The 275,445-nt window shown below is 38.4% G+C and overlaps 12 protein-coding genes and 1 long non-coding RNA gene across 18 annotated transcripts; 9 read left to right on the top strand and 4 right to left on the bottom strand.

The window, feature by feature from the left end:
- Positions 1-27,160: 27,160 nt before the first annotated feature.
- Positions 27,161-52,494, top strand: epha2b (eph receptor A2 b). Of its 3 annotated transcripts, none has more exons than XM_066670503.1 (17): positions 27,161-27,290; positions 27,947-28,014; positions 30,031-30,679; positions 40,544-40,699; positions 41,322-41,657; positions 42,041-42,165; positions 42,376-42,562; positions 42,802-42,901; positions 43,587-43,642; positions 43,764-43,889; positions 44,812-44,997; positions 45,101-45,162; positions 45,370-45,579; positions 45,747-45,896; positions 46,050-46,243; positions 47,132-47,287; positions 50,440-52,494. In XM_066670503.1, exons 1-17 carry the CDS (start codon positions 27,209-27,211, stop codon positions 50,546-50,548), a joined length of 2,952 nt encoding a protein of 983 aa, XP_066526600.1. In that variant the 5' UTR covers positions 27,161-27,208; the 3' UTR covers positions 50,549-52,494. The 3 variants fall into 3 exon arrangements, with proteins under 3 accessions (XP_066526600.1, XP_066526601.1, XP_066526599.1); XM_066670504.1 differs by having other exon boundaries at positions 42,373-42,562; positions 43,590-43,642; XM_066670502.1 differs by having other exon boundaries at positions 42,373-42,562.
- Positions 52,495-67,497: 15,003 nt separating this feature from the next.
- On the top strand, positions 67,498-74,647 carry fam131c (family with sequence similarity 131 member C). Its single transcript, XM_066671648.1, has 7 exons — positions 67,498-67,652; positions 68,462-68,528; positions 71,521-71,591; positions 71,837-71,927; positions 72,868-73,101; positions 73,423-73,521; positions 74,374-74,647. The coding sequence occupies exons 2-7, from the start codon at positions 68,489-68,491 to the stop codon at positions 74,643-74,645; spliced, it is 807 nt and encodes a 268-aa protein (XP_066527745.1). The 5' UTR covers positions 67,498-67,652; positions 68,462-68,488; the 3' UTR covers positions 74,646-74,647.
- A 1,190-nt stretch (positions 74,648-75,837) lies between these two features.
- On the bottom strand, positions 75,838-85,914 carry clcnk (chloride channel K). Its single transcript, XM_066671647.1, has 19 exons — positions 85,761-85,914; positions 85,479-85,610; positions 84,755-84,883; positions 84,260-84,399; positions 84,070-84,147; positions 83,873-83,948; positions 83,542-83,667; positions 82,767-82,851; positions 82,268-82,369; positions 81,777-81,861; positions 81,508-81,666; positions 79,997-80,066; positions 79,805-79,912; positions 78,906-79,122; positions 78,602-78,735; positions 78,247-78,317; positions 78,076-78,156; positions 76,957-77,043; positions 75,838-76,802 (listed from the first exon to the last, which is right to left on the bottom strand). Exons 1-19 carry the CDS (start codon positions 85,912-85,914, stop codon positions 76,764-76,766), a joined length of 2,073 nt encoding a protein of 690 aa, XP_066527744.1. The 3' UTR covers positions 75,838-76,763.
- Positions 85,915-90,982: 5,068 nt separating this feature from the next.
- hspb7 (heat shock protein family, member 7 (cardiovascular)) lies at positions 90,983-92,928 on the top strand. Its single transcript, XM_066673153.1, has 3 exons — positions 90,983-91,350; positions 92,167-92,300; positions 92,380-92,928. The coding sequence occupies exons 1-3, from the start codon at positions 91,176-91,178 to the stop codon at positions 92,557-92,559; spliced, it is 489 nt and encodes a 162-aa protein (XP_066529250.1). The 5' UTR covers positions 90,983-91,175; the 3' UTR covers positions 92,560-92,928.
- Positions 92,929-94,743: 1,815 nt separating this feature from the next.
- Positions 94,744-102,278, top strand: zbtb17 (zinc finger and BTB domain containing 17). Its single transcript, XM_066671394.1, has 15 exons — positions 94,744-94,832; positions 95,927-96,175; positions 96,278-96,439; positions 96,708-97,037; positions 97,119-97,208; positions 97,293-97,516; positions 97,734-97,876; positions 98,799-99,099; positions 99,343-99,430; positions 99,508-99,624; positions 99,737-99,857; positions 99,958-100,088; positions 100,345-100,611; positions 100,955-101,044; positions 101,529-102,278. Exons 2-15 carry the CDS (start codon positions 95,971-95,973, stop codon positions 101,882-101,884), a joined length of 2,625 nt encoding a protein of 874 aa, XP_066527491.1. The 5' UTR covers positions 94,744-94,832; positions 95,927-95,970; the 3' UTR covers positions 101,885-102,278.
- A 2,108-nt stretch (positions 102,279-104,386) lies between these two features.
- On the top strand, positions 104,387-108,433 carry ddost (dolichyl-diphosphooligosaccharide--protein glycosyltransferase subunit (non-catalytic)). Its single transcript, XM_066672048.1, has 11 exons — positions 104,387-104,661; positions 105,155-105,265; positions 105,354-105,440; positions 105,555-105,658; positions 105,872-105,966; positions 106,063-106,156; positions 106,339-106,487; positions 106,921-107,068; positions 107,190-107,310; positions 107,542-107,648; positions 107,805-108,433. Exons 1-11 carry the CDS (start codon positions 104,451-104,453, stop codon positions 107,952-107,954), a joined length of 1,377 nt encoding a protein of 458 aa, XP_066528145.1. The 5' UTR covers positions 104,387-104,450; the 3' UTR covers positions 107,955-108,433.
- A 1,004-nt stretch (positions 108,434-109,437) lies between these two features.
- plekhm2 (pleckstrin homology domain containing, family M (with RUN domain) member 2) lies at positions 109,438-125,106 on the top strand. 2 transcript variants are annotated; one of them, XM_066672515.1, is made up of 20 exons: positions 109,438-110,251; positions 112,182-112,288; positions 112,422-112,531; positions 112,670-112,769; positions 112,897-112,984; positions 113,082-113,256; positions 113,682-113,741; positions 114,762-115,032; positions 115,412-116,230; positions 116,362-116,431; positions 116,796-116,886; positions 117,012-117,076; positions 117,222-117,310; positions 117,588-117,720; positions 119,952-120,139; positions 120,530-120,595; positions 121,135-121,294; positions 122,083-122,262; positions 122,447-122,563; positions 122,749-125,106. In XM_066672515.1, the coding sequence occupies exons 1-20, from the start codon at positions 110,192-110,194 to the stop codon at positions 122,884-122,886; spliced, it is 3,087 nt and encodes a 1,028-aa protein (XP_066528612.1). In that variant the 5' UTR covers positions 109,438-110,191; the 3' UTR covers positions 122,887-125,106. The 2 variants fall into 2 exon arrangements, with proteins under 2 accessions (XP_066528612.1, XP_066528613.1); XM_066672516.1 differs by lacking the exon at positions 113,682-113,741.
- Positions 125,107-125,213: 107 nt separating this feature from the next.
- On the bottom strand, positions 125,214-131,104 carry LOC136697812 (tripartite motif-containing protein 16-like protein). The gene is made up of 7 exons (XM_066673082.1): positions 130,631-131,104; positions 129,930-130,025; positions 129,619-129,852; positions 127,963-128,119; positions 127,712-127,774; positions 126,965-127,006; positions 125,214-126,382 (listed from the first exon to the last, which is right to left on the bottom strand). The coding sequence occupies exons 1-7, from the start codon at positions 131,102-131,104 to the stop codon at positions 125,835-125,837; spliced, it is 1,614 nt and encodes a 537-aa protein (XP_066529179.1). The 3' UTR covers positions 125,214-125,834.
- Positions 131,105-136,732: 5,628 nt separating this feature from the next.
- On the top strand, positions 136,733-158,236 carry ano11 (anoctamin 11). The gene is made up of 23 exons (XM_066671771.1): positions 136,733-136,986; positions 137,994-138,111; positions 138,461-138,657; positions 138,758-138,865; positions 139,038-139,174; positions 139,761-139,818; positions 140,040-140,150; positions 140,639-140,804; positions 141,303-141,393; positions 142,154-142,250; positions 142,610-142,753; positions 142,840-142,977; positions 143,298-143,396; positions 143,579-143,681; positions 144,161-144,272; positions 145,301-145,355; positions 145,780-145,877; positions 147,436-147,572; positions 148,534-148,739; positions 149,173-149,315; positions 150,796-150,886; positions 151,829-151,988; positions 156,352-158,236. The coding sequence occupies exons 1-23, from the start codon at positions 136,855-136,857 to the stop codon at positions 156,471-156,473; spliced, it is 2,823 nt and encodes a 940-aa protein (XP_066527868.1). The 5' UTR covers positions 136,733-136,854; the 3' UTR covers positions 156,474-158,236.
- A 3,025-nt stretch (positions 158,237-161,261) lies between these two features.
- Positions 161,262-189,414, top strand: arhgef19 (Rho guanine nucleotide exchange factor (GEF) 19). Its single transcript, XM_066671457.1, has 16 exons — positions 161,262-161,616; positions 180,070-180,724; positions 181,325-181,867; positions 182,394-182,526; positions 182,638-182,717; positions 182,809-183,050; positions 183,313-183,473; positions 183,648-183,800; positions 183,964-184,093; positions 184,804-184,878; positions 184,999-185,088; positions 185,715-185,878; positions 186,161-186,319; positions 187,746-187,825; positions 187,928-188,032; positions 188,972-189,414. The coding sequence occupies exons 2-16, from the start codon at positions 180,091-180,093 to the stop codon at positions 189,127-189,129; spliced, it is 2,907 nt and encodes a 968-aa protein (XP_066527554.1). The 5' UTR covers positions 161,262-161,616; positions 180,070-180,090; the 3' UTR covers positions 189,130-189,414.
- A 29-nt stretch (positions 189,415-189,443) lies between these two features.
- On the bottom strand, positions 189,444-202,092 carry LOC136696782 (probable pleckstrin homology domain-containing family N member 1). Of its 3 annotated transcripts, XM_066671460.1 has the most exons (13): positions 201,586-202,092; positions 201,205-201,492; positions 197,952-198,051; positions 197,501-197,551; positions 197,174-197,317; positions 196,432-196,518; positions 196,245-196,326; positions 195,463-195,599; positions 194,091-194,237; positions 193,911-193,997; positions 193,572-193,647; positions 190,888-190,964; positions 189,444-190,562 (listed from the first exon to the last, which is right to left on the bottom strand). In XM_066671460.1, exons 2-13 carry the CDS (start codon positions 201,291-201,293, stop codon positions 190,491-190,493), a joined length of 1,149 nt encoding a protein of 382 aa, XP_066527557.1. In that variant the 5' UTR covers positions 201,294-201,492; positions 201,586-202,092; the 3' UTR covers positions 189,444-190,490. The 3 variants fall into 3 exon arrangements, with proteins under 3 accessions (XP_066527557.1, XP_066527556.1, XP_066527558.1); XM_066671459.1 differs by having other exon boundaries at positions 201,205-202,092; XM_066671461.1 differs by lacking the exons at positions 201,205-201,492; positions 201,586-202,092 and adding an exon at positions 198,131-198,163.
- On the top strand, positions 197,963-237,041 carry LOC136696783 (uncharacterized). The gene is made up of 3 exons (XR_010802636.1): positions 197,963-198,064; positions 200,076-200,164; positions 235,803-237,041. It is a non-coding gene; the product is annotated as an uncharacterized lncRNA (long non-coding RNA).
- ttll10 (tubulin tyrosine ligase-like family, member 10) lies at positions 203,170-212,428 on the bottom strand. The gene is made up of 11 exons (XM_066673019.1): positions 212,295-212,428; positions 210,421-210,577; positions 209,557-209,675; positions 209,335-209,455; positions 209,145-209,230; positions 207,497-207,683; positions 207,167-207,338; positions 206,913-207,053; positions 205,965-206,081; positions 204,360-204,453; positions 203,170-204,142 (listed from the first exon to the last, which is right to left on the bottom strand). Exons 1-11 carry the CDS (start codon positions 212,407-212,409, stop codon positions 203,232-203,234), a joined length of 2,220 nt encoding a protein of 739 aa, XP_066529116.1. The 5' UTR covers positions 212,410-212,428; the 3' UTR covers positions 203,170-203,231.
- Positions 237,042-275,445: the final 38,404 nt, after the last annotated feature.

Here is a 275,445-nt window from a genome sequence, read left to right as displayed (position 1 = left end):
TGAAATATTAGAAAATATATAGGCCTGAATGATTTGTGGATAAAAAACAGAGCAATCATTCTGACCAGTATTGTGATTGTGATTATTAAACTGCAATTACTTTCTATAAATTAAGGTCCATGCCCATTCTTATAACCTAGAGGTCCATGAATGTCTAGCTTTAATTTTGAGTGCTGAATGTACAGTGCCAAATAGTTTTTTAGTTAGTGTGTGCCCAATGCAACACACTAATGTTCTTAAAATTTAAAATGTTTTTATTTGTGCACTTTGTTATTCTAATAATATGGTGGGGCCACTACTCCGTTTTTCAAGATATCAACACCATTCTTACTAGATTCTTATTAATAAATGAGGACGATTATGATCGCCTGAAATTTGATTTGATGTTACACGTTCCCAGGTCTGGCTCTGTGAAAATTGGTGGTTATAGCTTGCCAGTAAAATAAATTGGAGCATTTAGAATTTTGGTTAAAGACTACATACACATGTTTGTGCATTCCCTTGTGATAGTTTTGGATGCTTACTGCAAGAATACTATTGGACCTTTCCAAAACACACTATTCCAGACTAGTTCAAATTTCCTCCATTGTTTCTAATGGAAAACTGCTGGAAAGGGTGAAGTCACTTTGTGTGAAAATGTAATAATGTATGGACCAAGAGAAAAATAGAAACCTTTACACTGACTACCATTAGTAACTATAACAGTTACCGTTTTGGAGATACTTGTTTTTCTCTGGACTTCGATTATATATAAGTTCATTGTCCCCCATTTAAAACTTGAGACATTGTTCTTGATAACATATGCCACCGTTAACATCGCAGCTCTTCATATTTTTGTGTTCTCACCTTGTCTGTGTGGGTTTCCTCCAGGTGCTCCGGTTTCCTCCCACAGTCCAAAAACACACGTTGGTATGTCAATGGCTACTCAAAAGTGTCCATAGGTGTCAGTGCATGGGTGAATGTGTGTGTGAGACCCCACGTGGTCCTAAGTCATCTACGGTAGCTGGATTTGCTGAACTCCTCCATTCACACGTTGCCACCAACATTAAGAGGGACAATCAATTGCTTCCTCCAAGGTACAGACCTTTGCCTCTTTTCACACTGCCATGTAATGTGTGCCCGACATGCCAGTGGAGAGTGCAACTCCCCAAATCTGTCAGCATAAACACAGAGTAACTTAATATTTTAAAATAAAAATAAAAAAAGAACAAGGCTTTTGATGTGACTCAATTTATTTTTGCATTGATTATTTTTTTATTTATTTTAATTTAGTGACACCAATTTTCCAATTTCAAATTTTCCACTCATTTCAGACACCACTTGATGGCAGAGTCTCCATGTATTTTGCTCAAACATACATCTCGGAAAGGAAGGTAAATGTGTAGGGAAAAAAAAAGTATAATTAACGTTGAGTGAACCATTTCAGAGCCCAGTCGGCCCAAATGTATTGCTGTATATATTTAGCCGCTGCAAAGTGAAGTCCTCTAACATCCAATCCTTTCCTGAGATACATTCAGAACTGCAGCTCGAGCTCTCCCTCAAAAACTGTAATTTACTGAAGTACTGCCGACAAACACTTGATGGCAGTAATATTAAAGAAACACGCAACACACAGGTTATCTTTTCGACGCTGATGGTACTTCTCCAGGAGTTCTGGGGTTGTGAGTTTAATCCAGGCCCCCAGGATTTGCCTTCTAAAGCGTGCCACGGGAACATATCGGCGGGGATAGGAATATTAGAGAGTAGCTCATTCACTCCCATTCATTTCGGGGAGTTTCGAACTGATAATGTATCTCCGAGACGTTTTAATATACGACACGGCATGTGTCCTTTGATCCACCAACGTATCTCTTCATAGTTTAAAAATGAACTTTTCCACAACAGTGCTAAAGATGACGTAATTAAGCTGTGACACAAAACACTCTAGCACTGTTCTTCAACTTGTTCTGTTGAAGGAGCTCATAACAGATTTGCCCAGCGCTGCTTGGTTTGACAGGCCAGTGTAAACGTAAAGTATAGTCTCTTGTAATCGTGTTGAAACGCGTATATTTATTTTACACACCTGTGAAACACAGCGGGCACACGGTGATATTTTTGGTTGGATTCTGGTCGCGACGTCATATGACATCATTTACAAAATTATGTGAGATTTTGAAATAAGACGTTGACACAACTTTTAAATGCGACATGAAATTGTAGACATTTTAACCATACCATTGAAATTTGGCTGGGTTTGCAACTAAAAAATTTTAAATGTTTAGAATATTTATAGCACCCCCATCAACAAATTCCCAAACGTTTAGTGGCTTAAAGTTCCATTTTATTTTCATTAAACTTCTCAAATGCCTCATTTGGAACCAAGGCGGTTCCCCTGATCTGTAAATAATGCACGGTCACAGCTGCTTGGTAAAATGTATTGGAGATCAGCGGCTCACGAGCCGTAATCACAGCTGTTTAAAATTATGGTGTGTTCTAAACCGTTCATTTGACTCCAGACAGTTACTGCCGGGACACTGCGTTTTGTCTTTTCAGGTACGAACAAAATGTAGAATAACATATAAGAAATAAACAATATTGTAAACCTCCTGGCAATTAAATTTCATTTAGCTATAGTGTTTTCAAGAAAGCTCATGTTTGGGCCCAGGGAGACGTGGTGGAAAAGGAACGAATATTGGGTTTGTATGTGAGAGAAAGAGAAAGGAAATCTGCTGAGGGTTTGTTTATTTAGTATACACAGATCAGCCATATCATTAAAAGCATTAATAATTGTAACAAGTGCATATGTCAAGGTTAGCAAGACAGCTAATCTGCTCCACCCCACATTTTAGTTGCTTAAAACGGTTGATTAACATATTGAGGGCCGAGATCACTAGCAAACAGTTTTTAATGTTATGGCTGATTGCTGTATTTTAGAAGTCTCACACTATGCCATACTCTAATGTAGCTATACACTATTATTTTCACAGTTTGGCTATGATTAATATTAGTTGGTTATCACTGTGTATGCATTTTTTTTAAAAATATTATTTTTTTCATCTAATATATTTGACATTCTTAATAATATATTGACTTGTGTATACAGATATATTTCTGATGTGAAACTTTAAATACATAACACAAAAAAGACATCATCTTAGTGTCTTCAACTAACATGTTCCCACTGATGAAGCAGTTATAAATAAAATTGTGGCAGACACACTCTCCATTTTATGAATTCTTTAGTTTGTCTTCATGTCTTATTTCCCATAATCTTTGAATGACTTGTAATCATGCCTTCTTGTGAGACATTCAAACATTCACATCCATATGGTTCTTTACTGAACACCATTTTTTTGTTATAATATCAGTTTAATAAATATTATTTAGTTTAATGTCAAAATATCATACCCACCATTTATTTGCAGTAGACTGTCAATGTCTCAATCAAGAAAACGTTATAAGAAACCTGCTAAATGCAGTGAGTGAAGAAAACATCACTGAGCCAGATTTATAAAAGAATTATAACTTATGATTAAAACTGTAGCTTATACACTCACATATAGTTAGTTTTATCATGTATAGAGTTTATGACTATAACAGTAACTTTTCTCAAGTAAATATTGGCAATAACTGATGCCAAACAGAGCACAGCAGGCTCTCAGTAAGTTAGTCTATGCTTATGCCAGTGCATTGATGCAAAAATAATTTCCATTCTGGGCAAGACTGTAGATCCTAATCACATTTTTAAAAATTGTAATGGTATGTGATGTCCTGTAATGGATGGGTGTCCTCTCCAGGGTTTGTTCCTGCCTTGTGCCCTATGTTTCTGTGTAAGGTCCAGACCCATAGAACCCTGTACAGGCTGAAATAGATGAATGAATTAATGAACACTGATTATGATATGGATTCACTTCTCATCAGTGATAATCCATTATATTTAAACGGGCAGCTGGAATGAGCATTGGAAAGCATTAAATGCCTACCTTTGGGTGGTGCCATGCATACCTGCCCTGGGAAGAGGCTTGAATGTTGTATAACCTAGTTTCTTAGTGGTTTATTGTGTGTGGTTTTTGAACAGGGTCTGTGCACAATTCCTGATTCTTTCTAATGGCTTTTAGTGGTGTACCAATGAAAATGGAGGAATCAGTAAAAATAAATTAAAGTTAACATTTTAAGTGCAAATATTGTCTTTGCCACTCTTTTGATAGCAAAGAAAGTTATAATATACACTGAGTTTTGCTCTGACTTATAGTAACACACAATAAAACAATACAAAACTATGGCACTGCTAAGCATTTTTGTGGCAACTGTTAAAAAATATCCCATTTCTAAATTAATGCTATAGGAATTCATAGCACAGTTGTGTTCTATAGCATGGTCCATCATCCTGCTGAACGAAAGCACGGCCCAGGCCAGCTGTGCTACCAGCAGCTGCTTTAACAGTTGTACGCTTCTCTGGAGGGAGTGACACACTGCTATTTTGTTTGTCATTTGTTTGAAATGTGGGACTATGTCTGGTGAAGATGTCTACCCAAGTGTTCCACAGCTGATGTTGAAAAGAACAGGGAATACAGCGAGGAGCAATAAAATCAAATCAAGCATAAAGAGCCCTTTCCACATTAGAAAACAGAAGAAAATAGAGGTTTTATTGTACCAACTTCAATTAGCACCCTGTTTTGCATCTATTTAAAGACAATGCGGTTGTAGACACTGATATTTTTCCTCTAGTTATTTCCCCATAAGAAAAAAATGCATGTGTTTGTGTAGATATCAAGGCTAGTGTGACTTTTTGTAGGGGCAGTTAATCATATCCTGGGCAATAAACATGAATGAAATCGCTGAAAGCAATGGGAAGCTTATTTGCTCTGAAAAATGTTGTTGAAGGGCTATTTAGTAAAGACCACCATGAAAATGCAAACCATTTTCACGGTTAAGATTTTATTCCTCATGAATTCCTGTTTTTTTTTTTTTTGTTTTTTTTTTTGATAACTGACGGCCATATTCCAATAAACAAGACTGGAATCCTTCCAGTTCTCAGTAGAAAAACTTGATATGATTGCCAGGAACAGGAATTGAAAGTTTGATGGCAGCAATATTGCCCACATGTCTAGTACCAAATAGAAGCTTTTTTTTTTTTTTGATGCTAGTGCAGATAGAGAAAGATACTGGAGATCCTTTTTAGACTAGTTTTTGGTTCAGTGGAACTGATGATGCTTGAATCTGATTCATTAGCCCTCTGCAGATATCCCACAGAGAATGTGAGGAATTCTCCTGGGCAATATTTGGTGGTGAGGACAGAATGATGCTGAGGCTTCTCTTAGTTGATCGGTGCATGTGGTGCGTGGGAAGACACATCACAGAGAGAGGGCCTCTTCTTGCAGATCATCATGTTTTATCCCTGACCTGACCGCAGTGGATGTCTGTCAGGGGAGCTATCTTCCTCCAAAACTGTGGCTTTCAACTCAGACTCTTTTAAGAGGCTTGTTTTCTGGAGGAGCTCCTTCCTTCTCAGGCTTAATTTTAGAGTCTCACATCACGATCAAAGCACAAAAGAGAATGGTTTGGTTGGAATTAAACAGATGCTAAAGTGTGCAAATCGGAGGAACGACTGAAGCCAGGTTCAAGAGGGGTCAGCACAAAGCCCTTCAACAAAAATACCACTCGGCCAATTTCGATTTTCCCCTCACAGTGGGAAGAGGGGCGTGTTGGTGGAGAAAGAGGTGAAACACAGGAGATTTACAATGCCATGACAGGCCAAGACCAGGAATTTTAATTGACACTCCACTCCCAGAAAGGCACGGATGCAGTGGTAGGAAGCATGAGTGTGGAAAGACACTGAAAGTGAATGTAAAAAAGAGGTTAAATCAAGCTTATGTACTGTCCTCCTCCTCTTTGATTACAGGACCAGGCCTGGGCTCTTAGCAAAGGTAACTATGGTACAGTGATTTCTTGGCACTGAGCAGTGAGGAAATCTAACTGGTGGACTGAGCAGGAGCAGACATGCAAATATATAATTCTTTCAAAATGCCAAAAGGTCTATCTTTATTGAATCCATATGTATCGCTTCTGGGTGTATGTGATATGATACTTAAATGAGTCAAGCATATTAAGTTATTGAAAATACATTTTGACTGCTGGAGGACAGGCTGCTTTCAATTACTCCATCCCTGCTAAAGTTTCTGTGCAAAGATTCCCTAATCTGAGCAGTCCAAAAGGTTTACAAAAAATACAGCAACATGAATGCTAGTATTTATTCTTAATTAAAAGCAGTTATACTCTTATCCTCCTAGTTTTTAAATTTAAGGGGCATTCATTCAAGTCTATAATTTGGTAAGAAATTCTTGACTCCAAATGGCAATTAAGAAGCATATATTCTCAGGAAGTATTGTCTAGCTGGACAAAATAAGCTTGCGTTTAGTTTGAGGTCACATGGCTTAAACTTTGGTATAGAGAATGTGTTTAATCAACAGGTATTCTGAATGTATTGTGAATACGGGACATATTCATGTGTTTGTCTGGATAGGTCAGAGGACTCTACCATACATACAGTTCAGCCATTCCAACGTTGTCACGTGTGTGTACATTTCTACATGTGCTAAAATGTGGGATGAGATTTAAGGAGCAGGAGTGTCCTTCAAAAGCTTGTGTTTGTGCTGACCTTCATTTTTCTTGTTCTCTATAATTGTATGGGCACGAGCCACATGGCCCTGTGTTCCAGGAGACCAAATTAGAAAGGGAAGAAAAATGCAAGGAATTCTGGAAATACAGGGGTTGGCTATGCCTTTTCCTGATAAGTGTCTTCTCCCTGCCAGTTATTTTGGCATGTTTGACACCCCAGCAATGCAAATTATTTCATGAGCTGCTGAGCTGATACATTCCTTATCATAAATAGGTCCAGCATGTGGGGAATGTGAGTTTTTTGGTAGTTTCTAAACACGGGAATGGAAGGAATTTAACTTGCAGGGGTTGAAACTATTTGAAATGATAAAGAGTATGACAATAGGAGCTGGTTGGTTGTGGTTGGTGTACTTGTTAAAAAATAAATAAAAATATATGGAAATAGTGGGAAGAGCTGCTTTTCATTCCCTCTGACAGCGTTAGAACATAAGCAACTATTTAGGTTTTAAAAACATGGAAATATTCAGAAAAAATTATACAGTGGGTGAAATAACCCTGAGCCCAATGAGAGGTTACTAAGCCCTAAATGATGAATGAGAGGTTGCGCTGTATTCCTGCTGCACTCTCTGCACTTTAGTCTTTTTGTCTTTTTTTTGGGAGGGGGTTGGCTTTGTGGACTTCTTTGAGTGGGTGGGACACTGATAAACAGGAGGTGTGGGCTGTTTCTGGTCATTCTCTCCATTAGCCTCATTAAGAGGAGGCAAGAGGAGGTCTATGGGATAGAAACCACCCACCCCAGTGACCTCCAGTGATGAAGGAAGTGTTACTGATACATCAGCTTCTCACAACGGCTTCTCACAGCTTCTAAATCACTCTAATGAGATTACATTCAGGGTCATGAAAAACATTACCTTCATGTTCCACAAACAGCAGAGATATGAGTAGATGAAAGGGGTTCATAGTGATGAATAGTGCTGAAAAAAAGAAAACAGTGCTTTTAGAATCTATTGCACTGCACTGAAAATGCTATGAATACATGTCCCACATGAATAAAGGTTATTGCCTAATGTATGCCAACTGAAATACTATACTCCATGTGGAATCACAGCTATATAAAATGAAGAACTACTAATAATACATTGCATTTAAGATAATCAAAACACAGAATTTTAATGGCATATTCAGTATTTTGTTAAACTGGAACCAATTCCATAAACAGTTTCCATTATTTTACTTCTGGTGGCAAATTGGCTTGCTGTGTGTGTATATACACTGCACTACTGTGCAATAGTTTTAGGCACCAGAGATTGATATTTAAAAAGCTATTTTTCTGAGCATTCATTCATTCATTATCTGTAACCGTTTATCCAGTTCAGGGTCGCCGTGGGTCCAGAGCCTACCTGGAATCATTGGGCGCAAGGTGGGAATACACCCTGGAGGGGGCGCCAGTCCTTCACAGGGCAACACAGACACACACACACCTATGGACACTTTTGAGTCGCCAATCCACCTACCAACGTGTGTTTTTGGACTGTGGGAGGAAACCAATGCAGACACGGGGAGAACACACCAACTCCTCACAGACAGTCACCTGGAGCGGGAATCGAACCTACAACCTCCAGGCCCCTGGAGCTGTGTGACTGCGACACTACCTGCTGCACCACCGTGCCACCGTTTTTCTGAGCAGTAAGTGTTTATTCGCTAAAACAAACAACAAATAACACGTAACATTAGAATAAAACCAAATAACATTATTCCAGTAAGTGTGATATGCTGAGTGTGAATGTGTTGGTTTAACTTTTTCCAAATCTCTCCTTGTGGTCATATTATGTTAGATTATCATCCATTACCTGCTTTTACTGGTTAATAAATAATGATTTTATATAATGAGTTATTTTGATTTAACATATTCATGCAGTCAAGGAGAATCTCATCAAAACATTGTCCTTCAAACTCACTCACACCAACTACTTTATAGTATTTAGAATTTATATATATATATATATATAATGTCAAGTCATATTTATTTATATAGCACTTTTAAAAGACAGTGAATGTCAATCAAACTGCTGCACAATAAAATCAACTAACAAACAAAACCAGATAAAATTATAAAACATACATATAAAAAAAATAAAACAAGTAAAAGTATCTAACAATAAAATGTTGTGGAAGAGATACTGATGGCAAGACAACATCAACCAAGGCAGAATATAAATAGGTTTTCAAATTGGACTTAAAAATCACTATTGTAGGGAATTGCTTTATGAAGAAAGGAAGACTGTTCCAAAATCTTGGGGTGGCTACAGCAAATGCCCAATCTCCTTTGAACCTCAACTGAGAACGAGGGGTGTGTAAAAGCAATTGGTTAGAGGAACATAGGGAATGTGGGGTAGATCGAACACAAAGAAGATCCGAAATGTTTTTCGGAGCCAGGCCATGGAGAACTTCAAAGACGAACAGTAACACTTTAAACTCAACTCTGTATTTCACTGGTAGCCAGTTCAACCACGCCAACACAGGGGTAATTCTCTCCCTTTTCTTAGTACCGGTCATATATACCGTGTGTGTATATATATCTCCTCACACACACTATATGCAGAACGTTATTCTGGTGTCTGTCCTTGCAGGTTAAGCATCTCATGAGCTGATTTAATGTTTACTGCCTGTGTTTCATAAAATTCAAAATGACATTCATAAAGCGAGCTGAAATAGGTTTAAGACAGTGCCAAGTGCTGTCAAAATATAACATACCTCCATAAACTATGGATAAATGTGTATGGCTCATTCAAAAATTCATCTAAATCCAGCAGTGATTTTTGTGCAAAAACAAGGCACAAGTCAGCAAAGCTGTACACTCTTGGGTGACAGTTCCTTCAGAGTTCTGACCAAGTTCTCTTTGAATGGGCCTTCAACATAAATGTGTTAAAAGCAGCAGATAAATCTGCTTAGGGAACTGGAACACAGCACAATCTCATGCTAAAAATTTTTTTTCCTCATGTTTTGTATAACTACATATTTACATCGGAATGACTGCCAATTACTCAAACTTGGCAAACTTACATAAATTTGCTTTAATAAAAGTGCACCATTAAGTGGTTTACTAGACTGAACAAAGAGAAGCTACATTTTTAAAAGAATACATTTTCCTTTTTGTACCATTTACATGAAGAGGCTGGAATCAATGCTGACGTAATATAATATTGATCCAAAAATTTTTCAGCTTTACAAGAATGACCAAATATAACTAAATAGAAAAAAAAAGCAGTTCGTATCACTTGTCACCCAGCTTCAGGATTCTGCAGTTGTGGGTTAGGGCCTTGCCTTGGGGCGACTGGGGAGTTTGGTGTGTTCTCTCTGTGTCTAAGTGGGTTTCCTCCAGGTTCTCAGGTTTCTTCCCACTGTCCAAAGACAAGTGGTATGTGGATTAACCATGCAAGCGTGTTCATAGCTGTGAATGTGTAAGTGTGTGGTGTCCTGTGATGGACTTGTGCCCTTACCAGGGTGTCTTGCACCCAGTAATTCTGTGTAGGATCTGGACACACTGCAAACCTGAACTGGATACGCGGTTACAGACAAACAGAACAATACATGAATAATATTCCCAAAGCAGTTGTAGTTCCTATCTTCAGATTACATCATCAAAAGGGACTCTCCTGGTGTTTAAACTGGAGAATCCCTTTCATACAGATGATGTAATTGTTCAGTTCTTCATTGTGTCCTTTTAGTGACGTTGTGCCGGAGATGCTGTTTTATCTAGACTGAAAAAAAGATAAAGAAAAGCAAATTCTTTAAAAGAAAAGGATATATATGACCTTTTTAACAATTTACGCAAGCAGAAACTGAACTTGATATGTGTTAAAGGGCTCAGTTCTATTTTAATCTGTCATACAGACATAGGCTATAAGTTAATGACAGAGAAGAGCTCTGACTCCACCCAGCAGGGTCCACAGATCAGTGTCAAAACCTTCTGAATGTCTATAGGCCATACTACCATTGGTTGATCACTTCAGCAACCAAAGAGCCCAGTGAAAGTTAGAAGGTTAATGAGGTTCTACATTTGGCTCTCTGTATTGTATTATAGCGTGGAAGATGAGTTCAGTAACGGATCAGATGGCACTAGGGTTCCACTGCCCTTTGCAGAATAAAAGAAGGTAAAGGGCAATAGCTCAATGACAGGGCTTACCTGGTGATTTACACCAAGCGTGAACATCACCTTCCTCTTACATCATCAGCTCCTGTGCTCTTAGGCTGCAATTCAATCTTCAACATGAGGGAAGATGAACCATGAGCTTCAATATATCTGCCCACAGAAATGTTCCTGGTGACTTGGTTTGGGCAGAATCAGGCCCAAGCTGGCTTTGTCTCCACAGTGTTTTCTATATAGGCTGAAGGTTGCTTGGCTTTCCAAAGCAATAAAAAAACATTTGGCCTTTGGGTTTTGTGGCTTTGAAAGAAAGATGACAGTGGCTCTGAAGGTTCCAGTGCTAAAGCCCAGGCACACTGTGATCTAAGCTTCTGAGTGTGGGAGTGGAAGTAAGGATTGGTGTTGAAATAAGGGCCCAAATCTGGGAGTGCTTTTATGACGACAACTGCACCACAAGCCCATGGTTTTCACCATGCCTTAAAGGAGTAATCAGTTATTTTTAACCACAAAAAGTAGCGAATGATATTTATGAATGTGTCTTATTGTTCTATGTTTTATTAACTGTAAAACTGACATGAGATCAGTTTATGCTCCATAGATAGGTAGTGTTCCTACTTCCACATGGGTGCAGCCATGTTTAAAGCTTTTAAAATAGGAACTACAAAAGAGTTTCAAAACAGTGGAGAGAGCTTTCTGCCTCCTCCTCCAGACACAAAGCTCTACAGTGCTGTCAGTTTGAGGAAAACTGAACATACATGAATGAGCGCAAAAATAGTTTAAAAATGTAGGACCATACTAGTTAAAAAGGAAGTGCCATTATTAACATATTTATACAGTAAAGTGTTCATCATTTTAAAGAAACATATACCTATGCTAGAGAAAGGGAAAAAGTGAGCAATTAACTGCCTTTTTCCTCACTTTTACAAGCCTTTACTGTCTTAAATATTTGACTAGATTACATTGGTGTTATCTGACTTATCAATTTTCCTTTCCACATGCAGTTTTTAGCTTTCCTTTCCTTTCCTTTCCTTTCTCTAAATCAGCTTTAAATGTTTAGACTAGACTAGACTAGGCTGGTGTTAAATGTCATTTTAAGAGACAGAGCCTTGCTTCTTATTCAGCTTCCTTATTCATTAAGTTACACCTTATATGGGTCAGTTTATTGGTGTTATTCACCAGCTTCTTACTTAAATACTTCTTTCCATATTAAATTGAAGGCTATGTGAAGCTAAAGATAGTGCTAGGTATAAACAAAACTATTTTTGAAACAATTCTTATTTCCCATTTTGTCCATTTTTATCCATCTATTTATACCTTTAATCTATACCTATATGTCAGTACTTGTAGTTTTAGAAAATTTGCCAATTCAGGATCTGTCTTGTAGTTTTGTTGCTTCTCCATTTTCAAACACATGGCCAGTATTTCCTTTTGCTCAACTCTGTCTCTGGTCATGGAGATAAAGGGATAAAGAGACACATTCTGGGTCTGGTAGAACATTATCTCTCTTCACTTGGTCACTTCATGGCTGCAAGTTGCTGTGTTTGAGTACTTGGCACCCAGTGGGTTTGGACAGTAATGTGATTGGAGGGATCTCAGGCTGAATCTCCAACAGAACTCCACTACAGGACCGGGCATTCTCAAAGAGAATATACAAGCTCCATCAGTGACCAATGGAGATTCAAGATGAACGCTGCCTTCTAAGTCTCTCCCACCTGTGAAAAGTGTTCCAAAAGTAAGAAGCAAAAAAAATTTTTAAAAGAGAGGTTTCAGAAGCAAAAGACCTAGCCAGGGGAGAAAAAAATGCAAATGAAAATAAGTACCGGTACCACGAAGAGTAATAAGTAACCAAAGTAATTTTTTAAATAAACTTTTGATATGTATTTTTTCTGTTTTGCATTTACAACATATATTTTTTGCTCTTGATTTTAGGAAATTTACTTGCAGATTTATTTTTGATTTTGTGGAACTTCTGACACAAAATTCACTCCATAGAAACATCTTGCTAATGAAATGAAATTCATCCTCAGAAGGAAACAAAATCCTTGCTTTTTCCTGTCTCTTTAACTGTTGTAAATTATCAAGGTTACAAGTCATCTCAACAGAGAGTCTGAATCTTTTTCATGCGTAACAGGTAACAAGGAATGTAAAAACCAGCTCAAGGCAGTTATCTGTTTCTGCACGCTGGAAGAACTCATGAGGAATTCTTCAAAGATGAGCTAACCATAGAACCAGTGAAAATAGAAACATTCAGGAAGCACAGAGGTCCTTTCACACTTCACACCTTCACACACTGGAAGAGTGAAAATGTACCTAACTGAAGAAAATGGTGGAACTGAAGCTCTGTTATATGTCTGTGTATCAACATGTTTTTCTAAACTTTTTTTTTATTACACTGTTAATCACCAGCTGAATCATCACCAGGACTTGAGCCAATTATCTACTGAAGAGAGGGCACAGGTAGAACTGGCAAATTAATGATTCATTTAATTTTATCTTGACACAGTCTGTTCCCGTGACCTTACAGGCTTATTATTTAGCTGCACTGGGAAAAAAACCTTTTAACATGGAATATAATATATTTATATATGTCTTCAGAGGAATAGGAAAGAGAGGTTGTTAAAGAATCATATATATATATATATATATATATATATATATATATATTAATGGGAGCACTATGGCGCAGAAGATAGTGTCGCAGTCACACAGCTCCAGGGACCTGTAGGCTGTTGGTTCAATCCTGCTCCGGGTGACTGTCTGTGAGGAGTTTGGTGTGTTCTCCCTGTGTCCGCATGGGTTTCCTCCGGGTGCTCTGGTTTCTTTCCACAGTCTAAAAATACATGTTGGAAGGTGGATTGGCGACTCAAAAGGTGTCCATAGGTGTGAGTGTGTATAGACCTACATTAAAGTTATCAAAATAAATAATTTGATAATATGTGTACCAACTGTCCTCTGTATTTTCACATAAACATTTGTTTATAGACAGTGAGGGTTTTAAATGCCTGGATGTCACAAATAAATGTACAACAATATTTTATGCCTATAAACACGTTTACATAATATTTGCATAGATTTGAAATGTGAATCTTATTCATCATCCATAGGCTAAATGCTACGGATTAACACTATGTCCAAGCTAACTAAGCTAATGCAACAAATCTTTGGACTTACTGAAGGGAAGCTAGCATTAAACCATGACATTTTCTGTGACTATACAGTTTCACATTACGTATTGTGCTATCCAATAAAACCCATGTATCTCCATTTCTTGTGATTTTAAGATTAGGACAACATTTGAACACAACAGCTCTCCTTCATGTGCTGTGAAAATTTCATGAAGAATGGACCATACAAGTGCTTCAAAATGACTTGGATTTTTACACTGAAAGTTAAGAAGGTGTTTTCCTTTTGCTATAAATTAACATGTGCTTTCCTCCAGTGTGTCCAAGCTAATTATACATATTCAACAAGTGCTTGGGGCAATACTGCTTCTTACCTACATTAGGTTTGTTAATGAAACAACATAGTTCTCATCATGCTGGGCTGACACATGACTCACCTTCTCAAACCCCATCACCACAAAAGAAGGAACCAACCTGTTCTGATAAGCTAGGAATTTGAGTCATATTGAAAATGCCAGGCTGTATTCTAGTGCCAAGGGCATGTGTGGTCTTGAAGGAATAATATATGACTTTTTAAAAGAAGGAAAATGTTGTATTGCATAAGTTGTTCTACAGTGTTCGAAAGCTCTCACGCCCTTCTCTAACACCAATTTATATGTGGGTAAAGCATAACTAGTGATGGGGCATGTTGAGGCATGTTCACAGGGAACAGCCTGCTTACTGTACCTTTCCCTTCTAATTTTAGCCTTTTTAACAATAGCTGAATCCATTTCAAAAACACTATCTCTCTTTTTCCTTCAAAACTGCATCACAATATTTATCAAAAGACTTCAAGAAATTAGTACGGATGTTTTTAGCACCATCAAAGAAGAGCATAGATTTGATGCTCTACCAGCTCTTGCATTGTTTTTTTATTATTATTATTTTTATTTTATTTTGTTTTTTTATGTCTTATTCAGGTGGACTATTTAAATCTAATCTCCTTAGACATATCAACATCATTATCCACTTAATACATTTCAGGGACACAGAAATATTTTCTGAAAAGGAATAACTGATTTTATGGATTTTTTTTTAATGGAACTAAATAAATGAATGGATAGTCTATGACTTTCACGATGCTCTACAAGTGCTACAACATTTTCTACCTCTGAACCATGTCATTCAAAGAGCCATTCAAATGATTTTTGAAATTGCCATGTTTTTTTTTAAGTATTGCCTTTATGAAAGAACTCTTCCACTGTAAGAGTGCTGAACGAGAACACAGCTGTCTCATGTATTACTTTGTTCCACAATCATGGCGAGTTTGACCTAGAGCACTTAATTAAGAGTGGGACACCTGTTCAGTGTTTTAGTGTTTTATCCCCCTCTCCCACAGTCTCTGTGTTGGAACTGAACTTTCCCAGCTGTCTTCAGGCCTGTCTTTACATTTACTGCAACACTTGTATTTTGGCTTTGCATCTGGAAAAGTGAATTAACTTCTTTACCTCTTTTAAGGGACTTGTTAAAACTGCATGTTAACTGTCACTGTCAGTGTCATATCAAAACCTAATGCTCAATTATACAAAATGCTCATAATAATATGCTGCCTCACAGCATATTATTTTACATTAAAAAATAAACCAGCTGCATGCATAAAATAAATACCTAGTGTAAACAGAAATTAAGGAATAGAAGTATTGAATTAGTAAAGCCATCAATGATGTCAGTCATGGTGAAAATACTTGTGGCAGTACAGACACAATATATATTGCTGACAGATACAAACACACAAGTGGCTGTATATATCACTTAGATTAAGCATGACCCTGGTTGTTTATCTGGGGCCTGTGTACTATATTGATGTGTATGTGTTGGGGTGTAGGTAACTATAAATCTTTGTGTGTGACTGAACACGTACTGGTGAGTTTAAGATGAAGTGAACTGCTGTTATCTGGGGAATCACTTTGGGCTGAGCCCTGACTGCAAAAACAGACCTGTTCTCACACTCCTTAAACAGCCCCCCTGCCAAGAAAACAAGGGGGCACACATTCTCATCTCTGTGTCAAAGTTAGAACCTGTCAGAAAACCAGAGCAAAAGATCTGTAGCCATTCACTGTTCACATTTACACATTTACATGTATGGATTTATGGACTGAATTATGGCATAGATTTACATTTATGCATAGGAAATTTACTTATGTTATATAGGTTAATGTGGTGTTATAAGTCAGGTTCAAGGGCTTTTACTGTGCAGTGTGATTTTCCTGCCTCAGTGGAGAATTAAGTGTGAGTGGTACATGAACCATTACATTTCACAGGATGTTTACCCATAAAATTCTCTTTAGTGAGCGTCTTAATCGTGATTAAATCTTCCCAAAAAAAATGTAATGTTAAAAAACTATGACAGAGTGCCTACACTCTAGAGACTGATGGACTGTCATGCATTCCCACATATATATTCTAGTTAAGATGCTGCGTCAGCTCTGCTGAACTAGAAATGTGCTTGTAGAGACGCCCCGTGGAGACACCTGTGGACACGCGCCGTGGAGCATTAAAAAAAGAATCAAGCCAATTTTGCTGCAAATGTTTCTGATGTTCTGACACCTCAACTAATAGGAACAAGGATGGGTGAGCACAGGCAAACAACAGATGATTATCCAAAATAGAGGACAGGATAATGGTCTGCTGAATTTCTTCCCGGTTGTGTATTATTCCAGTTTATAAAAATTTAATTTTCACTTTGTCATGCAGCAGCTTGGCACAGTGTGTTTTTCTATTCTGGTTTGTCAAGTTAGTTTTCTTACAAATGGTCCATATTTCAGCTATGTACATGCCTAGATGGACAAGATTTGTATGCCTATGAATCCTTTCTTGGCCTTTTGTGTAGGCCTGTTTTCTACTGCAGGGCCAAATGATTTTCAAAGCCATTCTGTACCATTCTGCGCCATTGTAGACCCGTTAGTCCGGTTATCGTTTCTTTTCCTCCATTGCTAAATAAGGAGCAGGAAGTGCACTGTGTCTAGAGTAGGTAGAGATTGTACTTTTAACTCTGTTTGAGCAGCAAATATCTTAAAGAGGAGCAGCAGATCTCTATGTATTTTAATGGCACTTTTCCACTGCATGGAACCTACACAACTCTACTTGACTCGGCTCTGAAACCAGGTACTTTTTCAGTCCCTGTTCATGCCGGGTTCCATCCGTGCAGAGTATGTACTAAATTGTGAAGTGTAAACCCTACAAAGTGCTGATTGGCCATGTCAGTCACCAGGAAATGCAGGGCTCATTGAAATCCAGCACAAACTCGCTTGTAAAATCTCTTAGGTTACAAGCAGCTTTCACATTTATTCTTATTGGACTTACAACGGGAGTTCGTAATTTACCTCAAGGTGTTTTGAAGATGTTTAAATGCTCCTTGGGCTGATGGCTGACGAAAATTTCCAGCGAAAGCCAAACGTGCAACAAGGAAAACAGATCTGTGAGAACTGGGGTGCAGAGCCGTGTTCGGTCCAAAAAGCAAAACAACACGCGAATACACTCCTAAATCTACCACTGCCGTTGTTATGGTTTTCAGAGCCCATGATTCCCGCTACAGACGAGGTTTTCGTTGGGAAGCTGTGCTAGTGGAAAAGCGACAAGCTTTATGCAGGCCGAGCTGTGCAGTGGAAAATCACCATAAGCCCACCGACAGAACAGTTCTGTGTCTCTGAGTAAAAGAGGCCACGTTGTGCAGACTCTGCTGTAGTTACTAGAATTCTCAACCTCAAAACTTAAGAATTACTGACACTAGATAGATAGATAGATAGATATTATCTTAAGATCTATCTTTTAATTCTTTGTGTAACCCAGTAATTTTCAACATCTGAATGTTTCCAGAGCAACATGGTGGCACTATGAGTAGTGTTGCTACCACACAGCTCCAGAATCTGAGGATACTGGATTCGATCATTGCTTTGGGTTACTGTCTGTAATGTGTTTGTGTTAAGCCTGTGTCTGCATCGGTTTCATCCAGGTTCTCCGGTTTCCTCCCACAAACCAAAAACTCATGTTGGGAGATGGCTGATGGGTGATAGGCTGTACAAAACTGTCCAAAGGTGTGAGTGTGTGAATCACTGGGTTAATGCGTGACATAGATAGATAGATAGATAGATAGATAGATAGATAGATAGATAGATAGATAGATAGATAGATAGATAGATAGATAGATAGATTTTTGCTAATACAGATAATAACTAGTTTCCTTCAGCATCTTTTTAAAACGTTCACAAGTTAAAATGACTATATTTAGTTCTGAAATATACTCAGATTTTATTTAGATTTTTATGAGAAATTATAAAATTATTTATGATCCTGATAGAACAGTTTTTTATTGTTTTTACACTGGGTTGCACAGAAGTTGTGGATTCAAGCCCTGCTCTGGGTGACTGTGATGAGTTTGATGTGTTCTCTTGTGTCTGTAAGGGTTTCCTCCCACAGTCTAAAAACACATGTTGGTAGGTGGATTTGCTACTCAAACGTGTCCATGTTTGTGAATGTCTGAGTGTGTGACCCTAATAAGTGGTTACAGAAATAGAATGAATTTATTAATGTTTTGCACTGTATTTTAATTTGCAATGTATTTTTAATGTTTTTGCACAGTGTTTTATTACTACTAACTGTAATAGTAGCAGCAGTAGTAGAGTGTTGTGATTGTGTTTCTGCAGCACTGAGAAATCCCTGTTGTTAAACTTTAAACTTTTACCCTGGAATGCTATGACGTAGGCCTCATATTTGCAGAATTTTCTATTGAAGTACTTATCGTATGGATAACAAATTCACATCCGGCATTATCCCCTCCTCCCTGTTCTTTACCTCTCTTTAACTAATCACTGCTTTGATCTGCCTCTCCCCTTCCTCATGACCTTCTGTTTCCACAGCAGAATTGTGTGCTTTCCCCCTGACCTCCCCCTGGCCCTTTGCACAGCTGTCCTTCACTTTCACTGGCACTGACCACTCCCTTCCAAGCACAAGCACTGAGGAAGGAAGGGTCAGTCAGCTGAGAGAGAGAGAGAGAGAGAGAGAGAGAGAGAGAGAGAGAGAGAGAGAGAGAGAGAGAGAGAGAGAAAATAAAATGACAGGGACAAGGCTTGGAAAGGAAAGGGAGAAGAGAGCACAGAGGAGAGGAAAGGAGGAGGGGGGGAGCAGACATGCCTAACGTGCCTAACGTCCTCCTCAGCAGGCCACAACCAACAAAACTGACCTCCTGTAGATATGTCTGCACATGCAGGTGGTCATAGATGTTCGCTGAATGGTAAAGACAGTCTGGTCAGAGAAAATACTGATAATAGTGCTCATAAACACACACAGATTCTGATTCATTTATTAGGCCATGATGATTTCATACATGTAGAATGAATCACAAATATTCACTTACACAGGTTATGCTCATAAATATGTGTGACTGCCTGTCATTATTTTTCCCTCTTTGGAAAACTACTAAAACCACCCCCCCAACAACCATCACTCTTTAGAGCCAAATAATCTAATCATAACTATTTGGCCCCGGTCAAAGGTGCTTAGTTGCTCTTCATACTACCCCCCCTCTCCCTTCTCTCATACTGAACGCATCTACTAGATAACCAACTATCTCTCTTACCAACTAACAGAGAATCGCCTAGACCTTGTCATGAGAAAATATAATCAACATTATTCACTTCATATCTGAGTGGTCTAAATGTTATTTCTGAGCTGTGTGAGCATAATTCTTTGTGTAACCCAGTAATTTTCAACATCTGAATGTTTCCAGAGCAACATGGTGGCACTATGAGTAGTGTTGCTACCACACAGCTCCAGAATCTGAGGATACTGGATTCGATCATTGCTTTGGGTTACTGTCTGTAATGTGTTTGTGTTAAGCCTGTGTCTGCATCGGTTTCATCCAGGTTCTCCGGTTTCCTCCCACAAACCAAAAACTCATGTTGGGAGATGGCTGATGGGTGATAGACTGTGCAAAACTGTCCACAGGTGTGAGTGTGTGAATCACTGGGTTAGTGCGTGACACCCTGCAATGGGCAGCCACACAGTACAGGGTGTGATCCTGTGTTGCGTACATTGATTCCAGGTTCATTTAAAGTAGACTAATGAAAGAAAAAAGAAAGAAAAAAGTAAAAGAAGGAAACATAGCTACAAAGAAAGAAAATTAGTTTAAAGGTTTGATTGGTTTTATAACTAGCCACCAATCAAATTATTAAAGTGTTGTAAAAGTTAACAAACAGCAAAACAAACAAACAAAAAATGTGTTATTGATATAACTTCAAACTTATTAAAATTTCTACTTGAGTGAAGCAATAGAATTTCTCCGAAATAACTTCCCATTGACTTTTTTCCCAAGGTAAAAATTCTTTATTTATTCTTTATTCTTCTGTAATTTTAATATTTCAAAGATGCAAATTATTTTTATAACACTTTGAACTCCAATTTTAGCTTAAGCTTAAAAATGATTTTTGTTAGTGTGATGTTGTAGGTTATTATTCTTATAAAGACTTTCTTCTGAATATATCAGAAAACACAAAAACAATCACACACACACACACCAGTCTACTTCCTACTTTGGACTTTTCTCTCTCTTCCTGCAGCCAAGCTCATCTGATATGATGCATGACTGAACAGAGTCAATGTTGGGTGGGTCATGAGCACTAAATCAACAGGTGGCCATTCATCAACTCGCTCATTACTATAGCACTGGTAAATCCCAGAAATAATATATGCCAACTTAGTAACTGGTAGGTAAACACTGGGAGTGATTTTGTTTTCATGACTCAAACATACAGACATTTCTGTTGTTGATGTTGTTTGTTGATGTGTAGGAGTTTTAAAAGAATTTTCCCAGCAAAGTTGCTCTTTTGTTTTTAGAAGAATTCTCCAAGGATGAGGTCATTCTCCTTGGCTGAGCATCTAGAACATCGCTCTTGTGTGAAGTGAGCCTTGACAATATCTAATTGAACTAGTGGTATATTGGTACGTTCCATCTCAGGGCACTGGAATGCTGAGATAAAAGTGTTCAATGAACATGGAGAATTTATCCAGTCAAGTGAGTATGTGCTATGCACCATATTCATTCACTTAAACAGACTGAACATCCCATTTGTATTTGGGTGTGTTGACATTCAGCGTTATAACCACTGCCATGAGGTGTTACAAGATTGGAAGCATATAAATATTTGATACCTTAAAAAGACTGTAGGCCATTGTACACAATTAAGAAATTTGTACAGTCATTTACATGCACCATTCCATATACACAGTATGTGCAAACAAATATAGACACCCTTTATAGGCAGTGAATTCAGATACATAGACAAACTGATGTTAGTTATTAATCCTAGAAACAGACTGTAACATCTAACATACATGGTTTTATTTAAATATATTTAAAGTAATTTCACAGAACTGTTCAATAAATGCTGTCTTGGGGGCTGAAACACCTATTAACCACCTATTTTGGGAAGATTCGTTTGTCGTGTATGTTCTGCTGAATCAGACAAAAAGAGGTCTCTGCTCTTTCTTCCTCAGAGACTGAGGCTGCTCCTGGAACTAACATTGTGCTTTTTATGAGTTTATGAGTTGCAAGTTGCTGTAACAAAAAAAAAAAGACTCCTGCACTGAATGAAATTCCTGTGCTTTTAGCTGGTCCTTTATATAAATGATTGCAACTATGACATGCTATCTGGCTAGTTTCTTTAATACAGCATTGACTGTTTTGACCACTTCAAGCTCACCTATTTTCAGATGGAAATAGGTCAGAAGTTGCCTGCTCTTCTTATCCCCCACTCCTTACAGGGTTTGAAAGCCTGATCTTGGTTTCGTTTTACCCAGTTCTGTACTGCTAACATCTCCCAAGGCTACAGCACAGAAATTATGATATAGATAATTATGATATGTCTTTTAGTGTCCAAATACATTATTATTACAATACAATACTGTATTGTACAGGACAGCTTATTTGGGGACTCTAATACCTTTTTTCATTCATTCTTTTTTTTTCTTACATGAATGCATGCTAATGAATGTGGATATTAATGTAACCTAAACATGCTCAGCAGGCTTAGCACTGCAGTTGCTGCTCTGCGTAACAAGCAGAGGACCCAGATCATATCTTATGAAGAACCTCTTTTCAATCTCCTGCTCCTAAATCATCAGTTGGACAGATACCACATTATTTCAGATGCTGAAACCAAAGGAAAATGGTGTGTGGACAGGAAAAGGCCAAAAGAATGTCTCTTTAGTTCTCTTACTACCAACCACAAGGTCTCTTGGTAATTTCGGGGTATGGGCCTTGGTGGCAACACCCCCAACCCTACGGCTACATTCATTTCCAACCACACATTTCAAAGTTTACTGCAGCTCAGGCCCAGACCCTGGAAGAGATCTTCCTCAAATCAGCTTAAAGAACTAATTGTGTGCTAATTGTTAGCACTGACAATCTTTTCCATTTAGAAAAATGATCATGTACACTTCGAGACTCACCAACTGTAAGAAGCCACAAATGAATAACAATCTCATTGTGCATTTTATTGTTTCTTGTTCAGGCCAGTGGTTAAAATTGCTATTGTTCTTTTGCTGCATATTAGCATGCTGGTGTATATAGCAGGTCTGTCTCCTGCAGCATTCTAGTGAAAATGATGGTGTCAAAAAAAGGTTAGGAATGTTCAATACCCATTAAAATTTTTTCCAGGAGGGTTTTCCAGAACTTACCATTCCCAAAGTCCCCTCTCTTATTTAATATTGCTATATCTATTACAGTTTCATTACAGGCTACTTTGAAGTACCCACAGATGATTTAAACCTCTGTACAATTTCTTTGAAATTTAAATTACACAATACAGACATACGTTTGCCCATTTAATAAAAATGTGCCTAAAACTTTAACTCTAGTACAAATGTTTTACTTATTCAGTGTTAAAGCAGTAGATTTTCGTATCCTATAAAGAGCTGCTGCTTCCAGTAAACTAATTGCAAACATACTGCTGAATGCTTAGTAGGATCATTTGTATTTACACAATGTACATCAGTAATCATTATTGAAAAAATTGTGCATGTGTGCATTATCATTTATTTTTATAAACACAATGGTTTAAACATAAATTCAGGTGCTGATTTATCAAGCAAATTAATTAGCAAAACCTCTGTAAGCTTTTTTTAGCAAACACTCATAGCTCATGAAATGTGGTATAGAGTTAGCATAAGTCTTCGTGCTAGTATTTTGGGCTTTTTATAGAGTGTGATTTCCAGTTAGAGTTTACATCCTTTAAAGGTACAACAGTGGTTTTAAAGTCCAGTTTTGTTCTCTTCTTCAGAACGAGAGATGAATATTTGTAAGATTTTAATTTAGAACTATGTCCAATGATATAACATAAGCCCTGAAGATTAAATGGAAATGAAATCAACACAAAATCTACAAATATTAGACAATATGCTACAATTATGTTACCTAACTAAAGGTACTGAAAATGTACCTTTGAGGGGTCCACCACAGTGACAGTTTTTCTGACAGTTTTTTTATTTTACAAATATATAGTAAAATATGCTTTAAACCATGACAATTTTCCTTTGTTCCTTAGTGCAACAATCCTTACTAGTTTCCTGCTTGCAGCATTTTAACTTCAGGGTAGTTTTGATGATTTCTCTTGACAGAGGAATTTGTTGACAGTTTGCATGAGAGGGTTGCTGATCATAATTTTGCTAACAGTCAATTGTACATCCAAGAACCATTTAAGAACCATTATTTTTAAGAGTACATGTGGATTGGTCTTGGTGGAAATTTCTCAATAAAGACTCTGTTAATGGTCTTTCTTTGGACAAGCTCCTATCGCTGTGTGTGGTCCTCGCCTGTGAGTGTCACTTCGGACTCCTATAGAGATTATGATCTGACTTAGAAGTGGGCTCTGATAGCTTTTCCTGATTACTGTGTAAAAATATATAGATCTGAAGAAACTGTGTTGTTTTTCATGGGATGTTTCATTACATTTACTTGCTAATGTCTGTCTTTATGCATGCTTCATTAACTTACATCCTTATCACAAACTGATACCAATTTGCAGCATTAACCTGGGCCATTTAAGCAGTTCCCACCCCATCAGGACCTCTGGCTGAATGGAGTGTTCTCATTTTACCCAGTCATATCTTATTCACCACACATGGTGGCAAAATTTCACCGAAAATTAATTAAAAGCAGACATATCATGTGTTGCATATCATCCACTCTGCAGGAAGAACTGCCTGCCTTTCCGAGCCAAAGACCCTCACATTCCCCACTGAGGGAATTCACTCATATATACATTAGCTCACACTTGCCTCTGTGGGCCACACTTGCTGCTATATGTTGATGGGCTGCTAACAATGGGCCTGCTGTTCGCCACGCTGCTGTTGAGTTCCCTCACACCTGTGCCTGGCAGCCCTCCCACCAAACCACACAAGAGCACACTTAATGCTTCCCATATCAGTTTCACTGCACATTTTCCTCCCCTAATAATTTTTAACCATGAGTGTTATATCTTTGGCTGCAGAGCTTTGCAAGTAAGCTTACAGACAAGATAAATTTCCAAAGATGTTTGGAAATTCATGTTAAAATACAAGAACACCATTATTTATCCTACAGGAAAATAGATTTTTATTTATGTGTCTGACACCTGGGACTAACATCGTGTTAGACATGTGGTAGAAATCATTCATGCCTACTTAATAAATATCAAATTGCCAATATAATATTTATAATTATATGTTATATGCTACTAACTACTACTAATAAAAATAGAAACATCTCAAATAATGTCTTCTTAATGAGGAAAAGGTAGTATAATTTTTCAGTACACTGAAATTAGGCCTAGTCTCTTTCCCCATGCCGCCCCCACTCACCCCTTTAACTCTCCCTCTCTCTCTCTCTCTCTCTCTTTGCATGTGTGCATGAAAGCAAGGTGTGAAGTGAAGAGAATATAAGGCGGGAAATGGAAGGAGTAGCATTGTTGTCTGAATTAAGCTCTGAAACATCAGCAGCGGTGTCTGGTGTGAAGGGGTTTTGTGAAAACTGAGGCTTTAGGGGCTTGGCGTCCAGGGGGTGGTGGTGGATGGGGGTGTAAAAAGTGGGTATGGTGACAACACCACTGCTCTGCTCCAGTGACAGAAGCCCTGAGCCCCAGCCTTCCCCACAGGTGTGGCAAAACAAAGGAGAACAAAGAATAAAAGCAGTGCAGCAGTGTTGCCCTGGGAGGACACATTTCAGATGAGACTGTACTTTGAGGCAGTTCGGGTCAGTTCTTCATACACTATATGACCAAAAGTTTGTGGACTCCTGGTTATACACCATTCCTTCTGATATGAAGTAAATTCATATTTCATTGATCCCCCTTAGCTGCAGGATTCACTCTAGATGTTGGAACATTACTATGAGGATTTATTGGCATTTGGTCATGAGAAAATTAGTGAGGTCAGGTACTGATGATGGATGATTAGTTCTGGGTCACAAAAGCCACACTAACACATACCAAAGTCAATTTGTTGTGCTCTATAACCTCACAGAAAGCATTTTCCCTGCTCCACTGCCCAGTGTTGGGGTATATTATACCCCTATTGCTGACAGTTAGCACTGAGCATAGTACAGCTGCTTAAGAGCATCCAATTTGGTGGAGAAATAAGCTGTTTTTTTTTGTGTGTACAATGAGTGCATCAAATGAGCTAAATACTCTTATTTTTTAAAGTGTCTAGAAACTTTTGGACCTTCTTTATCTCAGTATGCCACATGAAGTAGTTTTAATTTAATGTTACACTACAAACACCAAACTGGCTACTTTTTAAATGGAGCAGTTGTAATATTACATAGAACAACACAGAAATAACACTTTACAAAGTATTCAGTCTGCACATACTTCTCCAGCACTATAACAGGCAAGCTATGCAAAGTATATCCTGTGTAAAATAGCCAAAAAACAAATGAACAGAGGAAAGGTTGCTGTAAAAATGCCCCGTTCTTTAAAGTAAGCGACCTTCTGTCAGTGTGATTATTGTGCCTCTGTCTTTTAGTGTCTGAGGCTCTTGTGGAGTCAGCAAAGTCTCAAAATATACGGAGCTTGACTCCAGAATTCCTCTCAGTTGCTAGGAGATGCTTTTGTTGAGGCTTCAGTTGTATTCATGCTCCCTCCAACTCATACTGTTAGTCCTGAGAATCTCTCTGAGACATGGACTTTAAGGGTGCAATTAATTAATTAGTTCTGTTAGTGTTTTGAAAACAAAGACAAACAGAAAGACATAGAGTTAAGATATAAATTTTTACAAAAATGAATATGCAAAGATTCGTCTTAATTCAGATAATACATTTTTATGTAAGTTGAAGTTCTGTAGGTGTGTGTGTGTATGTGAGTAATTAATTCATTCATTCATTATCTGTAACCGCTTATCCAGTTCAGGGTCGCAGTGGGTCCAAAGCCTACCTGGAATCATTGGGCGCAAGGCAGGAATACACCCTGGAGGGGGCGCCAGTCCTTCACAGGGCAACACACACACACACATTCACTCACACATTCACTCACACATTCACTCACACCTAGGGAAACTTTTGAGTCACCAATCCACCTACCAACGTGTGTTTTTGGACTATGGGAGGAAACCGGAGCACCCGGAGGAAACCCACGTGGACACCGGGAGAACTATACACACACTATGTGTGTAATTATTATTTTTTTTATTGTACATTGGTGCTGCTTCAAACTGCTCCAGGGTTTTATTGACCTTGGGCGGACCTTACACCAATGCCTCTGGTCACCAGGGTTTCCCCTGGGTGCTTCAGTTTCGTCCAACAATCCAAATTAAAATATGTGTCTATTGGTTGTGTGAAACTGTCCACACGTAAAATAGTGTGAGGTTTGTGATCTGGTGTGCTGTCTAGGGTGTGTTCCTTCCTTGTAGCCAATGATTCTAGGTAGGTACTGGACAAACCATTACTATGATAAGAGGGAAGTAGTAGATAACTGAATCAAAACGTCGAAGAGGAAAAAAATTACATTAATTTGCAGTGAACTAAAATAACATCAGTGGGGCAGATTTAAAGATCCTAGTCTGTCCTGTTTATACGGACAGAAAGACAAGCAGACTGTGGCATCGAGGACGTCTGTCCTTTTGCAGACATAAATGCATGCTCGAGTTAAAAATTAAGGCTCTATTGCACAGGTGTGTGAACTTTGGCAGGTTAGGGGCGGAGCGTCGTCCGGTGCAGCCCAGTGGGCGTGACTTGTGACGCCACGCGTTTCTCTGTGGGTCTGTGGAGGAGCAGCTGGAGCAGCAGCAGAGTCCCAGGGCAGCTCCCAGCACTTTAACACCGCGGAGAGAGGGAAACATGGATTACAGGAGGATTAAGCGCATTTTATTTGTCAGTGTATTTATGAAACTTATATTTGTTTCTCTACAGAATAAAGAAGGTAAGTGGCTTTTTTAAATAAAGATTTTTGAAAGTTCTGAGACTTAAATTCTCAGGTTGAGCTTTGCTCACATGGCTGAAGTGTGCTCCACTTCCTTACTCCACATTTACCTGCTGCACTTCTTCAAGATTATGCTTAAGAGCGGAAAACTAAAGAGGAATTTTGTCTCAGTCTCGCAGACTGACAGTGTTAAAAACGGTATGAAACATTTATCCAGTTTTTTTAACCGGATTCAGGAATGCTCAGGCACTATTCCTTATTTAGACTTAAACTTCTGAAGATATATCAAAAATAGGTGATATTTATATTTGATGTATCAGATGAATGGAGGGAATATGTCAGAGTAAAAGCAAAATTCTAGAGAAGCTCATTTACAGTTCTTATTGTAGAAAGTGTGCACCGCATGTCTAATGTTTGGTTGAAAACAAGTTCATAACTTTTGTGTGTGTAAAATTTATATTCCCCATACTGCAGAATAATTATTATGCAAATGTTTGTCATTGCACTGTTTGGGTTTGAAACCTAGCCATAAATTTAATTTAAAAAAAGGATGATATTTTACATGCTGCTTATTCAGGAAAACCTTTTTTGTGGAATGTTATTTAGTAAAATGTGAGGTGTGAAGGTGATTTTTTTTTTTTTCACCTTTAACACAGAGGTGTTGCTGGACATGGTGGCGTCCGGTGGAGAGCTGGGCTGGCTGACCTGGCCAGATGTGCAAGGGGTGAGTAATCTGGAATAGCTCCTCTTTAATTTCATATGGACTTTGAACTTTCCATGGTGTCAAATATTAAATTTCACTTAGTTTGGGTTTATTCAGTTCAATGTCACATTTGTTTCACGTGGAGCATCATGAATTTTAAGCATTACTGGTGTGGAGCAGGAAAAATCCAGGATTTTCTCGCTCCTAGAAAAGTTTGGAGGCCTGCAGCTAGTTTGCTGCTTGAGAATATTTGTGGCCTGCTGTGGTTTTAAAGCCCTGTCTTCAGGATTGTATAACTAAGGGTGTAATTAACATTTCAACTTGGGCGCATGTGGTGCTTTCTGAAACATGTCAGTGTAGCAGTTTTGTTAAGTCGCCTACTCCCCCCCTCCTTTGGCCCAAAATTAGATGCTCATGGACACTTTTTCTCAAACAAATAATCCAAACATTTCCAGAAACTTTTGACTGCTCTTGACTTGAATTGCCCTAAACATTTACATTAGTGCTCCACCTGCCATGTTCTTGGGCCTTTGTGCTTTATTTGTCTAATTTCCATGTTTGGTTACATTCAATGCTAATGCAAATCACTTTTTTACCATGCTAATGGTGGAGGACAAGAGGTTGGGGCATGTTTGGTCTTGTATTCATTAACTTCTACTGAGAGTTACATTGTAGTAGAACCGCTACGTTTTTTGGAGCAGATTTGTACAGAGTTAGAAGTTCTGGAACTTTAGCTTTTTAGTTCGCAGTTATCTTGGGAGCTGTTTACATTGTGTTTGTGGAAAGTGAAATATTCTGGGATTTTTAATTTCTGGTCGTTTGTGATGGGTTAGGCATTTTGAGGTTTTAAACACCATCTATTTTAGTTTTGTAATGGAATACTCCCTTGGGTGAACTAGAGTACAGGACCTGCAATTCTTCAACTTTATATATTTATTAGCAATTCAGCTATCAACAAAATGTGACAACTAGCATTTAGGTTTCACATAGGAGAGGTCTTTAAAATGATGAAATGTGTTGAACTGAGCTGACTTTTATAGAAGCATTTGCTGCACAGTTGTGTGGTATAAACTTTTTTATTGTTGAGCCACACACTGTGAAAATAATACACCTCTCCTGTAATTAATGGCACAGTGGTAGATCACAGAGGAAAAGAACTTAAATGTTGCTTCTGTGAAGAAAAAAAACTGCATTACAGCACGTTACATCAGTCCATTTACACTAGTTGGAATGATGTGCTATTCTCTGCCAAAGGATAATGGATAATGATCCAGTGTCCTCAGTAGTACTTAAGATTCCACACTGGAGACACTTTGTGTTATTTTTGCCCTCAACAGTTGCTATTTGGCAGACTTGGTTTTGACTCTTCTTCACATACATCAGAACTGGGAGGTGTTTTTTTTATAATATTATCATAATGAATTCCATAGATTTGACTCTTTTTGTGGATATCATTAGACTGTTATACTGTGTTAACTAAATGCAGATATATATATAAAAAAGCTTAAAACAACAAAGTTTGTATAAATGGGAATGTAGAGATGTGTCTAGAGTGCAACAGTTAGTGAAATAGGGATTTTATTTTTTTCTTGGAAAAGATTTTAGTTTTATGTACAGTACTATGCACAAGTTAAAGTGCCTCTGGGCAATTTATTGGAGTTGTGCAAATAAAAAGTACATAAACCCTACATCCAGTAGGTGTTTGAACAGTTTACTGTTCATTTGCTAACTTAACATTTTGGACACATGTATGTATGTTAAACTGAGAAAATAAATAGGAATTGTGCACAAAATTTGTGGCATTAGTTGTTCCACTGTTGATGTCTAAACATAGTTTTGGTTAGAAAATCAACAAATTGTATTTTGACTGTAGATTTCCAACATTTGCATATAACTCTATTCTTAATGAGAGTTATAATTAATTCTTATTTGATTTATTTATTATTGTATCATGATAGCATTTCTGTAGTCTGTGATGTGAAAACTATCATGAAAATTGTAAGTTCACCCTTTCATTTTATTTTTTTTTTGTTTCAGTGGGAGGTTGCCCAGCAGGCTGTGAATGGTTCTTTGCTCTATAACTACTTCATCTGTAATGTGGAGGCACGAGAGCAGGACAATTGGCTGCGCACCACCTTCATACAGCGCCACCCTACTGCCACACGGGTTTTTGTGGAGATCCGGTTTGTTGTACGTGATTGTAACAGCTTCGGTGCAGACTCACTCACCTGCAAAGAGACATTTAACCTGTACACATCTGAAGCAGATGCGGATATTGGCACAAACTTCCGCAAAGGGCAGTTTCGTAAAGTGGCCACCATCGCACCTGATGAAATCTCTGGTGTTGGAGACATGAAGATCAACACGGAGACTCGAGTGGTGGATAATCTGTCCAGGAAGGGTTTTTATTTGGCCTTCCAGGACATTGGGGCTTGCGTGGCTATCTACTCAGTGAGGGTGTATTATAAAACCTGCCCAGCCACGGTGAAAAGCTTGGCAGCCTTCCCCGAGACAGTGGCAGGGGGGGAGAACCAGGCCCTGCGGGAGGTGGCTGGGGCCTGTGTGGAAAATGCTGAGAGTGAGGACCAACCACGCATTTACTGCACTGTGGAAGGAGAGTGGGTGGTGCCAGTGGGCCAGTGCAAGTGCCGCCCTGGATATGAAGCTATTAATGATTCGTGCCAAGGTAAGAAATACATAAGTCCCTTTGTCTGATTCAAATAGTCCCTGCTTCCAGGCCCCAAATCTGATATTCATTTAAGAAAATAGTTTTGGTTATGAATTTAAACTGTAAATGAATAAAATATGATTTTTGTGTCAGCATTGTTATTTATTATAGAGGATTATGTGTATTTTAGTTTTGTTACATTTTTAGCATTGTAATGGAATACTCCTTTGGGTGAACTAGCTCAAGCAAAATCCTTCAACGTTCCCATACATGTCAACACATTGTCATTGACTATAAGCCAAAAAAAAGTGAAAACTACCACTTTAGCACCACATATGAGAAGGTTTGAGGCAGATGTTTATTTTTTGTTATTTAATATATTAAACTAGAACTAAAATCACTCAAAATTATACAAAATTGTAGGTTTTGGTCTTGTTAACAGTTTTAAAAACAATGCTTTTAGAATCCATTTTTGTAATATTTATTTTGATAATTTTCCATACGTTTAACATTACCTTACCTTCCATTTTGTTACAGTACTCTGCTTGAACAAAAATGCAGTGCATTTGGAAAAGCTTTTTTTCTCTTTACAGTTGCGTATCTGACCTTTTTAACCCCAGAATCTTAAGTATGTGACTGTTTCACATTCTTGTTCTAAAGACAAAATTTTTTTATGGACTCAAACCTGCTTCCGAGTAGATCTCTTCTGTGGCACATCTATATGATTTTGTTGTTGCTATTTAATTTTTTTTCTTCCTTGTTACTTACCCTGGTTCTCTGTTCTTTCTCTCACCACACAAGAGCAGCCATTTGACGTTCAGGTGTTTTGTGACTGAATAAATGCACATGGGAGTCGCAGCATGCTAGGGCCTGTTCACAATCATTCCATTACAAATGCCTTCAAAACCCCACCACTTTAACAAAGCTTTCTCAATAATAGTGACTCTTGTAGAGGCAGGTATATCACCAGAATTCAACCGCATACCAACTATTTCCTTTAACACGAGTTTTATGAAATGGTTCACAGAAAATTTTAAACGCAAACCTAGGGAACAGGTGTGCGAGTGTGTGTGTGCGTGTATGCGCACAGAAGAGATAGATGCAGGTTGAGAGAGGCCGATAGGGAGGGGATGGTGAAAAGTTTGGGGATTGGAATGTTAAGGTAGCAGAACAATGTAGCACAGTGTTTAGCTCCAGCTATTGGTCTCACTTGCCCCCACCTCTTATGGTGCATTCCAGCAAGGTTTACCAAGGAGCCTCCCCTATTACTGTGGGTAAGAGGAATTCCCGAGGGAAAGCTCCAGGCCAGAGGTGCCTCTGTGATGGATGTACAGTTGCTAAAAATATAAAATGGTCACTTATATCTCAACAATCCCAGTGTAAAAAGTTTCACTGATCTAACCTTCAAAATTCACAGCCTTACTAAAGATTTTCACCATAACTTAATGAATTAAAATCCTATATTTATGTGTTCTGCAACAGTTTAGTTTTATATTAAACAGACTGGTAAAACTGCATTGAAAAAGGATTGAAAAAAAGGGGGGAAATGGTCATTTAATGTTACTGTAATGAACAAGACTTCTTATAGTGCAATAAATATATAAACAATTTTAAAAGTCGAAATTGTGTAATTTACAGTGGTTTCCACAAAATCAGAAAAGGATTGGGAAAAGAGTGGCATATTTACTATATAATTTCAGTTTCAGGACACAAACTTTTTTAAACAAATTTTAATAAGGTTTGAACACATTTGAAGACACTTTCAAAGCTCAGACAAACCTAATGTTATATTAATAAAAATGGACCAGTGAAAATGTAGTTAATAAAAACTAATGTGAAATAACAAAGAATATGTAAATAATAAATAGTTAATAAATGATAAACCACTGCCAATGTATAATAGATTTGATAGAACTCTGTCTATTTTTGAACTGATTTTGTTTATAAATTAACTTGCATTTTAATTAACAATTTTATGAATTGTGTGATCCTCACACAAAGGCAGAGGTATTAAATACATGCAGTCCATTTATATTCAGAAAAAGCAGCCATTTACATTTTCACAGTTGGGTGCTGTGTTCCCTGGGGTTAGCTCCAGGCCTGAAGTGACTCTCGGTGATGGATGTACAGTAGATGAAGCTCAATCAATAAGAGGGCACTAGAGGGAATGGCAGGTTAAATGAGTGAGGCAGCCTTCAATCAAACAGCACAGAAAGACAGACAGAAGGAGATTAGTCACACATTGAATGGCACACACCTTACAGGTTGATTCAGTATTGACATTGACACAGTTTTCCAGCCATAAAACACACCCTTCCACACTCATAATTTTCTCTGGCATAAAGAAGCGCATACCTTAGCTGACCACACAAAGCCTCACTCCTCAACCTACTGCTTAGATTGCGCAAGACGCCTATGCCCACGCCCTGTCGCAGGCCGTAAAGCCTTCTGATGCGGAGTTGGACAAATAACTATAGTTTTTGGAAGCCTCTAAAATATGTTGGCCACTCTGTTGTAGGTGTTTGGTGGGGAAAAAGAAAGCGGTCAGGGCTTGGTCTGGGACCTTTCAGACTTTTTTAAGTAGGTCTTTAACTGTAATTGATTTTTTTCCCCTTTACTGGAACTAAAGCCGTTGGTGACTAAGTTGGGGCTCTGATGCATAGTTAGTGAATGGTGGGATAGTAATTGACTTGATTGCATGTGTGTGTGTGCGTATTTGTGTGCGCATGCAGTAAATACTGGTTTTGCCTACAGCTTGGTTTTATAACTTGTTCTTTAGATTTCTGCCTTTCTTTGCTACATCCCAGTACCGGTGTTTAAGCAAAATTTAGGGTGTGACGAAATTACTTTATTACATTTTATAGAAATAGAAACCATTTAGAGAAGATCACTTATAGCTTGATGTTTCCAGTTGAAAATGCAAACCAGTTTCTCCATTATGTCACTTGACCCATTGTTCCAAAATTACAGGTCTCACCTATGCTATTCACAAAAAGACTGGCCAGTTTGTGTCACCTGTGAATCACAGAGAAGCTGTCTGCTGTCTGAAAAATGTATATGTTCCTCATGCAGTGCATTAAAACCCATGGATGCAAAAAAAACAACAGGTCTCTTAGATGATTTGTGAAAAAAATTATTAATTGAAATTGACTATTTATATGTGCTACTGCACACTAAATATCAAAGGCCTCATTCTGAAAATATGCAGAAGCCATTTAAAGTTGTTTGATCTAAAACTCTGGGATATGGCAACTGATGTATCTTGTCTCACACTGCTCTTTTTATCCAACTCCTTTGGCACTGTGAAGAGGGCAGGCAAAAAACAGAAATCAGCAAACAGAAAGAAGCTTTATTTTATTGTTGTTGGCTGGATATGGATGGTGTTATTTCTGGCTTTGAGTACAGGTCTTGAAAGTGACATGTGCGGAAAGTTTAAACATCCAGTTTCACACAGCCTTGTTTACACTGCCTAGCAGATTTCCAGTAGTGTTCTGTAAATAAACAGCCTTGCTTATCCACCGTCTGTGTCTCAAAGACAAATAGATGCTTGTAATTACACACCAAGTTTACACGAGATTCATCTAAGATAAACTTTGAGTATAAAGCTTTGATCGTAATAGGTTGGTAATAAACAATGTAAATTACAACATGAGAGTTTCTTCAGATTTTAAGATGCAGGCACTAAAATGGCATTCTTTAGAGGTTTGGACATTTTGGACAAGCGTTTAAAACTTCGCATTGCTTGGAAAAAGCCACTGTGTGAATTCTTCCATTAGTCTGACATGAGCACTTCCCTAGGGTATTTAGACCCTGTTTGCTGTTGGACCGTGTGGAGAGAGGTGCAGCATAATAGAAGGATAAAGAAATCAACCTCAATCTCAGCCTAACTGCAGCCCTCATGCTGGGCTCTTTGCACAGTTTACCGGCCCACAGAGCACATTGTTTCGCAGGTCTGTGGAGGTGAAAGGTGAGAGAAATCCCTAGATGATGGTGGACAGCATTTTGTCCTCAGCAAAAGAACTGAAATCTGAGAGATCTGTGTGTGCTTCTTTTTACTATGTGAATATAACCCGCTTCTGAAAGCATGCTGGCAAGCACTTTGGAAATATGTGGAGCATAATGGTGATCTGTAAAGCTTTAGGTTGGTTTCCCTGGCTGACCTGTAATTACTCCCACCTTTCCTTCAGGCTAACCCTCGCCTTTTTGCTTCTGGTTGACTAACTTTGTTTCCTCTCTCACACATCTAACAGTTGGAGTTGCCCTTATGTTATATATTTATGCCGCACATACTGAAGATTTCTGTTTACTTATCAAAAAGCTGCCGCTTATACTTTTCGGTTTTGTTTGAGGCAGTGTTGGCTTCTCTTGGCAGGCGGAGATAATGAGAGGCATTCTTATATGAAAACTCTTTGATCCTTTGCCAACCTAATGACAACTTTTCATATCAGGCCACAAAGCATGGAAGAGATGATTATTACAAGTTTCAGTGTGACTGCACTACTCTCATTGTTATATTCATCCTGAATTTCATACATTCACAGCAAACTGAGGCGGAATCTTTCCAAAATAGTGTTCAGGAGGATGAAGTGGGAGGCAAACACAGTATTTTAAACGAACTTCCTTATCATTAAATGAGTCACTGGTAGGAGGAAAGTATCCAGATTTTTCCGGCCCACTGAAGTGGTGAATAATTTTGATAAGATTTGACAGTGTGGAACTATCAGCAATTTCTGCTTCCCCTAAACTCTTGCCAAATATGTATATGTTTGCTGATTGTGTTCTGGGGCCAGTGCTATGCTATGCCACAAGGTATAGTTTAGGTTTTGTTTTGCCAAGCAAGTCCTTTTGGGGCATGTTTCCTGTGTCTGAAATTCCTATAATAGGGGGCAGTGGGTAGAAAGTGTGTATGTGTTGAGAGTATTGTGTTGTTGGGGTGTGAGGTCAGCAATTTCTTGTCCCCACGTCAGTGTGGCGTCCCCCCCAACAGGACGGGCTACAGCGGAAACCGGAGGCCTGCTAATCCTCTCTGACCCTGCAACTCGTCGGCTCAGGGATTTCTATTGTTGAACATATTCACTGCATTCATTCACTCATTTATTTTCCTGCTATTAAGGAATTTTGTTTATTGGTTTGCTTGGCCTTTTTGGCAAAAACCTGCGTTTGGTACTGCCACCTGAAACCGAGGAAGCCGGTGCATGAGCCAAAGGAACAGAAATGTCCTTCTATTGATCCAGGCTGCTGTAATAAAGCTTTATTTCTCATAATGCCTTGGTCCTGTTTTAGTGTGCAGCTTTTTGCTTTTTTTTTGTAAATGACCAAATCTTTCATTCTTACTATTTTAGCCTTTGAATTTTGCTGCATTCCTTTCTTTCGTGACTTCTCTTACACTGCTTCTTTCTTTTTCTCCTCCTCTTCCTTAAGAATGAGTGAAAAGTGTGAAGAGAAAGGGATTAGAGCATTTATTGTCTCTGTTAATGACCAGATGAAAGACTTGGGGGAATTGTAAAGTGTAGATGTAATTCTCTTACAACTGGTCCATTGGGCTGATAATCCTTTGCACTAATGCTCTGGCCATACCTAGTTCCTATACCACCTCCTACCTCCCCCCTGGCTTCAAGTTACGATTGACCCCCACTCTAAAGCCCTGGCTTTGTTTCCACTGGCCACATGTCTATTCTAACAGACCATGTTGGCAGACGTCAAAGACACAAAAAAAAGAAGTGTAGTTGATATGACCACAGTCACAAGCTTCAAGGATGATTTTAGATTTCAATGTGATAGAAATAGATATTATCTGATGGCATAAAAGGGCATTCAAAGAAGGATGGAAAATCAAGACCTCACAAAGAACCAAAAGCGCAGGATTTAGTTCAGCTTTTGGTTTTTCTTGTTCTCCAAGGGAGGCTGCTTAAAGTTAATGGCTGTAATATGTCGGCTGATTGTTTCAGTCTTCATTTTTCATTTTCTTATATATACACACATGTATGAGTATATGTTTGTGGGTTTTTCTTTCTTTCTTTTTATTCCCACTGGCCTTACTTCTGAATTTAACCTCCCCCCGTTACTACCACCGTGTAACGAGCCCCTGGCTGCTGTCCTCACTCACTCCTCCGCTCTGTTTGTTTTACTTGGCCATCAGCTCCCAGTAGAGCAGGACATTTTAACTCAATGCTGCCCGGGGCCACATGTAAGCCCTTCTGAGCCCAGACTCAAATGACTGGGCCTTTTGTTTTCCGTTCTTTTTCTTATGCGAAAACACTCCCGTCTAACTCCTGTCCTGGAGGGATTCCTGTTGTCCAGCCAGCATGTATACACTCATTCATTCACCAGCAACTCACCCTCCGTCCATTCGTGCATCCATCCATTAACGTCAGCCACTCGTCCATCTTCAGCCCGTCAATTCTGCTCAACCCACACAGCTCCCAGACCACAGCAGGCCACAGGAGAACAGGATTCAGCTACTCTCACAATAAACAAACAGTCACTCAGAGCCTCTTAAGGCTTAATCCCCTGGTGCCAAACAGAGAGATGGGAGAAAGCCCAGGAGAGTTTGTAGAAACATGACCACATTTCACCAACACTGGGTGTTATGAAGATATCATATTCTTACTACAGTAATATACACGATAATCTAACCATGGGCAGATTGTGAAGGTTTCATGAAAAATAAAGCTTTATTAAATTACTTTTGAGTTTGTCCCAATGTCCCAATCGGCTGGAAGCACCAAATGTCAGTCTTGTTAAGATTAAAACCAAAAAAGTATATATAAATAAATATTCAAAGAACTGTTAAATGTCACATTTGAATAAACCACAACATATTTTTAATTATATAAAAAATAGATTAAATAATAGATTTGATAAAAATAAATATCTAAGCACAAAGTAGGTTTGGAAAAATTTCACAAGAGGCACATCTGTCTGAAGTTTCATCATTTTGTGATCCCCCACACACACCCTTTTTCTTTTAAACAAGCCATTATTGGTGCATCATGTTTTGTTAAATCATAGATAGATAAAATATCATGATCTGACCTGTGCATTCAAAATTCACAATATTTGCCATATCACCCATTAGAAATTTTTTACCTCGTTGTGTTGGGAAGTCTTTAATACATACAATGTAATTAGCATTCCTGAAGAGTCATAATGTCCATTACTTTCCTCTGACCTCTTTTGTGGTTTTTTTTTTTTTGGTTTGGATTTTTTTGCCATCAAATATAGTCCTCCTTCCGTTTCTCCAGAATCTGAGCAATATTCTCCAGCTCACCCTGCACATGCTTTGATTGGCTGGCCTAGGAAGGAAGCAAAGCGTCAGCCTCATGCTTCCTGCTTCCTGTTGTGTCCAGTGCACAAAGACAAAGCCCTTCGCTTACTCAGACCACATTCCTGCTATATTTTGGAAAGTGAAAAATTCTCAAATATATAAATAAATAAATAAATAAATAAGTAAATAAAAAAAAAATAGCTCATGTAATACCAGGTACAGGCTTGAACTGGAATAATGATATAGATTTGCCAAGTTTGAACTTGAATTTAATTTACTTGTTCCTCAGACTGCTCCTTTTGTGGCATACACCTAAGAAATTCTTGCTATTGTTAGTGGCGGTGCATTTTGATAATAGGGTTAAAGACTCCACTGTAAAGCCTCCATACACTGGCCCAAGAAGAACGCAGAGTTTTTGTTCTGTGTCGTTAAGAAGCCAGCCCTGTGTATTCATGTGGCATGTGGCATCTCCACTATTTGCAACAAGTGTTTTCCCTCTCTCTGAATGGAGTGGCGTCCTGTGCCTGTTGTCTGGGGCTGAAAGACTGGTGAATGCCTAGGCTGGACCCTTGCATGTGGTGGTGAGTGAGCGAGGGGAACCCAAGAATTCAGGGGATTATGGCTGGAGAGGTGGAGGCTGCGGGCATGTGAATTGGAGGTCCACAGCAGCAGCTGTTCAGCCCCCTTATGGGGTGAATAGGAAGGGTTTTTTTTCTTCTCTCGCCCCCTCTCTTTTCTCTCCAACCCCAGCAGGAATCGTTATCCCTCTCTCGTCTCCCTTGGCCCCTTCCTCCCCCTTTTTCTTTCCTCCATCCTACCTCCCCACACTGCCTTAATGAGTCGTAGTAAAGTCTCAGTAACAGCTGGCAGAGAAACAAGGCAAGGAGTGGACTTGAAAGGAAGAACGAACGCCTTGGCTGGCTTTTGGTCGCCACGCTGAATTCTTTTCATGCTGAGAATTTTCTTTTGAAATTGGAGAATGTGTGCTCTGGTATATTTTGAGGTAATGTATACCTCCGTTTAGACCCCCTCCCCTCCTCTTTGACTAGCCCAACCCAAAACAGGGCCTCAATTGATACAAAAGCCTAAAAAATGGAAGAAGCTCCTCAATTTGTTATTAATAGTGTTGGCAAAATAGCTGTTTAGACAGAAGGCCACCAGGAAGTGAAAACAGTGATTTTGGTGTAGGTGTCTTGTGTTACAGTAATATTTTGAATGGACCTGGACTGAATGAAACAGGATGTTCTCTGTAGGTTCATGTTTTCTCTGCTTCATTAAGTGTCCTTAAGCAGCCTCAATATCGAAACCAACCCTGACTCCTCAAATATTTTATCTACAAGCATGCGGTATCTTTGGCTGTATTCCAACACTGTTCTCTCTCTCTCTCTCTCACTCTCTCTCTCTCTCTCTCTCTCTCTCTCTCTCTCTCTCTCTCTCTCTCTCTCTCTCTCTCTCTCTCTCTCTCTCTCTCCCACATACACACACACACACACACACACACACAAACCTACTTGGTTTTTTGGGGGGATTTCATGATATTGTTTAAACCTCCTTATTGTGCAGGGTGATGATGTCTGCCTTGCCAAATAGTCTTTTGATTAACGCACATGTCTCTGAAAGTGATAGCCACTGCATTGATACTCTGTAGACTGTAAAAGTCCAGTGGTTTATTAAAAGTTACATAAAATGTTATAGATGTGGTGGAAGGTGGAAGTGGACAAAGGAAGGACATGAGCTGCACTTGCTGGAATGTTTTGGACCAATTCACAACAGACCTTTCTCTGCCTTCCTGTTTGTACATTTTTATGTATGGCTGTATGAGCATGTTTGTGTTGTGCAAATCCTACCCTCTGCTGTCCCTGTCATGCGTGTCATGCTATATTTATCAATTTTTATAGTAGGACCTTACTCATACACTACTTTCATGCTCACTTATTGCTAGCTGTTAGAAAGATGGATGTAATTTGGGATTTGTTGGTTTGATTTTATTTAAAAAAAAAAGTGTTGTGTTTCCAGTGTACCATAATTGTGTTTGTAGGTACAGTGTTCATAATATAATCATTTGAAATTTTGAATCTATTTCGTCAATTATTGCCATTCTATCAAAAAGTCAGCGGTGCAGACACAGAACTTTTTTGTTTACAGACTGTAAATAAAATGTAAATATACCTAAGTAATTCATTGGGTCGTCCCATAATTACACTTCTAAAAAAATATCTAAAAGCTTCCATGATTTTAATAATGAAATCATATCCATACAGTGTCTCCCTGACATCTGTGCAATCTCAGACAGATTTAACATATCCGTTTTATGTGCTCTGTCATCTCACTTGTCAAGTGTCTATGAAAATCTGGAATGCAGGATGACTGGTCCTGTACACAGAGATGAGGGGGGATGGTTTAAGAGTGTGGCATGCTATGCCTTGTTCAGTCAACTTTGCGCAACCTTGTACTTAACCTTCCAAAAAATAAGAGGGAAACTTTTGAATATATGAGATTTGCTGAACTTTCTGTGCAGCATTTTTTTCACTGAGACCCTCAAAGCAGTGTCATTTTTAGGTACTTTCTATTTTTCGGTTCCTCATCCAAGTGTTGCATGTGTGGTCTTTTAACAGAGTGCAAGCCAGGCTTCTTCAAATCCTCAGTGTCAGCTGAGGCTTGTGAACGCTGTCCGACGAACACTCAACCCTCCAGCTCTGGAGCCCTGAGCTGTCCCTGCCTGCAGGGCTTCTATCGTGCTCCAGAAGACCCTCTCACTGCCCCCTGCTCAGGTGAGAAACTCAATTGTCTCCCCACACTGTTCTAATCTCTGATATAGCTGATAAATTGGTCTTCCTCTTGTTTATTAAGACACCCTCAAATCTATTTTATTTTCATCCCCGCCACCACTAGGCTTTTGAAAGCATCTTCGTTCCTGCGGATCTGCCTTCCACCAGGAGTTAGCTCAGACTAGAGATGGCACTTAGTTTGGTATCAGACTAATAGCTGATCAGCTGATGTGTAATAGTGGACTAGGTATCAGAGGAGACAAAACAAGCAGTTCTGTTGCAGCACAGGGTAACATACAAGAAAGTATGTTACATGTTTTAAGCAGTAGCCTAAAAATAATAATAGATTATATATTAAAGTAAATAAATATAGATATATTAAAGTATAACCTAGTATTAACATAATAAAAAGAAGAATGAAATCCATGCCTGCTTCAAATGTTAATGACATTTATAAGTCCTAATTGGCTGGATAAGGTGTATTAGTAGGTGTTAAACAAGGGCAAGTGTAGTCCAGTGGGTTAGAACAAGAAAAGTAGGTGGATTTCCAGGAGCCTGACGGCTGATCACTGAAAGCTTGTCTGTCACTGAGAGTCTTTAATTACCGTTTTTTTCCCCTGAACAGGTTTACCCTCAGCTCCCCAAAAGCTGGTTGCCACCACAGCTCAGATGGCTGTAGGCAAGTTGCTGTTGTCCTGGAGCCCCCCAGCTGACAAAGGGGGCCGTGAAGACATCACATACAGTGTGGTGTGTGAGCGCTGCGAGAAGGATGTGTGTCAGCCCTGTGGAGAGAAGGTTCGCTATGAACCCAGCAACACTGACCTGAAAGAGACTAGCATCATCATTAGTGAACTGGAGCAACATCTGAATTACACCTTCACTGTGGAGGCTCGAAATGGAGTGTCCCCACTCAGCACTCAGAGAGCCACCAGCTCCATCTACACAGCCCTGCACTATACAGGTCAGCAGCAGTATCACTAGGAACATAAAGCAATGGAACACTTATTGGTGGAGAACTATATTAAGACTTTGTTTAACTAGCAAGCTTGGTATAAATAGTGAACCTATAGGTTACATTTCCAATTTCTGTTTTCACTGTGGGAAGTTCACAGATGTGTCTGTGTGTCTGTGTGTGTCTGTGTCTGTGTCTGTGTCTGTGTCTGTGTGTGTGTGTGTGTGTGTGTGTGTGTGTGTGTGTGTGTGTGTGATGTCCTGTTATGGACTGGCGCTTTGTCCAGGCTGTGCGCATAGTCTCCAGACCCACTTAGACCCTCAACTGGATAAGTGGTTAGGAAAAATAAATGAATAAATGTGGTTCACATCTTTCATATTCTCTCTTCACAGATCCTCCAAAAGTGACCGCAATGCACTTGGTTGAGAGCAGCCCTACAAGTCTGTTGCTTTCCTGGACAGTGTCTCGCCGTGCCACGCCCAGCTCCATCCGTTATGAGCTTATGTACCGCAAAAAGGTCAGGAATACCACCTTCTCGAATGAGTATCTGCTAAAAATAAGCCTGTCTCATTACTTTTTGTAGAATAGTATGTTAACATGAATGTTGGGTTAGGATTAGGATGGGGATATCAGACGTTTTTGAGAGACTTTTCACTGCTCAAGAGATTTCATGTTTGCTAAAGCAGAACTTCCAGGATGTAAAATAATGGTTAAATATCATCAGCAGGACAAAGACGAGGAGAAGGCCAATTCCAAGGTCACTACCTACACAGTTCTGGTGCTGGAAACGAACTCTGTAAAGATCAGTGAGCTGTCTCCCTCTACGGTCTATCTGATTAAAGTCCAAGCTCTCAGCGCTGATGGGAATCCTGGAAGCTACAGTATGGAACAGGAGTTTTCAACACCACCAGAAGGTAAATGTGGGAAAAGCAGTGAAACATAACTGTTTATGTAATCACTGTTTATACTGAGTGAAGGGATGGGGTGGTTGTGACGTTGTTGTAAACTGGCCCCACACCAAGAATGCCGTGTTGGTTTACTGTGTTTGACTGTTTATTTTTCAGTAGCCCTTTTTTGTAATCAAATGATATTCTGTGTGTTGTTCTGAACCTGTGTGAATGTTTGCATGATTCCTGTATTGTTGTTGTCTCAGTTCCTCCGAACCCGGGGAACACAGCGGTGATTCTGGGAGCTGCGGTGGGAGGAGGGGTCATGCTCTTCATCGTGGTGGTTGTCCTGCTTTTACACAAACGGTTAGAGATACTTCTTTTTCTTTCTAAGAGCTCTGTGATTTTAATATCATTTTTGTATCTTTATATTTACACATTGATATTCTAGACAATATCAACAATGCTATTAATAACATTGTGTTAGCCAAACACAGCTAGATAAGATCTTTTATCCTAAGTCATTTTCACACACCTATCTGGAAATCATATCCAAATCGTCAGCTTCTATTGCTCGCCTCTTGTAGAAGCCGCCTCCTACTTTGTCAGTGATCTGAAATGTCCAAACCCATTCAGAGTCGTGCTTTTCAGAGATCCCTCTGTCTTTATCTGAATATATTCCTCACTACACTGGGAAGAATTGCTGTTGAATGCAACTTGCCACTGCTCGATAAGTGTGCTTTAACAAGAGCCATGTTTGAAAGGAATGAACCTGGGGCATACATTGTGCCAGATAAGTGTCGGTTGGTTCTATTGGGTGTTAAACTCTGTGAAGGTGACCCAAACCCTCGTTAGTTATCTACGATAACCCAGACCCCTGTCCCCACTTGGCAAACACAGACAGCTTTTTATCAAAGTGCTCCTCGACTGAAAGGAGCCGGCCCCAGCACTGGCCATTCTTTAAGCTCTAAGTACGAAAAGAAATATTTCGGTTTGCTCAAATACCCCTGCCGCTCATTAAGTCGTTTTTTTTTGTTTTTTTTTCCTACAGCAGAAGAAACTCTCATGCAAGGCAAGGACCAGAGGACGCCTACTTCTCTAGCCCAGGTTAATATAAGATGCTTTCCTTTTTCTTTTCCCCGAAATTGTCCTTCTTTCCCACTTCTCAGTGGCTCCACTCTCATCTCCTTGTCTGCTCTTCACTAATGTGAGTAAATCTCTTCTCCAGAGCAACTGAAGCCTCTGAAGACGTATGTTGATCCTCACACGTATGAAGACCCCAATACTGCTGTGCTCAAATTTGCCAGTGAGATTCATCCAACCCACATCACCAAGCAGAAAGTGATTGGAGCAGGTTGGTACATTCTATGCTGCTATGTTTAAAAGGGTTGTTTGGAGTGGTGCCATAGAAGAAACCCTTTTAATCCTCATCCAATTGTTGCTTTTTTAAAAGTACCGCTTGTGTAATCAAGAAGTCGGTGAAAAATTATGTAAAGATTCTATAGCAGTTAAGTGTATATCCTAGAGACCTACAAAGATAAGTCTTAGTCTGGAACAGTTTAGGAACATTGTACTTTTAGAAGTGTGGACTGACAGTTAAAGCTGGTCTGAATGCATCAGAATCTTGCTCTGTTTATTGGCATATTTTTAGTTTGGTGCGCTCCTCTAGAGAGCATTTTATTTTCCTTCTAAAGATTGTTCAGTGAAGCTAGCTTTGTTTTCTTAACCCTCTATATGGCCCTTCCATGTCCTGCAGGCTTCAGAGTAGAGTGCTAATAACAGACCAATTAATCTGTAGTATATTTATGTGAAAGCGCACATGAATAAACAGCTAATTTAAACAAAAGCCTCTATTTATTGGATATACCTCAACGAGTGGGCCTCCCAAACCCTTAGATGAGAAAATTAGGGCAGCGTGGTCACCTTTCCCCTATGAACTCCCCCGCAGGCCTTCCCACGGCCCTCTCTCTCTTCTTCGTTTGCGCATGACAGCTGATTCCCATGCCCCCACCTCCACCCAGCAGTAACACACAAAATCCCCTCCCCATAGCCAGTCATTGACCACTCTAGAGTTTCATTATAGCCCACAGCTCCAGGTGTTCTCACCCACGTGCCTTGTTTACCATTTCCTCTCTGTGCTATCTGAGAAGGCTTCAAAGATTTTACTCCAAATGTCACTGTAATAGCCCCCATGCTTAATTCTGAGATTATAGTAGTTGAGCTGCAGCTTATCTGACACCCTCATGTTTCTCTGCATGCTGGTGGATGTGCTGTAGGTGAGTTTGGAGAGGTTTACAGAGGCATCCTGAAAATTCCTGGAAGGAAGGAGGCAGCAGTAGCCATTAAGACATTGAAACCAGGCTACTCTGAGAAGCAAAGGCAGGACTTCCTGAGTGAGGCCAGCATCATGGGCCAGTTCTCCCATCAAAATATAATTCGTCTGGAGGGAGTGGTTACCAAATGTAAGTATACTTTTTCTATATTTGCCTCTTAATTTCTCCTGTTTTTCCCATTCCTGCACATCATTTTACATTTCAAGAGTTTAATGTTTAATTTCTTTTACAGTCAAGCATGCCATGATTGTCACTGAGTATATGGAAAATGGTGCCCTGGATAAATATTTAAGGGTAAGTTTGTCACCAGGTTATTAGTTACACATATTGTACCCACACATATCACTCTCACCATGATATAATGGCTGTCATCCATATGACATCATCCATATCCATTCAGGCATGGTGAACCTCACAAGTGCACCTGCTGATAGGTGTTTCCAATGTAATCCACAATGAAATACTCTAGTACAATTAATGAAACCCTTCCTTTTTTCCCAGGACCACGATGGGGAGATGTCTTCATTCCAGCTTGTGGGTATGCTCCGTGGCATTGCAGCTGGTATGAAGTACCTCTCAGACATGAGCTACGTTCACAGGGACCTTGCTGCCCGCAATATCCTGGTCAACTGCAAGCTGGAGTGCAAAGTGTCTGACTTTGGCCTGTCCCGAGTTCTTGAGGATGACCCTGAGGGCACCTACACTACTAGTGTATGCTCACCTAGCAATTTAATGAAATATTTTTGGTAGAATGTTTATACAAGCTGTTCTACACTCCAGCTGTCTTTATTTTAACATTAGATGGACCTTATTATTATTTCTTGGATGTTGTTTGAAACGATTGGTCTGACTCTTGTTTTTGTGGTTTTCTTCCAAAGGGAGGCAAAATTCCCATCCGCTGGACCGCACCAGAAGCCATTGCTTATAGGAAATTTACTTCAGCTAGTGATGTGTGGAGCTTTGGCATAGTCATGTGGGAAGTGATGGCCTTTGGGGAGAGACCCTACTGGGATATGAGCAACCACGAGGTACGGCCTGGTCAAACTTCACTGACTTTGAAGGGTGTCCTTACCACACCTCACTCGTTCTAAAAAGTGACAGACTGTTCTTAGTCTTATCAGAGACCGTATTAATTTGTGAAAACATCTTCAATCTGGTTGTTTCCTTTTGTGTCTCTGTAGGTGATGAAGGCCATTAATGAGGCTTTCCGGCTCCCTGCTCCGATGGATTGTCCTTCTGCTGTGTACCAGCTTATGCTGCAGTGTTGGCTGCAGGATCGCTCTAAGAGACCACGCTTCCAGGACATCTTAAGCCTCTTAGACAAGCTCCTCAAAAGTCCTGACTCCCTCAAAGCCATTGCAGATTTTGACCCTCGGTAAGAGTTTACCTTTTTGTATTCAACGTAGACATACCTCCTTTCCTACTAAGATATAGCTCATCCCATTCTGAATACAACCCATACTGATTACTGTGAATTCTTGAACAGTGAAAACAGAAAATTCCGAAAAGGTTCAGACAATCATTTGAAAAATCAAGCACATATTCTGCAAAGAAGGTTGTAATAGACAAAAAGAGTACACTAAATACTAAAACATATCTGTAATGTTCTTTTAAACACATATTTTGTTCTAGGATTAGGGGTTTCTTCATACTGGAAATTGAATAACTTGTACTTAATAGCCCCTTTGAATGGAAATTGCAGAAATGATGGCTGGACTTTGAATAGTGGTGTACTGTGAGACAAAATGCCAATATTCTAAACATCCAAAGAATGTACAAGACGATTAAATCAGTTTTGGCATTGGAACACTACATTTGGTATTACACTGAATCAGCTCAAAGGAAAATTCATGGTATCAGTCTTTCCTAGTTCATGTCTTGAGCATGGAAATACTGGCAGCGGGGGGAGCTGAGACACGCATAGTTGTTACACAAGTGGAACTCAGTTTCATAGTGAAGCCAAGCTTTATGTCAAAACAACTGGGTCTTTGAAAAGTTATGACATGCATGAATCGGCTTAAGGAGATTGGCTTTTGTGATTGTCATGGTGTAGGTGCATATTTGTGCGAGGGGTTGAAGAAGTGATTGGATGAAAAATTTTATCAGATCCAGTGACTGAACAAACAGGTTTGATTCTTTGAATGCATCTCTCATGCTCCGCAACTGCAACAAAGGATGAAGACAAAAAGATGTCCTTGTGTGGTCTGCTGACGTTATTTGCATTTCATTTCTTTTATTTTTCTACTTTTTTTCCCCCTCCCAGTGTTTCCATCCGGCTTCCCAGCACCAGTGGCTCTGATGGCTCTCCCTTCAGGTCTGTGTCTGAATGGCTTGAGTCCATCAAGATGAGTCAGTACAGTGAAAACTTCAGCATGGCGGGTGTTGTCAGCATGGAGCAGGTGCTACAGATGAAGAGCGAGTGAGTAATACTGAAAACCCCTACAGAGAGCAAAATTTATGAGTCAGCATAAATCATGCACATTTGCTTGGGTCAAACTTATAGGTCAAAACTTATTTAGGCGCAGATACTGTGAATTTTTCAACATCTCATGGGCAATTTATCGTGATACATGAAAAAGCCCACCATTTGGTGCCATCACCCTTTATCATTCAAGATCATCCTGGCAGTTTTTTAAAGAAATCTGCTTGTTTCCCTTTTTTTAAATTAAAGTATTGAGTCTTTACAGTGGTAATGATAGGAACAGTTGCAGTAAGACAAAATCACCCTCAAAGAAATTTTAACCACTATTTTATACTTACTAGCATCACATAAGACACAGAATGTGTGTTGTTTCACCGTGGGTTCACCGATGTTAAAAGCAAGGGTCTATACTTGGATTGCAATTGTCCCTTGCTTTTAATACAATTTTTTTTTAAATAACAGTGAAACAACACACATTCTGTGTCTTATGTGATGATGGTAAGTATAAAATAATGGTTAAAATTTCTTTGAGGGTGATTTTGTCTTACTGCACCCTGGTATTTCCCCTCCATCCTGAATGTGTATAAAAAATGTTAACTCATAAACCTTTCCAAACTATCATAAAACTGTTTCTCAAACATTCAACAGTGTATTTATACCCACTACATATAATTACTTTTCATGAAGTAGCTTTTTAGGGCATTAAGCTCTTTTGATGTCTGGTTCCTAACACTACAACTATGAATATGTTTTACTCTAGTTTCTAGAAAGGAGCATTTCACAAGCCTTTCACCGATATCACTGAATTTTACATCTTAATAATTATGCCAGAAATGAGAAATAAATCCTAGGTGTTTACCTTTAAAAATATGTGATTCTTTAATGGAAAATTGACTAATAACAATGGTCTTACAAAATATTGTTAAGGTGCCATGCATTAACTTCAGAAGACTTTATTCCTCAGATATGAGTGTCAGTTTACTCCTCAGATTTTCATCAGAAACATATGAATTACAAATGTAAGGGCATGTACAACTGTCTAAAACAGAATGACTTTCTGTATTTTGTGGTATTCAAAATGCATGAGGTTGCAAACCGTCATTATGCAAAGCACGTATTTGAATGGAACGGTCTCATGGGCTCTGATTAGATGGGCACAGTCTTTCATTGTGGAATCAGTTTGATTGTGTTAAGAGCTCTCTTTCATATGGCACTGGATCAGAACTTTCATCTCTGGATGACTGGTATGGACAGTGTTATGTGAATGAGATGGTATCTTGAAAGTCGCTGCAATTTTTAAAGAATGTATAAACAGTTGTTTTTTGAAGCATGGCAAATTGAACGTGGCTTAAATTTATGTGCTGGTTACCAGAGAAAGTTTGGACAGCCACAGACCATTTATGCTTTACTGTATTTGGCCAAGATTTAAACCGCATTGGGTAATTACTATTTAACTGCTTTGCGAGACATTTACACAAGCTTCAGGACGTGCATTTTTTACAGAGTGAGAATCCACCGTTCTGACGAGTAAAAGCTCCGTGTGTTGTGTGAGGTCGAATGGAAAAATGGTGGTACAAGGCAAAGAATGGATTTTATTTTTCCTTTTTTTGATGACCAATATGTGGTAGCTTGTGGCCTTCTCCATCCCAACTCTTCCTCCAAACGTTCCTTCCTATGCCTCTCTCAATTCCTCCTTTTGCCCACAGCACCAGTCAAGGGTTGTGTACACACTGTAGCCAGTAACCACTGGTTTTTCTCCCCATTTGAGGCCACAGGCCATGTGGCAGCTCCCCTTAAAACAACAGGACAGAAGGATGGGGAGTGGCCTGGATGAATAAAGGCTTCACTGAGGACAGAATTAATATCTAATTGCTGATAGAAGTGTGGCGGGAAGTGTCCCTAAAGAGGAATAGATGTCTTAGACCTCAGAAATAAAGCAGTCCAGCTGATGAATATTGGGAGGAGCATGGAAGATAGAGAGTGGAGGAGGCTACTGTAGCTGGGTGTTCTCTGACCTCCAGCTCCACTCCCACGAGTGTTTTTAGCTTGGAAGCTGGATGAACTATGTGCGGAGAAACAGAAATGCCTTTGATGTGTTTGTCATGTTTTTTTCTTCTTGGTTTTTGTTTTATTTTATGGTTGAGTGTTCCATCTGTTGTCATCTGGTTGCACTCTTGAAAAGCCAGAAACTATTTACAAATCTTCCACTGGCTGGGGTTGCCGGCCACAGTGACTCAGGGCAGTGATGGGGAAGCCTTATTAAGTCAGTGAAGGTGGTAAATTAAATCTGTAATCAGGACTTGGCTACTGTGACGCCTGTGAAGTGTTGCTTGAGAGTCTGGCTTTTTTTAAGCAACACATTCAACATTTATATTGTATCCAGAAACTTTAATGAATACTCTGGGCAAATTCAAACAAATCTCCTTATACCACTTGCATGAACGTATATGAACAATCATTTTGAAATCTATCCCTGTGTTCAGATAGAAGCAGAGAACCTGCATATTTGCAACTATAATAGTTGCTGAAATCTTACAATAAATGTTTTATTTTACACAACTAGATAATTTGAAACTCCAACCTTACCTATAAATACATGTTAAGATATAAATGCAATGTCTCGTTAAAGCTGTCTGATTTTAGGTTTGTTTTGGGTTTTTTTTCCAACCTATTTTTCCCCAAACACTGAAGCAGTTCAGTAAATTAAAAAAAGGCTCCGGATACGTTCAGTTTCCATAAGGTTTTGTGGTATCCATACTCAAGTATTCATGAACTCCACCCATACGGCAAAGCTGGAAACATAGTATCATGGATATTTCTCTTTGGAAAACTCTCTGGAAGACCCAACTATCCATATTTTCAGCATCATTTACAAGCTTTATTAGGAAAAATGTTCACAGACTCATTCTGCATAAATTAAGCAACAGCCCAATGGGTTATAATATGAATAGGTCTCATGCTCTCTTTTTTAATTAAATACAGAGTATATTCTGTAAATTACTGTGGTAGTTGATCATACAATACATATGTGTCAGAAAGTAAGCCGTGATTATGCTGACAGACACTTGAGTATTTCTGTAATACAATACATTGTATCAGCCTACCATTTTCCTTACATTCTCCTCTAATTCCTCTCTTTTCTCTCGCAGGGACATTCGTAACATTGGAGTTCGTCTGCCTGGGCACCTGAAGAGGATTGCTTACAGCATCTTGGGACTAAAGGACCAGACCAGCACCCTAAGTGTATTTGCAGTGTGAAATATTTACACAATTCTGGAGCTCACTCCAGGGGACCAGGAACTCTTTGTGTCTGCTGATGGACAGAATACTGTAAGCTGCACTTGGCTCAGGCCGCAGGGACGGTCTTTGACCTGGACATCATCCTCCAGCCTATCAAGACAGACTCTCACAGCAAATGAGACTTGTAGCATATTTGATATGGTGGGGAAAGATGAATGAAAATTAAAAAAAGAAAAAAAAAAACTAATGCTGTACCAGTCAAAACATGTATATTTGAAATATATATTTTTACAACATTTTTTTTTCAGAAAGAAGTACAGTTAAATTTTCTTTTTTGTTGCTTTTCTGTTTTGATTTATGTGCATGCTTACTTTGCCGGCAAAAGATCAAAATATCTGTCATTCTTCTGTAGTACATCTGGACTTATGGACATGGTCCTTCCAGTTGTGTAGAGTGACTGCCTGAATTGCCTTGGCATTTTACTTGATTGACCTTGCTTTGTGTTATGGCACCATCTTTGCTTTGTGCTTTGGAGAAAGTAGTATGACTATCTAAACAACGCTACTTCTCCTGCTGACAAGTAAGAGTCATTTATCTCATGGTTTTCTGTAGCAGAGAGTGGGATAATGGTTATAGGTCAGTTCATGAGAATAACCAATGTACAGCAGGACATAAAAAAGATATAATGCCCTCTGGGCCCTGTTGTAGCTGGAGCTGGCCATTTTTTGCCAGCTATAAGCAAGTTTGACATTGCCATTAAGCTCTTAGTAATACAAATCTTTATAAATGCATTTGGCCTGAAAGAAATGGCAAGGTTAGGCAGTCAGTTTCTTCTCAGCAAGATAAGAAATAGACACACCACAGCGAAATAGCACTTAAATATGGAATCTCAGAGGATGAGTATACTCAGCTTAATGCGGGGCTTTTCTCTCTATCCCATGTTTCAGCCTTTATCATTATGGAATATTATGGTAATGTGACATTCAGAACCGAGCCAGGATGACAAAATGGAAATGGGTAAAGAACCAAAAATGTTCTAAGTTATAATTTGACATGCACAACTACAGCATCATGTCAGGTTGAATCAAATGAAAATATATGACTTTTCTGTGTGATGCCAGCAAGTGGTTCTCAGTTTGTGATATGTGGGCCAAGTGACAATACAAACATGCAATAGGAAACTATTGCAAGATATCTACCAGCAGTAGTAGATGCCAAGAGTAAAGACCAAGTTGTGTTGTTGATGTTGTACGAGCACATTCATGTTTTCACACATGATAATGATAATGCAGATACTCTAGACTGCTCTGACAGGCTTATTTTGTGTTTTATGAAAGCAGAAGTTATGGGATGAAATGCTGTTCTATGCATTAACCTTTTTCCATACTTTTCAACAGAACATGACTTTGCAAGACTTTGAAAAATGACTTATTTGGGGACAATTCCACTTTGTTACAGATTTGTAATAGAGATTGTATGGCCTTGTAGTGCCTTACTAATGATTTTCTTAATGTTTAATTTGCATATGTTAAAAAATGCAAAGAACTTGATTGATAATATTTTGTTTTGTTTGCCTTTCATCTGATGTATTCTCCCTTTAAGAGATTGTAAGTGCGGTGTCCTATTTCTTAATGATGACATTATTGTGTGGTCATATGGCAGTATATCCACATAGTAATCGGACAATTTCTTTGATCTCATTTAAATTTATTTTATTTTTTTTTTATTTTAGGATTGAATGGCTGTCTTACTACTAAATCCATATTGAAGTTCTTGGGAGAATAATAATAATAATAATAATAATAATAATAATTTTAAAAAAAGAATAACACCAGCCCAAACAACACCACATATTAGCATTTTCTTACTTAAAAGTCAGATATTCTTCCATTGTTTTTTTTTAACCTTATTTAATAGTCTATTTATTTTTTTGTTTTATTTATTGTGTTCAAAAATATTGAGCTGGGATTTATTTGTAATTGAACATTTTTCAGTCACAATAAAATCTTTTTAGTCTTACATTAAAGAATGTTTTATTTGAATTTGTGAATAATGTGAATTTTTTAGGACCAGATTTTTATTGGGTTTATTTTCATTCATGAAATAAATAAGGTATTTTTATGGATAGTGACAGTATGCTATATCTGAGTTAGTATTAGTGATTGTAGTAGTATTTAAACAAGGGCCTTTTGATTGCATTTAAATCAGCTACTAATTTAGATCCACCTTGAATCAGGTGAATGTGATCCTCTAAGAAAATTCACTTTGTCTTTAATGTTAACCTCTCATTCTGGCAGGACCTGAGTGGCAAGGGCATTTTCATTTGGCACCCAACTGAACTGAATTTATCAGTTGCTGCTGAATGATGTAGGAAACAATGTCACTAATGCATTCTTCAGATAAGATGGAAATGTCTGAAAGAGGAATGTAAATATGTAGACACAGGAATAAGCTGGCTGGGAAAGCTCAAAGACAAAAGCAATGGCACTGGGGAAGTTAAACAGGTAGATGAAGCACTGGAACAAAAAGAAACGCTTGCCATCCTCGGTGTGTGTGTGTGTGTGTGTTTTGTTTCCTTCTTTTTCTGACCATTATGTCTGTATGTGTGTTTGTGGCTCTGTGGCTTGCTTTATGTTCTTTCAGGTTGTGCCCATCTTGGGGCCTTAAAATGGCTTTTACTTTGAGGGGGGAGACCCGAAACCAGAGCCGCGTGGAGATTTTCCGTCATCTGTTTTTCCATAGTGTTCGTCTCATGTGGTTAGATGTGTTTCTGTTTGCCTATGGTTAGGAAGGGAAGAAAACGTCGACACAGAAAATGTAGCCAGGAGCACCGATATTCAAGCATTAACCAATGAGGCCATTTTGTACAGTGCATTTGTGACCACATGTAAACACTATGCATCTGTCTACATATTTAGAGCCTGTTTCCCAGTCTCAGGTTAAACGAAACCCCAAACTAAATGGTAATTTACCTGAACCTTAAGTAAAATACTGATGGAGTACTTGAATATCATGGTAAGCAAGGGGTCAAATGTTTACTAACATTTTAAACATTCATACTTAGTAATACATTTTTAGTTTCTTTTAGAATAATGCATTGTGATTGGTTATATCACTGACTTTAGATCTTTAGCATTTTATCTTAGAGCAGAATAGAACTGTACAAACTTCAGATCTACTGAACTAGAGTTGGCCCCCTGTATTAACATAAGATTGGTTCCAGGGCTCCCCTGCAAATACCAACATTGGTAAATGCTCATGTCTCTTATTTAAAATGGAGTAGTATTTGCAAATAACATTTACACATCCACCTGTATACATGAAATTGTCTATTAGATCATTCATGGTTCATAAAACATCATACGTTCTACATGTTGAAAACAACAACAAAAAATGTTCAGTATAGACACCAGTAATGAAGGTGTTAGCCCATGCTGTATCCATTACTTTTTTCATTTAAATTCAGCTTGGGGCTCTTGGCACTGCAAATTGTAGTTGAGATTTTTGGAATTTTTTTTTCTAAATATTTTAATTCACAACTGGCTGAATCTGGCTGATACAAAGGAATGAGCTGCTAACTTTGTAAGTGTGGATTTATTCTACTCTACCAACTTCTGTCTCTGGGTCCTTATACACTTCACTTATTCTGTGTGTGTGTGTGTGTGTGTGTGTGTGCGCATGTCTCATGCAGGCTTAAACTTCTACCCACAATGGCATATGTGGGGACTGTGTTGAAGGTCGTGTTTGAGTCCCCTGATTGCTGTACACATGGTTGTGCTTTCACTGTGGACTGGCCTGTGTGGGGCCTGTGGGTTTCATTTTTTGGTTTCCTTTCTTTTTAGTGGCCCTGAAAAAATACTCCTCCTCTTGAAAATACAACGCCATTACCCACCTCCTTCACTCCCCCACCCCCACTACAAAACTGATCATGCTACTGTTCATGTATGACTTATCCAAGTGTTTGAGTTTACCCTTTCATTTAAAGTTTTATCCTTTCCATCATTCCTCTTTTTCATGTACACATTCAAAGCCAGCAGCATTGTGGAATTTGCAATTCCAGCTAATTTTAGAGATGGGTTTCTGACCAAAAAACACATCCTCCAATTTGGGGCTATATTGGTCTTCATCTTTCAGCTTTTCTCTCTCCAGTTCTCTCTCTCTCTCTCTCTCTCTCTCTCTCTCTCTCTCTCTCTCTGTCTGTCTCTCTCTATCTCCCACCCTCGCTGTCTATGTCTATGTTACTGACTATTGTTGCCAAAGTCCCTCCCTTATTTTCTCCTATTTTTTTCTTAGTCCTTCTTTCTGTATTCTCTTAACCTACCGACTCATAAATCTCAACGTTGTTGTTTCTCATAAAAGAATTGAATTTACATGTGACTTGTTTACTCATTTATTCAGACATTACATTTTTACAAACCAGGTAAAAGCACAAAACGGACGAATTTCTTTGTGTATGTAATGATATCACTGGGCAATTTAACTAAACAGACATTATAGTTTACATATTGTAATTCTCTCCAAATTACAGCCATATGCCTATAATTCCAACTACTAACAAGGTCTCCCCCAATCACACAATCTTACCAAGCTGGAAGCCTAGTACATTGTGATACATTTGCTTTTTGAACTGCTACACAAACAATGCCCATTGATAGCTCCACACACTTAAAGTAAAACATTGTCTAAATTTGTTTTGCTAATCAACAAATGCATGCATTGACTAGAATCCAATGTAATCATTTTTTTATTATACTACTTTGTGGAAATACACATATAACATGGGTTGTGATTAAATGTAATTTTACACTGTTTACTAAATTATTACACTCAAATCTCAGGAAAAACACATAATATTACATTTCTTAGTAGTTAGCGTCCGTTCATAAGTCTTATTGTTTTAATGAGACTGGTTTTTAGAATTTTAAAGAAATTAGCAGTGTTGGCTACTTAATGTAAGTCTTTTTTTATGTGGAACTTCATAGTGCCCTTCCTACACTTGAAACCAAAACTATGCAATTGTGGTTGCTTAGTGGTAAAAACAAAAGCAGTATTATACTACTCAATAGCTGGATAGTGTTATGTGTGTGTTACTGAACCATATGAACATCTTCTGTCTTGCTATTTTATGATGTGGCCATGTTTGTGTGAGAGTGTTTTAACAGTCACTGCCCTTTGGTGAAATTGCCTTGATAACTTTATCTATTAACATGGCATATCTTATCTGCTCATTTTTCAACATGTCTGTTAGCTGGATGAATATAGTACAGAATTCATGGGTAGAATGTCGCCTTGCAAACTTGACACACACACACACACACATATATACATACATACACACACACACACACACACACACATACACACACACACATACACATTTTATGTTTGGGTGTGTGTCTTAGTGTTTTACTCAAGTCATAATATGTTTAAGAAAATAAACAGAACTTTTTTCTTCTTTTTTTCAGTTTGCTCTGGTTTTGGTTTCATACCCCCTGAGAGTCTATGAGAGTCTTTACAAACTTTTTCACTGCCCCATCTAACAGCATTCTGCAGTATCCCCCCTCCAACCCCTTTTCCTGCTGTCGACATGTGTTCTTGAGGCAATTAATCGTTCCTGTCTTTGCAACGTGAACCCCAGCAGATAATTACAGTAATTAAACCAATTAGGCCACATATGGAAAGACGGTTTGGGTGCCCCTGAGGCTACTGAGGTCTGCTATTCATCCCCTGCATGGCTGCAGCTGAGGTGGTCCCATCTCTGGTACTGCTTTAAGAAAACAGCCAGGGAAATTGCTCCAGTCCAATTTGGGATTAATGCAATTTCCTTTTTAGCTGAGCCTTGAATAACTTTGCGTTCCACAGGCACCAAACACCATGGCCAGTCTATGTGGACACTGATACAATGAAGTGTAATAAGATGGTACTGAGCTGGTCCCAGAAGGCTCTCTTTGCATAACAAAACATAAAAAAACTAGATGAAGCACGGCGTAAAACACAACAGGAGAAATCAAATTATTATTTAGGTGTAAAGTTACATTAAATTTCATGCTGATTAATGAAATCCAAATGTCCTTCATTCTTTGGAAATTCTAAATTTGGACATTGCTGCTCTGTAGAACTCACTTTGCCTTACTTGGCCTTCAACTAAATACTTTCAAGTTTAACTTATAGTTGATGTTAGGGGGAAAAACTTAATTCATTCATTTATTCATTCGTTCATTGTCTGTAAGTGCTTGTCCAATTCCGGGTCACAGTGAGTCCAGAGCCTACCCGGAATCACTGGGTCAGGGCAGGAACACACCCTGGAGGGGGCACCTGTCCTTCACAGGGCGACACACACACACACACACCTATGGACACTTTTGAGTTGCCAATCCACCTACCAACATGTGTTTTTGGAGCACCTGGGGGACACAGGGAGAACACACCAAACTCCTCACAGACAGTCACCAGGAGCGGGACTTGAACCCGCAACCTCCAGTGACTGCGACACTAGCTGCTGCGCCACCGTGCTGACACTCTACCCAACACTCACAGCAATCATAACCATAATCATGCTGTAAACTAAGATGAACACTGTTTGTCATCAACCTAATACTGTTTGCGCATTGCTTCTCTCCCTTTTGCTGCTCCATTTTTCACAAGCAGCATAACAATGTCCTAGATAATGTAATAACTGATTTACACTAATTTTTAAAACTATATTAATGAAAAACTTGATTCTCAGCCTATTTGTAAAAATAGTGCTGCAGATAATCTGGGAAGGGTCTGGCTGCAGACATGTACTCTCTGCCTCACATGCACTGCCAGCCTATATATGACATCAGTGCCCTCTCTGCCATAGAAACTGAATTATATTGTGTCAGTTTGAGGAATGTGTTTGTGCTAGGCATGCAGCTGGTGTAAAAGACTACACTGATTTAATCTAGTGCAGCAGGTAGTGTCCAGTGAACTGGATGTCATAGATTCTAGTCTCGCTCTGGGTGACTGACTGTGAGGAGTTTGATGTGTTCTCCCCGTGTCCACAGTTTTCTCTGGGTGCTCTGTTTTCCTCCCACAGTCCAAAAACACACGTTGGTAGGAGGATTGGTAACTCAAAAGTGTCTATAGGTGCGAATGTGTGTGTGTATATGTGTCACTCTATGAAGAACTGGCACCCCCTCCAGTGTGTGTTCCTGCTTTGTGCTCAGGCACTTTTTTTGCCTGGCACTGCTCTGCCCCCAGTGCACTGTAACTGACACATTGCTCACAGGTTTGTTTGTTTGTATGTGTGTATGTGTGTGTGTGGGTGTGTTAAATGCAGTTACACTGCTGTTTGATGTTGTGTTGAGGCATACCCTAAATACTCCCATGTGACTTTTAAATGTTAAATAGAGACTTTCAACAGAGATTAGAGACTTCAACATTTGTGTTACTTACTGGTGTTTCACTTTATCAGAATCTTGTTACTAGGAATATCTGTACAGTCAGCTTCCATGGAATCAAATGAAATGAGCTGTACTGAACAATCTCTGCCTTTCAGTCCTAGACAGGAATCTACTTGCACTGGCCATAGTTCTAACTGGAAGTCTTTTTTCAGTGGTAGATATGACAGGGAAAAATATGTAGCTTAGTCAGTGCACTAAAAGTATTTTCAACACCACCCTTACAGAAGCATGGTCTGTGACAGGGCATTGGTCTGAGGATGTTTGAACACAGTGAGGAAACAGTACTTGGAACACAATGAGATTAATTTTGAGAAGTGTGAATTTAACGGGACAAAGACAACACTCGCAGAAAAACTCTGTTTATTGTACTCAAAAAAAAAACGGTTTTGCACTGTTTTTATAAATTTTGTATTCTAAAATTATCTGCATAATGGTTCTTATGTGTCAAAAAATTCATATTACATGAGCTGGTATAGCAACTTCCCTTTATATGTTACAGACTGCATGAAGTAGAGAATAACAGTTTTTAATATATTTAAGTTTCTGTACTCATGTGACTATTTGACAATGGATTAAATCCAGTTTAAATTAATTTATGGTTAACGTCAAATATACTGTATAAGAATATGGTAAGAACACGAAAGCAAAAAGTTCCTTTGGCAATATATTATTTTATTCAAAAGGATTCAAGCCTGAATTAAGTGCAATCTCAAGTGTTATTTGAAGGTTATTGACTTTTACACTGTAACACTTTTACAGGCTTCACTGAGAGGCAAGGCATTGAAGGTTTAAAGGGCTAATATCCCATTTTTTCATTGTATTATCTTCTGAGGTTCTCAGGGTATAATTATGTTCTAATGATATTTGTGCTGTTTATGTAGCGAAAAGAGCTACATCACCATTCGCAATTTTTTTTTTTTGAGAATATATGTAAATAGCCTTGGTTCAGTTCAGCTGTCTTTTACTGTGTCTCTTCCAAAACGATCTGATTAGGTGGATATATGTAAACATGTTTGTTTTTGTGACATCAGAAAAAGATAATACATTTTATTTTATATATGGAATGGAGACGGAATAATGTGTACTGAAACTTCACTGTTTACAAACTATTGTTAAACTTGTTTTGTGTAAATAAAAGAAGAAATATTTCCCACAGTATAGGGCTTTCAATAAATTAAGTCATAATTGATAAGCAATGAAGGAATAATATGTGGTGAATAAATGACTTTGTGGTGAATTGCTTTGGGGAAGTGTAAAAGCAGGCACTTTGGTAATACAGACAGGGAGCTGCAGTTGAGAAATCCCCGGCAGTTTCTCCACCACGCTGATTGTGGATTTGGGAGGCATGTATCAGTCATGTGGTAACTTGTTCGTGGAAAGTAAAAGAAAGCTTGCTTCTTTGCCTCTCCCTTTACCATAAAAGTGATTTCTTAGTCGTCTTGTAGACTCCGGTGTACCTATGCTTTCTGGAGTGACCTCAAACCACAAAACATGACATTTTTTCTCTTTAATGGCTAAAAAGATTTTTTGAGCAAGTAATCTAAACATAGGACAATGCAAGAAACCCATAATTATTAATTCATCACCTGTTTCTCATTTTAAGAATTTATAGCGGCCATTTCCTTTCCCCACCACATGCAATTTGTCCTAAGTTAACTAATACCATCAGGTCCGTTTGAAGCCTGATTTATTTTTGCTTGTATCCTTTTAAAAATATACTTTAGTCCATTGCTTCTAATCTTCTAAGGCAGAAGTGCAGCCCTGAGTCTTTTCTTAGCCGAGATTATTGACAAAAAAGTTATTTTGACAAGGGCCCATTTATTACAAAAAACACTCTCTGTGCAGATTCCATCTGATTCCACAAGGGAGTTAACCCTGTGTCTTTCACACTGCTGCTGACTGCTGTGTTGTGTTTTTAATGGCCTCTCCAGGGTAATAACCACTGACATGCTCTTTAAAACGGATTATTGCTTTAGTAGTGTTATTTATGGTGACAGAAATATGTAAACCAAGTGGAGACAGAGAGGAGAGAAACAATCCAAGCCAGAGACTTCCAAAACATTCGTGGAACAAAGTCCAGAAATGAAAAGAACCCTAGATTCAAATGTGTTTGACTCTGCTGGTGATTTAACGGTGTGGAATATTTGAGTAGGAAGAGGGTTGGAGAAGGGAGTGGAAACCCAGGGGACAAGTTAATGGCATCATGTTGGGGGAAATGGTTGGTTTACAGAATTTATGCACCAAGCAAAAATGGTTTAAGGAAATGAATAGTTCTGGTTCTAAAATCTGATAGGATGAACCACATTTAAAGCCAAAGCAAAATACTCAGTTCACACACATGACCACACACACTAACTTTTGAATAATGCGCCAGGTTTGAGCTTGAGACCGAAAAGCTACAACGTGTTACAGAATACAGAACATAAGTATCTGTATTCAGTCAACACATTCTGAAAAGTCACCATTCAGACACTTACCTTTTTGGTTTTAAAATTTCCAAAAAATATATTTTGTAAGAAAATCAATATAGTTTATGAACTATTTGAAACAATCTAAAGCAAACTAAAGGAACTCAAGGAAAGAAACGACTCCCTTTATACAATTTGTATATAAAGCTTCAAGATTTCACTAGACATTTATCTTGAGGCATGATGTTATATACAAGTGCGTAAAGGAAAAATGCAAAGCTACTCACTTTATGGTAAACATATCCAAGCATCTGTTACTGGGTTCTAGTCATATATTATTTCTTTAAAAATTGCATTAAACATACTATATAATTATTTATTATAATTTGTCAAATATTTATTAAAAATGAAATAAAAAAAAGCCAGTCAATTAGAATAACCAAAAACCCACCAAAAATAAGCACTGCTTAAGGCTTGATACGGTAATTGGTGTTGGTAGACGTTACAATGTTCTGTTTCCAATAATCATGCCAGATGTGATTTCTGCATCAGTACTGTATCTGGACATGATCCATGTGCATAACCACTAAAACAGCCCAAGTAATTCACCTCTTCTGCTAATCACAAGGTTTCAATAGCTGGGTGAGGTGTGTTGTAGCATGAAAACAGTTCAAAATGCAGAGGTGTAATGAATATGTTGAGACTAACATCTATGAACAGTCATACTTCAGGCAACATGTTTACTACAGACAGGATTCAGTTTTATTTCCACCCATTACAAAAAGTCAGAGACAGGAAACAAGGATCTACTTAATGCTCCAAATGAGTATAACTTTTTATTATTAAATAAAATAATACATGGGGGATACATGTAAGATTTGAAGGACACTCATTTTTCAAAGAAATATTCAATGTTCCTAACTATTCTTTTTTCTAAGCAACTCCCACTGAAATGTCCATGCAGAAGACAGAAGATCCATGTAACATACCATCTATTATTCAACACAAATATTAGGGATTGTTCTATCTATCTGCAAAAATTAATCACTGAGATAAAAGTTAAATCATCCAGATTGGTTTAATGTACAATTTCTGTAAATAAACTACTCAGCTACACCACAATTTCTGTAGAAATTTGGTATTGGTGGGCGGCACGGTGGTGCAGCAGGTGGTATCGCAGTCACACAGCTCCAGGGACCTGGAGGTTGTGGGTTCGAGTCCCGCTCCGGGTGACTGTCTGTGAGGAGTTGGTGTGTTCTCCTTGTGTCCGCGTGGGTTTCCTTCGGGTGCTCTGGTTTCCTCCCACAGTCCAAAAACACACGTTGGTAGGTGGATTGGCGACTCAAAAATGTCCGTAGGTGTGAATGTGTGTGTTGCCCTGTGAAGGACTGGCGCCCCCTCCAGGGTGTATTCCTGCCTTGCGCCCAATGATTCCAGGTAGGCTCTGGACCCACTGTGATCCTGAACTGGATAAGCGGTTAGAGATAATGGATGGATTTTGTATTGGTAATTTTGACCATGGTAGTTGCAACAAACATTTCTACAAAATTGATGCATCAGGCAATGCATTCATTAATTAAACTATTTCTTGTAATGACCTTCTTTGATGGTGCTTTTAGTAGCATTTAACTCTTCAGATGTCTCATTCCTATCACTGTCAATGGATATTTCTGACTTAGGACATGGTCAGAATGGTTTACTTTGCATTAAACCACTCTAAATGCTCTTTTAACCATTTCATCTTACAGAAATGCTGAATAATTATTTCCCCTTTAATCACTGAGGACACATTTTACCAATTATTTCTAATAAACTTATCCTACACAGGATATGATTAATTATAGTGTTGAACAGTAGGTATACAAGTAAAATGGAAGTTAATGAGCAATTGTAGAGGTTACTTAAAGATGGTTTTCATTACACAGCCCACCATGTGAGACACGGGTCTGCAATTAACATGATGAATCATGTCAGCTGGGATTATGTGTAAGTGTTCACACAGACGGTCAATTACAAAACTGTAGCTGTGTATTTACTCTTCTCTGTTCTCTAATTACTATTCATCACCCACACTGTACAATAAAGTTACACATGAGTGTAAAGTGAGATCAAGTTATTACACTTCCAGCCACACTTTAAGCTGTCCATGCAATCACAATAACACTGTTCTTCTTTGAATGATGCCTACATATGATGAGATTTAGTACAGTAAGGTGGTACTGGTTACCTTCTATGACCACTGATGTTAAATGTATTTCATGCCTGCTTGTAATTTCACGCATTGCCCAGGGGATTTCTGCTCACAGTTATACAGCTTCTCAGCCCATAAATTCCTGTGGTGTTACTCTATCTGCTGAGCTGGATCACTTTTTAATTTCTGTTTTGGTTCCATCTTCTGTCATTTCCTTTTTCTCCCAGGAACATTAGTTTTACTTGTTTTGGTCTTAGTCACTCTTCTGACTGGAAAGATATGGCATGTAATCATCATACATACCGAAGCCTGGAAATAAAAAAAGTAAAATGTATGGGTTCCTGATGCTATAGATATCTGTTTTCTTCAAAGAGATTGTGTAATATTGTGATATAGCACATCTCTGTTCAAATAAACAACAACCTAAAGTACAACTGAAAGAAATGTGAAAGAAAGAGAAAGAGTGGGATATGTCTATTACATACAGAAAACAAATTTAGGCCACAAAATATACAGGAATACATACACACACACACACACACACATGCACAGAGATAGATAGATAGATAGATAGATAGATAGATAGAGAGAGAGAGAGAGAGAGAGAGAGAGAGAGAGAGAGAGAGAGAGAGAGAGAGAGAGAGAGAGAGAGAGAGAGAGAGAAAACCTGATGTGCAACTCTCCAAACACATCATTATGGTATTAAAGGGAACGTCTTTGACTGTGGGGATATGCAGTTCTCTCTGGTTGTTTACATTCAGAAGAGCTGAATATATTAATGTGTAGAACAAAAATACACCGCTGTTTGTAAGTCACCGAAGTTTAAAATGTCTGTAAGTTTTTATTCACTGTTTGAATTACCACAGAATCTCATCTGAAACTTTAGGTTTCTAGCACTTCCGGTGATGCAGTTATCTCTCCCGAGTTTTAAAAAATTTCCACATTAAGTAATCCAAAACAGCAAAATAAGTCCATATTACCCACCTATGGAGCAGTCATGAGCAATAGTTCCCAGTTTGTGTTGAGCTTTCAACGTCTGGAGTTCTCGCCTTTTTCTAAAAAAAAAACTCCAGCTGGTTTTCTTTGCTGTGAGCAGAGAGAGAGAGAGAGAGAAAGCCTAACATACCGGATCGAGACGGTCTGTTTTTAACTCATTTACATGCACTGGGGATTCATAAGAACATTAGAGTGATTTTGAGTTATTGTTTCGAGTGCTCAAACTGTGTTGAGAACTAGCGAATGGTGAAGAAACATCTGAATTTTATAAAAAAGTGTTTTTTTATTACTATCATGAACATTAGCCATTGAGACATTATTCAGAGTGGTTTATTAATGTAAAAATGTTTGTGCTGCATTTTAAAGAGAGTCTGAGTTCTTTATTGTGGAGGCAGGAATTATGGGTCATGTTGATAACTATTACATGTATATAATGCCTATAGAAAACCATCAGCACACCTCAAGTTTAAAGTCAACATGCTCTATGCTAAATGTCAGCTAGAGTGTTATAAACATCCTCAGCAGTGTTCTGTCGAGAGGTGGAGCATCATTCAATACTTTTGGGATGAGCTGATGTGGTGTTTGTGATCCAGAACTAATTATACAATATCAGTACATGACCTCGCCCTGTGAAGGACTGGCGTCCCCTCCAGGGTGTATTCCCGCCTTGCGCCCGATGATTCCAGGTAGGCTCTGGACCCCCCGCGACCCTAAATTGGATAAGCGGTTACAGATAATGGATGGATGGATGGAGTACATGACCTCACTTAAGTGGCTGAATGTCATCAAATATCATAGAAATAGTTCCAGTCTATATATCCAGTCTAAAACCAGTCTAAAACCATTCCAGAAGGGAAAAAAACCCTTTACATCACTAAAGGGAGACAAATTAGGTCTACTTATTAGAATTTCATTTAACAATAAACAACTTTTTATTTTATTTTATTTTATTTGAAAGAATTCCTCTTAAGGTCCCTTTAAAAATGCCACAAATGTGCTTGCTTACATTCACCACAGAGTGTCAGGTTTTCTCTCACATGCAGGCTCTCTCACCTCTCCATCTTCAATACTTTAACTTAGCATGTGGACAAGGAGCTTACAGTTTTATAAATTACATGAACATACATTAGTATTAACATATACATTTATATTAGAGGTTTCATGCTGTCCTGATGACTGTAAATTAACAGAGATTTTCAAAAAGGACTTGGAACAGAGCTCAGTTAAAACTTCACCCACTTCAGAGTTTTTTTAGAGACAGAGACATTAGCAAAGCGACTGGTTTAATTGTGTATTCTTAACGAATCTGACCCGATTCTTTTCCATACGCAACTCAGATTCTGTAACAAAACATCCGTTTTTGGATGTAAACATGGTTTTACCTCTGTAAAGGGCTGTTTTCTAAGAGACTGAATCTCTTGGACCTTCCACTGTACACTTTGTGGCTGAATGCAATAACTATTCACAGCAATGTTCCTATGTCTCAGAATAAGTTTGTAGAAATATCTATAGTTGTTTAGACCAACTACACCGTGCTAAAGCAAGGACACAGGGATCTGTGTGTTGAAGAAGAAAGCCTTGGGTGACTGTCAATAAGAAGTATGTTCTCTCTGTGTCTGCAAGGGTTTCCTCCAGGTGGTCTGGTTTCCTCCCACAGTCAAAAAACACTCTTGGTAGGTGAATCGGCTGCACAAATATATTCATATGTGTGAGTGTGTGGGCCTAAGTGACTGCATGGAATCATTCCACAGTATCTCTAAAATGTTTTACATACAATATTTAAGTCAGGCCCATGCTCCTTTGTCAGATGTATGTAGAAATTCGTTTTTGACTTTGTTTTTGCCGGACTGCCTGCCAGGCCGGCCTAGAAGAGGCATATGCGCTTACTGACTGATCTCCGGATTATTAAAGACAGAAAACCTGAACAAGGTGTTACTCAAAATAAACCAGATACCAGTGAATTAATTACAGCACCATTTTATCAGTCGGACCTTTATAGAAATATAAGTCAGTAATAAATATCTAGTTCCAGCAATGCCCTGTTCCTTTATCAAGTATAGATTACTTGGTTGATAAAATGTTTAAGTTCTTGGCTTTAGAAATGTATGGAAGCCTGTTTAGCCACATAAAATAATAAAAAAAGGCACCAGTTGTTATTTTTCATTAATATGCAATTTGCTCTCTCATTATTTTGAGATACTAAGTCAATATATTGTGATATTATCTCATTATTTTGAGATAAGTCAAAATATTGACATAGGATCTCATTATGTATATCTAAAATAATGAGATACTGTTTCAAAATGATGATAGTATCTCAATATCTTGACTTGTATTCATTAATTCATTATCTGTTACTGTGTATCCAGTTCAGGGTTATGGTGGGTCCAGAGCTACCTAGAATCATGAATACACCCTGGAGGGGGTGCCAGTCCTTCACAGGGAAACACACACACACACACACTCACTCACTGACACATTTGAGTCACCAATCCACCTACCAACATGTGTTTTTGGAAACTCACGTGGACTCCGAGAGAACACACCAACTCCTCACAGACAGTCACCCGGAGCGGGAATCGACCCACAACCTCCAGGTGCCTGTATGACTGCAACACTACCTGCTGCGCCACCGTGCCGCCCCTGTTAGGGTGACCAGATGTCCTCTTTTACCCGGACATATCCTCTTTTTTAGACGTAAAAAAATATCCGGGCGGAATTTCACAAACGTCCGGGATTTTGTTTTTCTAGAGCTTACATAGAACTTCGAGAAGCGTTTAGTTCACAAACTAGTCCCACCCTCCTCTACTCCGATTAGTTCGCTTGAGTGAGAAGGGGGCGTGGTGAAGTAGCCTAAAATCTTCTGATTGGACGGTCTGACTGTAGAGCAACCATTATTGGTCGATAACCTTCTCTGTAAACATTTAATTGGTCAGTCTGCACGTCAGTAGTCCTCGTTTACGTCAGGCAAAGCTCATGTACCTACCCTCATCTCGAGCAGCTATGCCGAAACGTAAATGTAAGTTCTCGGATGAATTAAAAAAGAAATTCCCATGTCCTCTTTTTCACCATCTCAGATCTGGTCACCCTAGCCCCTATATATAGGGGCGGTACGGTGGAGCAGGTAGTGTTGTAGTCACGCAGCCCCAGGGACCTGGTGGTTGTGGGTTCGAGTATAAATTACAATATATTCACTTAGCATCTCAAAATATTGAGATAGCAACATGCATATTGATGAAAAATCATTATTTTATGTGGTGGGCTTCCATAGAAATGTTCAAAAATGTTATATATTAAAAACTTTAAACTTAAAAATGCTTTCTGGTAAACAAGTTGCTTTAATGTCATCTCAACATGGTGCTTCAGTTTTGTAGCTTTGTATGAACAGAAAATAACAGATCATACTTACACTGTCAGTAACTGACAAGATAATCTTGTTATTATATGTTATTTTTGTAAACAAAGACATATGAAGCACCAAAGCTTCTCCAGACCTTCCAATGACAAGGGTATGTATTTTGGGCTTTCCTGTTTTTGAAAAACCTCTGTGGCAATGGCTATATGGCTAATGGCGACACAGTTTGCCTAGTTTCTGTTTGTTACATTTTCCAAGACTTTGAAGTATGTATGGAGTGTCATTAGAACCTTTACACAATGTTGCTCTGTGTGAGCAGGTATGTAAAATCATAACCTATTTGTGTTTATTGTGTTTTTCTGAATAAATAACCTGTTGCGATAACCAGCTTTTAAAAACATTGTAATGTAGGCCTAAGGTATTCTCGTTCAACGAGAATCAGGAAAGAATTGGTTCTGTGAACCGAGTTAAACGAATGAACTATTGCTGGGTGAGTGGTTGCCATGGGAACAGGGTTTACCCGGTGGCGAGGACAGCTTAGTGGAAAGAAACGGAGAAATGTTTGTGTTAGTTTTGGGGATTAAGCTGTAGTCTGAAGACAGACCGTCTGAAATAAAGACGTTTGAAGTAACGAGTTCAGGCAAAGGTTCCTGTCATTTTCTGACGACGAATAAAATGTGACCCTAGTGAAATAACGCTCTTGTTTGTTATTTGATAAATAACGTATTATGCTTGTTCCTGATAGGTAAGTGTCAGCTTCATTTACACTGGAGAAGCACTAGAGGGCAGCACAGAGCTGTTAATGTTTACTCCACTTTCTGCGTTGCTTTTCATAAATTACATGTTTTTATATATATATATATATATATAAAAAAGCTTCATTTCGTTTAAAGATTCAGTTTGTTGGTCACATTTACATTTGTTGACCCTATACACATCAACACATATTGGCCCTAATTTACTAGTACAACGTACATCAGCCGTCAGAAAAAGCTCATGATGTTGTATTGCTTTTCTTATAGCTCTAGCCTGCCTAATACACCCAAGTGCTCGAGCTGTTCTATTTCCTTTTCACTTTACACTCACACATTCTACGTCGGTAAGGCGTGTTAAATGTGTGAAAAGCCTCTCTTTTTCAGCATGTAAAGGGTGTGGAGGTTGAGGGGTAGAAGGAAAACAGGGAAAGAAAAGGGGGAGGAGAAGGAGGAGTGTGAGGGAGGGACAGTGTGTGTGCTCGTTTTTCTTCATCTCTCTCTCTCTCTCTCTCTCTCTCTCTCTCTCTCTCTCTCTCTCTCTCTCTCTCTACCCCTATCTCTCTCTCTCTCTCTCTCTACCCCTATCTCTCTATTCATCTCTCACTAACCCCCACTCTCTCAACCCTGCAGATGGCAGGAAATGCTTCACTACACTGGAGACATCAAGTTATTTTTTGTTTCTCCTTGACATTTTCCTTTTCATATCTCTATTGCTAATCAAAATGTTTTTCTACTAACCCTCTCCCAAACCCTATTTTTTTATCTTCTAAAATCTTCAAGTCATCCTTTCTTTCTTCAGCATGGTGAACAGATAACTACCTGGCTGATGGTCACCATGGGCGCCTGCCTCTGCAGAGGTCACCAAGGTCAGTTTCTACTTGTCTGTCAGCCTGTCACTCTGTTGTTGTTCTGTCTGTCAGCCAGTCTTTTGCTTCTGTGATCTGCTGCATGATGGTTTAGTCATCCCTAAGTTTGTTATTCTGCTGGCATCGTAGGTGCGTCTCTGTGAGTTTTTACTTTTCTAATCTCTGTACAAGGGTAATATCACAATGTCTGTGTTAGTGTCTGTCCATGTATTCATATCTTTCATTTACTTGTCAGTAAAATTTAAGTTTATAGTGGATATGCATTAGTCCACATAGAGTGGACCCTCTAGAATATTACCTCTGAATTAGCCCATGGAACAGTCTAAAGTATTGGACAAAGTACAAGCCTAAAAGTAGGCTGTGAAAGGGGGTTCTTTCGTCGAAGCAATGCCACATAACCATTGAAAGGGGCAAACAAAGGATGCACAGCAATAGATGAACTACAATCTACACTTTAACTACAAAGTTATGGTCAGTGGACACGAAAGAATAGACAGGGATTGTATAAATAGAGATGTAGTCATAATGTTATGGCTGGTGTACATAAAACTTTTTTTAAATTAAGCAGCAGGTGTAAACATTCAAATAAATAAATAAGAAAAAGTTTATGGCTTAATGTGCAGACATTCAAAGAAACTACTTGCTGTTGTGTAGTACTTTCTGTTTACATGCCCTTGTTATTTTTGTTGATGCTCTCTATAATTTGTTTAAATCGAATTTAATGACACATGTACATGTTCTGACAGCACTCTCAATAAACTCAGATAAGCATATTATTGTGTAATTTATCACAATAAAGATAACTTGTCATCAAACTGCGCTAGCCTTGACCCTACTCTGTCCCCCATGTCTCTCTTCTTATTTCTCCAGAGGATTTCTACTTAATGCAGAGAAATTAGGACAGGGGAGTTTTTCATTATTCCTTCCCTTCTCTCTGTTATCTGATATGGTCCAAAGCCCAGAGAGAATTCACCTTTCTGTGCTCTGGGATTTCTGTTATCGTAACACACAGCACCCTGTACACGTCCAAAACAAGTCGCTTACATCTGCATGTTAAATTAGTGGAAATAATCATTCAGCTGCCAGTGAATTCTTAAAGGGGCACTGAGAACTGAAAGCCTTAAATAGGTACAAGAAAGGAACATGGGTATTTTGCAATAACAGCCTCTGTAGTGTTACACCGAGGAAGTAACAATGCCAGCCACGGTAACAATTCTCATTATCATGAGACAACAAGAAGCCCTGCCATCTCTGTCTTTCCATTTAGTTTCACCAAGAGAGCTGGATAAACTATGACAGCTACAGTAACAAAGAATATATATAAAACCAGTCATATATGTGAGGTACTACAGCTAATTTTCAGCAGAGCTGCTGGAGTTTTTAAACACTGGGTCCTCTCATTGTCCACTCTGTTAGACACACTTACCTCATTGGTCCATCTTATAGATGTAAACTCGGAAGCAGTAGCTCATCTGTTGCTGGACAGTTTGTGTTGGTCATCCTCTACTTTTTCTTCAGTGTGAACTGGATGCCAGTACCATATTTGTTTTCTAAATATGGGACTACTCTCTTGCTGGTGGATTTTTCTGTATTTTTTTATTTATATTCCTCTGAAAAAAAGCTGTATATTATGATACACAGTACTGCCAAATCAAAGGCCAAAACTTTATTAAAATTCTTTATTTTTAAGATAAAGCTACTCAACAACTACACAACCTTTCACTGCAATACTAACTTCAAACAGTAAAGGTATATGAAAAAAGAGTGGATCTGATTTATTCCTATCTTAAAAAGAAGAAAACTTTACAGACTGTTAATCTGATGGTGGTGGTCCACCAGGTCTTGTGCAATTGTTAGTAGTCCAGTTTTCCCTTCCCATGTCATCTTTATGCATGTGGAGAATCTTTCATGTTATATCCTCAGAAATGTCTACTGAAAAATGAATAACTTGTACTAAATGGCAGTTTTAAATGACATTACACATTATTTTATCACTCAGCACTATTCCAAGCCGCAAAGAACATTGTATCTCATAGCATTTACAAATGAAATATGACAGGGTCTGGCATTTTGACCTTAAGGTGCCTTCCAAGGAAATGGCAGGGAGCAAGAATTTGCTCTGATAATATTGCGTTTGGCTCTCCAAAGACCTGGCCATTTACTGTGTATGTATGTGTGCTTTACCCCAGTGGGAGCCATTAAGTGGGGTCATGGGGCTCTGAGGCTTAGGTAGGGCACCGCATGTTAAATGCCAGGGTCACAACTCATGAATAATTTAAGATAGAGATGGATGGCGTGCCATACTGGACACACCAGACTAATACCATTGCCAAGGTTGTACTTTGTCTGTCATTGCACATTAACAAATAGGCTGCTCAGTAGTATCAGAGGCCCAGGAGACCATCAGAAGTGAGATGAGATGTCCTCTGTAAGGTCCTGAGTAAATGAGATAGGCCAGTGATGAAAATTTGCTCCTGCACACCAGGGGATCCCCAGGGATGGGTTGTCAAGACAATTGCTTGTTGCTATGGCAACATTGGAGCAACAAGAGTGAGTCCCATCCATACACTTTAGTGCAAACCCAAATATGCAAAGTGCACACACACACTGGAATGTGTACGTCAGAAAATGTACAGATTTAACTGTTATTCAGAACCCTGTCCCTAAAGACAAATCTAAACCTGGTGGAACTTATTTATATTTATCTTTTAACTTGTCATCCTTATTTCTTTGAAGATCTAATTAAAATGAAAATGTCCATAATGCACAACTATAGTTCATTGGACAGGACATGTTGGGTGTTTTTAAATAATGAGGCTAATGTAACTAACAAGTAAGGAAAATCTCTGTTACCCAAAATAATTGTAAACGTGAACCCCTTCATGAAAATAGCTTGTGATTTAATTGAAATTTAATTAATTTAATTTCAATAATAATATAATTTCAATGTCATCCTCTTCTGCTTATTGATGATATGTTTGTTCTTTTCAAGATCTTCAGAATGACCAGCAGCATCCCATGAGAGAACTTCAGTATTGGGCTGAAGGACAGCCCATTGCCAAGGTGAATTCATATAACATTCTCCAACCAGTGAGAAATAAGGATGAATTAAATGACTGAGTCATTGCACAATGCACATTCTAGAAAAGGTTTCGTGTTATATGTAATTATAACTTACATATTATCCAGTGCTTCTTGCGTGAGTGAATTGTTTGCACTCTTGTTTACCACTTTCTGTTAGCTTTATATGGTTGTATGATTTAATTAAATGCACTATACTCATCAGCTGTCTTTTCCATCCATTTAAGGGCAATCACCAGCCATACAATGGCTCTGTGACAGATAAGAAAAATGGCAGTGGCTATAGTATTGGGGAGCTGGCCACATCCTCCTTGATGGGTAAGAGAACTGCTGTTCATGGAAGTCTGCTTCAGTCACTGTTTTATTGTTTTGTTTGAATTCTTATTCACTTTGTATAAATAATAATAATAATAAAAACTTTCTGCAAGACACTGCTAAATAATGTAATCTCCCACTGCATAGACATCATTATCATCAGCATAATCTCTTTCACTCTCTCTCTGTCTTTTTCTCTCTCTCTCTCTGACACACACACACACACTCTCTCTCTCTCTCTCTCTCTCTCTCTCTCTCTCTCTCTGTCTCTCTCTCTCTCACACACACACACACACACACTCTGTCTCTCTCTCTCTCTCTCTCTCTCTCTCTCTCTCTCTCACACACACACACACACACACACATGCTCTCTCTCTCTCTCTCTCTCTCTCTCTCTCTCTCTCTCTCTCACACACACACATACACACACACACACTTCACTTCTTTCTCCTTGGCTACCTTTTTACTTGACTTTTCTCTCCTGGAAGTTAATTACTGAGGCTAATAATGTATTGTGGGTTTTCTGAACTTTTTCCATGAATGCTCTTTTAATCCTGACAGTTTAATTATGAAGCCAGACACAAGACACCGAATGACTTAGTCTAAAGGGCAAAAGCCCTTTTTGCTGCTGGGTCATTTAAAGAAATTTGCATTCTTGAAAATTATTTGTAAGGCATAAAAATAATTAAAATAACAAGAAAATATAAATTACTGTCACAAGGAGTAACACAGGGGATTTCATAATAAATTACTCACATAGACTTCAGTAAGGTCTGACCTGAATTGGCTGATAATTACGTTTTCTTCCACCTTATTTCCAAATACATTTCTTTCATCTTTTTCACTAACATTTCAACTCTTCACATTCTTTCTCTTATTCCTCTTCTTTCTCTGGCATTGAATTCCGTCTCATTTAACCTGTCATTGTTTTCTGTTTGCTTAGGTTTGGTGGCGACTATTAAGGAGCACATAACTAAGCCTACGGCAATGGCACAGGGCCGAGTAGCCCACCTGATAGAGTGGAAGGGCTGGGGGAGTGACACAGCATCTGGAGGGGGCTGTCGTGGCTGGAACAGAGAGGGAGGGGGCTGGGGGGGTGCGGGTGCTACTCTGCAGGAGGATGAACAGCTCTACTCCCACCTGACTGATGAGATTAAAGAAGCACGCTTTGCTGCAGGTAAGCTCCCCTGAGTGGAAACTACTCAAAATGACATTATACAGTACATCAACATTGATTTAGATAGCTCGTTTGTGAGTAGGTTTCTTAAAGACAAACGTTCAGCATAAAATCAACCTTACTCAGTTTTTCCAGTACCAGATTACTTTAGTTTAGTCTGTCAACCAAAACATAATTTGTAAAAATATCATTTTAGTAAACTGTAAGACAATATACCCATGCTTCAAATACCAAAGAGATGTCAGAGGCTATAAAGGTCTGTTACTTACATAAGCTTTCTGTCTGTTCTCACAATGCCTTCATCTTGTGTCACTCTCTTAGGTGTCGCTGAGCAGTTTGCACTGGCTGAGGCAGCAATGGATGTATGGCCTACACATGAAGTTGAAGATCTAGCCACATGCAGCAGAATCCCATTACAAGGTAATATGTATATATTATATATATGTATATAATTTATTTTTAAAGATCTTTTGTGTGAAGTCTTGAACACTGAATGTAATCAAAGTGTTTAAAAATAATCACATGGATGTGATGTATACATGTGATTTACCTGTGTGTCCTCCTTAGGCCTCAGTACTTAAGGTAATGCAATCATCACATGATGATAATGAGATGTAGAATGGTGAAATATAGCCTGTTGAAACAGATGGGATACAGCACGAGGTACAATCTCGACATCCTGTGCTGTTACTGATTAATCTGCTGCATGAATGAAAGATAAATGGGTGAAATCTTTCTGCAAACTCACACATGCTCTGGAGAGGAGATGACTCACAGAGACATAGGGCTGTAATGAATTCTAAATTAGTGGGTCTTTTCAGTTATACTTCTGCTTTTTTCATGTACGAAGATGTACATTTGTGCTCTTTCTCATTCCTCATGTTGCAGTCAGCTTCCACTGAAGCATGTCTCTTTTCCGTTGCATGTGAGTGCAGTTTGGGGTGGAAATTTGTGGGTTGTTATATTTACCTGTTTTGTTTGCTGCCTGTCCCCAGCTAGTCAAAGGAGTAAGATCAAAAAATCAAATCAAATCAAATCAATGATGCTTATGGATGTGTTGCTGTGGTAGATGATTACATGTCATGACAAATAGCACATTAAATTCTAGCTTTAGCAATGTCTCTTAAATATAATGATGTACATTGGTCCCAGCCAAGAACAATTAAAGAATAATAATGTCAGATGAAAAGCAAATCAATGGATTTTGGTGTTGCACATGGCTAAGCTGGACTTTAAATTGTAAATCCTGTTCACAATATTATTTTTCCATAGGTGCTGATGGCCTGTATCTCTCTCAGTTCCTGGTAGATGGAGGTAGTTTAGGTGTCCCTCAGCATCTGTACAGCATTCACATGGAGGCCAATGCTGCTGAAACTGCTTCTGTGGTTCCTCCTCAGCTTCCTCCTCAGCCCTATTTCCAAAACTCAGTGTCTCAGCCGGAATCACAGCACCCCCTGCAGGAGCAGAGAACTTTACCAACTGGCAGCTCTGTACGACACGCAGACAGCAGCTCTGTGTCTGAAGACGAGGTTTTTTATGACTGAAATTTTAATTATCAGTGGGCACATGATTTGTACAATTTATAACTGCTCTCTAGAAGTTGAGGTAGACTGTTGATTTCTCAGATGGCAGTGTTAGGATTTAGTATGTATAGACCAATATGATAACACTTATTTATGTTATGAGCCGTAAATAATTTTCATCAGTGCAAGAGGGCCAAAACCAAGCTACCTCCAAAGAGGTTATTGCCTTACTCATTAGATGTACATATGTTGAATTGTGCTCCCTTGACACCCGGTCAAGGGGTATTTTTTGATGCAAGTGCTAGTTAATTGATGCATTCACAAATATATCCTCCCATGGCTTTTTTTTTTCCTGGAAAATATGTTCTCAACTACTTATAGGAAGATGGTTTAACAGAGCGACAGCTTGCAGCAACCTCCATGCAACAACTGCAATATGAGCAAATCAAACAGCCTCATGAAAAACAAATGCATGTGAAATTATACTCACAGAGAAAGACAATATGTAATGTCTGTGATATGTCTTTGAAAGCCGCACCTGTAAATACCTGCTTATAAAACTCTTTTCAGATGGGTTGCCTTATTAGTAGAAAGCAGAAATATGCTGGGGCTTTACAGCTGGAGATAATATAGATGTTAAAAGACTTGTTCCCTTTAAGCCAGACACCATTCAGACATGTCTGGTGAAATTCATTTCCGAACAGTGAGGCTGCAGGACAGAAAAGACTGTTTCGTGAGTAATGCAGTTGGATGATGAATGTGTTTAATGCTGAAGCCCAGGACTTTTAAACCAGGATTTTATTGGTATCCAGGACTTGCTTATATATATTTTTTCTGTTTAAAGTCTTGTAGTCTTGTCAGATATTCACATCTTTATCTTTATACACCGTGGTACATACAAATGATATATTTATGTGAAATTGTCATATTTTCTTTAAAAAAAAAAAAAGAGAAAAACCTTCATAGATTGCAAAATGAGAAATGTGGAGTTGTGGTGTGAGTCAGTTCCTCCAAGCGATGCAGAGAACAAACCAGAATAACAATTATCTGTCTGCTTTTTCTGTATGATTATTCTTTATTAACATTCTACAGATAAAGACAAGTGGTGGAGAACGTGGAAGGAGAGGAGAGTGTTTGCTGGTGACAATGACAAGAGAAGGTGTGCATGCGATTCTGTGTGTGCATGTGAGAAGACAGGAAAGAGAAACATAGCGAGGTGATAAATCAAGCAATTTAGTGTTATCCTGCTCACGACTCTTATAATAGCCTTTACATTGTGCGAATCAATGCATCGTGTGATGGCTGCTTTTGTACCACAGGCACAAGCTTCTAAATAGGATCTAACTGAGCATGATGGTATTGAACTGAACTGAAATTATGATGAAAATAGGACTCTTTTTTCAGCAAGCAAAATACTTTAAAATAACCAATCAATAAAGCACTGGGCATAGACATTTGAACAATACAAAAATTGAAAGAAAGAAAGGAGGAGAAAGGTCAGATGCAAAAGAAAATTCTGAGGCTTACAATGAGTGCATTTTGCTTTCTGAATATAGAGCAAGGTGTGATCTTTTACTGTACACTTCAGATAGAGATGCTTTTTTAAGAGGGGATTTTATTGCCTTTTTATTTTCAGATTAATCACGGTGTTAGGTCTCAAACAAACCTAGGTCATAAACAAAATTAGTGTTATCATTGTCTTTGGTAAGGATTGCCAGGGGCACTCATTCAAAGAGACCAATAGCGTGACTGGTGCCGAATGGCTGCTTCATTTAATTACACCTCCCTCATCTCCTCAGTTAAGGCTGGGTTCACGTGGCTGATTTTAATAAATCTTTATCACTGGGCCTGCCCTCAGGCCTATAAACAGAACACAGTGAGCAGTGAGCCTCCTTAGTCATGGAACCAAATAAAGAGCTCCTACTGTTTCAGTTCCAGGAAACAGGCTAGCAACAATCTCCACAGATAAGCTTATTTGCATTTAAGTAATTGTAGCTGCATTATGAAAATGATGGTGATGATGATGAGAGACAATCACTGCTTGATTTATTCTGAAACAATGACTAGCACAGCTAAAGCATTGGATTATGAAGTATGAACGTATGATAAACAAATAGGGTTCATTTGTCCATCCAGGCATTAGATTTCTTCTGCCATCGCTTCAATTATTTTCTTCATCTGGAAGACACAAATAAAAGGTATCATTCCTTGGTCAGCTCTTTGATATTTGTGCATTGTTGTGCATTTGTTAAATCCAAGCAGTTTGCTAAAATGCTAAAATGTGGTAAGCCTGTGCGTTTGTGTTTACTTGTTTGCCAGCTGAACCCCTCACCTCGCGCCATGTGATGACGCCACACAGCTTGCCTTTTTCTGTGACAAACACCCGCTGCTCTCTCACTACACTCATGATACAGTGAGCCTAGCAAGAACAAACTTAATTACACACACACACACCAGCAAATAACAAACAGAAAAACAAAATTATATAATACAACGTCATTATCCAATCAAAAATATATAACTCATTGTGATATTTGATCACAATGTCCATCGTATTGTGTTACATTTCCATGATGAATGGACCAATTTAAATGCTCCAAAATTATTTGGAATAAAATATCTTTACATTGAATTCCACTGAAAATATAGGTTTTTATTCCTTCTCGTGTAAAGTTGGCATTTTAGAGATACATGTTTTTCATTGGCACCACGACCCTGAACTGGACAAGTGGTTACAGGCAATGAATGAATGTTGTTCATCGGACAGAGACAAAATGCACCACATATATAATATCATACATCATACACTAAAAAAGAATGCACTGAATTGTCTTGAGACAAATGTGCACAATATCTCTCTATCAATAATATTGCTTAAATCAAAACAATCTAACTAGCAAGCAACACCTAAAATCTTTATTGTACAGGCATCAACACTACACAGACTGTTTTAAATTATTTCTTATTCATAACACATCTCATCCACAACCTTCAGAACCTTTGTAACATCTAGGTTAATGATATATTAATAGTGTGACATACCAAAAGAGTGTTAACTTGTTTGATGACATCATGCTAGTAAGTAAACAATTTGTTCTTTGTTGAAACATTTGTGTGAGTCAAACTTACCTTAGAGTTGAATATGCTACTACATGACTATAATTGTTATTAGACTAGTTTGGTATTTAGCCAGACACTAAACTAAAATAATTTTTATGCATCCCATACGAAGATACCTGAATGACCGTTCAAGCAAAATCAGGCTTTTAAAAATGTACTTTTGTAGGTCAGAAACGGTTCATTTTTGCACTTGTCCCAAAATATCTTAGTTATTCCACTGAATAAAATTACTGCCATATATAAATTGATGTTGATTTAATGTGTTTTATTAATGTGTACATTTGAATTAAGTGCATGTATTTATTTGTGTTGCTGTAGCTGAAATCTTTACCTGCCTTATTGTAGTATCTGTAGAAATTTGTAATGTAACAGATTGAATGGTGCATTTATCCTCCAGGCTTTTGCATGGAACCTATTAGGTGAATGACAAACATAAATCAGTCAAGGTCACCTCAGGATCAAGTCACCTCAGTTCACTTCAATTCAGAACAATTGTGTCAACCTCATTTTGGTTTTCAAGCAGAAAGACCTGTAGTTGGTTTCTGGTGACTGTTCCCAGGAGAGTGGGAGATTCTAAGGGAGAGAAGAGAACAGGTGACTTATAGAGATAAGCCTGCCTTCAGGCCTTTCAGTTCAAATCAATTCTCCATGAGGAATATTGAACATGCATTGCATTTCTGTAGCAACTACATATTGAATGTGCTGCCTTGACTATTGCTGCTGGCTGTTTAATTTGGCCTCCTGGCCTTTTTTTTCTTTTGAAACGTCTCCTCTGTTGTTGCAGTACCACAGTTTGCTGCAGGCTGCCATTTCAAATTTCTGTTAACAGTGCTGTTGAAGAGATTGGTCAGACTCACCACGAGTGTCCACTACAGGGAACTCAGATTCTGTGCTGTTGTTCAGAACATTCTGCACTCCCGCCACTTTCTCACCTCGCTCTAGCACGGACCCTGCTGGCTCTACAAAACGCCCAATCTGGACTGAGGACAGCCTGCAGGAGGCAATTCACCAAGTAAGTAATGAAGAGGCAAAAAACATTAGATTTCCTTTGTTAACTTCATTGATTTATCTCTGCAGAACTGTCTCCACTCAATGATCTTTCAATCAAAAAATAAACAACAGACCCACAAAATAAGTTAAGTTCCCTTTAGGAGGACTTACTTTGGACAGGCCCTGATAAGAGAAGGCAGGTGTGGGAGTTTCTTAATGAGGGATATGCCATCGTAGAAGGATGGCTGATGCTTTGAACGTGACACTGCGTTGGATATTAGTGTGGCTATTAGAAGAGGCAAAATGTGACCAGACTGTCCAGTCATCTCCAGAGCACAGAGGGCAGGTGAGAGTGTATGTGTCACACCCCCAGCAAAAGCTGCTGCTCCTAAACATGGATGACAAGGTTTTTATATGTAAATTATGAAAACATTTATGATAACTATATATTCTGTAAATCAAACTAAAATAAATATTAAGTGCATTAAGTGTTACATCTGCAAAATAATAATGATTATAATATTTCTTTAATAATATATAATATATAGGTTTTCAAAAAACAATATAATTTAAAAAATATCTTTCTTGATTTCTTGGGGTGAGACGACAGATGTAGGACACTGAATAAGACAGAAATTCAATATTTGGGAAAAGACTTTGGGAAAAGACAGGGCATTGCACCCTGAAGGTCACTTGGGGTTTTACTTGATCCAATGTTCATGCAATACCATGCCCACTCTTTTTTAGAAAAAACATGACAGTTTAAAATTCTTTGCTGTTGCAAATTGTGATGTTGCAGGAAATCAGAACTTATGAATGTTATAATGTTATATTTGTGAATTTTTCAATTATTGAATATTTAAAAACTAGAATGTTATACAACTGAGTTACAGATATGTTTCACCACAGATATGTCTTCATTTTTAGGCATAGATACACACACACACACACACACACACACACACACACACACACACTTTTCAGGACACCAAGAGCAGTGCAACTCTGAGACACGCACTGGTTTTGACACTCTATCTATGGTAAGATGACAGGATAAAATGTTTGTTTACCCACTAAAGCATAGCCCCCTGGGTTTATCTTCCTCTCTGTCCCTGATGAGATTCCATTTGGGAACAGATAAGCCAATCCTTCACCCAGAAAACGACCTAAAGCAGCACCTTCAACAGAGATTTCATTTTTCAGCCTGAGAAACATTTGAATGTTGTTTGCATTATTTTGTCTGGCAACTGCTGTCAACTTACCAAAAATAAAGACAGGCATGAAATATCCAGCTGGCAAAGGTAAAGTGCAGGCCAAAACCAGCAGCCAAAGCTAATAGAAAGAAGTAAGAGATGATAAAACAGTTTAAATGTATAATAATGTATTAGATAAAACAAAAAACATAGAACAGCTTAAGTTAGTATGTGAACACTGTTTAGGTTTTAAATAGTACAAGTCACTCCACAGTCAAACCACAACAAACCATACTGTTTTGTGATAAAAATAAATAAATAATGCACATTTCTCAAACTATTCAGACTACAGCAGATTTGTCAGACCACACTGCTTTTAGGCAGAATATAGGGCAGCCAATAAGAACACTCACCGTTTACATATATCAGTGTCAAAAACATCCTGTATTGAGAATTCATTCATTCATTGTCTGCAACCCTTATCCAGTTCAGGGTCGCGGTGGGTCCAGAGCCTACCTGGAATCATTGGGGGCAAGGCAGGAATACACCCTGGAGGGGGCGCCAGTCCTTCACAGGGCGACACACACTCACACCTATTGACACTTTTGAGTCACCAATCCACCTACCAACGTGTGTTTTCAGACTGTGAGAGGAAACCGGAGCACCCGGAGGAAACCAACATACATACAGGGAGAACACACCGAACTCCTCACAGACAGTCACCCAGAGCGGGACCTGAACCCGCAACCTCCAGGTCCCTGGAGCTGTGTGACTGCAACACTACCTGCTGCGCCACTGTGCCACTCTCTGTATTCAAAATAGTCATGTAAAAGTTAATATCCCAGTTTTGTGTATGTTAATATATTTTCTAAGTGTAACCTCAAAAAACAAATAAAAGAGTAATGCAGTATATGGACTCATAAATGCAAGCTGAATATTTTATTGTGTACAAAGCAAAATCCCGAGAGATGAATAATCTCCAGTGTTCATTTGTATATTTCAGAATTTAAATGTACACAGTAGGTTTTCATTCTACACAGGGGATCTGGCTGTGTACAAAGAGATTAAAATCAGTATTGGTGAGGACTGAGTGAATGGTAATTACCAAATAATGTCATTAATATGCATGAGAAAATGTCTCATATTGTCGCTGTCCGGTAAAATATCCTGTATCTCCAAAATAGCAACTTTACAGGAGAAGGGAATACCACAGTAATTAAATTTACAAAAATTAAAGCAATTGTCTCAGGTGTTTCTCTATGCAATCAACTCATAGAGCAAAGCAAATAAATTTTGAAAGGTTAAATTATTGCTTGTTCTACAAATATCTTCTAAAATTACCCCCAAAAATGGATTATCAAAAACAAATGTTTTTAATTAAGCATGGAGTAAACAAAGATGGATGCCAGTTATTTTCAGAAATATAATTATTGTTTTAAAAAAATACATTTTAGGGCCTAATTTGTATCATAACAGGGAATCACCAGAAATATTGCTGTAATTCATTAGCTGACAGCTTCCCCAGTAAAATGATCACCTCTGTTCTGGAACACTTCTGAATATTCCCTATTCAACTTCACCTTAATGAGAATGAAGCATCCAAGTGTTTGAAAAACATTGATTTCAGGTGGACTCCATTCCTGCCAAAGAGGCTGTATAGAGTCTTCCACTAGTGTGGCATTGCGGGAAGTCCACTGGGTACCTTCTAGCAAGGAGGATATCAGCTGCTTCATTGTTAGCTGTGACAAAGAGGGCAGAGAATCCACTTTAGAGTTTGGTGACATTATTAAAGTAATAGGCAAATGTATGTATATACAGAACACTTAGTTAAAAATACTTCAATCCTTACCTGGGAGGCTATGTAAGATCCTGCAGAGAAAGGGAAAGTCACTAATCCCAGGAGGAATGCTACAATTGCTGAATACATTGTTTTCCTAAAGCAAAAAGGCCCAAACATCTCTATTGTTACTGATATAAAGTCTCCTGTTAAATCTTTTATAGCAAGATGTTACAGATATTTTTTTGTAAAAATAACAAAAATGTTTCGATAACTTGCAGCAATAAATTAGGTTCTTATATGATTAGGTTTCCTTGTAGAGCATCTATTGTTAAATGTGATTCAAAAGATACAAGTCAGATTATTTAGAGGCTTTGCATCTAAGCTTACTTAAATGACATTGGTAATCAACCAACAAAAGCCTGTTGTGATGTCTGTTGTGTTTTCATTGCTGTTATTATTAATGGTATATTACTGTTCTCGGTTAGAGTAGCATGTTGTATGTGCTGTTTAATTATGTCCTTTATGTAGGAGTACCGTAAACATATCTATTGGCTGCTCACTCTGTTGCTAAAAGCCTGCTGATGAGTTTGTTTGTTCTGACAAATCGCAGGATCCAGCGATGGCTGAACAAGTAAATACAGCTTACTGCCCCACACAGCAATCTACCACGAGCATGAAATAAAAGAGACAGTGAGCGAGAGATTAGCTCATGCTAATGAATAATAATTACAGTTTGGATTAATCTCAGAGGCCTGGGTTATGAGTCACTATCAGACAACTAAAGAACAGAAAATGCTAATTTTATGATTACATTATTAAGGCTTGATGATTTCACAGAGAAGGAACTGCACAGATACTACAATGCAATTTCAGTGTTTATACTCTGTAGCTTAGTTCAAACTTTAAAGCTTGTCATTTGAAAAGAAATTTAGAAAAGATGGCAGTAAAGTAACTAAAGAATAACCTTATTTAAATTATGAAACAGTAGGACCTTGAATGTATCAGATCTCGTAACCACTAACCACTTAAACATAACCCCCCACCCAAAACAAAACTTACCCAAGAAGAGAATAAAACAGCATTTCCGGAGGTTGGTATGGGAAGTCCATGGGGAAACTGGTCTTGAACAAGGCATTCACAGTTTCTGAAGGCACAGATGGCAGACATGTTTTCTTGTCACTTCTAACACCTTGAGAGCCACTAGGTGGGTAGTAACTAATTACATTTGCTCAATTATATTAACAAACATATTTTTGCTCGAGTCTATTTAACAGCAACATAAATCATTTCCATGTTGTCCTCCTTTTTCATTTGATTATGATTTCTTAGTTTACTGGCACTGTTTTTATTAAAATCACCCATTCTTGAGTTTGGTTTTAGCTCTACATATATCCACAAGAAATAGAAAAATACTATTTTATATCCTATGCTAAGATGCCAAGATTTTTAAGAAGTTCAAGAGCAGTTTTTACAACATGGATTTCCCTATGTATTTTTTTTTATAATTTTGTTTTTAATACCATGCATGTATTGCTCTAAAATAAATGAAGTGTAAAATAATACGTTTTTCAGAAAACAGAAAACTGTCTGAAAAAAAGTGCATTAGGCTGTGTAGCTTTTGGAGGCATTCAATTGATCTGGTTTTTATCACCATCAATGTGAACATTTCTAAACAGTGGTGTATTTCATATAAAACTCGTAATCATTTTTGTTTCACGTCTCAACCATTTAGGTCTATAGCCATTTTTAAAAAAATGTGTAATAGTAGTGATAAATGTGAGCGTAAATAAACGTGTCACCGTTAGGGGGCGCTGCAGCAGTGTTTGTTTATTACCGTGTTCTCCACTGAAAACAGCGAAGAGACTTCGAAAGAGAGCGCCACAGACTGCAGCAAAGAAACATGGACAATAATCTCTCACAGAATAGTGACCGCCCAATACCTCTATACTGAAAAGCACTCCTGTAAGAATGAGAGAGCGAGAGAAAGAGGCAGAGAAAAGTACAGAGAGATATATACATATTATATACAGACATGTTTACAAAGAAACAGAGAGGGAGTGAGAGAAAGGGTGTATATATAGAGAGAGAGACTTCAAAAGCAGATATATCAAAAAAGAAAGGCATTAGGACTTAAAGCATATGGACATTGTGATTGGGCAACTCACCGCTGATTGGTGCGGAGAAACAGCTGGCCACGCCCACAGCTGATGCTACGATCAGCATCTCTTGTTCACTTCTCCTCTGTGCAATGGAACATAAAGAGTTATTTCCATAATAATAGCACAGATACAGTCTGATTCTTATATTTAGTGAATCCTGCTCTTCCTGTGGAACTATTATGTATGTAATATACAAAGAATACCTGTTTTTTGCCAGATGCATAGGCATATAAACGGTGTAAATATGCTCCCATCATATTTGACAGATGGACAAATGGACCCTGAGGAGGATATTGTTCATGAGAGGGACAAGAAACATTCTTAACATTTAAGCTTAGCATTCAAGTTAAAAAACGTTGGAGATCATTATTTATTTAATAATAATCTAGTTACCACTTTTCCCAGAAACACAGTGCTGCCTGCAGACAGAGTACAGATCAAACCCACAAGTTTAGCAAACAGATTGGAGAGAGACAGGTAATCTGGCAGCTGTACACCTGCGAGAATTGTTCTCATCTCAGGCAGACCGGAGCCTGGAACAACAACACACACAGAGATCAGTGCTAAAAGCCTTATCACAAAAACATCACTCCTTATTGATGGATATTCCTGATCAAATGCTCCCACATGTCTTCTTAGAGTTAACACAAAACATTGAATGAAATGGAAGGCTCAGAAGCAGCTGCACATGAACCTAAATTTACTTTTAGAGTAAAAAAAACTCCTCCTTTTCAAAAGGAGTGATGGATTATCGTGTGCATGTACAGCTTTGATTATGTAGTATATTTGGGGGGGGCAAAAACTTTACATATGACTGTGTACAAATGGATATGAGTTCCACATGAATACAGCATAGATGATAAACACAGTGGTAGTGCAGTATATGACCTGCAGACTGAGGGCAGATGCTGTGAGAGAAGCTGGTAGACAGAGCACAGAGGCAAGCTGGGTACAGTGTCCAGCACAGGAACTGCAGCAGAAAGTGACCCTCCAGATTACTGTAGAGCCATTGGTGAGCTGGCATAAAACAATGAGATATGTACAGTTTTAAATAGCAGTCTACATCAGGTATCTCCATTCTGCACATTCTATTTTAAACATATTTAAATCATATATACATATGTATGTTTTACTAGGTCACACTTTAGGCCTATAATGTAATTTTTTATGATCAAATATTAGCAGACACATTATATAATCAGGAAGATACTTTAAGGTATAAACCCATATTCAACTGCACCCTCACAGCTTGTAGTAATCTCCATTTGAAAAAAGCTTTATTTAATATTGCAAATGAGTTTATAAATGAATTTACTCAATTTCCAATGCCAGGTTCTGGCTAGAGGAGTATAAATCTCCCCACCTTTGGGCTGTGGAACTGCATTCTTTGGTAATATGGACCACAATTCAGTTTAGGGTAGATGATGTGGCAGTTGGGATCTAGAACTCGTCCAGCATCACTAACAGTCTCATGATTGAATGCTATCAAAAACTAATAAAAACATCCCAGATTACCTCAGCTAAATGGGGGATAATAATGAAATGATATGAAAACATTGTATTTCAGAGGAGATGTTGGCTGTTGATAAATTCTTGGAGCAAATTGTCTCACCTCGCAGGAGTTTTGCCACAATGAAGTCAATCCAAAAGCTCATGAGAGCCATGAGAACTCCCAAAGCAGCGTAGCAGTACCACTCCAGTCCAGCCAGAGAAAGCATTAGACTCTGGACACAGACAACATAACCTGGACAGTAGAAGTGAATGAGACTGAATGTAACATAATGATTATGGCTATTGATGGATAGAAGGATCTCAGAGTCATCAGTGGTCAACACAGCACAATGAAGAGGGGGAGGATAATTACAGATGAAATGATTATTATATCAGGCCTTACCTCTAATCCGTGATCGGGCAGCCTGCCATGGTTTCCAAGGGTGTTCATTAGAGATAATTAACTTGTCCTGTGTGCCTTCTGCCTCACCACTGGCTTGCTGTACACCCTGTCGTTTATGTTCATTAATGCTAGAGCTTACATAAACCTTTTCCATGGTCTGGGAACGTTTATGTTATTATTACATTCGTTAGTGGGAGAAACAAACAAAAGCACATGGCGAGAAATAATGTTTTGGCAAAAATAGATCATTTTTTAAAATTTGACACATAGTAAACTTGATTTAACTTTATGTATCAACTGAATAACATTATTGGCAGGGAATTTTGACTGCTTTAACCATGTCTAAAGTTAGCAATTTACATACTAGTTGAAATTGTTACATTTTCATACAACAGAAACCTTAAATAATATTTTATAACATTAAACAATTAATCTTAACGTTAACTTCATTTGAATGATCTCACAATGTTAGGTAGCAATACAATTGAACCTGATTTTACATGTCAGAATAGTTATTAAAGCATGTAATTTTAAGAATTCACTGCAAGTCATTATTCATTGAACCATAGGACACCTACACAAGCATTTCATAACACATGTCATAAGCCTACATGGAAATCTATAGAGATTTATTTCAACACGCATACGTTGTTAAAGGTAATTGATCTTACCTTTTCTAGCAGCCTCTTTCATTCAGCAAAGTAATGTTCAGATTTCACAAAATGACAACCTTCAGCCACACAGATGTGGAATGAAGTTGGAAAAACATAAATCAAGTTCAGCTCTAACTTATTAATGGCGTGGTTGACCTATGTTGTTATTGCCTTAGGGCATGTACTGGATTGGAACACTGTGAGAATGAACACCTCTTGATTTGTTTTCCTTTAAATTCATTTAGATTTTCTAATTGTCATTCAGAAAAAGCTTTCCTTGGCATTTTAGACACTTTATTACTGGTAGAATAGAGTCTGAACAGTGAAGTGATGGGGTCTCTGTCCCTGACCAAATGAATGCAGCTCACAGGAAGTGAAAAAAATAGCAATGACCTTCAGAGAGGCCGTCTGTTAAACATTTGGTCACTTAAAAAGAACTTGAGACTTCACAAGTTCCTTTGAACATAAAGGAAGAAGCATGAATTATGCAACACACTTTGACGGTCTTTTGTATTGTTTTGCTCCTGCACTCGGAGAACATGATTGGACTTTACAATACTGTGCTATTCAAATTTCATGCATTGCCCTTTTTAGAAGGTAAAGGCAATTATTTTCCAGAAAACCCCATATTTGACATTTGCAGATTAAAAGAAAAAATACTTCTACATTTTCTTATCAGGATAGGTCATTGTCTGTCAGTGGGGATAAGTAACAAAGTACTTAAGTCATTTTTGGGGTATCTGTACTTCACTATTTCTTTTTACCATTTTCCCCACGTCTCACAATAAATATCTGTACTTTTTACTCACTACATTTTCCAAACAGGCTTGTAACTATATTTTATGTCTATATATTTATGTCTTTTATAATGCAGCTGTTCTATTCACACATCTAATGAAGCTCAAATAGTAAACTATTGGATATAACTGGCCCTAAATGCAACTTACTAAACTCAATGCCAAGTGTGGGTTAGAAGTTTATAAAACCCTACCATAATTAGAATGTGGAGCAGTGGAACTATGTTCTCTGGTGTAATGGCTATCCATCCATTACTATATAGGTAAGCTGGAAATATGTGAAAAGAAGAAGATTTAAGCTCATTGTTATCAAGATATAACAAGGTATTTCAGCTAGATTTCTTTTGCGTATTTCTTCCTTTGAAACCTGTTGTAATTACAGCAAGGAATTTTTCTCCATTGGCTTAATAAATCATTAACACAAATAATACCAATCCAACTGGCATCAACATTGTATCTTTCTTTATGTCAGTCTTATTTAGGTTAATAATAAAAGGATGTTAGTCAAACCCATGCCTCTTTGTGCACCACTGTGCTGTTTCCATTGCATTTTAAAGTGTCTTAATTTGTAAGAATGAGACAATTCTTCATCTGTATTATTCTGTTTCATTATTCTGTTCATTCTGTTTCCTCTGCAGGGGTTATTGAAAACCAATGACAGATAAAACCCCATTCAAATATCGTTGCACCGAATGAATGAACATCAGACCAAAGGTGAAACTGCATTTGATTTAAATGCTGAATTCATTATTGAAAGTTTTATTCCCCGCCAGACTCAATCTGCACCAGTCTGAGTGGTGTATGGAGAGAGTGTCTAGCATGCATGAAATGCCATATTCTTTCTCCATTCCAGGACTGATGAGCTGCTGCCCTCTGTCATTGCTCATTTCATCTCTTTTAGCCATCTTTCAATGAGCCATCTGAATTTATTTATCTGGGTCAGACAGCAAGTTTGGGTTTTTTTGGGGGTTTTTTTCACCCTGAAAGATGTATGTACAGATGTGATATGGCCTCTGACACCATTTGTGTAAGAAAACAGGCTTGTATTTGTTAGCCTTTGCTTAGATGTCTTTAATAACAGCTGCTGTGTTTTGTATTCCACTGATCGTGATCCATGCCAAACAAACATGTGTATCATATTTATCAACCTAAATAAGTTTAATGTATTTTTATTTATGCAATTGATAAGCTACATGAACCTATCTAAAAATAGCTTAAGCAGGAATACTGAAGCATGAATTTTGATTGTGTCATACTGTCAAACAGTGTCAGGAAAACCATAAACTATATATTTTAAATAACTTACACAATTTGAGACAACTTCCTTTAGGCATACAGGTTAATTCAAGCTAATTAGTAGGCTATAAGCTTACATTACTTGTTAGGTATTTTAGCTTGGTATGTTCACTACAAACTAAAGATGTATACTTATAATTATTTCTTATGGTGTTGTGAGTTGTGTAATTATGATGAGTGACTGCAGAATTGAGCAAGATTACCTCAAATGTTTTGGAACTCCTGTGTTTAAGACAGAGGTCTCTAATTATTCTAGGGAGAGAGAGAGAGAGAGAGAGAGAGTGAGAGAGAGAGAGAGAGAGAGAGAGAGAGAGAGAGAGAGAGAGACAGAACCAGATATACTGGATCGAGACAATCTGTTTTTAAGTCATTTACATACATTGAGGATTCATAAGAACATTAGACCAGTTTCGAGTTCACTAACAGAGTGGAGAGTTAGCAAATGGTAAAGAAACATCTGAATTTTATAAAAAGTGTTTTTTATTACTATCATGAACATTGCCTTATTGTTATTTAACACATTTTTTAAAATTGTGCTTTTATTCAGAGTGGTTTAATGTAAAAATGTTTGTGCTGCACAGTGACCCTGAAATGGAAAAGTGGAAAAGAACATGATGATGATGATGTTTGTGCTGCATTTTAAAGAGAGTCTGATTACTTTACAGTGGAGAGAGAGATCCAGCTGCTGAGATTTTTTCCAAAGTGAAACCTCAATAAAACTGAGGCCAAAACAAAGGATTGTAAACACACTCTCTCTCTCTCTCTCTCTCTCTCTCTCTCTCTCTCTCTCTCTCTCTCTCTCTGTGTTTCTCTCTCTCGCTGTCTCTCTAGAATAGAAGCACTTGTGGTGACGCATGCTGTGGGGGAAAGTGGTGAGTTGCTGTGCTGGATTTAGACGATTAGTGAAGGACTTTAAAGTTTACACAGATAAGGGGAAGAAGTCATGGTGGGCTGTGTGCTATGTCCAGAATATTCGAAAGGGCACAGTGCCCTCTAGCAAAACAACTCAAGGACACGGGAGGAAAGAAATGCGTATATTACATTAAAACATATTTTTTATGTCTTACTGCAGAGTTTCTTTTGAATTCAAAACCAGAGACCAAACAGGATAAGAAAAAGAAAGGAAATTTAATATATATTTGATGGACTCAGACTTGAAAAGAAATGCTGATGTACTGTGTGTCTAAAGATATGAACAGATTATCTGTTCTCCAAAACAAATGGCACCTAATCCCTTTGTCTGACATCATCCATGCTCTGACTGCAGCTACATTCCTTCCATGTTCAAACTCATTATATGAATACAAAGTATTATTTTTCCTATATAAAGAGCTTGATTAGAAATATGTACATTGTCCTAATAGAGAAATACATCTATAAAAATAAGCCTTATTTTGAAATAAATTGAAGTATTATTTCCCCTTTTACATATTATTTGTTTTAAGATACAAGATTTTGTTAAAATTATGGTTACATAGATATAAATGTTACATATATATAAAGGTATCATAGTAGTCAATACAGTCAATACAGTAGTCAAAGACCACCCTTCATATATATATATATATATATATATATATATATATATATATATATATATATATATATATATATATATATATATATATATATATATATATATATATATATATCATAAAGGTTATTTTAGATTCAATATTTAATATATATGAAGGGTATATACTATACTACAGGTATTTTTCTACTCTATTCAATCGTAAAAGTTGCTTACATTTGATACATTATTATTTACATTATTCATAGAATTCCAAACACATTCAATGATACTGAGGTCTTGGGTCTGAGGTGGTCAGTCTATTGATCTGATAATGTTTTTGCAAATCTTGATTTGTGAAAGCCTGTGCCATTGTGTTTGTGGTCAGCTCAGTTTAGCAGGTTAAGGGTTGTAACAGAACCCTGTCAGTTAAAAGAGCTTACAAAGTGAGACTGAGAAAAGTCTCATAAACCTCAGGCCTGTAAAATATAATAACTCGAGGAAACTCTCTGTATATATCTGTTGACAGGGAGATAGAGGGGAGTGCAGAGGACACAGAAGAGTCAAGTGCCAGTGAATATATGGCTATTTCAGGGCACGGCTGTTTGGAATGCCAACTGCTAACTCTTCCCATCCCTCTTTGTCAAAGACCCTTTCTCAACCTCAGACCCTCATGGTGCAAAACTTTTCCGACCACAGACCCCTGCTCTTTTTTCCTACCTCATGAGATAAATATAGCACATAGTCATCGTGCAGTAACACTCTTGTGTGTACATAGACAGAACACAGACGAGAGAGAGAGAGAGAGAGAGAGAGAGAGAGAGAGAGAGAGAGAGAGAGAGAGAGAGAGAGAGAGAGAGAGAGAGAGAGAGAGAGAGAGAGAGAGAGAGAGAGAGAGACTCATAGTTCAAACCCACAATATAAAAGCTAGTCAGACTAAGAATACATACAAACCAAGAGTGGTCCATCAGTGAGGGATACACTATGTTAAATAGAGAGGATAGCAAATAGAATTTGGACACTATTTAGACAAGACCTGCTAAAAGGCAACTCTGCCTGTATTTCCTTTATGAATTTGTGCTTTTATTAAAAAATCGCCTTTAGACTCCTTATCTGAACGGATATTGATCCTCTCCTTTGAAACATCCAGCCACTTATGAGCGTGACCAACTCTTCTGCTTATCGATCGGAGCGCAGTTTCCACAAAACGTCCTCTTCTTCATCTTCATCTTCCTCCTCCTCATCACAGCCCTATATGGAGAAGAGCCGGGGACTCTTTGCTGAGGACTTTGGGTCTTTCATGTGTCCCAAGGATGCTTTGGGATTTCCAAGTGAGTTCCCTTTAATGTCTCATCCACTGTGGATCAATGTGGCTGTTCTTGAGTTAGAGACCAAGCTCCCTTGAGCATTTTTGGAACACTCACTTTAAGCTGTTTCAGTGAGAAAATCAATATTGGCTGTCCCTCACGGTGCAGACCACATCCTCCCTGTTATCGATTGGTATTTGTCTCGAATCTCCAGGACTGCATTTACCCTTTGACTGAGAATAATAGAAACTTGTTAGATGTGTAAAGGGCATAAGCACCCAGATATCCTAAACATATGTCTGAGAATCTGAAAACATTTGTGCAGTTTTTATGTGTTTTTTTATATCTGTATATGCATGTATCTAGTATGTATTTTGTGTTAAGTAAGCTAGGAGTTGTCTATGACATTTTAGGGAGGTGACGGCCAGGCCGGCGTCCTTTAAAATGGGTGGAGGAAAGAGGGCAGTGGAGGACAGTCTAGGACAGGCAGAGAGAATTCATGGGTCAGTGCCAAAGCTGTGACTTCACTGCTGGAAAATGATGCCTGGGAGAGCACTTTGGCAGCTCGTTGCTTAGCGACAAAATACACACGTGCCACACAAGTGTCATATTTGTGCACAGGAATGTTCATTTGCAATTGAGTTGTACATTAATTTAGCCTTTGTTGGAAGTCTGGAGTGGCCCCTCTGTGGTTACAGCTAATTGAGAATATGAATATTATTAAAATGCATTGCTAGAAGGCAGAGTGCATGGAAATTAGCTGCAGATTCAAACTCAGAAATCCAGAGTAGAGATGTTTTGTCATTAGTATATTGATGGCAAAATATTTTTTAATTCCAGATCGCACAGCCACACCTGGCAATATCAAAACACTGGGGGACACCTATGAGTTCACAGTAGATGTATGTGACTTCTCTCCAGAGGACGTTATTGTGACCACCTCCAACAACCAGATAGAAGTTCGAGCAGAAAAGGTGATGCTTCATTGTTTAACATTCTTTTTCAAAATAAGCCCTTGAATCTTTCACTTCATATTTGCCTTTTGTTCTATAGCTTGCAACAGATGGTACAGTGATGAACACTTTCACCCACAAATGCCAACTACCAGAGGATGTGGACCCCACTTCTGTAACATCTTCCCTGGGAGTTGATGGGACGCTCACGATTAAAGCACAAAGACATCCAGCTAAACTTGAACATGCACAGACCTTCCGCACAGAAATCAAAATCTAGTTCTTCTTATTTATATCTGTCAGCTGTAGACTACTCATGTATTCTCACATTATCCCTGTCGAAAATTTATACTCTTAAAAATTAAAATAAATGTTCCTAACTGGTTTGTGATTTGAACACACGCACACGCACACACACACACACACACACAAAATTTTTAAGCTTTTTAAATGTTCTCCAGATTCACACATTATTAAAATATTAATAATAATTTTAAAAAATCACCCACTGAAAGGTTCTGGAAACCAAAAGTGGTCCTATTGTTACAAGCATACTCAAATATATTGCCATGTTGACCTAATCCAATATTTGTTGTATGCTGAGGTGCAAAAACAATGTAAAATAAATTACATATAAAATTTACATATTCTTCCTTACATATTAAAACAGTTTTTAAAAGTACAATAAGAGTTACCAAGTTTTATACAGTGTAATATTATTTTGGGTGAAGTTAGAGTAAATCAATTTCTGGTGAACAAAATTAAATGTCATACAACGTTCAACACCTTTTCTGTGACATTGATTAAAAAGAACGCCTTTTGGCACCTCTTAAGTTCCAACATTAAACATACTGCATCCTCCAAATGTCAGGGATACATTAACCCTTTGGCTGAATAAATAAAATTTTGAAATGATGCAAAACATACACACAGAGAAAAGAATAATTTGGATATTGTTAAAGACATATTTACATATCAGTTTTTCTAGGATGTAACTGTAAAGACTGCACCAGGCTGAGTGTGAATCTATGTATATATAGGTTGCTGTGTTGCAGTTGGCCTATAAAAATGCACTGATGTTTTGTTTTTTGAATAATAAAAAAAAGCCACTGTGTCTTGTGTGTTTGTGGAATGTCTCACATTTATGAGTTAATGATCTGATCCATGTCTGCTGTCAGTACTGGAAACAAACAGGCCTCTGACAAATTGGCAGCCTATTAATAGAATATCCTTTAGCTATTCAGGCCTTCTAGATACCTTTATGGCTATGCATTCTTTGTGCCATTCATCCTTCATCAAGTTATCATGGTTCAATGGTACAATATTAAATGTAGGAGCAAAAGCATAACATGAAAAAAAAAGTGTAAAGGATTTAAATACATATGATTTACATTGTAATACAAAAAATATTACTATCAGTGACCACAAGATTTGAAACTGATCAGCCACAGGAATGTGAAGTGACTAAAACAGATTATCTCATTATAACCACAGGTATTAAACAGCAAGTGAACTGTCAATTCTTGCAGTTGATGTTTTGGAAGCAAGAGTCTGAGCAAGTGTAAGGGTCTGAACAACTTTGATCCATGTGAACCTAATTATAGCTGCAGACCAAACAATTCTCACGGGAAGAGTATCCACTTACAGCAGTGGCCTAACAGGATAATGTAACCTGCCACACAGCAAAATTTGCTCAGCAATTCTTTGAGGAACATGCGGCAAGACTTCAAACTCCTCATATCAGTAATGATTTTTCCTAACCTACAAGAAATTAAGGATCTGCTGCTAGGATCTTGGTGCCAGATACCACACCTTTAGAGGTCTTGTTAAGTATTCCCCAAACAGGATTTCTCAGTTTAAACAGATGAAGTGGCATTCCTACTAAACAGTCCTTAACTTTGGGTTTCAGTTAGATATCTGTGGTTGTTTTGTATCGTCTAAATACAGAAGTAAAATGACTGTTAATAAGCTAAGTAAAAAAGGTAGGCACAATAAGCGAAAGCTTCAGCCTATAACGTTTTGGTTTGTATTTGTTTTGTTCTGCTTGTCATGTCTATTAATTTAATATTTGTTATCATTATTGTTGTCTTCTTTTTAGGTAATATATGGTAAATAAATATATTTAGGTAAAAAAATAATGTTTTGGCAACATGAAAGGGATGCAATAATTGGCAGTTGGTTTTAATATTATGGCTGATCAAGACAATGTCGAAAATTAATGGGATTAAAGACAACCTCCCAAATAACCATATTAATACACATACACATTATTTTGGCTTTGGGATGTATAATCCAGAATTAGGAAATATCCGTATAATTATTTATATTTTATTGACCAAAACGACTGTTTGAATGTTTTTACTAGTTTTGTTTGTGAAGAGCGCCACATAGTGGAGAGACCGAAAACATTTTCGCGCATGTGCAGTGCGTTGCTAATCTCCGCGGCTCGGCCACTATCAATCGATCGGAGAGCGGGAGATGGTGGCGCGCGAAGCCCGCGGCGAAAGACCGATCACCGAATAACTCGATCGGCAGGAGTCGGGAACCGGGCGAGTAAGTTCAGCGACTCGGTTTGAAGGAGGCGCGGAAGTGTAAAGCTTCGAGTGCGATTACTAGCTCCTGAATAAAAGCATTAGAGCCAGTCTTTACGGAAGAAAGAACAGAAACAGAGCAGAACCGCACAGAGGGTTCAGCTTAAGGCCGTCCGCCGCCATGTTGTTGTTGGAGGGGTTCAGACACTCTGAGTTAATCCCGGATAGAAAGAGGACAGAGAAAGAGGACTCATAATCAATCAGAAACATCGTCAACCTCGCTGTTTTGGGGGGAAGACGATTGCGTGTGTCATGATATGGTCTTAAATTCATATTTAACTCTTCAAAGAACCCTCAGACGTCATAGTCAGCCTTTTACGTGACGATGAGCTACCGCTTCGACATGTTAAGAGTTAAAGTAGCCAGCTGAAGTTGGTTCCTTTTTTGAGATATCAGTCGCAGCGTTTAAGCTGGAATCTAAAATTCGAATAAGCCATTAATTTGAGCCTCGTAACTAACGTGGCACTCAATAGACAACACTTGAAGTTTGTATTTTAGCTAACCACACAGGTCCTCTCCCTTGTAGAAACAGCCAGGGATTTCCTGCTCTTTTATTGGAAGAATGAAAAGGATTTACAAACTCAAAGTACCCTAACTTTTATCTACCTGAAGTAACAAATGTCCTGGAAGTTTCATTGTTTTCCTTGCTCTAAGCACACCTAATATCCAAAATTAATAATCCTTTAATGAGATGGAGTTGGGTTAAAGCAGGAAATGCACTGAAATGTTGCTAAACCTAGTCCTAGAGAAACACTGTAAACATAGAGTCTCCTCTGATCCAACTGACACTTACATGAGATGCAGGTACACTATTAAAGCAAAAGAGGCTCTGAAATGTGCAGGACCAGCTGGATTTCAGTCCTGTTGATGGACTAGAAGTCCGGCTATAAATTAGCGAGTAATCATGCTTGGAATTAGGAATAGTTGATCATACAAATCACAAAATATTCATGAGATTAACAAATATTATGTAGTAACCTATGACGAAATTCACCAAAAAAACATAAAGTTAACAATGTAAATATGCTTCCACCTGCTGTTCCTTTTCATTTTTAGGACACCATTATCTAGAGCAAGGCCAGCTGTCTGCTGTGTTAATAATGGACTTCCCATGGCACAGTGGAAAGGTGCTGGACCAGCTTAACCATCAGCGGCAGCTGGGGCTGCTGTGTGACTGCACATTTGTTGTGGATGGAGTAGACTTCAAAGCTCACAAGGCTGTGCTGGCAGCATGCAGTGCTTACTTCCATACACTATTTCTGGACCAGAAAGATGTTGTGCATTTGGATATCAGTAATGCGGCAGGTAGAAGCTTGTACCTTTCCATTAAAACCAACTATTATTAAATATATTTTTATTTGCAGATGTGTTCATAATAGATTTTAACAAGTTTCATGATTCTCGCAGGTCTTGGTCAAGTCCTTGATTTTATGTACACAGCCAAGTTGACATTGAACCCTCAGAATGTGGAGGATGTGTTGGCTGTAGCCACGTTTCTTCAAATGCAAGAAATTGTCAATGCTTGTTCTGCTTACAAGTCTCTTGCTGATCCTCCAGCATTTAACAGTGGTCAGTACTGTGCAAGTTTTGTTAGTGCCATATTTTAGCTATTAGATATAAATTTTAAAAGGAACCGCTAGGGATTCATTAAAATATTTGAGTTGTAAACAAAGCAATTTAGTTTAGTGGTTTCCGTTTCATGTAAATAATTTTATTGTAGAGATATTTAACTCACAATTCTTTTTTTAATTGTGTTCAATGCAGACATGTAAAAAAGGAATTCCAATTAAACTAATTTTAATGGTTGTTATTAAATTATTATTATTATTTGTAACAGGGCCAGTGGAGGAACATGAGAGTCTGGTTAAGAAAGATTCTGCCGCTTTGGTTAAGGAACAGGCCAGTGACACCTCAGCTCAGAATGGCGTCCCTAATGTAGATGAAGCTCAAACTACAGAAGACCAACAGGCTCCATGTAGCACTACAGAGAGACACAACACTGAGGTACAGAGATCAGGAGGCAGAGCTGGAAGACCACTTAAGCATGGCCAATGTACTAGGCAAAGGAAGACTCAAGCATCGGCCATCGAGACAGAAACAAAAGAGAGTGCCGCAAAAGAAGTAATAGAATTTCAAGATGATCCATCAGATGCAGATTATGTGCCTAGTTAGTATCTCTTCTGTTTTTCTTGAGCTTTACATGGTTTTGATGGCTTCTTGTAATAAGCATGTGAACATGTGTTTGCAGAAGTCTCACAGAGGGCAGCAGCTAGTAGATCTTGCATGAGCACACGGAGACGCAAATCAAAATATGCTTCTAAGCTCCGGTCCACACAAGGTAAAGAAATACCTCTTTTAAATATTATAGATTTTAACAGTTTCCTTCGGCATGCTCGTGATAACTTTTTTTTGTCCCTTGAAGAAAATGATTCTGTGGAAGTAGATATGTCAAAGCCTTCCAGTGAGGAAAATATTACAGAAGAACAGGAGGAGGAAGAGGAGGACAGTGCTGAAGAACTACAAACAGAAGAGGATGATGGACAGATGGACGCAGAGGATGAAGAAGAGGGAAGATGTCTGAGGTCCGGTGCCATGGCTGAGCGTAGCGAGTCCAGATCATACGGCTCTGTCACACACAAATGTGAGGTGAGGGAAGCTTTGGTTTAGATCTTGTAGTACATCTATTTTAATACTTGGTGGATTTGGTGTTTTAACTATTTTTTTTCCTGAAATTTAATTATAACCAGTTTGAATTCACATTATATTGCCATATCTGTTTACTGGGTATTATAACTATTTATGTCTTCTTTGTTTTTAAAACTGTATACTCCTCTTTCACATGTCTATTGTCTATTTTTTGCAGGACTGTGGGAAGAAGTTTACCCACACGGGTAACTTTAAACGACACATGCGGATTCACACAGGCGAGAAACCATTCACTTGCAGAGACTGTAACAAGGCTTTCTCAGACCCAGCTGCCTGCAAGGCACATGAAAAAACTCACAGGTGAGTCTACCTTGCTACTTAATGTTAATCTGACATCTGACATCACTCTTTTCAGACTATGCCCAAATTGGGAACTAAGTAGGGCTGGATGATTAGGACAAAATTTACATCACATTATATTTCTAAATTTCAGTCAATATGATATTATTCTGATATTGATAAACAACATAAAAGCCACAGAAAAACTGTTAGGAACAAACAAGAAACGTTACATCACCGTCAATCATAAATCTCTTGGCTTTGTCAATATTAATAATTTTAAACTAATTTTTAAATTGAGGGCAGTGAATTGGGCATCACCCTGTAGTGAACATCAGTCAGTGACTGATTCTTTATATAATCATCTTCTTCCTTTGGCTGCTCCCTCCCATCAGGGGTTGCCACAGCGGATCAACCATGATTTGCATCATCGATCTGGACAGATTCTGTATATAATGTATATTGAAATATTGAAAATCTCTATAAACTCATAATTGTTATTGAAACATTTTATAGTATGATATATATTGATATTACATTATTGTCCAGCCCTAGAACTAAGCAGATTTCTTTATGTAATTTCTGAAAATTGCTGTTATAATTTTTTGTGTGGGGGAAAAAAAATTCTGTTCCATATCTGATGATATATTAATATTATTTTCTCTTTTACGTCTCCATAATTCAGAAGAACCATGAAGGGGGAAAAAGTATGGCAAGATTTAGTGGAATATTATAAGGGCGTGATGCCAGTAGACATTCAAGAGTCTTTGAATCATTACTCTCTATTCACAACTCCAGTAGCAGCTTTACAAACACACGTTATGTAAATATGAGCTGTTTCTAAACTTGTATATATGTAGAGAGACTGAAGCAGATTGGAAAACTATGAAATTAATTGGTACCATTCATCATGCATCATTGGCCTCTGTCTCACTCCTTTCAGCCCACTGAAGCCATATTGCTGTTCCACATGTGGAAAGAGCTACCGGCAGGTCAGCCTGCTGAACCTCCACAGGAAGCGCCACACGGGGGAGGCACGATATAGCTGCGAAGACTGTGGGAAACTGTTCACCACATCAGGCAACCTGAAGCGGCATCAGCTGGTGCACACGGGCGAAAAGCCTTACCACTGCGAATACTGTGAGCGGGCATTTTCTGATCCAACTGCAAAGATGCGACATCTGGAGACCCATGACATGGACAAGGGCCATAAATGCTCACACTGTGACAAAAAATTTAACCAGGTTAGGAGGAGGATGCTTATCATTAGAGATTAAATGCTATATATCTTATGTAAAAAAAGATTTAACCAAGAAATCAACTATACAGATTACAGAATACAGATTTTAAATTACATGATTATCACTGGGTTCCATAAAATTAACATCACATATCTATTAGATACCAATATCAATTTTATGAAATATGTGTTTATTGTGAATGAATGAATGAATGAGTGTTGAACTGGTTGTTTATCTTTTTTTCAGATAGGCAACTTAAAAGCTCACATGAAGATTCATATCACAGATGGGCCTCTCAAGTGTAAAGAGTGTGGAAAGCAGTTCACCACTTCAGGTGAGCTATATAGAAAAAGAGACTTTTTGTGTACACGTGTATATGCTGCAGAGCTTGACAGTGGTTCCTCTGTACAGGCAACCTGAAGAGACACCTGCGAGTCCACAGTGGAGAGAAGCCCTTCATCTGTATGCACTGTCAGAGAGCATTTGCTGACCCAGGGGCATTGCAGAGGCATGTCCGCATTCATACTGGTGAGCAGCTTGGAAGTTTCTGCCATAGCCGAGTGAAAATCCAAATGTAATGCGTTTTAAAATGCCTCTACACCTGAGTAAATTCTGTCTTTTGGTTGTGTGTTTGTTGCAGGGGAAAAGCCTTGTCTGTGTCTGATCTGTGGAAAAGGCTTCACACAGGCCAGTTCACTCATTGCTCATGTTCGTCAGCACACTGGAGAGAAGCCATATGTATGTGACCGCTGTGGGAAAAGGTAACTGATATGTTTCCATATATATGTGTCAATAAAAGTTCTCCTGGTACTATTTTTAAAAGTTCTGAATGGTGTGTAACCATAATATTATAACACACAGATTTGTGCAGTCCAGCCAACTTGCCAATCATATCCGCCATCATGACAATATAAGACCCCACAAGTGCCATACTTGCAACAAAGCATTTGTCAATGTTGGGGACCTCTCCAAACATATCATCATTCATACAGGTATTTAAAAAAGACTATATATTGTTTGATAATTTATTTCAACATTGTGTCATTCTGTTTATTTCCTCTGTCTGTGCTGTAACATCAAACTTATAGAAACTTTTTTTAAAATTTGTTTTATGCATGTCACCTTTCCCTAAGATGAAAGCCTTACTCAGAATTGTTTTCAAAGTATCAAACAGCTGTTAGGGCTTTATTGCTTCAAATTTGGTTTTCTGTATTAATTTCTGATTATTTCGTGCCTTGCCAACCACAGGGGAGAAGCCTTTCCTTTGTGATAAGTGTGGTCGTGGATTTAACCGTGTAGATAACCTTCGCTCCCACGTGAAGACGGTTCACCAAGGCAAAGCAGGCATTAAGAGACTGGTGATGGATGAAGATGACGAAAACAAGCTTCTCACAGCCTCTGCCTCAGCTTCTGAACTGGATGATAATGAAGTTAACATTGTTACAGTCACTACAGATGACATTGTCACTTTAGCTACAGAAGCGTTGGCAGCCAGTGCAGTAGCACAGCTGACTGGTGAGAAAATAAGAGCAAATGTATATACTATGTATACTACTATATACACTGCTATGGTAATTGTGGAGCAGTACTTATAGCTGCTATTTTTCATGCAGAATTATGTCAACATAAAAACTTTAGAAAATGTAGAAGCTAATTCTGCCTACCTGGATTTGTGTTGCAGAGAAATAATAGATTTAAGCCAAAATAGTTTGCTCCTCTGGAGCACACTGATTTGATAATACAATATGGATTATAATATCAGTAATTTATCTGTCTTGTTAATATCTTTTATATGATATTTAAGCAACTACTGTGTGTGTGGATATTGGTTTGATTCTATTATCATTGTGCATTCCAGTGGTGCCTGTAGCAGCATCTGTATCTGCAGATGAAACTGAGGCTCTGAAAGCAGAAATCACAAAGGCAGTGGAGAAAGTGCAGGAGGCTGGTGAGACAAAACATTCACACATTTGCTTGATTCCAGTGTGTTTTTGATGTTAATATCTTTTTTATTCTTTAACCATAAAAGATAACCTACTTATTTTCTTATATTATTATTATTATTTTTCCTCCTGATTGTTTCACACATAAAAATTGTGTTGCATTTCAATTTGCTGCTTTTTTTTTTATTTCTGGATCCAGAGTGGCACCACACTGGGAATAGCAAGTTTTAAATATGTGTTTATGGTAGGAATACAGTGTTAAACCCATTCTGGGTGTGTTAGTGCTGAATGCTGTTGCTTGGTGCTGCTGTTTTTTTTTGTTTTTTTTTTTGGTCTCTGTTACAGATGATGTCACAAGTAATTCATGAATATCATCCTATTTTACTTTAATGGTATTTTGTTTGAAGCCTGCTCTGGTAGCATGCCTGAATATTCCATACACTCTTAACAAATTTAGAACTGAATCAATTTCCTCTTCCACCCATTTAGATCCCAATACTCAGATCCTGTATGCATGTGACTCTTGTGGTGAAAAGTTCCTGGATGCCAGCTCCCTGGCTCAGCATGTTCGCATCCACACAGCTCAGGCTCTGGTCATGTTTCAAGCAGATTCTGACTTCTACCAGCAGTATGCAGCTGATGGCACATGGCAGACCACCGAGCAGGTCATTCAGGGAGGAGAGCTCCTCTTTCGAACTCGAGAGAGTGAGGAAGAAACTGCTGATGGTGGTCAGAGTGAGATGACTCATTCTGAACCTCCTACTGAAGAAGGGGAAGATGAGACACAGCCCCAGACAGATGCAGGGACAGAGACTGTACAGATTTGTGAAAGTGAGACACAATGAGTTTTCCCTGACAAAACAAATGGGGGACAGTTCATATGTTTATATGTCCTATAGAGTTCTAGTTTTGAAAATCAAAACTCAAATGCTAACTTAATTCAGAGTTGTTTTCTGAACTTGTTTTTATAAAGCGGTTTGCAAATGTTAACTCTCAAACCACAGCACAATGATATGTGCATGATATCAAGTGTGCAGCAAATGCCTAGGATGTAAAATGATTTCTTCAGAAGTCTTTTGTTTTCGGATTAATTCTAAATCTTTTGGCAAATTGCTCATGTTATGCCATAGCTATCAGACACTGGTAAAATACTATATTGTCTTCCTGCATTTTGACACTGTGTTATATGTATCAAGATTTATGCTCTGTAAAACAATTTATACTTTTCATAAAAGCAACTAAAACACCATTTGTGGTGTTTATGTAGCTAGTTTTATGCATCAAAATATTATTAGTTTATTTTTACATGACATTTCATTATGTCTCTGTACCATACCTGCTGAAAAAAAAACAGCCTCGCCAGCTCAAGCTGGACTTAGCTGGTTGAGCAGCATAGGGTATGTTTTTGTTTGATTTGTCTACAAGCATGAACAACCAGTAAGACCAAGCCTGACCAAGCTGGTTGACTAGCATGGCCAGCAAGACTGAACATTCATTCATTCATTATCTGTAACCGCTTATCCAGTTCAGGGTCGCGGTTGGTCCAGGGCCTACCTGGAATCATTGGGCGCCAGGCAGGAATACACCCTGGAGGGGGTGCCGGTCCATCACAGGGCAACACACATTCACTCACACTCGCCAATTCATCTACCAACGTGTGTTTTTGGACTGTGGGAGGAAACCAGAGCACCCGGAGGAAACCCACGTGGACACAGGGAAAACACACCAGCTCCTCACAGACAGTCACCCGGAGCGGGAATCGAACCCACAACCTCCAGGTCCCTGGAGCTGTATGACTACAACACTACCTGCCACTGTGCTGCCCCAAGACTGAACATGGCTTAAAAAAAAACAAACAAACAAAAAACCTATGCTGGTCAAGAGCTGGTTAACCATCTATTTTACCAGCATAGGGTAAAATACCACCTTGACCATCAAAGACCAGCTTAGACCATCCAAAACCAACTGCCAGCAAAAGCTTGTCTTAAACTGGGTTTTTTTTCAGCAGGGTTTATTTGCCTTTAGGACGAATACACCAAAATATTTATCCAGGCTTGTTCTGTATTCAGGACACGGGCTGTTTAAATGACCTGAATGATATTAAGTGTCTACTAAGCAGTATTCTGAGGGAGAAAAGTGCCGGGATGTGTCTGAAATGAGTGCTGGTATAAACAATTTTTAATTATTTCGGCATGCACTATGGGCGTACCGGTTACTTGGTAACGTGTTGAAATATTTCGTTTTTTAAAGCCTGTCTCTTACAAACACCGTCATTTCAAAATACATACATCACTGGCTTGTAAGACAACAAGGCATCGAGATTGCTGCCTTCTAATAACTTATAAATGAATGGTGTGGTTGAATATAGAAGTGTGTAGGTCGCCCCCTGCTGTTTCTTGAAATTGTGTTGAAAGTTTTGGCAGATCACTAGATTACGAGTTCTTTTGTTTGGAAAAAAAAAGGAACACGTATGTCTTTTGGTGATATGCTCTTTAGAACCTGGAGGTTGTGGGTTCCAGTTCCGCTGCGGGTGTCTGTGAGGAGTTTGCTGGTCCACCATCGGACCACTCAGATTACTGTCCTGTGTACAGGATATAACTCATTTTTAATCTCATCAAACAGATTTTAAATTCACAGAGACTTTTATTAAACTAATACAAATGTTACCAACAGAGATATAATAATGAGTATAAGTCTGATATAAAATGATTATGGTAAAACTGTTTACATTGTGCTGGATTAAAATTATTTACTAATCTTATTTATAAAGGGTAACAAAAAGAACCTAATGAAGGAAAAAATGTAAATTGGACTGTGAATGGAAAAGTGCTAAAATGTGGCATTTTTTCTAAAATTCTGTTTAATCACTAACGGTCCGCCCAGAAAACGCTGTGCAAAACACTCCAACTTTGCCCTCAGTGGGACAACAGTGGTCCGCCGTCTCCTTGCTATCGATATTTCTAGAACATGGGATTGTTTAGTTAGTTTATTTGAAGGTGTAACATATTTTACACTGTTATGTCAAGACTCTGCTTGTGGATAATTAGCTTAAGTGCTAAGTGTGGACCTGATAAAGTGGATACATGTAGAATACTAACGTGGGCGGCAGTTGGATGAAGGGTTCTTATAATTTTAACATTGCAATCCAGAATTATTAAATATCACAATGAGAAATAAATTAATATTAGTGTGTTAGACCATATTATGAGATAGTATTTCTTATAAAACTTTCTCCTTATTCTGACAAGTGTTGGATATGGCGCACCTTCTCCACAGAAAATCTGTGGCTTCGTCACCAAGTGGAGAGTCTCCCTGTCGTGAAGTGTCTTACACCGATGAGGCGCACTGTGATTGGTTGAGTCTGTGGGTCAGAGTTGATCTCCGTTAGCGCTGACGTTGTTCAAGAGGAAAATGGCGAGGGACGGTTCAGTAATGAGGGAGAGTAGAAAGCGAGCTTCTGTCATGTCTAAATCTTCAGCTGGTGGGTTCAGCAGCACGGCTCTGTTTGCTCTCTCCACGGCGCTGGTTCTGCAGTTGGTCGCGGGGGACGGGAAGACCCTGGTTCTGCTGGACAACCCCAACATTAGAGACACTCATTCAATCTTCTTCCGCAGTTTAGCAGGTGAGATAGACAAGCAGCAGCAGAATAGTAACGTAAGTTTTGTCCAAGAATTGACACGGAAACGTAGTGAATTGTGCTGTAGTTGCACATTTAAATTTCTGTAAATTTAAAAACATCCTCTGACTTCGTGCAGAATTGTTCAGATAAGATCCGTTTCCTCCCTTTGATATGGCAGTAATAAAGCGCTCCGTCCTAACCGGAGATTTATCTAGGACACTTGATAGAATATCAAAAACACTACATCTCAATAAAAGAGCTTTCATTAGTGCCGTTTGTGTAGTGTATCACTGCGTAATTTAGAGCTCAGCTAATGTTTACTAGAAATATATCTTAATGTGTCAGTTTCCCCACACAGGGAGAAATCCTAGTTCTGGAATGACATTCTTTTTTTCACTGTAGAACCTCCATTCACAATGCAGTGTAGTAGATGCCTAAGCTGTTAAATTTGCATGCTGTGTCTTTTATTTATGTTACTTTCTGATCTCCTCCTCAGATCGTGGCTTTGACCTCACATTTAAGACTGCTGATGATTCCAGCCTCTCCTTGATCAAGTATGGCCAGTTCCTCTATGACCATCTCATCATTTTCTCTCCATCTGTGGAAGGTGAGACACAGCCTCAGCACTTTGTCACTAATCAAAATCTGAGTGAAATGTTGTATTAATTGTGATTGCAACACAATGTATCTTTCAGATTTTGGAGGTAATATTAATGTGGAGACCATCACAGCTTTCATAGATGGTGGGGGCAACGTCTTGGTTGCAGCAAGCTCAGATATTGGTGAGCTTTTTTCCACTACATTTTACATATTGTACCTCATGGAACATCATACATTATGAATCAAGTTCATAATCTTTTTGTGGTCATGCTAATGGAGAATTTAATGTATTGCAGGAGACCCACTACGAGAGCTAGGTAGTGAATGTGGTATTGAGTTTGATGAAGAGAAGACAGCTGTCATTGATCATCATAACTATGATGTGTCTGATCCTGGTGAGGTGAGTGGAAGAATGTTCTGCATACATATGAGATTGAAATGTTACCAAATGTGGAATTTGAGCAGACCATACCTTAATTTATTATAAGTTTTCAGTTTCCTGGGTGTAAAAAAAAAAAAAAAAAAAAAAAAAAACACCTGACCAAGACTCTACTGTCTGTACTACTAAAATAGTTTTGTGTAGTTTTTAAATAGTTTGTCCATCTTGTTACAGCACACCTTGATTGTTGCAGACCCAGAAAATCTTCTCAAAGCTCCAACTATTGTTGGCAAGCCCACTGAGAAACCTATCCTCTTCAAGGGTGTTGGGTGGGTAGTCTTTAACACATGCATGCTGCTGTTATGTAGTGGTGAGTTCTTGCAGAATTAAATTAATAATTTATTGATATTTTCTTCTTTTTTCAGCATGGTGGCAGATCCTGACAACCCCCTCGTCTTAGACATTCTGACAGGCTCTTCTACCTCTTACTCCTACTTCCCTGATCGTCCAATTACACAAGTAAATCTGAACTATTTAATCAAAAGTATAGCATTTACTCTGGATCAGTAAAGATTGTACTAATACCCTCATTGTAGAGTTTCTCATCTTCATTTATTACATTTTAGGCTTGTAACATTAGAGCTCTGATGTGGTGCAGCACTAGTATACTATATATTTTTTTTTCTATTATAAAATTACAGTACCCTCATGCAGTAGGAAAGAATACTCTGCTGATTGCTGGTCTCCAAGCAAGAAACAATGCTCGTGTGGTCTTCAGTGGTTCCTTGCATTTCTTCAGTGATGCCTTTTTCAACTCACCTGTGCAGAAAGCTATCCCAGGGTCAAAGAGGTTAGCCTCAATTTATGTTGAAAAGAAAATTCACTTTTCCTAATCAGTCAGAGCAGTAATTTGATAATTTGTGAAATTATTGCCTAGGATGATCTCCTCATTTGGTCACTCTTGCTTTGTCCTTATTACTTTTAGCTTGGGCTTCTTTGTAGCATCCAAAACAAATGTTGGTCTCAAAACATTTAAAAACACTTCAGTTTTACATTTTCTGTAATTACTTTTCTGGATGTTCGTTGTAGACAAATTAGACTTTAATTAATTATCAATATAGGTCAGTTTTACAATGAACATCAACATATTTTGTTTATATTTATCACATCAAGGAACTGGTTTAGCAACTTAGTGTTTTTCATGTCTAATAAGAAAAGTTTTTAAAACTGGAACCTGCACTTCAGATTAGGGAATTCTATATAACGAGATACTTTTTGTTTAGGTTCCCACAGACTGGTAACCAGGAGCTTGCTGAGGCCCTATCTCGTTGGGTGTTCAAAGAGGCAGGTGTCCTTAGGGTTGGGGTGGTAACCCACCACCCGGTGGGCGAGAGCACTCCCCCTGCTGCTTACACCATCACTGACCTTGTGGTGAGTTGGTTTATTTTCTTTCCTCATAAGATCAAACGTTTATTTATGAGAATAGACCATAAGTCATTATCTGGAATCGGAAGTGCTCATTTACTCTCTGCATTCATCATGCTGAAAACAGGAATATAGCATCGTGATTGAGATGCTCTCTGAGGGCCGTTGGGTGCCATTTGATGGAGATGACATTCAGTTAGAGTTTGTCAGAATTGATCCTTTCATCAGGACCTACCTCAAGAAAAATGGTATGCAAACTGTTAATTTTAAAACTCTGAATTTTTACATTCTACAGCAAACATTTATTTTAAGAAGTTAAACCTGCTTTGTAAGATAAACACCAGAATTTCTAGTGTCTTGGTCTTGAGTGTGAGCTTAGAGCTGTAGTATTGTGTGCATGTAAACATAGTTGCACTGACATAATACATTGTAACCACACTTTAATAAGAACAAAATCATAAAACATCTTTTTTTTTCAGGTGGCAAATACAGTGTCCAGTTTAAGCTGCCTGATGTGTATGGAGTGTTTCAGTTCAAAGTTGATTACAACAGACTGGGTTACACACATCTTTACTCCTCCACACAGGTAAGCATTTGAATAACTAGGTCTATCTTTCATAGGCTACATGTAAATCCTATATTATTATTATTTCTGGATCATTTTCATGGAACATATAAACTGTGTCCCAGCTGCTGTTGGTATTGAAAAGTGGACCTGTGTATTATTTGTCTTGTTTTACAGGTGTCTGTTCGTCCGCTTCAGCACACTCAGTATGAGCGTTTTATTCCATCTGCTTACCCTTATTACGCCAGTGTCTTCTCCATGATGGCGGGACTGTTTGTATTCAGTGTTGTCTTTCTTCACATGAAAGAGAAAGAGAAGTCTGATTAAGTAGGAGACAGGAGACAAGTGATTTTCTTCTTCAAAATAAAAATCTTAAGATTGGGTTGATCCAGTCTTCTTGCACATGTCAGCAGATGAAATCTGGCCTGTGCTGGTGTGGGGTCATTCTCGTGGGTCAGATATGCCACTACAACAAAAGCATTTTGAAAGCAGCATTTGTAAACTTGGGTCAAAAACGTTTTGTATGATTTCAGGGGTGGGATTTGAGCAATGTTCAAGCTGATTCATTATTTGGTTATTTAACTAAAATGAGAGGTTCCATTATGTAAATGCTTAAATGCTGTTGTTGATTAGAACATAACACAAAATGCACTGATCTGTTTGTTTGTGAAGCTTGAATGTGTGACGAAAAAAATGTTAAAATCCTATAAAAGAATCAACGTTCATTAAAATGTCCATTCCACCTCTCACAAAACCTAGTGAAACATTCATTTGTTCATTTGTCAGTACTCTTCTTGGTCTTGTTTCAGAATTAAATACACACATTGCATTGACACTGTGCTGGTTTCCTGGCATGCATTAAACCAAGTCTTGGACTACAAAGCATTCTGATTTGAGATTTTCATTTGAAAGGAAATTGTTGTCCAGGATTTGTTAATCCTTGTCTGGGATACTTGGGGCACTGTGTGGAATGCCTTATTTTAAAAATAAAGAAATAAATGTATGTATTTATTTATATATAATTTAATCAAATATAGTACGTCTGAATATCTACTTAGAAGTACTGTATAAATGTCATAAATATAATGTTAATTATAATACTGATGGTTGGTATTAAAGTATACCATAAATTTGTACAGTATCTTAGAGCACAGGATTGTTATAGTACACTACACACTTTATTGCAAAAGTACAACAGGGATATACAGAGACAATAAAATAAATTATTATAGACGTATCTGAAACTTCCAAATCTTACAGGACTGTGGAGTCCTGTTGACATTCATTGTCATAATATTTTAATAATAATAAAGGGAACGGAAATTAGATTAAATTTAAAGAAAACGTATAGAATTGAATCTCACACCTTTCCTAGTCGTGACATGGTCGAACCTATTCCCACGCCATAATTATATGGGTGTACTGCTAATTGTTTTTGTTAACTAGACATCAACAGTGAGGCTCCGTAGAGTTTCTTGGACGCGATTCCGCAGTCCAAGGCTGTTACACAATTGGCTGTAACATCCCTATATAGTGCACTACATTACTCACAAACTATGATATTTATATCATTTAAACTATGATATAAACAGGGAGTTGTGCAGCATACATCTGAATATAACTTGATTTATATTTGGCGTAAAGTGCACTGTGTTGATATAGCCGAAGTTTTACGTCTTCAATAGTGCACTATGAAGGGAGCGGAGCCATTGGGGACACAGCTTCAGGTTTAGGTAGGACTTTTATTTTGAGAAGAACGTCGCATTACTTTCCCCGAATTTGGTATAGTCGGTATTTATTCGTTTATTTATTCGATGGTAGTTTAAGTACGACTGATTAATGTAGCTAGCTATCTTTAACTTGTGAATATTGTGTTGCGCTACTGCTGACAGGTTCTGGTTCTGGTTCTGTGCTATGCTTACAACCGATGAACTGTGCCAGTTGAGCATGTGATGTTTTGTCATCTTTCTGTTTGACAGTGGCTTCAGACTCAGCCGCCCAAACAAACAGCAGTGTATCTTGGAACTGAAATGTTTTCACTGGTAGCAGCAGTTTAATGATCTAGTATCAGCTGAATTAGTGCTGAATGCAAGATGATGTCATCTGGTTAAATTAACGCAAGGCAAGAAAAATAATTTTAAGAAATCCTTCAGAGCTACCGTCAGTTTTGTGCAGGTTTGTGAGCTAGTAATGTATTATTTTAGTATAATATAGCTATACGTTGCGGGAAAACCAACTATTGCTTCCGACAATAGAAAACAAGAAAAGCGGCCAGGTTAAACGGCAGATACAGTAACACTAAAAAGGAAGGTTAAGAAGTTAATTTAAAAAGGCTAAAACTCGGTCAGCCATGTCAGAAACAGGTAAACTATCTTAAGGTATTGTATATAAGCGGTTGTGAAACTGGTAAACCAATTGAAAGTGGCTTATACGTGTAACGTTAATGTGTCGGGGGTGCTAACCCTTTACCCAACCCCAGTGAAGAAGTGAATGTTAGCTTTAGCTTTAGCTCCCCATCAGCTGACATTCTCCAGGCGAACAGGCGCGCGCACACTCACTCAAACATGGATCAACTCAAAGTCAAAGACAGGATCCTGGAGAACATATCTCTCTCTGTAAAAAAGGTAAGACACTTATAGACAAGCTCCTAAACGTGTACGGTAATTTGTGGAGGCTCATTAAGCTACAGGGGTGGAGAAACTGGGCTTAAGGGCACTGAATAAATGGGCCTGACTAACAGACTCGAGGCATGCCTTTACATCTTGAGAAACAAAACCGAGAAGCGGCCTTTTGTGTTTGTTTCAACCGAGAACTCCCCCCGAGATCCGCAGTTTCTAAATATTTGTGCTTTGTTTTGTGTTTCTGTAGAGTACACTATAATGTATAATATATAAAGATATAATAATATACATAGAAGTAGGGCTTCTGGACTTGGCTTTAGCACAGTCTTGGACTAAACTCCATCTGATTGTCCTTCAGTTTAAAATCTAAGTAAAGGTATGAAATAATTAGTGGTTTTAAATTTTCTCTCATTTTAATAAGCACTCTCCTTGATTAAATAATGCACAATCCCAGTATAATCAGTTCTTAAAATAAATAATTGAATAAATCATACTTACAGAAGCATTCCCAGAACAGTGCTATGTTTCTTTTTACCAATTGGGGATGTTATTATATCAATGTATTTAGTTAATACATTGAAGGAAACAGCTTTTACTAGCAGCATACACAGAGCAACCCAAACTGTAAACTGTCCTACTTGTTTTCATGTCAATTTAAATCCCCTCACTTACCAAATAGGAGGATTTTCTTAGTTCTCTGTTGCTCTGTATACTTTGTCAGCCCCCTTTCACTTTTCAGTGGTCAAAGTGCCCACAGAACCACTATGAGCATGTATTATTTGAATGGTGGATCATTCTCAGCATTGCAGCAACACAGCTGTAGTGATGATGTTCTCAATTTGTAAGTGTTGCCGTGGTACATTGGATCAGACCCAGCAGTGCTGCTAGAGTTGTGCCCACTCCTTTACCACTCTATTCGACACACCTGCTTTGTTGGTCCACATCGAAGATGTAAAGTCAGAGACAGACGTTTATGTGCTGCACATTATGTGTTGGTCATCCTATATTGCTTCATCAGTGCTCACTGAATGCTAACAAAAGGATGCTTTTGACCGGACATTTTTGTTTGGTGGACTGTTCTCAGTCCAGCAGTGACACTGAGGTGTTTAAAAACTCCATGAGCACTGTTGTGTCTGATAGTTTTCAGGCAGGACACATGCTAACACTCCACCACCATATTAGTGTCACTGCAGTGCCGAGAGTGGTCCACCACCCAAATAATTAATGTTCTTTGGGGGTCCTAATAATAGAAGAACAGTATGAAAGGGGGCTAACAATGTGATAGACATGGATGGACAAATTCTGTGATTGTAGATCTACAAAGTGCAATTATATGGTAAGTGGAGCTGATAAAATAAAGGTAGTAGCAAGGATGACTTAATGTTATTTTATATTTAACTATAAAGAGAATGTCATGTCTAAATAGCCTACATGATATAAATAGTAGTTTTCCAATTTGTTTGCCAAAGTAAGCTATGTTTCTAAAATTTAATTTAGCACATTTTTAATATTTGTCTATATTTATTATTAAAAAATGGACATATTTGCTTTAGCTTTTGTAGATTAATGTCTCATGTAGTCCCTGTAGACTTTGTCTGGGCAGGGTCTGGATCTGCTTTCCCCTCCAGAACACCAGTCTTGTAGGTCACACGATTGTCAGGTGCTTGGTATTAGCAATGTTCACCGTTGCGTTTCAGTGCAGGGGAGTGGAATATTTGTTTCTGCAGAAGTTCTAAATTTTATATTGATTGGTCTTTCAGTTCTTCAGCTAGATTTTTACTTTATTTTAATTTAATATCTTAACCCAGCTTGAAAATTTTGGATTCAAGAGGTGAGGCACATGTTCTGAGAATTTATGTTTGCTACAGAATATTGTAGTTGTACCTTGTTGGAATGTGTTACTATACCATAAATTTGTGTTAAAAACTTGTAGTTGCAGAGTTACTTTGCTGCTTGTGAGGACGAGACACCAGCCATCAGGAATCATGACCGGGTTCTTCAACGGTTGTGTGAACACCTGGACCATGCTCTATTATATGGGTAGGATATTTTGTTGAAGAAATGTTTGCAAGGTGCCAAAAACAATCGTATATACTCATGTAAATGTTTAAATGAAATCAATGAATTAATGCACACACACATTGCTAATTGCCCTTTTCCTGTTTCATTTAAGGTTGCAGGATATTTCTTCAGGATACTGGGTCTTAGTTTTACACTTTACAAGACGAGAAGCTGTCCGGCAAATAGAGGAACTCCAGCACATAGCCACCAACCTTGGCAGAAGTGAGAGATGATACAAAAAATTGTCTTTACTAAAGGTTTTAGGTTTACATTATTGCATATTTTGTAATATCTACAGATTTGAATACTTATTTTTGCTAGACGGGACATCAAGAGTGAATATTTATTTTTGCTCTTTAGGTCGGGCATGGCTATACCTGGCACTCAGTGAAAGTTCTTTAGAAAGTTACCTTCGTCTTTTTCAAGAGAATCAAGCACTCCTTCATAAATATTATTTCAAGTAAGATGTTGAGTATTGCTATGTTGTGATGCATCTTCTCCTTATCAGAATTTTGACTGTCAGGGATAGTGAAACAGATAGCGAAACAAGATGAAAAAACCTGTGATATTTGTTCCTTGTTTTTCAGAAATGCATTGGTTTGCAGTCATGACCACCTCACTCTGTTCCTTACACTTGTTTCTGGGCTGGAGTTCATCCGTTTTGACCTTGAACTGGTAAGAGTTTCACATGATTTGCCAACTCTAAATTTGTACATTGTAAATTTTTTTTTTTACTTCTCATTTTCATCTTCCTATATTTTACTGAGGATAGGATGTTCCATATCTGGATGTGGCACCTTACATGCCAGAGTACTACAAACCTCAGAATCTTTTGGATTTTGAGGAGAGATTGCCCAGTTCAGACAGCTTGTCTTTGCACTCTTTCACATCCCTCACGTCCACTAACCTTGAATGGGACGACAGTGCCATTGCCCCTTCAAGTGAAGGTAAGGGTTTTTTTTGACACAATAACTATTTTTCTGTTCTATTGTCTTAATTTATTTCCCTACTTTTACTTCTCCTAAAATTTTTTTTCTGATATAGGTTCATTCTTCAAAACGCATAGGATACATTGAGCTAAATACAATTAATTGTTTGCTGTTTTTTATTTGTGTATTTGAATATTTAAATAATAATGTACCTTAATTAAATCTAAGGGACATAATTTAGTTTCGACTCTCTACATCCCATTAAATCACCCATCTTCTTTTTATCGGTTTGTTTTATAGATATATTTTATGTGCATTTCATCTACAATATTTCATATATAGAATTCATCACATCTATTTGCTTTCACTCTTTTTTTTTTTTACTTTTCCATCTAGTATATTTTTTTCCTCTCTAATGTTAAGTCTTATCCCTCCTTTTTTAGATTATGATTTTGGTGACATCTTCCCTGTGTTGCAGTCAATGCCAAGTGCAGACTGGGAAGGTGGGACATGGTTATTACACTCCCACCCCAGCTTAACAACACTCAACTCTGTTTTCCCATCCAGCATTACTCACAGCATCATGCATGTCCGTTTTACCTTGGATTTATTTAAAGAAGCATTGTTGGAAAGGGTATAGCTTCCTTTAATGTAGATGAAAATAAAATAAATATGTATGAAGTGTCCCACAGTTTTGTCTTTGAAAGTGTTGTTTTTATAAGGCTAAACACTTTCCAAGTATATGTAGTACCACAAATTGAGTATAAAAAAATCAAATCCTAAAAAGTGACTTAAATAGTGATTATTGTTTCTATAGCATTTTGTCTAGAGCTGTAGATCAATATACAGTGTAAAATGCATGACAAATAAAGTGGGGCATTTATAAATATAATGTTTAAATTAGTTGTTTATCTAAGGTTTTTGTTTCAAGCTGAAATACAGGAGTTTGGGATTGAATTGTGTCTAAACAGAACTAAATCATTTGCAGACTTTATGCAGGATATTTACATTTTGCAAAGCTTTTTTTCAGCTAAAATGCACTTCACCTGGTGCTTGCTTTACCTCCCTCTTAGCAGCTGTGTTTCTTTGGCAGTTAGGCATGTTTTTGGCCTGGGTTGAACCAACTTGTTTACTTGAAAAGCTAAATGCAATATTTATATATTTAACATATTGCATTTTTCTAACAATTTAAATTATTAAACATCTAATAAAAATAGCTCTTTCCTTAGATTGGATTTTGTCTTTAGATTTTAGATCAGATTTTTTTATTTGCAGTGTACTAAACAAGAAAATGGTGGGAAGCTATTGCAGTGTGGTTGAAGCCAGGCCTTCTTTTCTTGAGAAGTAAAATCTGTCTGTTTTTTTTTTCGTTTGTGGAATTGTCCTGACTTTGGCAACAGTCCCTACTATTGCATCTGCAAGCCCTTTCCTGCTGGAGCATTATTTTTGGCTTGACCTGTGTATTTCCAAATATGTAAAGAATCCTAGAATCATGTCTTTTCCTCTCTTTTCCTTACTTATAGAAGGAGACCTGACTGACCCTGTCAGTGGGCCTCGCTCTTCAGCATCTGACCCCCAGACAGTGGTCAGTGACTCTGTTGTGATCAGGACTGTAGCAGCTCCCATCAGGAGCACATCTCTATCTCGTAGCCCCACGTTTCGGCACAACCCCTTTAACGAGGATTCAGACACTAACACTTCAGCTGATGTCACTCCAGTGCACACAGCCAGCCGATATGATACCAACAATGGGGAAGATACTGAGAGTACAAGCATGGAGCTGGAGGTCATCAGGTAAGTGCTTGGTTCCTGCTTAGTTCACAAGAGGGTTGTAAACATACTCTGCCCACTGTTTGAGTCAATTAACCCTACTGGTTTAGATATTTGATTTAGACAAGAAAACGAATATAACCTATTTTAATAATTAAAAATATTATGAACAGGGAAGCAATAGCATTTTAGACTCTTATGTCAGCGTTCAAGAGTGTACTGTTAACTAATGCTTGTTATTTGCAAACTTAAAAGGTTAGGCCATGCTGTTGTATTTGATGGAATGAAAAATACAGTGACACTTGTTCATAATGAATATTTTGCTCTAGAATATATCAGGGTCAAGATGGGGGGATAAAAATTTCCCTTGCTGTTGACACAGTTAATGCTGTCTTTCTTATAGGATGGCAAGGAGGAGGAAACATGGTAGGAAACGAAGGGGGAAGGGATCGACAGACTCAGTGAGCAGTGGACACAATATGCCTTCTCCTGAACCAGCAGAAACGGAGGAATCCCTTCAGGTTGTGTGTAATATGGGCAGTGCAGAAGAACGCCCTAATGGGGACAGCTGGAGTCCCCTGGATGTGCCGGCAAGCTTGGTACATGACCCAGTAAAAACAGATGTGAAGGAAAGGGAGGTTGAGGAGAATGAAGGCCTGTTGCGCCTGCCTGAGATGACGGATATATCCATGGACAGTGTGGGTCAGCCACTCCGAGATGTAATGGACAGGTTGAATGGGGCTCTGGATGGAAAGAGCTGGGAGCGACGAGAGGATGAGGAAGAAGTGGAGGCACAGGATGACATAAGTGTAGTTAACCCTGCTGCAGCTCTTCTTCAGCATCAGCCCTTTCGAGAGGATGCTGGAGGAGAGCCTCCTGATCCAGACTGCCAGCAGCAGATTTTGGAACAGAGCCCCAGCTTCCTCCAAGCCACCATGCCTCCTACAGCCTTCTACTGCTTTACCCCCCACAGTCCAGACCCTGCTGCCCAGAGTAGTAGCAGCCATGACCCTGCAGGGCATGGCCAGTCGCAGGCTGTACTTGGTGGCCATGAAGATGAGAGAGAAAGTGAAGCAGCAGAGCAAGATGCATCCTCCATCCCCCTAGAGAAAGCTACTAAGGAGGTGATGCAGCAAAATGGTCCTGCTGAAAGCAAAGCTGAAGAAGAGCAGGAGGCATATGAAGGCAGTCCAACAGAAAGTTATCATCCTGCAGAGTTCAGGTTTGATTTAATTTAGAGCTTATCTTGTACGGTCAGTGGAACTAAATTGTATTGATGAATCAGTATATGATCAAAGTTACAACAGGGATGGGTGAGTTTACTTTGTGTTGTTTTGTTGTTGTTTTTTTCAGTGTGGATAACAATCACCTACTGCTTCTCATGATTCATGTGTTTAGGGAGAATGAAGAACAACTATTTAAGGTATAACTTGAGTTTATAGAAGAAATTTCATTTGCTTTAAAGTATTGTTTAATATAAAATTATAAAACCCTAAAAAGAAAAACCCAAAAAACAGCACACAATATCTGCTGGATTGCATATGTGGACATTGAGCCAAGTGGGTTACATTTCTTTTAGCTACATTAGCTCCCGTGTAAAACTTATAGGAATAATTTGGATAGCAAACCTGTGCTGGTCAATTTATGTACATTTGAAACAGGCTGATATTAGACTTTTTACCAAAGTATCACTGTAATGACTAACCTGAAGCAGAAGTAATACAAATTGTTGTCATATTGAGCATTATATGGTTGCATACTGGCTTATTTTCTGTCCTATATTCCAGATGGTGAGGATGAGTACAGGCCACATGGAGGGGGATCTGCAGCCACTATATCTGCTGTTGACAGACTGTTATATTTATCTGTTGAGGAAAGGTGAGCCTACCACTGTGACATAATACAGCAAATAATCACGATAACCTTTAAAATTAATAGTGCAAATATGTTTTAACATGTATTTTTGGCTGTGATTTGTTATTATTTTTTCCCCCCTGTTTTAGGGGCAGCAGAAAAGCCATATACTGTAGAGGAAGCTGTGTCCTATAGTGAGCTAGATTACATATCTGTGAGTAAATTTCTATCATAGGGCTTAATTTCTTTTAAGTCTGAATATGTTCAGTATATCACCTAACTGTGATGTTTATATGTAGATATAATATACACATGTAGATATACTGCAGTGAAGATGAGTGGATTGTTTTGTGCCTTAGGTGGGTTTGGACCAGCAGACAGTCACTTTGGTGTGCACCAACAGAAGAAGACAGTTCCTCTTGGATACTGCAGATTGCTCACTCACTATGTGAGTCTGCATTGTCCATTACACTTTCAGTTCTGTCTGGATTTCAATGCATTATTGTAGCAGCTTGGAGCTGTAAGAAGAAGTGTGTGGTGGTAGAATGGCTGGATCTCAAAGCTGTAATGAAAACATAATTTATTTTGGTCCGGAGTCAGATAATTACCTGCTGCTGCTCAGTAAATTTGGAAATTGACAGTAAGACTGATATTGGATGTTCTTGAAACAGCCTTTGCTAAGTTTCCCTCTCCCTCTGTGTTGTGATGTGTTCCCTGTGCTGTAGCTGGTTTCTCAATGTATTGAAGTCAGCCATGATTAATGGCTATAGGGAGCCACCTTACCCTGCTGTCCTGACTGATGCCACAATGGAGAAGCTGGCCCTCACAAAGTTTGTTTGTCAAGAGTCCCAATGTGAGGTATGAGGCTCATGATATACTGTTGCTAGAAGTGCCACAGATCCAATGCCTGGTGTTGATATTGGGTTGATATTAGACAGAAATGCTAGATCACATATCAGAGTGCAAAGAATGTATTCAGTCACATTCTGTACAAAATCTGCAATACCACAGGACTTCATTCATTCATTATCTGTAACCGCTTATCCAGTTCAGGGTCGCGGTGGGTCCCGAGCCTACCTGGAATCATTGGGCGCAAGGCAGGAATACACCCTGGAGGGGACGCCACTCTTTCACAGGGCAACACACACACACTCACACCTACAGACACTTTGGAGTCGCCAATCCACCTACCAACGTGTGTTTTTGGACTGTGGGAGGAAACCGGAGCACCCGGAGGAAACCCACGCAGACACAGGGAGAACACACCAACTCCTCACAGACAGTCACCCGGAGCGGGAATCAAACCCACAACCTCCAGGTCCCTGGAGCAGTGTGACTGCGACACTACCTGCTGTGCCACCGTGCCGCCCACCACAGGACTTCAGTGTGGCTAATTTACCAGCAAATGTTGCTCATTTCATTGAATTAACTTAGTGGCCTAACACTTACAAAGTCTTTTAGGGAATAGTCTACATAAGTATCAGTATACATATTTAGCCTTTGGACAATATTTACATACTTATTTATATACTAATCACAGAAAAGGGCTTACAGTAAGGACATATTTTTGTCCACGATTTTACAAATGCATTTGAAAGTACACTTCTACCCTATTCCGCTACTACTATAAGATGTTATTACAGCAATTGGGCTTGTGAATGAGTGTGAGAAAGTGCAAACATGCAGCAAGTTCACAATTTAGACTCTCTAAAATGACAATTAAGAACAATTCTGCTCCTATAGAGAAAGAAAATTTACGAGTAATTTCCACAGAATTGACAAAGTTTAAAAAGCCTAATTTTTTAAGACCACTTCAGGTCCCTAGTGTATTGGGAGAGATGAAAGCCTTGGAAACACAAAATCAAAGTTGTTTCAACTGCTGCATTCAACTTATAAAACCTGAAGGTGTCAGTATTTAAAAAGTTCTTGAAGAAAAGGTGAAGGAGGAAAAAATAGATGGAAAAAATCACTTCCTTTTATTTACTCCACTTACTTGTTTATGCCCTTATCTGTCACATAGTAAATAAGTATTTATTTATAAAGCATATTTTAACCCAAAGTGATGTACATTTAAAATACTTTTATAGGGACAAAATAAAACAACATCTAATGTATAAGAAAATCAAAATAATACAACAATGATCAGTTTACTGAGCCATAATCTTGTCGATAAAAATTGGTTTTAAGCCTAGACTTAAAAGCATCAACAGAGTGCAGACCTAATATCCAGAGGTAGACTGTTTCACAGTCTTGGAGCAGCAATAGCAAAGGCCTGCTCACCTTTGAGTTCCAAACGAAACAGTGGCACTGTGAGCAGCAGCTGATCTGATGACCTCAAAGACCTGGAGACAGGGTAGAGCTGAAGCTCTTAAAGACCAATTAATGACTTAAAAACAAACAGCAAAATGTTTAACTTGGTCCTATAGTCTACAGGAAGCCAGTGAAATGATGCTAGAATAGGGCATTGATCACCTTTAGAAGGGCTGACTCTGTACTATTCAAAAATGCATTTTTTTAGTCAAATGAGCCCACAGTTGCAAAAGCACAACCTTTTCCAAAACCTTAGAAAGAAAAGGTAGTTTTGAGATCAGACAAAAATGATTGAGTATAGTAGCACTAAGATTATGGTTCTTACTTAAGGGGTGGCCAGCAGCATGCTTAAAGCAGGTAGGAACAATGTTTGAGCATAGGGAGGAATTAACTATAACTAGTAGGCTATGTCCTATTATATCAAACACTTCTTTTAAAAGAGCAGTGGGCATAACATCACCAGGAGAGGTTGTAATAGGAAAATCATCTCATGATGTTAGGGTTGACAGATAAGTGCATAAACATGCAAGTGGAGTAAATAGAAGGAAGGTTTTGGAACCATTTATAGACTCTGGGTCTAAATTACCTGTTTGTCTGGATGTTTTTTTACTCTATTTTACACCTTGTGGTCACATCTAGTTCATATGTTAAAAAAAATGGCCTTTCTTAACTTTAAATTAATTAAATTCAAATGAAATAAATCATAATGAGTTCCTGTTGGATTGTAGTATGATGTGTTCGGTTCTCCTCATTTCTACACTGGATATGTATGTGTGCAGGTGTCTGATGTCAGAATCCGTCTGTATTCCCTGGTTCACTGGGAGGACCCCATGGATATGTCTTTAGGCTCTCCCACTCCAACAGGCTCAGGGATATCACGCAGCACCAAGGAAGGTGCTCTTCTGTATCGTGCAGGGACTTCATACTTGGGGAAAGAGCTGTGGAAAAGCTGTTACCTTGTGCTCAGGTGTGGGAGGAATGCCTGGAATTGTATTTTCAATACATGTAACCTACACTATAGACAGGCACAATTACTGAATATACAGAAATGCAAATTTGTTTTATTATTATTAATCATGTAGCGTTATGTGTGTACCTTCTCTGGAAATGTAGAACCACAGAATATGAGGACATATTGATGCCACAGTTCATAATAATCTAAACATTATCTGTGCAGAGGTAGAGCAAAAACAAGTGGGCTTATACTGTTAGTTTATACTGTTTAATTGTGCTATCTACACACAGCATGCTTTTTTTAGTTGCAAACTACCATGACTTTTAAAATATCATTGCTTTTCCTGGCATAAAATGTCTTTTTATTCATTCTTTCATGTGTCTTGAATATCTGATTCTTCAGTAATGGGATCCTCTATCAATATGCTGAGCAGACAGATGTAACTCCACTGATGTCAATTACCATGGGGTAAGCATTTCTGGGAAGATATTTTATGTAACAAACTGTACTCACTGGCGTGAACACTTTCGTCAGCTTTTTACAACAAATCCAATCCAATCCTAGTGAACAGGCCTTCATAGATGGGTAATACACTTCTTGTAAACCTGTTAAATCAAGTGTCATTATCTGAATCAAAGCATGTAAATATCTTGGGTTATTAAAATGGACTACAATAGATCAATGCTTGCTTATATAATACTAGTACTAGCAAATTTTGGCAGTCTCCCATCAAAGTGAAGTCTGGACTGTGCTACTATGTTGTTCACATGCTCCATTTGGGGATGTTAATATTTATAGTTTAATAATGCCCAGCTGGATGCATTTATTTAATCAAATGTATGCATGGAGGTAAATGACAGCACAGCAGCAAAAAAAAAAATTAAATGTATTATGCAAAATGAAATCTTTCCTATGGTTGTGAATGTTTGCTAATGAAATATCTGCCAAGGGACTGATCCATGTGATTTTTATTGAATTACATTTTTTTCTTTTGGTACGCACTTAAGCGGTGAGCACTGTGGGGGCTGCAGGCGCTCAAACAGCACAGAGAGGCCTCACGCATTTCAGGTGATTCTTACAGCACGTCCGGCTCTGGAGCTGAGTGCTGAGAATGAGCAGGACATGGCAGACTGGATGCAGCTCATTTGCCAGGCTGTATCTAAAGGGGTATGTCATATCTTTTCACTATACAATTTAACAATCGTATTACCTTGTAGTTTTGTCTACTAGTGTTCTTGAATATATTAATAATACTTATAAAGTAGTTAATGTTGAATGGTGATGTACAATGGTGGAATTGGTCAGTATAGATTGCTATATTCTTGCTGATATTTTAATCTGATTATTGTTGATGAATTCGGGCAGCATGGTGGCGTGACAGTGATATCTTGGCTACACAACTTTGGGGCCTGGCAGTCTGGGGTTTGATGTTTGCTTGGGCATCTGTCAGTGTAGATATTGATGTGTTTTCCCTGTGTTTGCCACCAACCCCCCAGTACCAGTCCCAAGCCCATATGCTGTACTGATCCCTCACAAGTGTTGCAAAAAGTCAGACAACAACATGTTGATGTGTTGTGCTCTAGAAGAGACTGTGGTGTAAAGAAGGCAATGCTGTTATCAAACTTCTGCCTTTTATGTTTTAATAATTTAAGCCCTCCACAAAATTTTTTATTCTTCTATAATGCTGATCCAGATTTAGTTCAAAACATTTGAGAAACTTGTATACATTGCATTCTGCATCAACAGATATGTGCAGGGAAAATATTGGAAAATTCCCATGTTACTGTAAAGCAATAAAACCTCTGATTAAAAGCCGGAATAACAGAATTTGTTTTACAAAATTGGTAATATGTCTCTTCCACAGACGGCTTACCCAGAGAGATTACTTGTTTGTTTAGCATATATAAGTACTTGTCTAATGCTTGTTTGTTTTTTTTAATCCTTCTATCTCTCAGGTGATTCCACAGGGAGTAGCACCCACGCCTTGTATCCCATGCTGCCTTGTTCTAACAGACAGGAAGATCTTGACTTGTCATCAGGACTGTCAGACCAGTTTTTTCCGCTCCCTCGGAGGAGTTGATGTCAGTGACGTCACAGCTGTTTGTCTTGAGGAGAATAAAGAATATTGTGTTATCGTAAGTGCAAGCATCTTATGCCATCCGCTCTCTGGGGAGATTCTAAAGTCCTAAAATTGGACGTAAAATCACTAGACCAGTGAATCCAAATAAATCAACCACTTGTGGTATTTTAGACTTTCTACATATCTGTTCCTAAAGCTTGTTATATTTTGATTATATGAGTGTACTTTTTTGTCTGTAGGAATTTGCAGCTGATCGGGCTCATTTCCTCCCTCCTTGGGTCCTGTATTTTAGTGGCTGCGGGGAGAGGGATCGGCTCTTAGATGAACTTGATATTATATGGACATCTGTTTTTCAGGTAATATATATATATATATATATATATATATATATATATATATATAGTATGACTGACTGTTTTCATGCTTTATTCAACATTAGAGAGCTTAATAAAATAGTTTTAAAATGTTTGAATGTAAGATGGTACATTGTAGGAAAACTCATAAAGCAACTTAATTTGCTTTCTCCCTTTTATCCTTTAAGGTGTGTTTACCTCGTAAGCCTGTGTCAGACATTTCTGTGCAGAAGAAGTGCAGGGAGGCGCTGGAGCTGATGAGAAGTGCCTGGCAGAGGAGTGACAGTCTGCACAGAGGCAGATCCCAGAGAGAGCCTTGGTGCTGAGACTAGTGCACAGTTTAGCACACGACAGGGCTTTCAATAATACTCCCACTATTAATGTAGGTAGAAACAGCAGGCTGTGTGTTTGACAGGAACAAGAATTACTCACAATGTTTTGTCATTGACAAATCCACAAAGAGGATCATATTCAAAGTGAAATGATTAGGAGTATGGGGAATACTTAATAGAAGTTAATTTGTGCTAATTCTAAGGTAGAATTTTTGTTTACACTTGCACATGTATTTAAAGAAAAGCTTTACAGTATACTAAACCTTTCACTGTCAAAGATGAAGGTGATGTTCTCTCAACACAAAGGTATTGGTTTGAAGAAGAGAAAGCTTCATCACAAATGTACAGAATATGCGTACATCATATAAATACACAGTTGAATGCCTTGATTGTTAATATAAAGTTTCTGCTTGTAAAGACCTTTCTACTGATGAATACCTCAAGAAAATCCATATGTATGTATGCAGAGGTACTTGTTACTGATGGACTTAGACATTGTTTACTGTCCTGACTGTTACTGAAAGTTTGATCTGGTTGGGCGAATTTTAGGCGAATTTGGCGAATTTAAAGTTTTCTTTGAATTATTTTCTGGCTGCTACAGGAAGACGGTTATTGATACTGAGTATAATAATCAAGCCAATCAGACAAATTTACCTTGCACAGTGATGAAAAGAGCAAAGAGATGGAGCAGGTTATTAACAAAAGTGGTGGTTGTGGTTGCACCTAAATGCAGGATTGCACAAAACTTTATTTAAGCTATACAGGCTATACTAATGGGATGAATGTTTCTGCTGAGGGATATTCGATAAGACCTTTATAATCAGGCAGTTTGGATGCATAGCTTGCCTGGCTTTCTAAAACTGGCCTGCTATATTTTAATAATTTTTTTTTTTTTAATAGTTATTTTAAACCTATTGTCCATGTTATCCAAGTGCATTATGAAAGTGAAATCTGGTGCATTTTCAAACTCTCGTCTACTACTAAGTGATGAGACATTCTAAAAACAGCATTATTTTAGGTACATTTAATTGATTTTAGTGGTGCATTGGCATTGATGGCAAAACTATAATGTGAACATTTTTCATGCACAGTATTGCATACTTTATTTATTTATTCTTTTACATTATATTTCACCATGCTCTTGTAGACACATCTCTTCTTTCTTGTAAAGGGGACTCCATTGTTTTATTTACATGTTTACCTTGTTTTGCGTTTGTAGTGCCTTTTTGCCCCAAGATAGCCTAACAACAAGAATTCAACATAAATCCCTAAAATGACAAATCGTGTCTGTATGTGTATATGTAAAAGTCATATATAATTCTACTGTAGATTATCTCAGTTGCTCAGACCTTTATGTATTTATGCAATCACATCATGGAGGCCTTATGTTTACTCACAGCTGAACCACCTTGAATATGTTATTGTATATTGTGTTAAAGAACATTTTCTGTCTCAGCACAGATTTTTCAGTAGTTCATTTTTGCTGTTTTCAGCTCACCATGCCATACGAACAGTGTTTTGCTTCTTGAATAACAAATGTCATAATTCATGTTTTTCCATGTGTTTTCCCCTTCATGGGTTAAGCATTTTCGTTATGCATATGAAATAATTAACCATTCCTTGATTTTGGCTTATTGTCAGGAGGGGTGCAAACCAGAAATTATTCCAGTGATCGAATATAAAGATATTAAAGGGGAGTTTACTTGAGTACACTTTAGAAGATGTTTGTCAGGTTGTTAATAACGAGATGAGATGTGAGCAGTTGAACCTCAGGCTTGTTGAAATCTATTAGAATGGACTGTGATGGACCTGTGCATTTGAACATTGCTGGGCAATGATGGATTAATTTTGGGACATTGAAATCAATCAGAAGCATTTTACCTGTATTTTAATGTATATGGACATATAATTTGTTTTTGTATTTAGTTGCTTTTTTAATTTGTGTCTGATGACAATGTCAAAAATTAAGTAATTCAGCCTCACGTCTATTCCCTAAACCTTGCATGTGTTGGTTTCTCTTTTAATGTTGATAAATTAACATTTTTGTACATAGAAAATAAACAGATCTCCAATATTTTTAATGGTATTCTGTTTAGTGATATGTAAATCAGTAGTATTAGTAGTTTTGTCAGACACATCTCACCTGTCCGGTAACTTGTCAAAAGCTAAACCTTTCTGTGAATTTTGGTCCAGCAAATCTTTATGTACTGAGCTGTGTCCTTATAAAAGGAAGATTTTATTTTATTTATTTATTTTTAAAAATGTATTAAAGAAAAACAAACATCAGATTTATTCCTTTTACATTTTTATTTAACTGGCAAACACAAAGAAAAAAGTTTTCACTGACATTAATTGATAGCAACCCTATGAAGGACTGGCGCCCCCTCCAGGGTGTGTACCTGCCTTGTGCCCAATGATTCCAGGTAGGCTCCGGAACCACCACGACTCTGAACTAGATAAGCGGTTACAGAAAATGAATGAATAATTGATAGCATGAAAAGATGGACAAAAAGAAGCAAGCTTGAGTGTCTCCTACCCTCAAATACTGTTTTTCAGATGGTGACACTTGGTCTTTTTAGTCTTGCTGCTTGTTGCTTTTCTTTATATCACTTTTTTCAAGTTTAGGAACTTTCCCCTTTTGTTATGCAAGAGGGTTACTTTATGTTTACTTTCCTCAAAAATATCTCCTTCAAAATTGCAAGGCACCTGAGGTGTGCATGAGTAGTTGCATGTGTTACAAATAAATTGTGAACAGTACAATACTAATAGGTTTGATATTAGACTTATGTATTATTTACAGTTACAGTAATATGCTTCATTTTTCCTGATGCTGAAAATGAATAACTTTTGAATGGACATTATTTATACAAAAGAGCAGTTCTCTACTGTTACACAGTGCTGCACACCTGTAAAACATGTTGTCAGTGGTTTTGAAGCATTTCTTATGTGTTTTCTAATTTGTGGAGTTTTATCCAGGACTGCAGTCCCAGGCCGAGACCAAGACCAAAGGCTGGATACAACGGCCCGGGAAATTTCTCAGAGGTAAATTTGTGGAGGAGTGTCATTTTGTCTGAAACACTGTAAAATGCCAGGCTGCCTGCATTGTAGTCTAAGTAGATTCCTATTCTGGGTGAGAAGACATTGATGGAGATGGTGGTTGAGACATCATTATGCCAGGCAGAGGAACTGATGTTAGAGCAATGCAAACACCAAGAGTTGACGTTGTGCCCTAACCCGCATTCCACACCTTCACCTTTCCTACAAATACTTTCCAGAGCCACACCAATGAAAGCCCCCTTTCCTGACCAATCCACCTCCCAGTAAAAGCACCCTCCTTTGAGGCCCTCTTTAGACAGTACTTGTTCCCAGCAGTCAAATCTCTTCGGAGAAGATTTTTTTCTTTGGCGCTTGACGGTCAATTTTGTGTTTTCATCACTAATGTTCAGAAATTGATGCGCAGTGTCAGGGTCCAGTATCACTGGGCAGGCATCTAGTGAGAAAAAATGTCATACAAAAATGTTCCTCACGTTATCAATTTATATATATATATATATATAAAAATTAGGCATTTGATATACTCCATAGACAACAATCACCCAGTACATCAAAATTACCTCCTTGCTTCTATGCTCATGTCCATTTTATCAGCTCCATTGACCATATAGATTTATTTATTTATTTATTATTTTTAAGTTGTTCAATTGCAGAAATTTATAGTCCATCTGTTGCACACTTTGCTAGCTCTCTTGACCCACCAATCAAATAATACCTGCTCTGTGGTTCTTACCACTGAGCCAAAGGTGAAAGGTGGCAAAAAGGTAAGTAGAGCTAAAGATGTGCAGGCGGACACAGGGAGAACACGCCAACTACTCACAGACAGTCACCCGGAGGAAACCCATGCGGACACAGGGAGAACACACCAACTCCTCACAGACAGTCACCCGGAGCAGGAATCGAACCCACAACCTCCAGGTACCTGGAGCTGTGTGACTGCGACACTACCTGCTGCTCCACCATGCCACCCACACAAATATATGTTAATATTAAAATAGGAAGAAAAATAACAACTTACATTTCAAAAAATCTTGTCTGGTCTTGGGTTTAAGTGTTTGCACTAGTCATGGAAAAGAACAAATAAAGTTATTAACAATATCAGGCTTTTACTTTTAAACAAGATAAAATAAATAATTAAATGTATGCTAACCCCTGCTCATCCAACATTTATTCTACACATTTCTTAATTGATTTTTGTTCCCCTTTGCTGTTACTCATGTCAGTGCTATTAGAATGTGTTCCACTACCACATAGTTCAGTACTGGGGGGTTTATACCCCGCTAGCCAAAGCTTAGCATTGAACTCCCAACCATGTCCTTCAAAGCATCACATTTTATTATCAACATTTTTCTGTGGAGGTCGCATGAGGCGACTACAAATATTTGGATATATAATGTGCATTCAGAAATAATATTGTGTATATAATATAATAAATGTAAATATATACATGCAGTGCTTCTGAGTTTGTTCGATTTTTATGTTGACCTCTGTCAATTAGTGATTAAATTCATGCTCAGAGAATGGTCTGGATCCTGAAATGTTTGAGATATATAGCTGTACTATAAGGGATGGAAAAACAGATAATTTATTTTAAATGGAACAGTTTTTCATGTCATTGCTCTCAAAAAAGCGTTATGTACCATTATATGTCCTTTTTCTGCTTTGTTTTTTTTTTCTAAATTATTTTAGAAACACCTTACAAAGCTTTACACTGTAACACTTCATTCATTCATTCGTTGACATAAATTATTATTATAGTGATTACCTGGTTTGGTTGGTAGATTCTTTACATTTTCTTCTGAAGCTTTCACAAGCTGAACATTCCTGACTGGAATATAAGAGTTTGGGTCTTTTTAGAATTTTTGGAACTACATCTTTACACTTGAGGGTATTTATTTATTTTTGTTTTTAAATAATTTTTCTGTAGAAATTCTTTGGTTGTTTTCCAACTCTGACTTGTAACCTTATGACTTCCTGTAATCCACCACAATTTATTGCTTCAGTTCAGAAAGTTACCTGTTTTCTGGATGTTTTCTACTGCGTGTTTGCAGCCCTCCTCCAGCATTTCTTTTACTTTCCTCATAGCTATAGTCACAAATTCAAATGAGATGTTTTCATTGACATGGATTGTAACTGGATCAGGTTCCTGTGGTTTGATTACAGGCTGAGATTTCTATGAAATGAAAAGAATGGAGGAAGAAAACAGGAGTAATTGTTTCAGTTACCTGGATGTGAAAATTATCAATGACAGATGGCTGAAAAATAAAAGAGTTCTTTGATCAGGCAGTGGTGAAGTGTTTGGATGGCAGAAAGACTTTCCAAATGCTGGAAGTCTCCAAAAGGGATGAAGATGTTGCCCACATTCCCTTTTTTTGGGGGCTGTTTCACAGAAATGGATCAGCATTGTTTTGAATTTCATGCAAAAAATATATATATTGCACTTCATAATTTAGTATTTTTGCAGTTGAAGGCTGGGCTGGATTATAGGCTGGTCAGTCTAGCACTCTGCACTGCAGCCTGGAGAACACACACTACATTGCTCATGCTGATCTTTAAACCACAGTATGCATTTCCACTGTGCATCAATCCATTTCATGTGAGCTTGCGTTCAGTGAGGTCAGCTTTTGTGGGCACTGTTTATATCTTTTACTGTACATGTCACAGTTTTAACCTGTGCGTTTGTCACTATATACACACTAATAATTGCAGGGACGCCTGCTAGAAGAGGCATATGAAACGTGCATGCGCGAGTAGGAACTGTTAATTCAGCCGTATTTTACAGAGAGAAGTTAAGGTGGCGCCACTACACGGTCTGTTGTTACTTCAACCATATTTCACATTCTAGTTTGTGAACTAAATTTGGAACCGTTCAGCGGTGACCAGATGTCCTCTCCCCTCGTGGGACAAGTACTCTTTTTGGGGCTTAAAAATTGCATGTTCAAGGGGTCAGAGTGTTGAGAGCTGAATTGGCCTCTTCAGTGCTGTAGGTCCACCATCCACCGCGGTGCAGCTCAGTGTTTTACTGGAGCCTTGAACAGAAACATGTTGAACGTTGTTGAGTTGATATTTATCATAGTCTCTTCTTTATGTTTGGAGAATGTTTCTGTGACACAGCCTTTTGTTTTTAACAAACAGAAAGTCATCCTGTCTGTCCCTATAATGACACGTATACACGGTCACATCTCACACGTTACTTTCTGACGAATTAATTACATCTGCACAGGTTTTTGTTTAACTTTACAAGAAAATGGGCAAAATCTCCAGATTATTAAAGCAGAAACACCAGAGTGAGGTGTAACGCAGAATAACTTGGCTGTCAATTTGTTTACAGCACCATTTTATCAGTCAGACCCTTATAGGAATGTAAGTCAGTAATAAATAACTAGTTCCCAGCAATGCCCTGTTCCTTTATCAAGTATAGATTACTTGGTTGATAAAATGTTAAGGTGCTTGGTAAGAGGCTTTCCATGATCATACACACTTTACAGTTTATAATGGGGTTGCTTAGGATAAAAAAAAATAATAAAATGTAAAAATGCCAGTACAGTGGTTCAGAAGCTAGGCTTAAACCTACGATTCATTTGCAGATTAATAAATGCCTATTTATAACTTAGTTATATCACAATGTCTAAAGCATGAGGAAGTGTACTAAGCTTAGTTCCTCAGTCATACCATGATGTAGGAGAAGTCTTCCTGTATGTGACAGAGTGTCTCTAGATCAGTGACCACTTCCTTTAGTGACAAGATGTTTTGTTCCTGCTTTCTCTCCTCCACCTGTGCTTGAGTGACCAGAGCTTTCTCCTGCTCCTTGATGCTTCTGTCCAGCTCTTCCTCCATTTTCTCCAGACTTGCTTTCATCTCAGAGAACACTCTTTTGTTGGCTTCCACTGCACATGTGGAAGAAACCTGTCCAATTTATTAATTATTATTATTTTTTAAGTTATATTCCAGTACAGCAATTTACAGCTTTTAAGTGGACTTACCTTTATGTAGTCTGAAGTGTTGAATATTTTTTCCATGTTTAACTCTCGCTCACATATTTCAGCTCTTGCCTTCAATAGAAATTCCTCAACCTTCAGCTAAACACACACACACACACACACACACACACACACACACAGGCATACAAGCTAAATTCCAATCAGGGATCATGGCATGATGAAATGTTACCTTAATTTGGCTTCAAGATTCAAGAATTTTGTCTCTATTAAGAGCTCTGTAAAAGTCTCCCTTTTGATTTAATTTCCAGTTACAGGAGATCTAAGATATAATCAAATATAAGATGACCTCCTTGTCTGAGTGAATAATGAGGTGAATAGTTTCCAAAAGTTATGTTTAAAATATTAAAAGATATATAGAGAAAATGGCACAGAATTACAAACCAGGTCCATGAGGTGCTTTACATCTAAATGCATACAATTTTAATTTTTGAGAAAGACAGAATATCAAACTCAACTCAGTAAAGTCACAAAGCCATTACAGAGAAAAGGAAATTGACTGGGAGATACTAGATTGTGGGAATGAAACCATCTTCTAAGACTGAAATTCAAGCAAGTATTTAAGACTGCAAACTGTGTTAAATGTAATTGACTACTAATTTTATGCTAAATATACGTTTTATTTATAATAATGAGTTTTCGTGCAGAAGAGTGTGGTATTCACTTAAAATCACGGACTATTTTACCTCTCTCTCTTTCCTCTCCTCTTTGGCTGGTACCATGTTGTGTCCCCTGTGATCAGAAATGCTGCACTTTTCACAGATGCATTTCTCATCATCCCTGCAGTAAAAGTTTAGTAATAGTTTGTGTTTGACACACCGCATTTCCTGCAGTTTTTCCTTTGCCTTCACTTTGCCCCTCAGCTTTGGCTGGGGCTTCTTTGGGATCTTTGGGTCAGTTACAGCAACCATTTTGTCTGGAATGTCTTGTAAACTCCATTTTTTCAGTTTGTCCCCGACGACTGAAAGAGCTTCATTGGTCTTCAGCTCTGGTCTCGTCTCAAATGTCTTTAAGCACCTGGGGCAGTGGTAAGTCACCTCATAAAGCTCCATGTCCCACTGGTTTGAAATACATTCCATACAGAAGTTGTGTCCACACGGAAGGGTGGTGGGCTCCTTGAAGTAATCATTACAAATACCACATTTGATCCTTTCGTCCATCCATACTTCTGAAGCCATTGTGATATAGATGACTTCTGCTAAGAATGACTCAGTTTTTATTTTCCCTATCTGTGCGTATGTGCTCTGGTATGAGAAACTATTGCTACGTTCTGAACCAGGGCCAACCAAAACAACCCAGACCGGTATTTCAATCAATCATAGATTTTCATATGACGCTAGCAAACTTTTTTTGTTTTTGTTTATCAGGGGATTTCCTTTGTCTCGATTACAGAAGGTATGCTACCAATTTATAGGAACTGCTTTTACATTTCAGCATTCATAGCATATTCATTAACACTATAGTGATTGTATTATTTCTACAGGTTCATACTAAATCAAGTTAAAATACACTTATTGAGGGACAAATGGATAATGTAATGAACTGTTTAGGTAATACTGCATTTATTTGTCATTGAACAATGTATGGCAAAATGTATGTTCCACATTTAACCCATCTGTGGTAGTGAAAACACACACACACACACAGTAGTGCACTAGTACATCGAACCTCCAACTGCTCCCAGTGCACCAGGGATGGCTGCCCATTGCTCCAGGTGTGTGTTCAGTGCCTAGCTAAAGGACACCTCAGCTGTGAACTGATGAAGGAATACACTGGTGGTCCTTCAATCTCACTGCACTCTAATGAACTCTAACAGTAATAAATTCTTCAGCATTGAGACTGTGTCTGTTCCCCGCAAAGCTTGTAATCAGACGCCCAAAAATCAGTTTTAACAGCCTAATTAGAATTAACACCAAGGCACTGCAGCGAACACAATATTTCTGCACTTCCAGCATTAAATTAGGGCTTTTAAATATACGTTCTCTAGCATCTAAAGCACTCATTGTCAGTGATATTATTACTGATAACAAACTTTATGCATTATGTCTCTGTGAAACATGGGCTAAACCCAATGAATAAATCGCCCTGAATGAGTCCACTCCCCCTGGCTTCAGCTATTACAGTTGCCCACAAACATCTGGTGGTGTGCTGGTGAAGCCACAATTTATGACCCTACCATAGACACAACTCAAAAATCTGGTTATGACACTAAATCCTTTGAAGTGCTTACTCTTAAAGTTACTGCATCAAAAAGGCAGCACTCTTTTATGCTCATCACAATCTATCATCCTCCTGGCCCTTATACAGAATTTCTTTGTGAATTAGTTGATCTTCTCTCAAGTGTAGTTATCGTTTCAGAAAAGGCCTTAATTGTTGGTGATTTCAATATTTACTTTGAGAAGGATCATGATCCACTAGCATTTGATTTCATTTGCATTTTATTGCATTTGAATCAATTTTGGATGCGCTAGGGTTCACTCAGAATGTTAGTGGGCCCACTCATCAATGCAAACACACATTGGACCTAGTGTTAACACAGGGCATTGAGATAAAGAATCTATCCAATCTCTCACTACATGAGATCATCTCTGATCATCATCTTATCATATATGAAATGCGTTAAACTTGTGGACTGTCCACAGCCATGCTATATTAAAAGCACACTATAACATCCTCAACAGTTAGTGATTTTATCAATAACCTTCCAACCTTACCACCATTTCTTATCACCATTTTCCAACTCACCCTAATGACCTCAATCTCATTACAAACAACCTACAAACTTTACTGTGTAAAAACCTAGATAGTGTTGCACCAGTGAAGACCAAACAATTTAGAGAGAAAAGGCTTGCTCCATGGTACAGTGACAGCATGTGTGCCTTAAAACTGGCTGCTCGTAACCATGAACATAAATCTAGACACACACAACTAGAATGTTTCCGAATTGCATGGCAGCACAGCCTCACCAACTACAAACATGCCTTATCTAAAGCCAAATCACAGTGCATCTCTTCTCTTATAGAAAGGAACAAAGACAGCCCTAGGTTCCTTTTTAGCACTGTATCAAATCTTGGCAACAAAAAGGAAATCAACTCCAGTGTCCCCTCTGATTTCTGTAGTAATGACTTTATGAGCTTTTTTTTTTTAAGATAAAATTGATTGCATTCGACTCAAAATCCAAAATCAGTCCAAAGTCGCATTGGCTCTTGTAGATGAACCCCCTGCCAGCTCGGATGTGCACTTAGACTACTTCAGTTCTGTCTATGAAAATGACTTGCTTAGTTTAATTAGCTCATCTAAATCATCTTCATGCTTTCTGGATCCTATACCAACACAATTATTTAAACAAATCTTACCTAAAGTCATTAGACCATTGCTCATAGTAATCAAACCAATTATAAAAAAACCCAATCTTGACCCTCTTGTGGTCGCAAACTACAGGCCAATATCAAACCTCCCTTTTATTGCTATAAGATTCTAGAAAAAGTCATGTCACAGCAGTTGTGCTCTTACCTACAAAACAATGATATTCATGAAATTTTTCAGTCTGAATTTAGACCAAATCACAGCACAGAAACAGCTCTAACAAAAGTAACTAATGACTAACTCCTTTCACTTGATAAGGGCTATATCTCTATTCTGGTGCTGCTTGACCTTAGTGCAGTGTTTGATACCATAGATCATGTGATGCTTCTTGATAGGCTGAAAAATCTGGTAGGAATAAAAGGATCTGCCCTCTCTTGGTTCAGATCCTATTTACCCGACCGTTATCAATTTGTTTATCTGAATAATAAATCCTCTTATCATACTTTAGTTAAATATGGTGTTCCACAAGGGTAAGTGCTTGGCCCTGTATTATTCACACTCTACATGCTGCCACTGGGTAGACTAATCCGTAAGCATGGAATTCAATTCCACTGTTACACTGATGACACACAACTGCATATATCAGCCAAACCTAATGATGTTGCTTGTCTACGTAAAATAACAGAATGTCTAACTAAAATTAAAGACTGGATGATGCAAAATTTTCTCATGTTAAATTCTGATAAAACCGAGGTCTTATTACTAGGTACAGATACTCAGAAATGCTGCTATTAATTTTGATAATTCAACAGTAAAACACAGTACCATCATTAAAAACTTAGGGGTAGCCTTTGATTCGACTCTCACATTTGATACCCACATATCCAATACAGTCAAAACCGCCTTCTTCCACCTACACAATATTGCCAAAATTTGGCATATTTTATCTTTAAAAGATGCAGAGAAACTAGTGCATGCTTTTATAACTTCACGTCTAGACTATTGCAATACGCTCCTGGCAGGGAGCTCATGCAAAGCATTACACAAGCTTCAGTTAGTTCAAATTTCAGCAGCCAGGGTGCTCACTAGAGCTAGAAAATTCGACCATATAACCCCAGTTCTCTTGACTATAAAATTCTCCTCTTAGATTATCTAAATCTCTATGGTTTAGGCCCGCAATATCTTACTGAACTTCTCATACCTTATCGCTCGTCACGTACACTTTGTTCACAGGATGCCCATCTACACTTAGTTCCTCACATTTAGAAAAACACCGCAGGGGGAAGAGCATTTTCTCACAAAGCTCCTCAACTCTGGAATAGCCTCCGGTTACTGTTCGGGGCTCACGCACACTCTCAGTCTTTAAAATTTAGATTAAAAACCTACCTTTTCAAACAAGCTTGTTTCTTTTCAAACAGGGGCTGCTCAAACTGATCCAGCCCCTGTGTGTCCTGTACAACATCCTGGCCTTGTCTCATCTACACTATAATGTTTGGACATGCTGTTTTATCTCAAATTAACTCTGCACCTACTTTTAGATCACACAGAATCACTGATCACCTCCTCCTTTCTCAGACTCATATATCACTAATATTCTACATTCACATTACTATAACCCATTCATCTGTCATCAGTTCACTTTTATTTCTGTTCTGTTCTCTGTTGTGTACTCCATACCCCGCACTCCAAACCCCATTCATGGGAATTTAACCAGCGACCTTCCATCCTAAGCACTCTTCTCTAACCATGTGACCATGGCTTTGTAGAGAACAAATATGAAGTTTTCCAAATTAATTACTGATACATTCATAGTCTATTTGAGAACAGTATAGTACTACGTCTTTCTAATATATAATCATTCTGAAGCACTAAAATTATCTCCTTTTTTCTACACTCACTGTCCGTTTTTTCCACCTCCACTGACCATATAACATTCTACAGCTACAGATGCACATCTCAAACAATCCATCAAGATTTTGTTCCAGATGTAAACCTTATTTTCATTTACAGATTTTAAATAAAACTATTTATGTTTTTATTCTTTAAAAAAAGGGAAATCGAGTGTTTTACATAGTTAACATATCTGTGTGGTGTGTTTATATTTTTGAAGATGTATTATGAGAGAGTTAAGCACTTGGTGCCATGTCTGAGCAACAGGAGGATTAAAAAAACAGGATTTATTACATCATAAAAAGAACCAGTTAGTCAACATTTGGTGTGGGGCTTCATATTGCAGGTGAGAATTGTTACTTCAAAACCGCTTTTATAGCATTAGGGGATTTTCTTAGAAATAACATCTAAAAATATATTTTTTGAAGACAGGTCTGAGTTTTAGGAGGTTTTGTTGATAACCAGACAATGACTTTTAATGTTTTGACATTTGTGGGTTTGACCCATTTCTCAACAGGAGAGTACATAGAATTTATATACAGTCTTGCCCCTGTTACTAGTTGCAGTGCAGGACAGAACCCCTCCCTTCTTTTAATTTTCTTTCCACATGGCATCCCACCCCTCCTCTGCATTGCTGCAGTAACATCGCAGGAAAGTGTGAAATATTAACACAGAGAAGTGTGGGAGGGTGTGAGGGTCACCGTGGCCTTTGTGAAAGATGAGAAATATACAGGGATTTTAGATCTTGGTTTAGGAGCGTGTTTTGGAAAACTGTGTGTTTGGAACACTTTGTGTTCTAACAACTTTCTGTCATAGCCAGCACTGAATGTGGTTGGATTACACTTTTGGTAGCCTCGAGATAGGAGATGCTCTGGCTAAAACTTTATGACCATCACAATTTGTCTCTTGACAGGTTCACTCAGCTCAGACTGGTCACTTGCTCACTAATGCAAAGATGCCTTATTATCAAATCCCCTGTCAGTAGTTTTTATATTACCAGAGTGACCTCATTCTGACACCATGAATAAAAATCAGACATGAGCAGAAAAAGAAAAAATCTGATATATTATTGTGACCCTTTCTTGAAACAGCACACGATTTGTGTAATGTGTATATATATTTGTAAGTTGGGTATAGGCTCATTTATGGCTGCTTATACTGATTTTCAATATCGGAATATAGAAAGTATAGTATCCTCTCATACAGTAGTATACATATTTATGTTATATTTCTAGATGACATAAGAGATGAACACATGTGCATGCATGGGATAAAAACAAGTGTGTGCATGTATGATGAGTGGACCCCAGGCTCCTTTTCTAGGAGAGTTACGGTAGCTCAGTGCTTTTATCTCTGTGAGTGGAGGGCTGAAGAGAGGGATGCGGTGAATGAGAGAGGAAGAGGCAGAGGCTTGCGGCAGACCTACTCCCCTCCTCCTCTTCTTCCTCCTCCTCTTTGCCCCCCCCTCCTGAAGCACTTAGTGTGCTTTCTCCTTGCTGGTCCACTTAGCCCTTGCACTGAAGGAATGCGTTAGGACTGCTTTACTCTCATTTCATTTTCCTGCCATAATTTATCCAGTGCTGCTTCTGTTTGAGTGTCTGCACCGGAATGTGTAAGCAGCTCTATAGGTTTGTGTAGCTACTCTTTGAGGACTTGCAGTGGGAATTGGCCAGTGAACTGCGATTCTGCTGGTGATCCAGATCCATTGAGCCTGATGCTGAGGAAGAAAGGCTCAGAGCTGCTGAAGGACCGTGAGGTTCTTCTGGACCTAGACTACACTGGAGAGACACATGGAGCAGACTGCTATGGAAGCCTGCAGAATGGAGGCTTCATCCCACCCAGATATGTGAGTGCCTCTCATTAATGTTTCATCTGTTTGCACCCTCTTTAGACTACCACTTACCCTACACTGTTGTGTTTGGCTTGTGTTTGAGTTACAACCTCTCCTGCTATGTCTTTCGGGCTTGGCGTATTTCAGCTAGGGTCTCGTGTTCTTCTCCTAAACCTAACACTGTTTTCCCTTGGGTTACATTAAGTCAATGAGCGCAATCAATGCACAGTAATTCAAGTCATTGCTGAAGTCTCTGCCTAATTACTACAGCAAGTGCAGTTTATTACATTTCATTTAAGCAGACACTGCACCACTCTTAGTCTCTCATCACCTGGGTCTGAAGCTTGTCACATGTTTGATACATAACAGCACTTCCTGACAAAGATGTTACATTTAGGAAAAGGAAGTCTGGGTCTGTTTTTAGCCAAAAAAAATAGTGTGTAGATTTTTTTAATTATTCTGTGTACTCTATAATCAGCTATTGCCCTTAATGCACAGTTTGTATATGCTTCATTAAAAAAAACAACTGTCATATGAATGGGATGCTCTGGAGCAGGCACCAAAGTGCCATAGCTTACAATTTCCAATGCCAAGTGTGGGCAACGTCTAAATGGCATTAGACTGTGCAGTAGCAGTTGTGTTCTCTGTAGCAATGGAGCTTTATCCAGTACCTTAGACATGAACTGGGATTGTGCTCCAGAACTAATAATCTTACATCATCCAACACCAGTACATGTGCACACTAAAGCAATATTGGCTGAATGCAATCAGGTCCTCACAGCAGTGTTCCAATTTCTAATGAGAAACATTTTGTTATTTCAGCAAAGAAGGGGCAAAGTCTAGTATAGGTTTGATAGGAAGTTTTAAAAGATAGAATCCTTACATTGCTGTATTTCCTCATCTTGTTTTCCTTGAATTCCTTAGGATTTTGACTTTTCAAGGTTAATGCAATATTTACTCACATTAAACAGTCATTTATCCAAGCTGCTCATTCACCTATTCTTCATGTGATGTGCAACTAGCTGAATGCTCCGGCTGATGATGACGACGATGACCCTATTTATATTCATTGTGAGAAGACAGCCACACCGCCACCTCAAGCACCAGGCAACTACTTCAGAGATGGCCGAACTAAAATAGGTGACCATTTATGTTTGGAAAGTTATTGCTTGATTAGTTATTGTTTAACTATATATATATATATAATTTTGTTGAGTGCCTCAAAACACATACCCTGGTACAAGAAAGAAAGAAAGAAATTTAACTCATCCAACCCGAAGACAAGTGTCCTTCAGTTTTCGCTGAATTAAAAATTTGATCCTGTCATGGAAAATCACTGACCTCACTTTTCTCTTTTAAATATGTTGGTATTGATCGTGTCATTTTAAAAATGAAAATTAGCTGGCTTTACAGTGACTTTGAGTAATTGCCTATTGGTTGTATTAGGGAGAAGTTAATAGCACTAACTAAACTGTCGTGTTTGATATAGATTTTGTACTGGTATGGGAGGTGAAGTCACGTAGGAAGAGGAGATCCCGAGGGAAAGGCAAAGGTGAGGCTGAGGTGGAGGACGAGGAGCAGGCCATTCAGGAAGAGAGCAGATCAGAGAAGAGAAAAGCTCAGCTGGCCCGATGGCGGGACAGATTCATCCAGAATCTTCAGGGGACAGGGCTACTGTTAGAAAAGGTGCTGCCTTCCGTGCTGTTGTACTTTTGTAAACTGTTGCCCCTTCTATACCATCCTGGGAGCTGAATGGAGAACTGTGTGCTCTTGTCTCTGTCACCAGGAGGAATCATCCAGTGCGAAAAAGACAATACACTATCTGAAGCTCAGTGCTCCATGGGATGTGCTGGTGTACTATGCTGAGGAACTCTGTCTTAGAGCACCACTTCAGGTCAGCCATTCTAGCCTATTCTATTTTATTCACTTTTATAGAGCTATTACCACCAGGCACAGAGTGCTGAAGCTTTCTCTGAAGCCAGGCAATCACAGAGGTAATGGAAGTTTTATTGCAAGCAAGTATAAGGTAGGAGTATAACACACTGGAATGATTTGTTTACCCACAGGCACAACCACATCCAGAGTTCAACACCTCAGCTCAGATACTACAGAAGCTCTGGGTGCCAAACATCATGGCAGACTCTGTGCCCAACCGGCCTGTGGACTACTACACATGTGCCTTTCGCAAGTCCAAGATGGAAAAGTAAGTGCACATAGATAGATAGATAGATAGATAGATAGATAGATAGTACTATCCATCTATCTATCTATCTATCTATCTATCTATCTCTCTGTGCTAGCAGCTAAGCAATGTTTATGACATGAAACTAAAGTAACACATGATGTAGGGGATGTTTAATTTTAATTTTGGTTTGTTTTCTAAAGTATAGACATAGTTATCTTTTGAAATTTCATATTATGTGTCAATTTATAACCATCCTTATAGCTATGAAACCCCCTAATTACACTGTTTCCTTTGTGGATTTAACTGTTTAACTATAACCCAGCTACAGCTTTGAAGCAGTTTTGAAGAGAGCAAAATATTACATACGTTTGTATATATGTGTGTGTGATATTTTCTCTACACTACAATACTTACTCTCTACGATATGCGAGATGTTAATATATATATAAATATATATATAAAATATATATAAATATATATAATATATATATATATGTGTGTGTGTGTGTGTGTGTGTGTGTGTGTGTGTATTTATGAATGGATGTATTATTTTACTCTCCTTGAAATGTGCTGAGGCTACTTATTTTTCTTCTCATTCTGAAAGGTTTCTGGGCTCTGAGGACCGTGAGAATTACTTTACCAACACACAGAGACACCGCATTGTAAGTGTGGTGTGAGTTTTGAATATCATATGGACAATTATTGGATGTAGGAATATGATAAGCTTGTGTTATTCGCTGTCACTACTGATTATTTGAGTAACTAAGCACTGAACTGTTTGTTTTTTGTAATTTATGTGGAAAATTATGGCACATTATTTGACTTTAAATTGATACATTGAGTGATATATAAACTCTAATGTAATTAAATGTGCTCTGAGCAGGTGTATGAGATTCTAGCGAGGACTGTATATGGCAAACGGAAGCGAGCAGAGGTGGGAGTGGCTCGATTGTTGAATGAAGGGGCTTTTAAAGGAGCCTTTCCCCTACATGAGGTAAAAGACCTCTCTTGGTTGAGTAGAGATCATACATAGAATTTCTTCTTCTTTTTATTATAACACACTTGGAAATAAAATGTCAGATTAAAAATGCATGTTTCATTACTATAGTAAAGCTTTTGTGCTTTCTTCAACAAAGTTATTATAAAGTTATAAAATGTATGTGATGCACAGATCTATTTAAAGTATTTATTGTGTACTTCTTTTAAGCTTTGATTAATTTGGAAATACTGGAATTCTTTAATATTATTTTTATTTTATCTTCATTCATTGTTTGTTTATGAGGATAGTACAACTCTAAATAATATTTGTATATATAGCATTTTGCATTCTTATTTATTCTCTACAAAAAAGTAGAATTATTTTGTCAATTGTTCTGTAGCCAAGTTGGTTGTATATTATTCAAAACTGTGATTTAAAACTTTTCAATCTTTTATTACTAGTGTGTGTATGTAATAAATAGCGTCAATAATCGTGTTGCTTAGGGGCCATTTGAGCTGCCAGACCATGAGATCGCTCCTGACCAGCTAAACAAGAGGCAGATTCTCTATTACTACTGGGCTCGCTGGTCAAAATGGTACAAATATCAGCCTCTTGATCACATCAGAGAATACTTTGGGGAGAAAATTGCCCTTTATTTTGCATGGCTTGGTGAGTAAACACTGGTATCATATGGTGTAATTTTTTGATACTGACATAGGTAACACTTAACTGTGGGTCTTTTTTCATTAGAATACATGACACCTTCATACTACCTTTATAACAACTTACATACATTTATATATTCCTGATATTAATATAGGCTTGTTCCAACAAGCATCAGCTGGCATAACACTTAATATTGTAAAACTGACTAAATCAGACATTACCAGTGAGCCATTTTTCATAATCCTTTATAAATATGAATGTAATTTTTTTTCATGGAGGTTCCTTTAAGTCACATTTAGTCTCACGGACTATGCTAAAAATTAGATGTTAAAGTTAATATGACTATACTACACCAGTTTATATAGGGGTTATGTAGCCTTATGAATGCTGTCCTGAACATATTTATTTATCATTATCAAATAATACTGCAATGAAAGTGTATAGATATTTTGATAATGAAGTCTTTTGTGAGTTGTTGTTTTTCTGTATAATCTGTTATAGGCTTTTACACAGCCTGGCTACTTCCAGCTGCAATAGTTGGAATGGTTGTGTTTGTGTCCGGCATCATGACCATGAGCTCCAACACCCCAGCGTTAGTATCTTACACACACACACACACACAAAACCTCTGATGCTCAATTCTCTGTAGCTGCAGTGAAACCAAATATATATATATAATTGGTTGATCATGTGTTTCCATGGCAACGTTTGGTTTTGTTTTATGATATTGCGCTACAGAGACAGTAAAACAAAACCGAGAGAGAAACACTGAGACGCTAAAACTGACTCTGTGGTCTTGTGTCAGTGTTGCAGATCCTCATGTGTTGCCCCTATTAGTGCTGTTAATCTGCAGATAATACGTATGTAATAATGAACTCCATTTTGCAGAGAGGATCTAGTCATTTTAACAAAGATGTACATTCATAAATACACTAAATACATAAATGAATTAATACAACTACATTAAACAAGAAAACCAGTGGAAACACAGATGTTCAGACGTGCATGCACAGTTGTATAATCTTCATAAACAAACAAAGAAAAGGGCAGTGGACCAGTGGATCTAAATTTTACAGGCTGATTGAATACCATCCTGTACCTTTGAAATGAGTAGGAGCATCTGTGATTTAAAGTGAGTCCGTGCATGACATTACTAATGTCCTTGTGGCTGGATGCAATCAGATCCTTAGAGAAATGTCCTAATATCTAGCATAAGGTCCTCTTAGAAAAAATAGAGGCTGTCACTACAGCAGAGATGGAACAAATTGTGCATTAATACCCACAATTTCAGAGTAAATATTAGAAGAGCATATTTTGCACCTTGCTTATTTTTATCTTCATGTTGTTTTCAGGAAAGAAATCTGTGAAAGTGGAGGCCACTATCTGATGTGCCCTCTCTGTGAAACCTGCAAACCATGGAATATATCAGACATTTGCCCCATGGCTCAGGTATAGTGAGTTGCACAGCATAAATTTACCTCTTGAGTCACTAGAAGTGCTATGGAATGAAAACATGTATTTTGACTAATTTCCAGAGATCTGCATGGCATGTGCTGGACAATGAATATCAAACTCTTAATAAAATGATTGAGATACCTGTGTGATCTTCTGTTAAATGTGACAGGTTTCTTCCTCGCTGCAGATTTGTACCTTTTTTCCTGAATAACTTGTGCTTAGTTATTTATTTATTATTTATTAGTTTTATAATTATTTATTAGTATTTTGACTGCAGGAAATATAAATGAAGGGAGGCTTCTGATTTTAGCAGTAAAAAAAAAAAACAGCCTTCTTTATATCTATTTCTCTAGGTGGGCTACCTGTTTGACCACCCTGGCACAGTGTTCTTTAGTGTGTTCATGTCTTTCTGGGCTGTAACATTCCTGGAGTACTGGAAACGCAAGAATGCCACACTGGCCCACCACTGGGACCTCATGGACTTTCACGAGGAGGAGGTGTGTAATAAGCATTAGCAGATAATGCCTAATATATATATATATATATACACACACACACACATTTTTACTAAACTCATTTTCAGGAGCGACCACGTCCAGAGTTTGCAGCTATGGCCCCTGCGATGGAGGAGAATCCTGTGACTGGAGTAAAGGAGCCATATTTCCCTGAGAGGGCCCGGATCTCGCGTATGCTGACCGGCTCTATGGTCATTGTCATAATGGTGAGAACAAGGATTGATAGGAAGCAGTGTTGCTTTTATTTGGAGCAGTCAGGTGTTTTCTTCAGTGGTTTTTCATCAGATTATGAAACAACTCTGATACTGAAAACTAGTGGCTTCAGTGGTATCAGAGATCCTGTGGGGTACCCGCTCCATGTATTATAAACTGGTTCATTCAGTGGCTCCTATGAGGTTGTGGTTTACAGGAAATATACAAAAATAATTACTTTTTTTGTAGCTAAATGATTTATTGTTCCTTTAAACTCACTGAACGTTTTGATCATATTTGCAGCCTGGCTTATTACTGGTTTATCTCTCCTCAGCTGTGTGTGGTGATGATTTTCCTTGTCACAGTCATCATTTACCGCAGCATAGTGAGTGTGATGATGTATGAGACAGGAAGCCCTGTACTGCGCACTCAGGTAAAGAAATTGGATGGAAATCAATTGATGAAGTTGCTTCTTTCACCGCTTCATCAAGACAAGCACCTGCAGTGGCTCTTAAACTGTATGTGTTTGTGGGTTTTTTTGTGTGTGCGTGTGTCTCTCTCTCCCTCTCTCTCTCTGTGTGCGTGTGTGTGTATGTGTGTGTGTTTGTTACCAAGGCTGGGAACATTGCCAACATCTCCAGCAGTATGGTGAACCTGGCTCTGATATTGCTGATGGGGCAGGTGTATACAGCCCTGGCCGAGCAGCTCACTAAATGGGGTGAGCATTCTTCTGCAGACCCTCAGGCTCATAAAACAGCACAATTGGCTCAATGCACAGTGACAGGCACATCCAGGTTCTTTAGCCCTAAACCAGTCCACTCAGGCTCTGGCAGCTTAGATCCAAATTGGAAATCAATAAACCATTAAGTGTAAGACTTATTCATGCTTTCAGCTCACACTGACACAGAGATTTAGTTTGTGTTATAGCTTTCTTTTACAGTATCAGATTTTATTTTGTGAATACATTGAGATTTATTTGAATAGTGTTGCTGCCCAAAAGATATGTGGATGCTCTGGAACTGCTGCACATGAGTCTGAAGTCACCATGTCTTTTTTTTCAAATGTGGACTAGATGGGTATAAACCTCCAAGCATTGGCCTATGGAACTGTGGCAATGCATTCTAAAGAGTGATGGGGTAATTTGCAGTGATGAAATCTCATTCTAAGTGATTTTTGTATTTTTTTTCTTTTTTACAGAAATGCACAGAACTCAGACACAGTATGAAGATGCCTTTACGTTTAAGGTGTTCATCTTCCAGTTTGTCAACTTCTACTCCTCCCCTTTCTATGTGGCTTTCTTTAAGGGAAGGTAACTGAAAATTACTTAAGTGAAATTAAGCAGATATTTGATAAGGTCTTTTAGATAATGTATTTTAACACTGGTCAGTAGGGTTGCACAAATAAAATCAGAACTCTACTTGATATGACACTGTGGTGTTTTGATCCAATACATTCTGGATACAATAAAATAAGGAGTGCCCGAATATGTGTTCATATTGCTGGAGTCGGGACAAATGTTTTTATCTGCAAAATGGTTCATAATGAATGAAAAAATGTATAGTAAGGTTTTATATATATATTTGTTGTAACAATGCTTCTTGGCAATAAATCTTTTACCATTTGGAAAGCATTTTAATCTCCCTTTAAATGGTGCCACATTTGTGGGATGAGCAGTAGAGCTGAGTATGTGGGTCGTGCCCATGAAAGATTTGCCAAATCCTCTCTGCCAATGCCAGACAGCTTATTCTGCCAATGACTCGTTTGGTCTTCAGTGGACTGGATGATTGAAGTTTGAAAAAAAACAAGACATATTGGCCATTTTATATATATAATGTGTGTGTGTGTGTGTGTGTGTGTGTGTGTGTGTGTATGTATGTATAATGTATATAATATAGTAATGGCAGTATTAAAATGGATGCTTGCACCCTCTATGCATAAAACAGTCCTAGGTCAAGATTCAGCTAGATTTTGATATTATGTGCATTGAACTTAACCCTACAGAGAATTATTTATGAATAACACTGATTGATTTGGCTGATAAAAGTTAAAACGTTAACCACCTGCTATACCCCAAAATTGATAACTCCTGGAAATTATTATTGATTTTCAAGAAGCCCAATCATTTCAGAATGGGTGGGTGCATATATGACCCTCACCCTCCCTGCATAGTTTTCTCTGATTGGCTGAGAGTGCTTTACTGGAAATGCGATTAACATTCAGAAGAGGCAGGAGAAGAAAACCAGTACATGGGAATTATCAATCATGAGTTGCTGGTGATTCATTTTCTCTGAATCCTGTTCTGCAAAACTATTAACAAATTGTTTCCCCTTTTGTCAGGTTTGTTGGCTACCCTGGCCATTATGGCACTTTGTTTGGAATGAGAAATGAAGATGTAAGTATTGTGTTCTCTATATTTATTTTCAGAGGTCAGAAGTTTGGGAACATCTTGCCACGTTCTTTAAAATTGAAATTTCTCATTAACTGTTTTTACACTGAGCTAGCATATATTCAGTTCAAATAAACTGTATTTAAAGAGCCCTTGTTGCTCCAGATTAGCATCAGTAAGAACAGGAGGAAGAAACCTTGAGAGGAACCACTCAGAAGAGTAAACAGTCCCCCTCTTATCAACAGAAATATTTTCTAATTATTTACAACAGAGATTAGTGGTTTATAAGCATTTTCTGCTTTTACATTAAATTATTATAAACTAAAGTTTACATAACCTCTCTCGTATTTGCTTCTTTTCAAGCCGAACTTTTGATAATTGATTTAGTGAGAAGGGTTTACTAGTTTGCTCTTGTTGTGGTTTGTTTCAGTGTGGTCCAGGGGGCTGTCTGATTGAGCTGGCTGAGCAGCTGTTCATCATCATGATGGGAAAGCAGCTCATCAACAATATTCAAGAGTTTGTCATACCGTACGTTGCTAATATATCTGACATTATTTTTCTGTAAATGGCCACAAGTATGCGGACAATTGCTTATCCAACATTTATTATGAAAGTGGAGGTATTACCAGAGGTTTAGGACAAGGCTAGTTTAAGACTAGGCAGCTCAGATGCTAATGTTGGATGTGCAGAACTAACATCAGTTCAACTGTAACAGTGTTCTACCTCTCCTGCTAATTCCTTCACTGTCATGTGAAGATGCTCCAGAGCATCCCTCTTTATTTCAAAGTTTTCTTTGGAGATTATACAGTTGTAACTCTTGCCCATTTTAAACTCGCTAAATTCTCTAATTAGAAGGGGATTCTGCAAACCTTTGGGGAAATTGTACACACTATGTTTTTAAGCCAAGTTTAGTGTAACTGCAGTGACTCTTTTGTTTTATCTTGCTGATCTACACTAATGTTTATAGTGTTAATTACTCTATAATAAGCCTGGAGTAGAGAATGCCCGCCAGACACTGAGCTGATTGCTGGAGTCAGTGAGTCAGCAGTGTGGAGGGTGAAGCAGAGTGTTGCATTATGTTTGTAGTGCTGCAGCATTGGCACTGCCATGGAGCAAGCTGGAGCAGTGCTTCTATAATGCTGAGGTGTACACTATGCAGTGTGACTTTATCACAGAGAATGTGTCAAGGTGTGTTTCTTTGGAAATAAATATATTTTTCAGTTTATTTTTATATTTGACTAATTTAAGAGAAAAAGAACAAGGCAAAAACATATTTAATGCATTTGACTAGGGATACCCAAATTTCCAAATTGTGCAGAAGCCAAAGACCACACCCTATTTAAAATAGCCATTTGGTTCAAGTGATTAATTTACATGACGTCCATGCTTTGTCTTCATTATAGATAGGTGTTTTGGGCTTTCCAAGAATCTGCAAATATATATTTTTGAACCCTTCAAACTTCAGTGTTTGATGTTGGTTTCATGTTCTGATTTTCATAATCCAAGTAATGTCAAACACCTTCGGTGGTATTGAGGTACTAGTTTTGGGGTAGCAGGCTCATTGTTCTGAGAATATCAGCATTTCCTTTTCTCAAAATACGTTTTGTAATTTGTCTTTCTCCCACCTTTTTCAAGTGAATGGACTTATAGCAAATCTCCTAAAATATGGACTTAGATGTTTTGACTGGAAATGAAATGAACTGCAGAATACTAAACACTGTGCATTTTTAAAAGAGTGAGCCAGGGAGATGGGGGTGGACAAACAGTGAGATTTCATGATGAGCTTATTTGTAATAGCATATAGGCCTGTGGGTGGGTGGGTGGTGTACGTCTCAACTTTGCTACAAATAATTAGAAGCTGCAGCATTAATCCCCCATTTTCTGAAGGAGCAAGTTCTCTGTTCAGATGAAAAGACCTCCTGTGCACAGGCAGAGCTTTCAGCAGTCTCTTCAATAATGCATCACTCGCTTCATGCTCAGACCAGTGTCCTCTGGAATTGTATTAGTGGGGTCTATTTTAGCACTACAAGAAATCTCAGTGTATCAGAGCTGTCATCATATTCTTTCATACTGTGTGTATGTGCAGTAAAGTGAAAGCATGGAGGCAGAAAAAGGCCCTGTCTTCAGTGAAGAAGGCTCGGGGTGATCAGGAGCCCCAGAGCTGGGAGCAGGACTATGAGCTGATCGAGTGTGAGGGGCTGTTTGAAGAGTATTTAGAGATTGGTAAGATTATTATGTTGATATCATATGCCCAATTATATTTCCATGACTTCTGTTATTTTATTTTACATTACAATGAAATACAGTGTATTGTGTATAGTTCTATAATGAAAGTTTACACATATTTACCTCTCCTTCTGGAGAAGAGGATGTAATGTATCTCTAGGGAACACAACTGGACTTTGAAACCACTTTTGTATCTTTACAGTTACATTTACACTGTTGTACCTTTTGAGGTCAATAATGTACCTCTACTTTATCCTTTTTTTCCTGAGAGTGTAGTGTGCTTTCCTCACAAGGCATGGGCCATGTTCAAAGTGGGATTAATATAGAATTTCTCATACATCCATGCCATTAGGTGTCATTATTTTGGCTGTTTTATAATTCAAAGAATTGTGTTTTAAACGTCTATCTTTGTGTCAAAAGAAAAAATAAAACAAAGAAAATATAAATGGCATCAAATGATGCTTTATTAAGACATGTTCATAATAACCTGTTTTGCCGGAGCTTTATTTAAATATATGGGATCAAATTTCAAGTTGTACTGAAATAACAGTACAAAATTGTTGACAGGGACTTAATATAACAGAGTAATAAGCCAATTTCTTTACTGATTCTTTTGTATGTTTCCAAACAACCATTATACTGACACCTAGTGATGTGGAGGTGCCAATAATTCTATACTAAACCCATTTTAACATTGCAGTCTTCAATAAAGTTAGTGTTACTGGTTTAGCTGAAACTGAATTAAACGGAGATTAAACTGCTGCTAAATTAATGACAGTGCAGATGTCCCAGGATTTTACAGGAAAAGCTGGAATTTTCCAAACAGAATTTGGCAATACAGAAACCCACAATCTGGCCTTATGCTTTGTGTGGTCTGGTGCTGATTTGTTGAGGATACATTGAGTTAATGTCCTTCTTCATTTGGTAAATGAAATCTAATCACTGCCCCTGTCCACAGTCCTGCAGTTTGGCTTCATCACCATTTTTGTGGCTGCATTCCCGCTGGCTCCTCTCTTCGCTCTGTTAAATAACTGGGCTGAGGTGAGACTGGATGCTCACAAATTTGTATGTGAATACCGCCGTCCCGTAGCTGAAAGAGCGCAGAACATCGGCGTGTGGTTCATCATTCTCGAGGCCCTTTCCCATGTCTCCGTCATTGTGAACGTGAGCTTTTTTGACTTCTTTATTCCTACTTTTATCCTGTATGTAGGATTTCAGCTGGTTTATACACAGGGGATTTAGTACCAACTGCTTATTTACCTTTATGTCATTTGAAAAACATTGACTATTTTTAATTCATGAGGTAGGTTTATGTAATGTTAGGTGTATTGCTGGTATGAGTGGATCAGACACAGCAGTGCTGCACCCCTTCACAAGCAGTTTTTTAAACCCCTCTGTTTCACTGCTGGCCTGAGAATATTCCACCAACCAAAAGTACACATTAAAACACGGACAAACAATATATGCAAAGCAACAGATGGACTACAGTCTGTAATTGTAGAACTACAAAGTGCTTAGAATTACAAATATTTTGATCCATTTAACTATATGGTAAAATGGAAACACTGTGAAGATTATTCTGTTATTTCTTTCCCAGGCTTTCCTTATCGCATTCACCTCTGATTTCTTGCCACGGCTGCTGTACCAGTATAAATTTGATAATGATCTACATGGCTATGTTAACTTCACCTTGGCCTATGCTCCACCCAGCTACAACTACTCCAGCCACGGCATGTGCAGGTACCTGCTATTGTGGTGTTTCTTAATAGAGAAGAGAATTAGGGGTGAATTTCATTTCTCTCTCCCTATCCTTGTCAAATCCAGTGTATAAATATTAATAATGATTAACTTTATATATGTAGCAGCTTTTATATATAATTAAATCATAAGTAAAATGTGCTTTACAGTACAAAGCAAAAACAAGAGAAAGAAAAAGTAGTCAGTACAAAATGTTCAAGAAAATATGTAAATAATCACAATAAAAATAAGGCGAGGATGTGTGTTTATAGAGCATCTTTCTTACACAATGTCAATTCAGCAATTCAGAGTGCTTTACTTAAACAATACAGGGAAAGTAAAGACATTAAAACAAATGAAAATTATAAATGAACTACTTTTTTTAAAAAAAAGATAATATACGAAATAGAAAACATTTAATAAAGATAGTGGACAGAACTTTGTTTCTCTGAGGGGATAACCTCAGAAAATAACAGTAACCAGAACCAAATACCAGTCTTCCATCACACCCAAAGGATCTCAGGCAAAAAGGCTGCAAATAAGAATCACTTCCAGCAAATAGACGACACTCTTAACACACTCTTTAACTTATCTAAAGGTTCTTTGACAGAATCCATAGAAGAACCACTTTTTGTTCCATAAAGAACCTTGTTTGTTAAAGAGATGTGTGAGTGTAAAGAACCTTTTTAAAGTTTAAAAAACTTCACCCCTTGTAGAACCTTTATTTTTCAGTGTATAGTGAATAATTTCATTAACAATAAAACGTAAATGTAACATACCAATAAAAATAAGTGAAAAGGAAAATATTAGAAGTAGTAAAATAGTAATATATACCAGTAAAAATGTATTTAACTAAAACAGCTAAAACAAAAGGAAGATACAATAAAATAAGTGAAATTATAACTTGATAAACACTAGATAAAGAAGTATTAATTTAAATATATATTTTTCAAATTAGTGACAGTGGGAGTCTGATCTATATTAATTTGTAATGTGTTCCAAATTTTAGGAACACAAAAACAGAACTTTGCCTTTCCACTATTTTAACTTTCATTCATGGAATATTAAGAAGGAAACATTAGACGATCTTAAAAAGTGATTTGGACCATAATCAGTGCCCCAGAAATGCATGAAGGTGCTACTGGCGTGTACTGAAGTTGTAGCTTGTGTCCTTAATTATCAAAAAACGAAAGCATGTATCGATTAGCATCTTGCAGCTGGAGATCAAGGTCTCAGTTGTGCTATATTCCGTACATGATAGAATTTAGTTTTAATAATATTTTGCAAAAAGCAATTACATGACAATCAGGCATTTAATTTATATTATAAAACTTATAAAAAGTGTTTTTAATTACAATTGTGAATGTCACCTGGAAGGTTTGTATAATTTATGGTTAATATCACAGTGAATGTAAAGGTTTCACCAGTAGAGGGCATTCCTGCCCCTCTTTTTCTAAAGAATACTGTATGTTTCCTGATTCAGGTACAAAGCATTTCGAGATGACAATGGGAACTACACCTTAGTGTACTGGGAACTTCTTGCAGTTAGGCTTGGCTTCATCATTGCATTTGAGGTAACAGTTTGTGTTCTCTCTGACTTAACCCCTCTGTAAGTGTGTACCATTTATTACAGTCTCCTTCAGGAATACTATTTCACTTTAATCTTAAAGGGGACATGTTATAAATAAATGTCATTTTTAGTTCATTAGCACATTCATTTTTGCATCTGGAGCCTACCAACCTCATCATCTGCATATCTCTAATTACAACACTGGACCTGTGTTTATGTGAGAGCACAAAGATAAGGTTAAGTGGAGCAAAACAAACAAGAAGAGCGCAGAGAAATAGTATTCATTGAATACTGATTTAAAAAAAATTAATCACAGAAGTGAACTCTTGTTTGATTTTTGTGATATTTTGACAAAGCATTCACATGTGTCTCATTAACACCCCAGGGAAGTATGTTAACTCAAGGAAAAGGGGTATAATACATCCCCTTTAAATCTAGAAAACAAAAGAAATTCATGGTCTCACATTTATAATAGAAGGCACTGCACAGATTTAGAAGATGAAGGCTGAAAAACGAGTAACTGTTTATTTGTCCTACATGAGAATCTGTAGTAATCTGTACTTTTTGAATAATATACCATTACCACAATTCAGAGAATGTCCCTTAGTTATCCTTACCACATCAGTAACATCTTTCCACCATTTTGTATTCTGATCCGGTCTAATTTACTGCCATTTTAATTCTTACAGCAGATATTTTTGAGTAGTTATTTTGTTGCTTTACTGAGGAAAGTATGTTTAGAAAAAACTGCTATATTCTGAAATGTGTGCAAATTACAGTTGTTCAGATGGCACTTTTATTTTTTTCTTAACTTGTCTGGCATTTGCCACTTTTTAGCTCTGATAACATGAATTGAACTAACCAGACATCATCTATTTGTTCATTACACATTAAATAGCTCATATTGATAGATTGTCTGCTAATTCTAAAATAAATCCTTTTGTAGCATGTGGTGTTCTTTGTGCTGCGTGTGATTGACTGGATGGTACCGGATGTGCCGGAGTCTCTGGAGCTGAAGGTCAAGCGGGAGCGGTATTTGGCAAAGCAGGCTCTGGCAGATAACCAAGAGGCTCTGCTGGTGAGTGGCAGGATGGCCCACAGCCCAGGTCAGTGCACACTGCGACGTCCACACCTTCCACTGCCCGCTCTGTGAGGCCTGCTCACAACCTCTCAGAGACATGACCACCTCCAACTGCCACTGCTGTTAAACTGTCTGAAAAGTACAATGTTTAGAGCTGCTCCAATCATCCTTAGTGTCACACTACATCAACTGTATCATCAAATCAAGGTTATTTTGTCCAAATTACTAAGAGCCAGTCTTCATAGTGACATAGTATTCACATACTGGATCTTTAGAGAGCAAATATTTAGACTTGGAAGAATAAAGGGCTCCTTGGCTGTTTAGGGTGTTTTTTTTTTTTTCATTTGGATAGATTTGAAGGTTTTTTTTTTCTCTAAGATGGACATTGAAGTAATTCTCAGTAGTAGGGTGACCAGATCTGAGATGCAGAATAAGAGGACAAAGAGGGGGGGGGGGGGGGGGTTCGAGCTGCTCGAGATGAGGGTAGGTACATGAGCTTTGCCTGACGTAAACAAGGAGTACTGACGTGCAGACTGACCAATTAAATGTTTACAGAGAAGGTTTCGACCAATAACGGTAGCTCTACAGTCAAACCGTCCAATCCAAAGATTTTAGGCTACTTCACCACGCCCCCTTCTCACTCAAGCGAACCAATCGGAGTAGGGGAGGGCGGTACTAGTTTGTGAAAGAAACGCTTCTCGAAATTCTATGTAAGTTCTAGAAAAACAAAATCCCGGACGTTTGTGAAATTCCGCCCCGACATTTTTTTTAAATCTAAAAAAGAGGACATGTCCGGGTAAAAGAGGACGTCTGGTCACCCTACTAAGTAGTAACCCTAGATATTAAACTACTTCCAGGCCATGAATTGCAGAAATGACTTGCAGTTATTCTAGGATTCAGGCTTCAATTTGGTCTCTAATTTTTTTGCAGCTAAATGTCTAAAATATTTCTGTTATGGTGCTATTCTCAATGGATATTATATCAAGCTAACAAAAACGACAAATATAGGACATACTTAAAGCATTATTTGAAGCTGCAAATGTGTTATTGTTCAGAATTGCAGATCAGAGTAAGCAAAATAAACCAGAATGTATGTTCATTGTGTTATGGCCCCCATAAGTTTAAGGACAGCACTTGTTAGAGTAGTAGAAGATCCAATAATAAGTGAGAAGTATATAGAAAATGGGGAATTAAGTCACAATTATTAATTATCCCAAAACATTTAGTCATAAGCAGATAAGAAAAAATACTAAGAATAAACGCAGGGTATTGTTTGTAAAGTATTAATATTTCAGTGTTCCCAAAACACCTGAAATAGTCAGAAACTTATAGCTTATATTTCAATCAGCTCTCTGTAGGTTAAGTATTGACATGCAGGGTGAATCAAAAGTCGCAGAACACCTTTTTTTAGGCCCACTCTCCCTTCACTTGTTGGGGTATTCAGATATGTCATTTTCCCTTTCGTTTCTGAAATTAAAGGATGTCCTATGACTTTTGATTTTTAACCCTGTTTATTCAAGTATTTGAAACATTATGATAATTGGTAATAATGTGATTCCAAATAAAACTTTTTTTTATATTTATATATGCTTTTGTTTCATACAATGAGTTACTAAGAACTATAGTGGCAGTTTTAAAGATATGATGATGCTTTACATGGGGTAGAATTGGAAATTACTAATAGTGTGAGCATTTTTCACTTCAGTGACTATATTCTGCTCTGCAAGGTTCTTAGGTGTGTACACTTGCTTGCTACAGACATTTAGCTTTATAAACAATCAATTCATTTCCCAAGGGACTGATTAAAGCAGCTCTCAGAACAGATAACCAATAGAGGATGTGATTCTGAGAGCTGTTGGGATTTTAGCTAAATAGTTTATTTAGCTTTGTGGGTTCTCTCTGTTGTAGTGTGTAGCTCCCATTAACTGGTGCATCTGAGTGTTGAAAGCAGTGGAAACCAAACCACATCTTAGAGACGTAGACAAATATCTTAGCACAGCAGTAAACTTCTACCATACCATACGCTGATGCCTGGAGCATGTTTGCTTTTGTTTACTGATGTATTGGTTAGTTGACTGCCTTTCAAATGATTATAGACCACTGGCACATAGCCTTTAAACACTATGACAGAATGATTGTGGACATTGCTCTTCTGACTTTTCTGTTGAAATTAAGGACATTGATTGATACCCCTTTCTGAAAAAGCTTTTTGACTAAATTCACAAACCACAACTGAATATAAACCTTTGGACATACTGTGTATAAGGAAAAAGTGTTAAATGTATTATTCACAGTCATCAAGCATACCCAGATGTAACAGATAGAGATTAGATTAGAACACACTGCAGTATTCTTTTAAACTTGATGGCTCAACATTTACTTAAAAGAGTAAATCAACCCATTTCCATGTAGATAATCCTCATTAAGCCCATACTCTGTCTGTTCCCCATTCTTCCCAAATCCATGCTGAATCAACAATAGACATTGCCTGTTGCCCTGATATTATACAGCAGTTTCACAGTGGCTGAGATGTAATTACAGCTAACAATGAAAATGGAGCAAAGGCTTTTTTAGTTTTAGTTACTTATCTGGGCCTCGTCACTTTTTGATATGAATAACAAAATTAACCCACATTTCATTACATGTATATCTTTGGACAGCCCCTCTGGCACTTGCTGAGGGGAAATATATATATATTTAGCAGTGCTTTTAGAGTTTTCTGGGCCATTTACTGTGACACTTTAACCTAGTTACTCTGTTCCATTAGAAAAGTAGCTTCTCCAAACACATCAGAGTGCATTTTCTCCTTCATTTCCTTGGCCTTTATAGCACAGCAGTGTTTATTGTTGTGGTGTTGGTGATGTGGTAGTGTGGTGTGTACGTCCCAGTGTCCTGACCATGCATCTTACATGTTTGTTGATGTTCATTTCTCTTTGTCATAAAGCTGAGTACCTGGAAATGGTGAGTACAGCTAATTGTCTTTTACAGTAACAATACAAAGACCACTTCCACTTTAGTAATAAGGAGGTACCATGACTACTTCAGTCAAAATTTTAAGCCAAGTAAACATAAGAAGGCCCGTAACATTAAAAATATCATTAAACATGCACTCATTTTCTGTAAATGATTTATCCATTTCAGGGTTGCGGTGGGTTCAGAGCTGTCCCAGAATCACTGGGTGATAGTCTATGACACAATCTCTCACACAATCAAACCTATGAGCATTTTTGAATAATCAAACAACCCCCTAACATGTACTTTTGGACTGTGGAGGAAATCAGAGAGGAAACCCATATAGACAAAGGGGAGGACACACCAAACACCTCACAATCAATCATCAATCAATTATTATCTGTAACCGCTTATCCAATTCAGGGTCGCAGTGGAGTCATTGGGCGCAAGGCAGGAATACACCCTGGAGGGGGCGTCAGTCCTTCACAGGGCAACACACACACTCACACATTCACTCACACCTACGGACACTTTTGAGTCACCAATCTACCTACCAACGTGTGTTTTTGGACTGTGGGAGGAAACCAGAGCCACCAGAGGAAACCCACACGAACACAGAGAGAAAACACCAACTCCTCACAGACAATCATCTGGAGGAAACCCACGCAGACACAGGGAGAACACACCATACTCCTCACTGACAGTCACCCGGAGGAAACCCATGCAGACACAGAGAATACACACCACACTCCTCACAGACAGTCACCCGGAGGAAACCCACACAGACACAGGAAGAACACACCAACTCCTCACAGACTGTCACCAAAAGCAGGGTTTAAACCCACAAGCTCATGACCCTGGAGCTCTGACAGTGACACTACTTTTTGCAACACTGCCACCACAAAAATGTTTATTTAATTGATGTTTGATATAGTATAATATAATTAAATATAGATAAAAACAAGTACTTATAATCCAAATACAGAAATGAAGCTGCCTGAACCATCATGAAAATCAACCGCATTTACCCACATTTTCAGACGATATGAAATTTTAACCCACCCATTCTCACTGATTTTATTAAGAGTGTTTTGTCATGACTATCAGGGAACTTTGAAAGGAGTTCAATTACATTTGTCTTCAAAACCACTTTTTTTTAAATTCGGAGAGATGAATAGAGCTTGGAAAAAGGTCAAATTAAAATGAATGATGTGTTATGTACATACATTTACATAACCATCTTAAGTTGACTTTGGGGTAAATAATAAAAGATAGAAAGGCCTGGTGTCACACGTTTGACACAGGAAAAGGACCATCTGAACAATATTAACTTTAGCACTTTTCTTCACCCTAAAAGATGTTCCTTCTGTTCCTGTTTTTCTTTTTCTCTCCTTTTTTTTTCCTCATCCATCTTCCATCTGCTCTGGACCATGAAGCAAGCAACACGTTTGGCAAACTGATTCCGGCCTGCAGAGTCAGAAGGTCTCCAGGAGGGGGCTCTCTCCTAAAAGGAGACCTCGATACCACACTCAGCACAGACTCAGAGGGCACACCTTAATGTTTGAAGATCTCTAAATGAGGTGGAATATTTTTAAAAAAATGCACCACGTGAACTGTGTGTGTGTGTGTGTGTGTGTGTGTCTGTGGTTTTCACAGAGTGGATGAATGTCTGTTCAGAGAGAGCATGCATATTTCTGCGTGTCCATGTTTGTAACTGGTGCGCTTGTAATGCCAAAATCCAGCCAAGACTGCAACGCTTCCTAAACAAGGCTGTTTATTTGCAGCTACAAGTTATAAGTATAAACCTACTACAGACTACCTTCCACTGCTCCATTTCACTAAGAATTATAAATAATACAGAAGATGAATAGGTGTGTAATGCAGTGCAGAAGTCACAGACCACCCTTTATTTATTTTATTTCCAGTCCGAACGGTCATTAAGTATATTTTTCATTTCAGTATTTAATATGATTACCCTTGAGCTCAGTGTTTCAAACATATTTCTGTATGATTTTAATTTAAATTTGATAGCATGCTTGTTACAAAGCAGCTTTACATAATTCTGGGTCCTTACCCCAAGTGAGCAAACCGAGGCAACAGTGGCAGGAAAAGGGAACCCATTCTCTGGTTGACCCCAGAGCAAAAATAATCAAACGGTGTATAAACCAATCGAAGTTTATAAACAGAGAACATGTATGAATAAGAATTATATTATAGTTGTAATGATTTTACAGTGTTCTATTGTGCTATGGTCTGAGTGTGTTAAGAGCTGTCTGATGGTCAAAGCTGACCTGAGGACAAACAGCTGCTCAGACAATCTTTCCTCAGCATCCAATGAGACAGAATGGGCAATTGTTCTCCTTAAGAGAGAAATAAAGGTCTGATATTTGGGGTGACTGAACACTATACGAATAATTAAAGTGAGGGGTATAGCTCTGACTGATCTCATAAGAACAGCATTAACTAAAAAGTATGAGCTAGAGATGTAGCACAGACCTGAGGGCCCCTAGAGAAATCAGCGCCCCACTGTCAGCCAACCTGGGTAACTGTGAGAAATGGTGAAGGCAGACTTAACATCTAATGTCCATTAACCCCTAAAGGTGCACCTTTTCTCTAACAGAAATCTAACTGCCAAAGGCTTGACTAAATAAATCTAAGTTTAAGTTAAAAATTGAGGCTGGGTCTAAGTCCTGAACATGGACTGGAAGGTGAAGCTTTTGGGCCCAGTATGAAAAATCTCATCCCCTGCAATAGATTTAATCAGACAGACCGCCAGCACATTGTGATCTAAGTAAGCATGATTGTTCATAACAAAGTCAGTTCACTTGAGTACAGAGGGGCTAGGCCATTTATGGCTTTATATGTCTACATCAGAACTTTGTAATCTAATCTGCAGGGATTCAAAGTTCATTCTAAGAGGTTAGTTGAATTTTTGGCTTCAGAATAATATTCTTAGTTTTGGAAACCCCTGTTTTCCTTTTGACATATTTACTTGTGAACGCCCCCTTCGTTGTGTAATTGGGTTATTTGATAACAGCCTGTTGTTTATTTACAGTGATATTCTTTTAAATATGCCTTGAAAATAATCAAACAATCAAAATATGTCAAGATTTGAACAAATAAAGGGTAATCTACACACTACTGAATATAATAAAAGAGTGTGAATATAAGAGACGATTTAGCTTTTCTATAGTTTATATTTGTACTAATGGGTAAATGTTGTAAAAAAGTGATGAATGCATTTGAACTCATTGTTTATCATGTGCTGGTTGGTATATGAACTGCCTCTCTGTAGTATAAACCTGCTCATGTCCATCCAGATTGTGTAACTATTGAAATTATGTTTTGAAATAAAGCTAGTTCAATGAATGTCAACTGTGTGGCTTTGTCAGGTCTGATGCCTAGGTGAAAGGATTCAGATGAGGTCCACAGGTGCTCCCCCTCTAATTCTTTTTTTTTTTTTAAACCATGTTTAATTGTGAAAGGACGATCAGGAGGCATTACATGAAAAAATATGTCTGAGCAAGTTTGAAAGGTGAATGAGATGAACCTGACGCTAAGTCATTTAAGCAGCGTGTTTCCGAGCTGGAATCATATGCCAGTTGGCAGCAAAACTGGAACCTTAATCTCCTGTTAACACATCCCTAAGAGGAGCATGTTTCTCCTGCCCACTTTTCCCAGCCCTGTTCTCTGGCTCTCAGCTTCCATTTAATTAAATCAAACAATGAAGGCTAGCTTTGTTAGACAAACAGGGCTATCACACCTGTGCAGAGAGTTCGTCTTAGCCCTTTTACCTTGAGAAAAACCTACTGCTGAATTACATAAAAGTGGAGAAGTGGAATGAAACTTGTCTGATTTATTAGAAGTCAGCAGCAGACAGGTGTTCTGTTAATGATTTCTCAAACCCCCCACCTCTGCCTTAGAAAAAGTGCAAAAGCAAAAAGAATCTCCGTAGCCTGGGGCTCTTTGACTCACTCTCTCTCACACACACACACACACACACACACACACAAAATCTCTCTCTCGGTTCCTGCAGAGGCTTCATTTTTGATTGTTGTGATTGCTGTACGTTCCTTAAGCTGCTCAGCCTCAAGGAAGAGTGCGTTAGTACATGTTGAGGCACTAAAGTATGCAAACGTGGACAGCGGCCACCATGCTGTACTAATAACTGTGTCCATGTGCTTCCTCCCACATGCGGAAAAAGGCCAAAAGACACAGAATGCTTTTAATGCCCTGTAAGGATCATACTGTCATCTTGGTAATCTTCATAAAGTAATGTTGTTGGGTTTTTTTCCCTCTCTCTCTCTCTAAGTGGTATAAGCAGTTATTTAAGGACTCCAATAAATCAAGGGGCATGAATTATGAATTTAAGGCCTTGTCCTCATACAAATATTTATAAATAGTCTTTCTTTAGTCTTCAGAAATATGGCCCACAACATCAGCACTGCTAAAAAATTCTCTCTTCACATGTGAACACAAAAACAAATCAGTTGGGATGATACCTCAAAAAATGTGGTGTTTCAGAGCTCAAGACCAACGTTAAGTGTGTGCTGCACGAAATATAGAGCACAAAGCTGAAGCGTCATTTTTTAAGTGATCAAAAAATAAATAATAAAAGCACATAAACAGTAAAAACAACCTAGCACTTGCAGCATTGGTTGCTACGCCCTCTGAAATGCAATCAAACCTAATTAGATTATTTACTTTTCTACCCACTGACCTCTCCACTAAGTTAGGATGCCAATCATGCCCCCTACATTTTCAGAAGTGTCTGTGGGGATAAAGATTTGTTAGACAATGTGATATTTTTATCAGGCATATGTCTTGGCCACAAAGTTAGGTTTGTTTTAAAGGGGTCATGTCGTAAATTTTTCTTGTAGTTTATCGTTGTCCCTGAGGTTCTCTTATGACATGTTTACGCTTAACTATGAAAAACAGTCATGATTCATTTTTACACTTACAGTTTCTAGGCTTTGATGGATGAAACGTTGTTTTTGTGACTGCATTTAAGACTGAAGTACTGATCTCTCTCCTGATTGGCTTTCATTGTTTGTCACTCATTCGCTCCAAGTTAATCACTCTGCACTGGCATTTTCAGATTAGTTTGAATTTGTGGACCTTAAGGACAGTTTTACCCAAGATATCAGGCTCTTTTATTAAAACGCTTTCTTATAATAAGCTAATGGTTACTTTGGTGTAAACCCAGATATAGGGTGACCAGACGTCCTCTTTTCCCCGGACAGGACCTCTTTTTTAGACTTAAAAAAATGTCCGTGCGGAGTTTCACAAACGTCCGGGATTTTGTTTTTCTAGAGCTTACATAGAACTTCGAGAAATTTCGCTCACAAACTAGTCCCGCCCTTCCCTACTCCGATTGGTTCGCTTGAGTGGAAAAGAGGGCGTGGTGAAGTAGCCTAAAATCTTCGGATTGGACGGTCTGACTGTAGAGCTACCGTTATTGGTCGATAACCTTCTCTGTAAACATTTAATTGGTCAGTCTGCACGTCAGTAGTCGTCCACCCCCCCTCCCCCGGAGACGTGTCCTCTTTTTCACCATCTCTGATCTGGTCACCCTAACAGATATATCAAACTGGATTTTGTACACAGCAGGCATTGTTAATTTTTTTCTGTTATTTATTTATATATTTATTTTAAAAAATATTAAAGTACAGTGCAAAAATCACAAAATATTGTAATAAAGTGAAAGGGTGAACATATATTACATATTATAATACTGACATTACATTTAATATTTCAGGTTTCTGTGCATACAAAATTCATATTTTCTGTTTATCCCAATGCTGAAAATGAAGAATAGGTGATGTGTGTTTTGACTGGAAACGCAATAAAAGAGGTGTTGCCTCTAATCGTGCACAGTACTGAAGATACAGAGTATGGAACTAAGACAGTTATTAGCAGTAGATCTGAGTTGGAGCATGCCTTCTTAACTTGTTGCGTTCTCCTAAATGATACCTACTTAATTAGGTATATAACACATGCACACCTACTCGAGTGCTTCCCTGCATTCCCATGCATCTCTCTCTATCCCCCCTACACACACACACGCAAACTGACTGTCTGCTATCCATCTGCAAATCACTACTGTTGACTCACAGGAATCTAGACACACTCTTAGACAGGAGAGTCTCCACCAGACAGCCACTTGCGTGCTCTCTCTCTTTCTCTTTCTCTCTCTCTCTCTCTCTCTCTCTCTCTCTCTCTCTCTCTCTCTCTCACACAGACTGCTGGCAGGTGTTAAAAATACAACCATAACTGAGCCAGAGGAAGCAACTATGGAGGATACATGTCTTTCTCCTCAACTTGTTCAGAGAAAAATAGAGGGCGAGAAAGGGGACCATGAGCTGAGTGAAGAGAGCTGGAAAAGGGATCTGCATTTTAAGTAGCTAGAACAGACAGCGATTGTTTTTTTCCCCCCCTTTTCTCTTCATGTGTTTTACGGCCGTCTTTGTGCGAGGCTGAGTGGAGGTTCAGACCCAGGACTTTGGACCCATCGTCTGGAGCAGTGTCCAGCGTCTGTGTGGAGTGTGTATGGAGGACTGCCGTAGTGTGTGGCAGAGCCGGGGAAGAGGAACGCAAGGCAGTCATGGATAACACTGCTCCACAGTCGCACACTTGCATGGCTCGGATTAGCACACTACTGCTGGCCACTGTCCAGCCCAGGAGCTACTCACACTTATGAGGTACAGATGCCCTTCTGGCTCTCAAAGTCCGCGGGCTACCGATGTCTGTCTTTTGTAGGCTGTGGAAATGTGATGGCTTGCTATTACATTGTTTCTGACATTTCTGTTTTTATCTTAGAACGCGTACAGTCGTGCTACAATAACCAGGTCACCCATGGTTATTTGATAAAAAGTGAAAATGAGTACATATCTATTACTATCTATTACTACTCTATCTGTCTATTAAAAATTATATATTTGTTCACTCTAACTTAATTACAGTTAGTGTAACTTTGACCAGAGTTGTCCAAACGTTTGCCTTTTTTATATATATACTACAACATAAATATTATACTCCAGTACACTCTAAAACTAAAGGTGCTACAAAGGGTTTTTGAGCAGTGCCATAGAAGAAGCACTTTTGGTTCCATAAAAAGGTTCTTCACCCATTTAAATGAATTACCAAAATGGTTCTTTATGGAACCAGAAGTGGTTCTTCTATAGCATCCCTCAACGAACCTTTCCCAGTAAACATTTAGCCGTTGATTCAACGTTGAAATAACGTAATGACTGCTGTCTAATTAACGTTCTCTTAAGGTTGAAAATGAAAGTTGAAACACAGACATTGAAAAGACGACTATTAGACGTATTTTGGACGTCAATTGACGTTATTAATTGGTCCCGAAATAAATTATTTTTATAAAACGCATTTTGGACGTCCACTGACGTCATCGATCGGTCACCACTTGATAACTAACTTATTAAGATGGATGTTGGACGTCCAGGGACGTTCCTTGTTTACTGGGTTTGTAGCACCTTTATTTCTAACAGTTTACATGATTGCGTATACCATGTCATTTTGGGAAACATTAATATATATATGGAAGATTAATTTCATTTTATTACGTATCGTTGCTGTCCAACTAAAAACATGTATCTCCATTTCTGTCTGTTTTTAGTTTACTGCATCATGTGAACAACAGCTGTCCCTCACATTGTGTAAAATATTCTTGATAAACGGACCAATAGAAATGCTCCAAAATTACTTGGAATATTTTTTGTTTACATTCACTTCAATTGAATAGCAAGTTCCTTGAATAACAAGTATAAACAGAGCCCTTCATCAGCATATTCAAACAGCTGCTGAATACAGAGCTTGCAAGCTTGTTATTTTTGAATAGATCATAATGCTGTGGAGTGTTATGGAGGGCTATGTTAAGGTGGAGGAGCCAGTGTGCAGCTGCAGGTCTGAAAGGCAGGTGTGTGCATGTCTGGAACTCAGAGAAAGAGAGGGAACGAGAGGGAACTGTACACAGCTGCCTAGATACTGTTAAACTCACTGCTTAAAAGAGCTTATTAGCATTTCAGTTGTACAGTAAGAAAGTCTGTATATTGCAGGTCTTAGTTTCCAAAAATACCTTAAGTGTTTATCTTGCGATTATTATTATCATTATTGCATTTATTTTTTATTTTTATGAAATAAAACATTGAGTCAATAACGAAATTGTGGGCACCCCTCATCTGCTCATCTTAGATAAAGGCCATGGATTTTGCAGCTGTCAAAGCCACAAATAATGCAACTTAAAAGAATACACCAGAATATTTCAAGCAAACAAATATTTGTTTTAGATTTGTTTGAAGAAAGTTGGAGTGTTCCTTTAAGGTTTATATCTAAACACTTAGATTTGCTCTAAAGTGATTTTAATAATCTCCCTAAACTTAGCAGATGCGTAAGTAAAGATGAAGGCACAAATTCACTTGAGATGTCTTATACCAGCAGCCATTGTTCTGGTCCAGGTTTATTGTTAAATGACACGTATTAGTTTCAGTTTGGCTGTTTGTGGCTTCATTTAGCATGTCGTTACACTCCCAATGGAATGGCAGATTGAAGTGAAGCTTGTAGCACTAAGCATAGTCTGTCAGCCAGATGAGTGATGAGTAAGTGTGCTGTCATCAGAGAGACTTTAGTAGTTTGTTAGGAGTTTATGTATATATGTTTTACAACATAAAGGGCAGAAAATGAATGGATTTTCTTAATTAATGGTTTTGCTTCTTTACTTATGTATGACACATGTTTGTATTGTCATGGTGTATTATTATTTTTTCCCTAATTCTTGTACCAGTGTGTGGCTGATTTTGCCTTAAGTAGGAAACTATGATTCATTTCATAACCGAGTACTTGCCTGTGGCCTGTGGCCGGTTTTTTGTTGTTTCCCTTACAGTAAAACTCTGACTGAAATGTGATTGCATATCTCTTGTAATATCTGAATGTTGCTTAAAGAAGAACTGTTAGTTTGTTCAGTTGTGTGTTAATTCCTATAATTCATTCAATCATTTTCAGTAACCGCTTAACAAGTTCAGGCAAAAACATACTCTGGATGGGGTGTCAGTCCATTACAGGCAACACTCACATGTTTTTAAAGGAATTGTCCACAGAAAAAATATATAATAATAATTAAGTAAATTTATATAAAAAAAATTGAGTTTATTAAAATCATAGAGAGATAAAAAGCATTGGATGAAGAATTTATTAGGCTTGGCACTGTGCCTCAAAAAAAAAGAGTATTAAAGACTATATGCATTAATGGTTATGGGGCATTACATATTTAAGCTACAGCATTGCTAGCTATTTTGTCTTTCTGGCCCTCAGCCCAACATAAATATTACACTCTTAAAAGAAAAGGTGCTACAAAGGGTTTTTGAGCCATGCCATAGATGCCACTTTTAGTTCCATTAAGAACTATGTTTGTTTAAGAGATGTGTAAGTGTGACAAATGTTTTTAAAGTTAAAAAACTTTAAAATAACTTGATCCTAAGGTTTTTTACCCATTTGAACGAATTAGCAAAAATGTTTCTTTATGACACCAAAAGTGGTTCTACTAAGGCATTGCTTAAAGAACATTTTGTACCATCTTTATATTTAAGAGTGTAATCTAAGGTGGAATGTTTGGCTTCTTATGCTCACCCTAGGCTGGAAAGGCTGGCATTTTTAAGTTCCTAGGTGCAAGTTCCACAGAGGGTGTGTATGAAATGAGAAAGTATCCGATCACAGTGTCTTAAATCCCCTGTTCTTCCTTGTTCTTCTGCTGAGACCGGCTCATCATTGTCTGCACAACTGCATTGTCAGATTGCTGGCACCACAACAGATATTCCAATGGCAAAAGCAGACATATTGTGAATAAAGCTTGAGTAACTGTTGAATGGAGTGAGATCAGGTGCTTTCCTGTCTCCCAGGTGGAAAGTGCTGTGTAAAACAGATGAATTGTGTGATGAACTAGTCTTTCACAGCAACCTGTCATTAGAGGACTGGAGACAGATACAAACTCTCTGTAAAGAGGTAATCTAAGATAGGCACCAGTGTCATTGTGCCTTTATTTGTGGTAAGGGAAAAGTAAACTTTCGATGCTTGAGGGTGCAGGGTACATTGCTTTAGTACATACAGCAGAAATATAGATGTGGCAGAGACGGTGGGGGTGGCTAGACTTAAGGAATGTCTGTCATAAAGTGTTAGTTGCTGCATCTTATGCCCAGCAGTGCCAAATATGTGTGTATGTGTGACTCAGCATAGTCTCAGAGTCTTACAAGACACGTATACTCTTTGATATGTCTGTCTGACACGCAGTAACACCTTTTTAAAAAGAAAACTTATTACCATCACTAAAGCAGACAAGGAAAAGCAGCCATTTGGAAAGGTGTCTTTCCACATACAAAGAAAGCAAGCATGTCAAGCAATCAATTTTGGCATGAGGGAGTGAACACGTGAGACCTGCCTTTCCATAATTTCTTATAGGCATTTATGCTTCAGATTGCTTGGTTACATATGTCTAATTTGTAGTAGTTTGTTTTAAAATAATTAGTATTGCCACATAGGCTTGTTTATGTGCTCTCTGATGCAGTTTGACTTTTTGCTATAGGCACAGGTTTAAATAAAATTATCACAATACTTAATCTTTCACCTGTACACCCCTGGTCAAAATAAGCAAAAACAAATCCTCTGCAGGGATCATATTTAAGTGCACGCATTTATTTGAACACACTGTGGACAATATTATACATGGTGTAAATATGGGCCTAAAAAGGTACAGAAGTGTGTTTTGTTTAACAGAAATGTACATATTCATTTAGCATGGTTGTGTGTTTGAAATAATTACAGTAAAAGAAGAATAAATATAAAAAATGTCTGTGTATCACTATCATACATGATTTTCATACATGATTTTTAAATATGGCTAGAATTAAGAAAATGCAAATTTTTATAGATATATGGAGGTTAAATCTGTGTTCTCACACTGAAGAAAGAATTTATATTTTAAGTTCTGATATCAGTTTAAAAGGGTTCAAATAGGGTGGCAACATATTTATGGCAATATGAAATTACACAAAAATAACATAATTGTCTGTCAATTCTGGCTGTATCATATAATCATCATGATTTTGGATCAAAGAAAGGTTTAACAGACATCTACACACTTATTCTACCCAACGTTATTTCATCTTCAAATGAGCTAATTAACTTGTTAGCCTATTAGCAGTCGAGCTGCTTGTATCATATAATCATCGTGAATTGAGATTTACATGTTAGCATCAAATAGTCAGTGCACAGGATTCAGTAACGCATTCAATAACGTTTAGTCTACACACAGATTTTGGATCAAAGAAAGGTTTAACAGACATCTACACACTTATTCTACCCAACGTTATTTCATCTTCAAATGAACTAATTAACTTGTTAGCCTATTAGCAGTCGAGCTGCTTGTTAAACAATGCTGTACTGTTTGCTTTCATGCATTTTATTTAATATACACAATGTTTTGCCTGAAAACCATTTACATATTTGTGTGACTGGGCTTAAATATGACTGTGACAATGTGAGAAATCTGAGTGAGATACATTCCACCATCATGACAAAACTGTCATGAATTCAAAGAAATGAATGACGTATCTTTACACTTATGTAGCGCCTTTCTAGACACCCAAGGACGCTTTACAATCCAGAACGCTCAATCCACACACACACTGGTGAGAAGCGGCAGCCAAACGCGCACAGCGTACTCTCAACCAGGAACGACCGTCCACCTGGAGGACTGCATCAGGCACTAGGGTTTAACCCAGGATAGAGCACCAATCCATATCTGGGCTCACACATACAGACATTCATTCACACACCAGGACAGTTATTAGAGAAGCCAATTCACCTACCCTCCATGTTTTTGGACTGTGGGAGGAAACCGGAGCCCCCGGAGGAAACCCACGCAGACACGGGGAGAACATGGAAACTCCACCCAGATGGGACTTGAACCCAAGATCCCAGCGCTGGGAGGCGAACGTGCTAACCACTAAGCCACCGTGCCGCCGTGCCGAATGACATTGCTTTTTCATTTGTAGAAGGTTATGTTTGCTGTTTGTGACATAGTCAATGCTAGCTTTCATTTCCTGTTTAGCCTAGTACCTTCCAGTACTAAACGAAAGCTTCTGCCGCCGCTTGTATCTTTCTATATTCTTTGTACATTTTTTAGATGACAGAATGTTATACCGTATCAGAAACCACATAAGCAAGCTTTTTTTAGAGCGAAGTAATTGTGTGATGACTATGTTGTCGTGTTATATGCTAATATTTTGATTTAAGCTTCTACTGTTTGTTAGCTACATTAGCCATGTAGTCCCAGTACAAAATTAAAGAAGCACACTTGTCTCTGCCAATGGGCTAGAAGGCGAAATTTGAGTAAATTAGATGTTTGTTTTAACTACTCTGTTAATGTAGAATGTCTCTGCTTCTGTCAGATTTACAGTTTAATTTATCGCTCCCAACTTCCCCTAACTTCTTCCCTCATTCACTCAGTATGGAGCACCTGCCCCATCACCTGTCAGTGGGAGGAAACAACCCAGGATCTGCACCTACATGTATTTGGGCTTTGAATATGCTATCCGACGCTATACGCTATGCAGCATTCACCCCCACGCTACCCACACCCTTCTTCTCCACCAGCGTTCCATCACTATTCTTGGGGCATCGGGGCCACTGAAGGGTCCTCAGGGGCCCTGAGCCTACTGCTAATGCCATCTCACTCAACTCTGCTTTTGTGGCTTATTGTTAATAGCTTCCACTGTGGAGCTCACCTGCAGAATGAGTAGATGCTGAAGGAAGTGGTGTAGGGGCCTGGAGTAGGGGGCTGAGGGGCTTTGACCAAAGCCTCACCTAGGGCGAGTTGCCCTGTCTCCGACAACGAGGATGGGGCCAGGCTAACAGGGCGTGTTTTTGTTGCTTGAGCTCAGACACACAAGACTCTGTGTTTGTCTCCCACCACTGCTTTTACTGAGCAATTTAAATGGAATGACAAGAGCCTAGTTATTTGGGGAATGCAGAATGTGTCTGCATGTGTCAGAAGGCTTTGTGTTGGCTGCTCTGTTTTTTTTTTCTTTTTGCGGTGTGTGTGTTGGGGGAGGGGGGGTTGTTCATGAAAATGAACTTACTTTCTTTTTCTAAGGTAAAAAACCAATGCCCATGTTGTAAAAACTTGATTTAGTCTAAAGTGGTGAAAATCTACAGTGAAACATTGAAGAGTCACACAGCTTCAGGGACCTGGAGGTTGTGGGTTCAATTCCCGCTCTGGGTGACTGTCTGTGAGGAGTTGGTGTGTTCTCCCTGTGTCCGCGTGTTTCCTCCGGGTGCTCCGGTTTCCTCCCGCAGTCCAAAAACACACGTTGGTAGGTGGATTGGCGACTCAAAAGTGTCCGTAGGTGTGAATGTGTGTGTGTGTGTGTTGCCCTGTGAAGGACTGGCGCCCCCTCTAGGGTGTATTCCTGCCTTGTGCCCAATGATTCCAGGTAGGCCCTGGACCCACCGCGACCCTGAACTGGATAAGCGCTTACAGATAATGAATGAATGAAGATCAAAGGTCTATTAAGTTATTACTATTGGTCTGTTAATAACAATAAAAAAATATAGCTGGTGCTAAAATGCAGTAAAACATGACTAAAAAATGCAGTACATGAATTGTTTATTACTCAGTTAATTACCCACATTTTGGCCTTTGAAATTGATGTTTTTTACTAGCGTTTCAGAATGTCAGCCTAATTAAAATAATGTAAACAGGTAATTTTAAAGATCACCATTGCACTCTTAAACACTTGGAATGCATTTGCTCATACAGAATTATAAAAAAATGAACAGTTACTACAATACATAAACAAAGTTTCATCCCAGAGCTTTTCGTTTAGTAATTTTTTATTAGGAAAACAACAAGAAGACCAGCTCTGCAGAACCAGAAATCCATAGGGAGTAGTTGGATGTGATCCAGCATCACCCTCATTGTGCTTTCATTGGATTAGACTAAAACGGACTCCTCCCAGTACAACCTAACCCTTACCCTAACCCTAACCCTAACCTCCCAGGAAGAAAGAGTTGGATGTGGGCATAGCTGGGTGTGATCCGACTCCACCCAGTGGATTTCTGTCTCAGCAGTGAGGACTACTGGAAAATGAATGGAAATTATTTAGGTATTGTAAAGTTTTGAGAGTAAATAATAAGTTAGGGGCTGGCAACCATTATGCTCCATTGCTGAAAATAATGTTGTTAATGTAAACAGACATGCACACATACCAACATAAAAAGCAGGTCAAGGCCTCAAATTCTCTGCAAATCTCTGTAAATCTCTGTAAATTTTTCTCCCACTACTAAAGATTTTGGGAATATAGAGAAATTACTTGTAAAGTGCCACAATTGAACACCTTAAAGCCCTCAGGTGGCACTTCATTACAGCAGGTAAACTTCTATAATTACTATAGGGCCTTCGGAAAATACTTTGACAAAGAATTGCAGTTATACATCCATTAATTAAAATTCTTAATTTTTTTAAACGTTAAAAACTCACTCATTGCTCACCATAATGTTTATAAATTTCATAAACTTCAAATAATGATTAGCATTTGACTGAACGTGTGTTGTTTTTTTAACTGTTCAAGAGTGAGTGTGTGCATTTGTGTTGGAAAAGTGATCCTGATTAAGCTGAGCCCTGCAGGTATGTGTGAAAGGCTCACACCTGTCTATTTGTGCAGTCCGCAGGCTGTTTTAAATGCTCATTTAAAGTCTCATCACACTTAATATGATACTGCAGAAGCCTCTCTTAGGCACTTACCTTAGGATTGACTCTGCAATTTCATTTAAGATATATTTGTAATTTACCGCGACCCTGAAATGGAGAAGCGGAAAAGAAAATGTATGTATGTATGTATATTTGTAATTTGGGTGTTGTTGGTGCATTTTGTTGATGTGTGCTATTTTAAAAATGATACTTATTGTTTTATTGTTAAATTAGGGATGCAGACTTTTTTATTGACAATGATTAGTCTATATGATGAATTCCAGTTTAGCTTACCAGCTTTAATAGAGTGCCATCTAAAGGGATTGAGGGCATTCCATTTTGGCTTTTCATCCTGTATGTGATCTTTACTAGAGATCTTTTGATAGAATTATTCCCTATGCAGTGTCATATAGCCAAAATTCATATAAAATTCACTTGGAAGAAGATTATTAAAATGCTAAATTATTTCCTGGTGCATTTTTGACAGTGTGAACATTTACTTGATCAGTTTCAGAATGAGTATATATTTATAAGATGGAAAAAAGGAATGCTTTATTTCATATTGCTTATTTTATTTAGGTTTAGTAACAATCATTTTTTTCTGTTTTTATGTGGGATGTGTCCATGGGATATTTTGACATGTTATTTTCTTTACCATATTCACAGATAATTTGCTCTTTTCCCCCACTGTTTTGACTAAATACTAACTGCCTGTGGGATGGTCAATCTCAAGTTGCTTTCAGCAAACTGATCAGATTTCAAAACAAATAGCCCTGTGTGGCTTGTCCTTACCTGTCCAGATAATAAACGGTGAGTTGGGGTAAAGGAGTGGGGGTTGGGGGTGGCAGCTAGAAAGCAGCTACAAAATAGGAAGCAGAGTGTGAAATAATACAGCAGGCATATCACAGATTGTCCAATGTAGGTCATCGTCTCACTGAGGCAAAACTTCATGCTGGAATCAAAGATGTGATTGTGCTGCATGAATCTACTGAGATTCACTGTGAGGACTTGATGTCTGCTACTGCCAGTGTGAATGCCAATAGTGCCATTACTGGATATGTGGTGTGCTTTGAAGAAGAAACGCTGAAATCAGACAGCTTCTCCTTATTAATGTCTGTTATGTTGATGTGGCTGGATTTTCAGTAGATCCTTTTTTGAAACCGCTTTCAAATTGTAAATCTCTTTAACACAGTCAGACACAGTTTGTTTAAAAAAATGATCTAAAATGTGGCAGTGTATGTGTTTGTGATGTGGCAGAGTACTCCTCTGCAGGTGTCCAGATCACACACCTGATCTGCACTGCCAATGCAAAACCATAGAGAAACAAAGTGAAATAATTACCCCACCTGCATTCAAAGGTGGAAGAATTGAAAGAAAAATATATGATTATGGAATGGAATGCTTTTTTTTCATGTAATCTCTGGTGTACCTAGGATCTTGTCGGACACGGTGCAAAATAGATTAATGGAGCACGGCACACAAAAATCACTCATAGTGAATAAAATGATTAGCTTGTTCACAGTATATTGCTGATATCAAAAATGTAACTATTTAATCAAGTTGCAGGTTGAGCTGATTCCATTAAATTGAAACATTTAAAAAAATCTAAAAAAAAAAAAAAAAAATAAAAAATAAAATCTACTCTCCCATGGGCCTACCTGGGAGAGGTAGTAATCCGGGTCTGGTGCATTGTGGATCGGGTGGTGGTCGGGGTCGGGGGCCCTGGCGTTCCGATCCTCGGTTACTGAAACTGGCTTTTGGAACATGGAACGTAACCTCTCTGGTGGGAAAAGAGCCTGAGCTGGTGCGCGAGGTTGAGAGGTACCGACTAGATATAGTTGGGCTCACCTCGACACACAGTATGGGCTCTGGAACCAATCTCCTCGAGAGGGGCTGGATGCTCTTTCACTCTGGAGTTGCCCAGGGTGAGAGGCGTAAGGCAGGTGTGGGCTTACTCATAGCCCCCCGGCTTAGCGCCTGTACGTTGGGGTTTACCCCAGTGGACGAGAGGGTAATTTCCCTGCGCCTTCGGGTTGGGGAAAGGGCTCTGACTGTTGTTTGTGCTTATGCACCGAACAGCAGTTCAGAGTACCATGCCTTCTTGGGGACCCTAGAGGGAGTGCTGGAGAACACTCATTCTGGGGACTCCATTGTTCTGCTGGGGGACTTCAATGCTCACGTGGGTAATGACAGTGAGACCTGGAGGGGCGTGATTGGGAGGAACGGCCCCGCTGATCTGAACCCGAGTGGTGTTCAGTTATTGGATTTCTGTGCTCGTCACAGTTTGTCCATTACGAACACCATGTTCGAACATAAGGGTGTCCACAAGTACACCTGGCATCAGGACACCCTAGGCCACATTTCGATGATCAATTTTATAGTCGTATCATCTGACCTGCGGCCATATGTTCTGGACACTCGGGTGAAGAGAGGCGCTGAGCTGTCAACTGATCACTACCTTGTGGTGTGTTGGATCAGATGGCGGGGGAGGATGCCGGACAGACCTGGCAGGCCCAAACGTGTGTTGAGGGTTTGCTGGGAACGTTTGGCAGAGGAACCTGTCAGAAAGATCTTCAACTCCCACATCCGGCAGAGCTTCGACTGCATCCCGGGGGAGGCTGGTAACATTGAGTCCGAGTGGGCCATGTTCCGGACCTCCATTGTTGAGGCGGCTGAACGGAGCTGTGGCTGCAAGGTTGTCGCTGCCTGTCGGGGTGGCAATCCCCGCACTCGGTGGTGGACACCCCGGGTGAGGGGGGCTGTCAAGCTGAAGAAAGAGTCCTATCGAGCCTGGTTGGCTCAGGGGACTCCGGAGGCAGCCGACAGATACCGAGGAGCCAAGCGGCTCGCAGCCTCGGCGGTCGCTGAGGCAAAAACTCGGGTGTGGGAGGAGTTCGGTGAGAACATGAAAAACGACTTTCGGTCGGCTCCGAGAAGTTTCTGGCAAACCGTCAGGCGACTCAGGAGGGGAAAGCAGTTTTCCACCAACACTGTATATGGTGGGGGTGGGGAACTGTTGACCTCGACTGGGGACGTCACCAGACGGTGGAAGGAATACTTCGAGGATCTTCTCAATCCCACCGGCACGTCTTCCGTCTTCTGGAGAAGAGAGTCCGACCGATAGTTGAACCTCGGATCCAGGAGGAACAATGCGGATTCGCCCCGGTCGTGGAACACAGGACCAGCTCTTTACCCTCGCTAGGATCCTGGAGGGTGCATGGGAGTTTGCTCAACCAGTCTACATGTGTTTTGTGGATCTGGAGAAGGCATTCGACCGTGTCCCTCGGGGTATTCTGTGGGGGGTGCTCAGGGAGTATGGGGTACTGGGCTCTTTGTTACGAGCTATCCAGTCCCTGTACAAACAGAGCAGGAGTCTGGTTCGTATGGCTGGCAGTAAGTCCGACTGGTTTCCAGTCGGAGTTGGACTCCGTCAGGGCTGCCCGTTGTCACCGGTTCTGTTCACAATTTTTATGGACAGAATTTCTCGGCGTAGCCAAGTGGCGGAGGGTGTCCGGTTTGGTGGTCTCAGGATCCCATGTCTGCTTTTTGCAGATGATGTGGTCTTGTTGGCTTCATCGAGCCGGGACCTCCAGCTCTTGCTGGACCAGTTTGCAGCCGAGTGTGAAGCGGTAGGGATGAGGATCAGTACCTCCAAGTCCGAGTCCATGGTACTCAGTCGGAAAAGGGTGGAGTGCTCTCTCCAGGTTGGAAGTGAGATCCTGCCTCAAGTGGAGGAGTTTAAATACCTCGGGGTCTTGTTCACGAGTGAGGGAAAGATGGAGCGTGAGATAGACAGGCGGATCGGTGCAGCGTCAGCAGTAATGCGGGCTCTGTACCGGTCCGTTGTGGTGAAGAAAGAGCTGAGCAGAAAAGCAAAGCTCTCGATTTACCGGTCAATCTACGTCCCAACCCTCACCTATGGTCACGAGCTTTGGGTAGTGACCGAAAGAACGAGATCGCGGGTACAAGCGGCTGAAATGAGTTTTCTCCGCAGGATGTCTGGACTCTCCCTTAGAGACAGGGTTAGGAGCTCGGACATCCGGGAGAGACTCGGAGTGGAGCCGCTGCTCCTCCACGTCGAGAGGAGCCAGTTGAGATGGTTCGGGCATCTGGTTCGGATGCCTCCTGGACGCCTTCCTGGAGAGGTGTTCCGGGCATGTCCAACGGGGAGGAGGCCCCGGGGCAGACCAAGAACACGCTGGAGAGACTATATGTCTCGACTGGCCTGGGAACGCCTCGGTATACCCCCGGAGGAGCTGGCGTCGGTGGCTGGGGAGAGGGAGGTCTGGGTTTCTTTGCTCCAACTGCTTCCCCCGCGACCCGGACCCGGATAAGCGGTGGATAATGGATGGATGGATGGAAAAAAATCTAATTTTTACTACTCTACTTTCAACTTGAGGAAATCATTAGCTGGCTAGCTAGCAGATCTTGGCTGAATGTGTTGTTTTGGTTCTATGCTTTTAATTTTGTTTACACTAAAAATTATAGATGGACAATCACCAATCTCAAGGTATTGCTTATCAAGCACAGTTGGATATGTTAAAAGAATAACTAACGTTTACAGCACTGTCCTGAAATCAATGAAAAGGGAGTTGGGGTGTTTCTTATACTCCTCCAACAGTTTTATAGTGCAGTTTCTGCAATGCTGAGCATGATGTAGCAACAACAGAGGCTCTCTTCTCTCTAGTTTAGATCAGCACAACCTCACAATGATTTTTAAGATGTAATTTTAATGTAAAAATATACCTATGGTTCCTTTAAACTTATATTTAAGATATGTTGTTTGCTTAGGTGTCAAATGAACTTTTTAAAATCTAAAATAAATGTTAAGATACGTTTTAATTGTTAATATGTTCTCATATGTATTGGTTGAACTTTATTTCTTGATACTGAAACTTGTAGTCAGATAAATTATCACAAATATTAGCATTGCGGTAGCTTACATTAAACCTACTGTACCAGGTATTTTCAGTGTTCTTTCCCGCTTCAAATCATTTTCACTCTCAGTTTGCTGTTTATGGTCTACTTATGAGTGTTTTGTTTTCAAACTGTGCTGGACTGTGTACATAGCCACATTCTGTTTGACAGGGAGTGCCTGGAACAGGAAGAGATCGTGCTTTTTTAAAAGGAAGTAGCTAAAGCAGAAATGTTAGTGTTTACATGTTAGACCAGACCAGTTAGACTAATGGTAGAATGTCTAGGTTTGCTTGGAGGTTGAACTGGCTTAGACACTGCCCAAAGCAACTTAAACAGAGACAAAACAATAAGGCATATTTCAATGTATTGGAGGCTACTTATTCCTAGAGTAGAATGATAGAAAGGCCAAGTGGCTCAGAAATTGTCCAAAACAACTTCGGTAGACACAAGAACACCAAAGTATGTTTTAATGGATGACAGGATATTTCACACTAGAATAGCATAACAAAATAAAAGAACTCTCAACTCCGGGGTTGAGGGGGATGCTTTTGCTAGTTATAAGCTGGGAATTCTCTGACTTGTCATGCTTGAGTAAAAGGAGGAAGGCCTCAGGCACTATGAGAGATTATGACCCACTCCAAATGTAAACACGCAGAGCTTTACTCCCAGCTGCTCCTGCTAACCTCGCCTCAGGCTAAATCCTTACCTGCCACGATTAAAATCAACTCCTGCTAGATCTTATACATAAGGGTGGTTTCACATTTTGAATTCTGGCACCTTCGTGAGATCCATTACCTATAATTAACGATACATTAGACATGTTAGGACAAACCACAACAGAGTTGCTTATTCATTTCAAGCTGCCAGAACATTTTGAAGATAATCAGCATCAAACGTAACACATTAACACAGGAAGAAGGAAGATTTCAGGCCGTATTTTGTTCTTCAACATTGCCCCATAAAGTGATTTCCAGTTGGACACATATTACATTCTTAGATTTACTTTCATGACTGAACCATGTGTTCTCTAGAAACAGAACTGACCAGATTGATGGTCACCCTGGTCTGTTTTTTTTTGTAACAGGTCAATTAGAATGGCCTTGTGAGTCGGACACAGTGCAATTTAACACGCACACAGAAGTCTGTGTCACCACACTGCTAGACTATGCTACTCAAACACACACAAGAGAAGGGAAAATCCCAGAAACGGAGCAAAACAGGATGATAGGAATCTTTCCCAGAGATTAAAGTCCTGGAAGTAGAGGGCTCCGTGTTTTTGTTTTTGAATAATGCTTTTTTTCACTCGTTTTGCTATAACAATGTGCAATGTACCTTTAAGAATTTAAAGGTCATATGTCCTGCATTTTCCTTCTTTTTAATTCCCCCTCCTCAGTTCAGCATTCCATGCTTTTTCTTTAACCACTTCATCGTAATCAGATTTATAGTGGGTCTGGAGCCTGTCCAGGATTATTGTGCAGGAATATAAACAGACCCTTAATTCGAAAGGTAAGATCATGTAGATTTAAAGAAGCTGTACTTTTTACCAATGTCCTGATTGGCTGCTCCACATTTTGCCTCTCATAAATTAAACATGAATGGACAGAGCTAAACAGCAATTGCTGCAATACCCTGAATAAGTGGATATTGTACTGAAATTACGAACCTGGAAATTATTTTTTTATGTGTACCAGTGTTTAAACACTATCTGTACAATACCAAACTTATTGAACTGAGAAGGTTTTTCCCAATCACATGTGCCCCTTAAGACTTTCATCTTAGGAATACAAGTAAGTGCTTTCTATAAAGTCTTTAAAGACTTTTTTAAATCTTTACATCTGCTACATACCTTTGTGCCACCTCACCAAACACCCATATACTGTTTCAGCTAATGCCCAGACCTAAGCTCCAACATGGCAATGAACAGACAGTGATTGTTTTCTTGAAAATTGCATAGAAACTGGTGGTATCTCAGAGCTAAAGAGATCATGCAAGCCTTAACAGTCTGTACTAGGTTTTTGCTTGGTGTCAGAGAAAAGAATTCTCTTCTTTAATCACAACCACCATAAAAGACCTGCCAGGTCTCTACTCTTTTACAACGCAGACACACTGACTTAAAAGAGCCTAGTGAAATTACAGGGAAAATAGAAGCGGCAAAGTAAGAAACAACACAAATAACACCTTCACAGAGGGGCAAATTATATGTTGGTTTTCACTGAAAATGCTAAACGACATGAGAAATTAAACTTATTGTATGGAGAGTTTGCAAGCAAATGGGCTGTAATGTAGAATGTAATGTAAAATTAATTATACTGGGATGGTCATGGATACCACAACACCAATCTCCTTGCATATTATTTGTGGAAATCGTTTTTAGGATACTGTGCAAAAATCAGACACTGTTTACATTTATTTCAAGTCAAAGCACACATTAGGTACACACTTCTTTTTTTGTTCCTTGTCAGAATAACAGCAGGATTTTCTGTCTGTTTCCTTTTCTCAGCAGCATACCTTTCTAAGAGAAAGTGTGAGTTTGTTGTTGCACAAGTCAAGGATGTAAAGCAAAAGTAAACCTTAAATGTTACTTGCTTTTCAAAGATAAATGCTTTAAGATGTGTTTATCTGACTTGTGGAGGTCTACCAGGTTAGGAGTCTCTTTTCCCATGTTCTTTATCCTGATTTGTTTTTCCATCTCTATTTCAGCAAACACATTTTATCATTTATTTACCTTTATTACCTTTATTTAGCTTTACACTTCCTCATGCAGGTGGATTACCTTATGTATAGGGGTGGTAAATTTAGGTCAAGAAAATCCTTGAATTAAGTTTCAGTTGCCGTTACACTTCTAGCTAATTAGATTTAGAACTTTTGCCACCTCTCCTTATATATAATCCTCTCAATAATATCTCCTGAGAAGTAATTTATTTGTACATACTGGTCATTTTAATTGGAAATGAAATACATTTATGGGTTCATACACTTTTCTCTGCATTCTATAGCACAGTGTAATGGTTTATTCTACAAATCAAAATCTCTGCTCATTTTGAATCATACTTTAATTTCATTGTGTGTGTGTGTGTGAAGAATCCCAATCCGTTCCCACACCCTCTCAAATCTCCTGTGCACACAGTAGCCTTCTCCATGTGTGAAGATAAAGGGATCCTTTGTTTGGCATAGGGAACAGGTAACCATTTGTGCAGTGTGTGTGTGTGGATTGCATGTGTGTGAATACAGGGTGTGTGCTATGGTGGTTGAATGGGATGACAATTTAATTGCCAGTGATACATGTATGTATATTGTTCAGACCATTCTGGGTCCAAATGCATCTGCAGACACAAGATCCATGTAAGACTGTACAGACATGAGATATAGACAATTTTGAGGCATTAAATTTGTGAGTTTAGAGTGTTTTAGATTCACAGTTAGTGGATTAGCTGTCATTTGTGTTCGTGACAATGTTTTAGACAACAGCTTATTTCCATTTGTAGGAATGTCCTTATAGGGACACCCATGTGAAAATGAAAACCTATCCATGTACCATCCACGTTTTTGTAAATATGATTGAAAGAAGGGATTCTACCAACATAAAGCCTACACCCTTAAAAAATTGGGCTGTTCAAGGGTTGTTTAGAAAGGCAATGGGTTTATAGTCAGTCATCTTCATGTTCAGATGGTTCTTTACAAGTTGACATTTTTACTTCAAAATTTATGTGGTATATGCTTCTGTACACCAAAAATTCTTGTTCTATTGTTAGCTTTTGTCCAGCTGGTCACAATCTAATGGATCTATGTAAAACATCTGCCTTTACTGAAGACCACTTGAGAAGCCCTTTTTTAAAGAGTGTAGGAATCAGGCCATATAGTTAATGTGACAGCTATACAGGAAATATATCATCTGTGTAACTGTACTTACTCTCTTAAATTCAGTATTACAATGCAGAGCCTCATAGAACAGAAATTACTTGCCAATGAGGTGGACAAGAAGCTAAATGCAAAAGATATCAATAATAAGTTTTCCCTTCTGGTTAAAATGATAACAAATGTTATTTCTGGTATCCATTAAATTATATTACATAATTAAATACTACTAAGCTGAGAAATACAACTCAAAATAAAATAACTAGGAATGCCTAGGAATGTTGTTTATATGATTATAGTTTGGCAAACTAGTCTGAGAAATTAGTAAGACCAAGGATTTCCTTTGAATTTCACTGACCGCAGACATCTTTATCGCCTACAGCATAAGGGAACATCTCAGTGTGTTGTGTGGGTCAGTAGTGAATTAGATTTAGGTCAGTAGCACTGAGCATAACTGCTTAAAAAACCCAGGAGATGTCATGGCCTAGGTTATCTGCTGCCTACCTCTCAGTGGGGCATGGACAGGAGACACTAATAATAACTGCTCCATTGACCCGGTTTGTTTGTCCAAATAGGTGCATGTTCTTCAGGAGTAGGAAATAGATAAGAACAAGGAGAGAAGAAAGATTTTGACATGCCCTTCTATGTGCAGCCTCTGCTTATCCTCAAGTCAAATTATGGACAATGTCTTGTGGCTGGTAGCTGGTGCTGCAGTGGTCGTCACAGTGGTGTAAGAGGCGAATGTAGCAGCTGTGGAGGGACTAAGGGCGGGAGGATAAATACAGGGGCAGGAGCTGAGGAGCAGCACTCTTTAATTAAAGCAGGAAGACACAGCGCAGAAGCTCCGACAGTACCCAGCCAGGCACAGGGGGAGGAGAGCAGCTGACTGCTAACTTTACCCAGCCGCGTTAGGAAGTGTACTGACACATAGACGAGACTGGCTTTGCTATGTCTGAGCCAGCTCTGGAACAGAGGTAGTAGTATATGTCCAAAAGGACTGAATTTAGACAGATATTCAGTCATGCACAGCTTGTGTAATCTCCATAGAAAAGTATGAATTGAAATGGGAATCTTTGGAGCTGTTGCATGTGATCTTTAAGTTGCCATGCCCAAGGCCAAGCTGAGAAATGTACTCACACTCTCTGATGTTATGGAGCTTAATTTAATACCTTTGGAATTAGTTGTAGTGTTATTTGTAATCCAGAACTAATAATACATCAGTACCAGGTTTACTATTCCCCTCATACCATCCCAGAATGGTAGAAATGAATCATTTCAAAAATACTGTTCTATCAGCCATTTTGTCCAAATGTATGCCCACATTTGCATTTCCTTTTATTTGTTTACATTCATTCTCTACATGGAAATGTTATTCCTGGCATTCAACACTGACCGGAATCATGTGTTGTTTTGGGAATGCAATCTAATTCAAATAAAATACAAACAGACCACTTCAGTGTATCTAAAGCTAAATATTTACAAAGATGCTGGAAGATTTGTTAGTTTCTGAATTCTTTAGATCTTGCATCTAAAACAATGTTAGCTATACATTAAAGCTTAGTGTATAGCAGATAAAACTAGCATCTGATAAACCCTTCAATTCTCTCTCGATTTTCCTCAGCTCCCGTGTACTGCCTAAGCTATGCTTCCTGGCTATGGATTCTCTACCCTTCCTGATTTCCAGCCTCACCTCCACGCTTTCCGTTGCCGAGGGGAGAGCTCTGCCATGTGGATCCCTGGCTCACCTGAGGCCCAGGTTGCTCTGAGCAGCTCCCGGGAGAACGGGCCACTCTTGCGCCAGCACATTGCCGTGTGCCAACAGGAGACGCTAGCCTTCATTGACCTCCAGCAACCCAGTACGAATGGCTTTCACTCCTCAACTTCACGAGGGAGGCGCAGTTCCTCGCCCTGTTCCCTAGGCCCTCCTCAAAACGGGCCCTTGACAAACTGTTGCCAGAATGAAGGCAAGGACATAGACACCGATCACCTAAACACAAATTTGATTCTGAACCACGAAAGCTACCAGGATGTTGAAGAAGTTCAGGACAACAGCAGAGAACCTTGCATGGACTCGCTTCAGACCGAGCCTGAGGAGGTCTCGCCTCAGTCTCAGGGTCTTAGTCCCAGAGACTTGTTCCTTCCCCTTTCTCCTATTTTTGTGGACTCTCAGCAGCCCAGCTCACCCAGCTCCCCGATAGGCTCAGAGCTCCAGAGCCCTGATCTCTTTCGTTTACAAAGACGAACATCACAGGGAGCTTCAAAGGAGAAGTCTATACGTAAGTGCTACCCTGACTTACATGCTTTGTGCCACATACATTCCTAGATTATGCTGTATTAAGAACAAACTGCTATTAAAAGGGCAAAAGAATTGTCGCATAATAACCCTGAATATACTTGTCCTACAGAGGTTTGTGTTTCAATGTGTTATCACACCTGATAAGTTTTATCAGCTAATTCACACTTCACTCCTGAGTTGAAAGTGGACGTATTAGATTAGGAACAAAACTGTGAAGGGCTTCAGAACCAGGATTGGGAACTATTGTGTTAGTGCAGAGATTCTCAAATCCAGTTGTAGAAACCTACTGCCCTGTACAGTTTCAGGTATTCCCTGCCCCAACACGCCTCATCCGATCATTGACTAATTATCAAGCCCTTAAGGAGTGGGATCTGGGGCAGGGAATACTTGACACTGTACAGAGCTTGGTACTAGACTAGGCAAGATTTGGAAATCTCTGGACCAATGCATCTAAAAAGTGTAACAGATCTATTTTTGTAAGACATAGCCTTTTTAATTTAATGATTTAATGACCTATTATTTATTTCCTCGATTACTCAAAATCAAGACCTCATTTTGTGCTATTTGTCTTATCTGACAGGCCGCAAAATGAGGGTCTATTCACCAGACAGTCCAAGTGATGAGTCCCTGAGCAGCCCAGGACTGGAGTGTGATTACTTGTTTCCTGGTTCTTTTGAGTCCTTTGTGGAGGGAGAGCTGGGCATGGTGGGCACAACCATTCCCACATCTCAGAACTCTAGCTCCCTGTTGGACTTGGATGAGGAGCTGACACTCACATGCATTCCTACGCCTTCATTGCCATCCTCCGAACCCCCTGGTGGGGGCACTTTCCTAGTGGAGAGAGTAAACGAGGCAATGAAAGCGGAGGTGAACCCAGAGGACAGTGGAGTCCAAGAAGGCCCGGTCTTCCTTGCTGCGACCTCCATGCCCTTGAACCATCCCGTCCATTTGCCTCGATCCCGATCAGCAGACCATGAGCGCAGGCGCTTCTCTGCCTCTGAACTCATTTCCCGCCTGCAGCTATCTCAGAGGAAGAACTCTTTCACGCTGAGATTGGGCAAGTCACTGTCTGCCCGAGTGGCCTCTCGAGACCGCCAGCCGTCTGTGAACCTCAATGCTGACTGTAAGTTCTTCACAAGCACTTTAGCTTAAAGGAGCAATCAAATAACAAAATCACCTTCATAAATATAACTTCTTTTGGGAGGTAGAAAGGTAGAAATCTAGGCTTGGTAAGCCATTCTGAAGGGTTTAGTTGCAAGAAAACTTGCTCTAATATTCATATATTTATGAAGGTTTTGAATAACTAAACAGGTTCACCTAACCTCTGCAGAATGGAAGCTCTCCAAGCTGCCATTTTAAACACTAACACTAACCTTACAAAAAGCCTTCACCAACTTTTTAAAATAGAGTATTTCCCAACCCAGCCCTAGGAGAGAACTGGTCAATATTTTTGCAGTATCCCAGCTCCCAGCAAATACCATGTTGATTATTTTGCTTTCTGTGTAGGAGCCAAGGCAAGGCAAAGATGTGGAATGTCAGGGGTTCCCAGAGGCTGGCTTGGGAAACTCTTACTTCGGTGCTTGTCATTCTCACACACAGGTGCAAAATTTTTTAGGCTTACCCTTCTAGCCCCACTTATCTGTTTGTAGACAAATCTAACTCCAGGCAGCGTCTTTCTGGGGGGTCGAGTGACAGCGTTCCTCACAACCCTTTGGGATTTGCACCATCACTGCCCTCTGCTGACAGCGCCTTGCCAATGCACAGGAGGAGCTCCAAGCTCAGGTAATAACAATCCTTGTGTTGACAGCAAATACTACCTCAAACAGTGGTTTAGAACCATAATACCACTTAAAGTTCAATTATTTTTAAATGCTGTTTTCCCCCTCTCCACAGCATGAGGAAAGACTCCATTGATGAAGATGGAGATGTTCCCCCCAGAGCTTCCAAACGCTTGTCACGGTTTCTGCCCAGCTGTAAGTATGTTTTGGGAACCTGAAACTTGTTTCTGATACTTGTACGTACCTATATCCATTAATTCACATTCTTGTCTTCTCTGGTTTTCAGTGGTCTTGTATCAGGAGTACAGTGATGTGGCAATTAACAGAGAGATCCAGAGGCAGCAGGGGGCAGAGCCTGGGACAGACGAGGAAAGAGCTGGAGACTATGCCTCCCCCAGCAACCTCTCCCCCTCCAGCTCTTTCCGCTCCTCACGTGGTTCAGCCTTCTCACTATGGCAGGATATTCCCGATGTGAGGAGCAGTGGAGAGCTGGATAACTTCAGTAATGAAGAGCGCAAACTGCAGGAGGTGATGCTAGTATTTAGTTTATCTTTGATTTATGACAAATATACCAACCCTGAAGGTTTCTTATATAAGTTTTAAAGCAAATAAGCATATTTTCTTTGTTTTTCTGCATTAACAACTGAACCACTCTGTTTTGAAGAAAACAATAGCACAAGGTTTAAATATTTTTATGTTTAACAGTACAACCACAGGCAGTGAGAGAATCCTTGTGAAATGGCCTACATATTTAATTTATTTGGAATCTTTTTCTTATATCTTCTCTCAGGCAAAGTTTGAATTGGTAACATCAGAGGCCTCATACATCCGCAGCTTGACCATTGCAGTGGATCACTTCATGATGTCTTCAGATCTGACGGAGTGCCTGGGGACTCAGGAGAGACAGTGGCTTTTTTCCAAGCTGCCTGATGTGAAGGACGTCAGTGAGAAGTACGAAGGAAGGGGGTTTAGGGAATTTGTTGGGTACCTGTGACTTTTTGAACAGCATATACATGACATTTCCCTTTACCTTATTATGCATCTCTCTCTCTCTCTGTCTCAGTCTCTCTCTCCTTTTGCTGTTTCTGGCTGCGTGTTCATGTTTCCCTGTGGTATTTTTTTTAGGTTTCTACAAGATTTGGAACACCGGTTAGAGGCAGATATCTTACGTTTTGATGTGTGTGACATCGTCCTCGAGCACTGTCCAGCTCTGCGGAAAGTCTACCTTCCTTATGTTACCAACCAGGCGTACCAGGAGCAGACCTACCAGCGGCTTCTGTGAGCACTCTTACTCTGTGTGTGCTTTTGTACTTTAACCATTTTCATTTTTTCACAGTGCCTTTGGTCAGAAGATGGTCATTTTGGGTCATACATTGGTAGGATAGATTCCCTGCTCCAATGGCTTGATAGGGTTTCATCTTTTTTTTTTTTTTCTTTTCAGACAGGAGAATCCTCGCTTTCCTGGAATCCTGGCCCGTCTGGAGGAGGACCCTGTATGCCAGCGGCTTCCCCTTACATCATTCCTCATCTTGCCGTTTCAGAGGATAACACGCCTCAAAATGCTAGTGGAGGTGGGCATCGTATCCAATAAACGACAACAAATCATCCCTCATTAATACATTCTATTGAAGTGAGGGTATCTCATAAAGTAGGGATTTTTGTGGATGTAGTAACGCAGGCAGCATGGTGGTGCACCAGGTAGTTTTGCTGTCACACAGCTGCAGGGTCCTGGGTTTGTGGGTTTGAGCCCCACTCCAGGTGACTGTTTGTGAGGAGTGTGGTTTGTTCTCCCTGTATCTGTGTGGGTTTCCTCCAGGTGCTCTGTTTTTTTCCCACAGTCCAAAAACACACGTTGGTAGGTGGATTGGCGACTCAAAATAGGTCCATAGGGGTGAGTCAAAGTGTGAGTGTGTGTCGCCCTGTGAAGGACTGGCGCCCCCTCCAGGGTGTGTTCCTGCCTTGCACCCAATGATTCCATGCAGGCTCCAGACCCACTGTGACCCTGACCTCAATAAGTGGTTACTGACAATGAATGAATTAAAGAATACACCTGAGGCCATTTATGCAGCTTCTTATGTATAGATCAGGCAATGACTATTTTGTGTTTAAAACTGAACAGTGTTTAAACCAAAAATGAGACATGTGTTATAGGCACATCAATTTTTTCAAGACCTTTGATGAAAAACTGAGAAATATAGCTTTGTAATGCAAGAAATTAGTTCATACTTTTCATTCATTTTATTACATTATCTGAACAATTATCTGACAAACCTGCTTTCAGAACATCTTAAAGAGAACCACACCTGGTTCACGGGATGAGGACACTGCCACCAAAGCATTTAATGAGTTGAAAAAGGTAATTGTTTTTACTTTTGAATCTGTGGTTCTATACTTTATGATATATTGTAAATATAGCTAGACCGGGACATATCTGAGCCCTGGCAGTAAATAAACATCTCCTTTTGTGCTGGAACAGATAATAAAAGAATGTAACTCCAGTGTACAGTCCATGAAGAGGATGGAGGAACTTATTCACCTCAACAAAAAAATACACTTTGAGGGCAAGGTATTTCATAGTGTATAATTTTATATGGCATTATTCATTTCTAAAGAAGTTGGAGCAGTGTGTACAATGTTGTGAAAAGCAGTGGTTAGTAATTGCTGCCTGACATGTATTTGAATATATATAAAAATCTGGATATTAGATATTTTACCTAGTGAAGTATGTTTTTCTTTAAATGTATGCGCTGTCCCAATTGTTTTCTTTAATCAAAAAGTATGAGTATTTGGTGTGGCTAAATTTGCACTATATTTTATATATATATTTTTGACCCTTTGGTGATTTTAAGCTGTGTAGATTGTGAAATCCCTTATCTTTTTCCAAAAATAGTTATCAAACTGCTGGATCGTTCACTGGTTAATTGTTGTGGCCCATTCTTGCTCATAACTGACTAGGCCTTTTGTGGATGCTCCTTTAAGACCTGGGCATGATAGCACTTGCTTTACAGAACTGCTAGTCTTAAACTGCCCTGTTCCATCTTTGTTGTAATGTTTTGCACACATTCATTTCAGAAAAATAATGAGTTATAATAAGATATTAGATATTGTATAAATATCTGTCACAGCTGATTTACAAGACATTGTATTTGGAAATTAAAGACCATTCTTGTCATTCATGTCTTCTTTCCCTAGATTTTCCCTCTCATTTCTCAGTCTCGCTGGCTTGTCAAACATGGTGAACTGTTAGAGGTGGACACGCAAACCATGAGCATATCGGGGTCAAAACTGAAACTGCCTACTCGGCCTGTGTATCTGCACCTGTTTAATGATTGCCTGCTGCTGTCCCGGAGAAAAGAGTGAGTGTATAATGAGAGTGAGGAAGCAGGGGAGAACATGAGAAAGTAACTGAAAGAGAGAAGAGTTTTATGTCTGGCTTTGCCTGAACCTGTGGTGGAGGTAGTGTTTTTTTTTTCGTTTTTTTTTTCTTCAAACTGCTGGAGGGTTAGTAAAAGTAAAAGTCTGAAGCTAATTGCAAACCAGCATGCAGGGTTTGAGCTTTGACAGCAGCCATGATAACAGAGCGTAGGGTACATAAATCAAGCTCCTTACAAAGCATTGTTGTTTGTGCCCCGTTGCAGCACATGGAAGTTCATGGTGTTTGTGCATGCGAAGATTGGTGAGCTGAAAGTGAAGGACCTGAGTCAGAAGCTTCAGGGCATTTCTGGCTTCATCTTCCATCTGCAGCTGTGCGAAGGCCAGCAGCTCAAACACCAGATCCTGCTCAAGTCCCAGACAGAGTGAGACCCAAATTTGATCATTCTTTCATGGTTTCTGTGTAGTTATTACAGAATCATTTTTGTTTTAACATCATTTGACAGGTGATCTTCCCAAAAGCTGCACTGAGAGATAAGGATTTAGTTTACTCTCCCTGTATTACTTGACTCTCCCTACCCTAATACCTAATAGCCCTATAAGTAATGAGAGCTAATATTAATAGTGAACTTCATAACCTGGCGGCACGGTGGTGCAGCAGGTAGTGTTGCAGTCACACAGCTCCAGGGACCTGGAGGTTGTGGGTTCGATTCCTGCTCCGGGTGACTGTCTGTGAGGAGTTGGTGTGTTCTCCCTGTTTCCGCGTGGGTTTCCTCCGGATGCTCCGGTTTCCTCCCACGGTCCAAAAACACACATTGGTATGTGGATTGGTGACTCAAAAGTGTCAGTAGGTGTGAGTGAATGTGTGACTGTGTGTTGCCCTGTGAAGGACCGGCACCCCCTCCAGGGTTTATTCCCGCCTTGCACCCAATGATTCCAGGTAGGCTCTGGACCCACCGCGACCCTGAACTGGATAAGTGCTTACAGATAATGAATGAATGAATGAATTCATAACCTGTAATTCACTTGTAGCATATAGAATGTAGCTTTAAACCTTAAAATGCAGCCTGTTTGTTTAACTCTATGGATTTTGTTACATACATTACATACATTAGTGCATGAGAAAGACCTTTGAGAGATGATGATTTCATATATGTAACTCAATTTGAACACAGCCTGGAGATCTTCAGTTTTGTAATGAAACAAAATCTTTTCTTCTTGATCAGGGTTGCATTGGGTTACCTGGAAAGCTTACCTGGAATCACTGGGTGCAAGGCTGGGACATAACTTTGACAGGGAGCCAGTCCCTTGCAGAAAAGTTCATGCTTCTATTTAAAATATTATCACTACTTGTAAACAATTCAGTACGAGGTCTACTATGAAACCTGATGATATTTAAGATATATTGTTCTTTGACAGCTGGACAGCTTTATCCTTTACTACATAGTGTGAACTCATGAAAAAACGTTTTATGTCTACACATTTTAATCACAAATACCACTTTATATCATGAGCAATGTATTATGAGTACAGGGCATTTGGTTGCCATATGGTACCAACATGCAACAATGTTTCTAAAATTTGTAATGAAAATATCAGGACGATGGAATGACACCACCATTAGCTCATTCATTCAGCCATGAATAAATGACTTCAGCATAAAAACCATATACATGTCTGAAATGTTACAAGAATACAGAAAGGAATATGAAAAAAAATATTGGAAATTGTTCTTTGAAAATGTATTCAGTTACTCACTGGTTTTACTCACCATGCAGTAAATGGTCAAATCTCTGATGAGAATTCTACACTCAGTGGTTTTTTTCCCTATAACCTGCACTCCCTGTACAGGAGCAGCAAGCAGAGATGGATCACAGCCATGATTCCCCCTGACCCAAAGACAACCATTGAGTCGGCCAGTGAGAATGAGGGTGAGACCTGTTGTATAAAGTCGTTTAACTTTATTTTCAAATGTGTTTTTCTTTTCCCCCACTGGAATGAAGATTGATATTTTAGGTTTGTTGTTCTTGCAGATCTGTCTCAGGTTCAATGCATTAAGAGCTACCAGGCCCAGGAACATGATGAACTCACGCTGGAGAAGGCAGATATCCTTCAAGCTAAAACCATCACAAGTGATGGTAAGATATGCCAGCAGATCCACTAATTCTAATAATCGGTTTTGTGTTTATATCTATCTGCATACTTTGCTAGCCTCCTTTTGGCCTTTTCTTCATGGTCAGGACCCCCACAGTATCACCGCAAGAGCAGAAATGGTTTGGGTGGTGGTCATTCTCAGTGCGACAACGACTCTGACATGGTGGTGGTGTGTTAGTGTGTGTTGCGCTGGTATGAGTGGATCAGACTGCTGTTGGAGTTATTTGAAACACAAGTGTCACTGTTGGACTAAGAATAGTCCACCAACCAAAAATATCCAACCAACAGCATCCTGTGTCCACTGATGAAGGACTACACAGATGAGAGACTGTCTATTCACACCTACAAGGTGGATCAACAAGATAGGTGTGTCAAATAGAGTGAACAGTGAGTGGGCACCATTTTTACAACTCCAGCAGCACCGCTGTGTCTGTTCCACTCGTACCAGCAAAACATACACTAACACCACCACAACATCTGATTGTGACGTCAATATTAAGAATGATCCATCATGCAGATAATATGTCCGCTGTGGTGGTCCTGTGGGGGTTGTAACCTTTTGAAATATGGTGTAAAATGGGGCTAATTGGAGAACTACAAAGTGCACTGTGCAATGTTCAGTGATTAGTTAATTTTAAAGCAATGGCTGATGTAGTGTGGTTTGTGTGCAATGGTGCAGAACAAGAGAATAGGAGGGCAAGTTTTCTCATTATTTTTAATATTTATTCGAATTTTTTAATTTGTCAAATCCAGTGATATCTGCAGTTTTATCATGTTACAGAGGGGGGCGAATTTAGCATAAAGAGCCTTGCCTAGCGCATCCTTGACCTGGGACTCTTGTTCGTGTAGAGGGGTGTGCTGTCCCAAGCAGGAAATCAAACCCCACCATGCTTCAAACTACAATCTTCTTTCCTTGTCTTTAGGGTGGGTGGAGGGGATCCGGTTGTCTGACGGAGAGAGGGGCTGGTTCCCCAAAACGTATGTGGAGGAAATTACGAGTCGTAGTGCTCGCCTTCGGAATCTTCGTGAGAACATTCGCATAAAGTGTGTTACCCAGAAACTAGAGGGAGAGATTCACTGAGGGCTTGCCTCTTATATGGTGTATCCATTATTTAAACATTGCTTTATGAAAAAAATGTTGACGTCAGAGATATAATCATTATTTTGATAATGTACTGTCATCTCAACATTTATTTAATAAGACAAACCACTCTGGTGAGTCAGGAATTTGCAATAATGTGTATATACACCAAGGCTGATGAAAAATCGGTAGCATTACAACAGTAGCACCTTTAAGTTTGCTTTATATATTTTTCCTATTTGCAGATGTAGATATGTAGCAATTTAATAAACAAATCTCAGAGCACTACTGTCCTACAATCGAGAATGTTGCTGTTGCAAAAGCTTGTGTTGTCGTCCACTCCTGCTTTTAAAGCATTTACTTAACTATAGCTAGACAGCAGAGACCATTATTTATGATGGTAGGGTGTGGATATTTTTGTAATTTCAGATTGGAGAAAAGACACTATATAATTATGCTGAGCATGGTCTATAAAGCACAACAGAGATATTCCCTTGTGTTGGATTCTTGTAAATGTTTTCTCTCTAAAATAAATGTCAATATCTGAAATAAATGTCTCTGAATTTTTTTTGACTGGCATGCTGGGATGTGTATGAAACATCAAGTGATTTTTCTCCCCAATTTGTAGTCACTGCCAACTACCACTCACAATAAGACTTTAAAAGTTGTTTGAGAAGAGGTCTATCTACTAAACCTATATGTCTGTTTCCATGCTTGTATCCAGGGTCCCCAGCTGTGTGTGCACTCAGCAACAATGCTAACCTCATAAAGAGTGCTTTCACTCAAGGATACTCAAGTCTAGCTCACCTCATATCTCTGGCCTGGAGGCAAGAGTGAGACTGGGTATGAGGTAAATTGAATAGCTTTATTGTGACAGCTATACCAAGGGCTTGGAGTGGTTTAGCTGACTTTCCAGCTGTTCTAAATCAGAGTGGTGATGGCTGTAGAAAAGGAGCTGTGGTTAATAAGATAAGAAAGACTTGCTGTGGTGGCTTAGGAATGCGCTTCTAATTAAAGTAATTTATTACATCTCACAGAAACATTATGTACTTGTTGGAAACAACAAAGCTTTGGAGAAAAGCACACAGGATACTGGCTTTTCTTCATGAAAACACATAACATGCATTCCAGTAGACATCACTGAACTAATTGCACATCCTATTCTTACCTAACAAAGCACTAAAAAGTTCAATGGCACCTTAAGACCAAAAGAGTTTCTGTACAATTTGCTGCTTGTCAGATATTTGCCTTGGCACAGACGTCAGGCATATTTCCTAGATCATGGCAGCACAATACACTTGTTCTGTCCTTCATTTTGTAGCTTACAATTACATGACACCCTTACGCTTTTCTTCTCTTCTTCAGCTCCTGCGCTTCTTTGGGATCAGAGGTGGAGGTGTGTGGTTGGAGATGGTATGAGGCACCTTTTCAGGCTTGGAGAACAAAATATATATTTGAGTAAAGGAATTTTTGTGTAACACTCTTCAAAATAAAGGTGCTACAATTTTTTGGGAGATGCCAGAGTAGATCCACTTTTGATTCCCTAAATAACTATTGAATTAATGGTTTATTTATTTATTTATTTTAATTAGTTGTGCAAACATGAAAATACCTAACTTTAAGGAACCTGCACATAATTCAAAGGATATAAAAAACATGAACTGGTGTTGACCTTTAGCATTATGTGAAATTTCTCTGATCAGGCCATCTAATGTCCTAACAAAAATAAGGAAGGATTAAAAAAATGTGTGTTCATACCTGCTGTAACTGGAAAATCCAAGCTTGATAATCCTCTGGATAAGTGCATGAGACCATTAGAGGTTCCATTAGATCCCCTGTAATAAATACATAAATCATATTATCAATCAATCAACCATTTCAAGCATAATCATTCACTCATTGGTTCTTTACAATTCAATATTTCTATTCTTATACAAACTAGCACACTTCATCTAATAATTATTTGCCTTGGGAGCTAGGTAAAAAAAACATGCACAGTATAAGGTCCCCAAAGCTAAAAACAACTTACAAATGGGGCATTTGATTTAATTGGTCATTAGGGAGGCATATATACACCATAGATACACACACACTACACCTGCATGTGTTCTGCAGCTACAGAGGCAGGGTTAGAGCCTGGTAATGAATAAATTAATCCAGTATCATAAACCATTGAAACACTGTATTAGAAAAGCATATTTCAAGGCATAAGTATATTCAGTCTTACAAGTATACGTAAGCCATAGACATTCAGTTACAAACTTTAGACTGCAATCTGTCTAAATTTAGAGTGACCAGATCTGAATTGGTGAAAAAAAGAGGACACGTCTGTAGGAGGGGCGGGGACGACTACTGACGTGCAGACTGACCAATTAAATGTTTACAGAGACGGTTATCGACCAATAACGCTAGCTCTACAGTCAGACCGTCCAATCCGAATATTTTAGGCTACTTCACCACGCCCCCTTCTCACTCAAGCGAACCAATCGGAGTAGGGGAGGGCGGGACTAGTTTAAACGAAACGCTTCTCGAAATTCTATGTAAGCTCTAGAAAAACAAACTCCCAGACGTTTGTGAAATTCAGCCCTGACATTTTTTTAAGTCTAAAAAAGAGGACGTCTGGTCACCCTACCTAAATTGCAGTTTTGCTATTGCTAATTGCTAGGTTATTAAAATCATTCATTCTTGACTAGTCTGTATTAATTTACAATGACTCATATTTAGTTTGTAATTTAACAGAAGTACAGAAAAAATATTGTTTGGTATTGAAGTGCGAATATGCGGCAATGTTACCTCATGTTTATCAACTGTGAAAAATTGTACTTTTGCCCAGTCCTAATGCAGGCACCGCCATATGCAAAGTTTATTTGAAAAACTTCTAAAAATGTACGCATTAATAATGTACAAATCTACAATGAAGGCTTTCAAACCCAGTAACAGAAAATTACTTATTTTAATTTGCTTAACATATTTAAGTTTTAAAATATACGGGGTTTAACTTATAGGTTTGTTCACTGTAGAAAATGCATCTATGTATTTTTACTTTAAACTGGACTAGGATCTTCTTTTGAGCTAACCTTTTGGTTTTGCCACACATGGTTTAGGGTTTCTCAAACACAGGGCTGTCGACCTCTAGACCTGAAGCACCATCTGGTGGTCCTTGCTTTAATACTAAAGTGAAACTTCATCAATAATTGGAGAGTGATGGAACTTTTAAATAAAAAAAATAATAATAACAATAAAAAAGATTTTAACATTAAAATAAACAGTTGCTGCAGTTAGTAATTCACTTTCTACTAACTTTCTCGCTGAGTGTGCAGTAAACCTTGGGTTAAAACTGTCACCTGGCTTCCAAGAAGTGTGACACCATCTTGTAGTCTCTCACTGCACTAAACAAGATGTTTTCAACTTATCAGTTAACACCAACTTTTATATAGATACGCTATATCTGTCCCTAACACATGCATGTCTCTAATGGAATTAATCTCATGTGTTAGTAGATAAAATGATGGCCCTTGTGGCAGCTGACAGGAAGAGGACTGAGGCCTGTGAAAATGTGCTTATCATCTCATAAGTGTTTTGTAAATGTGAGTCACAAACCTCTAAAGAGAACTTTTAATTTCCTGTGCTACTTCTTTTTCTAAATGTCATGTAGCTTGAATTTTTTGGTTTCATATTTAGATTTTTTTTTAACTTTATTATGATATTTGCACTAGATATTATTATGTTTTTACATTTTAAGATACTTTTGCAAATAGTGGTGTTTCTTAGCTTATCCATGATTTATGATGCTAAATGTCCTTGCAAATTTTGTTAAAGCACTGCACCATCAAGGCTTGAGTGTCTTCTGCAGGTTGCTACCAACCAGAGGTTTTGTCTGATCCAGCGGCAAAGTCTTATGCTTTGTTTAGTAACTCTTTCTTAAAGACACATGGACCTCAGCCCTATCCCACTCCCAGGACTGTGCCCATTAATTTTGGGAGCTTTTATATGGCAAGAACATACTTTACCAAATATTCATAGACATCCCAGATAGCAAAACAAATATGTGGCTCAAATGTGGGCCAAATGTGGCAACTTTGGGTCACATCTGACCTTGAATGATGGCATTGAGTCACATCCTGTCCACACAACAGTTACCAATGCTGTAACCAATGTTGATTAACCTAAATGTTGTCTGTTGTAATAAACTTTGCCGTGATTGCATACTCAGACTTTTTCAGGAAATTTATGTGGCAAATTTAAACAACGTTGAATTTAAACATTTTGGTTTCTTGGGTTCCAGTTTCTCTTACATATTAAATCTATTATGAGAACTTTTTCCCCCACATAGCTTCCTTTAACTTTTCTCTTGCATTTTGCTTTAAATTAAATAAAGCAATGGGGTCTTTGGCATTTGCACAGTACCATATGATTTTTGAAAAGACAATTATTAAACATACCTGTAATTTCAAATTCAAGCCTCCCAGGCAGGGCAGATCTCTCCAAAGCTCTGATGCTCTTTCGCGGTAGACGACCCTGCAACATTACAAGTTTGGGACCTTTGTCACTGGAGTAATTCAGCTTCATGTACCAGTTCAATCAATTGAAACAAACAGGTAATTCCTAATGACACCAAGGGGAAAATATACTTTCCGTTCTATACTTCTACAGCATAGAAAACAGACACCTGTTCATACGAAGTGGCAGCTTGACCACTTTTGACATTTGCGACCCTCATGTTAATGTAATTATTTCAGAAAACTCAAAGCTTTTTCAAAACTACCATTTCAGACTTTTACCTCATATTTCACATGAAGACGTTGAGGGTCCACAGACAGGATGAGGAGGTCTGAAGGAAAGAGCACAAGCAGACGTTCCTGGGACCTCTGCAAAAAAGTCAACCCAGTCATCTGAAATAGTTTTTCACAGTTTTTCCTGTGAATGGTTAAGTGTATATTGGCCTGATAACCTTTACTCACGTGTAGCGGCATGTTGCTGATGTGTACCAAAGACACGTATGCAGGCTGGCCCATGTGCTGGATGGCAGTTCCCTCCCACTGCCAGACTGGAGACCTCAGTAAGTACCTCTTCAGCTCTTCCTTCTTCCAGCTCTCATCACATGGTAACTGAAATAGTGGCAATGCATTTTTTCTGTGTTCAAACTGGTCAAAGTGTCAAATTTTCTGCTGAAACACAGTGAATAAACAGCTTTAGGGTTAAGGCTTAAGATGAGTTTTAGTTTTTAATGACAGGAAAAAGTAAAAGGGGAATTCAGATTTCAGATTCAGATTTTTTTTTTTAATTCTGAACAATTAAATTAAGTTTTAACTCATACAGAGTGGTTTGAAGAGAAATGTTTTATTCTAGAGGAACTTACCCATTGGAATTGTACACAGTGGTGGTGAAGGGAACCAGCCCTCTAATGCATTTTAAATCTAACTGACAAAATTATTACATAAATGGTTACAGATACATTTAATAGTATATTTAATTTTAATTTAACACTGTTCAATTTTGTTTTTCGAGAAACCTTTTTGCAATAAATATATGCATCCATGGCAGAGAGTTATATGCAGTGTGCTATAAAGTAAAATATATAAAGCAAAATACTTAAAGAACTATCTTACCATTATCAACATTATAAATAACACAACACTAAATATGAAAAGCAACTCGGTTTCCAGTTTGTGTTGAATACACTGTGGTCCAAGATTTCTATCACCACCACTGCAAAGAAATAGCAATCACTCTACAATTAACAATTTTTCTGCAAACCATTCTGAATTACGTTGGGTGTCAGTGATAATATTTTGCAGAAGTCTTAAATTATGTTGAATCTTGCTTTAAGGTGAGTTTAGATCATATTTTTCTTGAATTTGTGTTGAAATAGGGTCAAATTTAAATGTAAACATTTGCCAAGCCTTTACAGATGGCTTATGAAAAAGCTCTGATCTCAATTCTAATATTCAGTATTGGCAAAATTGTAAAGAATCTCCTTATCCAGGAGTACCAGGATAATGGTTTTATCTTGGTGTTCACTATTTGGCCTCATGGTGGTGTGTTTTAGCTAAGTTACACTTTTTCTCCAGTATATTTCCAGTAGCTGTCATTAGTATTGGTTTTATATTGAAATTAATTGTGCTAAAAGGCACAATTAGCAAAAACGCGTAGCAATAAACACTTAGCATTTAATGCCAATTATGCATATGCATTATGACTTATGAATACTTTTCCTGATTTGAGCAAATGTGTTTCAGATGTTCATAGTTTTCACCAGTTTTATGAGCTTGCCTATAATTGTTAGCATTATTCACAACACTCATGGAAGAGTTTGGATTCTTTGGGTTGTACCAGGTAGGAGAGGGTGCTGTGGGAAGGGCTGAGTTGCTGTCTGAGAGATTTGCATTTTCTGTCATTTATGTTTTCTATCCAGCATTGTCTATCAGCAGCATCAGCACAGATGAAAATCTTCGAGTCCACCATGGGCCCTGCAAAAAAGAAAAACAGGAAGTCAAAAAAGCTCAGCATAATTGTATGTGTTTGGGATTTGTTTCGACCGTGGAAGCAGGAAATACAATGTCTAAAACTGAACTTGGATGGATATCTCTGCAGATATACTTCAGAGCAGAATGAAAGTCTATATTCTGTTTTTCAGAAATATAAATATTGTTGTTGAGGGTTCTGAATACAGTTAGTTACACATTTTCCACTTTTTTCTGGACACCCAAAATTTACATTTGTAAAACAGCAGAATCAAGTCAACACACAATATGTAAAGAAGAGGTTTAATAAATGTCCAGAACATGATCTAATAGGTTCTGAAAAGTCACAATGTGAAAATCGAAGAATTAATACAACTTTTAATAAAAATGCAATTAATATATTGCAACCTATGAACATTCATGGTTTACTTAATTAAATGCACTTCTGCATTTCTTCTTTCCAATGAAAATCGACCTTTGTCAGGCCTTAAACGAGTTCTCAAAACTTGACATGCGTTCTTTGCGTAAAAATCGGACATGGTGTGAATAGGCTGAAATATCCCAAGTACACATCTCTTTTTCTTCACCTTGCATCATAATATAATATGCAACAGGAAACATATCTGACGGCAAAAAAAGAGACTGACTCACCACTAATCTCGAACATGTGTGGAGCACTAGAGTCCTGCAGAGAAATAACTCGCACCTCAACTGCTGACAAGGGAAGAATGCCCTGCAGAGAGACACTGCACACTCACACGTGCAACACTCAGCAAAATGTGAAGAAGGAATAAATAGACACCATTTTTTCACATTTATATTTACAACCAAAAAGTACCTCGTAGATGAAATCATTGTTTGTGTTGTCCAAGGCCAGGATTAATAAGTGAAAGGAAAATAGAACCAGATATCTTTCACTCATCACCTGTTGGAAATAAATATACTTGTTCATGTGAATTATATGTTTCATGTATTAGTGAACAATCTTGAGTCTCATGCTTTTTTTTTATCATGACCTGTCTAGCTGAGGAAAGCAATTTTTTTTCTTGCACTGTTGAGGTGAGGTATTTAAGCAGTATGGCCATTAGATAATGGAAAAGTCCCCAGAATGAGCCAAATGTGCTACACTTGTCTGGGACATACTTAATTTAAACAAATCTATAATTCATAAATATGAGCATGCTAACTTCCAGTTTTATTATATTGTAATTCAATTAACAGTAAAGTCTGCACATGTATTATGCAGATGTATAATATGCAGCTCTGCTGTGTTCATGAAAACACTTGTGCCCTTGGATTCCAGGTAGATATTGAGCCCAGCACATGAACATATTTACAGAAAATAAATTAATAAATGGAAATTAAAGGACGTAACTAAAATGGCCAAGCACTTATCTTACAATACTGCTTACATTTTTCAGTTTAATTTCTTTGGTTTTTTTTTTTTGTGTTCAATGCAATACACACAAAAAATAATACACTACTCAAGTATGTGTACATATTTCTGAATTCTGAATTTTTATAATATAAACAGCTAATAAAAACTATATTGCTTAACAATATTAACATTGTTCAAATACCTTTGTGTAGCCATTGTATAAAGATACTAGCGAGGAGAAAATTATGTCTCCGTAAGTGTTTGCTGCACGACCTTCCCACTCTCTGACTGGATAAGTGTACAGCCTTTGATGTAGCTCATCTTTTGTCCACCCCCAAAGTACCACCTGGTAAAGCAAATCAGACAGTGCTACACATACGAACATCATGCGATTATCCTTTTAAACAATGCATGCACTGTATTGCATGTTTACATGTTTATATGATGAATAAACATTTCTTGTTGTGTTAGACTGCACTGTTCTAAGGGTAAAGCCAGTAATGCTACATAAATAAAGTAAGGGTCATACCTGTGAGTTCCTTTCCTGAGTGGATACTTTTGGATAGATTGGATCTGGAATCTTGAATGAAATTGCACATGATCAGATGAGTGTTTATTTACTTAGATATACTGAGCACATTCTACCTCCACTGCAAAAATGATCAATATTTTATAACAATAAAACACCTGCAGAATTTACAGTATTAATGGACAACGAAGTGAAAGGTCTTTGTAAATATGCAAGGCTTGATAAAATAAAATTAGCACCAAAAATTTCATTATTGAAAGATGGAAAAAAAAACTGTACTATTGATTTTGATCTGGAAAAAAAATCCACAAAATGTTATATGGATTTTTCCCCTGATTCTGAAAAAATGAATAACATGCATTTAATTGTAATTTTTCCATCCAAACTCAAAGCAGCAGATTTAACAATTAGTTTATGTGTCCAAAAACATTGATATATGTGTATTTCTCACCTCCTGTCTGAGATGTCTCACTGAGGGAGACCGAGGAGGAGGTTCTTGTGTCTCAATTCTGGGCGACATTTGAAGTTTACTCTCACCCAGAGTCCACACTCTGAAAACACCAGGTAATATACTCATTCACAGAAGATTCACAAGTAGAACCATTAAGAAAAAAATGCTAATATTATGACCTTATGATGAACTGTAAGCTGTTAAACTGTGGTCATTCTATTCGGTGGCTATTCACTAGCTTACCAAGTTAGCATAGCTATGCTAGCATAGTGCTCGCAAATCTTATCACAAACTCCACATTACCGGACGTAGTTTTTGTTCTAGTCTTTTGTACCATAACTATCGCAGTAGTTCACTACGGTAGTCAACCACAGCTTCAGTATGAAATAGACACCGTTGCCTGGATTTATGGACATTGAATTTTTCGGTGCAGACAGGTTAAAGTACTGAAGCCAGTACTGTACTGTAATAGTTTTATTTATTTCATTTATTTTATGTTTTTCTATGGAACCCTGTTGATGAGATTCTTTCATTGTGTAATTAAGGTTTGCACATTACTTAATAATGCATGAAAATTATTTTTTTTATCATTTATTATTTGTCCTTTGTCATGTAAAGCGATAGAGTAACATTACTATGTGACTTGGTACATTTTTTGTGGTTTAGCTGTAATTGTATGATTGGCCTTCTTTCAGAACAAGCAGATAAGACATTGGTCCCTGAATTCACCCTAACCCACGTTCAGCGGTATAGATAAGATAAGCCCACACCTCCAGTCAATTTGAATATCATTTCTTAGGTTTGTGATGGATGAGACACTGACTGTCTTAAGCCACCTGTTTTTCTTTACAGCAATGCACTTTCAAAGTTGAAATGCTCAGTATCTAGCACACAAAAACAACACCCTGACATGTTAACAAGACGGGAAAAATCCTTGATTTTCACTGGAGGAGGTCTTTAAGTCAATGGCTGGCATTCATTTTTCTGTGATTGGACAGCACCAGCAGAGCACCATACATTTAAAACATTTTGTCAGACGTTTTTGGTAGAAGATAAAATAATGTCAGCTGCAGCTTAAATTGTTACCATGCATTAGGATCTTGTTTCCATCTATTATTAAGCTATTTGGACACCCGAATTTTATTTTTGATATATGTCATCAGCAGGGCTCCTGTTCAAGTATAGTGATCACTCAGTCAAAAATAGATAAATAAAGAAACATTTCTACCTCAGTTTCCACCATGCGGCTTCTATGGAGATGGGTTCTTGTTATGTTATCGATTTAAGCTTAATACTGCTGTGGTATGTGTTTCATTGCTACTTTTATAAGCTACTTATTGTTTCTACCACATATACAACATAATCTACTTCAGGATGTTTATGGCCGAAGCGTTAGAAACACGTTCCACAGTACTCAAGTGAAAGTATGTGTGTGCTCTGTCCAAATTGTGTGTCCAAATTAATAGTGGAAGAATGAAGCTAAATCTCTTTTAAAAAATGTAAAAACAGTAAACAGGCCCAAAAATATGTCCAGAAAATTGTGGGCATGAAAACTGTTCATGCACATTTTATTTTCTTCTCCCTTTTCCCTACAGTTACAGATATCAGTAGGTAGTAAGTCCTGCTTGTGCCAAGTTAACTGCTTGGCAGGCTTTAGAATAGGATTAGGATTTTCAGAAATTGATGGCATTCACGCATTTCCTTTTGTGCTTTTTTATGGACAGTATACAAGCTGTGTATGCACAGTAAAATGCCAGTGTCCACAAGTAAATGTATTGTCAATAATAATGAAGGTTAAAAACATTCACGAAATTAATAATTAAATAACAAACTAAAACTGAAGACTGACATTCTTATGATCGGGAACTTTTGTTCTGTGCAAAATTATTTTGGCACTAAACGTTTAAATTGTATTTCGTTTGGTAACAAATTGTTTGAGTAGTTTTTATTTAAGTCAGATGTATGCTTTGAACAGAATGAAGCAAACAAAGACCAGTTTAGAGCAAGATAATTCAGTGTCATTAACACTTTATTATGTTGTCTTTCTTTCCTTTTTGGTTTTGCAAAATTTTTCCAGTGGATTTTCATGAAGTGCCATTTAATAATTTGCTGTCTCATCCTCAGTTACTCTCCACCCCCTTTTTCCGGAATCTACTACAGCCTTGTTTGACCCACCAGGCAAGCGTCCAGACATAAGCAGATTAACATGGGAGGTGAGCTGGGTGCAGACACTGTCCGTCTGACCCTCCAAATGTCCATATTCTACTCAGTGATAAGTTTACCACTTGTTATTTCCTAACCATACACAGAATTATTTTTACACAGTGTAAAAATACTAGTCTTCGTTGTGCAAGTTTCTTGTTGAATGGGCCAATATACATTACATTAACATATATGAAGAATAAAAATTATATTGGGTGTGGGCTTTTTTGGAGGGATGCTGCTGGTTGATGCCTGTCGCTCTGGCAGTTTGGACACATGTGGTGTATGAGCCTCTGATTACCTCCCTCCCTAATCCCTGCAGTTTCCTAATGAGAGGATTGAGCCCAGCCCTGTGCAAGACACCAGACTGCTCAAACATGCTTTACTCTTTCAATTAGACTTACTGCATTAGTGCTGCTTCATTTATTGAGCAAGAGGCTCTAATTAGATCTGTACCAGCATGGCTCCTACCCATCTGCAGGAAACTTTATCAGTCGATAAAACATCTAAAACAGTCTGTTGCACTTTCTCGTGCAACAAATGTAAAAAATCGAAGCATACATTTGTACAGCCTTGTGTTAAGTGGAAATAGAATATGATTTGTTTTGCAAAAAAGTAAATGTTATTGTCTGATGTATTTTCTGATTGTTCAAGCCTTTTAAAATGTTTTACCCTTGCCTGAGATGCATAGAAATTTGTAAATTATAAGGTGTTCATTGTGAACACATATCTTAAATATGTTTAAGACTTTTGATATCTGTGGCATTTAACTGCAACATACGAGCTTTGTCATGCACTTTACAGGGTTCAGTTTTTAAACTCATTTCCAGATAGTTCTCACATTATTTAAGCATTAATTGTGGACATATGTTTATCTAAATATTGAACTGAAATCTGGACTGAGCTAGATTTTTTTTTTTAACAAAAATTCTCAGTGGTCTGGTATTTGACCGACACTGAAAGCAGGAAGTGGATGAGTAGTTTTACAAGCCAGCGTTAAAAAACAATGCAATTAAATAAGGGACCATTTGAACCAAATATATGTTCTTACCCTGCCCCGTCGATCTCAAGGAGTTCAATCTCATCTGGACCCACATCGTCAATGCCTGTGGTTATTGGAGTCACACTACAACATCCCATGTCTTCTGAGGCCACAGTCTCCTCGGCTCTCCTTTTGACTTTTCCACTCACAGTGGCCCAGTTGTCCCTCCCTGTGGCTACACACTGAGGGCCATCTGCCCCCTGTGCCCCACTCACCCCAACAATCTGCCCTACACCCTGATCCAAACACAGCTACGCTCCAGCCTTTGAGGGGTAGGGCGGAGTGAACAACAAAGCACTAGAGAGAAATAGAAAGCGGTATTTTTTGGAAAAAAGACAAATCAATGGAACTTGTGCCTACAGTAGTTGAGAAGCTATGAGAGATACGTACTGCTACAAAAGAAGCAAGCTGACACACAGTACATAGCAAGAAACATGTGCTGCACTCTTTCTTCCTGTCAGTTTGAGCTGTGACGCAGCTGTGGCCAAGCCAACTTCCTCAGAATCCTCAGCAGTCTCTCTAAACTGCTACCTCTTTGCTTCAGCAGTACAAATGAAGCTATTAATTACAGGCGCACAGAGGAGATATAGAAGCAATGCCTCTGAAGTAATACCCAGATCAGATGATTACACGTCAAGGAGTCCATATACAAACAATTGTAGTCACAACACCAGACCGCAAAATGAGTGTGAGGTGTGTGTTTATAGTGAGGATTGGTGCACAGTGTTCAGTTACATTTTGTTGTTAGTGTTTAGCACATTTGTTGTCTGGTGGAGGAAAAGTGGTGGGTGGCTACTTGGTTGATCTGGCTGGACCACAAACCTGTTCAGTGTTTTTGTACATTTAATATTATACTGACCTTTGTTGACCTTTTGTGCAACAATAAAGCAACGTAGTGTTGAGAAATTCAAAATTGTTCTCATATTGGAATAATTTAAACTTTCATTTATAGTCACAACTCTCACAAGTCCTGACAATTCTAGTTTTTCATAAGGGGTAACGTCTTTAGTTTACACAGATGAAATTATTATTCGGCATCAGGAGAAGAACAAAACAAAACAGAAAATGGCACAGATGCCTGAAGCACTGAATACAGGATCACCTTTTTTCTGTCTATAGCTTATTCACTCCTTGACTTTATTATAGCTTCAGTTTTTAATATTTTGTTTATTTGATATTTTTTAAATCATCTGCTGACATGTTTCTCCATGCTTCAAATAACACAAAGCACATTTATTTGAGGTTTGAGACCTGGGCTTTGGGATGGTCTGTTAATTGTTCTGCAAGCATTGTTTTTGCAAATGTTGTACTTTCTGTTTCATTTTCTTTGTAGTTGCTTTTCAAAGTGGAAACACAAATGCCTGATTTTCTGTAAGATATTAGGCTTTCTCTTGTACCTCAGAGATTTAAGTAAAGTTCAGAGTTTGTGTTGGTGGTTGTCTACCAGGTCTTGTACAGGTTAGATCTCTGCTTTGCTCATTTCCCTGGGTTTTTGATGTTTTATTTGTCTTTGTTTTTCCTTATGCATGTGGATGGTCTTAAATTGAATCATGTAAGAAAATGTGAACTTTTACTTAATGGTTTGTGACATTTATGCATTAGTGAATGCCCTTCCTCACACTTCAGTGCTGAACAATTTCAGTAGTAGCCAAACCGCAAATGGAATATGAGGTGCTTGTTTACAGTAAGGAATGATACATAATGTGGCACAGTTACATTCTGGGTTAGCACTGGTTTTTGGCGGAAGAGGAATAAATTGTAGGTGGATGCATGATAGATATTGTTGTACCACCAAGTTGTAATATGTTATTACATTCTCAGCATATTTTACTAAGCTTTCAAAGCCTTTACCATATGATTAAATACTGCAGAAATTCAGAAATCGTCAGGCAGCACTTCATTCGATCTTTTCATTTCTAGAAAATTCTTGTATTTTGTGTAATCTTCTTATACTAGAATGGGCACATAATGACTGCATTTGTTTATGATTGGTCACATGAGTCAGTACTGCAGCTGATTGTCAAGTATGCCCATCCTCACTCTTTTTTTGGTGAGGTGTTCTCAGTGCTAGTGGAGGTTTCCAGCTTCATTGGGCGTAAAGGCTGACAAAGGAGTGACTGGGCCAGGTCAGACACTGATGGGTTGATGAGGTGAAGACTCAGTGCATCTTGGACAGTTCGAGCCCTTAACCCCAGAATGGGGTTTGATTCTTCTGCCAGGGAAGGGCTAGAAAGTGATGTGATGGTACTCTTAGCTTTTATTGGCTCTAGTGGCACTCTCTGGTTAGAGGTCATCCCAGACTGCTCCCATGTGCACTTGCTTAGCTGCAGTTCTACACGATTGGGGATTGCTTTGTTAAGCCACAGGCAACTTTGTTTCACTTCCACTGGTTTAACACTGAGACTGTTTCGGGCCATTTTTCCTGAGACCTGCTTAGACTGGGGCCCAGCAAGCTGTTGTGAGCATGAAATGGAGGTGATAGCCGAGGAAGTGAGGTTTGAAGAGGTGTTGTGGGTGGGGCACACAGATGAAGGCAGTCTGTGTTTGGCTGATGCTTCTGAGTTAGTCATGATATTGGGGGATGCAGATACCCCATTGTTCTGTTGTGGCTCTTTGAAGGACAATGAAATTGAAACAGAGTTAGAGGAGGAATTAGCTGACACAGAAGGTAGACACTGGTTGGGCATGTTTTCAGAGTAATACGTGGACTCTTTTCTCTGATTGGCTAAATCTCCATTTGGTGCAATAGTAGCTGTGCTTGTTTTCTTAGGCATGGTGCTGCTCTTGGTATGGGTTGTCCTGATAGGCCCTGCTGTTCTGCTCCTTTGTTTTGTGAACGATTTGCTCAAGCTTTCACCATAATAAAGCAGTACAAAGTCTCGCTGACTGGTCAGTGGTAACAGCTTCAGTCCACAACGGCATTTATTGAAGATCTCTATGACTAAATCTAAGAAAAGATAAGCTATGTTAAAAAATGTTGTGTCAGATGTTGTCACATTTATATATGTAGATTCTAAATCTCACAAGTAAATGTGTGGCTGTTTGTTTACAAAGTTTCTGTAAAGAACATTGAAGAGATCTTTAGGAAAGCAGAAATGCACTTATTTGCAATGCACTTATTTTTAAACATGCAAGTTTCCCCAAGCAGTTTTATCATGCCTTACCCAAGGTTTCAGTAACTGCACTTGGTACCACCTCCTTTAGCACTTCACAGTTTGTATGAAGGGCAGGGTTGCAGTTCATTTCTAGCAACCAGACCTGAAAAAACCACATGCTATGAATATGATAGAGTTATTCATAGAAGCACAAATTTCATCACATTATGAAATAAGGTTTCACACAGTAGGGCAATTAAATATATATATACAAATGAACTATATATATATATATATATATATATATATATATATATATATATATATTTCTTAAGCACTATAATCATTTGTATTGTATTACAACCAGTTAGTACTAAATAATTTACAGTTGATCCAGCATATTAACACTTGATGATCTGATTTATGATTAATCAATTCCTAACCATTAGATGGCATCCTTACCTCATCATCTGTAAATTCCTCCAGTTCATTTGTAGTGAAGATAAAATGCCTTTTTGAAATGTTTGTTAAAGTTTCTGTATCTGACTTTCTGCCACCAAATATTGCACTAGAGCACCAGCATCTCAGACCAACACAAATGCCTCATATAAAGCCTTCCCTTCAGCCATGGTATTATTATGGGATCCTTCAGCTGTGCTCATTAGTGTAGTTACGGTTTTTCCAAGTATTGTGAGATCAATTTTAACTCCAGGACTGCACAATGACAGTGCATGATCTACTTTTCTGCTGTTCAGAATATTACAGAATTATATACCTTATTTCATAAAGACCAGTTTCTCTTGATTATTTTATAGTGATTATTTCATAGTGCCTTATGCTCAAGGCTAACCACAGTGCTGGATGCAGATGCTAACTTTATTGGATTTGTGAACAAACTGATCTTGACAACAAGCTCTCAGAATGGAACTTGTTTGTATGTAAAACAGTAACTATACTGGAGCTTGAAGGTTGATGTTGTAATATACATAAAGAAGCCTAGATCCTGCCTATTAGCATTGTGCAACTTCATGCTTAAGTCATCAAACACTAGCTTCAAACCATTTTGACTTGTTACGTAATCTCAGATAGACTTACTTATGTGCTTTCTTGCACATATATCTATAAAAATACAATGTTTCATCCTGCTGTTCCTTGAATTGACTGAAATAAGGATTTATATTTCTACCTGCTGTGTGCGATGAGCAACAGCTAAGATAGATATTTATAAACTGTTGATTGGAGCACACACAAATGCATAATAATCCTGTAAGCTGGTGTCTTCAGCCTAGGGACCACATGTTTATTGCTGCAAGTAGAGGGGTTGCCTAGCAACTGCTTGACAGGGTAATATTTAGGATGAACCGTAGGGAAAGGCTGTGTTTAAGAACATGAAGTTGTCTGAGAAATATTCAAATTTTTGCAAGCTGTAACATAATTAACTTGGAAAAAAGAACAGCTGAGAACATGTTATAATAAAACAACAATCATTACAAAGATACATTTGTAAGATTACTTATTTTCTTTTCAAGATAATTTTCACTGTAATTCCCAGTGTGTCTTGTAAAGCATGCCATCCAGCCCCCAGTGTGGTAGACAGAGAAAACAAACATGCAGCCTGCTATGTGTTGGCAAGAAATTAGTAGACTCTGCAGTATTGTATAAACAGTATCCCACCTTGAAGTTCTCATCAATCAAGAAGTCACACCCAATCAGATCAAAGTAGCCCAGTTTACACTCCAGCTTGTCTTTGACAGCCAGAAAGCACTGTATCATAATCTGCTGCATTTGTTTCTGTAGAATCAAACAAACAAACACACCTCCATGGCTTTGTAGTTTTTGGTTGGGGTTTTTTTTTTGTAAAATGATTCATTAAAGTTTCCAAATACAGTAAAGTGCAAAGTCATTGGTCACCAAAACAACATGACCTCCTTGTTTTAACTCTGTCCATGTTATCAGTTCCGCTTACCATAGCTTCTTTTTGTAGTTCTACAGTTCTGCTCTGCATACTTTCTTAAACACCTTTTACCGTTGTCAGGACCCCCACGGGACCACCTCTGGTTTATTATTACACTAGCATAACGCAACCACGTCAGTGTCTCTGCATCTCTGAGAATGATCAACCCAACAAACCAATAAGTGCCCATGTATGATCAGTGGAGCTGAGAAAATGGACAGTGAATGTAGAGCAAGGATCTGGTCATAATGTTATAGCTGTATACAAAGCATACAGGATATGGGCATATCTTGACGTTATTAATGCATTACTGTAAACAAGGTCAAAAAAATTTTTTTTTGTGTTTGATGTCAATGATTTACCTTGTGCAAAGGTTTTGGTTCCTTGTTTAACTGGCTGCCATGTCACAACGTTAAATTATCAAACATGCCCATAAACTGTTTACTCTCTTTAAACTGTTAACTGTTTTTTTTGTACTACCAACTTAGTTTACATTGAATCATTTTACCATGATGACATCTTCCCTGTACCACTTAGCTGTGTGATTGTAAGAAAATAACAAAAACACAGATTATAGCTAGCTGCTGTGCTCATTACTCAAAAAGCCCCCTGAAAACCCCCAAACTAAAATTCTAGTTTACAAATGTACTGGATAAATCAAAACTCACTGTAAAAGCACCCAAAACCCAGTCTCTTGGCATACACTTGGCCTCCATGAACGTCTCATTAATGTATTCATTGAAGCGTTCCATAGACCAAACTGTTTCTTCCTTCAGCACACTGTACAGAGGGTTTTTCTTCTGCATATACTGCATTAAAATCAGGTTGAAAAAATTAATCAGACTGCAGCAGTAAAACACATCTCCCAGAAGTAATATTCAAAGTCAGGAATGTCCTAAATTAATAGTAAATATGTGCTTACTTGATTGGTCAGGTGGGCAGAGAGGTTGTAGGAATTAGGCTCATAATAATCACAGGTCAGTCGAACATAACCATGACGAAAGAACACCACATATGGCGAGGTGCATGCGATGATACAGTATGATCTTATATCAAATTTTTTGCCATTAAGGAGCAAGGGGTTCTGGATGTACCTAAAAAGATCCAAGACCTCTGGTCTATATCTCATTTAAGGTTTAAATTTATCTTTACATACATTAATAATAATCATAATCGGTATGAAGCAACATTCACGTTTGTTACACAGAATGATAAGTTAAATAGCCAAAGTATCTTGATCCACTCTACACACCGTTGAACAATTTGTGCCTGTGGCATGCGGATAGGATTCTTTCTGTTCTGTAGGCTGTCCATTGTGTTCTGGATTTTGGCTTTGAAGGCCATGATATCCTCCAGATTCCAAAGGAGAAAAATTCCTCGTCCCTGGTTCAGGCCTGTTGGTTTGCAGATCCACATGCTGCCTTGACCAGCAGGTAATCCTACATCATAGACAGAACAGTTCACAATGTAAAGGTAGGTTCTGTGTAGGCAAAAAGTTGCTCACAAACTTCACTGTCATTTCAGAGACCATTCATTGACCTCATTGGTGCTGTCATTTAAAAAACAAACAAACAACTTCCTAATATGAGAGAAAAGAAAAATCCTCTTATATTTCTTCTGGCCCATTCAATGCTTACACAATATAAAGGACAGCTTGTATGTTTAGGTTTAAACTAACAGGCTCTATGCTGGTGTTAGTCAGGTCTCCATCTCACGGCTTCATTGGTTCAAAACGCTGCTGCTCGTCTTTTAACAGGAACACGTAACCAACATATTTTGCCAATATATGGCTTCCCTTCATTGGCTTCCTGTCTGTTTTAGGATTGATTTGAAGATCTTGCTTTTTGTATACAAGTCATTGAATGGTTTAGCTCCATCAAGGTCACTTAGATCCGCTGATCAACTACTTCTGGTAATCCCTAAATCCAAGCTGAAGCACAGGTGTAATCATGCCTTTGCAGTCATAGCCCCTAAACTGTGGAATGAGTTGCCAATACATGTTAGGCTAGCCCCTACACTGCTGTTTTTTTAAGTCCTGTGTTAAATCTCATTTTTATTCTTTGACTTTTAATGTAGTTGTGTTATTATGTTTTGTTTGTATGTTTTGGCTATGTATTACTGGACAGCACTTTGGTCAACATTTGTTGTTTTAAAAATGTGCTTTATAAATAAAATTGAATTGAATTAAATAAACATACAGTGGAACCTCTACTAACGAACGCCTATACTAACGAACTTTCCAAGATACGAACCGGGCATTTGAATATTTTTTGCCTCCACCAACTAACCATGACTCTAGAAACGAACCCGAGCCTCCGCGGAGCCGGCGGCTGGAAATGGCCACTGACCCCAATAGGCGAGTCTCCCAGTGTGCCCAGAGTTGAGTGAGCGTTTAAGATTAGCAAATTGTAGTTTTAGCAATTTAGCATTAGTGTAAATAACATACATCAAAATTCGTGCTAAGTTAAGCTGTATCTACGCTTCGTCTCCCCACATTCACCCACCCCCACCTCCCGTCATACAGCCAGTGCCTGTGTTACTCCTCCAGCCAGTCGTCCATCTTCGATATGTAACCACTTAAAACTTTATGTTAACTTTATTAAAACTAATTTGAGAGTTTTGTAAACATATGTCAGTGCAAAAAGGGTGACTTTCGGGTTGGGCTGGAAGGCATTAATTGTTTTCAATTATTTTAAATGGGGAAAATTGACTCAAGAAACTAACTTTTCCACTTACGAACCGGGTCACGGAACGGATCAAGTTCGTAGGTAGAGGTTCCACTGTATATTAAAAGTGATTACTGGAGAATTTGATATGACAGTAAAGAGTAGGAGAATTATTTGAAATGTCAAAGTGGATGCATGCAGGTTTTTTTTTTCTCAGTCCCTATTCCCATTTACCCTCTTGTTGAGCAAAGAAAGCTTCCCTCTCATCTTTCAGATCCATGCGGAATGTGTCTGGAAAGAACTCCTCCATCTTCATCCTCCTTCAAAACACATTCCAACTTTTTACAGAGAACATATTTCTTATGAATATGCTTTGATGCATTGATTTTATTAATATATTATCCAAGTTTGTGTCGAGTTTGACCTGGTTCCTTGTCCATGGTTGACTCTGCCGTTGACCCGTTCATACCCTCGTAGACTGTTGAGTAGGCCTATCTTTGTAGTCAGGATTTTGTTATTTGGGATTTGGAACACCAACTGCTCTCCTTTAAAAACAAAACAAAACAAAAAATTTCTAAAAACCCCACTATGACAAATGGAGTAAGTACATGAGGCGTTTAAAAATGCGGTGTTACCATAGAATCACCTGCTCTAAAGCTGTAGTAGCTGCGTGGAACCTTAACTTCACACCACTTCAGTTTGTAGTCTTCCCGAGACTTGTCATAAATACGCTGCCAGCCTCTGTTCTCACAATATGGAATTACTCTGAATTACATGTATAAAAAGAAATAAATGGTAGTATTTAATTTCCTTTAGTAATTTTGTTATTTCCTGACTTGTGTGTTGGGACACGTGTTTGAGATAGACTTAAGACTTGCGTTAACTTTTTTTTTTATTGTCGTGGTAGTGTGTTTATTTGGATGTCAAAAAATGTATTTAGTCATGTGAATAACTTATGATTGCTAGCTGCAAATCATCCTTTCTAACTACAAAAATATATTATGTATTAACCCTTTCTGTTCCTGAAATGTGAACTAATCAACTAATATGTGTCTTTCAGCACCTTTAAGAATATTTAAACCTTTGGTTTTGTAATAGGCATTAAGATTATTAATCAAATAACTGTGTGATTCATATGACCTTAAAACATTCATTCATTCATTTATTCATCATCTGTAAGCACATATCCGGTTTAGGGTTGCGGTGGGTCCAGAGCTTACCTGGAATCATTGGGCGCAAGGTGGGAATACACCCTGGAGGGTGCGCCAGTCCTTCACAGGGCAACACACACTCACACATTCACTCACACACTCACACCTATGGACATTTTTGAGTCCCCAATCCACCTACCAACGTGTGTTTTTGGACTGTGGGAGGAAATCGGAGCACCCGGAGGAAACCCATGCGGACACACCAACTCCTCATTCCGAAGCGGGAATCGAACCCACAACCTCCAGGTCCCTGGAGCTGTCCTTAAAACATTATGTGTGAAATTTTGAAAATAACTTACATTGAGGCCCCGTTTCTACCTCCAAAAAAAAAGAAGGGTCCAGGTCCCCGTGGCTCTTCTGGACACTTGTCTCCTATTTTGTCCCTCTGTGGATTGTGCACTTGTACAGACACTCTCAGCTGTTTTAGCCGTGACCAATGTAAATGGTGGTTGGAAGCTGTAGTCAAACATCCAAAAAAAAAGAGAGAAAAGGATAGTATTATGTTTTTGTAATGTATATGTAGTCTGTCTGGTAAATTACATTGGATACAAACACTACTCATCATGCTCCTGAATTGGATAAGCGGTTACAGACAATGAAAGAATGAATGAACAAACACTACTGATGTTGGCAATATCACTAATATTATTAATACTAGCACTGGAATCCAACTTGAGTAGACTACACTCGACAGAAAGACATGTATGAACTCTTTACTCCACCAAAGGGCACTGTAAATTGTACGGTTTGTCAGTTAAGCAAATTAGATTTAGTTAGCAAGAGCCTACCTGTGTTTGCTAGCTACATTCATTCTGTTAGAAAGAGGGGTTTCTGTGGCAGGGTTCATAATCGTCCGGCTTAGTTCCCGGAGCACATCAACATGTTAGCATTTCTTGATAGCAGCAAGGGGTTTATGGGGTTTATGTAAACGTTGGCATTATTGGTATTATTAAACTAAAAATGTCCTTACAGAATGGGCTAAAGGTGTTGGTAGGCATGTTCTGTTAGCATGAATATAAACAAATAATGCTAATGTTTACACTTTCTTTAGAATTAACTTGTGACCAAAGTAAGTCAGTTTTATTTCATTTAATTTTTATTAAATAATTTCCTTGAGAATGCATTTATGGCTCCGCCCAGCTCCTCCCAAAGTGTGCAAATGTGTCAAATGGAACATATTGCCTAAATCTCAACAACAAGTTTTAGTTGCTGAGAGATAATGTCAGAATATTCTGGCATATGTTCTTTAAATATCCAGACTTTATTCTCAAAATACTTCATTCTCAAAGTACTTAATTTCTTGAAGTTGTCTGACTTAATTCTCAAAATATTCTGACATTTATTCTTGGAAGTTTCTGACTTCCAAGGGAGTGGGGCATGGTTACAGGTCCAAACAAGCTCAAGGCCCACCCAGTCAGCCACTGTTAATTCACTCGATCTGGAAAGTAAGACACGGGACTCTGCCACAGCTTTGTTTTTGTGAATCGCATAGTGTGTCAAGCCCAATCAACAAAGTGAAAGTAAAGCACCCCCCACCTACGAAAGACTAGACACCCACTTTTATCGATGCCACTGGTTGTAAATTCCGTGCAGGTACAATTATTCAGTCCCAGCTGCATTTGCAATTTTATTTATGAGGAATAATGATTTTTGAATTATGAATTATTTTTGATAGCACATCTGATCCTGGTTGAGAAAGTCTGTGTTAGATCATAGCAGAGAAGATCAACAATGTCAAAGAAGCCTTTGATCCATCAAGGTGTTTAAATATTCTCAAAAGTGTTTCGTGACCATTGAACATGGACACAGTCAAGACCTTGCACATTTGGCGTCAATTCAAATCTAACAGTAAAACAAGTATTACATTTATTAACTACATTTGTGTGTTATTCACAAAACAGGATTTCTCTCATTAACTGGCAGTGATAGCCATATCTCATCTCTTATTGGCCTAACCTATTGATTATAACTGAGAAATCCCCAGACAGTAAACATGTTCTCAGGAAGGACAGCATTAATCTCTGAAGACTAATTAACATATGGCCAGGGCAGGCTGCAGTAATAACAAGTTCAGAACGACCAGAGTAAATGACAAGTCTCCTCCCTTCACCCATGCACACATGCATGCACACACACACACACACACACACACACACACTTTATATACACACACCTGGCTTGACTCCATCTGCCTTAATCACATGTTCTTTATTTGTTCCTTGAGGATCCCATTTTCTCCCAGGAGCTCTCTTCCACCTCTGCTGTTTATCTTCGTCTCCATACTCCATCTTCCCTTCCTCTCCACCCTGGTCCTCTTGCTCAGTCTCCTCTGGAGCTCCAGCATCTCCACAGATGCGTTCCTGTCCCGAGACACACTTCTCACGCCTATGAGCAGGCTCTTCCCTTCTGGCCAGTGACATCACTGCTGCTGACCTAGATTGTTGAAGCGGAACGAGGATATTCTGTCCGCCTTGTCATCAGGGCCTGCCCACCTGCGACTGACCTGTGTGAATGGCGGGAACGCAGCAAGCTTCACAAATGCACAGCTATTCAAGCGTACACCTCTGGTTACTCTTTAGCTTAGCACTGGCTGCTTTTGCTGGGGTGTAAAAACAAGGTTGTCTCAACAGTATAAGAATCAGTTTAAAGCATAATTTCCAATCTTGACTTGTAAAATTGACTTTTACAGTCATATGCAAATTGGACAAAACAAATGTATGCATTTGTAAAAACTTTATATAGAATTTAATGAAAAAATATATGTCAAATGTTTTAGTTTAAAGGCTCTGCAGGGGAGGGTGCCATTTGTCTTGGGGCTGAAAAGGGAAATGACAGATTTTCTCAGCTAGAGTTAAAAAATAAGTAATTTTGCAGATTACAATTGTGTTTTACTTTAATTATGAGTTGATCTAAACATTTTGGAATATTACTGTTGGTCGACACATTAACTATGAGAGCTCACATATTCAAGTGATTGAACAGTGATAAATATTTTAGATATTGTTGTACAGAAAATATTTACTTGGACACGTTCAAAAATTGTTCCTGTTAGCTAGGGTAAATTTTCTACCAGACTGTGTTACAGTTGGTAGTTGGTATGATTCCCATCCCAGCTAATGTCTACTCTCAACAATAGAGAAAAGATTTTGGTTTTACCTCCATTAAAGAATCAGTTCATCTAAACTGGCTGCAGTGGGATGATATACCAGCTTGCTGTTCAGCCCACAAGCCAAAGTCACAGGAGCACAGTTACTGAGTGTGAACAAACTCGGCAGAGCAGAGTAAACAGGTTTTGGTTGCCTGGGAGCTTGGTGCCCTAGTAACAGATTCTCATTGTGGACGAAACCTCTGAACAATGGAAGTCAAGGAAATGATTCTTCGCGCCTCTCCAAACCATCCTCTGGGTTTAAAGTCATGTAATATTAATTGTCACCAAGCTCAGTGTTTGGCACAGTAGTAATATGAGAACAGAATGTCAATCATAATAGATTTGTGTGGTGGGGGCTTTCATCCTATTGTGTGCGATTAGGTGTAAAATAACATTTGCCACAGGGCAACAGGATCCAGCATCAACACAACAAAACACATTCCAGCTCTGTTATTCCCCACTCTTTTGCTGCTTCATAAAATTCTCGGGCACAGTTGGGCGTTTATGCTATATAGGCCCTTTTTCTTTTACTTTAACAGTTCCTCATACTTCAGTTACTGTCGCTATTAAAATTCAGTGTTTTCATGTGCATGGGTTAATTCTTGTTAAACTAGAGCAAAAAAACACTACTTATTACAAAGAAAAAAAAAACTTTACTGTGCCTGTAATAGGAACCAGGGTCACAGAGTCTTCAACACAAATGATATTATTCGCTGTGCAAAACCCACAGTAAATGTGCACGTTGTCTGAGTTTTAATAACATAGCAGTTAATTGATGCCAAAAGAAAGGGCAGAATATGTATTACTGAGAAAATTAAAATCAATGGGTCTGTTATCATTATTAATCATTTTAATTATCCAGAAATAAAAACAAATGGTGGAATTCCCCTTTAATACAAGGTATTTTCCAGATAACAGGATTACATATCTATTAGCACTTAAGTATGTTTTAAAGGACACACCTTTAAGTCACATACAGCCCATGTATTAGTGTACCCAGTGTAATAGTTAACCGGTAACATTGTTTACATTATTGCTATGTTTGGGCCTTATAAAATATCTAACTTGGAATTGCTTTTCCTTAATATTACATAATGTTATATTTAAAAATCCACATTTGATGCACTTTGCTCTTTAACAAATAATTGGATAGTAAAGAATATTAATTCTGTTGTGATATTGGGGAAATATCATTCCTTATTTAGTGTTTGTGTTCTTTTTAGAGACGAGGTACAAGAGCGAGAAACGCAAAATAGCCTATTTGGATAAAATCATGCTATGATTATCTGCAAGTTATAAAGGGAAAATGAGTTTGAAAATGAAGTTGCCTAGAAGTGGCATGTGAATGTGCATGCACGAGTAGGAACTGTTAGTTCAGTCGTGTTTCACAGAAAGAACTTAAGGTGGTGCTACTACACCATGTGTTGTTTGTTCAGCCATATTTCACATTCCAGTTTGTGACCGAAATTTGGAACCGTTGGGTGCATTTCCACCGATTAGTATGGGTCGCAAACCAGAAAAATTAGTTCCCAGCTGTAACCAAAAAATAGTAGGTTTTTTATCGAGAACCGTGGCTAAATAATAGGAAATAAGAGAGGAACGCCCTCTGGTTGTGTGTGTTTCTGGGGCTTTGTTTGGCGTGACACCAGAGCCTCAGATCTTTTAGTTCACAAGCTCAGCAGGACGGTTGTGTGTAAACAACATTTACACACGTGTTATATCTCACAGAGAGAGGAGGACTGTTGAATTTGTCTTATTTCATGTGAGTGTGTGTGTTTGCCTGAAATATTCTAAAGGGAAGTGGTGGGGAGACATTTTGTGGCGTTAGTGTGTTTATAAAACTCCATATAACTGCACACAGCCTCCTTAAACTTCATGCTTTAACCTGTTACATTGAATAAATAAGTAATTGTAATTCTTAAAGTCAACAAAATGTTCTTGGTCTTCTTTGCTTTTTGGTGGTAGATCATCTAGTATTTATTTCTAAATAAAATGGGTAAGAAAAATGATGCCGGTGTTATATATTATGAACAAAACTTTGTGCTCCTCTTTTCATTTCTTTCATTTATTACCTGCCCTCCATATTTTCAGTATAACACAATCACATAATAAAAAACACATGTAAACAAAGACATTGATATGAAGCTCCAAAGCTTCTCCAGACCTTCCAGTGACAAGGGTATATGCATTTTGGGCTTTCCTGTTTTTGAAATGCCTGAAACACCTCTGTGACAATGGCTAAATGGCTAAGGCATGCCTAGTTTCTCTTTGTTCTTATTTTATATTATTTGTAAAATGAGTTTGAACTAAAAAACAAATTTGTGGAAAATGCATATTCCATCATAGTTGGTCCTGTATCCATTATAGTATGTAGGCATTCTAATTCTTTAAGTCAGAGGTAAGTTTGAGTCCAGTGTCTGCTTCTAGGTTCTTTTAATATTTGAATGTTGAGTTGAAATATTATGATTTTTATAATGCTTAACTTGCTAATGGCTGGTACCCAGGCATGATCTTTGAAATGCTAGCCATGCACAACAGTAGATCATTCAGCCCGTAGTGAACTCACTGCTTTAGTCAGAGTTTATTTTTAATTGTTCTGAGTCCTTTTTCAGTCATGTGGACATATGTACCCCTACATCCACGATTTATGGTCGTCTGCCTGTCAGTGTAAAATCCAGTAATTACAGCTCATTCTACTCACAGTTGACTCAGAAGGCCACACCCAGACACAACTGACAGTTACTGTAATCCCATTCTCCTGCCTCGCTTTTAGGACCCACTCAGCCTCTCTTGCCAGTTTCTGTTTGCTTGTTTATAATGAATGGCTTAGTCTTATGAAACCTACAGGCAAACATCCAATTTTAATATGGTCCTCAATTTACATGTAGCAGTACACAAATATTCAACTGAATTTAAGTGACAAAAGACCTACTCAATGTCATGAAATTAACATTTCTAACAAACATCACCCTGTTGGTTTTCTCATACACGATTTGTGGCACTTTTTTAGTAACATGTATACTCTACCTGAATTACCGATTTTGATATTTCATATTTGTGTGTATATGTGTTTAATATTTTTTCTGTATTTTAAATAGTGTTGCTGCACAGGTGTTCTGACTGGAATTTTCCTCGAATTTACTAATGAAACCTGAATATCATCATCATTATCATCATTATCTTTTCCACTTGTCCATTTCAGGGTTGCGGTAACCTGAATATTTAAAAAAAAAAATGTTTGCAGGAAATATTACTAACCTTAGCCTCAACAGAATACGTTTTCAGTTCTTTTTGACATTTCTGTGAGTTATTAGCAAGGCGTGGCAAAGCCCAACTAGATCATTAATGAGCTGCAATCTGATAGACATTGTGTGCTGAGTGGAGGTGCACAAAGAAAAGAGGCTTGTTTTACAGCCATGTAGCTACCCTGGCTAGCCATCTGTTTGGACTCTGTGTGTGTGTTGTTTGTTGTGAATATATATGAATTAGGGTGAGGCAGATAAACATATGTGGGTAGTCAGTAAATAGCTCACTATTTTCAAATTAAATCCCTCTGTCGAATATGTCAGTGTTTGTGGTGACTGTAGGAAGGGAATATATATTAGACAAATTCTGAAATAGAAATGTAAATAGGTGCCATAAACATTTTTTGGACATTTTAGGAATGTTCTCACATGAAAGATTTTGGCTGATTACTGACTGTCTAACTGAGGAACTTGCATTGGAACACGCATGTCTAAGAGCTGGCTTTTGCCACGATGCTGAAGAGACAAATGCTGAAGAGGTCAAAGCCATGTCATTTTGTGTGGGTTTGCTTGAAATATTATTGTAAAGGGAAGTAGAGTTAAAATAGATCTTCAAAAATATAGCTCCTTTAGCCTGGTGCTACCTTAAATACCCTGACTTTGGTTCACAGACTTTAATGAAGCACGTAACACCCAACGTTAGTTCCCCAGATGCAATCTGATGAACCCAGTATTAAAAATCTTTATGGAAAAGAGGATGAAGCTGTGAGTTCATTTTTGAATAATTTTTGCAAGTTTACTGCTATTTTATCTTACTTTTTCAAGTATCTTTTTTTAAGATTTGTATTCATTTTATTAAGTAAGCTGTTACTGTCAAAACATAATTGCAAGTCTTTAAATCAAATATCTTTTTGGTCTTCTTGGTCTTAGAAACATCTAGAATTCATTAAAAATATAAAGGACATACTGAGGCTACAAAATATGCAGATGTTTTAAATTTGTCCAAGTACTGCTGAATGCATAAAGTGAACTGACTTAACAAGTTTACAAACACTAAAACAGTCGCATATAAATACAACACTGAGGTGCTTTTATTCTTTCTGTTTTTATTTGCTCTGCCCTACATTTCATTGTACCACAGTATCTCAAAATAAAACCACATGTAAACAAACCCATGTAAACTAAGCCATTGATATGAAGAACCAAAGCTTCTCAAGGACTTCTAAAAAGAAGCTTCCAATTTTTGAGATGCCAGAGACACCTGGATGACAAATGCCATGACGATCCAGCAACAAACATCTTGCCCTGTCAGATTGTGAGGTCCAGATGTGTAATTTACCAATGGTATAAATGTAAATTAAAAAGTACAACAGCAATCAAGTTTTTGTACCTTTTGAAAACAAAAGTTTGAGAGGTCCATATGTGTGATGCCTCTTTATTGAGCTAAACAGCCATACGTATTTGAACCTTTGAATATTTGAGTCCCGTAAAACACAGTAAAGTTAAGTCGCTTATTCATCATCACATATTCATGCGTGGAGTCATTTGTGGCCATGACTAATATTTTACAAAACAGCTCATCTGTCCCTAAAACTCACACCAAAACATTGGACACATCTGACTGTTAATGCTTTTCTGAACAGTTCACCTAAATATCTTTAACATTACATGAAAGTAGGTGAGATCTCCAGACTTACTAAAACTGCAACAAGAGACTGTGAGTGGTTTGCTCAATATTTTAAAAAGGCTGTGGACATCCTTTTCAATCAGCATTGTTTTACTAATCAGATGTATATAGACACATGAGTATTCCTGATTAAATGTCCTGTGACTTCTATCAAGTGTACTTCTGGTTACTAAAATGTAAAGGTGCTTTTTGGTTAACACGGTTAAAATTAACTTGTTTGCACAAGAAAACTGAATGTCGTTTTGACTAATCCTGTCAAGATTACTCAAGTTTTCATATTTGCCTGAACATAATTTCAGTACGGTGTAGTCTTAAGTATGAATAGACCATAACATGCTTTTCAAGATCATACGCTGTCCTGAACTGCCTGTACATCACTACGGCAAGTTAAACAGGGCTTTTCCCCTAACTTGTTCCCTTAGCATGTTTTTAAAAAAGACACTCTACTGAAATGATTCAAAAATTTTAAATAAGAATCATATATCATATATACTATAATGTATCTTTGGGCGGCATGGTGGTGCAGCAGGTAGCGTCGCAGTCACACAGCTCCAGGGACCTGGAGGTTGTGTGGGTTTGAGTCTCACTCCGGGTGACTGTGAGGAGTTTGGTGTGTTCTCCCCGTGTCCGTGTGGGTGTCCAAAAACACACGTTGGTAGGCTCAAAAGTGTCTGTAGGTGTGAGTGTGTGTCGCCCTGTGAAGGACTGGTGCCCCCTCCAGGGTGTTTTCCTGCCTTGCACCCAGTGATTCCGGGTAGGCTCCGGACCCACTGCGACCCTGAATTGGATAAGTGCTTACAGAGAATGAATGAATAATGTATATTTAAACAATGCATTGCTGGGAACCAGTCCTTTATATTGAAATACTTATGTTTCTGTGGAAATGTCTCATGGATAAATCAATGCTGTATGTAATGTGGCGTTTGATAACTCTATGGAGGTTTACTTTTCCTGGGAAGCCCTAAAAATGTCAACACCTCACAAGTGCAAAATACTATTAAATAGCAATTTGTATGCCCTGTAAACATAATTAAAATTCTACTTCCTGTTCATGTCTACCAGTTCGAGTTCCCTCATTTCCTACCCTCTCATATAGTACTGAACTCTGAAGATCAGTTTTAAATATATACTTTTTGTTTATTTGTTTATTTCAAAACCTATACATGTAAGGGGAAAAACACCAAAAGGTCAAGTCAAAGTATCTTTAGTTATGTTTTGTAAATATATGTAGTTATGTAAAGATAAGAACATGGAAAGCGTACCACCCCGTTTACATTTTAGTACTACATTTATGAATGTGTTACAATATATTTTTTTGAGAAAATATGTTACCTTGTCTGTGTTATTAAAAAAATAACCTCTCTTTAACAATTGAGGGAGTTCCCTGAGTGCATATTTGTACTCCTAGGTATGTCACAACCGTTTAAACACAGCCCACGTGTTGGTCTTGACGGCCTGTTCCACTTCATTGACAAACCTGGTTTAACCTCGCCCCTCTCCAGCTGGAATCTAGTCCGACTGCACCTGAGCATGCACAGACCGGTGAAGGAATCCTCCACAGCTTTTCGACATTCTGGAATTCTTCTGTGATGTCACGCAGTGGCAGCTTACTGTGCTGCCCGCACTTCAAACACTTATATACAATTAGCAACAGTGACTTCTGGTCTAATGACATTTGTAGGGTAAAGCAGAGGTTATAAATTCAGTTCACTCAGTTCATTTGACAGTTTTAATGACTTCATAGTTTGTGAAAAAAGGTCAGGGTAAATTGTTGGCAAACATCACAGGTCATTAACTGACATGATCTTGCTGTTCTGGTTTGGGCAGCTGAAGTCTGAGCCACCCCAATTTTTAAGTAATTTTGAAAAATGTTTCAGACATTTTAGGTAATGGGCGTATCTAGCAGGTGAAATTGACAATAACAAAAATATATATGTAGAATTAAATTGATTTACATAAAATCTAAGCTGGAATTGGTAAGGGATGTATAAAAAAATTGAAAAATTGCATAGACTAGAAACATTTATGCACTCACATATTTTGGTGGTTTGTATTCACTGTTCATTATGAAACCATTGCCTCCAGTGAAGGATCCTTTTCATAACAGATGTTTACAGAAAACCAGTTGCTTGTTTAGTCACCCATATTGGCTAAATAATACACTACAATAGATCAAATGTACTGTGAGTCAAAATTGGCCTTGACTATGAAATTGTGGCATTATTGTTTTACTGTACATGCTAGAACTAAACTACTTGGAAATTGTCATTTTGGAAGACTTGCCAAGCATTATGAACTAATTCTTGGTAAAGTAATTCTGGAAATAGAACATTGTTACTGCAGGTGATTTCATCATGAGTAAATGCCTACTGCAGTTTACCTTTCACATTTACTCTTTATAGTCTTTTTAACTGGTTCAGTTAAAGGAAGTTCTTGGAATCTCTCACAAGGTTGTTTTTGTCATTTCTGAATATATGATGACTAAAGACCAGAGGACTGTTTGCATCATAGCTGAAAATAGCTCTATGGTTTTGGCCAAAATATGTGGTCTGAAGTTGGCATTAACATCAGCATGACCCAGCACCAGTTAAAACCTCTGTGGTTTGTCATTGATATGAGGGGGTTGTCACTGATGGATCCATTAATATGAACACTGTTTTAAGAAAACAAAGGTGTCCTAATGTAAAACACTTTTTCAGTAAAGCTGGCATGTTGTTCAAAATGTAAATAATAACAGTATACGCAATTTATTTGAAAACCTTACCAAGACTGTGTTTCATATGACTTGCTTATTTGTTTGATTGCTTGCTTGCTCATTTTGAATTTCATGCCAGCAACATGTTTGGAAAGGGTCTTTATATTGATATAAGGGCATCCTAGGCAGGATCTTGGTGGTGTCGGGGGTGCTACACAATGAGAAATTTGGCTGACTAGGAGAGCTCATAGGTAAATCAAGATGCTTAAAATGGAGCTCTGTTCACATGTAACCGGATCTGCTCTCCACTGGGGCCAAGCATTCCACTCTGCACACTGAGGAGTCTCATGAACACAATGACTAGATGATAAGAGCCAGGCCAAGATTTACCACTTAAACATCCACCATACCTGACCACACAAAATATAACTGAACTGAAGACATGGTAAAGACGAGGACAACTGGGCTTTAAAATGTGAGATATATTTAATAGTTTAGCAGTGCAGTATGTAAAATTACATTTCACAGTCGATCACCTTAAACAGATTTCTAAATACCATGTTTGGTGAATGTACCAGAAGCCCAAGAGGACAGAGAAATGTCAGTTGGATGACGGCCAGTTTAAATAGTGCTCTGCCATGAATACTGTGAATTTGGCTTCTGGGTGGAATTTCGGTTGCCATGGAGACTGGGAGAGAACATTCTGCTGGGTAATCTTCAAATGACAAAAAAGGCTTCTATCATGTTCCTTGTTCACATGCTGAGATGCTGAACTATTATATACAGCAAGATACATTGATACTCTGTCTTATATGTTAAATGAAAATCTCTTAGTAATGTCTCTTATTGACTAGTACAGTGCTATTGTTCAAGGCAATACAGAGCGCCAAAGTTCACCTGTGACCCCTTAACTCCACCCCCATTTCACCCTAAGAACAATAATATTCTTGTTGTCAGAACAAAATCTTGTATCTCCAGAAAAGTAGCTTTCCATAAGAAACTATTTGCATTTCTCGTTGTAAGTTAAGGTAACAGTTTAGCAATTAGATATTATTTAGCAATTATCTAAGCAATTAGATATTATTGTTAAATATGATTTCATCATTTATTTTTTTAATAACTTGTTAAATATATATATTTTATAAATTCTGTTTTTAAAGTATTCTAATACCAAAAAAGTGATATAACATAATTATACAGATTTTACAGGCTGTAAAAACAAAAAATTAACTTTTTTTTTGCCTTATGGCTCTTGGCCCACCACAAACACATTTTCTGCCAAAACAAAAACATTAGGTACAGCTGCTATAGATAAATCAATTTGGATTCTTTTAAAAACCTTTGGGTAAATGTTTATGGGTGCATCTTATCTTTGTATACTTGATTTGTGAGGGTGAAGAACCTGTTTAAATACAAAATAATAATAATAATAATGATAATAAAAACACTGCAACAGTGTTCTATTTTATATTCATCGAATCCAAGGATCAGGCCAAATAAACTGTACTACAAAAATGTCGCTACATCACACAACTTGCAGAAATACTAAGGAAGAGGTGATGAGTGATATGTGACTCACAGATTTTTTGAAGAGAAGGAGAGAAACTCTGACTCATGACACTTGGAAGAGTATTGTAAATGGCACCAATCTTCCAGTGTGGGGTTCATAGTTCCTCATACAGACCTGAAGTCAGAGATGTACTGTTTTATTAATATCTCTGACCGAGTGACTACTATGATTCAGGGCCTATCATAAGTTAGAATGTTCACATTACCTTCTCAGTAGGTACCTAGAGCCATTCATATATATTTATATCATATAAAAAACTATTTTGTTTGTGTTTTCCATAATTTGCAGACACGAAAATGACTTCCATGGTACATCCTCCATTTCCTGTATTCATTGATGTTGGTGCCATGTAATGGACGGCATTACCAGACAGTATTAGACACAAATAGTTAGATCTAACCATGTCTGGTAAGACGCCCATCAACAGGCCTTGCTTTGACAACATCAAACATGTATACAAACATCAAATGTGATCAAAAAATAAAAATAAAGCAATATGTGGAATAAAACTTTGATTATGGTGTTAAACCATTCTTAAATTGACCCTGAAATATGCTAAATCCACAAAATGTTTACTTTGAACCCTCAGAGAGTACAAAAAAAAAAGAAAAAAAGAGGAGAACAAAAGAGGAGATGAAAAGGCTGAAGTCCTGTCTGCTTTATGGAGGAAAATGATGTGACAGTGTAAAGCTGGCTAATAAAACTGCGAAAGGGACATGAATAACAAACATGACTCAATTTCATACATCTGTGACACAGATAAAGGAAAAGTACCCCAGACGGGCAAACATGGGTGCGGCTCAATATTTATGAGTCAATTCTTCCACCTTAAGCAAACAGTGGGTTGTAAAGGGCCATGTCTGACATTTGCTTATTTGTGCACATAGTAGGTATTTTAGTGATGGGGGGAAAAAACAATTATGTTAGGCTTCTAAATTTTGTAAAATAGTACCTACAAAAATTTCAAATCGTTTTACCCTTTGAGAAATTTGCTAAAGCCTTCTCTTGTTTCTCTTTGTTTATAGGCCCAAGAACTTAAAACCTCAAAGCCAGTATGCTCAAAATATAAACAAGTGTAAGCTGTATATATGACTAGAATTTGTCAGGATTAAATATGTTCACCTTTTCTAGGTAGCAGACTGTGATTAAGCTACATTCAAGCTAGCATTTGACTAAATAAATATGTGGCAAAACTTAAATTACAGTTTTAAAAAGTACACTAAACATAAAAGTTTGCTCTAGACTTTCCACACTATTTGAGAAGGTGTATGTGCAGGGATGGGCACAGGATGGGAGAATGGGGAGAGGAGGAGTCGACAGTATCGTTAAAAGCCTTTTTTATCGTGCGCGTTCAGGTGAGCTTGTGTGTCAGTTGCAGGATGTGCCACGCAAGTAAGACGAGCTCAGCCAATCATGGTTTGCCTAAAGCCACAAAAGCCACACAGTGCACTGGGGGAGGGGATGAGGAAACGTCTTTCAGCAGGCTGGTTCAGCAGGTACCTGACTGGTATTCTTTAACTAAAGCTGGGTGGGGTCTGGCAGCCTAGAAAAAAGAGGGAGTGGGAAATGAAAAAAAACAAAGTAGAGTACATTAGACACTCCCGCTCTTTTCCTTCTCTTTCCCCCCCTCGAGTCATTTCTCATGACCTGGCCCTTTATTTCCTCCTAACGCCTCTGAGTGTCACACAAAAGCAGGCTGCCAATCATTTTGATATGAGACCTCTTTTTCCCGGGTTTCAACTGCCTCCTCTTGGAACTAATAATCTAATGGGACACTCCTAAAAAAAAAAAAGGAAAAAAAGAGGTCCCTGGCTTGAATGTCTAGGATCTAGTTTTGGGATCAGTTTTTAGTTCATTCTGTCATCTCCTTCACAACAATGTTTCTTTATAAAGCTGCCCATTGAAGGCTTTTTTAGGACTTTTTGTAGGAAGCTATTTCTGGTAGTGTTATTTTTAAAAGAATAGCTAAACAGCCATTTTTACCCAGAGATTCTGTAAAAATAAAGATACCTGTTCTCTTGCGTAAGATAACTAATTCCAAATCTAATGTGGGTTTTTGCCAAATTATCCACCAAGAGTTCAAAGCCAACACACAAATATTTTAGGGCCTTTAATCATTGGAGTGCATATTTGGACTCCATAAATTTCATATAGGTTTATAAATAAATGATAGACTTTTTTTAATTATAATGTTACAGTATCAACATTGTAGGGTTAGCCCTAAACCTGCTGCTATTTAAGAGGCTGAAATACTGGTTTGTCAGTGTATATCTACAAATATACAAAAAAGTGCTGACATGCAGTGGATTTGTACTTAGAATCATCACCTCCCAGATTCCAGGGAAACCTCTGTGTGTGTGTATTGCAAACTGTGAAATAAACACCTGGTATTTTTGTACTAACAGTAGAAACAGAGACAAAACAAGTTTCATTAAGCAATGTGTGGGTGATATATGAGTTTCTGTGAAAACAAAATGCTTTCATTGTAAATTATTTGAGTTCATTTTTTTGTTGTCTTGTTAAAAGTGCTGATAACAACACAGCTTTTAATTTTTTTGGCACAATATTAACCCAGAGGACCTACTTAATTCTATTAAGGATTACACCTTGCAAGAAAACATTCACAGTGTGTTTACCTGTTGCCTGATATGGGCATAATCAAATGAGACAAAGTGGAGAGAATCCTTGGCAGTATTTGGGCCACCCAACAAACATCGTTACCAGACAGTGTTAGAAAACACATACACAGTCCAGCACTGTCCGGTAAGATGGGTGCTAAGTGCCATAGGTTCGCTTTAAGTAGACTTGTAGGCAACTTTGTGAGGTAAAACAGCATTACACTAAACTGCAAGTTCTCTGAAGTCTGTAGACAGCCATCATCATCATTACCAGGCAGTATTAGAGAGAGAAAAGATATCCAATGCTGCCTCGTAAGATGGAGAAGACTGTCCAAGCAATTCTTGGAATGAGACAAAAAAAAAGGCTTCTTGTTATTGGCTGCAAAATAATGTAAAAAATTAATGGAACTTTCAAGCTATTCAGGTGAAACAGAAGTATAAATAGAACATGTATCTAGTAAACATCCCTGTCATATCCCTAACTCCCAACTATATTTTTGTGCCACTTGAAAAAGCCAATAACAGTTGCCTAAATAAAACTTGGAATTAAAAATGCTTTTCCTCCCTCTTTGTTAATTTGTAGGCAAGAGCTTTCATGTCAGTTGAGATCCTGCTGAATATGTTCTGCCAGTGTTGCATCAGACCCTGATACTAACCACCATAAAGCACTAAAACTGCTGCTATGATGAGCTGGGGCTGATAACAGAGCCCTAGCCCAGTGAACCACCTGCCCTGAGGAAGTAGAGACGCATAAAGGAGGATATACAGCAACAAAACAACTGGCTCTGAAAACTGGTAAAGCTGGAATTATGCACGCACTCGTTTGCTTTGTTCTTCTGTTCTCTGTGGCTCAGTGGAGCAACCGTAGGCAGAGAGAGTGTGGGCCACTAAGGCAGTTAATAATTGTCCAAACCTGTTTCGACTGGTCTGATTTGACATCATGGGCTGGAGAGCTACTCTACCTTACAATAGAACGTTGACTTAAGACAGCATCGAGCTAAAGAGTACCCCTCCTCTGCCCCCCCCCAAAAAAAAAGAAGAAGAAAGAAAGAAAAACTAGGGCCTGAACTGGGTGGTGCTAATTTTCTTTCATCTTCTGGAGGACATAGGAGACAGTCCTGGCATTGTTATTGTATAATGAACAAGCACATCTCATTCTAGCTTCCGTTGCTAAGGCTAGGCCAGACGTTTTGTTTTACTGTGTGCAGTGATAACAGCACAGAGGAATGCTACACTGGCCTGACCTGTGACCAAGTTCTGTGTGCGGAAGGTCATTCCACACACCTTTTAGTTTACTGAATAACGCCTAAAGTTTATAGCCATGCAGCACAAGACTGAACCCTTAGAAGAGAACTGTGTAAAATGTTTGCAGTTACACATTTTGTAGGTCTGTTATATTTATTTCTGCCTGAAATATAAAAGAAAGGCTAGATTAGCATGTCTGAAATCCCTGTTTAAACTGTTGATGTGAATATGTCATATTTGGTTTCCCAAGCTTGTAAACCACAACTGTAGCATTTACATATGAGTATTATTATATTAAAAACATGAACAATAAAAGTTAAATGACCCTAAATGTGCTCCAAAACATTCAAAATACTGTAAACTACTGTGAAATCGGTAGGCAGTAGTACTGTCCTTAAAGAAGCTGCAAGTGAAACAAGTATTAAAAGTACAGCAGGTTTTATATATGAGAGAGAGAGAGAGAGAGAATAAAATGGGAAATGCTTCACAAGAATAAGCAGATAATAGAAAGCAAGCATGTAGGGGAGAGAGAGAGAGAGAGAGCGAGAGAGACAGAGAGAGAGAGAGAGAGAGAGTACCTGTAACCTTACCGTGGTGAAAGGGACTCAGGTAAAGAATGTGACAAAAAAAAAAGTGAGTAGGGGGAAAAGAAAGAAAAAGAAAAAAAAAATCTCAGATTTCCACCAAGTGCCTGAAAAGGCTGCGGCTTCCTCTTGCTCAGTCAGGACCCGTGAAATGAAAACCCCAAGCAGACCTGCTCTCCCAGACTGCAGCCTCTATTTAGTTAATCATCAGCATTATAAACCAGTGCTGCAGGCCTTCTGAGAAGGAAAGAGAGGGAGAAAAAGGAAGGAGAATAAGTGTTAAAGATGGCAGAGTAAGGTGGAAAACAATGAAATAAGTGCATACACCAGTATTCCGTAATGGAGCCTTTGCCTTCTACCTTGAGTTGCTTTCCTCCTTCTCTTTGTAAATCAAATTTTAAGTGCTGTTTGATCTCCTGTTTCTGTAGCAGTAACGTGTTTTTAGCCAGTTTCACACTGCCTGGAATGAAATGTGATCAGGTAACTGGGCCCTCCTTGCTGGAATGTGACTCCACAGTGAAGTGACCAAACTGAAGGCTAAACTAGGCTGAGCCTTAATCAATAGTTTGTGTCTGTGTGAAGAACAAAGCGAGGGGTAACAGTAAACCTTAGTTAAATGCGGGCCTGGTTCGGCCAGTTCTAATTGCGCTCTGAGTTTAAATGACTGCTGCTTTTCTGTGTCATTCAGTTGTCACACTATTTAAAAAAGACAATAATTAGTGAACCTTTAAGTGTTTTTTCAGCACAGTTTTTCCAACTAGGCTATTTAGCATTTCCAGTGCTGTATTTTGACTATCTCTTGAGCATTTGAATTCCTGTGAGCATATTCCTCACACTTTCACTTTGTATTCTAAGTAGCAGTAGACAACGATATAAGGTATTTGCATTAAACCTGTTAATCAAGAAGTGAATGGTTATGTTGAAAGTGAAGCAACGTGTAAATATTATAGTCTAATCGTATTATAGATACTTTGCATATTCTTGCTGTTTTAACGATCTTGCAAACTGCCTACAATGTAAAACATAAAACTATTGCCTTTCAACATTAAAAAAGCTCATAATCAATCGTTTTGTAGTCTATGACCATTTCTTTATACAGCCTATAAGCACAAGAACGTCTGTAATCAGGAAGAATATCCAGCAGATGAAACCAATTCTGTGCTTTAACCGAACACGGCAAAACGATAACAGGCTGCTAAGGCACAGTCACACAGTTTAAAATGGCTGTTGTTAAGCAAACAATCCCTAGTGTGTTGAACCTCTTTGACCTCTCACCTGTGCATGATAATTAACACTCCATTTTCCTCCCTCTGGCCTCTTGAAGGAACAAACATACACAAGCCACTGCCCAGCTCCTTGCTTTGCTTTGCACTCCATATCTACAATAATCTGACTTTAAACCGTCGTTGGGTTTTATTACCCTCCAGCAAGGGCTTGTGTTACGAGCCGTATTCTCCCACAGGGGAGCAGGATTCTGATAATGCTTTGGCCAGGTAATAAAGCTGTGACAAATGAGTCGCTCAGATGAGGGAATGAAACGGACTCATTTTCCTCCTCCCACCAATCAAAATCCTCCACCTCACTGTGCATCCATTGTGCTGGCCGGCCGACATTTTCTCCCTGCTTCGGGACCAGTGCTTCCCTCCAAATAATGAAGAAACTTAGAATTACTTTTAAAATATCTTATAAAACAGGCACTATCAAGCTTATAATAAAAGAATCAAAAGCATACCGTCTCCGTAACCTACCACACTTTGTTTCATTGACCTCAAAAGTTAGGGAAAGTAGAAATGGTTGTCGTATCTTCTAAAACGTGCCAAAGAGACACGTAAGGACAAGCCTAACTCACGGCAGTTGCTGCGAGTGTCACGATAGAAATACCCAGAAAAAAACAAAGCGTAGTTGCTCAGGATCAACAGGTTACACAGACCACCAACCTAGTTGTAAATCTGAAGTCTAAAAATGACCAAGAGTTTTAAACTTTTTAAAAACTTTTCCAAAGAGTTAAAAAGGTTAAATATATCTTTACACAGCACACTATTACATTCCAAAGCCTGTGTAAAACTAGAAACATAATCATAGCCAACTCAAAGTGAAAATTTCAGGCAAGTTACCGAGTTATACAGACAGCCCATAGTGCTTCTGGAAGGCGTGCTATCAGGAGTAGAAGAGTAGGCAGCTAAACCCCTCTCTTTATCCCCTTTGACAAGTCTGGCGGTTTGCCTCTACCTGCCCAAACTGGTCTATCCAGTCAAGGAATGAGTGTTTGTTTCTATTGTGTTCCCTTTTTCTTTCCATTTAAATAGATTGGAATCTGATACAGATTATGATATGACCCTATTCAGACAGGAACGCTCCCTTTTAACAAGCTCACAAAACAGTTCTTCAGCCAACCCATGTAAATGACCAACATTTTCAGCATACTAAATATTCCCCAACTATACCAAGTGTACGTAAGTCTATGTGAAAATAAGTATTAAGATTTGAAGCTAGCCGTAGCAAATACCTCAAACAAGGAAACAACAATAAACGTATTTGAAATTAAAATGTTACCCTCTTGTTTCCTTAGGATGGTCCTCTGCCTCAAAACCAGATATGAGACACACCATTGTAAGTCGATCACTTGTGCTGCTTCAGATTCTGGTATTTCTCTTCCTCTTTGTTAATCGACGCCCTGTTTGCTTCACTGTTGGGCGGAAGGAGACCATCTTGAGTTGGCGACCGGATTCCCGACTAGGAGATGGATGCATACCTAACTGGAGGTACAGTTCAGCCGATAAAACTTTTGTCTCCGTGAAGACTACTGCCACTTCCTTGAGGTTATGCGGAGTGTTTAAGTTCTTTGAGAGAAGAGACAGAATTTGTAAAGGGTTTGCTTTACATGTAGCAGCCCCCCCGCAACCCCCACAGGTGTAATTTTCCTGTAGCAGCCAATCTCCTTGGCCTCTAGCGCTTGCAGGTGTGTCCCTCGCTCGGTGATAGGACAGTCCCGCCCTGGAGGACATACTCCACCTGCCGCCCCCACCCAAGGTGCCTTGAGAATGTTTATGATGTCAGCTTTAGCTTTGTGTGTGTGTGGCTCAGATGGGATTCAGAAACTGGCTTCCGTACTCCGGTGAGACCACTGCAAACAAACTGAAACCCAAGCCCCTTTCCGAACAGACAGTTGGTCTAAATGAAAAACAGTTGTAAATAGATCTGGACTCTGGTCTGGGTATGGCTTGCATGGTGGAGGCCCTTTTCCCTGTTTCTTATACTTATTATGCCCAATGGTATCTGACCTATGGATTCTCCATTGTCAAAGTGTATATAACAGCTCTGACATTTTAGGAACTGTAAGTACATGTAGTATCGTGCAAAAGTCAGAACTGACAAATGAGTACAAGTTATTATTTATAACTTATTTAACAGAGACTTGCACAGAAGTCACAACAACTAAAAAGATTAAAGAAAACCAGTATTTAATGTGTCTGCTCTTTGCCTTCATCACATCTTCCATGCTGAAAGCTGAGTCGTGGGCCTGGATTGTTTGATTTTCCGCTTTGACTTTGTGCAGAAATATTTCCTAATATAACTAACTTTAAAGAATCAGTGCTCAGTGCTTCGCTATGAGATATAGACTTATAAATATCTTCTTAAATAATCATATATGTACTCTTTTGAGTATGTCAATTTGAAACATAGGTACAGATGCAAAGCCTAACTAGCAAGTAAAAGAGAAAGTTGAAAAAAGCTCAATGAAAAAGTGTAATACATGGTCTGATGAACAATAATGCAAGCCAAATTTTGAAAAATCCTCCACATATTAGAAATGTTTTATTTCAGGGTTGCCCAAAATGTGACCCAGGGAATAAAGTAAATTTATATACGTTTGTTGGAACATGGTTTGGTAATTTATATAACATTTAATATTTTTAAATTTTGCTTTTAATATAACAAAACTCTAGCACAATATCCGCTTTGTCCATGTAAAAGGTACTTTTACATATTTATTTGTATATTTATGTCATTCTGGTTTATAGACGATCACAAACATTGTACTTTGACCACTGAAGACCTAAATAACGGGTACCCCGATTTATGCCAACAACATTTTTCAACCAACCCTACAGCCAAGAAAAGAACCTTTAGGCTGAAAAGTGTAGACTTGAGTGTTTGTGATTTAGTGGGTGTAGCAAGACCTGGAGGCATTTCATCTAATCCCTGTCTGCTGCACACTGAGGGCTTGCTGTTATTGTCTGAAGTAGTTTAAACAATGTGAATAAGCCTTTATAATGATCCATTGTTTCAAAGGTGTTGTCAGAATGAGGAAAGCAAGGAAATGAACAGATAATATGCCAGTCCAACTGTTCTAAATTTTGAAAAAAAAAAATCATATAAATATAAGCACCACAGCTGTCGTTGGGTCATTTGCTAACAGAGAGGCTGTTGAAGTTGGGTTTAGTGGGTGTGGTCATACCGTGCTGGGTTGTTCAAGGCCTTTTGTTATAGCACAGCCTCACAGTTTCCTGATCATCTGATCATGGCTTTAATAATGTGGTTCAGGACATTAATGGCTAGGTGACCCCACAGCCATCTCTGAATGTGCCAGAGCATCATGTCAGAACAAAAGGCTGAGGTTTTTCCCATGACTACTGCGAGGTGTGGGACACAATAGGCAGTCTCACCTGTGCAATTAATCATTCAACACTGAAATGAACTCAGACCCTATAGAGTTCAGCAGGCCTGTGGTTGTATGGAAAACCCAGTATAATAAAGAATAAGGGCTGTTCACTGGTAAAAATGAATAAATAAATACAGCATTACACATTTTGCATTTTCCAAACAGGTTACAGTTTTGAAGTAGAACCCACATTCGGATGTGTGTATTGTTAGCATTCACAAACACTGCATTTCAGCAGACTTTGTTGAGGAGAGGGTCTTCATAATCTGGCCCCTAGTTAGTCATTCACTCTTGGGACTGTTGAGGCCTATAGCATGCAGTGCATCCTGGTCACTGGAGCAGGAAAATGTTCATCCAAGGCACCAGTGTGGACAAAGGGCTGTTTCAATTGGCTGGGTGACTGGGAGAAGCTCTTCTCTCTGGCTGTCCAGGAGTGGAGGCCCCCACTTTGACTGCCCCTGAAAGAGGCCAGGAAATTGGCCTGTCTGAAAGGTGTGCTTTGTTTAGCATTGGCTTATTTGCATTCCAAATGAGGTTTAGAGTGAAGCGGTGGAGCACAACCAAAGCTCATTTGGGTAGAGATAGGTATCAGCCATGGCTGTCACGCAAGGCCAGTGGAGAGGACATTCATCATCGACTGGCTTCTTTTCTGCCACTGGTCAGGGCCTTATAGCTGACCAAAAGCACTGTAATCACATCCACAAGGCACTCTCAAAGCTCACATGTTATCACTGGGCATGTACACTAGGGTAAATATCAGTGATACTCAACAGGTTGACCATCACATTTTAAAGAAGACTGTCCCCAAACTAATGAGTCCAAGCAATGTAAATGCACCATGACATTCTGTTTTTCATATTGGTTTGCATTTATTGCCTAAATGCTCTCAACACAGAATGCAGCACAATGATCCAGCTCTTCTTCAATGTCAAGCAAATGATTCCACAACACTTTTTTTTAGCTTGAAGTGACCTACAGACTGTGGTTTCTTTCTTAGAAAAATGAAAATTAATTTCTGAATGATTCTGAACGACCTAATACAGTCATCCAGACAAACGAATGAAACAAGCTTGATGTCACTGAACTGTAGGGGAGGGTTGATACAGCTACGTAACACCTGCATACACACAGGTGGGTGGAGAAGCCTATGTACATAACTAAGTGAAAGTAGTATTACTTGTGTAAAACAGTGACATAACTATGTTTCCAAAAATATATATATTAAAACAAAATGTATACTTACATTAATTACTGTAAGTAAAACTATAAATTAAAACGGATACTTTTTTTTTTGGGGGGGGGGGGGGGGGCAAAGTCTTTTGTAATAAGAAATAATAACAAAATTAACTAATTTAACAGAAAGTGAGTTCATAAGTAATTGGTCAGGAAGTAATTTAGCCTCTGTGCAGCACCAAGAAGAATTTAAAACAAATAAATAAAAATGTGATTTAAAGTGTATACATTCAACCTTAATTTATGCAGGTAAGCGAAACATTTATTTTTATCTTTTTTTGCAATGTTTAGATCCATTGCAGTCAATGACTGGAAATTACAGACAAAATGTTGAGTTTTTTCTTTAAGTACTTTGCCGGGTTTTAGTACAGATGGTTTCAGTTTGGAGTTTCAGTTTTCGGTTGTGGGTATTTCTGGCACGCATTTTTTCTTTAGTAAGTAAAAAAATGCTCAGTTGCCTTTCGATCAAGAGATCAACATTGCCATTGAAGAATATATCACTATTTGTTATTAGTTTCTCTTTGTTTGCTTTTGTGGTATGTTTTGGGTCATGTCCATCTTTACTGTGTTGAGACTTTGTAAGAGTTTTGCATACTTTGACTGAATCGGAGTAGCAGGTATAAATCTATACACTTCAGAATTTAACCTGCTACTTCTGTCAGCAGTCACATTATCAGTAAACATCAGTGACCCAGTTCCATTGGCAACCTAACATCCACATCCCTTTTCTTTATCCCTACACTCTCAGAAAAACTGTCATTGTGCTTTTTGCTGTTACTGTGGTTGTACACTGTAGTGTACATATTTAGTCATTTTAGTTAATGAATATTATGGCACAATATACAATAATCTCTGTGAATGTTATTTTATTTTTACACATTTATATAATGATAGTTTACAAATATTCACCTCAATCATTAGTTAAAACCATAGTTGTATCTTTTAAGGGTACATTTACATGGTTTGTATCTTTAGTGAGCAATAATGTACCTCTGCTGTACCCTTTTTTCTGATTCATTCTGGTTCAAGTTAATCTTGCCTTCATCTGTTCAAAGGATGTTTTTTCCGTGCAGGTTTTTGTAGATGTATCCTAACTAAGTCTTATCTATCTTTTCTGCTTTTGAGTTTAAAGAGTTTCTTATTTTGTGGAAAACTCTTTATATTTACAGTCAGTCATACACCTCTATCTGCTTTAAAATGCTGTTAACTTGGCTAGATTTTGTGAAGTTTTTATTTTTAATCCAATAAAATAACAACTCCAGAACTTTTCATTTTTAATTTGTCATGAGAGAATGACGCTGCAGTTGAACACAAGCCTGTGGAAATTGAGAGACCTTTACATGACATGGCTGTAATTATTAAATTTAAAGCAGAATTTTTGTTAAAGCCTTTGAATCAAAGCTGGAAGTTTGCATTTCAATCACATCTTTGTTTCTTTATTTTTATCTATTGCCATGGTGTAAAGATGTTTGTGTCACTGTCAAAATACTGGACTTGACTGTAGGACCTATGAAAATATGCTAAGCTACAATTCTGGGCAATAATTGACTTTTATGACAACACAGTGGCAGAATAAATAATCAGTGTCATTTAAATGATATTTTTTATGACAGACAAGCTGTACTGTAATTAGCTTTTATAAATATCTGTGCAAGTTTATGTAGTCTTATAAAAATACTATGAAACATTACAGGGACTTCCCTAGAATTTGACTGTCAGGTGTGCTTTGGCAAAAAAAGTGTGTTCCCCTTGCCCTTCAGGTCTGACATATCGAAATGTGCACCATACAACTAGGAAGGAGAGTGTGTCTGCGTGTGTAAACCTGCACGCTGGATTTAGCTATGGCTGAGTGGATGGGCCCATCCATAGCTACAGCCCTGGTACAGCTGACCATATTTACATGTCAATGCATGTACAAGAACAAAGAAAGAAGAAGGAAAAAAGATTAACATATGGAAACACATCTAAGGTCTGCCTTCTAAGAAAAATATCAAGGAAATATCCTTTACCTGAGCTAAACATGATGACCTCTTTGATCCACTCATGATACTTTTTAAAAAAATAGAAAAATAAATATCCTCTTTGAGATCTTCACATATGTCTATGCAACACCTGTTTTGCCATAGGTCTCTCATTCCACAGGCTTGCTTTTGTTTCTTGATTGAGGTGTCTGTTGGCTAATTACAGAGATTTTCATTGTCCTTTCAGGAAATAAGGGCTTATCACAGGAGGGCTGTGATGAAAATGCGCTTTTTGGCTTTTTTAAGGTTATACACTCTCAGAAAAATTGTCATTGTGTTATTGTCCTCAAGGGTATATTTCAGTATTGTTACTTGGGGAACATATATGTTGTGTTATATATTATAGATTATTTGATTCCGTACACACTTATTTGGGGTTATGGCTAGTGCATGCTTCCCCTGAATATGTGACGCCTGCCACTGTTTCTTTTCAGTCTGCCACAAACTTCCCAACACGTTTGGAGGAGAAAACTGCCCAATATACTATGTTAGCTAATAAATGCCCACATTGGGTTGTATTATGCTGATGGATTGGGAATATGGAGGGAAATCCTAGCCACTCTAGTCATCCAGAGAACACGGATAAATTTTGCTTTCCTTCATGTTTTTTCAGGTCTTTTTTGTTTAATATTCTATTTAAGAATATATATATGTATTTTAAAATGTATGGTAATGCCTTTTTTCCCTTGTAAAGTGACTGTAGTGTGAACATTAAGGTACACAATTAAGTTTCAAGAAATTGTTGGAACTTTGAAAGAACATTTTACCAAGCAAAATCATATAATTTGTTTTCTGACTACATGTATAATTTACCCATTTATAAAGTACTGTAATTAGTGCACTGCTAAATTTAAAATGATTCGAATAGAAAGACACATCTTATGTTCAATCCCAGTAATTCACACATATTAAATAATAAATGGCAAAGCTAATTTCTGGGTTTAATTGCTATATTTTTCTTTTGTCATGCAGAGATGTTCTTTGTCAGCGGGATAATCACTGGAGACTGGTGCTGTGGTTTCTGGTGCTAGAGCAGCGTACCTGAGAACACAGCCATGCTCCAACTTGCCATCATCAGGTAATTGGCCCCTCGAGACTGTCAGGTAGCGTGCATCCGTGTGTGTGTCTGTGTGTATGTGTGTGTGTGTCAGTGAGGTCCACATGGAACGTGGTTTCCATAGAACAGAAGGAAGGAGTCAGACATAGCAATTATTGAAGCTCATTTTCTCCACAACATGTTAGCCAACAAATACCAGCTAACATTTGTATTCACACATGTATTCACATGTCTTAGGTCTAATTTTACTTTTGCTGCAACATATTGCTTTTAAAGTATTCCCACCCAGCAATATTTTCTGGTTTTGCAATATTGTTAACACACACAATTTGACATCTTGACATAACTACTCATGTCAGCTGCCAGTCTTATTATCATATTCATTCTCCAGTCAAAAGCCAATATATGTTGCTTATTTTTCAAGAGGTATATCTGAGCAAATGCAATATAAGGCAATCCACTTAATGGATAAGGTTAAAATGAAATTAGTAACTTTTCCAAAACTAACCTGTGAAGTACCTGGGTGTGCACTTGGATGACAGACTGGACTGTTGTTTTAACACCTGTGCAGTGTTCAAGAAAGGACAGAGCCGTCTGTACCTTCTCAGGAAACTGAGGTCCTTTGGAATGTCCACAAAACTCCTTTGGACGTTCTACCAGTCCATCGTTGCTAATACTATATTCTATGCTGTTGTGTGCTGGGGCAACAGCATAAACAATAGTTCACTGAACAAAGTGTACAAACTAATCAAGAAGGCAGGCTCTGTTGTTGGAGTCATACTGGACACTCTGGAGGTGGTGGCAGAAAAACAGACACTTAACAAGCTGCTCGCCATTATGAACAATACTTCACACCCCTTGCACTCTACAGCAGACAAAGAAGCACATTCAGTGGAAGTCTGATACAGCTGCGCTGTGCTAAGGAACTTTACAACGAGTCTCCGTACTGCAGGCACATGACTGATCTCCTGTTGTCTGAACTTCACCATACTGCTACGTGTCCAGTCAATACTGTCATGTATACAGTCATGATGCACTCATTGTTACTGCTTTTTTCTTTTCCTGATAACTTCACTGACTCTGAACACCATTAGTGCAATAATAATTATGCTGCTCTGTTTTTGACATGTACATTGTCATTTATGTATATAGACATTTATCACTTGTGTTGTAATCACTTATATTTTTTTGTGTTATATCTGCTAAAACTGCTCTTGTGTCATAATAGAACTAAAATGTATATAGACACTCCTCAATTCTAATATATTATTTTTATGTGTTTTCTAAATACTTTAATGTGTTTGAAATTATTTTGAGAATATTTTAAATATAAAATGATTACATGGTAAATTATAATACATTAATATTTGATTTGGGCGGCATGGTGGCGCAGCAGGTAGTGTCACAGTCACACAGCTCCAGGGACCTGGAGGTTGTGGCTTCGATTCCCGCTCCGGGTGACTGTCTGTGAGGAGTTGGTGTGTTCTCCCTGTGTCCGCATGGGTTTCCTCCGGGTGCTCCGGTTTCCTCCCACAGTCCAAAAACACACATTGGTAGATGGATTGGCAACTCAAAAGTGTCCGTGAGTGTATGTGTGTGTGTTGCCCTGTGAAGGACTGGCGCCCCCTCCAGGGTGTATTCCCGCCTTGCGCCCAATGATTCCAGGTAGTCTCTGGACCCACCGCGACCCTGAATTGGACAAGCGCTTACAGATAATGAATGAATGAATGAATAATTGATTCTGTCTGATAGTGTCGCTCTGGCTTGCCGCCATATTGCCGTTGCGTCAGTGACTACGTCATGAGGTTGGTTAATTGGAACTAGACACGGCAGGACAGTCGCGGTCAAGGGAAACGTGTTCGGTGTTTTGGCGATATCATGGCTGAAGATGAGTCTGGAAGGAATTTTAACTAAGTTCCAAGAATTTTCTTTCTCAACAAGAAATTAAAGAGGAATATTGCAAACACACGTTTGTGTAGAGGAGCATCCAGCCGTTCCCCGAGGTTTGGAGAGGGTGGGATACGCTAGCTGGTGCAAGCATTGTCACTGCACTGAAATACCGACTGTGAGCGAGACATCTGCTGCCAGAAGGCTAATGTCAACCACTCGGGGATGTTTCCTGCATAATCCTGACCCGCATTTACCAGATGCTTAGCTGCGAGCAAGAGTTCCATGCTCTCTGTGTGAAGTCTGTGCAGAGACCCTGGAGCGGCCCATCAACAGCAGGTATTGTAGCTAACTTTAGCTAACGATTTAGCTATTTAGCATGTAAACGGGACAGAGTAAAGTGTGAAACGTCAGTATATGTGAAAATCTCTTTTACTAAGTCGTTAATTTAAGCTGAAATTAGGTAATATACCTAGTCAATGTCTGGTTGGTGAATGCAGTTCAGTTTGGCAGCTAGTAGGCCCGCTAGTTAGAAGGCTCTTATCACCAGTTTGTTAGTTATAGCATCACTAGGCAGATGCAGTGGTGGTGTCACCTACCAGGGCTACAAAAAAACAATATAATGTTAGTCTGTAGTTTAAACCATACGTTTTTGAAGCTAGTATATTAAGCATAAGACAAGCTAGTATAAAAATGCTAGTATGTAGTGGCATAATATAATGTTTTATTTTACAAATATTGACTGCAAGTTATGCTACCATGTCAAAGGGATGTTGTCTCTCTGTCTTATTTATTGTCATCTTTTCTGCTTATTTCATTTCAGGATTCAAGAGGATAAGCAAAGAAGCAGAAAGGCATATCTGTCCCCCACAGCAGGGGTCACCAGTTTTCAAAAAGGGCTGGGGTGGCTGCAGGCTTTCATTCCAACCAAGCAGGAGCACACCATATATAACTAACCAACTGTTCAAAGAACACTAGGTAAAGTTTGGGTTGCTTCTGGGGCTCCCCCTAGTGTAGTTCATATTTACAGCACTGTACAGTTGTACTGTACAGTGGGGAGGGTTCGGGAGGACGGTTGTTTCCTACCATCACATAGTGCAGTTTCTGCAGTGCTGAGCCCAGGGTAGCAATGACAGATGCCCTGTTCTCCCTAGTACAGGTCAGTGGAGCATTGCAATGATTTTGAATCTGTAATTTTATAGTAAAAATATTCCATAATGTTTCTTTAAAGAATAAGACAACTTGATTAAAGAATACAGTTAAACATTTTGACCTTAAAATTACAGATTCAAAATCATTGAGATGCTCCACTGATCTGGATAGAATGATAATGATAATAAGAATAAGACCTCTGTCATTGCTACTCTGGGCTCAGCAAACTGCACTATGCAACTTTTAGAGGAGGGTAAGACCCACCCCCCTTTAATTTCAGTACAGTGCTGTAAATTTGAATTACACTGGTGTAAACCCCAGGAGCAAAATGCCTGAATCTTACATAGAGTTACTTTAAACAAGTATAATCAGTTTTGCTTCTCTTTTACTGGAATGAAAACCTGCAGCCACAACAGCCCTTTGTGGATAAGATTGGTGACCCCGCCCCACAGCTTCCACCAGCTCCTCCTTATTTACTTGTAATAATTTTGAACGAATTTGAATAAAGTGTTATTATTCTGAAAATATTCACACTTCAGGTGTTATTGTTTTTTTTTTTTTTTGGTTTTTTTATTGTGTCACTCTGTTTCTCAACCCTTATTCTGGAGACATACAAACAGCCTTACATTATCAGTTCCATATGAATATTATTCAATTTCCTATTATTTCCATATTTCATATGCATCAAGCACAGTGCATGTCGGTGTTGGCTTAATTTTACAGCTTGTTTTATTTAAGGCAAATTGTTTATAGTAATGAAAGATAATTTGACATTTAGTTCACATTATTCAAACAAATTGGTGTTGTGACCAATCAAGAGCTTGTTAATCCAAATAGCTTGTCCAGACAGGAAGCTAGTTAAGTGAAATCTAGAGTGCGTGTTGGAAACGTTGATTAGAGAGATATGTCTATCCTGCCACAGTAAGAAAGTGATACACCTATGTAATTATTTCTGTGTATTTATAACTATTTAAAATTATTTTATGACCGTCTTTTGAGGGGGAAAACATAAGGTAGATCACTAATAAACATGTTAACTGTCACGCCTATCAGAACGCCATACCCACAATTAAGAGGATAATTGTTTACACATGGTTTTTAATATAGTCCTGATTAAATGATATAGGGGCGGCACGGTGGCGCAGCAGGTAGTGTCGCAGTCACACAGCTCCAGGGGCCTGGAGGTTGTGGGTTCGCTTCCCGCTCCGGGTGACTGTCTGTGAGGAGTTGGTGTGTTCTCCCCGTGTCTGCGTGGGTTTCCTCCGGTTTCCTCCCACAGTCCACAAACACACGTTGGTAGGTGGATTGGCGACTCAAAAGTGTCTGTAGGTGTCAGCGTGTGAGTGAATGTGTGTGTCTCTGTGTTGCCCTGTGAAGGACAGGGTGTTGCCCTGTGAAGGACAGGGTGTATTGATTCCAGGTAGGCTCTGGACCCACCGCGACCCTGAATTGGATAAGCGCTTACAGATTATGAATGAATAAATGATATAGAATCTCGACCTTGCTAGTCGTACATATCTCTTCTCTGCTCTGATGGTCTCTTTCCTTGCAACGCACAGCTGTTTCTGTCCTGGTGCCCTGGGTCGAACAGCCTGTACACTAGGGTGACCAGACGTCCTCTTTTACCCGGACATGTTCTCTTTTTTAGACTTAAAAAAATGTCCCGGCAGAATTTCATAAACGTCCGGGATTTTGTTTTTCTAGAACTTACTTAGAATTTGGAGAAGCGCGTCGTTCACAAACTAGTCCCGCCCTCCCCTACTCCGATTGGTTCACTTGAGTGAGAAGGGGGCTTAGTGAAGTAGCCTAAAATCTTCGGATTGGACGGTCTGACTGTAGAGCTACCTTTATTGGTCGATAACATTCTCTGTAAACATTTAATTGGTCAGTCTGCACGTCAGTAGTCGTCAGGAGACGTGTCCTCTTTTTCACCATCAGATCTGGTCACCCTACTGTACACCCAACTTTGTAAGGAAAAGTCAAACACTGAGGGAGCAGCCTCGGGTTTCGGCTTGTTGGTCCGGCGAAATACAAGAACACCTAAATAAAAAACCCTCTCCTCAACATAGTCCTCCTTTGCAAAGTGCTCGCTACAAACGCTAACGCTATCACAACTAAGTGGGGGACTCTCGCCTCAGTGCAGCTATCACTAGCTAACGGAAATAACCTCTACGTTTAAGAGGCAAGGTATTTTTTTTTTAAGTGTTTTTACTCTGTAAAATTAGATTCTGCATCCAGGGGCAATACAAAAGTGACCCCTTTGCATCGTCTTTTATTTTTCATTGAATTTACTATCGCAAGCTAATGTAGTTAATGCAGTTTCCCCAAGACAACCAACCTCATGACGTCACATATTAGCTTAATGTCACTATACTTAATTCCACTACAGTGGGTTAGATGCTGTGGAATAATAGATCTATGTTCTGTGGAGTGATACAACATCATTGAGTATCTTAAGGATTAGTAGAAGTGGCTTTTGTGACCTGAATTTTTGTGTGTGACCTAGATTAAATTCAAACTTGACCTAAACCATTTCAACAAACTCTGTGTGGTGCAGTTTAATGGGAGCACTGATCTGTAGGCACTTGTCTATAATATATTTAGCACTAAATTTATTTCTTACTGACGTTGTTATGGTAGCTCAATAGATACATAACTTTGAAAATGTATCTATTTTTGCCATATGACCCAGGATCTCAAAGAGTGCACGTGAGACTATAGTGGGGAAAAAAAAGCATTGGTCATACAACAGAAAATGGAACTGATTGCATTGGGAATCAAAGAGAATCCATTAATTTATTATTGACTCAATACAGTGCACTTTGAAATAAAGCCACCCTCTGCAGGCCATCAAACACACCTGTGCTGGGCCTATTTAATGTCATGCAAAAACAATGAAAAGGAAATGGAGGCCTATGGAGTTTATTTAGAAAAGAGTTCCCAGTATTGACCCAGTGGTCTCTCTCTTTATTGTTCTCCACTAAATGCCATGTGTGCATGGCTGGCTTGCAGAGCATATTTGGCATTGTTGAGCTATGTGTGCTTTTCATGAGACGACATGTTGTTAATTTGGATGAACACACCTGCTTTTTCTCCGATAGAAAAAAGAAAACACTGCAGCAGGTCAGTAATCATATGGCACAAGGAGTGATTATGGTTTCGTTTTAAAAGTACTGAAGTCCCATTTTCTCTGTACTACAGTTCTGAAACTTGTAAACAGGTAATGGTATTCTCTTTAATGTTCCCCTTCCTTTTAAAAGTGTCCTGTGCTTTCACAAGGCACTGTATAAAATAAGAAATGATTTCACGCGATGCTGTCCATAGCAGTTTATCATATTAAAATGCAAAGCAAGTTTAGACTTCGTGATCTTCAATCGGCTTCATACAAATAAGCTGTAATTCATCATCTAGTCGTTGCATGAGAAGGTGAGGGCACAGATGGAGAAGCAGCAGCGAGTCGAGGTAATGATGCAAGATGTGCGTGATGCAAATAGCCCGCAGGGACTTGGGATCATGGGGAGACAGACTTATTCGTCGGCCCCTCTGGATCTGTTACCATGGAATATGTAAACAGCACTGAGCTTGTACAGGGCCTTGTAAGCTATGTTAGTTCAGGCACAGAATCCTATGTTTCATTTTCTAAACAAAACCTATACAAGAGGCTCTGCATAGAAAAGAGGCATTTATGCGACCAATCGCTCTTCTGTGCAGAGAATAAGCTGAAGCAGGCAGCAGGTTTTCTATGACACTGGGTTTTTAATGGGGTGACTGCATTTACAGCATTCTACAAGCACTATGTGGATATTGACAACCAGGAATGTTCAGCAACATGGCAGTGACCAACTAAAAATGGGGTAAACAGACATAAATAAATGCAACCAGTAAACCACAACCACCAAAAAAAAAAAAAAAACATTTCCAAAATAACCAGGAGAAGTGACACTAGTTCATCCTGGAAGCCATGATCACAACTTTAACTTTTTACTTATTATAATTACTACAGAATCCTGGAAAAGCTTCTAAAATATCAAGCTATTTTTAGGCAGTGTTTTATTTGTAGTGCACCAAAAAAATCATTGCTCAGCAAATAATTTGATTGTGTTTGCTTTATCAAAACTAGGAAGCATTTCTGGAACCGCTTGCCTCAGATACACAGCAAACATATTTTGTATGAGTTCCTCCTTGCTTATATTTAGCATAAATATAAGAAAATAATGAATAATAATAATAATAAAATTTATCATAATATATGATAAATTTGACCAGTAACAGGCTGAAGGTCGGTTAGTGCTGATAAGATATTAATTCTATAGGCCCCAGAGACACTAAAAAACAGAGAGTGTAAAAATACGTATCTCAGGCTCAAATCTAAATAAACAAAGAAAGCTTTTTATGAAATGTATTATGAAATGTACTGTGCAGTACTTTGACCAAAATAGAATTCAGGGAGAAAATATTGTCAAGGTTTGTGTGTTTTTCTGTTGCACACACCAATCAGCCAAAATATTAAATGACCTCCCTGTTATTTTACACTCAATGTCCATTTTATCAGATCGTCTTCACACAGGAGCACTTAATAGATCCGACTGTGTTGGAACTTTAAATATATAAACGAGGAGCATACTGGAAAAACAAATACATTTTTTAAGTGGTTATTTTGACAGGAAGTGGAATGAGTAAAATATGGTTATTGTTGTTTGCACAGTACTGCACAGTGTATAAATAATGTGACGCTCATTTTTGCTTACAGTTGCATGAATTTATGCACATTTTTTTAAAGTTTATATTTAAAACAACAGAAATCATATCTACTAGATTATGAACTGATGAATTAATCTGTGATTCCATTATGCCTAATTACATTTCCAATCACATCTGAATGGAATCTTAATGCACTTAGGCAAGAGTTTATGTCTACAGAACAGTGGCAGTAAATCATAAGCTCCCATTACAGGTAGCATGACTCTCATTTTGACTGGCACCTGACTAATTTAGGTGGTCTGTGAGATCACACACAGCCTCAATCATCACTTTGAGCTTTCAAAGAACAGAGAAAGAGTCTCAGGGGACAAGCCCCAGGTGATGGATTTTACACGAGAGACTGAGCATCTGACATATGGATTGTGAACACAGCCAGGTGGTGCATGTAAACTATCTGCTTTTCTCTCAGAGCAGCCAACCATAGTCTTACAAGAAACTATAGGTTCTGCTTATAGACTAATAATAATGCTTTGGTAAAAAATGTGTTCACCTCATTTGATAATTATCAGCATTTCCTGGGTAACAAATAATACAAATGATATAGATGATAACAAAATCTGATTTTAAGTACTGTACAATATCAGAGGCCACCTTTTCTGTCTTTCCACTCTAAATCGCTATTAAGTACAATTTTTTTTCAGTGTCACAGTGAGAATCATCCCCACCCAAATCAAACCTGCTCTGTAGTGGTCCTGTAGAAAGCGTATTTTAAACAGGGGCTAACAAAGTAAACAGAGGAATAGTTGGATGACTGTCTACAAAATGCCCCAATATGGTAAACAACCGTAGAAACAATGTTAAATGTTAATGCTGACTGGTGTGTAATTTTAGCTCTAACCCCTGTTTACACCAGCGGATGTCTATAATCAAGTTAATCAGAATGGGGGTAATCTAGTGCTGGGTGGTATACCGGTTTGCACCAAAAAACGTTTTTTATTTTTGTTATGATATGAATTTTTCATTTATCAGCCACACCAGTTTAAAAAGCCTAACCATGTCCAGAACGCAGTGGGGTGGTAAATTGTTTTACAGCGGACGATTTTCATTTCTGTACCGCTAAACACGCATGGAACAGAGCACAAGTATTAGTGTTGTTGGGTGTGGTGAAAATAGACAGGGGAAGCTCTGAACCAGAAGTTGTATCACCAGACATTTAAGTAGAAGATGATGACATGGAAGAAATTTTGCTAAAAAAGGGAGCTGTGTCTGTTTTCTGGGTACTTCGGGTTTAAAAGGTCAGTTTAAGACATGGAACAAACACTTACTGGAAATGCTGTCGAGCTAAGGTATCAATAGTATTATTACTAAGAGTTGCACATTGTTGCTATTTATGATTATTGTTATTAATTATTTGTTTAAATATTGTTATTTAATGAAGGTGTTCTCCCTGTGTCCGCATGGGTTTCCTCCGGGTGCTCCGGTTTCCTCCCAATGTCCAAAAACACATGTTAGGAGGTGGATTGGCGACTCACGTGTCTATAGGTGTGAGTGAATGTGTGAGTGTGTGCTGCCCTGTGAAGGACTGGCGCCCCCTCCAGGGTGTGCTACTGCCTTGTGCCAGTTGATTCCGGATAGGCTTCGCAACCCTGAACTGGATAAGTGGTTACAGACAATGAATTAATGAATATTTAATGAAGATATTTGGGATATCTTCAGTGCAATACAATTATTGACAAGCAGCTCTGGCTCTTTTATATCTATGTACCTCTTATTTGTTTAAATATGTTGTAAATTAGTTAAGGTAAAGTTTTCTAAAACAAACAAAAAAACTGGTGAGAGATTGATAACATTAACAGAGTTAACATTAGCCTATAGTTTGAATAGTTGTTTGAAGCTGTCTGAATGTGTTACATAAAAGGTTCTACAAATGCAACCGTCATACCATTTCTTCACTAATTTAGTGCCACCCTCTGAAAACCGATTATGGCTGTGGGGCCATGCATACGTGCATTACATGTAATGCTAATGTGGAAATATTTTCTTTGTACAATGTACAATGTAGTATAAACCCAGCATAATGACCTCTGTTTTCTCTTCGTGTGTAATTTATATTGATGCCTAATTTTGAGCATCGGCAGTGGTTTATATGAAAAGAGTAAATATTTTTGGTAAAAATTTGGAATGACTACATTTAAAGGTTTCAAATCTAATAATTAATAGTTGTGAATTATGTTGTTAATCCATTAATTGTCATTCATAATCATGTTATAACACAGATAGAAAGGGCCAGGGTGACCAGTCTCTTGCCCACGTCCATCTACATGGTTAAATCTCAGATCTTGCTGTATATTGACCATAATTCATCTTCTCCATCTGGTGACATTAACCTTGTCAACCTCAGCACATATTTGTGTAGTTTAACCATTTGATGAATTAACCACCAACAGAGTGTTTTTATTATATACATCAGTGATAATGTGGTGTAACTTAACATATGAAATGACTAAATTCACACTCTCAGGTATGAGCTTATTCTTTTTCTTGAAATTTTCATTAATAACCAAATTAATAACCATGTAATAAATAGGTTTTTTAAATAATTTATAAACCTTAGTGTGGGGAGCTGAGATGAAGGCTCAAAGTTGTTTTTTCAATTTCCACGACCGGCAGGAAAATTGGGGGTGGTGGGAGTGAAGAAACAGCACTGTCCTCTCTCAGTCAATGGCTGAGATGCCCTTAAGCAAGGTACAGCCCCTAGAGCATGTGTGTGTGTGTGTGTGTTCACTGCCACAGAATGGTTAAATGCGGAAAACACATTACGTTGTATGATGTGCAATTTGTTTAATTTCATAATAATTGTAGACATTTTAAAGTGGTACCATATTTTCCTGTGTTAATGTACTATAATTAGATCATTACAAATATTAAACACGAACATACAGCCATTTCATATCTGTGTCAGTGTATAAGCATCGTGCATAATTTGTGTACACGCACACACACAAGCCCTATACATGCTTTAATTATTCTGCCTTAACTCATGTCCTTGGTTTCTGTCTAGAATCCAATACTCACTTGGCTCATGAAGCATAAACGTAAGTATCCCAATTAAAAGTGATTTATAAAACAGGCAACATAGTAAGTCATTAACTGTTCTGACATTTCAAGCAACTGTATTTAAATGCACAATAATATATCTTCATAAAATATATCCCTAGTGCAAATAATCTTAAATCATTCATAATGCTGATGTAATAATTCAGTCTACAGCTCTGAGCTTTTCTCTTCACTTCACAGCAGTGAACTAATGAGCATAAATTCAATGATCTAATACGTTGAGAATTATTGCCGTGGCAACAGTCAAACCTGCTGAAATTAAGTGTGAGGATCAGAAAATGCAATCAACTTAATGTAGATATTAAAAATTATATAATAAAATGACAAAGTATGGTGGAAAATTATGTAATCTTATGAACCTTGAGTGGTACATGCCTGTATTCTGTTGTTTAAAAAGTAACATAACTCAACCTTATATGTGTTTGTCTATTCTCAGGCACATCAAAGCCTATAGACTGTTTACTAGACTAATTGCAGCTTATAGCTTTAAAACTGTTATATCAGTGTTTGGATGATAAGATGTGCATTTGTGCTAAGCAGGGCTCATTGCATAAAATAACAAAAGCAGCAGCTAAGCATCTCTAAATATCCCTATAGTTTATCTGTATAAACAGTGAAATCTGTACTTTAGGATCAAACTATTATTATTAATTTGAATTAATCACACAGTCTAGTGAAATGTGATTATTTTTTTAAATAATACAAAAATTCTGTATATACAAATATGTAAACTTTAAAAAATATATATATATATTTAAAAAAAGATCTGTCCATCCATTCATCCATTTGTTTATCTGTTTGTCTAAATATATAATTCATACTTTTTACAATTTCTGTAAATATGCATTTTTTATATTAAATTAATTAATTAATATATTTATTTTTTCTCATGCATTTTGATATAATATTTTTGCACATTATTATACATGTAAACAATTGAGGAAAGTGTTTTAAATGGCTTTTAAACCAAATTTCTTGGGCAAATGTAGTCTACCTGCAGGATTTGCATAAGCAAAAATAACCACATAAAATAGAGACTGCATTCATTTTCAACATCCCTGGAGCATCCAGAGTCCAAAAGCTAACAGCCTCTAAACAAAAGAAAGAGAGACACAGACAGCCGGACAGAGATATTAATATTTCGGATGACATAAATAAAACAGAGTTGACTAGGTTTGTATGGCTCTGCAAACTGGACTAAGAGCAAATCTTCCATAAAGTGTCCACTTGGTGAAAATATATAGCATCATATAGACTCCATATGCAAAACACATACATGTGTACTTTCAGCATTCAGACAAAATGTCCACTTTCCTATCTCCGTTCACTGTCATTTCTAGTTCCCAGTATGTTTTCCTTCTGCTGAATATGTAGACTAGTATGTGTATTAGCTATTTGGGTTTTTTTGTACACTCATGCAGGCAAATAAGCTCAGGTATTATATTCTGTTTACACTGTATGGGTATTGCTTTTAGTATACAGATATAAATCAATACTTTACCAATACATACTGATTCTGATATCAGGCCTATACATTTTTTTCTCTCAATCTCCTATTCCCAGTGATGCCTCAGTCTGAAGCTGGGAGTTCAAGAGAGCATCATTTGAGTCAGTTTCTCTGGAAGAGTAGGATGGCCCACTTCCCATCTCTCAGCACATTGCTAGCTATTGCAGGCATCTGTTAGCAAGCAGAAACAAACTGAGTGATTAGCATTCTGCTACAAGTCAAGAGAGCCATTGATGGAACTTCATTTTAAAGTGGTATTTGATTGAGAGGGCTACATTTGTGGAGTCATAGTAACGTATAATGCATGAGTAACTGTTTTGGGCTGGACCTGTGGATGGTTTGAAAGGTGGAAAAAAAACATATATCCCTGATCAAGTAATGATAGTTTTAAAAAAGTTTAACCTTGTACTCAGATGAGTCTTTGACTTATTAGATGATTGACTTTAATAATGAAACCCACGTTATGCAAATCTTCCCACGTTATGATAATAATCGCAAGACCATCTACAGCGACAAAAAGAAGCAAGACTTAAGAAACCAGTTCAGGGCAGTATAAAGAATTTGTAGCAGCAAAAGGAAGGTACATTTTTAAAGAATTGGTTGAAGCTGTAATGTTACAGAGGAAAAAAACAAATATCACTAACCCCAGGTGACCTGCTTCTGGATTAGCCCTTAAAGCACCAGACTTTCCTTGACAGAACTTCATCGGGATCACTGGGTCCAAAATAAGGGCAAAAAATCCAACCACTTTTGTCCAGATTTTAGAACAGATATCAAACATGGCTGCTCATCTGACCCGTCCTCCTTCAGCCACAAGAAGAAACTCCGGCCTGTTGCACTGATAACGATTTTCCATGTGTGCTAACCTTTCGCTGGGAGGAAGACAGTGCTGTATGTGTGTGAGGGAAGTTGAGATGGGGGTGGAGGTGGGGGGTGTGGAGAGAAGACGCTGGCTTTCCTGTGATGGCTGAGTTGAAGAATGCATCAGCGTTATCACCAGGGGTTATGCAAGAATAGCTTGGTGGAAACCTTTGCCTGGTACAGTACTGGGCCCCTGCCTGAGCGCATAACTCCTAAGAATTCCTAATTGCCCTTGCTGAGGGGGAGTCTATCAGTGTCCTGGAGGGTCTTCCGTATAGGTTATCACACATGCTCCAAACTCGCGCTATTTCATAGAGAGGCTATATTTAGCTTTAAAATACTCTCCTGTTACTTCTGATGCCATCACATTAACTACAAAGGGAAAGAAAAAGAATGTAATAGCTTTACACTCTTCAAAATGAAGGCTCATGGAGAAAAATTTGATTGGTTTTGAGGTGGTGGGTCTTTTAAAGTTTTTCATTGATAATATTTACCAGTGTCTAATATATACGTCTGTATATGGTTAAAAAACAAACAGTCTCGGTTTAGTATGTTAAACTTGCTGTTTCGGATCACTTAAGGTGGAAATGTCTCCAAAACCAGGAGACAGCTTACTGCATTACCAAAAGAGCTGCAAAACAACTTTAGTTTCAAATGAGTTTCTGTGGTAATTCAAACAATGAATAAAAACTTAAGCAGCGTACAAAACAACAATCCCAACAATCGTATATTTATTCATTCATTCATTATCTGTAAGCGCTTATCCAATTCAGGGTCGCGGTGGGTCCAGAGACTACCTGGAATCATTGGGCGCAAGGCGGGAATACACCCTGGAGGGGGCGCCAGTCCTTCACAGGGCAACACAGACACACACACATTCACTCACACACTCGGACACTCTCGGGAGAGTCGCCAATCCACCTACCAACGTGTGTTTTTTTTTGGACTGTGGGAGGAAACCGGAGCACCCAGAGGAAACCCACGCGGACATGGGGAGAACACACCACCACTACCTGCTGCCCCACCTGCTGCCAACAATCGTATATGCCCCCCTTTAATGTTCAGAAATGTCAGTCTGTCAAATGGTTTCATTGCATTTTAGTGTTTGAATATGAAATAGAACCAGGAACACACACTATGAAACACACATTCTGAAAAGTTTAGAAACTTTGTCACACTGTTTGGAAGCACTACGCTATAAAATGTATAAAAGAAGCATTCACCCAAATTGCTCATTTCATACCAAATTTCATGAGAATTGTCAAATAGCTCAAACAACACTTTTCAATGCAAAAAGTGCATATTTCTTTTCTTTTTTTTCTGCAATATTGTTAAATGGTTCAGGAAATAAGGCCAGCAGCCATGGCCTTGAGGTTAGAGAAGTGAGCTTGAGACCAGAAAGTCTTTGAGCCCAGAAAGTCTTTGAGACCAGAAAGTCCTGGGACTGGCAAGGAAAAATTGATTCACGGCTGAAGTGCACTTGATCAACCCCCAAACTGCTCCTCGGACACCAAGATGGTTGTGTGAGTGTGTTTACTGTCCATAGTGTTTGTGAAGAATTGCTCTCTAGTGTGTTTTTGTTTTCAATACCATGGATGGGTGATATGCAGAGAAGAAATTCCCCTAAATGTATCAATAGAAGTGTTTCTTCTTCTCCTTCTAAATGTTTGGGAATACTTTATAAAACCTGTTGCTACTTAAGAGATTCTACCACTCTCTCAGGAAATACAACCTGAAACTCTGATACACAAGGAGAACACCACACATCAATTCTGTGAAAAATTGCTAACAAGTTTTCTGGGCTCTAGCTCACCTCAAATTTTTTAAAAGACAGTAGAATTTTGTGCTGTGGTTCGAGGAGTCCATGCAGGAGGAGCCAGATTGTTTTTGCAAAAAATGAACAGTGCGTTTTTCCATGCTAGTGACCAGACTGTTATCAGGTAAAAGCCAACAGCCTCTCATTGTATGGGTGTGCGTCAGTGGCTTGGGTGACTTGCATATGTGAGAAGTTTCCTTTGATGTGGAAGCAAGCATTGGGTTCATAGACACACAGTGTGTGTGCTAGACTGGCCTGCCTGGAGTCCACATCTGTCTCCTATGTTACATCATGAAGAGAAGAATTAGGCAATAGAAACTACAGACTTTTGAGAGACTGGACTCTTGTATCAAGCCAAAATGAGTCAGAATTTCACTTGCAAATTATCAGTATCCACAGTATCCATATTTCCCAAATGGTTTAACAGTGTAATTATAAGGAAAGTGAAGTATCACAATGATACTGAATGATTATGATTATGATTATGATTATGATTATGAATGATTAAACATTCCTCAGTTCCAACTTTTTTTCAGGCATAAAATTCTAAAAAGTATTTACATGATACAATCAAGTTTTTCAATGAAATGAAAACTGGGAATATATTGTGTATGCTTTTTATTTCCAGTTAAAAATGTTGAAAATGTTAAAAATAATGAACAAATTACAACAAGCAGAGTGTTGTTTTATTGCATTTTACAAAGTGTTCAAATGTTTCTGAAATTTGAGATTGTACTTAATTGACCACTATTATAGTGAGCACAAAGAAGGTCATCAAAAACGTTTTGTCAGATTTTATTGGGTTCCTAAATGACAGAAAAATAATTTTTGTTTGGTTTGGAGGTTGTGGGTTTAAATTTAAAGTTTAAATAAATAATTCACATTCACAGAATCCCATTTACAAAATTGTTCTCCAAAAGTCATCCACTGGAATGACTGGAAGGGAACAGGGCACCTTGCTTTTTAGAAAATTCAGTAATTCATGTTTTCTCACCATTTGCTAGCTCTCCAGTCTGTTATTGTGTTTGAAATCTAATGTATTTACGAAGCCATGGTGTCTGTAAATGAGTAAAAATCAAACTGTCTTGGTTTAATATGCTGGACTTGCTATTTCAGATCACTTAAGGTGGAAATGACAGCTAACTGCATTACCAAAAATGCTACAAAACAACTTTTGTGCGACTCATATGTGAGGTGGTGGTTCAAATAGTTTTACTACCAGTTTACACATGTAGACCAGCTCCCTCACTGGAGGGCAGCTATGTTTAAAAATGGCTTATGTGTAGGCCTTCAGTTTTTGTAAAATGTGAGTTTTAACATATTTCAGCCTTTTTTCATTGTTAATATTTACCAGTGTCTAATATATACGGAGTCTGTAAATGGTTAAAAAACAAACAGTCTCGGTTTAGTATGCTAGACTTGCTGTTTCGGATCACTTAAGGTGGAAATGTCTTCAAAACCAGGAAACAGCATACTGCATTACCAAAAGTGCTGCAAAACAACTTTAGTTTCAAATGAGTTTCTGTGGTAATTCAAAAAATTAATAAAAACTTAGACACCTAAGCTTCAGCCACGTGCTCAAACACACTGTTCCACCTTAAAAAATGTGGAGCTTCTGAATACAAACAACCTGAGATAACTGCATTTCCCAACAATCGTGTACGTCCCCCTTTAATGTTCAGAAGTGTCAGTCTGTCATATGGTTGTTTTAGTGCGTTTTAGTGTTTGAATATGAAATAGGATCTCAACTTACAGAATAAACAAAGTTTATATCATTATCTTTCAATATTATTTCAATTCCTGCAGATTCTGTCCCTTTTCAATGCAGATTTACTGTTTATTTACTGAATTTAAGAATATGTACAGGATAATAAAGAAGGTGGCCTTATTTTTAAAAATATATTTCCACTATGTTAAACAGTTAAATACTTACATTTTACGCTAACATTTGTTGAAAGTGTGTTTACATTTTCTCTGTTAAGAATTTTCACTTAGAAAAAGTGAGACTGACTGACTGATGAGACTAGGTTTTACTTTGCTCTAACTAGACCTGCTTAATTTTCATTTGTGATCATGTTTACAGTATTGTGCAACTCATATGTGGTGGTGATTCAAATAGTTTTACTACCAGTTTACACACGTAGACCATCTCCCTCACTGGAGGGCAGCTATGTTTAAAAATTGTCTATGTGTAGGCAGCACAGTTTTTGTAAAATGTAAGTTTTAACTTCGTTCACCCTTTTTTCTTGTTAATATTTACCCGCGTCTAATATTTACACTTTTTTCTTTTAGAAAATGGATCTGAAAAGCAAAGAGACATGCTTCAACTGAACAATTCTGTGGCCTGCCTCTGCTCACAGTGCAGTAGACGTGAGGAAGACAGGTATCAAATGTGCAGATGAAAGAGGGCTTGCAGATTTAGAGTCTTTTTTGTCTTTGTGTGTTCAAAGGAAGCAGCTGCTGACTGCACAGGGCTTAGGGCCTATTCATCTGCGAGGGCCAGACAGAGTGGTTATCCCGAGGCACAGAAAAAAACACACATACACCTCTGCACTGTTGCGCACACACACAGACACACACACTTCAAAGCCCAGAGTGAGGGTCTGCGGTAGACTCAGTTCTATAACTCTGTCATTAGTTTCATAAGCAGGATTTGTCTCCTCAGAAGTAGCCAAGTCTCAAAGTCTGTTGTGTAATTTATATCACAATAGACACTCATTAAAATCCTAAAAGCGTGGCTTACTTGGGCCTTTTTCAATTTCCATTATTTCAATTTTATTATAGTTCATATTTCCAAAAATTGGTCATTTCCAAAACTTAGTCTGTAAACTGTATGTGGGTGTTTGTAACACAGATGGGACACATCAAGAAAAACGTACCTAGTAATGCTAAATAACACTGAGTTAAAGGATAGCACAGGTTTAAGTTATGGAGTTTAGAATATAATTCCCATGTAATTAAGCCTGTTTACATGAACATTTAAGGGAATTCATATGTTATAAATTGTAACTATCTTCATATAATTTGCCTGTGTTAAATCTTTCTGTAGCTAGTCTTTTATACGTGTCAGTACAGGTCTGTTTATGCGATTATTTTGTTGCCATGTGATTTTTGACATAACTCAAAAATCATTTTCAAGTATCGCTTTCATACATTGGGTATTGAGTCTTTACGTTGATAGCCTTCAAATAGTGTATTCGTCATAAACTACAATTAATTTTCAAAGGTGGGCTGTTCGCTGTCTGCCTTCAAAACCCACTGCAGACAAAGTAAACTGAAAGGTCTTGTGTCAGCAGGTGAGCTCCTGAGTCCAGTGCTCATCCCCCCACAGCAGGTAAATCAGGTTTGTGTCCCTCTCACCTGCTGACATTCAAATGCGTGTCATGCTTCCTGCTGCGCCGGTCTCGTCATTGCTTCAGTTAATATTTGCATCACAAGCAAATCTCTTTTGTATGATTCCTTAGTTGAAAGAGACAGCCATTGCCTTTTTCTCTGCTCATCATGTGCAGGGCTCAGCTTGCGATGACCATACTAAAATGAAATACTAGCTAAGATGTAAATACTGGCAAATGGAGCACAATTTATAGTTTTTATCTTTATACAGAGTTAATCCTGAAAATATACAAATAAAATCTAGAATTTTATATCAACTTATATATCAACACATGTTTTAGAAGGTGGTTGATTTTTCTTATTCATTTTTTTCTGTACATTTCATTCTAAATATAGTGTGTTTTTGCTTGATGCTTGGAATTTTACCAGACATATAACAGTTAAAAATCAGTCATTATATTGTTTATTATTATCTATATCGATAGAAAGGTCTCACACTGTTTATTTATCTACTGTACTGACTTCATTTGGATCAGGGTCAGAGTTTGTCCAGAGTGTGCCCAGAAACATTGGCAAGAAACAACAAAGGCAGGAACACAGTCTGAAAAGGGCACCAGTCCATCACAGGGCATCACACACTCACCCAATAAGCTCAAACCAGCTGTACCAAGCCTAGGTGCTAGCACACAATCTTTGGGAGGATTTTTATTTGTGGGACATGCCTCTGTTCTATATTACATCAAGGATGTTTAAACTTAACAAAAGGTTCTTCACCTTCATAACACTCATTAAAGTATTATCCTTTAAAGACACAGATTAACAGGTTCTCTATGGAACCAAAAGTGCTGTCTTTTATTTTCAAGAATGAACTTAATTATGACGATGGTTGCTATGATTCCAATACTTGGACTGACTGGTACTGATCACAGTGAGTGAAAGGTTTGCACAGAGGAGAGCAGAGGGAAAGTTCTCATTTTCATCTCTCTATTCAAATAGATTTGCATGGGCAGGCTGAGTGCAGCACAGGACAAGAGCTCTCTGTCTTTGTCTGCTCTCTCTCTCTCTCTCTCTCTCTCTCTCTCTCTTTCTCCCTCTCTGAGAGCAGGCAAACCAACATGCAAAACAAGTCTCCAAGCCCTGCACCTCCCCCAGTGAGACAGAAGTGCAGGGAGACAGGTTTCCGCAGCAGGTGTCACCATACAACTCCCTTTCTCACTGTCCTTAATTAACTTCTTACACTCAAAACTCACGATGCAATATTATATTTAATCTACTGCTCAGACTACTGAGCAGAAACACTGTATAAAAACTAAGGAAAGAAGTGGATGTGAGAGTAAAATGCAACACCAATTACGTAATTTTTGGTGTTGAAGCGGTTGGAGGAAGCGCTCCTGGGTGTGAGGCATTAACAGCCCTAATAGCCTAAAGGGCAGAAACTGTGCTGAAAATATCCTTCGTTACTCACTCACTAAACTACATTTACATTTACTTTTCACATACACATATTACTTGGGTAAATAGCTTTTCAGCAGGTATTGTATGATACTTCTTTGCTCCAGAGAATGCAGTTCTGCTGCCCATACAGATATTTGGGGGATTTACACCCCTCTGGCCACACTTGGCATCGAGCTTGTTGACCTTAGGGTCATGTGCAGTTGCTCCAGGGTGTCCCTTTTCATTTCATATTTTTAAATGAAATTATGCAAACGGAGTGTGCAAGAACTGAACATGTCCACAGTGGGTGCACCTTAAAGGAGAGTTGGCCCTCTAGATCCATGGGTTCAACCAGCTGTGGATCAGAAATTTCAGTAGACATGTGTAGACATACCCTGCTGTAGCCTCCCACCAATTCACTCATTGTTAGAGCATTGTTAATGTCATGTCTTGCTTGTTAACTGCTTGTGCTTGTACTGAACGTGTACAGGTTTTGTTTTTTTGTAATTCTCATTATTTCATTGGAATTACAGTACAACAAATTTGTACATAGCATTCACAGTGTATTAGGTATTATAAGTTATCAAGGGATTGTTTAAAGCATACAGATGGAAGTGTTGTAGGTTATATGCAAATACTATTTTGGAGACTGGGGGAGGTCCTGGAACCAGTCCCCTTCAGGTATGGCCAAATTTAGTTGAATTCACATTAACAAGGGGTCTCTTCAATTATTTGGACATATAGTATACTTCATTCATTCATTCATTCTCTGTAACCAGAGCTCTAGGTCCAGAGCCCACCTGGAATCATTGGGCTCAAGGCGGGAATACACCCTGGAGGGGGTGCCAGTCCTTCACAGGGTATACTTTATACATATAGTAAATATCAATGACCCAAGCAGAAGTGCCTTCCCCAAAACAGCTTGAATAGCGGTACAAAAGTAGCACCCCATGAAAATTAAATCCAGTTTCTTTAGGATATAAAGATTTTTATATACTGTTCTTGATCATTTGGATTCTGTTTTGGTCTAAAACAAGTCACTAATGCTCTGTAAAGTCTGTGATGTGACCAATCACACAGCAGAATAAAACTATAAGAACTGGAACTAATCAAATATTATACACAATAAACAAACCAAGCAAGAGAAAAGGCCAGTGTCATTAAAACATTGACAACTGTTGGAACATTCTGGCACATATGGGCACTGTTAAATATAACACCTACTAATAGCATGTGAGTGGGTGTATGTTTGATAAGGGCACCAGTAAAACTAGTGGGATGTTGTTCTTCGTCCAGGTAACAATAGATTCTGCAGTCTGCGCCTGGCACAGATTGGCCTGAGTTTCCCCCAAAGGCTCCTCTTGCTCGGGCTCATTTAGAGGGTGATGATTAGTGGACTAAGTTAACGAGGCCCATCTGCATCTGCACAACAGGACAGATGGCCCTCAGTTGGACGGCTCAATTATAGTGTACACACAGGTATACAATACACACCTCACACCAGATTGACCTTAATGCAGTGGTTTCCCAGCTTCAACCTCAGGTCTCCACAGACGGCATTGATTTGGCATTTTCTTTTACTCTAAAACACTTGAATCAACTCCAATTACTAAGGCTTTCAATCCTCAAGTTGTTAGTGCAGGTATAACCTGAAAATGCACAGAACATTATCATGCATATCGTCTGCTGGATATTGTCTGTAAATATACAATTTAGAATAATAGGTACTTACGAACCTAATTATATTCTGGCATGTTTTTGGAAGTCAAAGCAGGAGCCTAGAACAGAAATGAGACGTGTCCCATTATAAAGATTAAGTATTTAACCATCTGGAGTACAACAAACATACAAGGCAAACTGGGGTGACAGTGAGATAAGAATATTAGCATTTAGACTCCTTTCCAAAAGTGTGTACACACCCCTTAAAATGAAATAAAACGGTTATCCTCGATACCAGATACGAGTACCATTATTTATGGTAAATACTTGAATAATTTATAATAATTGTAGGTTTTAAAATTGCATTTATTTCATACCCATGTCAATTCCAGCACTTCTGTTGTGTTCTTCTAATTTACACAGTTCTACAGTGGAATCTTATACATTTTCACCTTCTGGAGAAGAGAATGTAATGTACCTTTAGGGAACAGCAGAAGTTTTAAAGGTACAACAGTAGTTTTAAAGTACAATTACACTGTTTGTACATTTTAATAACAATAATTTACCTCTACTATACCTTTTTTGTTTTTATCTGAGAGTGTTCCATTGTGCACAAAGTGTATAAACTCCTTAACATTGTATAATATTATAATCTATATAAATCAATATAGCTGCACATGAGCTTAGGTTTACCATGCTCAATGCCAAATGTTAACCGAAGGAATATAAAGCCCCCCAGTATTGGTACTGGTTCTTCAGCAAACATAATAATAACATTAATTTCAAAATTACTTTTGCCCATTCATTGCCTGTGTTTGAGAGTACAGTACAAGGTGAAAAGCAGGTAGGTGTGAGTGTATCTCTGAGGAAGAGGACCCATGAGGCCTTTCCAGCAATGGGTGTTCACCATAGCAACGAGGCCGGAAGAGTAAAGCACAGATAAACATTACTGCCCTTCTGGAAACTCTACTTCATCTCAGGCTTTCCACATCAAAAAAACATAATAAAATGTGTTGTCTTCCACAAAGCAGAATCTCAGTTTAGCCAGATAAGCCCAAAGTCAAGCCTGTCCAACAGGAAAAGTACGTACAGACATTCCTATTGAACAGTGCACAATTTTGGGCTTAAATTATCTGGCTAACTGATAAATCCTTCTATGACAAACAGCCCCCAGGTCACAATTAGATTTCAGCTATTTCTTTAAAAGGTGATTAGTTTGAAGAAGAAACACCTTTATTGATCCCCTTAGGGAAATGGCTTCTCTGTATTTGACCTCTCCGTGGTAGTGAATACACAAACACACACTAGTGAGCAATTTTTCACAAGCACTAAGGGCAGTGAACACACACACAACCGGAGCAGGGGGCTGCCAACTACCTCGGCGCCCGGGGAGCAGTTTGAAGGTTAGGTGCTTTGCTCAAGGGCACTTCAGTCGTGAATTCGGGAATTGAACCGGCAACCCTCCAGCCTCAAGCTCGCTTTTTAACCTCAAGGCCTAGTAGTTAGGGAACTGGCCTTGTAACAGGAAGGTTGCTGGCAGGTCATGACTGAGCATCGTGTTCACTAGTGTGTGTAAATGTGTGTTTCACTGCACGAATTGGGTTAAAATGCAGAGAAAAAATTCCTCTGTGTGTAAGCACAGTGGCCAATAAAGTCATTCTAATTCTAGTTTGAATGGATTAGTATTGTCTCTACTAACTTTTACCAGCATTTACCTACCACAGATTTTCTTATGAATTACAGTATACTGAGTTTCTAGGCTCATGGATAACTATGAAAAATGTGGGTCATTGTAAATATGACCAAAAATTAAAGAAAGAAAGAAAGAAAAGTCTACTGGCTCAATGCTGGACCACTACTTACTGATTTAGCTTCCAGTCAAACTAGCTGTCAATATGCGGGTTATCGAGGTTATCGATTTTAGATAGATGTAAGATATTTCTGAGTAGATGTTAGGTAATCCACTTTAAGGTGGAAGCAAAACATGAGTGAGTATCTACCACAAGTGTGTTCTGAAAAAAACAAAAAACCAGAATTGGACTGTTATGTAATTTTGCAAAAATATATTATTTTTAGATTATTTGGTAGATTCTCATATCCATTAGTTTATTCATATTTCTTTTGCTACTTCTTCATCCTAATCAGGATGATTTAAATTGTAATCAGATTACTGAGTCGGGCTAGTGCAGGGTCTTGCCCAAAGACTCTTGTTAGCATAGATAGCATAGCTCAAGCCAAGCTAGTAACTGAATCCCAGTCTGCCATATAGAGGGAAGCAGTGTTAGCTAGCATGCTAGGTGAGTGTAATAACCGTTCAGTAGCCCCCCTTTTTAGACAATGTGTGGAACCCTAACCCAGCAAATTATTTTTGGGTAAAGAAAAAAAATGCAAATAAGTACTGTAAATACTGATACTGTTGATATTGTATTTAGTCTCTGTGATAATTTCTGTGTGAAATGCAGTTTCTAAATTTGTCTGGTACCAAAAATTAGTTATATACTTACTGACAATTTGGATTGGAGGTAAAATAAAGAGCATCTTACTTTTGCACAGTACTGTAAATCCCACTTGAATTATCCCCACAGTAAGACCTACAACTGCTTGATTTATTACTACATTAACCATGTTAATGACTTTTCTATATGAAATATTAGGACAGAACAGGATCTCATTGACTTTCTCAGCTGCAGTGTAGCTCATATTTTGTGTAGTCATCTGTGTAATATAAGTGCTTCACAGTATTTTAAAACTATTTTTCATCTCTAAAAAGAAAAGTTGATATTAAGGCAAATGTTATGTCTGATGCAAATGATAATATGAAAATATAATGTAAAAAAAAAGTTGAGAAATATTTTTTTGGGATCTCTTAGTTTTTAAACTGAAATAAAAGTCACAATTATGTCACTGCTTTCTTTTTTTAATTTGCCTTCTCCATACCATTCCCACTTTAATTTGAGGTTGTATTTTCATTGTTTTTGTTGACCTAATTATAATTCAAATCATACAGTGCACTGGCTTTGTCTGATCATTGACAGTATGGATACAGTCCAATGACAAATGATAAAGAAAGTTTATTACGAAGCACTTAACCTTCATCTCAACTTCACTCTTGTCCTGTCACAAAGCATTATCTCCCCCCTCTGGATCCTTTTGCACATGACAGCTGGAGAAAAAAGCTACTCTACAGACTGCAACAGGAGTGTTTATGTCTAAAAAGTGATTTAACATTGTCTGAATAGTTAGTAATATACCTGATAATGTCCAGCAAAAAAAATGTTAAGAGCCAATAAATAAAAAAACAGAGGATTGATATCAAAGGGGATTTCAACACTGCGATACAATATAATACACAATAGTGGACTTTGACTACTTGGTCAAAATCATTAAAATTTTAATTATTCTTAATTGTCTGGATTATCAGTTTATTAACACATGATGTGCTTCCCGAAGACGTTCAAACATTAGCAAGTCAATAGGAAACGAGCAGAAACAATTCTGACAAAGACAATATGTATGCTTTCTAAAGACTAATTCTAAATCTAATGTCAGGAGAAAGGTGAAGATCGAAGAATAAGAAGAAGACTAAAGTAATAATTAAGAAACAAACAAATAAACGGAGTTCGAAATATTATATGCTGTAAGAGGTGGGCCTCAGTAGAGGGCGCTATACTGCGTCTGTTTGAAATTTGCCTATCGTTTACAAGCAAACGTCTTATCTCTCCGTACAGTGCATTAGGTCAGTGTTACAGGGCCTTGGCCCAAAAGGCTTCCACACTTTCATGATCTCTACGCAACTATGTGGCAAGAGCTCTAAAGAGTACTCGGTTCATGGGTGTGTATTTGGGACAGTCCTTCATGTGGTATATTAGTTATTACTGGTATTTTAATGAGGCAATACGTTGAAATACATGTTCTCAGTTCAGATTCCAATTTCCAAGCGTATAATGCAGCTTAAAGGCGAGTTAATTTAATATATAAATTCTGTCTTACATCTGAGTACTGTATCTTGCTTTTTGCCAGCCTTGTCAAGCAGCTGTAAAAAAAAAAAACTTCCATCTGGTCCTCAGCTCTGAAAATACACTGCTCAAAAAAATGAAGGGAACACTAAAATACTAAAATAACATCCTAGATCTCAATGAATGACATATTCCAGTTGAAAATCTTTATTCATTACATAGTGGAATGCGCTGAGAACAAAATGACATAAAAATGATAAATGTAAATCAAAATTATTATCCCATGGATGTCTGGATTTGGAATCATACTCAAAATATGAGCTGATCCAACTTCAGTGGAAATTCCTCAAGACAAGTTAACCCTGTAAGGCCCACTGTTGCAAAATTACATCACTTTTAGCTGTACCAAAAACAAACCTGCAAAAATATTAATTCTTGTAAGACCATATTTACATAGTCATTATGTCTTGTTTGTGTATTGTTTGGCCTTGCAATGCGTAAATAGGTCTGACCATCAGGCCAGAAGTCATACAATTTGCGAACTTTCCTAGATACACATCTTCCTCTTTCACAGAAGTGGATATCTCAACACTGAAGTAAGTAAAATCACTGAATTATTTTGTTTTGTGATTATTAGAATGTCTGGAACATGTAATTACTAAATTATTGTTGAATGCATGCACTAACTTCGCACATATTTTCAGCTTGTTATGCTTTTGTTGTAGGTTTTACAACGTTGGGTAAGGATGGTAGTCAAAATGGCATATGCACCTTGCACAATGCGTGGGGGCACAGCACTTCTCAAATGTTCACATATTGTGAAATACTTATTACTACTAGAAAAATAATGTATTTTATTCAATGCAATTTCTAAATTTTATATTTTTTTATCAGTTTAGGACAGATTTGAGTAATTCTGAATGAAAACATGATTTATTGTTGTGGTATTTCAAGCCTTTCCAGTAGCAGTATTTGAAATTTTGACAGTATTTTACCTGTAAAAATACACAAACAGCTGTTTTTCTGGGCTATGTTTGCTCAAATATCTAAAGCTAGACACAGGTTGTGCAGGATGGTTACTGTATGGGTGTAGGGAAAGGTGTGAATATTCTTGACTGGGGGATTGTTCTGGACTCTTGATCCAAGTGGTCTGGTTGTTCCTTTTAGTATGTTGATCTAAGTGGTCACATAGTATTGTGTGACTTGAGTTGAATGTATCACATATTTAGCATTCATTTGCATTGAAATGATTTAGATTTTTGCATTCTCTAACTCTTCCCACTATTATTTCCATTCCAGAATGCTACAAGCAAGGAAACATGTTTACACTGTGGAAGACGTCATTGAAGCTCTCCAAACCGGAGATAGGGACTTTGAAATGGGATCAGACACCAGAGAATCAAGTGACGAGGAGGTGGAAGAGGATGCAGGTCCAGTGGACGAACAGAACGAGACACCCATTGATTGCTGACAATGATGAGGAAGTTGAGGCACCCAGGCCAATCCAAACAACTCTTCGGACTATGCCCCCGGGACTGATATCGCTGGCTGAAAAAGGATTTTACTAGTCCATGTACTGATTTCTCTGGCCCAGATGTCATGAGTGCTGCCGTATCCTTCCACACACCACTAGAGTACTTCCAGAGGTTTGTGTCAGAAGTCATAATATAGCATGAGAACAGCTTCCAAAAGAACGGCACATGTCTAAACACTAATGACAAGAAAATTGAGCAAATGATTAGAATGTACCTAAAGATGGGCCTGATGCAAATCCGCATGTATTGGGAGACAGACACACGGTACACACCCATTTCAGATGTGATGTTACACAATAGATTCCAGTTTCATTTTGTCAACAACCTCACAGTGTCAGAGGCACAAATGTCTGCTGGTGGTACCTGAAGAGCACAACTCAGTTAATGAGATGATGGTTCCATTCAAGGAGAAATACAGTGGCATAAAGCAATATATGCAAAACAAACCCCACCCATGGGGCTTCAAATTGTGTGTGAGAAATGGGTCCTCTGGCATCCTCTGTGACTTTGATGTGTACCAAGGCAGCATTGATGGAAGATGAGCTAGATCTCCACAATTCCAGACGATCTGAACTATAAAATCTACTCCACCAAATCAACCTAAGCAGAGGTTGAGAGGCCTTACATCGTGGGTGCCTACAATAAATACATGAGTGGTGTGGATTTGTTGGACTCATTTGCTGCCAAGTACAAATTCCTGATGAAATTTCACCGCTGGTGCAGTTACATCTTCAGGCACACAATCATCTTCGCCGTAATCAACGTCTGGCTCCTCTACAAGCGGGAGTGTATCTTTTTCTCATTTTATGCAGATGAACTCAACTCTCAAGACGCCAAAGAGAGGGCGACCATCTTTATGCAGGGGGAGCACTGTTTCATCAGCGACATCATAGATTGCTCTTTTTTGCAGGGTTAAAATGAGGCTCAGTAGTGTGTGTGGCCTCCACGTACCTGTATGACCTCCCTACAACGCCTGGGCATGCTCCTGATGAGGTGGTGGGTGTTCTACTAAGGGATCTCCTCAAAGACCTAGATTAAAGCATCAGTCAACTCCTGGACAGTCTGTGGTGGAACGTGGCATTGGTGGATGGAAAGAGACATGATGTCCCAGATGTGTTTAATTGGATTCAGGTCTGGGGAATGGGCAGGCCAGTCCATAGCATCAATGCCTTCATCATGCAGGAACTGCTGACACACTTTCAGACCTAGCATTGTCATGCATCAGAAGGAAACTAGGGCCTACTGCACCACCATATGGTCTCACAATGGATCTGAGGATATTATCCCACTACCTAATGGCAGTCTGACTAGCTGGAGGGCTGTGTGGCCCTCCCAAGAAATGCCTCCCCACACCATTACTGACCCACTGCCAAACCGGTCATGCTGGAGAATGTTGCAGACAGCAGAACGTCTCTGTCACATCTGCTCAGTGTGAACCTCCTCTCTTCCATGAAGAGCACAGGGCATCAGGGGCACAAACCCTACTTGTGAACACTGGGTCCTCATACCACCCTCATGAAGTCTGGTTCTGACAGTTTCTGCTGGAAGTAATTTTGCAGGGCTCTGGCACTGCTCCTCCTTGCATAAATGAGGAGGTAGCTGTACTGCTGCTGGATTGTTGCCCTCCTGTGGCCCCCTCCCCATCTCCTGGCATATTGGTCTGTCGGTACCATGCTCTGGACACTGTGCTGACAGACACAGCAAACCTTTGTGCCACAGCTCGCATTGATGTGCCATCAGGGATGAGCTGTACTACCTTAGCAACTTCTGTGGGTTGTAGACACCGCCTCATGCTACCTCTAGGGGTGAGAGCACTCACAGAATGCAAAAGTGACCAAAACATCAGCCAGAAAGTATGAGAACAGAGAAACAGTCTGTGGTCACCACCTGCAGAACCACTCTTGCTAATTGCCTGTCATTTCTACCTGTTGTCTGTGCCATTTGCACAAAGGCAGGTGAAATTGATTCAGTGTTGCTTCCTAACGGGACAGGCTGATTTCACAGAAGTGTGATTGACCTGGAGTTGCATTGTGTTGTTTAAGTGTTCCCTTTATTTATTATTTTTCGAGCACTGTATTTTTCTCTATGTTGGTAGAATGTCTGACTTTTTTTTTGAGAACCCCAGTCATTTGATAAGAAACGTTATCTTATAAGGAAATGTAAGCTAATCTGCCTTTCTCTGAGTATGGGTGGTGCTGAGGTTCCCTGAATTCTCAGTTTAGATGAGCCTTCTGAATGCATGCCTTAAACTCTTCCCAGTGTGGGGAGGACCAGAGGATTACCCATTGCAGGAATGATCCACCCACTGTAAGAGAAGCTCCTCCCCAGGAGAAATACCTCAAATAGAACTAGCTGTTTCTTTAAATGGGGAACACCCCATCAGTCCTTTGATAAGACTGATAAGCTCAGCTTTTGGGAAATGGTTGAAACTGATGGCTGTTACTTAATCTGTGAAACTAGTGTTCTCTACCTACCTTTAAAAAGATACCCCTTTAAAAAATCAGCCGTTTAAAGAAAGCCAGCTTAATATAATGCACTTTATAAAATGAAACATTTTATGTAGGCTTCCATCTTAAGTAAGCGATCACTTCATAGAAACGGTCACATTAAAATATATTCCATCCATCCATTATCTGTAACCGCTTATCCAATTTAGGGTCGCGGGGGGTCCAGAGCCTACCTGGAATCATCGGGCGCAAGGCGGGAATACACCCTGGAGGGGACGCCAGTCCTTCACAGGGCAACACACACACACACATTCACTCACACCTACGGACACTTTCGAGTCGCCAATCCACCTGCAACGTGTGTTTTTGGACTGTGGGAGGAAACCGGAGCACCCAGAGGAAACCCACGCGGACACGGGGAGAACACACCAACTCCTCACAGACAGTCACCCGGAGCTGGAATCGAACCCACAACCTCCAGGCCCCTGGAGCTGTGTGACTGCGCCACCGTGCCGCCCCCATTAAAATATATAGTACATTAAAATGTCTCCTATTCTATGTTGCCAGCCACCTTAAAAAAATCCACAGAAGAAAAATCTGCCATTTTATTTAGACTCCCACCTTAACCCTTAAACAGAGAAGAGTAAAAATTGATATGTAAAAAATAATTTGTTACTATTTACCTTTTTTGCACCTAAATTTTCAATATAATAGTTTAAATATATTGTGTATTTTGAATTTTATGAGTTGTATCTCCCTGGGTACTTTGCCCTGTTAATGTATAGAAACATCAACAATGTGAACATTTTAATGTCTCATTTAATGATGAGAATTGATACAGTCTTGTCTTTTTACATCACACAAACTCATTTTTAAATTGATGTAATCCTTTTAATCACCAAATATAGGCCTACTGAAACATTTGGTTCTACAATTCCAGTTCTACCACATGAATCACAACTACATAAAAGGTACCAGAACAACAGAAGTACGTTTCAACTACATTTTTTAACTGAGTCAATAATGACAAAGTAAATACATTGCAATTAATTTTTTAAAATGATTCAGCAATGGCACATAAAAATGAACACAAACAGTGCCTATATCGCTCTCTCTTACAATCACTCTCTATTCATTTTTTATGGAATTTTTGGAAGCAGTTATGTGCATTTGTCCCTGTGACAGTACACAGACGAACACCACATTTCTGACAGGAGATGGTTGTCTGGCCATCTGGGCAGAACCTGCATCTTCCCTTGTCGGTAAAAACTGGGAAGTCGTCTATGTGATCATAGGGGAATGCTGTGGTTTTGGGTTAACTAAGTTCAATATCTATTGTTTCACTATACAGTATATCCACATGTATTGTTACAAACTGTTATGAATAATCAGTGGTACAAAGATGAGCTTATTTTTTTAAATGTGTGGGGTATCTGGGCTTCCACATATTGATCTGGCTTCCACATATTCTCAACTGTTTTATTCATTCATTCATCTGTAACTGCTTATCCAGTTCAGGGTTGTGGTGGGTCCAGAGCCTACCTGGAGTCATTGGGCGCAAGGCAGGAATACACCCTGGAGGGGGCGCCAGTCCTTCACAGGGCAACACAGACACACACACACATATTCACTGACACACACCTACTTTTGAGTCACCAATCCACCTACCAATGTGTGTTTTTGGACTGTGGGAGGAAACCGGAGCACCCGGAGGAAACCCACGCAGACACGGAGAACACACCACACTCCTCACAGTCACCCGGAGCGGGATTCGAAGCCACAACCTCCAGGTCCCTGGAGCTGTGTGACTGCGACACTACCTGCTGCACCACCATGCCGCCTTCAACTGTTTTAGCAAAATCTATAACCTAATTTCTTTGACAAATTTTTAAACAATAATTTACAAATTTTTTATTTAAATACAAGTAGTAAGCCTTATTTTATTTTATTTTTTTCAGATTCAGATTTTAATTAATTTGGCCTATTGTTTACACGCACAGCCTGTCTCCTGAAAATGTTTGAAATTATTTAAATGCAGCTAGAACAATTACTAACTGATAAAAGAACTCTAGTTAGTGTTAGTTTGCTGCCTTCACGTTTCAAAATCAGTCAAACTAGCGAGCTAGAACTTAATGAACTAAGACACATGAGCTAGCTAGAACAATTACTAGCTGTAATAGGTAAGTGTTGCTTACAAACATCTATATTTTCAATCTACTCCCGGTGATATACCAATCAGCATCAGAATATTACTATTATACTCCACGCCGCAGGTGGCACACGTCTTAAACTATGGCATGACTTGGAAGTGCTGGTCTAGAATTGCGCCAGCACTGCAAATGGATGATGTTGAGTCTTGGTGCTGTTGGCCTGTGGATGCATCTGACAAGCGCATCCTCACTTGCATTGGAAGGCCTTCCCTTATTCTTTCCTCCATGGATTAGTGCATCTACAACCTCCATCTTGAATGTCTTGTGCATTTGTGCTTTTGCAAACCAAGGCTTTTGGCATCACCCCGCTAGAGCAGCCATCCATTGTTTATGGTTATATCTGCCATTTGCCAAAACAGGCACATGTAATACCAGTGGGATTTTGCAGGTGTGAGGTACAAAGCCACCATCATGTAAGCAAGGTCAATTACTCCCATGTGGACATTGTATTCTGACACAATTTTTGGACAAAGAACACCAACCTTTCTTCTCTGCTCCTTTAAGGAATGTCTGATTTCTTTAAGAGGACTTACAACAGCACAGGAGCTAGCTAGAGTGACAGCATTTTTATCAACCCATTTCACAACAGCCATTTTGCCTCATTATCCACCCTGTAGTCATAACTGCCCCTTCCTCGCCTCAGTAGCATACGATCATCCTCGAGGGTGCAACTCTTTATCATGTTTTTGTAGTTGGTTCCCAGACTTTGCAAGCCAAAAGATTCATTCAGATGCATATTGAGTGGTAGAGATGTGAAAAAGTTGTCAAAGTAGACAACACACTCTGTAGGGTTCAATTACAACATTGGCCTCCAAGTCCAAGTTTGGTGAAAAGACCCTGTGCTGTGCTAAATGTGCTCTTTCCAGTGTATGTCAGGAAATCATGCACTATCCTAGAAACACCTGCTCGAACAAAGATCTTGAAGCCCCAGTGGTGGGGTTTGCTTGAAAGATATTGTCAAAGAGACCCAGCCTTTGTTTCCTTGTAAGGGACCATCACTCTCAATTTCAAGACACATTTTCCTTATGTGCTCCAGCACTGGCCTGATTTTGCAGAGATGATCCTGGGCAGAATCTGATGTCTCATTTTGAAAGTGAATGAATCTTGAAAGGCATTTAAACCTTTTTATTGGCATGAAATCAGCAATTTTGGGATAACGTATGGCTTCTGCCCAATAATCAGCCCCATGATTAGCTTAATACCAACATATGCCTTGAGCTCATCCACAGTGGGTCTTAATGCTGGCTCCAATTAGTTGACAGCTGTAGAGATTTGACTGTTCAGCAATAAGCTGGAGCAGATCATCATCAAAGAAGCTACAAGGAGAATGCAGCTCGTCAGGTGCTTGGAATTCACTGGCAGCTGCTGTAGACTGGTGCTCAAATCTTTTTTTCTTCCATCTGTTTAAAAAAAATGTTTTAAATGTAGCATAGAACATAGAATATTATGGAATGGGTTAACTTCAATATGTGTAAGTAACTAATATATAAGTATGCTAATATGTTCCTCATTTAAAAATATGTACATGGACTACAGTTAGTTTTATCAATGCAAATTATAACAAAATACAACATTTACATATCTGTGTTATGCGGTGTGAAGCTGATTCATTTGCTAACTTAATAAAATTTCACAACCATCCAGTAGATTTATGTTTTTACACATAACATCAGTATGTTATTATTTTGCTCTATTCATATTACTAGTTTGTATAGTTGGATATTTTACACTAAAATTATTATGGATGGCAGCGTTAAAAAGTTTCTTAAGATTGGACTTGTAAGTATTTTTCTAGTAAAAGCACTGTCACCTAAATCCCTTTGGCTTTTTTGGACTTTTGAGCCTGTTCCTCCTCCTACTCCTCCTCCTCCTTCCTCTGTAGAAGTACACCCACACTCTGACTCTGTCTCTCCCTGCTGCCTGAAACGTCCTCATCTTCATCACTGGTCTCTGAATCTGAAAAGCTGTCAGGGATCTCCTCCATCTCTCTCATTTCTCTACTCACCTGTCTTAAAATGAGCTAACTTTGATGCCCTGCAGAAAAATAGTGAAATTGTCATAATACAAAAATCTATATATATATGTTCTGTAGTGAATATTATATTGTCTTTCAGTTTAAATCTAAATTTTGAATACTTTGAGCAATGACTCACTTTCTACCCCTAATCAGACAGTGTATCTTGGGCAATACATAGTTTTTAAAAGTTGCTGAACAGCATCATAAACTCTGTTAGACATTTATTTTCTTTATCAGCATATAGTCATAATTGCTTTTATGTAAATATGTTTTTGGTTCATTAAAAATAACTATGATAAATATGTAATTACTTAGCATTTGGTCAGTAAGTCCTGCACTACTGGTGACCATGATGATTTCTGAGCAGACTGACAAAAGGATAACAGATAAGTTGAACCAAATCATGTGACCTACATACTCACACCAGACAAGACTTTTGATAAATGATCATTTAATTGGCTGAAAACATTCTCTGATGCCTCTTACCTCCTGGTGCACGCTGCCTGTTTTAGGGTTAATGTGTTCCATTATATTTTGCTGGCCACATAAAAAAAAAATGCACCTTAAAAACTCAGCTGTTTTATTTAGGCTTCCAACTTAAGTAAATGACCACTTCATAGAAACAGACATATAAAAAAATATACCACCTTAAAAATTCTCCCATTATATTTTGCCCCATAGACTTCAATGTATTTTTTGAACAGGTGAGCACACCTACCTTTAAAATGTGTGTGTGTCATAACATGAACCATTCTTGCTCAATCTGCGGGAAAGATTCCAGTTCGTGAACTAAATTTGGAACCGTTTGGTGCAAACCAGAAAATTTAATCCCCAACTGGAACCACAGAAAATGTGTTTTTTCAGCGCGAACCGTGACGTCGTTCTTGGGAGTGTCGGGGTTCAGTAACTCAGGAAAGAGCTAGAGCCTCGAATACTGCGTTATAAAGTTGCATGGGTAAGCGAGTAATTTAGTCATGAATAAAGAAGGAATAAAAAACCACTGCACACTGACTAATTGCAACAGAACTTCAAGGAAATGTTGTGTTTTAACTGCCACAAATGGCTTGGGTAGACAGGAACAATGCTTTATATGAACTGATAAATATGAAGAAATAATTAATAAACCTGTTTGTTTATTTTGCAGGTGGAGCATACAGAGACCCTCTAAAAAGTTTGGATTTTTGACTTCATTTAAATGTGATGATGATGATGATAATAATAAAAAATGTTAAATTCATTAATCTTGCCCTGATTTTGCCTTAGTATGTCATTATCGTAACAGCTGAATCAGAGTGATATGGAGAATGTTTTTTTAACTTAATTAAAATAACTACATACTTAATGGAATATAAAAGGACCAGCCTTGTGCCCAATGATTTCTGGTAGTCTCCAGACCCACCATGATCCTGAACTGGATAAGCGGTTATAGACAATGAATGAATGAATGGATTCATTAAAAGGACCATCATTTGAAAAAAAAAATCTCAACTTTTGACACTGCACTGCTGACTGTTCCTCGTATCTGACACAAGGTGCAAAAAAAAAAAAAAAAAAAAACAATAAAAAAAAACACTTCCACTGCAGTGCACGAAAGATGTTACAGTGTATGCTTTCTACTAACTTGCTATGAGTGAATAAGAAAGAACAAGAAAACTGGAACTATAAACCTTCGAAGAACATTAAATTGTCCGTGTAAACAATGTTGAGGTAAAGTTCAGGGGAAAGATGTTCTGGAAACTTTAAGAATAATTTACTTTTTTCAATTTCAGGGAACATTTCCAAACCAGACTTTTTTAAAAAAAAAAGGTTCTGGGAACATAAAAATAACTGGCCAAATTCACCTTGAGGGAACATTCCAGTTCAACGTTCCCACAACCAAAATAGAACTTTTTGGGAACATTCTAAAACCATAATTTTGTAAAATTCTAAGAACGTTCCACAGCAATGTTCCTAGAATGTTACATTATTGGTGTAAATAAGGTTGAGGTAACGTTTTTGTAACTTTAAAAAATAAGTTCTGAGAATGTAAAAACAACTTGACAAATTCAAGCTGAGGGAACATTCCAGTGCAACATTCCCACAACCAAAATAGAACGTTAGCGGAATGTTCTGAGAATGTAATTTTGTTAGCTGGGTTGTGTGCTGCTTTCCTCCCTGTTGTTGTAGCTATGTAAGTAAGTTGCATTTTTCCAAAACATTATAAAACAGTTTAATGACACACTGCACTTAGAGTTGTCTATTTGTCAGGGACTAAATCAGTGAATATCCCTACCTTATGCTAACATTGATCAAGTAATGAAGTTAAACAAAAGGATTGTTTGCCGCACTGCTGACAAGTTAGCCTGTAGCTGTAAGTTGCAGTTTTCCAAAACCCAACCTTATAAAACGGTTTAATGACACACTGCACTTAGAGTTGTCTATTTGTCAGGGACTAAATCAGTGATTATCCCCACCTTATGCTAAAGTTATTCAGTTAATGAATTTAAACAAAAGGATTGTTTATCTTACTGCTAACAAGTCAGCCGTTAAATTGGCTAGTGTAAAAACAAGACTACACGATTAAACTAAAAAAACTAAGTCAAATGCAGCTTATTTAGACATGTCTAGGCTGAGGGAAATTAAAAACATTCCCAGAATTTAGTTTCAACTTCTCTGACACCTCTGTGGCAGATTTGAGATGATTAGAGAAGCCAGGGTTTGAAAAAATTCTGGAAAGTATATTTACTTTTGCCATCTGTGCTAGCAGGTACAAAGTCACAGTAATTACATGTCCTAATTTAGTTGTTCCACTTTTAGCTGCTGCCATAAGGGGTCACAAGCTAGCTGAGTTATGTGCTATAAGTCTATATTTTATCTAACGTCTAAAGTTTATATTCATTCATTCATTAATTCTTTGTAAACACTTATCCAGTTCAGAGTCGCGGTGGGTCCAAAGCCTACCCGCAATCACTGTAAGGCAGGAATACACCCTGGAGGGGGCGCCAGTCCTTCACAGGGCAAAACACACACGGACACTTTTGAGTCGCCAATCCTCCTACCAACGTGTGTTTTTGGACCTTGGGAGGAAACTGGAGCACCCAGAGGAAACCCACATGGGGTACTTTATTTTTCTGTGTGCAGAAAAGAGGAAAAACCTGTCTATGATTGTGTTGTAAAATGATACATCTTAGGGTTTATTTATTTATTTTTAATTTCTGCTGTCTTCCCGTTTATGGTCCTGTTGGGAGTATATCATATACATTTAATAGCAATAGCTTAACCAGGAACAAAGATGGAATATGAATCATTTGCTTCCTTCTTATTTCCTAGAATATTGTTGGCAGGTTACAAAAGAGAAAGGTGATTTCACGTGGATGGGAGAAGCTGTAAAGATTAGGTATGTGGTGTTGTTTATGACAAATTCAGTAGAAAAAAAAAGTGGACTACATTAGTTTAAATATAACTATTAATATCCGCTTATTTGATGAAACCTACAGTTTGTCAGTGTTCCTTACAATGGCCTTTATTGTGTATGGTCATATCATATTAATAATATTTCACTATTTCATATAAAAATTGCACTGATGTTTTAGTTGTTGACCAATTCCATCTTTGATGTATCAGCATGATCAAACTCATGAGAAATGCAGACAAATTAGACCACAACTTTTGGCTGGAATATGCTTGATATGCTTGCAGTTAAGTTTTTATAGCAATAATAGAATTAATATATTAATTAATTAATTGTCTGAAATTGTTTATCCAGTTCAGGTTCGCGGTGGTTCCGGAGCCATTGGGGACAAGGCAGGAACACACCCTGGAGGGGGCGCCAGTCCTTCAAAGGGGCGATACATACTCACACCTAGTGACACTTTTGAGTCGCCAATCCACCTACCAATGTGTTTTTTGGACTGTGGGAGGAAACTGGAGCACCCAGAGGAAACCCACACAGACACAGCAAACTCCTCACAGACAGTCACCCGGAGCGGGAATCAAACCCACAACCTCCAGGCCTCTGGAGCTGTGTGACTGCGACACTACCACCGTGTCGCCTTGATAATAAAATTTAATATGAAAAATATTTGAAATACTAAGAGCTGTAGCAATTTTACAAAGATAACTTTTTATATTTTGAAACCAAAATGTTTAGTTTTTGCCCTGTGAAGGACTGGCGTCCCCTCCAGGGTGTATTCCTGCCTTGCGCCCAATGATTCCAGGTAGGCTCTGGACCCCCCGCGACCCTAAATTGGATAAGCGGTTACAGATAATGGATGGATGGATGGATGTTTAGTTTTTATTTATATACTTAATTAATTAAGTTTTATTTTATTTTAATAATTGCCCATTTCAAATTTGTTAAGAGTCCCCTCCAGGGTGTATTCCCGCCTTGCGCCCAATGATTCCAGGTAGGCTCTGGACCCACCGCAACCCTGAACTGGATAAGGGTTACAGATAATGAATGAATGAATGAATGAATGAATGTGTTAGAAACACTTTCCAAAATGCTGGCGAAGGGGCAGTTTACTACTGTGTTTCATCTCCTCTTTATTTAACAATGCTCTGTAAGCTTTGGGAACTGTGGCGACTGTTGTAATATTGAAAGGGAAATATTTCCCCATTTTTTCTTGTTATAGAATTTCAGGTTCTAACCTATTCTGGATTTGTGCTTCTAAACAGCACTGGTGAATAAGGGCCACTGAGAAAGCACACTCAGAAAATTAGTGTTTGTCACAAAATTACAATTTGTCATGATAAGCATAAAATATAAGAAGAAACTAACAATTAAACATGAGGTTTGTTTTTAATTTTTTTACATTTGTAAAGATAGTATGTAAATCAAACATATTATGGACTTTGAGATAAAAAAATGAAACACAGTGGCTAATCTCTCAGGATAAAGTTCATACTGTTAAACACGCGTGCCTTCTGATCAAATGCCATAAAGATAGGACATTTTCCTTCATCTTGTAACAGTAAAACTCCTCAGGTGACTTCCTTAAATTTCCCAAGGCTATCTGAGAACCACTATAGCTCTTAGTGTAGACAGGAATGGGTAATGTTATGTTATTCTTTTATTATTATTATTATATTTAACCTGTGGTTCTACACCATATCATTTCTCCTGAGGACCCTCAGTTAAACTATAAAACAAACATTAACATGTTATTTTACATGTCTATATGTGTTATTGCCATGTTTATGAACGACCAACTGTGTTTTAAACTTGATATTCCCATCTCTGAGGAAAAAATGTGAATTCTTATACCCCTCATTGCTCACTAGCATCTCCACATATTTCACACAGAGAGGAAAGTGTGCAGACTAATAACAGGGAAAAAAAAACATTTTATTTAATATAATTAGTTTAAAATATTTGCATCAGTTTTCATTCCACCAACAGAAGAGTCCTTTATTTATTTCCTTATGTTCACAAGGGTCTTCAACCTGAACATAAGGTGAAAGGTTGGCAGACGTGTGTTGATTTTCTCATACACTATTTAATACACAGATTAATCATCCATCTTTTATGGTCCTAACAGTAACTAAATGTATCTGTAAGTCTAAATGGCTGGTTTTATTGAGGGAAAAAAAGGATTTTTGAAATATTTTGTACCTTTCTTCTGACTGATAACTTGTAACAATTAAATTGGTTTGATGCTTTATAGTTTGTTTGAGTTATCAGTCAGTAGAATGGTACAAAATATTTCCTAGGCATTAGATATATCATGCAACACAGTGAAGACTGTCATCCACAAGAGGATAAATTATAGCACAACAGTGAACTTACTAAAAACTGGGAGGCTGCCAAGGTATTCTTCATAAGTCAGGGCTGTGGGGTAGGGTGGCATGACCCACGCGATTGATTACATAAAAAACTTTCAAGGTTGGCTGCATTTTTCAAAATGTACATCAAGTGTGTGGGAAAATGGCTTTGAGTTTGATGGGA

This window comes from Hoplias malabaricus, chromosome 5 (genome assembly GCF_029633855.1).
Source record: "Hoplias malabaricus isolate fHopMal1 chromosome 5, fHopMal1.hap1, whole genome shotgun sequence".
NCBI lineage: Eukaryota > Metazoa > Chordata > Actinopteri > Characiformes > Erythrinidae > Hoplias > Hoplias malabaricus.
The sequence above is the reverse complement of the archived record's forward strand: the minus strand, read 5'-3'. Positions and strand labels throughout refer to the sequence as shown.

Excerpts from the sequence above, each read along its gene's own strand:
- hspb7 (XM_066673153.1), top strand. The coding sequence starts at position 91,176 with ATGAGCGTGACCAACTCTTCTGCTTATCGATCGGAGCGCAGTTTCCAC. Across the intron at positions 91,351-92,166 it reads GGATGCTTTGGGATTTCCAA|ATCGCACAGCCACACCTGGC; the intron begins GTGAGTTCCCTT and ends TTTTAATTCCAG. Across the intron at positions 92,301-92,379 it reads TAGAAGTTCGAGCAGAAAAG|CTTGCAACAGATGGTACAGT; the intron begins GTGATGCTTCAT and ends TTTGTTCTATAG.
- plekhm2 (XM_066672515.1), top strand. The coding sequence starts at position 110,192 with ATGGATCAACTCAAAGTCAAAGACAGGATCCTGGAGAACATATCTCTC. Across the intron at positions 112,289-112,421 it reads GACCATGCTCTATTATATGG|GTTGCAGGATATTTCTTCAG; the intron begins GTAGGATATTTT and ends GTTTCATTTAAG. Across the intron at positions 117,721-119,951 it reads GTCAAGAGTCCCAATGTGAG|GTGTCTGATGTCAGAATCCG; the intron begins GTATGAGGCTCA and ends GTATGTGTGCAG.
- fam131c (XM_066671648.1), top strand. The coding sequence starts at position 68,489 with ATGGTCACCATGGGCGCCTGCCTCTGCAGAGGTCACCAAG. Across the intron at positions 73,102-73,422 it reads AGAAGCACGCTTTGCTGCAG|GTGTCGCTGAGCAGTTTGCA; the intron begins GTAAGCTCCCCT and ends TCACTCTCTTAG. Across the intron at positions 73,522-74,373 it reads CAGCAGAATCCCATTACAAG|GTGCTGATGGCCTGTATCTC; the intron begins GTAATATGTATA and ends ATTTTTCCATAG.
- ano11 (XM_066671771.1), top strand. The coding sequence starts at position 136,855 with ATGCTGAGGAAGAAAGGCTCAGAGCTGCTGAAGGACCGTGAGGTTCTT. Across the intron at positions 138,112-138,460 it reads AGATGGCCGAACTAAAATAG|ATTTTGTACTGGTATGGGAG; the intron begins GTGACCATTTAT and ends TGTTTGATATAG. Across the intron at positions 138,866-139,037 it reads GTCTTAGAGCACCACTTCAG|GCACAACCACATCCAGAGTT; the intron begins GTCAGCCATTCT and ends GTTTACCCACAG.
- LOC136697812 (XM_066673082.1), bottom strand. The coding sequence starts at position 131,104 with ATGGACGAAAGGATCAAATGTGGTATTTGTAATGATTACTTCAAGGAG. Across the intron at positions 129,853-129,929 it reads ACACTTCAGACTACATAAAG|GTTTCTTCCACATGTGCAGT; the intron begins GTAAGTCCACTT and ends TAAATTGGACAG. Across the intron at positions 127,007-127,711 it reads GAATCTACCAACCAAACCAG|TGCAAACACTTAAACCCAAG; the intron begins GTAATCACTATA and ends TTCCATGACTAG.
- ttll10 (XM_066673019.1), bottom strand. The coding sequence starts at position 212,409 with ATGGAGTATGGAGACGAAGATAAACAGCAGAGGTGGAAGAGAGCTCCT. Across the intron at positions 209,456-209,556 it reads CTACTACAGCTTTAGAGCAG|GAGAGCAGTTGGTGTTCCAA; the intron begins GTGATTCTATGG and ends TTGTTTTTAAAG. Across the intron at positions 206,082-206,912 it reads GGGTTTTGGGTGCTTTTACA|AAACAAATGCAGCAGATTAT; the intron begins GTGAGTTTTGAT and ends TTGATTCTACAG.
- LOC136696782 (XM_066671459.1), bottom strand. The coding sequence starts at position 201,293 with ATGGGATGTTGTAGTGTGACTCCAATAACCACAGGCATTGACGATGTG. Across the intron at positions 197,318-197,500 it reads CTCAGGAAAGGAACTCACAG|GTGGTACTTTGGGGGTGGAC; the intron begins GTATGACCCTTA and ends TTGCTTTACCAG. Across the intron at positions 193,648-193,910 it reads GTCTTCATGTGAAATATGAG|GGTCGTCTACCGCGAAAGAG; the intron begins GTAAAAGTCTGA and ends GTAATGTTGCAG.
- zbtb17 (XM_066671394.1), top strand. The coding sequence starts at position 95,971 with ATGGACTTCCCATGGCACAGTGGAAAGGTGCTGGACCAGCTTAACCAT. Across the intron at positions 96,176-96,277 it reads GGATATCAGTAATGCGGCAG|GTCTTGGTCAAGTCCTTGAT; the intron begins GTAGAAGCTTGT and ends TGATTCTCGCAG. Across the intron at positions 99,100-99,342 it reads GTGACAAAAAATTTAACCAG|ATAGGCAACTTAAAAGCTCA; the intron begins GTTAGGAGGAGG and ends TCTTTTTTTCAG.
- clcnk (XM_066671647.1), bottom strand. The coding sequence starts at position 85,914 with ATGGAAAAGGTTTATGTAAGCTCTAGCATTAATGAACATAAACGACAG. Across the intron at positions 84,884-85,478 it reads TGTGGCAAAACTCCTGCGAG|CTCACCAATGGCTCTACAGT; the intron begins GTGAGACAATTT and ends GTTTTATGCCAG. Across the intron at positions 77,044-78,075 it reads CAGATACTACAATAAGGCAG|GCTCACTGTATCATGAGTGT; the intron begins GTAAAGATTTCA and ends TGTTCTTGCTAG.
- arhgef19 (XM_066671457.1), top strand. The coding sequence starts at position 180,091 with ATGCTTCCTGGCTATGGATTCTCTACCCTTCCTGATTTCCAGCCTCAC. Across the intron at positions 187,826-187,927 it reads GTCGGCCAGTGAGAATGAGG|ATCTGTCTCAGGTTCAATGC; the intron begins GTGAGACCTGTT and ends TTGTTCTTGCAG. Across the intron at positions 188,033-188,971 it reads TAAAACCATCACAAGTGATG|GGTGGGTGGAGGGGATCCGG; the intron begins GTAAGATATGCC and ends CCTTGTCTTTAG.
- ddost (XM_066672048.1), top strand. The coding sequence starts at position 104,451 with ATGGCGAGGGACGGTTCAGTAATGAGGGAGAGTAGAAAGCGAGCTTCT. Across the intron at positions 106,488-106,920 it reads GCTATCCCAGGGTCAAAGAG|GTTCCCACAGACTGGTAACC; the intron begins GTTAGCCTCAAT and ends CTTTTTGTTTAG. Across the intron at positions 107,069-107,189 it reads ACACCATCACTGACCTTGTG|GAATATAGCATCGTGATTGA; the intron begins GTGAGTTGGTTT and ends TGCTGAAAACAG.
- epha2b (XM_066670502.1), top strand. The coding sequence starts at position 27,209 with ATGGATTACAGGAGGATTAAGCGCATTTTATTTGTCAGTGTATTTATG. Across the intron at positions 28,015-30,030 it reads CCTGGCCAGATGTGCAAGGG|TGGGAGGTTGCCCAGCAGGC; the intron begins GTGAGTAATCTG and ends TTTTTGTTTCAG. Across the intron at positions 43,890-44,811 it reads GCAGAAAGTGATTGGAGCAG|GTGAGTTTGGAGAGGTTTAC; the intron begins GTTGGTACATTC and ends GATGTGCTGTAG.